The sequence below is a fragment of the Mytilus californianus genome, unplaced genomic scaffold, assembly GCF_021869535.1.
Source record: "Mytilus californianus isolate M0D057914Y unplaced genomic scaffold, xbMytCali1.0.p SCAF_22, whole genome shotgun sequence".
In the NCBI taxonomy this organism is placed as follows: Eukaryota; Metazoa; Mollusca; class Bivalvia; order Mytilida; family Mytilidae; genus Mytilus; species Mytilus californianus.
The window spans coordinates 7275352-7563709 of record NW_026262671.1 but is presented as its reverse complement, the minus strand read 5'-3'; the positions used below and the strand labels follow the sequence as shown (position 1 = coordinate 7563709).

General features: G+C 32.3%; 4 protein-coding genes and 3 long non-coding RNA genes across 14 annotated transcripts; 5 read left to right on the top strand and 2 right to left on the bottom strand.

Annotated features, from left to right (window-relative positions):
* Positions 1-14026: 14026 nt before the first annotated feature.
* Positions 14027-17573, top strand: LOC127732212 (gonadotropin-releasing hormone receptor-like). Its single transcript, XM_052241295.1, has 2 exons — positions 14027-14079; positions 15251-17573. Exon 2 carries the CDS (start codon positions 15251-15253, stop codon positions 16520-16522), a length of 1272 nt encoding a protein of 423 aa, XP_052097255.1. The 5' UTR covers positions 14027-14079; the 3' UTR covers positions 16523-17573.
* Positions 17574-50940: 33367 nt separating this feature from the next.
* LOC127732220 (uncharacterized) lies at positions 50941-54215 on the bottom strand. The gene is made up of 3 exons (XR_007996131.1): positions 54152-54215; positions 51343-51430; positions 50941-51167 (listed from the first exon to the last, which is right to left on the bottom strand). It is a non-coding gene; the product is annotated as an uncharacterized LOC127732220 (long non-coding RNA).
* A 37696-nt stretch (positions 54216-91911) lies between these two features.
* LOC127732219 (uncharacterized) lies at positions 91912-95082 on the bottom strand. The gene is made up of 4 exons (XR_007996130.1): positions 94976-95082; positions 93640-93734; positions 92317-92404; positions 91912-92142 (listed from the first exon to the last, which is right to left on the bottom strand). It is a non-coding gene; the product is annotated as an uncharacterized LOC127732219 (long non-coding RNA).
* Positions 95083-134122: 39040 nt separating this feature from the next.
* On the top strand, positions 134123-135584 carry LOC127732211 (somatostatin receptor type 2-like). The gene has a single exon (XM_052241294.1). It carries the CDS (start codon positions 134144-134146, stop codon positions 135524-135526), a length of 1383 nt encoding a protein of 460 aa, XP_052097254.1. The 5' UTR covers positions 134123-134143; the 3' UTR covers positions 135527-135584.
* A 20417-nt stretch (positions 135585-156001) lies between these two features.
* LOC127732213 (cholecystokinin receptor type A-like) lies at positions 156002-249782 on the top strand. 6 transcript variants are annotated; one of them, XM_052241299.1, is made up of 2 exons: positions 156002-156144; positions 248385-249782. In XM_052241299.1, the coding sequence occupies exon 2, from the start codon at positions 248455-248457 to the stop codon at positions 249628-249630; it is 1176 nt and encodes a 391-aa protein (XP_052097259.1). In that variant the 5' UTR covers positions 156002-156144; positions 248385-248454; the 3' UTR covers positions 249631-249782. The 6 variants fall into 6 exon arrangements, with proteins under 6 accessions (XP_052097259.1, XP_052097261.1, XP_052097260.1 ...); XM_052241301.1 differs by lacking the exon at positions 156002-156144 and adding an exon at positions 172903-172978; XM_052241300.1 differs by lacking the exon at positions 156002-156144 and adding an exon at positions 198687-198818.
* A 7560-nt stretch (positions 249783-257342) lies between these two features.
* Positions 257343-259329, top strand: LOC127732221 (uncharacterized). The gene is made up of 3 exons (XR_007996132.1): positions 257343-257714; positions 258021-258109; positions 259036-259329. It is a non-coding gene; the product is annotated as an uncharacterized LOC127732221 (long non-coding RNA).
* Positions 259330-271570: 12241 nt separating this feature from the next.
* LOC127732209 (alpha-2C adrenergic receptor-like) lies at positions 271571-286605 on the top strand. Of its 3 annotated transcripts, none has more exons than XM_052241290.1 (2): positions 271571-271707; positions 284710-286605. In XM_052241290.1, the coding sequence occupies exon 2, from the start codon at positions 284729-284731 to the stop codon at positions 286154-286156; it is 1428 nt and encodes a 475-aa protein (XP_052097250.1). In that variant the 5' UTR covers positions 271571-271707; positions 284710-284728; the 3' UTR covers positions 286157-286605. The 3 variants fall into 3 exon arrangements, with proteins under 3 accessions (XP_052097250.1, XP_052097249.1, XP_052097252.1); XM_052241289.1 differs by lacking the exon at positions 271571-271707 and adding an exon at positions 279648-279773; XM_052241292.1 differs by lacking the exon at positions 271571-271707 and adding an exon at positions 284145-284196.
* Positions 286606-288358: the final 1753 nt, after the last annotated feature.

The window sequence follows — 288358 nt, the reverse complement described above, 5'->3', positions numbered from 1 at the left end:
CAGTAATTTCATTCTTGAGTAATACGAATGTTTTAACAAATTCGCATTTAGTAAGATTTATCTTTCTCATTAAAGTTGTTCTTGTCTAGCTATAATACAAGCCTTGAACGAATTTCAATGTGAAAATAAATTCTGAAAAATTAATTTGTCTCTGTTTTCTGAAAATTATCATATTTGGGTATTATTTCTAAATAATTTGTAAGTAAACGAAAGCCGTTCAAACCACGACTTAGTCTTCGTGCACAGAGTTTGAAGTGCGAAAACCCCAGAAACTTGCTCTTAGCCAAACCAAAGGAAACGACCAAGGACAGCACGTACGCAGCCAAGATATTAGACTTAGCAAATCATATAAATAAATACTGATCTGTCTTATTAAGGTTAAATTCTAAATATTGTCATTGAAAATATAGGACCAGTTCCTAATTTCAATAAATTTGTTATCTATATCAAGGCTGTGAAAATCTTGAATAAATTTTGAACATTCATGAAAAAGGTTATATCGAATATCGTCATAAAGTGTGCATTCCATAAGAAAATGTTTTTCAGTCTCTACACTACAACTTTCACAAAACTTAATAACATCGTGTTATTCATTTTAAACGTAACACAGTACTAACAACACAATGCATAAACAACAATAAAGATAATTAATTCACGGCTCAGTAGTTGTGTAATCAGTGACACGTGCCCTCATTATTTCATAAGAATTAACATATCTATCTAAGTTCGATTTCAAATTCTACCATAATTTAACTCTTAAATAAGCAGCGTGTAACGAATATATTCATCCATCCTGTGTGCAAATACGATGACTATAAAGGGTCCTGAGTGCACATTGTATGTCCTGAGTGCACTCAGGAGGTCCTGAGCGGTGTTTAGACGTACCCTTTTTCATCACCCTAAAATGTCAGCCTCTCAAATTGACTATATTTTGCACAATGCCACAATTACCTTTCTTTCGGACTATAAGATCCATGACCAATGTCACTCCAATACTTCAAGTCATGTTTCTGTGAGAGCAAAAATGAATGTTTAATCAAAACAAATGAATAAAGCAATCAAATCCGGCTATGTCAGTCAATTCAAACTCCAGTGGAAAGATCTAGATAGTGAGACAGAGATCATAATCACATCAGTAATGAACTCTCTTGGCTCAATATTGAAAGTCATTCAATAGAAGAAAGCATTAACTTCTTGTGCAATTGTCTTACAAAAACTGCTACAGTTGCTGTTCCATCAAAGACTATCAAATTAAAAGGTCCAAATTTCAAGGCATCTCCAACCACTCTTACGCTGCTCAAAATAAGTAAGAAAAATATCAACTCTGAAAATCTCATGGCAAGAAAAATGATCATTTCAAGACGGTCAAAATACTGGCTCAACGAAATCATTGCAAACAACTCCGGAAGGAACAGTATTTGGATAGAGCTCAATTCTATAATGAATTAATGGACAACCCAAGCAATGATATGTTTCATAAGCTCATTCCACGAAACAGAGGCTCCAGAAATAAAGATTCAATCTGCATAATGGAAAATGGAGAGCACCACTACTCTGCAACTGACCAAACAAACACCTTCTCAAGATACTTCGAGGATCTGGCTGTTCCCAAAGACAATGGATATGATTCTGAATTCTTAGATCTCTACAATATCCGACATACCATCTTCGATGAACTTTGCAAACAAAACAGCAATAGACCACACTTTAGTTTTCAACATATCTGTGTTGCGATCCAACAGTTACATTCTGGCAAGGTGACAGATGAATTAGGTCTTCCTGCAGAACATTTTAAAAGTTCTCCTACAACGATAACTCAATTTCTTACAAACTGTTTTAATTACATATTCAACAATCAACATATACCTGATATATTTAAATCTGGTATAGTAACACCTGTACTCAAAAAAGGGAAAAATCCAATGCTAATGAACAACTACAGAGGAATTGCTGTAACACCTGTCATCTCAAAACTCTTCGAATGTACCATTCTTCCTCGTCTAACAGTGAATTTTAATCAGTCAACACTCCAATTCGGCTTTATAAAAGGCTTGTCGATGCTTATGGCCAGTCTCATTATCACTGAAGCTAGAGCAGAAGTAAAACTTGTCACAATGGAGCCTCTATTTATCATTACTGTGGACAGTCAGAAGGCATTCGACGTGGTAGATCACATCATATTACCGTATAGCGGTTTTTTTTCGCGGGGTGTAACATTTCGCTTATTTTCGCGGATAGAACAAAATCGCCAAAATAAATTTCGCCAATTTAAAAGTGCACGTGCAAAGTAATTGATGAAAGTTTGGAATGCGCCAAAATAATAAACGCCAAAATATTTCGTATACCTTATTCAATAAAAATCGCGATATTTTACACCCGCGATAATAAGCCGCTAAACGGTACTAGGTACTTTACATGACCGTACTCAGAATCATCCTCTTTGGTCTATAGTTAAAAATATCTTTTCTCGGGGCTAGTTTCAAGAGTCAAATGGAAGGGAAACATCAGTGACAGCTTCCATATTCATCAGGGAGCACGACAAGGAGGCATTCTTTCACCTTTTCTGTATAAAGTCTATGTGAACAATCTACTTGAGGATCAAAACCAAAGCTGTCATCCTCAACAAACCGAAAAACATAAACAGGCCCGACTTAAATTGGACACTAGGCAATACCCCTGTTTATCCATCAGAAGACACAACACATCTTGGCTTAATAAGAGCAGAGTTAAAAGAAAATAATCTAAATATTGATGCTCGCATCAGCATTGCGAGAAGAACTCTATACTCTCTGATGGATACTGGTCTACATGGTACAAATGGGCTAAATCCGCAGACATCCTACAAGATATACCAGAGCTATGTTATTCCTCGTCTGTTATATGGAATGGAGATAATCCCTCTGAACCAGAGCGAACTAGATATCGTGACCCGCTTCCACACGAAAACATTGCGTAATATTCAGTCTTTGCCTACACTAACAGCCACTGGATCGGTACTTATGCTGTTGGGTGCTCTAACAATTGAGGCAGAAATACATAAAGGCAACTGTAATTTCTATACAGTGTTCTTTCTTGCAACAATTCGACATTTCAAGGCTTAGTAGACAGACAAATCATCATGAATATTGATAACCATCTCAGCTTCTTCTGTAAGGTCACAGGTGTGCTGGCTTTATATGATCTGCCAAGTATAACTACACTTAGTCAAAATTTACCGTCAAAATTAAAATGGAAAGCAACAGTAAAATTAGCAATGCAGGACTATTGGAACAAAACCTTCATTAAAGAAATAGAAACAAAATCTTCATTAATACATTTGGACAAAGCATTATTAAGAATTGGATCTACACATCCTGTTTGGACCAGCAACTTCAACCGTCTCGGATACTATAAAGGGAGCGATAAAAGTTCGGCTACTTACTGGGACTTATTTACTCGAATCTCACAGATCAAAATTTAGTGGTGGCAGAGAGTCAGCCTTATGTAAATGCTGTGGAACGTCAGATGAAGATCTAGCCCATTTCCTGTTGTTGTGTCCGGCCTTACACCAGCAGAGAAAAGAAACATTCAGCAAACTGAAGTCTTACATAATCTCAGTTATTGGCTCGGGATATTGGTCTTAAGAGATTAAAGGACATTTGGATTTAATAAGACTTATCATTAACAGCTCTTTTCTGCTGCCATTGCTTAAAAAAGGACCGAACTGGACAAAATACACAGATTAGTTACGGACATGTGTTATAGACTCCATACCCAGCGTGTATGGAAATTACAAGGAAAATAATAATGTCATAACTGTATCGATAAATATATTATTCAACGTACAATCAGTGTAATAAGAAAAGATATTAGATGAACATTATGTACATATGTGTAAAGGTAGAGGCAGGGGTGTCCTGCTTTCCATTGTATAAAGCACCCTATATTTTTAGATTTAAATTTAATTGTGTACACAGTGAATCTTAAACTATATATTTGATAATGCCCAGATAGTTTTACCTTTAAATTGTGTAAGGTGAATCTACAAAGTTACTTTATAAGTCCTTAAGTATTTTTAGATGAAGAAGAAGAAGAAGAAGAAGAAGTAATTTAATCCTAGCAGATTTTTTTTTGTGTTAACAAAATAAAAGTCCATAAAATTTTATATTTTCATAAAGCTGTCCATCCCCTCTGTTATTATTTTGACATAAATAAAAGAAAATGTGGAATATACGTCAGTTATATGGCAAAATTTTGAGAACTTTGCTAATTCACATATCGGCCATATTGCCGTATCATGACGACAGTGGACAGCAACCCAACAGCACGAAACCAAAAGAGATCTAGAGGTTTACACATAGTCTTTAAGAATACAATATGCCATGCTCTAAATGACTCGAGTCTAGAAAAGCTGTGAACTGATCATACATGTATGTTAATACCGTTCGCTAAAAACAAAACAACACATTCTTTTGTGTGCCTTAATAATATATTGTTCGTCATTTTTCATTAGTTCAACACTTTTTGGAAAGCTGATCCGAATAGATGTTGATACTAACAGACCGAAAGACGTATGAAATATACCACGTTACAACCCGTGTGTAGAAAGTTTTGCAGAAAAAAAGGAAATATGGGCCTATGGGTTCAGGAACCCTTGGAGATATAGGTGGATCATAGGGTGGTCCGGGGTTTGAACCCCCTTTTCTAAATGACTGGATCTGCACCTGGGAAATATGGCAAAGATAGGGAGCTAAAATAGTACTTTTATTTCTTCATCGCAAGAATTGAATCCCATCTGCAGCCGATGAAGTCTTTAATTAGAATGCACTAGGTGCAAAAAATCATATTCATTATAACGTAATATATATGGATATATATATAATAAGTACGTCTGAACCAGTGACAACTCGACAGATTTTATCCATCGGATCACCAGTGATGGTGATACAAAGCTGAAAACACATTCTGCGCTAGACCACTCGAACACCTAGGCTCGACAAAAATCAAGCTTTCGGTCGCCGGGTGTTACCTTTCCTCGTCAGTTTTTATTTGGCGTCGTAACACAGTACATGATATATATAAGGCATGGAGATGGAATGTTACAGATCAGCTGAATTATCTATCGTAGAGGATCTTACAAATTAATGTAGGATGCAGTCACAGAAATCTTATATTATAAGTACGTCTGAATCAGTGACAACTCTACGACAGATTTTATCCATCGGAACACCAGTGATGGTGATACAAGGATGAAAACACATTCTGTATATATAATTCGTCTGAATAACAGCCCAACAATGTTAGATCTATAAATTTGCGGAAGCAAATTTTGTTCTTTCCTGGCCGGGATTCGAACTCATGCTATTGAGATATCGTGGCACCAAATCGCCTTGCACTATGCCCGTCGCGCTAGACCACTCGACCACCTAGGCTCGACAAAAATCAAGCTTTCGGTGGACGGGTGTTACCTTTCTTTTTCAGTTTTTATCTAGCAACGTAACACAGTATACATGAAAAAGTGTTACGACGCTAGATATCTCAGTAGCATGAGTTCGAATCCCGGCCAGGGAAGAACAAAAATTTGCTTCCGCAAATTTACAGATCTAAAATTGTTGGGCTGTTATTTAGACGAATTGGATATATATATATTCACCTCATGTTTGCGGTATACCATCTTTTCCGCAAGTTTATTGTTTTATGTTTGGTAATAAATTAATAATAAGATTCATTTTGTAACATCTGGTGATCCGTTTATTTTGCAATCGCCAATGGCAGTCAGCAAGGTTTAAGAACATCAGTTGTTCGACCTGCTAGTCAAATGCGTTTTGTTAAAATATACTTTTTCACTTTTTTGGTCTTTTGGAAAATGTTGTTTGTGCTGTATTTAGACCCCTCTACTAAGAAATTTGTTTTGCATGCACACGTATAAAAATTGCGGTTTTTATCCAACGCAATCATAGGTTTGAACGTTGTTTTCAATTTAGACTTTATTTATATTTTTTCGTTTGGGCTTGTATTATATTTGCCTTCGGGTTTATATGATCCGTTCATCCTATTTCGACTCTTTAAAATTCAAGAGTCTATCCTAAATTGATGTAAATTATATGGCCTTCCAAATACCATTTCGATTCCTAACATCACTGAAGAGACATTAATTGTCGAAATCCGGATTGTTGTACAAATTTTTACACCTCATGTTTGCGGTATACCATCTATTCCGCAAGTTTATTGTTTTATGTTTGGTAATAAATTAATAATAAGATCCATTTTGTAACATCTGGTGATCCGTTTATTTAGCAATCGCCAATGGCAGTCAGCAGGGTTTAAGAACATCAGTTGTTCGACCTGCTAGTCAAATGCGTTTTGTTAAAATATACTTTTTCACTTTTTTGGTCTTTTGGAAAATGTTATTTGTGCTGTATTTAGACCCCTCTACTAAGAAATTTGTTTTGCATGCACACGTATAAAAATTGCGGTTTTTATCCAACGCAATCATAGGTTTGAACGTTGTTTTCAATTTAGACTTTGTTTATATTTTTTCGTTTGGGCCTGTATTATATTTGCCTTCGGGTTTATATGATCCGTTCATCCTATTTCGACTCTTTAAAATTCAAGAGTCTATCCTAAATTGATGTAAATTATATGGCCTTCCAAATACCGTTTCGATTCCTAACATCACTGAAGAGACATTAATTGTCGAAATCCGGATATGGTGTACAAATTTTTACACCTCATGTTTGCGGTATACCATCTTTTACGCAAGTTTATTGTTTTATGTTTGGTAATAAATTAATAATAAGATCCATTTTGTAACATCTGGTGATCCGTTTATTTGGCAATCGCCAATGGCAGTCAGCAGGGTTTAAGAACATCAGTTGTTCGACCTGCTAGTCAAATGCGTTTTGTTAAAATATACTTTTTCACTTTTTTGGTCTTTTGGAAAATGTTGTTTGTGCTGTATTTAGACCCCTCTACTAAGAAATTTGTTTTGCATGCACACGTATAAAAATTGCGGTTTTTATCCAACGCAATCATAGGTTTGAACGTTGTTTTCAATTTAGACTTTATATATATATACATGTATGCTCAGTGCAGGACGCATGTATTGATTTTTAAGTAGAAGTTATTGTTAGATTGTCTAAAGTATTTATTATGAAACAGATTGTATGTTTGTGAGAAAGATAGATTTACTTTGAACCCACGACCTCCCGCAATCGAGGCGAACAAGTTATCACTAAACCATCAAGGCGGCTACAAAAGTATTACGTCTATTTCTTGCTCCATAATCGTTTTTTTTTTTTTATTTAACAAGATCCAATCAAAACTTACACATGTAAAAACATTACCTTGATGAAACGATACCACAGAATTTCAGGATTTCCCTGATAGAAGATTGTATTTTACAAGGACGTTATCGAACAAATGTTTCGTTACAGTTAAATTACAAGTGAAACTATCATATAAAAAAGGTCTCCACTCCTTTTTTTCTTTTTCTTTTTCTTTTTTCTTATTTTTCTTTCTTGAAACAATATCACAGAATTGTAAGGATTTCCCTGATAGAAGATTGCTACATACAAAGGACGTTTCCGAACAAATGTTTTCTTACAGTTAAGAGAAATTATCACCATCCCCCCTTTTTCTTTCTTTCTTGAAATAATACCACAGAACTGGGGTGATTTTCATATCAAATCGATGTTTTTTGGTAATAAAAGAGTCTCGTTGACTTGTAAACAATTACATCTTTGTAATTTCGTGTAATTTCCACAGAACATTGTGTAAATTGAATGAACTTGAAAAGTCTGGTAAATGGAAAGCCAACATATTATCTGTTTGTGATGTTTGTATTGCAACCCTTATTTCACTTCCGACTAGACTGAACGAAAGTTAAGAGAAATTATCACATAAAACATAGGATAACTTAATACCAAGATTCTACACCCGAAACAAGTTATCATGGTACACATGAAATCACCTATGCTCTTTTGGATTTGTTCTTGTTCATTATTAGTTTTGAATAAATTCGGCTTTATGGCTTTTGGTCGTATCCTTGTAATCTTTTTTTTTAACAGCCAAATACAAAATTTTGGGTACAACTAGATAACACCATAAGTTTAAATAAAGAAATGGAAAATTGTATTAACGCATACCTCCAATAAAAACAAAAGAAAAAGAAAAAGCGACGATTGAAGCATACACATTAACATGTTAAGGGTTATAATCCCACTCCCCCCTCCCCACACCCCCCCCCCCCCCCCCCCCCCCCCAAAAAAAAAAAAATCCTCTTTAATGGTAAAGTTAATGTATATGCCTTTTCAGCATTAGTTATTGAAAATAGTATGTATTGCATTTTGTGATGCATTTAATTGTTAACATGCACACATTGATTTTGTATTATGTGGACTTTTCTTTCATTTGTAGATCAAGTCCTCATAAAGTGTTATTTGATGTTGTAATATTTCTGAAAATGTCACAAAAATTATGAAATTGACTTGAGATGTTTGCAAATCTTGATTTCTAATCCAAAAATACATAAGAAGGACAAAAGCAGAAGTTTTATCTCTATTGCAGGACTATCGCATGTATTGTTAATTTGTTCTCGTTCTGAACATGCATGAAATATTTGCCACTGGGCGTTAAGCAAGAAACAATCACTCAATCAATCTCTTTTCCTGCCAAAGGTATACCGGCTGAAAAATGAAATGTAATTTAGTATTTACCTCTCAGAGGAAACAAATATTGCAACTGTAGGTTGTTTTCGACTGTAAATCAAGTTTCCTTCCGGTATCAATTGTTTCATGGTTTCACTTTCATGTAGAATCGGAAGGTTTGATTTAATAGTATTAAAAACGTTCGGTAAATACGGGTCATGTGTACTAACGAACTAATAGTTTGTTAGTACAAATGACCCGTAAGACAACCTAAAAACCTAAAGAAACACTTAACCAGAGCTCGATTCGAACCGAAGGTTAGTGACGTTGAAATAAAATCTTGCGGAGATGCAAGATGCAGTATTTGCGGTCAAGATTTCAAATATTTGGAAACAGGCAAAATGAAAACATTTAAAGATGGAAGAAAATTTCATGTGAACGCCAATATGACTTGTAAGACAACAAACCTTATTTATTGCGTCGCGTGTCCTGGTTGTCACGAACATTATATTGGACAGACCGGGAATAGCCTCTGTGAACGGATGCGCGTTCATAAAGAACAAATAAAACACCCACAATACAGAAACTCGCCAATTAGTGCCCATCTTGACACTTGTGGTAAAAAACAATTTCAAATAGTGCCTATTTTTAAATGTAGACGGGATGAAGCCTATCGAAAGGAGATGGAACGTTATTTCATAACAACGTTCCGACCAAGATTAAATCCCGAGAACTTTTAATTATAAACAATGCCGGGACGTCACAAGTCTCCTTAACGACGCTAAATCAGATATCTTGACGAGTCCCAATGGAAGGATGAATTCGATTGAACTGGAACTGTTAACTTGTTTACTTATTTTATTATTTATTTTATGAATATATATATTTGCACATGTGAAAATTATTTTTTTACGCCTATATCTATATATACAAGTCTAAATTGAAAACAACGTTCAAACCTATGATTGCGTTGGATAAAAACCGCAATTTTTATACGTGTGCATGCAAAACAAATTTCTTGTTAGAGGGGTCTAAATACAGCACATACAACATTTTCCAAAAGACCCAAAAAGTGAAAAGTATATTTTAACAAAACGCATTTGACTAACAGGTCGAACAACAAATGTTCTTAAACCCTGCTGACTGCCATTGGCGATTGCCAAATAAACGGATCACCGATGTAAAAAGTGGATCCAATTTCAAATTTAAAACTAAACAGAAAATAATAAACTTGCGGAAAAGATGGTATACCGCAAACAAAAGGTGCAAAGGTTTTTGTACACAATATCCGGATTTCGACAATTAATGTCTCTTCAGTGATGTTAGGAATCGAAACGGTATTTGGAAAGCCATACAATTTACCTCAATTTAGGATAGACTCTTGAATTTTGAGGAGTCAAAAAAGGATGAACGGATCATATAAACCCGAAGGAAAATATAATACAAGTCCAAACGAAAAAATATAAACAAGTCTTAATTGAAAACAACGTTCAAACCTATGATTGCGTTGGATAAAAACCGCAATTTTTATACGTGTGCATGCAAAACAAATTTCTTGTTAGAGGGATCTAAATACAGCACATACAACATTTTCCAAAAGACCAAAAAAGTGAAAAAGTATATTTTAACAAAACGCATTTGACTAGCAGGTCGAACAACAAATGTTCTTAAACCCTGCTGACTGCCATTGGCGACTGCCAAATAAACGGATAACCGATGTAAAAATGGATCTAATTTTAGATTTAATACTAAACAGAAAAATAATAAACTTGCGGAAAAGATGGTATATACCGCAAACAAAAGGTGCAAAGGTTTTTGTACACCATATCCGGATTTCGACAATTAATGTCTCTTCAGTGATATATATAATATGGAATTGGTTGTGATGATTTCCTGTTATTTCCACAGAACATTCTTTCAATTACAAGAACCGTGGAAATCAGACAAATATTGTACAAATCATAGGTACACAAATAATTTGTTGCTTTTTTTTACTTACGGGGACCCCTTGTTGTTAATTTCTGTGTCATTTGGTCACTTGTTGAGAGTTGTCTAATAACACTAGTCAAAAAAAGTAACGATACACAAGTTTGAACTCCAATTTATCATAAAATATAGTAAATAGGAAAAACTGTTAAATTATTCAATGAAAAACAATCATTTGCAAAGCAAATGAATATGACTAAAAGAATCTGACCAAATTGGAAAGTGAGAAAATACCGTGTTATTGAACACAGGGGTCAAATTTATTTTGCGGAAAATGATGACAAAAGTCGGCACTGAATTTCGGAGATGAGAATTAAGTATTCAAATATCTGCAAAGGCATTCAAAATTTTAAGCAGACCATGTTCAAGTTTAAAGTTTTAAGTTCTAATATCGATTTTTCAATTTTTGGGTGAAAATACGATTTTTGAAATAAACAAAAATTGCAAAAAAAAATCGCATATGTGCCTTAAATCTATGGTTTTTATAAGAAAATAACATTCTTAAAATTTTAGACTAATTGGCAATTATTTACCTTGGTACAGTGTATCCAATTTCATTATATACGGAAAATTCATTGCCTTGTATCGTTACTTTTGTTGACTAGTATATTTCAAATATGCAATATACGTTGTTTTAATGTTTTCTGTAATACATGTACTAATAGTTTTAACAAAATGTTTTATATGTGATTTAAACATATTCAACACAGAAAATAATAGAATGTACCTAAATTTACATGTGATTACCTGTAAAAAAAAATGCACGCAAATTTAATAAAAAAATGCGTGCAAACAAAATGATTTTTACGCGCAAATGTAATGGTAATGCTTGCAAATGTAATGCCCCATTTAAACGTATATTTGAGGAATAATTATATTTTAAAACCATTCTCCGATTAAGCAATTTTGTAGTTCGTTAAAACGTAATACATTACATCGACAATTACATTATAGTGATGGAAGTTCAATTTTAAACAAAATTTGAATAAAGAACGAAAGGTTCTTAACATTTTTACAAACAACCAGTAATATTCCTGGTTATTTGTGCACAGAAGTTTTATAAATAAATTTCATTTCTATTATTTACTGATGCCTTTCTTTTTAGGTAAACAGAGAAAAAGAGGATGGTATTTTGATGTCAAAGTTGAATAGAAAAATAAAAAAAAAAGATCTCTATATTAAATTAAAACATATGTTGATAATACATATAAAAATAAAGTGATGTGGTATGATTGTCAATGAGGTAACTAACCACCAAAGTTCAAATGAAGTGGATGTAAGCAATTAAAGGCAACCGTACGGCCTTCAACAATGAGGAAACCCCATAATACCGAATAAGAGAGGCGTAAGATACCAAAGGGACATTCAAACTCTTAACGCGAAAATAAACTAACAACGCCATGGCTAAAAAAGAAACAGACAAACAACACTACACAAAACACAACATAGAAAACTAAAGACTGAGCAACACAAACCCCACCAAAAACTGGGGTGATCTCAGGTGCTCCGGAAGTGTAAGCAGATCCTGTTCCACATGTGGCACCCGTCGTGTTGCTCATGTTAGTACAAACCCACTGATAAGTCTCATTCGGTATGTTACATTCGGGGAAAAGGGGACTGGATTGTTATTACGACAGTATGAACATATCCGCTATCATCTGTGAAACGGATATTCCATAACGGTCAAGCAACTCGTGATGGCGTCCGTAAAGTTCGTAAAATCAGATATAAAAGGCCCGACATGAAAAATATGAAACAATTTAAATGAGATAACTAAAGGCCTAATTTATAACAAAAACCTTTACGAAAAAAAATATGACAGACACGAACCAACAACAACCACTGAACTTAAGGCTGCTGACTTGGGACAGGCATCTAGAGAAAATGGCGGGGTTGAACATGTTTGAAGGCGCGATATTTTCTTTTCATTTTCTGAAATTTTTCTCAAATCAGCTGTACATAAAACTAGTCGACAAAAGTAACGAGTAACATTCATTTGCACAGCAAATGCATATGATTCAGAAAATCTGAACAAGTTGGAAATTTAAGTGAGAAAATACCGTGTTACTGAACTCCGCCGCAAAACTTGTGGAAAATGATAACAAAAATCGGCACTCAATCTCGATGCAGTACTGTTTTACTTTACACAAATTGATCACTAAGGGATGTGGTAATAAAAATGATGAAAATACATAATAACACGTTTTAAATTTGGTGTGTCCGAAAGCGCTTTTCTGGATTTACTTTCCTATGGATGTATAAATACTTGAACATGTTGAAGCACTATATGTATGACCAAAAGGGACAACAAAATTGCCAAAATCATCTGAGGCGAACTTTGCCCGAGGGAGTTGGAACTTTTGTTTCTTAATACCTACTTAATTTATAAACAGAAAATATAAACAATGTATATTTTAAACTATGTCAGGGGCGAAGCACTGAATACTGGACTAATAACAATCTCGAGAGCTAACAGTCCACCTGCAGACCGGGTATCGACCATATGTTCATAAATAAAACTAACACCTTATGAGCTATTAGGGGCGCCACAATAAACTACTAATTTAAAATGCAATAGTGTACACGATGTTCGCTGTTCTCAAAGTTCAAAATGTCAGCTATTTTAAAGTTTGGCTAGATAAGAAAACAGAGATTTAAAGTATCCACTTTAACATTCTTCCTGTAAATAAAGGCGACGTGATAAAAACTTCCTTAGTATGGGAAGATAATAATAGATGGACAAGGATAAACAAGTATGTTATTTCACCAATCTGGGAAATTAAATTTCTAATTCAAATCTAACTGTGTAGATTGCAGAGATGCCATTACTTACTGAGGTCCTGATATCCTGATATTATATGATGATACTATATGATGATATTATATGATGGTATTATATGATCAAACTTTGGAGAAACGTGAACGCCCCCACACCAATATAATTTGTATTTAAATAATTTGAACTCGATCAAAATTACCCTTTAATTAATATCTATATATATAGGATATCCTATAACCTTATTGAGGTATCTTATAAATTAAATAAGTTATCTTATAAACTAATAGAGATATCTTATGAACAAATAATATTTCTTATATATCAAATCTTATGAACTATACAAGATAAACTATAAAGAATTGATTAAAAAGGTATCTATAAGATACAAAATATCTTATAAACTATATTAGATATATATATATAATATATATATAATTCAGTTTAAAATATATCTTTTCGAGTATATAAGATATCTAATTAACTTCAAAATAATTAGATATCTCGTAAAGAATGTAAGATATCTTGTATTATACTTTATATTATTAATTTTATAAGGAACATATCATTGAATAAATGTAAAACGGCTTGCCATAGATCAACCCTGTATCGGAAGTATCTTAAGTGGCTATAGATAGTGGTTTCAGTTAATTGTGATGAGTTTTTTGGAGGACATTGTTCTGTGCTGAGGTAGGTTTTATTCCTAGAATACTTCTAATTTTAAAATTTAAATTCGATATTTTGATTTTGTCTTTTTACTTCAATGTTTATTAGTTAGTCGTTTTGTTTTTATAGTCATTTTGTTTTTTTATGGAAAAGAGAGAGTGGAAACATTTTTTTCATGATTTACTATTTTACGAAAAAATGATAACGAACTAATTTTTCAATTAAAAAAAGACAACCACAGAAAAAAATATTTTGAAAGGAATTTGTTACTTCGTAAATTTGCTACAGTTGATTTTTTTCTCGTATTTTTATTTTTATTTGTTGGTGTTTTCAACTTTAATCGATTTCTAAGTAAATGCATCAATTTAGAGTTGATCATAGCAAATACAACAATATCTTTTTCCTCAAACACTTCAACTTTTGCATATAACAACTCCATGAAACGTGACATAACAGTAATACACTTAACATAAGATTCGTCAAGTGTATGTTAAGGAGAAATCTTAATACAGACATGCGTAATGACCTATACCTCCGCAACTCTTTTGTTTCATAAAAAAATATAATATAAAATATGACTTTTTATTTTCATTTTGTTTTTCTTCATTTTAGGTAGATTTTTTACATTTTCTGTTTAATTGAAAAGCGAAGTCATATCGGAAATGGCTATTTTCCTGTAACATCTTTCGTCCTAATTTCATGTCGGAAAGAAAATGACCGGAAACGCTATAAAGGTCGTTTAAGTAATTATTATAATGCAATTTAATACAACAAACGGTAAAATGTCTTTTATTGCGCAAAATTCACTCATATTTTATATACATTTAGAAAACACTGATATTGTTCTAGACAAGCAACCATATTGAAATTCATACAATTTTATGTAAACCGAGATCCAACTTCTTATAAAATAAATACTTCATCCATACAAAATTGAGATTTACTGAGTGAGACATTCAATTGTATTGATTAAATGGTCAAAAGAATTCGTTTGGGTCATTGAATTCAATTTTGTTAAATTTTTAGATCTGCTAGGCAAATTCACAATATAAACAATAAATAAACAACAGCATAAAAACGGTAAAAAATATTAATAATAATTTATGATAACAATGATAGTGATAGTGATTTATATAACAAATATTACTCTTGATCAAATATATCGATTCGATGTTACAGAACTCGTTATTTTCAGATGAATTATACCAGTATGGCTAACAACAGTACCGTCGTATATCCTATGTGTAGTACTAAAATTACAACAGGAATTTATCTCGACAAGGCAAATGATCAAGTGTTTCAAAGTATATTTCTACCAAGTTTCATCTTTACGCTTTTTATGTTTTTAATTGGCGGACCTGGAAATGCGCTAGTATTTTATATTTATTTTTCAAAATGGCGTAAAACCACTGCCCGTATATTCATTCTTGCTTTAGCTGGATTTGACTTGATGAATTGTTTTTTTACAATGCCAATGGAATTAACTGTATTGCATAACATCATAACATTCGACCATAATCCAGTTTGCAAAATTTTCCGTTATATCACCTTTATGATGAACCATGGATCGTCCGTGGTTTTGGCGGCAATTGCTATCGATCGATATATTCGAATCTGTTATCCTTTGAGACCACAACTGCGCCCACACCATGCCAAGAAAGTTGTAATTCTTGCGCTTATATTATCGGTTACATTTGCCTGGCCGGCTCTGTTCATATATGGGTCACAGACTGTTCCCATTCCTATTCCAGGAAAAACACACATGTGCATCATAGGGAAAACTTGCCTTTACGAAGATAAATTCATACAAACGAGTTACCCACTGATTTTCTCATTATCTCTACTAGTAGGCAATGTGATAATCGATTTGGCAATGATCATTCTGTATTCGATGATCGGATACCAAGTTATTCAACGGGGAACATCAGTAAATCCAACGCCATTGAAATATAGGAAGGGTAGTACCTCTACATTGTCCACAGATGATAACTGTCTAGGAGACAAGAGGACAGAAGAGCAAGAGCGGCTTGCCCGGAACAGCCCAGAAAATGTACAGAACGAGAACAACGAGAAACAGGTTTATTCTGTGTCAGAAAAAAATACACATAAGTTGACAAAACAATCCAGTGCTTCGATTAGACGTGACATGTTTAGACAGAGGTCATTGTCGATATCTAGCATCGAAGCTCGAAAGTCACAAATGTACAAAACGACATTGATGTTGTTCATGGTTACAATTGTATTCATGGGATCGTTTGTTCCTTATTGCGTCATAGTTATTATTAGAGCTTTGGACAAATCATATTACAACGAATTGAGCACTGCTGGAAAGGCGGTTTACAACTTGTTCCTGAGAAACTACATGCTGAGCAGTTCGCTCAATCCAATAATTTATTGTTTCTTGAGCATTCAATTCAGACAACAATGCAAAGACCTATTCAAGAGAATCAAGAAGGCGCTGCACTAAACATACTTGGACAAATAAAGTTCTATTTGTCAGAATATCTAAAGAAAAACATGTGGTTGGCAACAAATAAACACTTTTAAAGACACATTTTTGTAATTGTGGTAAATTGTAAGTAATTCTTGTACAATGCATACTTTGAATTAATTTTTTCCGTAATTTCTATGTTTATGTGTGTGTACCTTTTGTTCGAAATATTTTAAAGGGAACTGTGACAGAAATTGTCGATGTAACCTTAATGAATATATATTACAGTAGAACAATATTCCATCAAGTTTATAGTACTATGAACCTTAAATATGATATATTTGTAAACTCTGAAAAATGTCAACTTTTAAAGTAAATGGAGCTTCACTGTCAAGACTGATGTAGACGAAACACGCGTCTGGTGTACCAAATCGACCACGATAAATTCTTAATCAACTGTGAGCAAAACTAAATGCTTATAGCAGATGTGCCAAACACGAACATACAAACAGACGTGTCAGCTGTTCCTGTTCCAGTATAGCATAGAATCACTGAGAGTGAACAAAACTAAATGGAAAACGAGAACAGACAGAACACGAAAAAACAAACAGACGTGTCAGCCGTTCCTGTTCCAGTATTGCATAGAATCACTGAGAGTGAACAAAACTAAATGGAAAACGAGAACAGACCGAACACGAAAAAACAAACAGACTCGTCAGCCGTTCCTGTTCCAGTATGGCAAAGAATCATTGAGAATTAACAAAACTAAATGGAAAACGAGAACAGACCGAATACGAAAAAACAACATACTCGTCAGCCGTTCTTGTTCTAATATGGCATAGTACCACTGAGATTGAGTAAACTAAATACAAATACCAAACGGACTGAACACGAATACACAAACAAACGTGTTAGCCGTTCCTGATCCATATGGCATAGAATCACTGTGATTCAGCAAAACTAAATACACAAAAGCGAACAGATTGAACACGAACACACAAACAGACGTGACAGCCGTTTATGTTCAACTTATATCATTTACTCACCGAAAGTAAACAATTTTCAACAAAATTCATTCGAAAGACTGTTTCTGAGTACATTTCTAACGGAGTTCATTTTGTGTAATCTTTTGCTTTTTGTTTTTTTGTTTTGTTTTTATTTTTTTTTGTTTTTATTTTTTTTTTTGGAAGGTATCGTCAATGTTTTTTATTCATCTTATGATTTTTTTAAATTTTCCTATATAAGGAGAATAGGAGAGGGGACAATATTGAAAATAAAAAATTAAAATTAAAGAGAACACCGTTTTTCTTCTTAACTATTAGACAATAAAATTTTTTTTATCTTATTTTCACTTTCTGGAATTTGACCTCCCCCCTCACCCACACACACTTTTCAGCCGCCTCTTATGCTTATATTTTTTTAAACATCAAAGGGATGTACCAATTATACCATCATAATAGTCACAAGTAGCTTTAAGTATCTCTCCTATCTCATTATCGTACAGGCTTCCTGTTTTCTATTTAATTTTAGATGATCTATACTGACACCCGCCATTTATTCGTTTTCTTGTTATTGCATTTGTCAGGTTTAAGAGGTGTAAATTCGTGGAATGTTAACTGTGTCAACAAGAGAGGTTCATATAAGTGTCAGGGTAGTTATATTTAATGGAGAATTGATTGGTTTTGATTGTTGATGTTTAACGCCACATTTAACTTTTTTGGACATATCTTTTGGGCCAGTTTTTATCGGTGGAGGAAACCGGTGGTGCTTGTAGAGAGAACCACCGACTTTTGACAGGAACACTGACAATCGAACGCACCTATTACGTGCGGGAGACCAATGATAATGTAGATGAACTACTAAGACCATTATGCCATTGAAGCTCCTTAGACTTGAGAAAGTTATAGACCGAAAAGAAAGTGACGTGTCTAATCTTTTATTTATGTAAAGAGTGAATATTAATAAGGAGAATTCATAAATGAAGTCGATGTAAACAATTAACACCGTATGGCCTTCAACAATGAGAAACACTGACTCGCGTATAGTCCGTAATAAAAGACCTCGACAGGAAAAATGTGAAACAATTTAAACGAGAAAATTAACGACCTAATTTAAAACAAAACAATTTACGGAAAAAAAATATGACAGACATAAATTAACAGCAACCACTGAAATACAGGCTTCTGACTTTGGATAGGCACATAAAGAATGTGGCTGTGTTATCAGTATTTGTGGGTGTTCAACCAAATATACCGAGAGCAAGTGTTGTAACAGCACAACACAAGAAGAAACTGTAACAATCATATAGATGTGGCTTGATTCATCAAATCGGCGCGAAGAACCGAAAAACGCTTACAAAAAGATAAAAATAAGTACAGATTTAAGAGTACTTGGCTACCGGAAGCTAGTTCAGCGCCATTTCCAATTAATTATGTTTTCCCATACTAAAATATTAATCACTACCCTGGCGGAGAAAACTTTTGCAAATTGATAGGACATTTCAGAGAAAACATCGGAGGTGTTTCCCCAAACTTTTAGCCATTTTAGTAAAATGGTAAATTATCATCTCATACAAGTGAGAGGTTCAGCTAGCTATAAAACCTTCTTTTATCCACCATTTTCTACATAAGGAAATGCCTGTACAATGTCAGGAATATGACAGTTGTTTTATATTCGTTTGATGTGTTTGAGCTTTTGATTTTGCCAATTTATAAAAGACTTTCCGTTTTGTATTTTCCTTGGAGTTCGGAATTTTGTTCTTTTACTTTTTGCCTGTACATCTCATATTTGAGTTCTGTTTGTGTTACAAGTACTTTCTATCCTGGAAAAAGATGAGGATACTTGGGAAAAGATTACTCGAATAATCAAACTATTCTATCCTGGAAAATATTTGTGTGCAGTTCATCATATTTACGTACTAGTATCATGCCAATGCTATTGCTTGACCTTTTCATTCTTTGTCGATTGCATAACGATATCTCACCCGTCTTAATTCGGACGATTCCGTCCTGCATCTATCTACAACTATCATAGGTCGTTCTCTATCAATTTTATCTATAAAAAAAAACATGTCGAACCTGGAATATGAGCTTTTACCATAACATGTAGGCAACACCAATATACAGTCCTTGTTCAAATACAGAGATTGTAGTGTTTTCAATTGATATTCTCTGTAGATGTAAACAAAACATTCTTCAATGAAAGTCATTTCGAAATCTTATCCTTTCACTGGCATCTAACCGATTCTCCTTCGGTCAAGACATGCAATGCTTAGACAAATATTATGCTGTACCATTTGGTTCAAAAGGTATTTTTATCGGTTAACCGCTATTTTTATCGGTTAACCACTATTTTTATCGGTTAATCGCTATTTATATATATCGGTTATCCGCTATTTTTATCGGTTAACCGCTATTTTTAATTTTTAATCACTTAATCATATATATCGTATTACAGCCGCGGGATAGAAGGAAAGTAACGGATTCACCTGTCGATTTCCGATTGCGCGATATCTGTCACATGATGCCCATTATCTCCCACATAATGCACTTGTTTTTGTTTCACAGTAAACAAGCATATTTACAGTTCACGGCTCGAGTACGGTAAGGTAAGATTTTCGCTAAAATGGTCTTTCGCTAAATGAAAACAACATTTTATAAATTTCGTGCGTCCGAAGTCCTTTTCTAGAATTATCTTCATCAGTAACGCATAATATGTTTTAAATATATGGAAAAATGCTTAGAGTGAAAGGAACGACAATAAATTGCATGAAATTAAACCAACTTTATGTAAACCTTTAAACAAATTTATAAACAGGAAAGATCAGTGTGTTATTTCTAGATGCCTTATTGGTCATGCTAGAATAACACACGCGTATCTTTAAAAAATTGAAATTCAACCAGCATGTATACCTTGCGATTGCAAGTATACAATTAAACATATTTTAATTGAATTATTGACTTTTTCGACATCCGGAAAAAAAACTACATTTTAATGTAAATAATATGTATGATTTATTTAATAATATTCCTGTTGAAATAATTGTTTTATTTTTAAAAGAAATTGGAATATATTCCAAATTATGAATTTATTGTAATACATTTGTAGTTTAAAATGATCTTAAGTTTTTATCATTTTATCTTATTGGTGAAATGTTATTGGTAAACGTAAATTTCGCTTTAACTAAAGGTTTAGTAAATTTAAAGACTGTTTGTCTGATTTAAAAAAAAAAAAAACGTCTCGTTATAATATTCAAAATAGCTCTTGCCGCGATATAGCCTTTTTGTGCTGATGCGGCGTAAAGCAATCAACAATCAATCAATCAATCATCAGTAACGCTCACCTTAACATTTAAAAGTCAAGGATTATGTAAAAATACGTAGAAACGTACGGTGGTATGTTACCAAAAAGGACATATAAAATTTTAAAAAGTGGGACAATCGGGAATAAACCGTTTATATGTCCTTTTTCACACTTTAAAAACAAATAAACCACTATCAAAACTATTCCCAGTTGTCCCAAATTTAAACTTCCCAATTATCCCACACACATCTTCCCGATTGTTCCACAAAATGTCATTACTTTTTTACCTGAAATTTCAAAAAGTGGGACAATCCGGAAGACTCCATATAAACAGTATATAGAAGAAATAACAATCTTTAAATAAATCAGCTACGGCTAGTAAAATAATCAACTTTGCACAGTCCAAATGATATAATAATTATTAATTTTGAATAAAATGTGCACCTAATGAAATAACAAAGGTTAAATATTATGAAATTTCATATGTAAAAGTAAAGAATGATTTTTTTGCGGGTTTCTTTTTAAAAGAAAAGCTTTGACGTGATTTAGTCAAATTTGAACGTTGAAACAATTAAATGATCGAATACTCATATAAAAAAAGATTTCATTCAATTAATATTTAAAAAGAAACATACGTTATTATTTTTTAAAGGGGATTGCTTAAAAACTTCCTGTTCTGAATGGTTTAATAATCACACTTTTCAGTGTAGATCAAAGAAAAGGAAACAAAGATCTGCGATCATCATACAATGGGTTCATGACGTTGCTAGTTTGATACTATCATCAATTCAGTAGTCATTGCTCTGGTAACTTACATGATGTACGACACCTTCTTAAATATTCAGTTGAAAGATTTATAAATTATTATAAAAAAGGGTTCTAAATAATTATGGTTAAACTGAACTTAGGCGGATTTGGTTATTATATAAGATCTTTATTGTCGTATAGCTCACAAGTATTTAATTAATTATACATCATTGGCTTGGCAGTTTTTGTTTTGGGAGTTACTGATGAAGGTTATCCAGAAAAGCGCTTCAAATGCATTAAATTTCAATCATATTTGAAAAAGAAGAATACAATTCCATAGACCACCATACCAGTATCGCTTTATTACATTTTCATGTTCAGTAAACCATAAAATCTGTGTAAAAAATCCTAAGTTGGTGTATATATCAGACAGGTCACCTCATAATGAACATGTGTACTAAGTTTCAAGTTCATGTGACCTCAAACTGACTTAAACAAAACATCAATCTGATAATACACAGGAAGGATGGACGTACTTGTAGAAGGATGGACGTACTTACGAACGGATGGACAGATCGAGAAGAGAGCATTCATGGGATAATGGGAGGATCAAAAGTAAATCTTGATAATCCTATTTTTACTGCATATTTGATACCGATTTTTTTCTCGTTTGAAGTGGTCCGGGAATTTTTCTGTTTACATGTTGGCAAATAGAAAATTGGCGTTGATCAGTCGGTATCGGTTTCAAACTGCTGTAGTCCAGAAGAAAGATTGACATTCTGTCCAAATAGTTCACAAGATAACATGAAAATAGTTAAATAACAGTATCAGTAGATATACCAATTCTGGACTTCAACAAAGCATTTGGTAGCCCTCCACACACATAAAGGGAAATATAAATTGTTGGATAGAGTCGCGCTGAACAAGAGGGATAACATTTCCTCGTCGATGCAAACTTGGTTGTCCCATTTGAAATGGTTCTAAGACCTATCATCTTCCTGTGGTAAATTAACAACATTGGGAAGAAATATTTGTACTTGTCGTCAACATTTTGTCGATTACGACAAATTTCCTTTCCATGTTTTGCAGTTATGGCAAAGATTACAAAGAGACCTAACATCTCTAACGAAATAGATAGAAAAAATAGCAAATGGTATTCTACAAAACCTCTTGAAATATTTCTAAAAAAAACCCAACATCATAGAATATCCCTACAATTTAAACGAGGCTATGCCTGGTGTGGTATTTGACAATCCCTCCTTTGAAAAAAAAATCCCAACACTATCATGGGAACAGCATATCATCAATAAAATGATAAGGGGAGGTAAGCCAGATAATGAAACTTTTGATATGAATTTATCTATTTTGTTTTAAAGCAAGAATTCGGTGACCATAATTCTTCTTTTTATTTTCTGAAAGCCCATTATAAGAGCTATCTTTTCATATTTTATCTTAATATTCTATCGGTTAGTTTTCTTTCTATCACACAACAGTGTGTCATCCATGAATAATTTATACAAATTTGACAATTTTACACAACCTGTAACTTGAAAAAAAAAGCCGGGTGACCCATACTTGTCATTATATATTCGAGAACGTCATGATTTAAGCAACATTTTGGCATTTTATTAAAGAATTCTATGGATTTTGATTTAGACCCCCCATCTACCTTAAGTTTTGTATTTTTTAATATTTAGACTTCTAGCATCGCCTAAGAGACATTTTATGTCAAAATACGCAACTAGGACAGTAAAATCGTTTACAATGATGTTATTAATGCTTTTAGACATACACTATCGCATTATGGTTTTAATAGGGAAAAAGAGATATATGTCTAACAATGTATGTGTTCTTCGTGGGTCGACCTTGGTGAATGGCGGGAACATTGATTTATTTCAAATGACGATCACTCTTATTTTTTGCTGCTGTTGAATTTTATCTTCGTTATTTTATAAGGTTATTACCTTACTTTTAATCTACATCCTGTGATTTCTACATAGAACGATTTAACATTATCCTTAGAAAGAATTTCAGGATAAAGCATTATACAAAACAAAAGTACCGGTATATGCAGATATTACTGTATCTTTGATGAGAAGACGAAAATCTATTAAACTAAAATTTAAAATTCAAATCATTTCAAAGTCATTCAACTTAAGTCATTATAGTGATGTTATCAAAACATAGCATGGACATAGACCCGTGTGTAAACATTTTCTAGGATGTATGTTATTGAAAAAAATCTAGTTCGATTGATATCAGTTACAGTTTCTATCGGGAAAACATCGTTCACTTATGACACTTACAGCTTTATATATAGGAAAAAACATCTCCACCAAAACCGTAAATTGATGTAGATTAAACATCCGTTCTCCTTGACAAACAACTGCGACGTTCTTGGAAAGCTTTAGTTGCGTGATTCGAAATTTGACCGATAAAATATGTTGTGAGATTATTGGATCCATTTACTACATGTTTTTTCACCAAAATGTCGATAATAATCAGATAATTGCTTTATTATCTATAATTTACGATTTGTTTTATTTGAAATTAACAGCGGATTCAAAAACATCTACTAAAAGTGCAATCTTATTTACTAAATCACAGCTGAAAAAAGATATATTAGTCTTTTGGTCATTACATGATGGCTTAGAATTGTTACACAATGCTATTTAAAATTCCAACGACGAAAACAAAAATAATAGTGTAATATTTTATTTACAAGACCAAATTAAATATTTTATCATTAACAGAGGGTGTTTAGTATTCCACCATGCCTAAACCAATGCTTATTATGCATGTAAATTGGAAGAAAGCTATCGGATATGGTGAATTTATTGCTCGCTCTCTCAATGATAACGAATACCGGTTTAAATAGTTCAGTATACTTAACATATCATATCACACTTGAAGTACAGTCTTCTAAATTCAATTATATTTCTTCTATCTGCTATGAGACATTTATGTCATAAATAATTTCCTTGTCTGTTTCCTTAAACAATTAAGATAGATTCAAATGGTTCATAAACGACTTTTCATCAACATAAACTTGACATTTTGAAGCACCAAAAGATATATTATATTTCATTTCATTATAAATTTTATTAAAACAATATAGAAATACTTAGTTATTGTATGTATTAAAAAAAGTGCAACTATGTGCGTATCATTTCAGTAAATGATTACAAATAAAAACAACGGCTTGATTAATGCACAAAAACAAACCCAACTAAAGCACAATAAATGCTTACAGTGTTACCAACGGCAACCATAGAATTACAGGCTCCTGACATGGGACTAGTGTATAAAAATACGGTGGGTTTAAACATGTTTGTAAGTGCTCAACCCTCCCCTATACTGCAACAGTCGTGCAATAACATCGCATGAAATTCAACTAATATTATCAGTTAGAAAAGGCTTGAAAATACAGTTTTAATAAACATTAATATTTAGAAATCAAATTATCTTCTAATAACGGCAGCCATTTAAGTTGCATAAATCACGGAATATAGGCAAATGACGGCCCTACCTTTCCTCATGATGTTCAATTATCCTTTTAGACTTAATGAACCAACTTTTTTTGGCGGATACTTTATTTCGCATTTAGCCCTTACTAGCCCATTTCGCAGCGATTTAATTTTGTGTTTTTCAAATTTGTTTGATGTAGTTGAATAAAGAAAGATCCAAGTTTTACATATTAGCGACAATTTATATTCGCGCTATTTTTCTACTCGCGAAAGTCGCGAAAATAAGTTGGTTTACAGTACATTAAAGGATGAAGGCGTACTTTTTACGTATTTATAGTTATTTGTATCTTCGTTATTTGTTCCTTGGTGGATTATTGTCTCACTTGCAATCATACCACATTTTTCAATTTTTATATTATATTTTAAAGACTTGTTTTTCAGCTATTATGTTTACATTTTAATGATAGTTGTGGATATAAACTCGTCGATATGTATACTATAGTTTTTATGTACTAAAACTAAAGTATCTGCTCGCATCACGACCACATGAATGCTGTTGTTGGAGTCCTTTTGTTAATCCGTAGTTTTTTTTTTACATTATTGGCAATTGATCTATGGTTGATAGTTGACCCATCCAGATCGTCATGTAACTATAAACTCATGCAATTAAAATAAGGATAAGCTAACAAAGGGGAATATTAAAAGTCATCAACCCTAGCAATTCTCAAAACATTTTAACAACAGAAACAGGATGAAAAGAGAAGCAACAGTACACAACACACCACATAATAAACTAAAGATGATAGTCTTGATCCTGACCAGAAAGGAGGGCTGACCACTAAAATTCTTCGACAATGTAATCAGTCCTGATAGCACACTTATATTGAGATGTTTTACATGGAATCAAAATATACTAGAAGCCCTGCGAACACAGCTGCTAACGCTCCAAAATAACGCAATTGTAAAGTCTATGAAGTAAGAAGTGTAAATTGGCATTATATGTATATGATTCTGAGAAAATTAAAATATTTTCTAATAAGATATTGCAGATACAAAATCTGTTACAACTGTCATGTTCAATAATATCTACTTGATGGAATTTTTAAACAACTTGATTGGTTTTTACCGAAATATATACTAACAGTTTATTGAATCAAAACATATTGACACTGGAACAAGCACCTATCACAATTCGTCTAGACTTGGGGGTTACGAGCGACTTACAACTTGGTATATTATATCGACAGTGGTTGTTTGTCGAAGATCCGTTATGTTATTGACCTCTAGATGTCTTTGTCATTTTTGTCGTTGGTTGCTGTCTCCATTGCGTTTGCCCCATATTTTCTTTTAACTTGATGTAAGCAGCGTAAGGTGTTCAGAACCGTAATTGATCTAGGGTCTTACATTAATAAAGTAAGTTGGGGATCTTGGCAGCAGTCGTGTTAGGTAAATGTTAAAATATACATTGTACTTCCGAACAGACTATCTGACTTGTAGAAAAGGGAAGTACGACAATGTATAACTGTTACCGTGCCATACTTAAGGATTTTATAAGATACGGGGTACCGTCCCACTGTTGTATCCGCTACTGATCTTGAACCACTTGAATATTTGTGAAATATTTCTAGAATCTTACTCTTAGGATGTTATCTTTGTCATAACATGAACGTTATTACACCCGCACACTTCAGTACACGTTTGTTTCCGCTTATTCTCATTGACCCCTAATTTTAAGTTAATGAAATTTTCTCAGAATTTTAATCAAAAAATGTTATTTTGCACTTCTTATTTCTTATACTTTACAATTGCGTAACGATGGAGTAAACATTTTATTTTAACAGCTTTGCTTGTATGAATTTTAAAATCATTTCATAATTTTCATCAAGAGTTCAAATGAAGACACATTTATTGTGTGTGAAACGGATACATGCTAGTTGTCCTCTTTTTATGAATAAAAACTTATCAATTTGTATACTATATTTTTGTGTGTTATAATATCTTCTCTCATCACGCCCATATCAGTGTTTGTTTTAAGAGACCTTTCGTTGATTTGTAGTTTTTTTTTACATCATTATCAATTGGTCAATGGTTAATAGTTGTCTCATAGAACCATCCAGGCCGTCATATAACAATAAATGCACAAAATCAAAAAATATCAGAAGATACCTAGGGATAGATTCAAAGTCAACAATCCAATACTGACACTATTTTAGAAAAAAAAGATGAAATGAGAAACAACAGTACACAACACACCAAATAAAAATACTATTGATGATAATCCTTAAAAAAGGGAGTTGACCTCCCATATCCATTGAAAAGGTTAACATTCCTGATTTCACGCTTATATTGAGATGTATTAAACCAGAAAAAAAATTTAACGAGAACTACTGCGATCAAAGCTGCTAAAATAAAATCACGCACCAACATATCGCAATTTTGAAGTCAATGAAATAAGACGTGTAAAATGTAATTTTATGATTAAATTGATTAGAAAGTTACAATACTTCTATTATATTAAGATGTTGCAGATACAAAATTGGTTACCACTGTCATGTCCATTTATATTAACTTGTTGGAGTTGTGTAAAAAAACTTGATTGTTTTTCTTAAACAATTATACTATTAGTTTCTTTAAGCAAAATATATTGGCACTACAACAACCTCTATCATAACTTTTCTAGACACGCGGGTACGGGCGACTTACAACATGATATATTGTTTAGTCTAGACAATGGGCGTTTGTTGAAGACCGTTTATTGACCTCTTACTGTCTTTGTCATTTTTGTCGGTGGTTGCTGTCTCAATTGCGTTTACCTGATATTTTCTTTTAATTTGTCTTTAGCATCGTAAGGTGTTCAGAACCGGAATTGATATGGGTCTTCAATAAAAAAAAAGTAATCAGGAGATCTTGGCAGCAGTCGTGTTGTGTAAATGTTTTGATATACATTGTACTTTCGAACAGACTATCTGATTGGTAGAAGATGGAGGTACGGTGATTTAATAGTGCTACCGTGCAATACATGAGAATGTTCTAAAATACCGGGTTCCGTCCCAATGTTGTATCCGCTACTACTCTTGAACCACTTGGATATATATGAAACATTCTTAGAATCTTGCTCTTATGATGTTTTCTTTGATACGACATGGACGTTATCACACCCGCACACTTTAGTACAAAATTGTTTCCGCTTCCTCCCCTTAACCCATAATCAGATGTTATTGACGTTTTCTCAGAATATTAATCACATAACATGCATAATGTCATTTTGCACGTCTTATTTCATAGACTTTACAGTTGCAATATATTGGGACAGACATTTTGTTAAAGCAGCTTTGCTTGATGAATATTAAAATCGTTTCATAATTTTCATCAATAATTCAGAGTAAGACACATTTATTGCCAAAATGGTCATCACAAGCCCAGGAGCCAGCGTTTTGGTACTGACATGCAAAACGGATACTATATCATGGAATTTGCTGTTATACAATTTTGTAAATCGTTTAAAATCAAGAAAGTTATATTCTTCGTGCATAGCTCTAATTTCTTATCCGGGTTCTGCTTCTCGTTAGATCAGTTTTAGTTTTATTTTAATCTGATCTACACTAATTACATTTAGTTTTGTATTTTCAATTATTTTGGCTTCCAACATCAATGAAGAAACATTTATTGTTGAAATGCGCATCTGGTACAGTAAAAAAGGTACCGTCAATGTTATCACTACCTCTGCTGGGGGACTGTTAATCCACGAGAGCATCACTAGTACACTAGCCAGTACGTTGGTACAGGCATGACAATGCGGACATTGTAGCACACTTTTGTAAATCATTCAAAATCAAAGAATGTATCTACCTTGTCTGGTTTCGGTTTTCAAGTTGTTTTGGGGTTTTATAAGCCTGTATATAGTTTTGTATTTTCAAATATTTAGGATTTGAGCATCACTGAAAAGACATTTATGTCAAAACTCGCATCTAGTGCAATAAAACAAAAACAATGCAAACAATTGTGAAAATCGTAATGCAAGCATAAAATTTGGTATAAAGTTAACCTAAATATTATTTTTTTAGAACAGCTGCTGGCCATAAGAAATTTCCATTTTTCAAGATGGCCACCGCTCATTTTGCAAATGGCGTCAGTTCCAATCGGCTACATTTTGTGAATCCTTTGAAAGCTGTGTTGTAGGTATAATCCAATGTAAATTTTGATAAAAAAGTAATTTACAATTCCAAAAGTACGATGAGACAATACATTAATGATAATAAAATGTAACTTCTGGTTCCAAAATGGCTGCCAAAACGGCGAAAATGTAAGTTTTTATCATTTCCATTAACTTAACAAGAGATATCCTTTACTTTGTTCAGTTTAAATGCCTAATTTGGTTAGAAAAACATGTTGCTTTATCTAATTTTTATCCAACTGACAGTTGCATGTACATAAACCCGTACAAAGAAGACCAGAACGGTTACATTTACAGTTACTCACACAGCAGGATTTCTTGTATCCACATTTCGAAAGTCCCTGACACGAGGGTGCGACGGCAAGTAATGAAGTCCACTTTGGTTCCCAACTGCCATTGTCTTTTTCTTTCATCCAACCCCAGTGGTCAGGATTTGGTACTTGTTGAATGCATATATCCATTTGAGCCCAAACATGTCCGTCTTGATATGTTGCTCTTTCAGTGTGTTCAAGAAGAGCACCTCTGGTAGGTGTAATGGCATCATAAGGTCTCTGTTTCCTGGCAAACAATTCAAATCGTGCCTCGCTAACAGCAAATGTTGTAGTTGTTCTGTCATACTGATGCAAATCAATACATCCTATGATGTCCATGTATGTGTCTTCAATAGAATTTGGTCTCATACTCAAGCGGGTTAAAACGTCCGTTACATCTGGAATTACTTCCCATGTCTGCGAAGCTGACTTCTTCCCTTTCCCCCGAAATGCCGACACAGTGTCACATCCACTGAATGCATGGAAGAAAGGAAGATCAAATACACGAGGACCTACCAAATATGATATGTCATGTACAGGAAGCCATCAAAAGTCTTTATTCCTTCCAAAATCTATCCACAATTTGTCCAACCCTAGTCTTTCGAATGCTGAAATTCCTAAAACTGCTACATCCGTGTCAGTACTACTTAAAATTACTTCTTTACAACCATTTACAGCAGCATGCTTAACATGGACAAGCATTCGTGTATCTGCTTCTTCGTGATTACAAGGGGACAGCTGGGAGGTATCCGTATTGAAATTGCAAAGAACATTTTCACCTTTAGTAACATAAACATTTTTATCAGTCTATAAAAAAGCAATTCTGTCGGCGAGAAACTTTAACAATTCCGTTTTGTTGTCATCTTTACGGAGAAAACTACTTCAAACCTTTGGCGTTCTACCAGAATCAACAATTTTCCGTCTAGCACCAGCACCTCGCTTTCTTCTCGTCTCAACCTTTTAACTATTCTTTAAGTAAACGTCAAATATAATGTCTACTCTTAAATACTTATTGGTGCAAGATTTTATGTAAGGTAGTATGACATCATTTGCATAGTCATTAAATGTTTTTACCACACGTCGTGGCCTGGAATTAAGCATTGCTGCCCCATCAATGATAAAGGCGTCAGAATGTGGATCACTTGATGGCTAAGCGCAGAATGATTCAAGTGTATCCATTAGCTGCAATTTAATACTACTGTTTAAAGTGTCGTCCTGAGACAAAGACGGTGGAGCAGTTTTGTTTTCGTGGCTAAAGAAATCTTCCAAGTCACACTGTCTACTTTGACATGAAATGAAAAATCTAGAAAATAGATTGCAATCGTCTTTCTGGTTCTTTAGCTTTGTTTTTGACGAAGACGTTTCCGGTTTCTTTTTTCGGCTAAGTAATGGGAAATTGTTCTTTTTTTATCGGGTCATGAAAAGCAGATTCTCCTTTGTTTTGCAATTGTTTCAAACAGTCTTAGTATTGTTTGGACCCAATATCTTGGAGTTTACATATATTACCTGCTTCCGAATCACCAATTTCCTTCTAGAGTCAAGTTTGTACAAAACAGATGACTCCTCTATAAATGGATTTCACTCATTCTTCACTTTATAAAGAGTCTGAACCTTTTTGAAGAAATCCTTTTGTGTTGTCGTAGAGTCTTCATGGTGTCGTTCATCTATTGTAGAATGACTCAAACCACTAGATCTTTCAAATTAATTTACCAGTCTACTGACTTCTGGTCCATCGTCTCAAAGCTGAGGGATTTTCGGTTAAACCTATGGCACCACCATCGCCCTTCACTATTGTATTATTCTGTTCATGTGCCTAATCATTGTCATATTAAAAACAACTTGCTGGTCTTACGTACAGTGAAATTACCATTATGTGTAAGTGATGTTCGTGAAGGGAAGCCATATCTCGAAGATTTATCGGTAACCATCGAGCATAATTTACACGATCAAGACCAAACAAATACGGTATCATGCTTGATATGGACTGTTTGTAAAGTACGAAATCTGACTCACGAATTGAGAGTTCTACCAACAGCAAAAGAAATTCTAAATTGCATGATAATTGTACATTAGGAGCTGAGTAATGGCTAGATCAGACCTGCATACACTGTTCATTAATTGGGATTGTATATCAGGGCAATGTTCAATCATACATACTAGTTAAAGCAGGGATAAGGGGATTCTTTATTGGATTTCATCGGCAGATTATCAACCAGAAAATTTTGTCTTGTATTCCTTAATCTGTCCCCAATAATTTCTGCGGTTTTTTCCGATATGTATGGTGTCGTCGTAATTACATGCCAATGTTATTGCTGGACCAAATTTTTTTCAAAAACCAACAACACCTCTCTACCTTTAGTGTATGCTTGAAAATCTGGTATCTTTGCAAGTAGCATTTCTTTGAGTCGTTTCCTGTGTATTGGAAATGAACCTTCACTTAACTGCTCAACTCTTCTTTCATACATATTTGCAAGATCTGCAAGCCTAAATGCAACGGCCCCATCACTATTTTTTTGCGTCTCGAATATATAAATGACTAATTCGACCAAGGCAACATCTCCTGTTTCATTTTCTGCATTGATGTCAATTTCTGTCTCTTCTGTCTTTTTTCAACGGCTCTTTCTTTATTATATAGAGCTACAAGACAAGCTGGATGGTATTTCAGGTCTTGCGCTATCACATCCTCAGTACTTAATTTGGCCAATAACTGTTTGTCCTGGAGAGTTTCAGCACAACAGTTCAATCTATCATTCAGCTTCATGGTCATTACTTCCCTGAATGACGAATGGGGAGCCTCGTTCTCACACAAAAACACTTGCCAATATATTGTTTTAATGTTGTATCTGCATGATCAACTGAACAGCGAAAAAACTTAGGTGAACCACCAGTTTCACTGTTTTGTTGATTTTGTTGCTTCGTATCGTTTTGCGACACGCTTCAGTTTGATGTTGTTAAATTTAACTTGGTAACTTGGATGGTATTTTGCCTCATTCAGTGTTAAAGTGTTTTTAATTCCGGAACTATTGTTTAGCCTTCTAACGTCTAGTGGTATAGGTAAGCTATTCATTTCGTGAAACTTGGGATGTTTGTAGTCATTATTTTATACCCATCGGCAGTTAAGTTTAACGTTTCAGTTGAGTCGTCCTGACATAAACAGCACTTTGACCAGTCAGTTTCCTAACTATCTTATGATTTAAGCTTCCCAATTGTGAACTTTCCATTTTTTTTGTAGCAACATTCCAGCAGCGCATTCATACGGAGTCTATATCTCCCAGTTGATACGATACTCCAGGGCTCATTTTCCCTTGATAGAGGGTTGCTGCTCACAAGGAAGCTATTAAACCAAGAGTTTCAAGTGGTGAAGTTGAAATCATCCCTTCCTAAATTTTACGGACGCCATCACGAATTGGTTGACCTTTACGGAATATCCGTTTTACTGATGAAGGCGGAACTACAATCCCGTCCCCTTTTATAATTACTGAATGTGACCCACCGAATTAGACTTATTACCGGGTTTGAACTAACATGAGCAACACGACGGGTGCCACATGTGGAGCAGGATCTGCTTACCCTTCCGGAACACCTGAGATCAACCCCAGTTCTTTGTGGGGGTTCGTGTTGCTCAGTCTTTAGTTTTCTATGTTGTGTTTTGTGTACTATTGTTTGTCTGTTGGTCTTTTTCAGCCATGCTGTTTTCAGTTTATTTTCGACTTTTGAATGCCCTTTGGTATCTTTCGTCCCTCTTTCTCGACTAATGGCAGACACATTCTTTCCGTCATGGTGAAAAATTAGAACAAATCCAATATAAATAAAAGCAACAATAGCATACCGCTGCTAAAAAGTCATCAATCGATTAAGAGAAAACAAACCCAGGTTACAAACTTAAACCAAAGGAAACACATCAACTATAAGAGGAAAACAACGGAATAACAGAAACACTGAACTGCAACACAAACAAACGTCACCATACACAGAAACGGACTATTTGATAACAACTGCCATATTCCTGACTTGGTACAGGACATTTTAAGAACAAATGGTGGGTTGAACTTGGTTTTATGGCTAGCCAAACCTTCCGCTTATATTGCAATGTTAAAAAATATCGCTAACATGACAAGACTGCGTGACAAGAATATAGTACAAACAAACGCAAGAACGCTCAGCACAGAGAAATGCATGAATAAGTAATATAATAGTACATTACAACATGTAAACCGCAGTATAACAACGGACATCTCCCATTAACGACAGCACAGAACACCACACACAGTGACGTATTTTTTTAACGTATATATAATCTTGATATTCATACAATTACCGTATAGCGGGTTATTTACGTATAAAATTTCGCGATTTTCATTGAAAAAGGTATACGAAATATTTTGGCGGTTATTATTTTGGCGGATTCAAAACTTTTATCAATACCTTTGCATGTACACTTTTAAACTGGCGGAAAATATTTGGAAAAATACTGTTAACAGGCCGAGGGATTATCCTTTAACCACCTGGAACTGCACTTTATTGTATAATATTCGACTGGGTTCGTTGATGTTGTACCTACACCCTGTCCAATCGTTCATCAATTGCCATTTAACTCCCTTGCTATATGTACACCATCTGAAGGATTAATGCCCATTCCTCCATGGCTAGGCTATCCATCGTTGGCATATCCTGTCGATTCTGGTACAACTTTGTGGATTTAACTAAACGACAAACCATAAAGTATTTGGGAGACTTTAAAACAAAAAGCTGAAAATGGACCCCATGCCGTGTTTACAATCAGCAACGATTTCCAACAATGTGCCCTTGTAGTACTTGCAAATCGCTCTCTATATATACAAATGTTTTGCGCATGCACGAAATTGTTAAAAGGCAGGTGTAGCATAATCTTGACAAATGTTATCAAATCAAATCATAATATCATTTAAAATTTAAAAAAAAATGAGTATATAGTCATTAGTTTATAGGTTTTTGTGTGCATTTTGTAACATTTTCGCGCATGTCCAATCATTGAACATGTAAAATATTCGTTTCTAGTATTTACGTCACATGTAAGGAAGGTAACCACCAAACCGTGTTTCGTGTTCTATTTTTATAAAATAAAAGCTGATATTTTTTTACTAAAAGAAAGCAAAGGAAAAACAGTTTCCAGAAAAAAATAAGTATTTTCGATCTTGAAACAACAGCCATTTTAGAAAAATGTGTAGCCAGCAGTTTTTTCTTTAAAAGTATATAATAAGGATGCTTCGTGCTAATTTTCATGATTGTAACATGATTTGCACAATTCTCTCGATTTTGCTTGCATATATCTTCCACTATTATACCGTTTATGCTATTATGCTTTTTGGCATAAATTCTTCATTATGGGTTTAATGGAAATTAATGATACATGTATAGCGTTCTTCGTGGTTCGACTTGGATTAATGGCGGGAAATGTAATTTCAGTGGGGAAAACTGCTATGTTTTTGCTGCACTTTAATACAGGTATTTTTTATAAATTATTTAGTAGACTATTTCTTTGCGTTTAATTCACATCCCGTGATTTCTCCATGCAACGATTTTATATCATCCTGTAAGTGGTTTTGGGGTCTTGGAATGAACTTCAGGATCGACACAGGCCCTATGTAAGAGACGAGTATATGAAAGAGGGGCAAAAGATAGCAAAGGGATATTCAGACTCATAAGTCGAAAGCAAACTCATAATATCATGGCAAAAAAAAACGATCAAAAGACAAATAACAGTATACAAAACACAACATAGAAAACTAATGATTGAGCAACACGAACCCCACCGGAAACCGGGGATGATCTTATGAAGAAACTGTAGAGTGCACATATTACTGTTTCTTTCATCAGAAGAAAACAACATGTTTTAACTAAGATTTAAATTAAAATTGTTCAGGCATTCAACTTAAGTCATTACAGTGATGCTTTCACAACATAGCGCGGATAAAAGCCGCTTATGAAACAATGATTTTCAAGGATGTATCCAATTGAAAAAATCTAGTTTGATTGAAATCAGTTTCAGTTTCTATACGAAAAAAAAACATTAGTTTATCAAACTTACAGCTAACTAACGAAAAGATCACAATAAAAACCGTAGATTGATGAAGAAGACTAAAACGTCTCCTTGTAAAACCACTGCGACGATCTTGCAAAGCTTCAGTTGCGTGATTCGAAAAAGGACCGACAAATATATTGTGTAATTGTTAGATCCAGTTACAGTACTAACGTGTTTCGTGTTCTTTGCATTAAACAAATTTTCCGAAATGTTAATTTTCAAATACTGGATTTATTGTGTAGAATTCATGATTTGTTTTATTTAAGAATTAATTTATCCTTTTTGTAATAGTATTTGGATGTAAAGGCGTTGACCGGAGCACATTTTGTATGAATCACGGAATCTAAAATTTGCATACGATCAACACGTGCATCTTCATAAAATTACAAAAGAAGCATTTAATTCTTATAATTACATGTAAATGCTACAAATTAGATATAACGAGTATTCCTATGCATTGTCGTGACGTTGTCATTAGAAGCACGCGCAGACATGTAATGTAAATATTTGAAATGTACAACGTAGTATAGGAAAAAATACCTACAATTTAATTTACTACTTTATAGCTGATATGTATATGTAAAGCTGGTGGAGGTTTTACTCCCCGAGAGTATCAGCAGCCCATTAGTCATCACTTCTGTGTTGACATTAGCTATCATTTATATGGTCATGATTTTAAAGTAACTGTTCACAAAACTTAGATTTTTCGAAATTCTAAGGATGTTCTACCCCAGGAATAGAATACCTGAGCTGTATTTATCCTGATATATATATGATGAGTTTAAGTAGTCCATTGGTCTGTTCAAGATGAATTAGGGCTGAGACACAATGCTACCTAAATTTCTAACTACAATATGGATAAAAATGAAATGGTAATACACTATTACATTTTTGTACCTAGACCGACAAAACGTTTCTATCATTGTTCGAGAGTGTCAAATATTTAAAACCACCCACGCACTCATGCCTATTTATCAACAAATACTATCAATAAAAAGTTGATCTTGCTCAAATAGGTCGAGGTTTTGGATATCATTTTGAGAGTCAGGAGGACGTGAATGGTCATTACTGTCGGTCGTCAGACCCCTTCTTATCACGATTGAAAGCATCAAATGAGCCTTCAAAATTTATTGTCTTACTACATATCGATTTTGTCAGTAACTGAAGCGTTAGATGGACTAAAGTATTATTTGGTATCATTTATTTTAGCTAATTTTATTGTTAATCGTTATTTATCAAAATTTCATACTGTTTTGATGTTACGGTGAAAAACAAATGAACAGATTGGCTTTAAACACCTTCTGTTTCTCGTGAAATTATCGTATTTCGAGCTTTCCCTTTCTCTATTTACGTTTTTTTTTTTCATAATCCAGAAAAATCTGTATTACGAAATGTTTAAAATATATGCAACACAGTGACGTCGTGAATGAATTCCATACTTCGTAGGAGCGGGGATACCCTTTAACTCATTAGTAAAATCATCCGAAAACATCTGGTACGATTATAACATTTTTATTTAAACTACTTTGAGTGAGGTTATTTTATTGCTCTCTCTCTCGATCGATCGATCGATCGATCGAATTTAGATAGAATCAACTGTTTCATACACTACTAACTTTAAAGATGAATTTCATTTTTAACGAACATTAGAGTATCATGTTACATATCCATTGATTGTATGGATACAATTTAAAAATACTTAGTTATTTTATGCATTACAAAGGTGCCAGTTTGCGTGAATCACTTCAGTAAAAACAACTTCTTACTTAGATAACCTTTTGAAGTGGAACACCTGGACACCGAAATACTTAAAACAGAAATAAGGAGATGCCGTAGAATTGCCAATGGACGACGATGTAAACAAATATAGGGCACTGTTCTGTCTTCAACAATAAGCAACATCATACCGTATAATAAGCAATAATACGATCCAGCATGATACCATGCGAAATTATTCAAAAGAGAAAACCAACGGCCAGATTTTCCACCAAAAACAACAGACAAAAAATAAAAAATGCAAACGGTAAACAAAGGCAACCACAGAATTGCAGGCTCTTGACTTGGAACAGGTTCATAAAGAATATGGGGGGATAAAACATGTGTCTGAGCGCTCAGCACCCCTCTATTTTATATACTAATATAGTGTATATCTTATACGGTATGTAATAATAACGACATTTTTTTTTGGTTGACCGTCATTGTCAAACTAACACCTCTTTTGTTGGCGTCTTTATAGATTTATTTGTATGTTTGTTTGAATTTGTTATTTAGTTGTGTTGTATGTCTGTGATTTGGCTGTTGGGTCCCAATTATTGTCACATTAACCTTTTATGTCTGTTTAGGTTGCTCACCCAATTTTGTCAATATGACGGAACTATAAACAATTGTCATACAAATGGGAGGTTTAGCTAGCTATAACACCAGGTTTACCCCCCCCCCCCCCCCCCCCATTTTTTCGGAAACAGACAGGAATATCACAGTTGTTTTTTTCACTTTTTCCATTGATTGATAGCGTTTGATTTTGTCAATTTTTATGGATTGACTCCCACTTTTTGAATATGCCTTGGAGTTCGGTATTTTTGTACCTTTTTTTTTAAACAGTGGTGCAATAGCACAACATAAAAATCCAAATATAATTATCAGATGGAAAAGGCTAGAAACGGCTTGTTTCTATCAACAAATAAATAGAGTATTTAGAATTTAAATTACCTTCCAATAAAGGCAGCCATTTAAGTTGCATTAGTCGCGGAAGCTAAACAAATTAGGGCCCTACCTTTCCTGACTACGTTTGATTATATTTTAAGATTTAATGCATATATTATAGGATGAATGCATACGTTGTAGGTATTTGTAGCATTCCCAATTGTTCTTTGGGGGAAAATGGTATGATTGGCAATCATACCACATCTCCAATTTGTTTATATTATGAAAGAGTTATCATGTTTAAATTATTATGGTAGTTTTCTTCCTTATATCGAAATATTATACTATATTTCATGTGTGTAAGTATCAGCTCGGTGGATTCAAAGATAGAAAAAACAAAACAAAAAACAATTTAAGTAATATTAAAAATTCAAATTATCTCAAATCAATTAAACTAAAGTCATTATATTGATACCATAGAAATATAAAAAAAAAATCATAGCCGCTTATGTTAACATTTTGTTTCTAATTGAAATAATCTAGTTTGATTGATATCAGTTTCAGTGTCTATTTAAAAAAAAATTATTAACTAATTAAACTTACAGCGAAATGAAAAAACATCCGTACCAAAACCGAAAATTGATTTAGACCGAACATCCTTCCTCCTTGTCAAACAACTGCGACGTTCTTGCAAAGCTACAGTTGCATGACCGATAACATAAGTCATGTAATTTTTAGATCAAGTTACAACCTTTTTTTTCTCCACTTAAATGTTTTTTCTAATTTGTATTTAACAAATTCACCTAAATGACGATAATTATCAGATATTTGCTTTATTATCTATTATTTATTATTTGTTTTATTTGAAATTAACAACGGAGTAAAAAATATCTACAAAAAGTGCAATCTTATTTTCTAGGTTACACCTGAAAAAACGATGTATAATTTAGTCTTTTGATAATTTCTGACCAGCGACTGTCATACAAAAAGAGGGGCGAAAGATACCAGAGGGACAGTCAAACTCACAGATCGAAATCAAACCGACAACGCCATGGCCAAAAAATAAAAAGACAAACAGACAAATAATAATACACAATACACAACATATAAAACTAAAGACTAAGCAACACGAACCCCACCAAAAACTGGGGGTGATCTCAGGTGCTCGGAAGGGTAAGCAGATCCTGCTCCACATGTGGCACCCGTCGTGTTGCTCATGTTATTTCAAATCCGATAAATAGTCTAATTCGGTAGGTCACATTCGTGGTGAAAAAGGAAGTGGATTGTAGTTATAAGGACATAAGGAACATATCCGCTATCATCTGTGAAACGGTTATTCCATAACGGTCAACCAATTCGTGATGGCGTCCGTAAAATTTACGAAGGGATGATTTCAACTTCACCATTTGGAACTCTTGGATTAATAGCTTCCTTGTGAGTAGCAACCCTCTATCAAGGAAATCATGATAGGAAATACAAGCCCGGAAATATCGTATCAGTTGGGAGATATATACTCCATATGCATGCGCTGCTGGAATTTTGCTACATAGAAACGGAAAGTTCACAATTGGGAAGCTGAAATCATCTCGTTTATCGTAAAGTTTTGTTTTCAGCCGACCCTCATTGTCAATTTGTAGATGTAAGTCAAGATATGAGGCAGACTTAACTGTATCTGTCGTATCCTTTATCTCTAGTTCGATGGGATAGATGCGTTCAACATAGTCACCAAATTTTGAATTATTTAGTGAGAGAACATCATCTATATAGCGGAAAGTAAAGTTAAAGGATATTGCTAACTTCTTATCTTTCTTCCTTATAATAATAAAGAAACAAGTCGGCAAGAAGATGGGCACAATTGGTTCCCATTGGAATGCCGACAGTCTGTTGAAAAACACGTCCTCCAAACGTAACAAATATGTTGTCAATCAAGAAATCAAGCAGCTTGATAATGTCAGTTTCAGTGAATTTTTTGTTTTAATCAGAGTGATTCTTTACAAAGTAGGATTTATCCCTCCCCAAGACAAGATACTTGTATCTACGTTCGCCATACTTTTTTATGAAACAAAGCAATACCAACTCTTTCAATTTGTCTTTTAGTTTGGAATGGGGAATACTTGTGTAAAGTGTAGAAAAGTCAAATGTTTTAATACTATTGCAAGATGAGAGAGTCTTTGATTGTATGTACTCTTAAAGATCTTTGGAATTTTTAAGTATCCACATCTGATTCACGCCATCTCTAGAATAGGCAGTTTCACAATAACTTTGAAGCCCGGCTTTGATTGCTGAAAAAATAGATGTTTATAATTTAGAAAGAGGTTTCGTGGAGCACTTGTGAGACCTAGCATTATACCGTTGTTTGTAAGGACACTTATGTAGTTTAGGTATCCAATACAGTGATGGAAGATCCAGTTCTTTATCTTTGGTTGAAATTCCAAAGGAACATAAAACAGACCTATGATTATCCAGGATTTCCTCTTTGGTAAGTGTCGTGAGGGTATATGTTGAGTTTCCAAGTGAATTGTAAATACCTAATTCATTTATCAAGCAGTTTATGTAATGAGATTTACACACAAAAACGATGTTGTTTGGGGCTTTATCTGTGGGGACAACAACATATTTGTCATTGAGGTAGGACAAGTGTTTTGCAACATTTGGGTCTTTAAAGATTGGCGTAGCATGGGTATTGCATGGGTAATACAGGTGAGAGGTTTAGCTAACAATAAAACAAGGTTTAGTCCACCATTTCTTACACAAGGAAATGCCTGTACCAAGTCAGGAATATGACAGTTGTTTTCCTTTCGCTTGATGTGTTTGAGCATTTGAAAAGGGACTTTCCATTTTGAATTTTCCTTTGAGTTCGGTATTTTTGTTATTTTTCCTTTTTTTCAAGATGGAGTAGATTTGTGACACAATGTTATTTAAAATTTATAGGACCAAGGCAAAAAACCTCTCTCAAATGATTACGAATACCGTTTAAAATAGTTGAGTATACTTAACATAGCATATCACCCTTGAAGAACAGTCTACTAAATTCAATGATAATTTTGCTATTAATGTAAATAAATTAATTCCTTGTCTGCTTCCGTAAACAATTAGGGTAGAATCAACTGTTTCATACACTACTTACTTTAAGGATAAAATTGAAGTGTTGACGCAGCAAAAGAATATTATATTTCATTTCAATTTTATCAAATCAATATAGAGGTACTTAGTTATCTTATGCATAATACAATTGCCACTTTAAGCGCATCACCTAAGTAGATAAAGCCATTTATAGCTTGCTGTTTTGTGTGAGCCAATGCTGCGTGTTGAAGGTCGTACATTGACCTATAATTGTTTATTTTTTAAACATTGTGACTTGGATGGAGAGTTGTCTCATTGGCACTCATACCACATTTTCTTATTTATATTAAATGATACATTATTGGATGTCATGTGCTCTTTACTGGATAATTGTCTTATTGGCAATCATACCACATCTTCTAGTTTTTTTTATATTATACAATATTTGTTTAAGAGTTATTATGTTTGAATGTTTATGATAATTGTCTTCCTATTGTTAATATAAACTCGTCAATATGAATACTTTATTTTTGTGTACTATGGAATTTGCTCGCATCACGCTCACATCAATGCTTGTTGTTGACGACCTTTCGTTGATCTGTAATTTCTTACATCATTGTCAATTGGTCTATGGTTGATAGTTGTCTCGTTGACCTATCCAGACCGTCATATAACAATACATTCATAAAATAAAAAATACCATAATATATCGAGAGGGTACATTAAAAGTCGCCAGTCTTATGCTGAGAACATTTAATAAAAAAGATGAAAAGAAAAACAACAGTACATAAAACACTAAATAAAAAAACTAATGATGAAATCCTCAACAAAAAAGAGGTTGTACCTTTATGTTGAGATATATCGAACAAGGGAATCAAGATAAGCTAGAGGTACTACGAGCAAAGCTGCTAGAATAAAACCACGCTCCAACGTATCGCAATTGTAAAGTCTATGAAATATAAGACGTGTAAAATAGCATGTTATGCTTAAGATTCTTAGAAAGCTCAACTAACTTATATTAAGATATTGCAGATACAAAATTGTTTACCACTGTCATATCTAGTTTTTTTGTCTGATGGAGTTTTGTGAACTTTATTTTTTCTCCAAAAATTATAATAAAAGTTCATCAAACCGAAACATATGGACAACAACCTTTTTTACAATTTTCCTATACTCATGTGTACGGACAACAAATATATTATTTAGTCAATGCTTATTTGTTTAAGACCGTTTATATTATTGACCTCTAGATGTCTTTAGCTAATTTTTCGTTGGTTGATGTCTCAATTGGTTTTATACCATATTTTCCTTTAATTTGACTTCACCAACGTAAAGTGTTCATGACCGTAATTGATCTAGGGTCTTATGTTCATAAAAGTAAGCAGGAAATCTTTGCATCTAGGTAAATGTTTAAATATACATTGTGCTTTCGAACAGACTATCTGGTTGGTAGAAGACGGAAGTACGGCAATTTATTACTGTTACCTTGCAGTACTTAAGAATGTTCTGAGATACGGGGTTCCGTCTTACTGTTGTTTCCCCTTCTGCTCTTGAACCACTTGACATTTGTGAAACTTTCTTTGAATTTTACTCTAATGATGTTTTCTTTGACATGATATGTACGTTATTACATCCACACACTTCAGTACAAATATTATACTTATCCCCTAATCAGAAGTGATTGATTTTTTTTCAGAATATTAATCACATAATGTCATTGTACGCGTCTTATTTTATAGACTTTAGAATTGCATTATATTGGGTCAGAAATACTATTATAGCAGTTTTGCTTGTATGAACTTTAATATCATTTCATAATTTTCATTAAGAGTTCAGAATGATTGGTTGATTGATTGCTGGCTGTTTAATATCCAGTGGCAAATATTTCATGCATATTCAGGATGAGAATAAATGCACAATGAATACAGTAGGTATGGCCTGTAATAGACATGATAGAGGCCTTTCGGGATGAAAGTCGGGGATATTTAGACTGGCACAGGGAAATGAGGGTTTATTGGATATGGCAGAAATTAAGCATTGCAAGAGGCCACCTACCAAACCCTCAAAGAATTGTTGCAAGGGTTCCGCACAGCCAAACAGATGCAACACTTTGACAATGGTTTTACTGCTGGTCGAAAGAATGACTATATTTATATTACCCAGTCACACTTGTAATTCAGAAATTCACATCTGGTGAAGCAAAAAGTAATATCGTTAATGTAACTACTACCACTGAGGCGATACCTTTGCTGGTGGAATGTAAATCCTTTAGATCATCACGTGACCAGGAGCCAGTGTTTCAGTACTGGCATGCAAAATGGATATTGTATGATGGAAAATTGCTGTTATGAAATTTTGTAAAAGAGGGGCGAAAGATACTAAAGGAATGTAAATCATTTATGATTGAGATAGTTATACTGTTCATGCATAGCTCTAATTTCTTATCCGGATTCGGCTTCTCTTTAGATCGGGTTTATTTTAATGAGCTCTACAACATTTGTATTAAGTTCTGTATTACCAAGTATATTGGCTTCGAACATCACGGACTACAAGTAATTTGTTCCTAATAGTTTTAGCAGGATATTACTTATCTTTTATTTACATTTCAAGATTTCTACATAAAACAACTTTACATTATCCTGTAAGTGTTTTTTGGGGGCTTGGAACGTTATCATCTACAAGACACGATATGAAAGAAAAGTATATAAAAGAGGGGGGAAATACCTTAGGGATATTCAAACTCACAAGTCGAAAACAAACTGATAAACAAAAAAAGACCAAAAGACAAATAACAGTATATTTTCAGGAATGTTGCCAACGGAATTAAATCTAGTTTGATTGATATCAATTTCAACATTTTTTTGTTCAACTTCTATCTGAAAAAATCATCAATTTATTAAACTTTCAGCTAATAAGGAAAAAACCACTAACAAAGCCGTTGATTGAGGGAGAAGACAATAAAATGCTTTCTGCTTGCACAACAAATGCGGCGTTCTTTCAAAGCTTCAGTTGCGTGATTCAAAATATGACCGATAAAATATGTTGTGTCATTTTGAGATCAAGTTTTTCACTAATATACGTGTTTCATGTTATTTGAAATAAACAAATTTTCCGAAAGGTCGATAAATATCAAATACTTGATTTATTATCATAATTCATTATTTGTTTATTTAAAAATTGAATTATTCTTTTTGTAATGTTATTGGGGTGTTATAGCGTTGACCGAAGAACATTTTGTATAAAACGCTTTATACTAAAATGTGCGCACGGTTCATGCTTTTACAACCCTATAAACTACAAAAGAAGCCTGCAATCCTTATAAATGCTTTTAAATGCTAAAACCATGAAATTACGAGTTATATTAAACTTTTCGTTTGTTTCCCTACGCATTTTCATGACATTGTCATGGAAAGCACGTACAGTAACGAATGTTGCATTTTATTGGGAAATGTGATTTAATTTTGGAATGCCTAGCGATTTTCAGACAATGAAAAAAAGGGATCTTTTGAAACATACATACAACGTAATAATTCAAATTTACAGAGTATAGTTTAGTTTAGGAAAACATTCCCCAAAAAAGTGCAATTTAAGTTCCTAAGTTACAACTGTAAATCCGATGTATAGTTATGTCTTTTGGTCATTTTAAGATGAAGTAAGAGTGTGACAGAATGCTATTGTAAATTCTAGCGACCGAAATTAGAAAAAAATGGAATGATCTTTTTTTTTATTTCCTAGACCAAAATACTTTGTTATTATTATATAACAAATATAGGGCCTTGTTTGGTCTTCAACAATAACCAACACCATACCGTTTAGTAAGCTATAAAAGGACCCAGAATGATATCATTAAAACACTTAAAAAGAGAATAACAACGGCGTGTTTAAAGAGGCATTAGCTGTCAACTTCATGTTCACTGATTCGACTCAAATTGTCATATTTGATTTATAACATACATAAACCTATATTCAAAATACAAAAAGTCTAAAATAAACAATTAACAATGCATTGAATCGATAATATGTATCAACATTTCGTGTGCATTCTTATCTAGACGTCATCTAATAAACTAGCAGATGACATCCGAAGACGGTTATATGACCCGATATAAACATAAATATAAATAGATAGCGACCTCGTACAATTGGATTTTTCTCTGTCTGTTTGATTTCATGTTGTAGGTTTATCATTGTTTTTACCTGTATAAGAATGATTTTTTTGTGGATCGAATCGGTCAACCAAATGGTTCATCCTTGTTTCACTTTCAGTGTTGACATTCTTTCCCTTTTTAATAGCTGAATACATGCGTAACACATGTCCAGATAAGGGGTTAAATTGAAGGTCACCTGAATACGGATTCAATGAGGTCGAATTATTCACTTGCATGTGAATAAGTCATATGCAATGTTTTATAGCTTATTTTGACAAAATTGAATCAAATTGGCTGCTAAAGGTGAATCATTATTTCACTATTTCACTTTTATTAACGATTGAACAATAAAAATCATACTTTAATTATTTTTTTTTATATTTCGTAGCTAATGCCCTTTTAACGCCGACAAAACAAACGACAAAGAAAAAATGCCTACAGCAACCAACCGCATGACCAAATTACAGGCGCCTGACTCGGGATATGTAAAAATGTACATACAGAATACCATGGGTTAAACATGTTTGTGAGCGCTCGGCGCTCGGCAATCCTGAAACAGTGGTGCAATAGCATAACATAAAATCTAATTAAAAGTATCAGTTAGAAAAGACTTGAAAGTACAGTTTCAATGAACAAACTAAAGCATTATTTACCTCCAATTTCGTGATTTGAACTAGGGTTTCAACTCCTTCAGGCAAAGTTGACCTTAGGCAAATTAGATGGATTTTGCTATTTTTTTAGGTCCTTTTTGGTGATATAGCTCTTCAACTGTTTAACAAATTTATCGTTAAGTCGACGATTATCAGATACATGATATATATATTATGCATACTTCATGATTTCCTTAATTTGAAACTACCATAGGAGTATAAGAAACAAATACTGACAAAAAGTGCAATCTTATTTACTAAGTCATAGCTGAACACCGATGATAGTTTACTGTGGATTCATTTATTTTCGTGATACTCCACAAAGAATGATTAATCCACTGTATTTCTTTTAAGATGGAACAGAATTGTGACACACTGCTATTTTCAAAGAGGGTGTCTAATATTCAATCCCACCCAAAATAATGATTATTATTTATGTTAATAGGAAGAAAGCTATTGGTGTGGTGAATTTATTACTATCGCTCTCTCTCTCTCTCTTTCTCTCTCAGTCTACTTATTTCTTTCAATATATCTGCTATAAAACAATGATGTCAATGAATAGTTTCCGCGTCTGCTTCCTTGAACAATTAAGATAGAATCAAATGTTTTATAAACTAATTTCCTTAAACATAAACTTGACATTTTGAAGCAGTAAAAGAATATTATAATACAATAATAAACACATACTAAGTTACTATGCTTGCTTCATTTCAGTTAAAACAGCCTCCTATTAAGATAACGGATTCCCCTTTGTAGTATTTAGCACAATTGTAGACACATTAAGATTTAAATTAAATTTAAGTAAATTAATATAAAAATAATAAGATTATCAATAAAAGACCACATGACGAGAATGGACACTGTACAGTCTTCAACAATAAGCTATACCATGCCGTATAGTAAGCATTGATAGGTACCAGCATAATAAAACGTGAACTGTCTCGACAGAGAAAACTGACGGCCTGATTTATATCGAAAATAACACAATAATCACGGAAGATAGACAAATGAGGGCCCTACCTTTCCTCATTATGTTCAATTATCTTTTAAGACTTAATGAATATATTATCGAATGAATGCATAACATGTACATATCTACAGATATTTTTATCAGTTTCATTTGTTCTGTGGTAGACCATTGGATCATTGGTAATCATAGAACATATCCTTATTTCCATATTATAAAAGATTTGTTTACGAGTTATTATGTTTGAATTATTATAATAGTTGTCTTTCTTGTGTCGATATAAACTCGTCAATATGTATATTGCATTGTTTTGGTACTAGCATTTACTCTTATCACGTCCACTTAAATGGTTGTTGTTCAAGGCCTTTCGTTATTCTGCATTTAATTTCATCATTGTCTCTTGCTCTTTTGTGGATGATTTTCTGATTGGCAATCATACCACATCTCCTAAATTCTTACAGTATAACAGATTTGTTTACGAGTTATGTTCTTCTCGTATATTTTATGATGGTATGATACTGAATCCCTAACGGGAGGGATTGTGCTTGATTTTCATATGGTGCAGACATAATCTTTCAATCATTTTAATTGAGGTCTAGAGCTGGCATGTCAGTAACTGCTAGTAGTCCTTTCTTAATTTATGTCATTTTGCTTAGTTTCTTCTGTTACCTACTCTAACATCGGACTCGGGCTTCTTTTAAACTGAGTTTTGCTGTGTGTTTGTTTATTCTACATTGGATATAGGTATATGGGAGGGTTGAGATTTCACAATAGCAGACTTGTTTTTGTACTGTTATGAATCACAGTTTATGACCAAACTCAGTAAAGACCCGTCTAAATTTCATTTAATTGATAAATTCAACAACACTTACCGTTATCTTGATGATATTTTTTCGTTAAATAATCAAGAATTTTCTCAATATACTGCCGAAATTTACCCAAAGGAACTTACTTTAAATAAATCAAATTTAAACGGTAACAACTGTCCTTTCCAAGATTTAGATATTTCGGTTTTACACGGGAAACTCCACACTAAAATTTACGACAAAAGGGACGATTTTTCGTTCCCTATTGTTAATTTTCCCTTTTTGGATGGTGATGTTCCTTTGGCACCATCTTACGGTGTTTATATTTCACAACTCGTTCGCTATGCCCTTGTCTATTGTGACGTTTTTTATTTTAACGAACGTTATCTATGTATTACTGGTAAATTATTAAGCCAGGGATTTCGTTACCACAAATTACTTAAAACCTTTACTAAATTCTTTCACAGATATAAAGATTTGGTTTTGAAGTTTGATTGTACTTGTAGAAAACTTATTTAAAACGGGATTACACGACTTCATTTTTACGGCAATATTGTTTACCGTGCCCGGATATTTAGAAACGATCCTGGTAAACTTATCGATCCTTCAAATAAACTTATTCTAAAAGGTTACCAATTCAACACTGTAATGAGATCACTACATTATGTTTTTTATTGGTACTAATATTGATTTTGTTATCAGTAAATTAAAAGCAAACTAAATATTATTGTTACATACATATACACATTCATGGATCAACAATTTGTCGATACCTGTATCTTGGCATTGCACAAGGTCATGTTTTTCTCTGACTGTTTATGACGTCTTTACACTAAATCCATTGGATGCTGGATGTGTACGGATTGATAATTTAGTCTTAGATGCATGATTTCTTTTATTAGTTGTTAGTGGCTTTGAACTAGCTGTCAGGAATGCGAGTACTCTCAGATCTGTACTTAGTGTCTTCTTGTTGTTTGGATGTACAAGTACCCGGCCACGTCCACTTGTATTTGTATCTTTATCCATCTGATGAGTTAAGCCTCTTTCAACTGATTTTTATAGTTCGTTCTTATGTTGAACTGTTACACCACTGTCCCAGGTTAGGGGGAGGGTTGGGATCCCGCTAACATGTTTAATCCCGCCACATTCTTTTTGTATGTGCCTGTCCTAAGTTAGGAGCCTGTAATTCAGTGGTTGTCGTTTGTTTATGTGTTACATATTTGTTATTCGTTCATATTTGTACATAAATTAGGCCGTTAGTTTTCTCGTTTGAATTGTTTTACATTGTCATTTCGGGGCCTATTATAGCTGACTGTGCGGTATGGGCTTTGCTCATTGTTGAAGGCCGTACGGTGACCTATAGTTGTTACTTTCTGTGTCATTTGGTCTTTTATGGAGAGTTGTCTCATTGGCAATCATACCACATCTTCTTTTTTATATTAACCCCGCCGCATTTTTGAACTTGTCCTAAGTCAGGAACCTCTGGCCATTGTTAGTCTTATATATTTTTTTAATTTCGGTTCATTTATATGTTTCGGAGTTTAGTGTGATGTCTATGTTCTATGAACTAGTACACATTTTTGTTTAGGGGCCAGCTGAAGCCCGCCTCCGGATGCGGGATTTTCTCGCTGTGTTGTTGACCCATTGGTGTTCTAAGGTTGTTTTCTGTTTTTTGGTCGAGTTGTTGTATCTTTGACACATTACCCGTTTCCATTCTCATTTTTATCATATTACCATGGTAGTTGTCTTGCTTTTGACGATATGACCACGTCAATATGTATACTGTTATATACATATATACTTTTTGTTCTCATTCGATGCTTATTATTGAAGGCCTTTCGTTGATCTGTAATTGTTTACATCATTTTCAATTGGTCTTTAGTTGCTAGTTGCCTCATTGAATAATCAAAAAAGGTAAAATAACAAAAATACCGAACTCCAAGGAAAATCAAAAGCTCAAACACATCAAACGAATGGAAAACAACTGTCATATTCCTGACTTGGTACAGGCATTTCCTTATGTAGAAAATGGTGGATTAAACCTGGTTTTATAGCTAGTCAAACCTCTCACAAGGCCGTTATACATGTATAAACATACATTCGTGAAATCAAAAAGACAAGAAGATACCATGAGGTTGATAAAAAGTCGTCAATCTTTGCAAGACTGACATTTTTTTCTAGAAATAAAGGATGAAGGAGAAACAACAGTACACAAAACTCTAAATAAAAAACTAAATATGACAACCTAAATCTTTCACAAAAAGAGTGATTGACCATTCATATTCTACGAAAAGGAAAACAGTCCTGATAGCACATTTATATTGAGATGTAAGGAATCAGGGATCAAGATAAAACAAAAAAGAGGGTACTACTAACAGTTTATTGAACCAAAACATATTGACACTGCAACAAACGTCTATCATAATTTTTCTAGACTAGAGGGTACGTGCGACTTACAACTTGGTTATGTGTATTAGGCTTGTTGTCTTGGCTGCAGTATCAATAGTGTTTACCCTATATTTCCTTTAATTTGAGTAATCAACGTTAAGTATCTTCTTATTGCATGCAAAATTTACAAGATTTTTATTTTTACCCAATAGGTCATTTCGAAGCGAAATTGCAATGCACGAATTACCACCCGGGGAATCATCATAATTTATCTAACAATTGACAAAATCGCGTAGGCCGAATTTTGAAAACAGTGGTTTTACGTACAAAAGTGTGTAAGTAGTATTTTGTGAATAATGGATCCTCCTATTCCGATTTATATCGTCTAAAAATAAGACAGGCTCGTCTGCACATTAACACACAAAAAATACAACTGGGATTAAACGTGAAGAAAGCACAATTTACTATGATAAATGAGAAAAATTGAACTAGTTTAAAAGAAACAGACTGCGTTAATCATCCCACATGTTCATAACAAATTGAAAAAAAAAATCATTGCAATACTTCAATGAAATTGAGTGATTTGTTTTTCATTATCCTGTAAAAGCCATCAACAGATTGACTCAGTAAGCAATCTGCGTTATTGATTATCGTGAAAACACATTTAAAATACTAAAATGACAGACAAGGGACTAAGTGATTAATTGTTCTACAAGATAAAAAAAAAAAACTGTATTTCGCTTTATTTTTCACAAACAAAATGCCTGTGCAAATGACACCCTGCATCGTCCATTTTTAAGTTCGTACGGTACACCTGAACACAATCCTGGCCACCATTATTGTTGGGTTCCCCTGGATACCAATTAAAGTAAGTTTAAACGTCAAGTGAATTAGTTTTCATCCACACTCCTTCGAAATAGATATCTGTCAATCCAATGTAGAAATTAGGAAAATCTGTAAAATAAAATTGATTTGTCTTAGGCTAGAGGAATTGTTTACACTATGCATATTAAAAGTTATATCTTCGCTAGTTATTGACAATGATAAAAATACTTTAAAAAAAACAAACTTCTGATGCATAAAAAAAGAATATATTTTTATCATCCTATGCTTTCTAAAATAAACTTACTTCGGGCTTTTGCGAGGTTTATCACTGTCAAGTATTCATCTTGTCCATCTATTTCAACTAGAGCTCCTCCAAGTCGTCTGCAATAGTACTGTAACATAAAGTTATCAACATTAAAATTGATTGTCAATCAAAAGAATATTTGATTTCTTATTTTTTATTTCTGACTAGGTGTGTTCTCCATCGATATTTTGAGATAAAGTTTCCGTTTTCTTTTGAAAATTGTTTGAATTCCATGCATTTAAAAAAAAGTTGCAAATGAAAACGGAAATCTATAGGAGCACGTGCATTACAAGTTCTTTATTTTTTAAAGCATATTTAAAAACCAATTTTATAATGACGGTGATTTGTTTGCATTCTTGATGGATAACAGCAATGGCTACAGGACAAAGGTGCATAAACAATATACTGCAACATAAAATGACAACAAAAAAGGAAAATAGATATCAAGAAAATAAAAAAACTAATTTTCAGGTGGGGAGGGGGTGTTGGGATTTTGAAAATGATTATCTTGGCCTGGTTAGAGCTGAAAAAATTACCTTGTATTAGACAGGATAAGAATTCATTTTTTGCAACTAGAATTGCAGGAAACTGTTATGTGCAAAGCTTTACATACATTGTCATAGCAAAGCCGCGGAAAAAAATAAATGCATGTAGCAACAAATGAAATTAAATACTCAATCCGCCAAAAATCCTCTTGCACCCTCCCACAAGGTAAATTTTGTTGCGAACATAAATACAGAAAAACAAACACTGAAGATATCATATTTTCCCTCGTGTTTATCTATTGCCTTCAATTCGCAGTTTCATAATCTGATGCATTTTGGGTTATATTTTCAAAAAAGCGTCCACCAAAGCTAGCGTTGTAACTGGCTGACAACTTCCTAAACAATGGAATTTTAACCACTGACGTGACATTATTTGCATTTTGGGGTACGGCCAATGGAATTACCCATAATCCTTTAAATTTTAAAGCAGCCAATTATAAAAGCAGAAAATCATTACACACTTATTTTCAACAATTATTTTCTACAAGACGATGTATTCGTTGTTAAAGGAACGATAACACATGTAACAAACATATTGCTTATAAGACGACACGCGTTGTCTTTCTTGTACAAAATACTGAACCAGATTAAAGACGGTTATGACGTAAGCATTTATAATGAAGATGCAAGGAAGGCGACGATTGTCGGATGAATATAATCAATAGATGATCATAAAAAAAGCATTCTTAGATTAATAAATTACGGAACTTATTAGCAGTACCCAAAAAATTGTTTTTCGGACATATTAAATTTCATTTTTTCATGCATAATTATGAAATTCAATAATTTTCAAAATTATGGGCTCGCATAATATTACTGGAAATATTATTTAATCTCATAATATTATGGTTTTTCATAATACATTCGAATTTAGCCAATTCCATAATATTATAGTTTTTCATAATACAGTCGAATTTAGCCAACAGTCGAATTTAGCCAATTCCATAATATTATATTTTTTCATAATACAGTCGAATTTAGCCACTTCCATATTATTATGGAGTTCGCTATGTGTCCCGACTGTTATTGTGCTTTTCATTTCGTTCTAATTTTGTTTGATTTCTCAATTTTTTTTTTCAATATGCGTTTCCCCAGTGCTATTACTATTAATTGGAGTTTATTTTTCTTAAAGTATGCAATTATACGTTGCTCGAGCTTTATAGGAGTTAAATAAATCTTACTTTACAATTATGGAACAAATGTACCCTTAGCAAAACAAATATCAGATTTCACCTTTCGAAATGTATCATATTTATAATTTGTGAGGAAAGAAATATGATAAAAATATAAATTATCCGTCTGAGGAGGTAAAACAAATCAATTTCCAGCGTTTTAGACTCTGGTCCTCCTATTCAGTATTTCAATCTGATCCCTAATGTATAAGAAACGGTGAACGTGAATTTGAAAGCTAATGCCCCTTTAATATATTGATACTTAAAAGGATATGAGTATGTATGATAATATCTTTATAGCGCGAAAATTATTTCTTCCTCTATTCTAATGCAAAGTATCATTTTAAAAGGGTATATATTGTCATTGTTCTCGTCCGGCATTGCTTCCATAAAGTTTGCTTGTGATGTCGACATATTTTGTTTAATGAGATGGGGTGGACTGAAGGTGCTGGGTTCGTTAGTTTTGTTTTGTTTTGTTTTATTTTTTTCTTACCTTCTCTCAATCTTTTTCACTTAGGATTTGTTTCTCCTTATTATATTTAATCTAGATTGTTGAAATGTATATACCAAATTAGATATATAAAAAAAAAATCTGTAAACGAACTCCTTCATTATTGTTTTAAAGGAAACGAAAGATATTGTGTTCTTCGTGGATCGAAAAATTGGATGGCAATGTCTTTATTGTGTTTTTGCTCCATTGAAGTAGTTTCATCTTTATTTTCGTTAGATATATTACTTTACTTTTAATCATGCATACCCTGAGTTTTTTAATTTTTTTTTCTACATGGAACGATTAAACACCATCCTGTTAGTCTTGACTAGAAATTTTAAACTTCAGGACGCAACAGACAAGTAATACTTTTTCTTAGACAAACAAAATATACTGCAGATATCTTATCAAAATCTTCAATTTAATTTACTTCTTAGTTGTTCAACTTAAGTCTTGAAAGGGATGCTATCAAAATATAAAACGGACATAGACGGTTATGTAACAAATACTTTCAAGGATGTATTTCAAACTGAAGAAATCTAATTTGATTGATTTCATTTTCAGTTTCAATCTAGAAAAAAACATTGATTTACTAAACTCACAGCTTGATTGACGAAGACCAAATATCCTTCCTCCTTGCAAAACATCTGTGACGTTCTGTCAAAATTTCAGTTGCGTGATTCGAAATAGGATCGATAAAATATTGTTAAACTTTTAGATAAAGTTACAAGTTGTTTTCACTTTCATGTTTCGTGTTATTAAAATAAAACGGCTTCTCAGAATAGTCGATAATTATATATTTTTTATTATTTGTTTTAAATTTGAAATGAGCGGCCGAGTATAGAAAAAACATACCTAAATAATTGCAATCGAAATTGCTTAGGTGACGCCCAAAAAATTTTTGAGGGGCAGGAGTATTTCGAAATGTATGTTCTGATAGCCTGATGAGAACCCTACAGAAATATAATCTTGCTCAATACATGAACAAATGAATAATTCTGCCCCTTAAAATGTAGGATATAATTGTGTGCAAAATAATAAGTATGCCTACCAAGCAACAAGTATTAGAACTCTCTCCTAAATAAAATTGTCGTTTCCTTATAATTAGTCACAGCTGACAAATCTATTCATTAAAGTTTAGTCTTTTTTGTGTTATTTTTTTTTTTTTTTTTTTTTTTTGTAATTTTAGGATGGCGTAGGACTGTGACACAATGCAACTAAAAATGCCAAGTACCAAGAATAGAAAAATGAAATGGTTATATTTTCTTTTCTAGACATATTTGGCAGTATATTAGGTTGTCTGTTATTCAATCCTTACCAAGCACTCATTCTTAATAATTATGTTATTAGGAAGAAATCTATGGGGTGTGGATAACTTTTTGCACTTTTTCTAAAAAATTTTAAATGACGAGACCTCAACATGACAATATTTAGGCAAGGTTATTTTCTTAATTTTACATTTAAATTTTGACGACCCCTATATGTAAGAAAACATTTTAAAGTGTGAATATATATATATATATATATATATATATATATATATATATGTATCTGACAGTTAACATCTAAATGATATAATTGGGAAAATGTATTGTACGTTTTGTGTTTCAAATTCAAAGGGCTCAAATTTAAAATGTAGCCTTATTGCACTTTCTATTGCACGACCATTTTAATCTGAGGGAAAAGGGGCGGTTATGTTGTTTTATTTCTGGAAAAAAAATAGGATTCCGGACTTTGAAGAAAAATATTTTTATGAGAGAAAAGGGAAAATAATAATTCCGATTTCATTAAAAACAGAATTTGCCATTAAATTCAATATTAAGTTCTTAAAACAAATTTTTCCTCGACCAAAAAATTAATAATTTGATGCTTATGAGCTACTTTTTTTGGCTCGGGCATCCCCCTATAAAATTCAAGAAATGGCCCGAAAGGTACAGAATGAAATAAAGAATAAAAAACATTTTAGCAACACTGAAAAAAAACATGTGGAAAAAGGCAACTATAGGCAACCGTACGGCATTCAACAATGAACACTGGACATTTTTAATTTGCAAAACACTCATTTGCAAATCTGCCGCCGCCTCTCCTTAGAGCTACAGTATCATGTATATAACCAAAATGTGCAGAATTACATGGGATTCAATTATTTATTATAAATTCATTGCTTTTTGCTGTTATTATAATATATATTTTGCAATTTGATTTAGAAAAACATGGGATTTTCAATATCCCATGGGACAGGGCATCATTGTGTGATCGTAATGTATAGTCCACTTTTTGTCTATTCAGTACAGAACATTGTCATGATTATGGTTTCAAAATCTATTTGTATTTAATAGAACTTCAGTTCATTGACTGATGAAAATTATAACTGATCTGACTTTTGTCTTTGAATTTATTCTGGTCTTGTTTCTGTGTTTTCTCCCTTTATTCTAAGTGATGCATTTCAATCCTTTTGAAAAAGAACCAATAAAATCCTAAGTTATTGATAATAAAAAAAGATGTGCATACATGTAACATTTTCAACAAAAATAGCTATGCGGTATGGATTTTGCTGATTGTTGAAGGTCGTCCAATGTCAACAGTTGCTAACCTCCTACATCCTTTGGTCTCTGATTGAGATTTGTCAAATTAACAATTATTCCACATCTTCTTATCTTAATATTATATAACAATTAATTTATGTATTCTCCTCTATAACATTTGGGTATTTTTCCCAGTTATATATATAGATCAATGTTAAAACTTTAGGCAATTACAATAACATTCCATTTTTCACAAGAATTTGCAATATATACAAAACGCCAACAACAGAAACAGCAATACTTTAAGCTTCTGTAAGAGTTCAACTTCTGCATGTTCTGTTTTATTTCAATGAGAAAATACCTTGAACTCTTTGAACGTTAGAACATTGACACAAAAAAATTATATTGTTTTTTTTCTTATTTTTGTGTTGTTCGGTTGCTGTCTCTTTTTTATATATGTTTATACATTCATCCTAAATCTTCTTTTTTTTAATATTAATTATTAACAGTAAAAATGGGATATTTTTTATTTTGATAATCTCAAAACATTATTACTCTATCAAATAACTTACTTCCAAGTTCACAAAACACCAATGTGTCAGATATTAATTTTAATACATGTATTAACATGATTAACAAGCAGTTGTCAGAATGTCATGCAAAAACCCCACTACTATTAAACATTGACCAAAAAACTCCATACTCAACGACAGTACAGGACACCATGCCCCGCGAACACTAGCATGAGTCAATGTTAAGTCAATTATGTAATCAGGCGCAAAATCTTAGTTTGGCATTGAATTTAAAAGTTCACCACATAATGAACATGTGCACGAAATTCAATTTCATTATAAGCTATGTCCCTTAACCTAAAAACTTTAACCTAAGAATGTACTATAATTTTTTCGTTTCTATGTTCAGTGATCCATGAAATCAAGGTAAAAACAGTTATATGGTGTATAATGTATAAAAAACACATCATATGAACATAAGTACTAAATTTTAATTATATAAATGTAAAACCACAAGTGACTAACTGAAGTTCATGGTGAACTGTAAACAAAAACTTTAAACGGATACAATTCAGAGAAAGGACTGGACAGATGGATGCACAAAAACTATCAAAAAAGGCCATTAAACTTACAGAACAAGATGAGTTTTCACTTATCCTTCAGATGCAGGAAAATTGAAGTGTTTCTTTTCCTTCTCTGCCCTCCATGATATAAACTTCAAATGCATTCATGCAAGATATGAAAATCAAGTAGGACCTTATACCTCAGCATATCTTCAGTTTGACTTTTGAACTGCATTGTTCTTTTCACCTTGCTGGCAACCTAAACATAAAAAAATGATAAACACATTATTCTAAATTAACCTTATTTATTTATTAAGGAATGGATCCTTTGTCTTTTGTTGGGGCAAGTTTTTTTTTGTTCGTACAAACAATTTTTTTCCAACATTAATCAAAGTAATACAGATGAACCCAGGATCTGATGGCTGGCGAAAACATGGCAAAAAATTGACGTCATACTAACATTTAGATCTTGTTAAATATAAAGCATGGATACCTCTTATTTTTGAAGACCACATGTCTATTGCATGAGTGTATGCGTTTGTACATGCAAATTAATATTAACGATTGATTCCGACGACTTTAAAATCAAAGAGGTAGTGCCATTATCCCATGATCTCATTATGTCAATCTTTAACATGTTTAATTAGCATGATTAATGTAACAGTTTCACAACTCCATGTGTACACTTTGAGAATCTTACAATACTGTATATTCAGAAATTATTGCGAGGTTTTTATTAATGCGAATAATGCAACTGAGAGCTGTATTGCATTCTTATATCTGATACATATATATGTATGCAGATTTTCCTGAATTCACAATAATCAATCTCGTATTTTTGTCCATTATTCAAAATAAGCAATAATAAATGCACACAAAAATTTACAATATTAAGGCTTTTTTTAAATTCTTAACAGTCGCCAAAACTATAAACGTCAGACTGTCAATTTCTTGTTTGATTTATTTTACATTTGTCATTGCAAGGCCTTTTATAGCTTGCTAGATGGTATGGCTATTGCTCATTGTTGACAGTCATACCGTTACCTATACCTAACTTGTGCATCATTTGGTCTCTGGTGGGGATAGGCCTGCTGAATATGGTCAAACTGGAAATTTGCTGGATTCTGAGTATTTATCCGAAAATGTACAAGAAAGATATTCATAACTTTAACCAAAATTATGTTGAAATTTAAGTCGTAAATTGTCTGTTACATGTTAATTGTTATTTCATTTTGATTAATTTAGTGAGGTACTGGTGACCTGACGAAATCTATAAACATGACCTTTTGACCTATAGGAGTTACGCTACTGGAGTTTGAATCCGGGTCCGTTGGCCCTGATTCACAATCGCCTTTAATTACTTCTTAGCCCTAATATCTGTTTGCCCTGGGTCCATTCGCTCTGATTTTAAATTTTATTTCGTTATCTTGATGAATAAAATTTACTTTTGAATAGAGTATGGTTAAGTTTGTAGAATGTTTGCTGAATATTTATGTTGTATTCAATGATACTACCAGATAATTTAAATTATTTTCCTTTGATTTGCACTGTCATGACTGTAGAATATAGGTATAAAGTATTTAATATAAAACAACTGAAGACCATTTTAACTGCATGTTTTATCTTTTTTGATAACAATTACTTGAGTTTTTCTCATTCAGGGGCAGATCAAGCCATTTTCAAAAGGGTGGGGGTGGGGGGGTGGGGGGTTCCAACCCAGGATAAAGGGGGGTTCTAACCAAATGTCCCCATTCAAATGCATTGATCGTCAAAAAAAGGGAGTCCCAATCCTGGAGAGCCGCCCCCTCTGGATCCTCCAAAGTCAGTTATATCACCCTGATATATATAAATTTTAATTTTGTCACTTAGGAATGGTTCAAATTCCTCAATAATTACCGTCTCCGCGGAGACGGTCTTAAGAGTTGAACGATGCAGAGTCTGCGGGCTGAATGCTTCATACTATCTGATTGGAAGATAATTACTGACTCTATAATAGTGAAGTTCGTTGATTGGTTAGGACAATCATAACCTAGTCAATGTCTGTTAATCCCGTAGAGTGTTTGATTTGAACTCTTTATTTTAGCAATTAGATTTTGCCTGTTTACCAATCATGCATTCAGGTGTCACAGGTAAAATTTATTCGTTCATTGTGTGTAAATTTACGTTTTTTGATTGAGTTTAGCTTCCCAATTGATATTTTGTAGTGTGTTTTTCTATGTTGTGATGTTATACTATTGTTTCAGAAAAGGGAGAATGTTTGGTACCATTAAAACGTTTAATCCCGCTGCAAATGTTTGTACCTGTCCTAAGTCAGGAATCTGATTACAGTAGTTGTCGTCTGTTTATGTAGTTCATAAGTGTTTCTCGTTTCTCGTTTTTATATAGATTAGACCGTTGGTTTTTCCGTTTGAATGGTTTTACAATAGTAATTTTTTGGGGCCCTTTATAGCTTGCTGTTCGGTGTGAGCCAATGCTCCGTGTTGAAGGCCGTACCTTGACCTATAATGGTTTACTTTTATAAATTGTAACTTGGATGGAGAGTTGTCTCATTGGCACTCATACTACATCTTCCTATATCTATATATCGGTAACACTTATCTATAAATAGCCGAAACTCCAAAAATGTTGTAAACACACACGTGATTATTTCACATTCAATCCAGTCGCACTGCCAAGTTATACGTAGTTTATATACGAAAACATAGGATATAACACCCGGCGCATGTTTTTTTCTTTGGTTATAGATATTTTTACTTAGTAAGATAATCAAAAGGCAGCAAAAACATCGAAAACGGAGATATCCAAATCATTTACCGGTATTTTCAATTAATGTTAGTTTACAATCTTTATCTCAGGGGCCGGCGGCACTTCGACCTTTTCATGGTAGGGATGACTAGCTGAGACAACCAATACCCCACCCTTTTCATATATTTTGAATCAAAAAAAGAACATACCATAGCTATCATACTTTTTTACAATAATTATACCTACATATAGCTATCATTGTTACGCTTTTCATGGGGAGATAAATAGAGTTGACAAATGTCTTAAACATTAACGACAGTAATTTTAATTGCATCTGTAAAAAAATATCGACATCTGATTAGTTTCAGATTCACAATCATCAACCTTCTTATATATATCACCTACATTTCTCTACAACGGCTCATTTCTTCCACTCATTATAATAAGTGTCCCCCTCCACATACCCCCAATATCTTTAGGGGATCCGTTGTCTAGCTCTCCCCAGCTCTTCCTATCAAGATAGCAGACGTTGAAGAACAGAAGACAGAATAAAACTCCAAAGGGGAATATAAGAAGAAGAAAAAAACTACTCTCAGACGAGTAAAGCAATAATACATGTATGCATTTTTGCGCCTGTCCCAAGTCAGGAGCCTCTGGCCTTTGTTAGTCTTGTATGTTTTTTTAAATTTAGTTCATTTATATGTTTTGGAGTTTAGTGTGACGTCCATTTTCACTGAACTAGTACACAATTTTATTTAGGGGCCAGCTGAGGACCACCTCCGGGTGCGGGATTTTCTCGCTGCGTTGAAGACCCATTGGTGGCCTTCGGCTGTTGTCTGCTCTTTGGTCGGGTTGTTGTCTCTTTGACATATTCCCCATTTCCATTCTCAATTTTATAGCATATTTTAAGCAATATTTAATATGTATGCATGATTCAAAAGGAGATTTGAAGTATACATAATGTATTTAGAAAGCAACCCAATTAAACAACAACAACAAAAAACAATATACTTCTAAAGTTCAACATACGGTCTTTTACAATGGACATGTCATTACATTATGTTAAGTTGTTTATTCTCCCAAGTCTAGCTTTAATATATAGCATAGTTGTGAATATATGTAAAAAATATCTTAATAGCAAAAAAAAAATCGTAAGGGGTTCCGCGGAAGGGGTCTGTGTCTCGCCTGCGATTGCTGCTATCAGTGCAAAAGTGTAATGTTGATTTAAAAAGTAAGTCCATTTATCAGTATAAAAAAAAACATAAAAAGAATACTTTATAAACATACATATACAATGATCATAATAAAAAAAAGACATTTACATATCAACATACGAACAGTCTCCCACAAAAGGTTATGTCAATCCAGTATGCCAAGCTTTGAAGGGCAAGTACAATAAGGGTCTTATTCGTCACCCAACATTAAATGGGTTCATTCCTCCTATTCCCACTTTTTATAAATCTGGTAAGAAAAGTTAAAATTTGGTGTCATCCTGGTTTGCCCACATTTAATTGCAGGTTTATTAAAACATAAAGTGTTTTGTTGTTTTAACAATTATAGCTTATTTCTGAATTATAGTCATATTTTTTACCTTTATTTTACCTGTAAATTTTATGAAAGATACTTAATTCTACCATTAAATGAAAGAAAATGTTCAAAAATATTTTATAAATTTACCCGGAAAATAATAATTTGACAAATATTTAAAACAAAATATCCAAAAATGTTTATTATTTTGACAAATTATCGACAAAATTTTTAAATTGTTGGTACATTCTGGGAAAAAACGTAAAATAATGAAACATTTCAAATTGATTTTTATTTTTTCATCTTATTTTAATATTTTTAATTTTGATAAATACTTTGTTCTGAAATTTAATATAAAAACGCAGTTTATTCTAAAAAAATAAAATATAGATGCAACTGTTCAGTAGCCAAGCTTTACAAATGACATAATTTGAACAGTAATCTGCTTCCAAACTAGCGCTTTCTTCTTTCAATTTATAATAAGTTCTAAGCTCAAAAAGACTCAGGCACTAACAGAATGTACTATTATCCAGTATGCAACAGGAGCAGCTTATTCACCCAAAAAGAGGACGATACGAAGCTAAAGACACCAGCCTCCATCTACTGAAAGACAGATACTAACACGGACTCATTAATGTGATAGACTACTTTGACGCAGCATCCCATCTTCTTCTTCATTTGAACTGAATGACTTTGTGAAATATTGTAATTTGTGACTTGGTGACTTTGTAAATAAAATGTTTTGTGACTTTGTTAATATATAAATGTTTTGTTACTTTTCTTACTTTTGAAATATATATATAGAATGTTGTATTTTTCATGATTATACATATTACTTATTTTTACCATAGTGCTATTATTTTATTTTCTTATGCAATGCATGTATAAATTTGATTGATAAGTTATATAAATTATGTTTGCAATTTAATAAAGAAACCTTTATCATTTATTGGTGTATTTATATCATAATCATTTAGATACTGACGAATTAGTAAGACACTTTTATAAATGAATGCCATTGTTTTATCATGTCATGTTAGTTGTCTGTTAAATGAATCCATTGAATTGATATTAAATTATTGTGAAAAAAATATTTGATTTATATATTATTTATCTATACAAATAAAAGTGGAACTATTAAATGAAAATACAAGATTATATATAGAAAACACAGATAAACTATATACCTATAAAGTTGGAACAGACTATACAATTGTATGCTCATTAAACCTTTTGTCTTTTTGGTTTTCTTTACTAATGGATAATTGGTATAATTAAATGTGGGCAAACCAGGAGTAAACCTAAAATTTCATGTGGGAATAGGAGGAAAACTTGTGCAAACAAAGGATTATACTGTATAAACATTGTTTAATCAACTTTTAATGGTTTACTCCTGGTTTGCCCACTTTTAATTATACCCATTAGCTATTAGTAAAGAAAACAAAAAAGACAAAAGGTTTAATGAGCATACAATTGTATAGTCTGTTCCAACTTAGGTATCTATATAGTTTATCAGTGTTTTCTATATATTCAGGTATTTTTCATTGTGTATTTCCATTTTCATTTGTATAGATAAATAATAAATAATCAAATAGTTTTTCTCTGAATAATTTAATATCAATTCAATCGATTCATTTAACATACATGTACATCTAATGACAAGATATTTTTTTATATTAAATTTCAGAACAGTGCATCATTAAAATTAAAAAAAACAAAAAATAAGGTGATCAAATTAAAAGAAATTTAAATGACACTTATTTTAATCTTAAGTTTCGTTATTTTACTTTTTACATATCTATTTTTCAGAATGTACCAACAATTAAATTAATTTTTTGATAAATTGTCAAAATAATAAACATTTTTGTATACATTTTTGTCTATATTTTTTTTTTTTATATTTAACAAATTCAATACATTTTCCTGCTAAAAAAATATAAAATATAAAATATTTTTGCACTTTTTCCATGATTTAATAGCAGAATTAAGTATCTTTATAAAATTTTACAGGTAAAATAAAGGTAAAAAATATGAGTATAATTCAGAAATAAACTATAATTGTTAAAACAACAAAACACCCTATGTTTTTATAAACCTGCAATTAAAAGTGGGCAAACCAGGATGACACCCTTTTAATTGACAAGTGTTTTTGGATAGGTAAAGGTTATTTTTGTATGTGTATGAATTTTGTGTTTAAATTCAAATTAATATGAGAGAAATGGAAACAAATATAAGTAAATTATTCTATTTCTTTTATAACACAAATTCAACAGTAGATTCAACCAAGCATTATAATATGAAACAAACAATACAAGTTAACAGCACCAAAACAAACCACACTTTATAGCACACACATTAGAAATTCACTGTATATAAGTCTATTAATGTTTAATAATCTATTCAACGTGAATAAGGTGGGAGGCTGCATCAGCAAACTGTACTGTTGTGACTTCCTGGTTGCGGGTATCTATCCATAAGCTCTTCTAATCTGTTGTTGAGATAGTGGTAGGCTAAAGTTGTAGTTGGTGTTGGTGACATACATCTTTGAGTAAAGTCAGGAACCTTGTGTATACTAGTTCGCTCTTGGCTGGAATTAAACTGTGTACCAGTGGATACATTGCGCCGTCAACCATTGTGTGAATGTTTAAAGTCTGTAAAATTTTATATTCGTGGAAAGTAACCGATAGGGGAGAATCTGATATTAATAAATTTTCGTCAATATTTATTGGTAGGTTTTTAACTTCTTTTTCAAGTTCACCCTTTTCATTTTGAAAGGAATCTATGGAGCTAAAATGCTGGGAAAGGGCATTATTTATCTCATTCGTAGCCGTTTATATTTTGATCATGTGGATCATTAAGCTTTATAGGTCCTGTATCGATTCGTTTTATTTTAAGGAAATTCCAAAATCCTTTCATTTTATTTTTTGCGTTTATAAATTTTTCATTAAACTGTCGGGTTTTAGCTAACCGTTCTTTTCTTTTGATTGCCTCTTGTACTTGTGCTTTCCGATTAGAAAATCTATCTCTTTCAGTCTTTTGCCAATTTCGTCATCATGCGCATGAAATTTAGGTTTACAAATTCAATGTTTTTTTAATCTTACTTCTGTTTATCTGATTTATTCTTTATTTTAATGTAATTCTTTGAAGAAGAAAAAACATATTACAAATAAACAGTGTATTAAGTTTTATTATTTTTTTTAAATAATATACTTAAACAGTGAAAGAAATATGTTTTCTTTAAAAAAAAATACAGGTAAATCTTAGGTGAATTTTTAATCAATCTTGATTGTTATAAAAACAAATTATTTATCAAAACATCTATTGTTATTTGCATGTAGGAATAGAAGGAATAGTGATTTTTAAACAGTGGGAATAGGAGGAAGACACCATTAAATGGTATAGTAAATAAATATGAAAACATGTACAAGTAAAACAATAACAAACGATACAGTATAAAACTGCATGCTTAATAAAGTATTTTGATAAAATTTGTTGATTCTATTATGTTGATGGCCTCATAGTGAATCTAAAATAGCATTGCAGAACTTATCACCTCCTTAATAGCAAATGACATTATAACAATATGATAATTTGAAAAAGAATGGCGAAACTACTATCTTTTGAATTTCAAGCGCTTACAATAGATCTTGTATAACACATTACCCTTTTGAGTATTTTTTTTTCAAAAGTCCAATAAAACCAAATAATCTCAAAAGAGAAACATTTAATTGTAAGAATACTCATTATTCAAATATAGAAAAACAGGCGTTTGGCATTCCACATTGCAGTCCAACTACAATGAATAGACAAGATATTAAAAGAAAAAGAAAAAAAGACCATACAGATGTAAAGCTTTACATTTTAAGGATCATTTTTTAAAGATGTGAGATACCGTTTGAAATAAATCATTTGTGTTCTTGTATGTTTAACTTTTACTACGATTCATTCCTTGCACTTTCCGATGCCTATTATGAATGAAAAACATTCAGGTGAAAGCGGACATACTTTTCTAAGACAAAGAAATAACCAAATAACCAAAGAAAAAGTAAAAGAACAACATATCTGTTTGAAAAATAAAATAATCGATAAAAAGGTACAAACGCAGATGAATAAGACAATTACCCCTCCGTTTCCTGTGTAAATACATTCCCCCAAAAAAGATATTGGTAAATCTAAAAAAACCTGTATAAGCCTTTTATAAGTTTTATAATCCACTACAATTTATATATGTTACAATGAATTTGTAAAATCAGGGATTTTGTAACTGCTGTAGACTTTTCTAAAAAGAATTCCTTAATCCAAAACAACTATTTGTTTTACAAATTTAATCAGGGAATCTGTTAAAAAAAATCTTAATTATTTCAGTGATTTTGTAAAATCCCTAGTCAAAATCAGGGATTTTACAAAATCACTAATCAGTTCAGTGATTATACAAAATCACTGAAATTTTAGGGATTTTACTAAATCCCTGATTTTACAAATTCACTGTTACATATACAAGTACATTGAAAAAGTCTTCCAGTCTGATACATGTATACCTATCATGTACCAAATTATGAACGAATGTAGGACAGAAAGTCACGGACAAAAAGTCACAATTCAGTTTTGAGATTATTTTTCTTTGAACAATAAAAAAACTAATTTAAAAAGAAATATTTAGGTTTTTTTCTTAAACTATTATTTTTTAAGCAACTTTGTAATTAAAATTTAGGCAAAAATATTAATAATGATCAAATAATTGCTATGAAAACAAAATGTCAAAGAGGCTTGATCCTTAAATGGCTTCATGGTGCCAAGAAATATATCCTTTGAATGAACGAATGAATGAATGAACTGAATGAATGAACTTTATTCTCACAAAACTACATGTCATAGTTACAGAGAAAATATATATCTACAATTACATATATGTATATATAAGCATGCACATGTGTGAACAAACGTAACTTAACTTGGAGGACTGACTTTCACCTGTATTATTTTTATAAACTTACATATTTTTCCTAAAATGATAGTATTGTCTGAATTAAATAAACCATTAAATTTGTATGTATTTGGATTTTTTACAGCAATATTCAGGTAAAAATTTCTTTCTCTCTACATCCAAAGATTTACAAGTCATGTTGTAATGATATTCGTCACCAATACCACTTGAATCGCAGAGATGACAAAGTCTGTCGTTTCGTGACAAGCCTCGCCATCTTCCCGTCTCAATTGGTTACCGGTGACTTCCACATCTAAATTTGCAGTATACAAATAATAAATTATTAGGCAATATGTTGAGATAATTCTCAAATTTCAAATTAGTCTTAAAAATTCTATAACATAGGCATTTAGGTAAGCTATCTATATGTGACAAACATAATTGTGTGAACTGATCTTTAAGTTTTTGTTCCACACTTTTTGATACCCATTTGTCAGCAAACTGCATATTCCAAATATTAGACATTCCACAATTATCTAAAACATTTTTTATATAAATCAACCATTTACTTTCAAAACCATAGTTATTTAAATTTATAAGTAATAATTTATAAAGAACATGAGAAATTTTACACTCTTTACCGTTTATAATTCTGCCCCAAAAATTTATCATACGAACTTTTGCATAAAGAAGTATAGGGAATCTGCCTAGTTCAGCATAAACTATACAGTCTGGGGTTGATTTCTTTAAATGTAAAATGAGTTTGCAAAATTTTAGGTGCACCCGCTCTAATAAGTCAAAGTTTTCAAAACCCCAAATCTCTGACCCATATAACAAAATAGGTACAACAGCCTTATCAAAGAGATCTAGTTGACATTCAATACATAAATTATTAATTCTACTCTTCTTCAAGATAGAATACATAGCCTTTATTCCTTGGTCTCTTAAATATTTTCTAGTTTGTAAAAATGAACCACTTTTTGAAAAAAAACATTCCTAAATATTTATAATTTTTAACAATCTCAGTTTCAGTATCATTCATAGAGAAATTCAAATTTTGTGGAATTCTACCATTAGCAAAAACAAGAACTTTTGTTTTATCAACATTTACCTTAAGTTGCCATTTGTTACAATATATGGCAAATTTGTTTAACATATTTTGTCATTCAGTGTTACTATCCGCTAATAAAACAGTGTCATCAGCATATAACAATAAGAAAATCTTCAGATACACATCTAGTTCATTTTCTAGGTCTGCACTTATTGACTGTAAACCTTTTGTATCTAACTCTTCTAAAAATGCTTGTAAATCATTCAGATATACAGAAAACAAAGCAGGAGATAAATTTTCACCTTGTCGTACACCAATTTCATAAGGGAAGAAGTCAGATTTCTCATTATTGAAGACAACACGGGATTTTATATCTTTATACATATTTTGTATAACTCGGAAAAACTTTCCGTTAATATTATTGTTCAAAAGTTTAAATAAAAGTAGATTTCTTTGAATAGAATCAAAAGCTCTCTGAAAATCAATAAACGCATAATAAAACTTTTTCTTCTTTAATTTCAAGAGTTCAAAAAAGGCATAAAGAGCAAAAATATGATCATTTGTGCTGTATCCTGGTCTAAAACCTGCTTGATTTTCTTGTAAAATTGAAAACTCATCTAAATAATCACAAAGTCTATTGCTTAAAATGGAAGTAAATATTTTACCTAAACTGGATAGTAACGTTATTGGCCGATAGTTTTTCGGTTCCCTTTTACTACCTTTGTTTTTAAACACTGGAATAACATTTCCTAAAAGCCATATTTCAGGTAAGAAACCTGTATCGAAAATTAAATTGAACATATATACATATATATCTAACATCAATTCAGAAGATGATAAAATATATTCATTTATTATTAAGTCGTCACCAGGTTGCACGATTACAATTTAATAAATTTTCATTTATCAAGGCTTATAAACAATTTCCTAAACTTAAAAATGAATATATGTAATAAAAACAAAATATTTCAAGATCTTTCTCTTATATATTCATACAATTGTCAACAAACTATTTGTGACTTTTTGTCCTATCAAATTTGTGACTTATGTCCTGTGACTTTTTGTCCGGGTGCGTCTAAACACTGCTAAGGAGTCCTTAGTGCACTAAGGACTTATGATATGCCATTAAGGACTAGATGGGGTGCTATTACCTTTAATGTCTTTTCATATTATGGTAGATATTGATATTTAATGCATAAATTTCAAATTTTATAGAAAAATAATCACAAATAAATGAGTTATTCAACATTGTTTAGACACGTGCCTGTTTTTCTTTGATATGCCGAAAATCAATGAACCGTTAGACACGTGTCAAATTACATAACTGATTACACGGGAATCCTGCTATCTGTTGTGTTTAATCGACAATATTGGAAAAGTTAGATACTAATAAATGAATTGTTTTTCAGATTATATTTCAGTGATCAATTTTGATTTGACTTCGCACTGAATAAGTTGTTAAAATTTTATTCATGTTTTTTTTCAGATTCTCAAGAGTATTTTGTATTTATTTTTTGTAAATAATAGATTTGTTTCCAGAAAAATTTATCTAAATTTATTTTCATATATGAAGACGTTAAGCAATGGACAAAACGAAATCAATAAGATAATAAATCTTTTCTACATGCAACCACACTAATTTCATATATGAACAGTTTGGGCAGAGATTATCTTATGCGTTTGCTATAGTTCATTTTCAAAATTTTTATCATATGAAGAAAACGTTTGAGCAATATATTTCTGGACAAAAACGAATTCAATATGATAAAAAAATATTTACTACGTAATACCAAACTTATTTAATGCAAGCTACATGTAAACAGACGTATTTAAAACATGAACAGTTTGGACAGAGTTTATATCTTTTGCGTTTGCTATGGTTCATTTTCAAAAATTTTATCATATGAAGAACACGTTTGAGCAATATATTTCTGGACAAAAACGAATTCAATATGATAATAAATTTTCACTACATGCAACCAATATAAGAAAGAAGATGTGGTATGATTGGCGCTGAGACAACTCTTCACAAGAGACAAAATGACACAGAAATTAATAACTATAAGTCACCGTACGGCCTTCAACAATGAATAAAGCACAAACAACATAGTCATTATTTCATACAATATCTTAAACAGACAATTTGGTAAAAAAAATACAAATCGGATTTCCTTCTGACATACTTGTTCTTCTTAAAAAAAATAGATTTAAAGGAATTATATTTGAAAATATTTCTGTTGGTTTTGTTTCAGGGATTTGTATAGTAATATACTAAACAAATCCTTGTTTTTTTCATTTTTACACGTAATAAATTTAGGTATAAAGTATTCAAATTATCTTGTATTACAAAAAATGATTATTTTCACATCATGAAAAAGCATATTTTCACATCATGACAAAGCATATTTTCACATCATGAAAAAGCATATTTCCAAGGCATTCGTACGAAGCATAACCTTTTTATGTCAAAATTATATCTATAGCTCTAAATTAACACATACGGGATAATTTTCGTAAATAATGTGCTAAAAACTGTGGAACATTTAAAAAAAACACGTGTCTCCTTTACATATTTGAAAATGAAAGTTCAAAGTTCGATAATGATATTTAAACTTCTTATACTTTGAGAAAAAAACAAATGTCGAACAATTATAAAAAAATAATATGGTACATATGAAGCCTTTGTAAACAGCTATCTAACTGTTTGAAACTAGTGGTTTGGAATAACCCCAAGGACGTCACATGATTTTTTTTTTTCAATTCAATCGTAATTCGTACTAAGTATGAAGCAGTGATAGAAAGTGGAGAAGCAAACACCAGGTTTTGATAGTTTTTTTCAGAATTTACTCATAAATTTTAATGAAACACGCATCTTTGTCGGAATTGAAATTAAAACAAAAAACTTATAAATATATCTATTCCTTTTGTCTTGGTATCTCTAAATATTACTTCCATGCTCTTACATAAACATGTAACAAGCTGACCACACTCTTAACTTATTAGTTGGCGCACATCAAAGTCCTGCACAAATGGCAAATAACTTTGTCGAGAAAGATATAAAAAATAAATAAAATTATTTGTCCTTTTAATCATTGCAAATAAGAACAAGATATTTAATTATAAATAATTAAGTCCTGTGACTTTCTGTTCGTTTACCATTATGAACAGTTTCAAATATATGCCTTTAAATTGAATATGTACAATTTGTATCACCAAGGCTTACTGTACAAATCCTTGGTATCACCTATTGCTGAAAATGTAATCCAAAAATAGAAAATGGATACTGATTAAATGAAAAATCCAGGGAGAAGAAAAATCTTCCTTTTCTATCGAATTAAGTATGTGAGTGTATAGAAATGAATTGTTCCTTTACCCTCTCCCCCCCCCCCCCCCCCCCCCCGCCCTCCTTTTAACACAAAAAAAAACATTACAAAAAGTAACCAGTAAAAAAGTCAAGATTCAGTTTTGGGATATTTTTTTTTCTATGGAAAGAAAAAGACTTATTTTTAAAAACTTTTCAGTATTTTTCTTCAACATTTTTGAAAGGAAACGGATTTGTAAAAACAAAATGTATTCTTGAATATTTATATTGAACAATGACTGTTAAGAATACAACCCGCCAAAGTGGTTTGGTAATTAACTGGCTTCATGGTGTCAAAAATGTCTCCTTTTTTATAAGTAATTGTTAAAAAAAAATTTGAAGGCGAATTAATAATTTCTTAAACTAAAATACATTTATTTAATTAAGATAAAAACTCAAGAACTTTCTCTCATGCAAATATTTAAACAATTGTAAAATAATTTATTTAAACTTTTGTATTGCGTCTTTCTGTCCGTTTACCAATACTAAAGTTATTCCTTGTTAAGTATTTTCATATCTTTTCCTCATTATATATTCGAATACATAATTACAGAGACATATAATATTGTATTATATGTCTCTGATAATTATAATGTGATAATTACTAGTCACATTATTTTCAGAACGCTTTATTCTAATTTTCATATAAAACAATCATGTTACCCGTAGAACGGAGTTAAGTACAACTTTAGGAATTTAGTACTTAAAATTTTCATGCATGGCGTATTCACGATGTTGAGGGATTGGCAATATACAATCAAAGTTAGCAATATACAGCAAGTACGATTTTGGATGTTGAATGCTAGTAGATCTGAATTTGTAAATTGAATTTAACCTGTTTAGAACGCGTATCGTTGAATTGTCTAATAAACTTACACACACAATCTGGGCTGATATGCATAAAACTATGGAAAGCCAACGAGGTCATAAATTCTTAATTCGTAAATTATCAATTTGTAACTTGTAACTGTGAAATTTTAAAATTCTTAATTCGTAAATTGTCAATTTGTAACTTGTATCTTTGTAATTTCAAAATTCTTAATTCGTAAATTGTTTATTTGAAACTTGTAACTGTGTAATTTCAAAATTCTTAATTCGTAAATTGTCAATTTGTAGCTTGTAACTGTGAAATTTCAAAATTCTTAATTCGTAAACAATTTGTCAATTTGTATCTTTGTAATTTCAAAATTCTTTTTTCGTAAATTGTCAATTTGTATATTGACGTTTTGTAACCTGAAACATGTCGATTCGTTAAATGTCGATTCGTTAAATGTCATCGTTGTATTATGCTAACGATCATTATGACGACAGATGGCGCTCGGTTTCTTCTTCGGTGTATTAGCCTCCTGTAAGAGGGAGCCGCTCCATATGGAGTATATATCCTAAGCAATTTAAATCAATTATGTACAGCACATACATTTTAAAGAAAACAAATAGATAAAAACATTGTTTGTTTTATATGGCTTATATACAGGGACTCGGTTTTATATAGAGATGACCTCGAATAAACATGTATGTCTACTGTACTGGTCACCACACCCTGGAAGGGAGTGTGTCACTTCCTTTATTAAGGTATAAACAGATGTGTCGCTAGAATGGACTCCCTTTTCAACTTGGCAAATATATGACTGTCACTTGGCAGGAAATTTCTTCTTAATATTTGACCGGGTCAAAATTATACTAAATACATGAAATATAAGAATGAGCCGGAAAATTCAGACTTATATTGTTCTGGGCCGCAAATTTTGGACTAAATGTATGACACCCATTATTCCTTGATATTATAATCTCAATGTTAAAATTTTGGAAAAGAATTTAATTATCAAATGATTTTTTAATACAAGAAGCAAATGAGTTAAAAATCTTTATTTATTTGGCTCTAGAGTAATGAACTCGGATAAAAATGTTTCATATCATGTTTGTACTTTGCAAAACAAATTGAATGAAGTATCATTTCAAATGAGTCACTTAGTTAATGTATACTATATATTAAAACTGTATTGAATATGCAATATTTTGTTATAAAGTCTAAAGGAATCTGACTAACCAGAAAACTTAACGAGGACCTAAAATGGACTACCCATATTTCCAACGTAGCCAAGAAGGCAAACTCAACACTAGGATTCCTGATAAGGAATTTGAGATATTGCCCACCAGAATGCAAGAAAACTGCATATATTTCACTAGTCAGGTCAATAATGGAGTGTGGAGCAATAGTATGGGACCCCTAGACATCTACGAACATCAACAAGCTTGAAAGAATACAGCAACAAGCTGCGAGATTTATAACAGGAGACTACAAATCCAGAGAAGATGGTTGCGTCTCAAACATGTTCGCAAAACTGGAACTACAAGACATACAGAGAAGAAGCTCAAGCCAAAAGCTAATATTTCTGTACCAGGTGGTTGAGGGGCTGGTTCCTGCTATAGAACCAGACAAATATTAAAAAAAACCTTGTCCAAAAAGAACAATTACTGCCAAGGGATTTGACAATTATCAGTCAATAAATATTGTGGAAAACAAGTCAAGAACTACACAAAGTGTTTTGTGATTCCAACGAGCAAAATACCACAATATTCTAACTAATTTTTCGTAAAAACAGTAATCGAGTGGAACCACCTTGAAGACATTGTAGTGCGCACACCGAGCGTTGATAGCTTCAGAAACTGCTCTCGCGCCCCGTCAATAAATTGACGGCGCTCTCTCTATCGCTGTATTAAAGCCAGTATTGGTATCCATGACGTTTTCCTACAGATACAGAATGATTACTGGAACGACGAGACATGACATATACTAGGAGTATAACGGTGTGATGTCCTGGTGGTGTTCCCTCTGGATATTTTGTCAATTACCATGATCGTAAAACTATGAAACTGTTTCTTTTTTTATTACTCACCTATACCCACTTTTAACCAAAGTGACACCCTGCCCCTTTGACTGGTCAGAGAGAAGATCTCGCCATTTGCATGACAGAAGCAATTCTCGCCAATCTGCTTACCCTTATTTCATTTTTCCATGAAAATCTTCATATATGACAGCTGATTTTAGAGAGCAAAATATCAGCAATCTGTTAGATGTTATGTCTTTAAATCTAGGTATAACTTTTCAGACAGGAGAGGCGCCCAAAAAGGTGCTACAAGAATTACTTGCCGGCGAGAATTATTTTTTGAAAAGTACTTCTACTGGCTGGTCAGAGAGAAGACCTCACAGAAACAATTCTCGCCAATCTGTTCGCAATAATTTTATTTCTCCATGAAAATCTTTGCACATGATTTGGGGATTTTTTTTTTTTGGGGGGGGGGGTCTGTCAGGGAGAGCAAAATGGTGGCAAACTGCGAGGAGGGGTGACAAGGGGGCGGGATACCGGGACGTGAAGCCGGAGTGGAGGGAGGGAATCGGAAATATTTGGAGAACACCCTATCGGTCTTTTTGTTTGCAACAGATTTTGTAAATTTAAAAAAAAAACGAAAAATCAGGTGGCGGCAATTCATTCTTGACCAGAAAAGTTTAGTAGGCATGTATATTAATGTATATATATATATATATATATATATATAAGTCTATAAAAAGAACCAAACAGCAAATTTAGTATGTAACGGATCGTCTAGAATAGACGATACTGCGCATTAAGGAAAAAATTATATAAGTCTACAGATTTGCACAACGGTATACTAATATAAGCTGGTAATATACGAAGACGATGTTATAAAATCGTGTTGACAAATATTTCGGCTTTACAAATAGCCTTCGTCAGTGTCAGTAATTTTAACAATACTTATTTTATTGTTAAAATTATTGACACTGACGAAGGCTATTTGTTTAGCCGAAATATTCGTCAACACGATTTTATAACATCATCTTCGTATATTACCATCTTATATTAGTAACGTTGTGCAAATCTTTAGACTTTTATATATATATATATATATATATATATATATATATATATATACAAGTCTAAATTGAAAACAACGTTCAAACCTATGATTGCGTTGGATAAAAACCGCAATTTTTATACGTGTGCATGCAAAACAAATTTCTTGGTAGAGGGGTCTAAATACAGCACAAACAACATTTTCCAAAAGATATATATATATATATTTATCTGTGTCAGCCCTTCCCCCTCAGTCAGAATAAAATGGTCCGATAATAGCATTTTAGGATTAATAGAAACCATTTATTACCCGGATTTTCCAGTAATGATGTAGCCTTTTATAGCCGATTATATGGTATTGGGATTTTCTCATTGTTGCAGGCCATACGGTGGCCTATAATTGCTTACATCGACTGTATTTGAACTTTGGTGGATAGCTGTCTCATTGGCAATCATACGGTTTATTACCACATCTCCTTATATCTATTTACCCGAATAATTTAGTCGTTATATTCCGCTGATCTACAACTATTTCATTAACCTCGCAAGTAAGAGAGATCAATTACGTGGAGGGACTGAATTATTCGGGTTGTATTTTTATATAATTTCCGTTCTCGAACGAAACGCCACCTGTCGTGTTCAGAAAACAAAATAAAACCGGGTTCCTGTATACATGCCATATACAAATAAAAAAATAAAAATTTTCTATTTGTTTTCTTTTATATGTATGTGCTGTACATAATTGATTTAAATTACTAAAGGTATATACTCCATAGGGAGGTGCTCCTACTTACAGGAGGTTTATACACAGAAAAAGAAACCGAGCGCCATATGTCGTCATAATGATCGTTAGCATAATACAACGATGCCATTTAACGAATCGACATGTTTCAAGTTACAAAACATCAATATACAAATTGACAATTTAAGAATAAAGAATTTTGAAATTACACAGTTACAAGCAATAAAATCGACAATTTACGAAAAAAGAATTTTGAAATTACAAAGATACAAGTTACAAATTGACAATTACGAATTAAGAATTTTAAAATTTCACTGTTACAAGTTACAAATTGACAATTTACGAATTAAGAATTTTAAAATTTCACAGTTACAAGTTACAAATTGACAATTTACGAATTAAGAATTTTAAAATTTCACAGTTACAAGTTACAAATTGACAATTTACGAATTAAGAATTTTAAAATTTCACAGTTACAAGTTACAAATTGACAATTCACGAATTAAGAATTTTGACCCCGTTGGCTTTCCATATAAAACCACTAAAGTTCGAATTCTTCTTCTTCTTTAGGTACAGACAAACCCTGAAACATTTTGAAGATTACTTTCATTACTTTCCGACGCATACCTCAGTGAGGTTGCTTTAAAGTTAGTTACATTTTTCTTTTGTTTATAAACTTTACAATTTTTTATTTAACTTTTAATTTCTACTTTTTTTATATATATATTTTTTTTCATATTAAAAAAGTAAAGAAATCCAATAGTTCTTACTAATTTATCGTAGGACATGTAGAAAAATCCGTCCGTTCGGAACAAATATAAACTTCAGTATAGTTTTATGCATATTAATTAGCTCTGATTTCGTAATCGTAAGGTAGGAGTATCGGTCGTTTGGTATTCATGAAACTGGGTTTGCATGAAAAAAGACTTATCACGTAATACCAGAAACCGATGTTTAATGTTAGATGATAAGAAAATATAGCTATAGGCCCAGTTGCAAATTAATTATTTTTCATTTTTTATTAGAATGTCTGGGTGCTTCATATGTGTTTTAAGTGTTAGCGTTTTGTATGCTATAGTTGTGTTTTATAGACTGTTGTACGTCATTTGGTAGTTTTAAAGTTTTTGCCACGTGGCGTTGTCAGTTTGTCTTCGACTTATAAGTTTGATATAATCTGCATCTCTTGTGCTGTAGTATAAGATTTATTTACACGAATGCTGCATCTTTACACATTCATCAATACACCAAATCTAAATAAAGCTTTATTATAAAACATAAGGAGATGTGGTATGATTGGTAAATAAAACAACTATCCGCCAGAATTCAAAAGCCTGATATAAGCAAATGTGACTTACTTACTTACTTACTTTTGTCAGAGACATCTTGAATCTGAATTCAATCGGATACGAGGTGGGAAGGGGTTATAGGCGGATTTAGGGGAGGGGCAGGGGACCCGCCCACTTATTGTGCCCGGGAAAAAAAATGGTTGATTATTTAGGGAATCACTGGAGCGGGCCCCCTTTTAATGGCAGTCAGTGCCCCTTTTATTAAAATTTCTGGATCCGCCACTGGTGAGTACTACATAAAAAATAAGTAGGTTTTTTTTGTGACAAATAATGTATTTACAGTCACGGAGACAAAAAAAAACAAAAACGATAAAATAAACTGCCGAAAGCTTAAAACCACATAAGAGGGCGTGGATCGGAGTTTACAGAATAGAAAATAACGGGCTAAAATAAAAAGAATAGAGAAAAATGGACCCCCCCCCCCAAAAAAAAAAAAAATATAAAGAAAAGAGAAATAGAGAATAATAAAATGATAAAATATAATGAATAGAGAATAATAAGCAAAAAGTGTAAGTATGTAGAAATATAGCCTAAAAATTTAAAGAATACAGAAAAAGAAGACCTTCTCCCCCCCAGATACTCACTTCAACCATGGATTTGTATAGTAAGAAGATCTTACTATACAAATCCTTGCTTCAACTGGTATTTAACGCTGTCCGGATATGAACAAAGATCAACAAAGTCTGAGACAAAGTGCATGTATTCTCTGCATATATTAGTAGTCAGCCATAAACCACTAAGCATTTGCATCCATACGTTTTTAATCTGGGATACTGACTGCATAGTAAAATATTGATTAATGTACTAGTAATTGCAAAGTGTACTTAATGTTCTCGAGGGATGTCGGTAACCTCCTCGACACTGCTCATTTTGGTCTTAAAAGTTAACATAAATGATAAGTTTCCTTCCCCTGCATTCCTCGATCGCACTTGTAAACACTTGAGTCGACGTCAGTACTCAATATTGGAAAAATATTAAATAAGAAGGCACAGAAAATTTATGCACACACACTGTTATCGACCACAGACATGATCTTTTTCTCATTTTGTCTAAATCGTTATTTCCGCTATACAACGAAGGTGATGAAAACCCATCAATTTGAAATAGTTTCCCAAAATGAGTAACTATCCCTCACTTTTCTAGTGTAAAGTTATTTATATAAATACCCATTTTATTTGAAATGACACATATTCAGAAAAAAATTAACAAATTATCCAAAAGATGAATAAATAGTCTAAGGAGTCAATTTCACAAAACGACTAAGATTGATCGTAAGTATACTGGAGTCTGTTTCACAAAAAACTTATGACTAAGATTTATCATATGTATACTGAATTGTTCATGACTTACGATCAATCTTAATTGTAAGTTTTTTGTGAAACCCACTCCTGAATTGTTCATGACTTACTATCCATCTAAGTCGTAAGTTTTTTTTTGAAACCGACTCCAGGGTATCGGGTCTGCTCGCCCAAAGAATCCTTTCGCCCTTCTTTTATCAAAAATGAAATATATTGATATTAATGGTATATAGGTTAAATAAATTTATTCATATATTTTTGATTGACTGACTAGAACAAGTAATAGCTTTTCTAAAAAGCTAGCCGTCTTTAGCTGATGAAAGTGGAATATGTTTTCGCTTTGTAGTTTAATTCATTCAGAATAGCCTTGTATATGTAACAGTGAATTTGTAAAATCAGGGATTTTGAAAAATCCCTAAAATTTCAGTGATTTTGTATAATCACTGAACTGATTAGTGATTTTGTAAAATCCCTGATTTTGACTAGGGATTTTACAAAATAACTGAAATAATTAAGATCTTTTTTTAAAGATTCCCTGATTAAATTTGTAAAACAAATAGTTGTTTTGGATTAAGGAATTCTTTTTAGAAAAGTCTACAGCAGTTACACTCAACAAGTTTGAGGTTAATTTAGCCTTTTATATTAATACTAAGTGAGTAATTTTCATCAAACAACTGACATACTGGAGAAAATGGCTCAGACACATATGTCTTTAAATCAAGAGCAAACTTGCACACAAATGTTACTTCAAAAAATTGAGGCGAAAATTTAAAATGTTAAATATGCAACCGGGAAAAAAATGAAGAAATTTCAAAACTTATTGCTAAAAAGCCACAGAAAGAGGACAAAACAAGCTCTTATAATTTCTATGCGAAAATAAGTTAAAGTTTATAATATAGTGCTTCTGTAATAACTCAAAAAAGAATAAACAAATTTTATCAAATTTTATAAACAAATATAATTGGAGTGATTGTAGTTATGAGAGGAGAAAAACACACATGGAAAGAGTAAGAAATTAATTGGTTAATGTTATGGGATCCAGTAGCAAATATTACATGCATATCAGGACGAGAGTATCTTATTGTGATATGAAAATTGATAAATAAAAAGCAAATAAGTGTTGTTTTATTAATTTGCAGCCTATAAAAAAAAACATGTATATCCATAAAATAATAATATAGTAAATAAAAAGACAACAGATATGTGTAGGTAAAAATACTTTGTTTTGTACTTGCATTTCTTACTTTTGTCATATCTCAGATACTGTCTTATACGTGTATTCTACCACAAAGTAATAAAACTTTGAAGTTTTGAAGTCTTGAAGACATGTACAACGTAGTCTTGTTACCAAACATGGCATTTTGTAAGAGTCCCACACTAGAAACCAGCTTTAGCCAACTGATTCCTTGCTTTTTAGTCTGTCAGCTGTATCTATTGACAATTTCATACCTTTTCGACAAACAGTTAAACTGTCTTCCATTTGTGATGGACAAGATTTTTTTAAATGTAGATATTCTGGAAAGAATAAATGTGAGCAAATTATGTGTACCTGTCAAAAAGCAAGGCAATTGTGTAGCAGGTGTCACCCAAACTTATGCAAAAATAAGTAAATTGTAGTCTTAATATCAGTTCATATGCCTATTATTCATAATCACTGTACAATAGTTTTAACTAGTATTATTTATTAAAAAAAATATAGTTCAAAATCAATGGTTTATTTGTAATAAGAAAAATACATTTCTAATATCAAGTTTAAATTTGTAATCAGTGATTTTACAAAATCCCTAGCAATATTTTCAGTGATTTTATAAAATGTCTGACAATTTCAGGGATTTTACAACATCACTGAAACTGTTAGTGATTTTACAAAATCACTTATTATTCGAGGGATTTTACAAAATCCCTGATTTTACAAATTCACTGTAACATATATATGGTTTTTTTTAAATTTTATTTAATAATCATTTTCTTCGAAAATATTTTTAGTGTTGCAATAGATAATGGACATAGATACTTAACTACATCAAGGATTTGTATAGTCTTACGCGCACTGTCGTAATGGAAAATTACTGCATGGTTTACCTGTAATCAGCCATGCAACAATCAGTTGACTGACCATGTCATTACAGTTTAAAAAGTTTTTCCTCAGATCAAAATGGAATATTCATTTTAGTTTTAAAGTTTAAAATTAACTTCAAAGAATCTACTTTGGCATAATTATGAAGTAAAAGAATTTAACAAGTTAAATTTGTATTATTCCAAAGATTAAGTTACAATTATATTTATATATATATAAATACGTTAGTCCCAGATCTATATAATTGTAAATCAAAAAGTCACAAATTTGATAAGACAAAAAGTCACAAATAATATGTATACACTTGTTTGAATATTTAAGAGAAAGATCTTTAAATATTTACTTTTTATTACATATATTTATTTTACAGCTGAGGAAATTGTTCATTAGACTTGATAAATGAAGATTTATTAAATTTTAATCATGCAAAAGATATATTTCTTGGCACCATGAAGCCGTTTAAGTACCAACCCACTTTGACATTTTGTTTTCATAACAATTATTTGATCATTATAAAAACTTTTTATATAAATTTTGTTTACAAAGATGCTTTATATACTAAAGTTCAAGAAAAGTACAAAAATGTTTTTTTTTTTAAATAAGTGTTTGCTTGTTAAAGAAAAATAATCTCAAAACTGAATTGTGACTTTTTGTCCTGTGACTTTTTGTCCGTGACTTTTTGTCTGTGACTTTTTGTCCTGTGACTTTCTTTCCTACATTCAGCTAAACAAATCCTTGGTCTCATGAAATTGATCTCACCCAGACATTCATTATATCAGAGACATATAATGTATTATATGTCTCTGATAAGATCTATACATTTACGGATTCTACTGTTTCAGAAAAGGGAGAAGGTTTGGTACCATTAAAACGTTTAATCCCGCTGCAAATGTTTGCACCTGTCCTAAGTCAGGAATTTGATTACAGTAGTTGTCGTCTGTTTATGTAGTTCATACGTGTTTCTCGTTTCTCGTTTTTATATAGATTAGACCGTTGGTTTTTCCGTTTGAATGGTTTTACACTAGTAATTTTTTAATCAAATTAAATTTTTACAGGTCAGGTTGCAAAGTGGCAGGCCGGATTTGACCATGTTGACAACGGTCCTGTAGCTTTAGTCTTATGTATAGATAGAGCTTGTTACATTGGCGAAGTGTGCTAAACCGAATAATACAGTCGTTATTTTATGCTCACTATCGATCACTACAGAATCGGAGACGGTAAGGATTTGCAGTATTCGAGTTACCGACAATCTGAACAAATTTGATTCTATCTTGACTCGCTAATATTTTTTCATTTGACTTAACATTAAACTTTATTGAGGAAGGTAAAGGGTTATTTTCGTATAACGTGCCTGCGATTTTTATTTTACATGTTTTTGTGCTTGAAGCTCATTATTCACCGTGTTTCGGGCAAGATGGTGAAAAATAACGTGATTTTCAAGCTGTTTTGAAATATTGTTTTCCGTTCATTGTGAAGTGGCCATGGTATTTCCCTTTCGTCCGTGCACACAAACCCCTTTTTACGACCCTCTTTTTTTATCAACTTACACACACCGTAGACCGGCCTATAATATATTTATAAGACTTCGTAGGTTCATATTGTTTGCATTCAACGTGTTTTATGGGATTTTTTTTACTATCAATGCTGAACGTTCAGCATTGATAGTAAAAAAAAATATCTGAAAAAAACGTTGAATTCAAACGATATGAACCTACGCAGTTTTATATTATACGACTGACACACACCGGTGTGCTAACTGTGCTGGGACTTGATATATATGTAATATTAAGTTCCAGTACTGTTAGGTTCACAGTCATATATTTGCCTGGCTTGTAACAGGGACTTTCTATACTAACTGTTAGTATACACTGTCCCTGGCTTGTAAGTATGGTACTCTGCCCAGCAACTGGTGCGTGATTAGCAAATCAAATATCTTGTAGCAGTAAAATATATACACAAATGTATACCTTAATTCAGGAGCACAGGTCTGCCTTAACCGTAAATAACTTCGAGATTAATATGCAAGTTTGATAATTGACCCAACTCTGCTACTGATTTGATGTACCTGTAATTCAGATTTATGAATTTATATTTACTCAAAGAAAGGGGTTCTCCGTTACTGGGAAAATCTTATCTGATCCAATCAATTTATTGGTTCCATTCCCCTACCACCAGTGATCCATTTGCAGTAAGCTGCCATTCTGAAAAAGGTAAACTGTTGACTATCAATTTGCATGACTCGTTCGCCCTAGTACCTGTTCGCCCTAATACCTGTTCGCCCTGGGTCCGTTCGCCCTAATTCCTGTTCGCACTGAGTCCGTTCGCCCTGATTTCTATTTTATTTTGTTGTCTTGTATAATATAAATTATTTGAATTAATTATGTTAAGCCAAGTTATCTGTATGAGTTTATCTTTTTTGAAACCTTGTAACAATTTCAAAACAATCCAAACAGGTATAACAAGATGCAACTCACTCAACACCTTGAGATCAAAGAAGCCGAATACTAAGGCTTTTCCACCTCAGAAATATATTACCTTAGCTGTATTTGGCAAAACTTTTAGGAATTTTGGGTCGTCAATGCTCTTCTTTATTTGGCCTAATTAACTTTTTTGATTTGAGCGTCACTGATGAGTCTTTTGTAGACGAAACGTGTGTCTGGCGTACAAAATTTCAATCTTGGTATCTATGATCAGTTTATTTACAATCAACAGTAATTAAAAGTAATTCTGAATAAAAACAAATGTAACAATGAAGCCAATTAGCCTGATTAATACTCCAAAACAAAAACCTTTTTTTTTTAATTTCAATGTTTATTCATGAATTTGGAGATATACATTTTTAATATTTACCATTTGAATATCTGATTTAGATTACAAAACTTTAAGTTAAACCATTGATATTATTTTTTTTATAAAAATTCGGGCGAACGGACCCAGGGCGAACGGACTCTATGGGCGAACGGACTCAGGGCGAACGGACCCAGGGCGAACATGTAATTAGGCGGAACGGACCCGATACCCCCATGACTACTGCAAAAGATAATAATTCAGTTCACTGATTTAGATTGAATAGGGGTTCGGTTAAACCTCTCTCCCCCAAACAAAAAAGAATTAAGGTACATCTTTTGGCAAATATGGTCGTACTAAGTCTAAGATGACGACCATTCCATTTGATATTTGGAGGCGGTAAAAAGGGATGGGATGGGGTGGGAGTGTCGAAGGATTTTTTTTTGGATTGGCTATTCATTTTCAACTTGCTACCAGAGACCAAGGATTTGTATATAGGAAGACAAATCCTTGCAGAGACGCATGCTTTTTTTTCCGAAAATTATTTTCACTATTGTACATCTGTCCATCCTATCTTGTGCAAGGTTATTTATGTTCAACTCTTACCAGGCCAGGTGATGCATTAACATAATCCTTCTCCCCCCTTTTATCCCACCAGAAAATCAAAATATTGTCTCCCCTTACACCTACATGACTAAAACATATTCATATACTAATGTGGTATCATTGCCAATGTGACAGCTCTTCAACAGAGACCAACGACTATGAAGTTAACAACTAGGCCTAAAGGTCACCATACAGACTTCAACAATGGGCTAAAAACCCATACTGCATAGTAAGCTATAAAAGGCCAAAATAGATAGACAATATCTGACAAGGGAAGAAATGTTTAGAATGTTGAAATCTATCTACTGTTCATTTGGGGTGCGTCTAAATACTGCTAAGGACTACTAAGTGCACTAAGGACTAGAAGGGGTGCTATTATATGTAAACAAATTTCATATAATGGTAGAGATTGATATTTAATGCATACATTCCAAATTTTTATAAAAAAGAATCACAAATAAATGAATAACTGAACATTGTTTAGGCACTGATAACACTATTATCTTTAAAAAAGGAAAAATTAATTACTTGCATAAGAAAACAACCAGACTTTAGATATGTTTAGCATAAAAACACTAAGGGATTTATTATTGTTTTTAATTTTTTTTTTTAATTAACATCTATAGTTTGAAATGTCAGTAAAGTATACTTCGGTTAATTGAATGATAAAACAAACATAGAAAATTGTTTAGTGTTTTTATAAGTAAAGAAAAATGTATGTCACGAGAAAAAAAAACACTCCCTTTTTATGATTGGTCATTATCTGAGTGGGGGCTAAAATTTGGAGACCTTGGCCTAACTGCCATAAACAACAGACGACAAACAGCAATCATTGGATGCAACATTTGATATGTATGAAAGACGATGATGGACACACAATGATTGCACTGGATAATTTCAACTACCACAAGATACCCTATGAATTTATTTACATACTTGAACTTGTTAAGGAATATATTTCTGGACAAAAACAAATTCAGTATGTTTAGTATTGTTTACTGTACAAACAGACAACAGACGCCATGTGATGGATAAAATTATATATTGTTTAGAGCAAAGATTGATTGATTGATTGTTGGTTGCTTAATGTCCAGTGGCAAACATTTCATGCATATTCATGAAGAGAAGTCGTTTCAGAAATAGATAATGAAGTATAAAGTATTACAAATGTTAAAATGTTCTCATCATTTGGTAAAATGATATTTCCTAAGCTATTCAAATTTGTACGAATCATATTTTTTTCTGACAAAATTATATGTTTTGCTCTAAATTAACACATACGATTCTGATAATATTAAGAACATTGCATGTCTGACTGGCAGGTTTCATCTTACCTAGACCTCATTTTTATGGTTCATTGGACAATGTTTAGTTTTTGTGTTTGGTCTTTTTCTCATACACTATAAGCAATAGGGTCACTGTATGTGATGTATAGAATGATTGTAAGGTGTACATGTCTGACTGGCAGGTTTCATCTTACCTTGACTTCATTTTCATAGTACATTGGACAATGTTCAGTTATTGTGGTTTTGTATATTTCTCAGATACTGTAAGCAATAAGGCCATTATATTTGATGAATGGAATTATTGTAAGGTGCACATGTCTGTCTGGCATGTTTTATATGACCTTGACCTGATGTTCAAGGTTCATTGGTCAATGATAAGTATTCATGGTTTTGTCAGTTTATCATATACTTTAAGCAATAGGTAAATAATATTTTGTGTATATAACGATTGTAAGGTGTGCATGTCTGTATGGCAGATTCATATAACCATGACTGCATTTCATGGTTCTTTGGTCAATGCTAAGTTTTCTTGGTTTTGTCATTTTATCATAGGTCTACTTTTTGGTGTATGGAATTACTGCAAGGAGTCATATAAAAATAAGAAGATGTCTGTCTGCCAATGTTAATATTAATGTGACCTCATTTTCATAGAACATCGATAGTATTAAACAGCAAAAATGATGATACACAAAGATATACAAATGAGCCAAAATTGTCAGTTGCCTACTCATAGTAGTTAATGTCATTAAATTTTTACCCTTAAATGTATAGGGAAAGAACAATAGAAGATAAAGGGAAATTATCAACAAAAGATTAACAGAAGTCAACAAAGCCTAAATGGTAAGTCCACTTCTATAAAAGTTATTGCCCTTGAATGATGATTATTATGAAAATAAGGAGATGTGGTGTGATAAATGAGAAAACTATCCACCAGAGTTCAATTAAGTGGATGTAAGCAATGCAATTACTTATTAGAGGCCAATGATGACCTTTAAATAATGAGAAAACCCATACCCTATACATGCTATAGTCATCTATAAAAGGCAGCACATACAAAATTTGAAACAATTCAAACTTCAAATATAGCGGGCTTATTTATAACAAAACAATTTATGAAAAACAAATATGACAAATATGACAGACATGAACCAACATCAACCACTGAACTATGTACAGGCTCCTGATTTTGGACAGGCAGAATATGGCAGGGTTGATATAAAAAATAAGATTTGGTATGATTGCCAATGAGACTTGTCTCCACTAGAGACCAAATGACATAGAAGTTAACAAATATAGTTCACTGTACAGCCTTCGACAAAGAGCAAAACCTATACCTTTACCGCATAGTAAGCCAAAAAAGGCCATGAAATAACAAATGGAAAACAATTCAAAGGCGAAAGATAAGTGCCTGATTTTTGCACAAAACAATAAACGAAAAAAAACATGATATATAGCAACAAATGACAATCACTGAATTACAGACCCCCAACTTGGGGACAGACACTTACAAAATGTGGCATGGTTTAACATGTTTGCTGTTGCCAAACCCTCCCCTAACCAAGGACAGTGGTGTAAGTGTCAGTTCAATATAAAAACTATAAAAATCAGTTGAAAAGGGCTGTTTTCTGCTCTTTTGTCAGGTTGTTTCTTTGATACATTCCCTTTTCCATTTTCAATTTTATTAACTCATCAGAAAGCAACAAAGCAGAAAAACAGCTACCAAAATCACAGACCGGATGTGGCTGGAAATTTATTCTTCCCCTATACCAAAAAAGACTCAACGTACAGATCTGTTAGTCCTCACAGTTACTGACAGCTAATTCAAAGCCAATAACAACTACTAAAGTAATAAAAAAAAACATGTTGTGAGCACTCAACCCACCCCTAACCTGGGACAGTTGTTTTAATAACAGTACAACATTTGAACAAACTGTAAAAATTTGTTGCAATTGGCTCAACTCAAAAGATTGCAACAAGGCACAAAAACAACTTATATAAAAACAATAGACACAAAGCGCTGAAATAAGAGTACTCACAATTAATATTCAAATGAAATTTTATCAAAATAATTGTAGTGGATGAAATAATTTATTTGATTGACTCTTATATAGTGGATTGAATAATTGTACACAGCAAGCTGAAACAAGAAAACTAAAACTTAGCATGAAAAGTGTTTATTTTATTAAATTTGCAAATATGAACATAATATTACATGTATTATGAACACCACAAATGGCATAAAATTCATATCGATTGCATATTCAAGTATTGCAATGAAACAATAACAAAGAAAACTATACGTCGTGAAAAGAGTAAACTATAAACTGTGCTTTGTCAATTTATTCAGTCAAAATATGAATTATTTTTTTCAGTCTTAGTTTTCATGATAAAATAAACAAGACAAAGATTTCAAAACAATACTTTTTTCTTTTATTAAGACATGTCATCATTTTATTTCAGTTAAAGGATTTTATTTGATTGACTTCAAATAGAATCCTTCAAACCTTTATATTATAGTTTAGTGACTAGCATTTCTAATACTACATTAACTATCATATTATAAACTTAGAACAGTTAACTACCAAACAGAATTCATTGTAACATACACATTACTGTATATTTATAATTTGAATCACATGGGATTTTATTTGTCTCATGGGATTTTTTCTGTCCCATGGGACAACAAATATCCCATGGGACACAAAAAAATCCCATTGGATAATGGTCAATCCCATGGGATTTTGCCCTGTCCCATGGGATTATGAAAATCCCTTGTTTTTCTTAATCAAATTGCAAAATATATTTAATAATAACAGCAAAAAAGCAATGAATTTATTGAATCCCATGTAATACTGCACATTTTGGTTATATACATGACACTATAGCTCTAAGGAGAGGAGGCGGCGGATTTGCAAATGAGTGTTTTGCAAATTAAAAGTTACCAGTGTTAGTACACAAAACACTAAATAAAAAACTAAATATGACAATCTTGATCTTTCACAAAAAGAGAGATTGGCCACTCATATTCTACGAAAAGGTAAACAGTCCTGATAGCACACTTATGTTGAGATGTAAGGAATCAGGGAATCAAGATAAAACGAAAAGAGGATACTACTAACAGTTTAGTGAACCAAAACATATTGACACTGCAACAAACGTCTATCATATTTTTCTAGACTCGAGGGTACGGGTGACTTTCAACTTGGTTATACCGTATGTATTAGTATTTTGTCGTGGTTGCTGTATCAATAGTGTTTACCCTATATTTTCCTTTAATTTGAGTAAGCAATGTTTTATTTGCACGCAAAATTTACAAGATTTTTATTTTTACCCAATAGGTCATTTCGTAGCGAATTTGCAATGCGCAAAATACTACCCGGGGAATCATCAATAATTTATTTAACCAATGAAAAGACCGCGTAGCCCGAATTTTGAAAACAGAGGTTTTACGTACCAAACATGCCAAAGTTTCTGAGTAATATATTTTGTGAAAAATTTACCATTCTATTCCGATTTATATCGTCATAAAAATAAGGTTGCATTTCTTGCAAGATAGGCTCGACTGCAAATTAACACACAAAAATACAACTTGGGTATAACGTCAAGAAAGCACATTTTACTATGATAAATGAGAAAAAAAGAAAAAATGAAATAGTTTAAAGGAGACATGACACGATTTTCAATTTGTGTTTCAAAATGTTTATTTATACTTAACTTTCCCTAAAAATACATCGATAGCAATATAAGTGTCAAATATTTGGTAAAATGTGTATTTTAATGAGATTTTAATGCAACGATTTATCGACCTGTCATGTATGCATATTTCCATCCCGGAAGTCACTCAGAACGAGGCTACTACGTCAGTGGTTCCTTTCATTCATATTGACATATGGGTACAGTTCAAATTTAGTTTCGATTATTATCCAACAAATCGCATGACAGTGATAAACAATGATTATGTGTGATGCCGATGGATTCAACAATATAATTAAAATGGATATTGACATGATATTTTCTGTTTTTCTAATAACACGCGGACTTAGAAGGTGTAAAGATGGGACTTTTTAACAAGCCCAAACTACACTTCTTTCCACCCACTTTCATCCAGAGTTTGGGTCTCGGGTGCCATGCCATGAGTTCACCATAGGTCACAGGTGTACGGTACAGGTGATTGAGTTTCGCAATTTCAGGTTACGTTTGAAGTTGCAAGTGTCACGCCACATGGGGGATTGATAAGATATCGTTATTACGCAATATTACTTCATAAACTCTTTGTGTACATCCTGGATGTTGGTTTTGCCGAGGGCACAGGTGAGATTGGAATATATTATTGTTACAGTAATACAGGTACAACTACCTGATGTTTAATGAATACCTGTAGTACAACCATACAATACCTTATGCACCAACAATTAAATACCCTGACCAGGCAGTGTTGATAACTAATTATAGACAACCTGTATATAGATTTTATTTCTATTGCTTTTAAGAATAGGCAGATATAAAAAGGTTTATAACATTTTACTTGACTTCTTGAGATGGAAAAGTAATAAACCTGTATGCTTGCAAGTCTATAACTTCATAAGAAATTATTAGGCAAAAGCATAAAAAGCAAACAAGTGTCGTTGGCCTCAATCCTTTTTGTTGTCTTGGGGGGACTATTAGATTGAAGTCATGCTTGTCGATATCTAAATTTTATTCTACTGCCATTTAACAAGCACATATAGACAGACGACACTAACTGTTCGCCGCCGACAAGCATAAAAAAGTATAGATACAGTCCCGTAAAAATAGAATAAACAGGCTAAATTGTGTCCTACATTTCCGGTAACCAGAAATACCAAATAGAGGTATATAACACAAGGAACTGATACGAGAATGTGAATCATAAGTATTTTACATTCTTATATTGAACATCTAATATAGTTATTGACAACTAACTAGTTGGTAAAGATTCAGATGAAGAAAAACATTTCTTTTTAAAATTGAAACTTAATAATAAATGAAGAAAGTGTCGTTTGAACCAATTATTTGGTATGACCGTACGGCATCCAACAATGAGAAAACTCTATACCGTATATTCGGCTATAAAAGACGATAAAGTTTTCAACATGAAAATGTGAAACAGTTCTAACGAGAAAACTAACTTATTTATAACAAAATAATTTCCGCAGAAAAAATTTGACAGACATTAACCAACGACAACCACTAATCTACATGCTCCTGATTTAAGACAGGCACATTCAAAATGTGTCGGGGGTATATGTTTGTAAGCGCCTACCTCTCCCCCCCCCCCCCCCCCCAAAAAAAAAAAAGAACAACAAACGTGTGAAAGTGGTTTTACAGCAGTACATAAGAACTATAAAAACCAGTCTAACTCAAAAGATCGGTACGAAGTACAAAAACCACTAACGTAAAAACAATAGAGACAAAGCACAAATACTGTAAGCTAGACCAATGCCAAATACAACTAATACATAACTCATGTTCTCGAAGACTGAAGTATGTTACATGTATACATTTTCATGCTCAGTCCGATTGAAAATTTAACATTTATTCAAATGACCCATTTTTGAAGAAATTTTTGAAAATGAACATTATGTGTTGTGAATATTTTCTTGGACTCAAGCATTTTGCTGGACAGGTAGCAATAAACAAATTGATTGCTAAATGATATTTGAAAGAGAGGGTGGAAATATGTGAATTTGAATTTACTTTGTGTAATTCCTTAAATTTGAAATTAGATTTATAAGGGTTTGGATGAAATTGCATACTTTAGAAGAGTAATATAACTATGTTGATTATTCAACATAAGACTATACTATGTTTTCTTAAAAATGTATGGTTTTAAAAGGTAAATAACATCAAACACGTGACTAAATCACAATGCAGGTGCCTTCTTACCTTTCACCTGGTCAAGTATGCTATAGGTGTCAAAATTTAATTACTAAAACAACAGCCTCCAATAAATGTTTAATTTTATACATAAGGTGAGACGTAAATAAAATATTGAATTGAATTGTTTACATAAAAGAGGGGAAAGTAATAAAATTGTCAATTAAATATCCTAATGCAGAAAAAGTGTGACAAAGGATTTGTCACTATACAAATCCTTGGCGTGATGTATAGTTTCCTACCAAAAATATTATAAGCATAACTTTTGGTGATACTTTATACCTATTTAAAGTCTCTGCGTAACCAAAACATAAAAACAAAAAAAAAACGTACCCATTGCGAACGCCTTATTTGACTTTTACTATCGTTTTTTCTCTTTTTTTCTTTCTGCTTCTGGCGCACACATAATTATAATATTACCGTAACAGAGAGAGAGAAAAAAGAACAATTTGATCATCAATTATTATAAAATTTATATTTTCAATCATGATTAAAAGTAGTTTTATTTAAATAAAAAAAAAACGAGGAAAGCGGTTTATTAAATTTATTCATCAGACAAACCCATATGTATGGTCACAATCAAATATATATCATTGACAATCCGATCGGTATTGTCTGAAAAATCGTCTTTGTTGGACTTTTCGCATGAAGAATTAATATCCTTTATTGGTTTTTTCCACACACAATGGCTCAAATTGATTAGCTCAATTGTCTTTGTTGTTTGTCAGTAATCGGGAAAAGTGCTGTCAATACCGTCCATAGTGTATCGACATCGTCCAGTTAAAGACATTTTCCCAGCTTGTAACCACTGACGTAAGCACGATCACGTGATCATTATCTAATTAAAAATCATTCATTATGACAAGCGCTGGATTCTTTGACCTAAAAAATGCCGATTGATCAGGTTTTGACCAGCAAAATTGTACAAAACATGTTTTAAGACTTATATTTATTAATTTAATAAAAAAAAAAAGAGAGTAAGAAAAAAAAATCTTGTCACGTCTCCTTTAAAAGAAACAGACTGCGTTAATTATCCCACATATTCATATCAAATTGAAAAAAAAGTCATTGAAATACTTCAATGAAATTGGGTTATTTGATTTTCATCATCCAGTTAAATCCATCAAAAGAATGACTTTGTAATCAATCTGCGTTATTAATTATTGTGAAAACACCTTTAAAATACTAAAATGACAGACAAGGGACTAAGTGATTCTTTGTTCTGCAAGATAAAGAAAAAAAGAAACTATATTTCGCTTTATTTTTCACAAACAAAATGCCTGTGCGAACGACAACTTGCATCGTCCATTTTTAAGTTCCCATGGTACACCTGTACACAATCCTGTCGGCCACCATAATTATTGGGTTCCCCTGGAGACCATCTAAAGAATATTTGAAAGTCAAGTGATTTAGTTTTCAACCACACTCCTTCGGAATAGATATCTGTCAATCCAATGTAGAAATCAGGAAAATCTGTAAAGTAAAATCGATTTGTTTTAGACTAGAGGAATAGTTTACACTATGAATATTAAAAGTTATATCTTCGCTAGTTATTGACAATGATAAAAATACTTTAAAAAAACAAACTTCTGATGCATAAAAAAAGAATATATTTTTATCATCCTATGCTTTCTAAAATAAACTTACTTCGGGCTTTTGCGAGGTTTATCACTGTCAAGTATTCATATTGTCCATCTATTTCAACTAGAGCTCCTCCAAGTCGTCTGCAATAGTACTGTAACATAAAGTTATCAACATTAAAATTGATTGTAAATCAAAAGAATATTTGATTTCTTATTTTTTATTTCTGACTAGGTGTGTTCTCCATCGATATTTTGAGATAAAGTTTCCGTTTTCTTTTGAAAATTGTTTGAATTCCATGCATTTAAAAAAAAGTTGCAAATGAAAACGGAAATCTATAGGAGCACGTGCATTACAAGTTCTTTATTTTTTAAAGCATATTTAAAAACCAATTTTATAATGACGGTGATTTGTTTGCATTCTTGATGGATAACAGCAATGGCTACAGGACAAAGGTGCATAAACAATATACTGCAACATAAAATGACAACAAAAAAGGAAAATAGATATCAAGAAAATAAAAAAACTAATTTTCAGGTGGGGAGGGGGTGTTAGGATTTTGAAAATGATTATCTTGGCCTGGTTAGAGCTGAAAAAATTACCTTGTATTAGACAGGATAAGAATTCATTTTTTGCAACTAGAATTGCAGAAAACTGTTATGTGCAAAGCTTTACATACATTGTCATGGCAAAGCCGCGGAAAAAAATAAATGCAAGTAGCAACAAATGAAATTAAATACTCAATCCGCCAAAAATCCTCTTGCACCCTCCCACAAGGTAAATTTTGTTGCGAACATAAATACAGAAAAACAAACACTGAAGATATCATATTTTCCCTCGTGTTTATCTATTGCTTTCAATTCGCAGTTTCATAATCTGATGCATTTTGGGTTATATTTTCAAAAAAGCGTCCACCAAAAGCGCTAGCGTTGTAACTGGCTGACAACTTCCTAAACAATGGAATTTTAACCACTGACGTGACATTATTTGCATTTTGGGGTACGGCCAATGGAATTACCCATAATCCTTTAAATTTTAAAGCAGCCAATTATAAAAGCAGAAAATCATTACACAAACGGGGTTTTATAATGAGAAACGTATACGTCATATCAAAATAAGTCAACAAAATATTAACTTCAAGGAAAAGAAAATTAAAAATTCGGAAAAAAAAGTCATCCGATATGTTTTTGCTCTTATTGGTCTATTTAAGATGAATTTAGTTGAGCTATTTGTATCGGTATTTCTGTGGTCTTTTTCATTCACACACGTGTAATTAGCTGTGCCTCGGCGTCTTGTGTTTTTTGTTTTTTTCGCGCTAACGTGTTCTAAAAAATATATGCTTCAGAGTCCATGGAAGTTAAGCGAACAATCAATCATCTCATGACTTACCATTGCTGCAAAGTAGTGAGTTGAGAATCGACTGAAGTAATAACATCTACCATTCCGTTCTACCAAACCATTGCCGCAGTATCTTGACGATACGGCTGTAAAAATATTTACGATTAAAAGTATGATATGAATATGCATTGTAATATTTTAATAGCCCGAAAATAATTTCTCTCGCTATTCTAATGTATAGATATTGTATCAGTGTTATCTTATGAAAGTTTAAATGTATTCAATTTGTCATTCCTTTGTCCGGCCAAGGGTCCATGTTTTTGGTTACGTCAGGATCTTTTATTTAGTGAGGAGTGTTGTTTGGTTTTTTTTCTGATTTTTCTTTCCTTCCTTCGTTTTAATTGTTTTTTTTTAAATTGTTGTATTGATTTGTTTAAATCTTGATTATATATCAACTAATATCTGTATCTAAGTGTTTTATAATTATATGTTCTGAGATCCAAAATTGTGCGAAAACATTCAAGTTTACATTTTCGTTAGGGAGGTTAAAGTTAAAATGCAAATTAGATATCGTTTTATGGAAACTATTTTGAGTGCTTCTTGACACTTACCCCTTATCAATGGTTTAAAAAGTCGACAGATATATTGTTCTTTGATATTGGAGAAATTGTTCGTTTTCATTTCCTTAAGATGTTAAAATTAGTAAAGTTTACACTTTAGATGTGCTTTGTTCGATGAATTTCTTGATTTTACATTTCCAGGATGTGTTGCTTATTTTACATGTGCATTATAAAACGGACTTATCATATTCATTACCCCCACTTCAAAATCCTCGTTGTTGAGCAGGGGACATAGACAAACGAAAGAGGTACTTATCACTGGAAAATAAATAAATAAATAGAATATACCTGTGTTTACCTAAATAGGTATAATTTACCTGTATTTGTCTGCAAAACGAATGCGCGCAAACGTAATGAAACGCTGTGCGCAAACTTAATGACTTTACTCACAAATGTAATGCACCAGTTTTTATGTATATGATTTATTTACATCCCGGGATTTCTACATGGAACGATTTTATATATCTAATACTGCAAATTGTCTTTTTGTTCGAAAATTTGATCTTCGAGAAGAAACTGACAAATCGTAAGAACATGTGAAATTGAAGAATGCACGTGTCACAATTTCTTAGACAAAAATAATATACAATTTGATTTAAATTGTAAATCTTAATTAATTCTAAGTCATGATAGTGAAGCTATCAAACTTTAGAACGGCTATAGCCACTTTTTTAACAATAATTTTCAAGGTTGTTACCAATTTAAAAAATCTGGTTTGATCGATTTCATTTTTAGTTTCTATATGAAAACAAAACTTCTAAACTTACAGTCAAGTAAGGATATAATCACTAATTAAACCGTAAACTGATGAAGACCAAACATCCTTTCTACAAGCAGAACAGCTTCAATTGCGTGATTCGAAAAACGACTGATAAATACGTTGTGTAATTTTTAGATCAAGTTTCAACCGTTTATTTTTCACTTACGTGTTTCATTTTTGTACAAATACTCAGAACAGTCGAAAATAATTAGGTTAATTATTCTCATCCATGATTTGATTTTTTTGAAATAACCATATAGTATAGGAAAAATACCGTCAAAAAATTCTAATTTATTCACTGATTTACAGCTTAAAATCCAATGTATAGTTTACAGTTATGGTCTAAGGAAAGACAACTGAAAAGGTTATATTATACTTCTTATATCGAATAAAATATTTTATGATTGTTCGATGATGCCTAGTATATAATCTGCACAAACCCTCATGTGATTAAGAAAGCTATGGGTATTGTGAATTTATTGTCCCCCCCCCTCTCTCTCTCTCTCTCTCTCTCTCTCTCTCTCTCTCTCTCTCAAAAAAAAAAAAAGAAGTAGGTAAACGAATTCTTTCATGCATTAATACTGCGAATGTAATATATAATCCAGTGCGAAATGATATTTATCGATAGTAATGAAATGCCCTTTTATCATCTCTCTCTCTCTCTCTCTCTCTCTCTCTCTCAAAAAAAAAAAAAAGAAAAAAAAAGAAAGTAGGACAAACGAATTCTTTAATTCATTAATACTGCGAGTGTAATATGATATCCTGCGCGAAATGATATTCATCGATAGTAATGAAATGCCCTTTTATCATTAAGTATCACATATTTCAGTAGCATTTATTATCGTTCAAATCTATGATTCATACAGTAAGTTTGCAATGTATTTTTCATGCTATCTTGTTTACCTCTTTACAGTAACAAAATGTGGTATGACTGCCAATGAGACAACTTCACGGCTGAGAACAAACGACTTACATGTAAACATATAGTTCACCGTACGGCATTCAACTATGAGCAAAACTCATAGTCTATAGTAAGTTACAAAAGGCCCCGAAATAAAAACAATGTAAACAATTCTAACGAAAAAACCAATGCACTGATTTTGTCTGTGTGCTAGCAAATATCGTTTAACGCGGAAACAGTTTAATGCATGCTTACAATGATAAATTATGAATACAATATTGTTTAGTATGCAGAATGTTTAACTCTTAGGGAAATTAATGCTCTACTTTTAAGGCATATTTATCAGGAAAAAAAACCAGTTAAACTATGGACAAATATTGCATCATATTTATATCTACTTGACATATTTGATACTATAGTACAATTCAGTATAATTAACCTGATCATGTCACATATCAAGAGAAGTCTACTTAATTCAATGATGTTACCAGTGTATGTAATGTGTGAATCCTAAAATGTCATTTTTACTGTATCCGTGATGAATTTCTGATGTAGAATGATAAATAAACAGACGACAAATTCAAGTTTTTTAATAAAATAAGAAATAATATATAATGTGTACTGTTTTTATAAATTCATGATATAGGTATGAGATGCGGACGGGTTTTCATCGCGCCTACAGCCATCCAAGTGCAAAATTGATACACAAATAGATAAATATTAAGAATAGTTCACGAACAGAGCGTGCAAGAGATTTAAAAGTAGCAGTTAAGTTTCATTTGCAGAAAAATGTACCTTTTAACATAATTATTAATGTTGTTTAACTTAAAACAGGTTTTGTTATTAAGATTGTTGATATTGAATCAAATTCCACTATGCTGTTTTTGTTATTCGATTCATGTTTACTGTCGAGTAATGATACTAGGCTTTCATTTTCAGGGAGATTCATTTCTATTGTATATGCGATGCATTTTCACAGAAGAAAATTAATTAATTTTCATTACATAAAGTCTTAATTCAGCCGACTCTCTAACAAAATTTATGAAGTCAGAAGGGTTGAATATATATGCATACTTGGTGAGTGAAAGTCTGAGGTAATATATCAATAAATTCCTTAAACATGGTATTTATTGCTAATATAGTCAATTCTATTTTCTCAAATAATTTGTCCTGATCTATATGTAGGATAAAATTTATTCTTTCCTATGACACGTCATCATTAAATACATATATTGGACAGTTAAGCCAATCCACGTCACCGGAAAAGCAAAGTTTCTGTTTCGGTCTTAATCTACATCGCATACTTATAAATTAAACGTCATTAGAGCTAATTTCCTAATGCTTGTAGTTAAAAGGTGTGGTTGGCCTTGATTGTGTAAATGTTGCCTAAGCATTGTAATTAAGATTGAGCAAACGTTTATACAAACAAAGCAAGCAAGCCAACCAAACCTTTAAACGACAAGCGTTAGGAAAATAGCTCTAATGGATGCATTTGAGATAACAAAGAGCATTCACAAAACGATCTTCATTTCACGATTGAATGAGTGGAAACGTTTTCATCTTGCACAAACAGTTGACGCTTGGATGACTGGATACTTGATATTTATCATGCCATTGTGTATAAATCTTAAACAGTAAATAAAGTTCGAGCAACAGTCGCGTCACCTTAAATATGCTTGAATTTCTTATATGGCGGTGTTACAAATAAGCCAATATGCAATTGTGAGAATACAAAGAAATGTTGAAAACAGTTTATTGTTACATGTTTAAATGGTTCTATACCACGGGGTATAACCGCCGTACAGTTGATTCCGGACGTTAATTGCTACATCTCGAAGCAATGTTGGTAGATAAACCGTTCTTATATTTACACCAAAGACTTATTGACTTATTGTTCAGTTAAGTATTCAATGTTTATGAAAACAAAGTTTACTGCTCCTGGCAGCATTGTATATAATTTATATTACATGAACACCATGTGACTATTTTAAATAGACATTTTTGTGAATTACTTGTAAACATCGCGAAACAAACACTATGTGTAACTCAAACTTGATTAAACTACAAATAGAGCATAGTTGGTTGGCTCTTTCACTAAATGCGACCGTGTATTTTGTGCTTTGTTGTTGTTAAAATACATAATACAAATAAGAAACCCGTTGTTTTAATTTTATTTGAAGACATTTACTTGAAAAACTGACATCAGAATGTTGACACTGTACGATATATTCTCTTTGTAGTTTGTTTTCTTTCTTTAGTACCGTTCGTTGTACATTCTTGCAATGTTCGTTGTGCAAAAGCCTATCAATACGGTAGAAATATGTATGACACGGCGTGATAAATGTTCAAAGCTTTTTTAAGCGAGTTATACAACTTTTCAAAGAAAATTCGTCGTAGAAAAACGTTATATTCATGGATGTTCTGCTCCAGTAAATTTTCGGATCCATGACAAGCTAAAAGCAAACTCACCAACAATATTTGAATATTCATGATATGAACGTGGTTATACCCGTGTATATTCAGGTAAGCATCTACGACTAGCTTGCATTTCAAATTGTAAATATCATCAATATTAAAGTCATTTAAAAACTATTTTCAGTTGTTGTATGTCGAATAATCATATAAAACGACAATGAAAATTCAGCGCACTTCAAAAAATTCCACATCAGAAATGATTACACTTACAGTGATAATTCATCGCATCTATAGTTAAAATGAATCGCATTCAGTAATCAATATTATTGATTCTGCTTCTTAAGTAACACTTTTTTTGGACTTTAATCCTGTTTTATACATTAAAAAATTGCATTCTAATGAAATTCTGTTAAAACATACATTCAAATCTTTTATTTTGTATTTTCAAAAAGTAAACAAACGCAGTTTTTCCCATCATCCTTTATTCTACAATAGACATACTCGCATACAACAGGGAAAATGAACTAACTGGATTCGCACTTTATATACACTGGTTTCTACTACGAAAACGTTATGTCAATAAATAAATTCTGCGCCTACTTCCTTGGACAATTAAGATAGAATCAAATGTTTGGTACACTATTTTCTTTAAACAGAAACTTGACATTTTCAATAAAAGATACTTAATAGTAATTTTATGCATTACAAAAGTTCCACTATGCGCACATCACTCTAGTTAGAACAGCTTTCTATAACGATAACATATATCCTTTTGTAGTATTTAGCTCTACAAACCTAAAGACACATAAATGTTAATAAAGTAATAAGGAAACGTGGTAGTATTGCCAAATGAGACACCGAATTATATATCAGATAGCAAAGGACAAGAATGTTAACAAATATGGGGCAGTTGTTGTATGTCGAATAATTATATAAAACGACAATGAAAATTCAGCGCTTTTCAAAAAATTCCACATCAGAAATGATTACACTTACAGTGATAATTCATCGCATCTATAGTTAAAATGAATCGCATTCAGTAATCAATATTATTGATTCTGCTTCTTAAGTAACACTTTTTTGGACTTTAATCCTGTTTTATACATTAAAAAATTGCATTCTAATGAAATTCTGTTAAAACATACATTCAAATCTTTTATTTTGTATTTTCAAAAAGTAAACAAACGCAGTTTTTCCCATCATCCTTTATTCTACAATAGACATACTCGCAAACAACAGGGAAAATGAACTAACTGGATTCGCACTTTATATACACTGCTTTCTACTACGAAAACGTTATGTCAATAAATAAATTCTGCGCCTACTTCCTTGGACAATTAAGATAGAATCAAATGTTTGGTACACTATTTTCTTTAAACAGAAACTTGACATTTTCAATAAAAGATACTTAATAGTTATTTTATGCATTACAAAAGTTCCACTATGCGCACATCACTCTAGTTAGAACAGCTTTCTATAACGATAACATATATCCTTTTGTAGTATTTAGCTCTACAAACCTTAAGACACATAAATGTTAATAAAGTAATAAGGAAACGTGGTAGTATTGCCAAATGAGACACCGAATTATATATCAGATAGCAAAGGACAAGAATGTTAACAAATATGGGGCACTGTAAAGTCTTCAACAATAAGCAATACCTACCATATAGTCAGCTATAAAAGGACTAAAGAGAGGCGAAAGATAATAAAGGAATGTTACACCATGAATAGTTTATATCCAAGCAAATTTGTGTCTATGATAACAAATACTTAAAAAAAAGCCTCTGATGCCTTTTATCAAACTATGCTTTCTAAAATTAATTTACATCGGGTTTGTTGGCGAGGTAAATCACTGTCCGTTATTCATATTGCCTATCTATTCCAACCAAAGCCCACCCCCCCCCCCCCCCCCCCTCCCGGGTCGTTAGCAATTAGTGATAGAATATAAATATATTATCATTACATTTGACGGGCATGAGGACCTTGCAAGGTACGCACATACTAAATATAGTTATCCTACTACTCATAATAAGGGAGAAATTAATATTACAAAAAATCACAACTTTTTTTTCAAGTAGTCACTGAACCATGAAAATGAGGTCAAGGACAATGGACATGTGACAGACGGAAACTTTGTAACATAAGGCATCTATAAACAAAGTATGAAGCATCCAGGTCTTCCACCTTCTAAAATATAAAGCTTTTAAGAAGTTAGCTAACGCCGCCGGATCACTATCCCTATGGCGATCTTTCTGCGACAAAAGTCGCAGGCTCGACAAAAACATCTAAAAACAATTAAAATCATATAAAACACAGCTTAATCTTAAGTTTTTTTTCAAGTAGTCACTGAACCATGAAAATGAGGTCAAGGACAATGGACATATGACAGACGGAAGCTTCGTAACATAAGGCATCTATATACAAAGTATGAAGCATCCATATATTCTACCTTTTAAAATATAAAGCTTTTAAGAGGTTAGTAAACGCCGCCGCCGCCGGATTACTATCCCTATGTAGTAACATTTAATATTAATCATGTATTTAGATGCCTTATGTTACGAAGTTTCCGTCTGTCATATGTTAATATTAATTAGTTAGAAATATAGTCTATGGAGGAATATTCGGAACCCTAATTATTGTTCATTCGGAACATTTATATTTCTTATCTGTATTAGCTTCCTGCAATTAAGAGCACCTCCATACGGATCATTTAAGATATCTAAAACTAAGCAATAAAGAACTTTACACAGATCGATTAACCTCACTAATATGCTATATGGTAATATAGATATATAAAGATATAGTTCATAATCTATATAGAAAAAAATAGAAATAGATTCCCATACGTATAATTCTTAAAGAATAATAATGATTCAAAACATAAACACATGTACCTCAGTCTTTCAAAAATTCATTAAATTAATCTAGAAATAATTAATGAGGCATTGGGTAATGGTCAACTAGTAGGAGACATTAATTAATGTTCCTTACAACTGATCATCAATAAGTGTAACTCTACCACATGACGCATTGAGAGATTAAATGATCTAATATATAACCATTTTTGTAGAGGCATAACTTTTAAGTTCAAGATACAAAAGTTTCATTAATAAAACCCACGAGGTAAAAAGGGAGTGCATTCTTATTGCCTATGATGAAACGTAAAAGTACACAAATATGATCATTGATAATTTAAAAGGAACAGTTATCAATGCAGAAGAATTAATTGACACAAAAGAACATCCTTTAAAGATTCTCAACAAAAAAGATTCAACTGCATTTGTTTAATTAATTCTAAGAAACAATAAATGTGAGTTTAATGGAAAGTTATACAAACAAGTTATAGGAGCGCCCCCTCCATAGGTGGTATATTTTCACCACCATGCACATATCTGCATCTGTCTGTCCTATTAATAAATATCTTAGATAAGTTCAAATGGAAAGAAAACATCAAATTACACTGTCAATATAAAGATGAAATTTTATGGTCTTCACATGCAAAATAGAGCAAGTAGAAGATTTCTTTAACACAGCGAACAAACTTTTCCCTATACTTAAGTTCACATATGAGGTAGTAGTTGGGAGACTTTTGAAAAGGGACCCATGCTTAGAAAGTTAACTTTAAGCAAAAAATCCCAAAACACTGTTAAATTTCTGAATTATAGGCAACAAACATAAGTTAGCAAAAAACAGTGTAAAGTTTTGAGATTTATTACGTATGTAATTGATTTAAGGAACCGCATTTCATAATAATCGAATTATCCTGCGACTGATATGATTATATAATATTTGGTAAACTATGCTTGCCAATGAGAGAACTTTTCAATAAACATGGCGTTGAATGCTGAGTCTTAGCAAAGCGAGCTAAATGACATCAAATTGACCAGTGTTGTACAAGATATAAATCAATGGCAATATTTTTATACAAAAAAACGAAAAACAGACACGATAATAAGCAAACAAAAAAACAGGCTCCGGATTTAGACAGGTATATTAAGTATACATGTATAAGCAGCAAATTGAATGTATTAGCTGGATCCAAACCCATTTCTAAGATGGAACGGGATTTTACGGCACAAAATAAAATGGTCAGCAAGTAGATTTTGTCTTATTTGGTAGGAATAAAACTTTCACATTTTATGAAACAAAATATCGTACTTGCTCTGAAATATGTATTTTAAAAAGAAAAATATATAAAATTACTGGGGGATTCTAGTTGAAACATTACTTCTACCAATAAACATCCTAGAAGTGTCATCCATTGGTAGTAGTTTGACCTTTCACACTAGTAAAAATGAAAGCTAACACCATCCAGAAATGAACTGTTGAAATTAAAACATTCCTTATCTCCCTACTTTATATTTAACACCACTCTCAACATGCCATAATTGTCCTGATTTACAATAAAAAGAAAATATTATCCTCCACACACTTGGTAATGAAAATACTGAGATATAATTTACAATTCAGTTGAAATAATAATTAGCATAAAAAAAGTTTTTTTTAAAAAGCAACTTGTTTATATTATTCTGTATTATATTTTGTCTTACAAACTTCATGTTTTTGATAGAATGCTGTGCAAAGGCAGTCTACGCATACATTTGGATGAATAAAAATGAAATAATATTTTGTTAAACGTAAACAGGTTATAAACCAAAACAATAAATGGCTTTTATATATGCTTTTAAATTGAATTAAGTCATCATACACATTTCAAACTTATATTGTCAGGTTGTACTCAGATATTAAGCTACGTTGTGCGTTAATTTCAACAAGAAATGAGTTCATCCTGTAATGTGTATAAATTTTCATATCAAACGTAAATTATGTCATATGTTTCTTATAAATTCTACATACGGCTTAACTAAATAATATTGTATCACATGACCTTGCTTTGCACAGAAATAGTTTAATCTCTACATATTTTTGATCTGTTGTATAATTTTATATAAATTAATTTTGTGGTTCTCGTAAATCAATAAAACGTAATTTTTTTTCCGACGAGTGATGTAGAGGAACAAAAATCTTAGTACTGTTATAAATACTCAGGTTTGTCTATCATCAAATATTTGCCGACGTCGTGACTTGACTTAATTCACTTCGTCCCAAGGGTGACATAGGGCGACTCTTCTGTAGTCGTTTCTGTAACGTAATTTTTTTTACAAGTTAGGGGTGTTGGCCCTAAGCTAAACCTTCTACTTGAAGGGTCGGGTTGTTCTGTAGGGGTTTTCCATCCCTTAGACGATTGCTGTTGCTAACGAGTTCCATCTACCCGGATTTTCTGTTTGGATTAAATTCCATAGCCTTTGGCTTTTTCCAAGTCACCCACAAGGCAGTGGGGCATTTAACCCATAGCTGGGGCAAGGTTGATGAGAGCCAGGGCGTATCCACTCGCCGGCGGGCCTGCACTCTGCATCTCTAGGGCCCTTGGTGCTCAAAGATCCCTTGCAAGTTAGCCTGGGATACTGGACCCCAGTATCCGTGTATTGCCGCGAGGAGGCATTGCAAGAGTCTTGATGATGTAGAGGCTTTGTACCAGCAGGAGAGGCTGACGCACTCGGCTCTCTTTTCATCCACAAAGTGGACTAGCTGATGGTGGGTGTTATGTCTACGACCTCACCACACTAGACGCATATCACCATCCTGTGTGCGAACATACTTATACACAACGACGTCGTAATAAATATTTATTGGTAATACATTGGTTTATACATCACAATTGATATCTGATTTCTACCTGCCTTAGTTTTAAGGATGTGATTTGTTTTTATTTCTGTCTTGATGTCTCGATTCTTAATCTAAAAAGGCAGCATAATTGTTTATATACATGTAAGACAACAGCAAAAAAAGAGATTTCATTTACAAAGAAAACTTTAAGTTCAAAGCATCTGGAATGGAACATAATGAATTTGATGGTGATAGGAAAAATACGTTGTATGTGTTTATCAAATTATATATCTTACCCGATATACACAAACACAAAAGTAGCATTCAAACGTTTACAATTAGATAATAGATCGCTTGTGTGCAACATAAACTGAATTGAAACAATGACAAGTCCATGTAATGAATTGGCTAATCGTTGTTGTGAATCTGACCATTAATTAAATTTCGTCAAATCAAGATATATAAGCACGCGAAAGAAATGTGTTTCTATACCTAATGTGTATATAGTCATTTACAATTTTAAAAGAACTCTGAAGGATATGTACTACTTTTGATAGCATCTCCACCTGATTAAACTAATGTATTGTGAACGAGGTCAGCTGACACACTTATTTTCAACATTTATTTTCTACAAGACGATTTATTCGTTGTTTAAGGAACGATAACACATTTAACAAACATATTGCTTATAAGACGACACACGTTGTCTTTCTTGTACAAAATACTGAACCAGATTAAAGACGGTTATGACATTAGCATTTATAATGAAGATGTAAGGAAGGCGACGATTGTCGGATGAATATAATAAATAGATGATCATAAAAGTAGCATTCTAAGATTAATAAATTACGGAACTTGTTATCAGTGCCCAAAAAAAATGTTTTTCGGACATATTAAATTTAATTTTTTCATGCATAATTATGAAATTCAATGATTTTCAAAATTATGGGCTCGCATAATATTACTGGAAATATTATTTAATCTCATAATATTATGGTTTTTCATAATACAGTCGAATTAAGCCAATTCTATAATATTATGGTTTTTCATAATACAGTCGAATTTAGCCAACAGTCGAATTTAGCCAATTCCATAATATTATGGTTTTTCATAATACAGTCGAATTTAGCCAATTCCATAATATTATGGAGTTCGCTAAGTGCCCCGACTATTATTGTGCTTTTCATTTCGTTCTAATTTTGTTTAATTTCTCAATCTTTTTTTTCAATATGCGTATCCCCAGTGCTATTACTATTAATTGGAGTTTATTTTTCTAAAAGTATGCAATTATATGTTGCTCGAGCTTCAAAGGAGTTAAATAAATCTTACTTTACAATTATGGAACAAATGTACCCTTAGCAAAACAAATATCAGATTTCACCTTTCGAAATGTATCATATTTATAATTTGTGAAGTAAGAAATATCATAGAAATATAAATTATCCGTCTGAGGAGGTAAAACAAATCAATTTCCAGCGTTTTAGACTCTGGTCCTCCTATTCAGTATTTCAATCTGATCCCTAATGTATAAGAATACATTATTGAAAAAAATTACATTTATATAATTACAATACGGGTACATTTTCATTTTTCCTAATAGAGTATGTAATAGAAACTAGAAATAGTACTAAAGTTCATTGCATATATATAGTATACTATTTTCAGTGGCACTTCACAATTCACTGGTAAATATGCTAGGATTGTGTGACCTTCCAGTTCGAAGAAGCATCTATAATGATCAGTTAGCACCAGAAAACCCAAAAGGCAGATGTTTGAATCGCAGGAAAAAGTAAATGCAAATAAATATATAGAATAAGGTAATGATTTTTTTTAATAGGGTAGGTATATATGTTGTTACTTAAATTATAATTTCACAGGCTGATCTCCGCCTTTTTATAATTACTACAATCATAAGAAAACTTAGCAAATTTCTTTTATTCTTGTCTTGTAAGTTACACCCCTTATTCATAATGTTGCTTGATTTTCATCTATAATCGTGAGTGATTACTATGTTGTACAACAAGCAAAGAAACCCACCAATTTGTGTTGAAAGAGGTTAGCATTGATGTATTCAAAGTTATTTATATTTTATCGAGTGCTTTACTTAATGCAAGGCGTCGTCAAAAATATCCCATCAACTTTATTTGCCTTCAAATATTAAAAAAAAAAACTTGTTTTCAAATATTAATTTTGAGAGGTAAATAATTTTGAGCATTAATATTTAGTAATGACAGTGGTAAATTGTTTGTCCAAACGAGGAATTCATCTTTCACGTGACACCTTTGTAGCTGTTTGTGTGGGATCCAGTAGTGACTTGCTATCCAACAGAAGGAAAAAGAACGTAGAAGAAATAGCAATAACAGGCATCCACTGGTTCCATCAGAAGGATTGCATGCATTCAAAAGAAGTTGAAAATCAAAACGAAAATCTATAAAAGCTTGTTATCTAAAATGTGGTTACGTTTATAGCATCATTTAAAACCAATATTGTACATGTCATGACGGTAATTCGATTAACGTTGTGATGAATGAGAGCAATGACTGCGCAACGATGTTGTATAAAATTATACTGCGATATGATATGGCACCAAAAAGAAACAATGACAACCCTGCAATTTAAAAACACAAGCGCATGGACCCCCATTTTTCTACTGATTATATTCTACATAAAAATGATATAAATTGCAAGGCAGGAGTCAAGTGTTGTTTTTTTTCTTCTGAAATACATGCATTTTTATTTCCAAACAATTTGGCCACATGCTTTCGATTGCAATTTAATAACAATATCATTCTGATTTTTAATCATTTAAAATTTCACTTTTGTATTTAACGTAAAGGCCAGGAAATTTATAACCGGGTTAGAAATCGAGTAAAAATATAATTTTGATAAATATCTGTTAGAGGTTATATCCTAAACGACGATGACAAGCCCATCCATCCCACATTAAAACAAATACAAACAAAACATAAACAAAACAAAACAACAACAAACAAAACAAACAACAACAAACAACAACAAAACACATACACCATCAAAGAAGGATCACAGTTACTGAATATACCGCGAAACATTTACTCTACTGAAATAAGTAACCCTCTCTTTAGTATCGACCACTGCATCTCCGCGCACAATTTGTGAAACGACACTAGTCAAGAAAGCACGACTTTGTGCTATTAAACAAAGTAAGTATTTGCTTAAAACATCGATACTAAAAAACAAATACTGGAGATATTATACGTTTCCTTGTGTGTATCAATTATCATGGCTTGTGGATATCGACATGTATACGTCATATGAAAATAAGTCAACAAAACATTAACATCAAGAAAAGGAAAATTAACAATAGAAATAAATACGTTCAATATGTTTTCGATACATTATGTTTAGCTACTAGCATATGACATTCCGCTGCCTTTGTCATTCGTGTTATAAGATTTCACACAAGCGCTATTAGCTCCGCCTACCCGCACATCTCAGCTTCCCTTGTCTGTTCTATATGTGATCTAAAAAATATTTGCTTCGGAGTGACAATTGATCATCTCCTGACTTAACATTGTTGCAAAGATGTGAATTGAGAATAAACTGAAGTAATAAGATGTACCATTTCGATGTTACCAAACATTACCACAGTCTCTTGATGCTACAACTGTCAAGAATTTTAGATATTTAAAGGGGCCATAGCTACGAGATATAAAAAAAATGAAATATGATTTTTATTTTTTGTTCAATCATTAATGAAAGTGAAATAGTGAAATAATAATTTGCCTTTAGCAGCCAGTTTGGTTCATTTTTGTCAAAATAAGCTAAGAAACATTGCTGATGAGTTAATCACTTGCAAGTGAATAATTCTACCTCATTGAATCCGTATTCATGTGACCTTCTATGTAACCCCTTAGCTAGAGATGGGTTACGCATGAACTAGACGTGTTCAGCTATTAAAAGGAAAAGAATGTCAACTTTGAAAGTGAAACAAGGGTAAATTGTTTGGTTGACTGATTAGAACCACACAAACTCATTCTTATACAGGTAAAAACGATGATAAAGATATTTATTTTTTTTATCGGATATTTGACCGTCTGCAGTCTTCGGAGGTCACCTCGATGGTTGATTAGATGGTGTCTAGACTAAAAAACACACGAAATGTGAATACCTTTTAACGATTCCATGCATTGTTAATTGTTCATTTTAGACTTTTCGCAAGTTTGATACACGTTTTAGTAGGTTATTAATCAAATATGAGAATATGAGTCAAATCGGTGAACGTGAATTTGACAGCTAATGCCCCTTTAATATATTGATACTTAAAAGGATATGAGTATGTATGATAATATCTTTATAGCGCGAAAATTATTTCTTCCTCTATTCTAATGCAAAGTATTATTTTGAAAGGGTATATATTGTCATTGTTCTCGTCCGGCATTGCTTCCATAAAGTTTGCTTGTGATGTCGACATATTTTGTTTAATGAGATGGGGTGGACTGAAGGTGTGGTGTTTGTTAGTTTTGTTTTGTTTTGTTTTGTATTGTTTTTTCTTTCCTTCTCTCAATCTTTTTCACTTATGATTTGTTTCTCCTTATTATATTTAATCTAGATTGTTGAAATGTATATACCAAATTAGATATTTATAAAAAAAACATTTTGTAAACGTATGTGCAGAGGTAAACAAAAATGCGGGGAAACATTCATTTTTTTATTTTTTCGTTTGGGAGGTATATTTCCTTTTATAATCCCTTGATGTGTATAGTTAATATCATTTCATTTTCATTTAGAGTTAATATGGTTTTATATGACATTTTTGAAATACTTTGAGTGATGAACTCCCTCATTATTGTTTTAAAGGAAACGAAAGATATTGTGTTCTTCGTGGATCGAAAAATTGAATGGCAATGTCTTTATTGTGTTTTTGCTCCACTGAAGTAGTTTCATCTTTATTTTCGTTAGATATATTACTTTACTTTTAATCCAAACCCCGATTTTTTTTTTTAATTTTTTTTTACATAGAACGATTAAACACCATCCTGTTAGTCTTGACTAGAAATTTTAAACTTCAGGACGCAACAGATAAGTATTACTTTTTCTTAGACAAACAAAATATACATCAGATATATCTTATCAAAATCTTCCATTTAATTTACTTCTTAGTCGTTCAACTTAAGTCTTGAAAGGGATGCTATCAAAATATAAAACGGACATAGACGGTTATGTAACAAATACTTTCAAGGATGTATTTCAAACTGAAGAAATCTAATTTGATTGATTTCATTTTCCGTTTGAATCGGGAAAAAGTATTGATTTACTAAACTCACAGCTTGATTGACGAAACCAAATATCCTTCCTCCTTCCAAAACATCTATGACGTTCTGTCAAAATTTCAGTTGCGTGATTCGAAATAGGATCGATAAAATATGTTGTTAAATTTTTAGATAAAGTTACAAGTTGTTTTTATTTCCATGTTTTGTGTTATTTAAATAAAACGGATTCTCAGAATAGTTGATAAATATCAAGATTTTGTTAATTATCTATGATTTATTATTTGTTTTAAATTTGAAATGAGCAGCCGAGTATAGAAAAACATACCTAAATAACTGCAATCGAAATTGCTTAGGTGACGCCAAAACTTTTTGAGGGGCAGAAGTATTTGGAAATGAATATTCTAGCCTGATGAGAACCCAACAGAAATATAATCTGGCTCAATACATGATACAAATGAATAATTTTGTCCCTTAAAATGCAGGATATAATTGTGTACAAAATAATAAGTATGCCGACCAAGCAACAAGTATTTAGAACTCTCACCTAAAAAAAATCTTCCTATTCTCCCCGAAATAAAATTGTCGTCTCCTTAGTCACAGCTGACAAATCGATTCATTATTGTTTTGTCTTTTTTGTTTTGTTTTTTTTTCTCTCGTAATTTTAGGATGGCGTAGGACTCTGACACAATGCAACTAAAAATGCCAAGTACCAAGAATAGCAAAATGAAATGGTTATATTTTCTTTTCTATACATATTTTGTCAGTATATAAGGTTGTCTTATATTCAATCCCTACCAACCAATCATGCTTAATAATTATGTTATTAGGAAGAAATCTTTAGGGTGTGGATAATTTGTTGCACTCTTTCTCTTTCTTTCCTGCCCTTTCTGTCTCCCACAAAATATCCGCGTAAGCAATTATAATAGAATCAAATGTTTCATAAACGTATTACTATAAACATAAACTTGACATTTTGAACCAAGCAACAAAAGAATATTGTATACATTTCTATATATAAATTGTTTTTAAAACAATAAACAACTCTTTAGTTATTTTATGCATTTCAAAAGTGCTTATATGATTGCATCACTTGAAAGAGGAATTTGTACGGTCTTCAACAATAAGCATCACTATACCGTATAATTAACTGTAATAAGCCCTAGCAAGATAACATGAAATGGTTTTCTATTTTGAATCATTTCTCTTATTATTCTGGGGCCTATCACACATTTGTGGATTTTTGTATAAATATACATTACATGACCAAAAGGTGAAACAATTCAAATGAGAAAACCAACGTTCTGTTTTTGCCACAATAACACACCATAATAACACACGAAAAACAAATAAGACCAACATCAATAAATGACAAACAAAAACGGAAAATAACAATTCCATGCATCCGAAGCGCTTTTACCTCCATGATGAACGCTCAATGCCGAATACACAGAGAAATAAAAATTCTGACTTGGAACAGTTACATACAGAATATGGCGGGATTAAAAATGTTAGTGCGTGCTCAACCCTCTCCTAACCGGAAACAGTGGTGTTACAGCACAACATAAGAACAAACTATAATAATCAGTTTGAAAGGCAAGAATCAGTTTCAATCAACCAAAAGTAGGAACATTTATTTTTTTTTATCTTCTTCCGTTAAAAGGAGCCACTTTAGTCTACATAGTTCACCGAAGATAGACAAATGAGGGTTCAATAATTTCTCACTGTGTACAATTATCTTTAAAGACTTAACGAATACATTATAGGATAAAGAAAAAGCAGCACAACCAAATTTAAAACTTTTAAAAATAACTAATTTTGCATGTAATGGCAACTCTTTAAAGGAAAGTCCAAATCGGAAAGTCCTTTATCAAATGGCAAAATCAAAAGCTCAAATACATCAAACGAATGGAAAACAACTATCATATCCCTGACTTGGTACAGGCATTTCCTTATGTAGAAAATGGTGGATTAAACCTGGTTTTGTAGCTAGCTAATCCTCTTACTTGTATGACAGTCGCATATAATTCCATTATACTGACAACAATGTGTGAACAAAACAAACAGACAAAATAGGTAAAAATGTCAAAAATAGGGGTACAGCAGTCAACATTGTGTTATAATCTTAATCACTATAAAACCAACAAGTAATAGATGAGACTCCACAACCTAAGGTTTGAATGCGCTATAAATCATAGAGGGGCGTAAGGAAACCCGAGATCCAAGGCAATGGCGTGTGTCTGGTGCGACTCCTTAAATTTGTCCCTTTGCATTGAGATAAGTATAGCCTACGTAGTAAATTTTACTAGGATCATTAACCCAAAGCTCTGCTGAACTAAATTCAGTAGTTTGAGAGGGAAAGATCTTTGAAAAAGTATACTTACGGAAGACAAGTGAATTTCTTTTTAAACTTTTTTTTTTTAACGATAACAAATATTTTTATTCAAGCATTTCCTGATATATAAATACCTAAGTAGACCAGCTCGCATACTTAGTAGGGACCCCTGTATTTTTAACAGCTCCACTTGACCAGGGAGAAAATCAAATGAGTTTAAACTCCCGCAGTTTTAGATACATATATCTAATAAAACCAGTACAATTGTTTTTACTTGATAGGCATTATTGTAATACATAATCATTATCGTATATCCGGTTCACTGACTACCATGTGTTGATTTAACATTGAAAACTATATATTTGATTGATAAAAGTGAGAGTTATAATTTGATTTGGAAATTATTGATGTTATTGACAAAAATTAGAAATTATACTGTAATACACGTATGGATTATAAAAGGATAAAGCACATGTGGTAAGTACTAATGTAGATAGAAGCATGATATATGTGGTAGTTTACTAATATACATAATATGCACAGACATAGATTCGAATATCGATTACAATACAAATATTAGTTTTCTTTCTGTCAAAGAGTTTACCCTAAGATACAATAAAAGTTTTACATATGGAATCGAACACACCTTTAGTTTAGAGCAGTAGAACTAAGTATATTTTCCTATATTTTTTCGATAAAGAGTTCAACTTTTGCTCTGCATATATACTTCATATCCAAGCGTAGCAAGAGTAGTTTCAATTCGTTTTTCATGTGCAATTTCAGCAAATATAAAAAAGAAGATGTTGTATGATTGCCAATAAGACAACTCTCCACAAGAGACCAAATGACACAGAAATTAACAACTATAGGTCATCGTACGGCCTTCAACAATGAGCAAAGCCCATACCGCACAGTCAGCTATGAAAGGCCCCGAAATGACAATGTTAAACAATTCAAACGAGAAAAATAACGGCCTAATTTATGTAAAAGCCTGTTTAGACTACATATTCAGTTTAATTCTATCGAATGTGCATTTATTGCTTATTTTCCTAATAGCCCATTGAAAGTAAAGTATCATTGCGTTAACAATTGTATTGTTAGAATTATCTGAACAGATTCCTAATAGAATACCCTTACAACGAGTGCCTCGTTATTTATCAAGTTACAAAGTTGTAAATTTCTGACAACTGTTTCTATCAAAGGTTTAACATTTTTACATTGATAAAACAAATGCTCAAGAGTTTCAATATTATTATTTTCATCACATACGTGACATTTTTCGTTTGAAATATGCATTATTTGCAGTCTGTTTTCAGTATATATTATCCTATGTATACATTTCCATTGAAATTCTTTAACTTTTCTATTAATATCCATTTTACTGAGATTTAGCCAAGTTTTTTCCCAATTTATATACTCGCTATACAATTTTGCCATTTTGTTTGACACTTAGGGCTCTCAGTTCTGAGTATGTTTAATTGAAGGTATTTTAATGTTAAATCTTTAATTTTAATGATTTTATTATTTGGGTTTAGAAATTGAAAGTTTTCAGAAATTTTGATTTTGTGACTTTTTAAAGTGCGTTGAACATCGTTGTCTTTTAAAATCTGCAAGAGTGTTTGTGGTATGGAACTTTTAATTCGTGATTATTCCGAAATACAATTTCGTTTATCTGTTAGTTGTTGATATATTTCATTGCATGATTTAAAATCTTTGGTATCATCGTACCATATATCACTAATAGTTTTTATTTGACTTTTGAAAAAGAGGAATAAAATAAAGATTTGGCCTGAAATAAAATATTTGAGTTTCCAAATAATCGCTGTTTCTTTACATCTATTTTGTTTAACATACCCTGTGTGATCCTTGTCAATTTTGACCACGATTGTAAAGCGCTTTTGTAATGATGTTGTAGGGTTTTGATGTCAAGACCTGAAGAGGTCAGAACATCTACACAGATAAAGTTTATCATATTTTTTAACCAAAATTTACCTATTGCGTTCCAACTAGATATTGGCTTGTGTGATATCGAATATAACGATTTGATGTATTTACTTTCTTTCCAACTATCCAAATGTACCATCCCCATGCCCCCTTTTTAACATCTAAACAACAAACCTTACGGTCTACTTGATTCATTTTACCATCCCAAATAAAATCCCTTATTATCTTATTCAAATCTTTTTTGTATTTTTCAGGTATGCCTCTTATTTCTAACTCATAACCACACACTGAAATAATTAAATTTTTAACTATAAGGACTTTTCCAGAGTATGTCAATTTTCTACTCTTCCAGAGATTTTTTAAAACATTCAACAAACGATTTAACTAAAGTCATACAAGAAGTTAACCGTAACCGGGGATGTTGGTTATCTTAACTCGTTGATAATAATATGCATTTGTTCTTCTTAAATAGGGGCCCCGGTGGCCAAGTGGTCTAAGTAGTTCTACTACTGTAATCACTAGCCAGTCAACACTGAGGTTGTGAGTTCGAACCCCGCTCGTGCGGGTGCACTCGACTCCAATCTTAATTGACTAGGATTGTCAGTTTTCCTATCGAAGGTCGGTGATTTTCTCCGGGCACTCCGGCTTCTTCCGCCAATAAAAACTGGCCGCCACGAAATAGCCCAAATGTGGCGCTTAAAAGTGGCGTTAAAACACCAACAATCAATCAATCAATCTTCTTAAATATATAGCACTCATAAAGTTGATATATATAACGTTATGTTTTATAAACATGTGACCAGAAGGTAAGAACAAAAAAACGATGATGGATCGGTGTTTAATGTCCAATGGCTAATTATACATGCAAATCAGGACGGAAACATGTTAATGTGGTATGGATATGAATCTTTTTGTGTTCAATCGAAATTTCCAGTGTAAATTTTAATGTGCAAATTCTTACGGTAATAGTAGACGGAAATATATTCCATCCTACTAGGACAAATTATTTTTATTCAAATCTGACCAATACTCAATATTTGTTCTTACTCTCAAATGTCACATGCTTAATGGAGATTGGAACAAATACCTATTATGAGTCTTTCTTTGAATTCGTTCGTTTGGGGATCAAATCAACTTCCGCTCAATTTAAATTAGAACGCTACCATGGAAATAGTCAGTATAAAAAAAAATACTTTATATAAGCACATCACAGTAAGGAAGTTACAACCACACACACTCAAAAATGGAGTGAACACAGGAACTCCGAAAGGCATGCAACCATTTTCAACATCAAGACCTATGAACCAACGAATGATGAGTTAAGGAAAATATACACATTAAACTTAAGGACAACGTTTGGATTTGTATATATTAGATTAATGTTTATAAACATACTGTCATAAAAGGAAAAGTAATTCAAATTTATACTGATATTTTGTTCAAATAATTTGGCTTCAACATGGTCAAATCTGACCTGACGTCTCATGCAAATCTGACATGTGACCTGGCGTCTTATTCAAATCTGACGTCTGGCCTGACATCTCATTCAAATCTACTTGTGACCTTTGAAAATGTTCGAAACCGTAAAACAATGAGACGTTGCGCACGATGTTGGTACTACTTAGCGTTTCACGACGTTCCTTAAAATAAGGCGATTTCAACGATTTCAAAGAAAGTTTCAGGCGTTCAAGCATATTATTGATGAGGTCAATTTACTGTAACAGTTGTGAATTTGGTACCTGATTTCGGTTTGTCTGAAAAAATGCATAATTTTACAAATAAAACTCAAAGCGGTCGTATAGATATTTTTTTTTTAAATGAATGTTCATTTACAGGAGTTGTCAGTCTTTTCAGGCCATAATTGATAATTTTCTTTTCGGCAGCAGTTCGCATTAATGAATCCGATACATTAATTTCCAAAATTGACACAGATTTATTTTTAATATAAATTAGATTTTGAATAAATATTCTCCTATTTTTTGCATATTTATACATTTGTACATACGCCTGTTGTTGCATTTCTTCCCGTTTCCGTTTCCGTTTCCGTTTCCGTTTCCTTTCTATATTTTATCATTTCCCGATGCTTTCTTTGTCGCAAAATATCTAGGAAGTTAAACATTCGAGATTCATTTCTTAATTCCGTTTTTTTTTGTGGCTTATGCATATCCTTTGTTTGTTATAACTGCCAGCAATGGTTTTTCTCTCTTTTATTTTATCAAAAAAAATTTATACATGTTACTTTTGACGATTTAACACTTGCAGACAGACAATGTTTCTTATATAAAACAAATATGCTATAAAAAAACTAAGATCCCGATATTTTTTTTATATGAATCTCATTTGGTCAATATTTGAATTTAAACTTAAACTACTCCTTTCTCATACATTGGTTGTATTGTAAACTATACATTTTTTTTGATTTTCATTCGAATTAAACTAGAAACAAATAATTGCGATATAAAATAAAAACTCGAGCATGACATCAATAACGTTTTGCGAACGTTGGGACAAAACGGCTATACTTTTTGAAACGATCTAAAAACCTTATTGCCCAAAGAAAAAATATTAAACACCATATTGTTTAAAAAGAAAAACAAAAAAACCTTTACCGCCAAGTTTTATTTTCTATTATCTAACTATGCTTATTTGATAGACAGCTGGTTAAAACCTCAATTTTAAAGAAAATACAGCGTTTTTTTCGTTGGGACAAGATGGCTATACTTTTTGAAGTCATTGCAATAGAAACTATACGCATGGTTTCCGTCAAAAAAATATCATGAACCAGGAGAAAAGTAAAAAAACTTTCAAAATATAACAAATATTTTTCCTGTCAGCTTTTTCAATTTCACAGTATAAATGCGCAAACCCGAAATATACTTACCTTGCATATGCTTGGACATTTTTCAGACCGTTTTAAAAAATAACATTTTCCGGATTACGGTTTCAGTAATATTGATTTTGCTTTAACACGCGAATATCTATAACAATAGCAATGTTCTTGTGAAGTTTTACGATGATCGGAGAAAAAATACCGTAGGAAAGAAACGGAACTCTGATCTTTTGCACACAAAATGAAACGTTGGACATTACGTTTTTGCGTAAAAATGGGATAATAAAGGGTTATAATTCCTGGTATTTTAAAATTCGGTTCCTTTTTTTCTTTAATTTCAAGTCTAATGTAATGAATTCAATCAGAAATCACTATATTTTTATCGAACTGACCAATCTACGTATTTATTTTTATGCTAATCTATAGCAAAATGGAATTGGTACCAACATCGTGCGCAACGTCTTGAGCGAACGCAGGTGCTCCAGAAAAAGCATACAGTCATTCCTCGTTTTGAAACCTTTGAACTAGGGAATCAGGAATCGAAATACTCAATAATGCAATATCAATACCAAATTCGACCTTAACAGAATTTAGTTTAAACTTTCGTAATTACACATTATTTTAATTGTTGGGCATTATTTTAATAAACGGATATTTATATTGTTGATGTTAAACCAAAGTCCATTAATAACAAAAAGACTTTCATGTCAGTTGTTAGATAAAAGAATATCAAACTCCCTGTCTAAAAACAGGAGACTGTAGTCCAGTGGTTATTGTTTGTTTCCATCTGTCAAAATTTTTTTTCATTCAAGGTTAAAATCTCAAATCAGGCTTATATTTTTGTCTTATGAATTCTTATACATTGTGTTATCCTAGGACCTTTTATAGCTTACTATACGTTACGAGTTTGCATATTGTTAAAGGAGGGACGAAAGATACCAGAGGGACAGTCAAACTCATAGATCGAAATAAAACTGACAACGCCATGGCCAAAAATAAAAAGACAAACAGACAAATAATAGTACAGATGACACAACATAGAAAACTAAAGACTATATAAGCAACACGAACCCCACCAAAAACTGGGGGTGATCTCAGGTGCTCCGGAAGGGTAAGCAGATCCTGCTCCACATGTGGCACCCGTCGTGTTGCTTATGTTATAACAAATCCGGTAAATAGTCTATTTCAGTAGGTCACATTCGTGAAAAGGGAAGGGTATTGTAGTTACGGCCAAAAGAACATATCCGATATCATCTGTGAAACGGTTATTCCATAACGGTCAACCAACTCGTGATGTCGTCCGTAAAATTTACGAAGGGATGATTTTAACTTCACCATTTGTTAAAGGCCGGACGATGACCTGTAGTTGTTAACATCCTTGTCCTTTAGTATTTGGTAAATAATTATTTCATTAACAATCATATTACATCTCATTATTTTTCCATTATAAAACGTTTGTTTAGTACGTGTTATTATATTGATATTATGATAATAGTTGTCTACTTAATGTCGATATAAACTGATTTTGTCAATTGATATATAGATACGAATATAATAGCAGGATTTCCTGAAAGATCTATACATTCCGAGCATTTAGAGCGCCTGGTTTCGGTGGGTGCAGGGTCTTCACTTCTGGGTTTTTTTATTTCCTAAAGTTATTTTCCTCAGTCTGTTCTTTTATGACTGGTCTATTATTCTGTTTTCTTATATCTAAATGTCAAATTATTCTCTATTGTTTACATTTTGACCCATTATTTTCTATATTGTATAATCCCAATCCAAACCCTCATTTATGACATATTGATAATAAATGGCATAAGTCAGATGAAAACATACAGAAATAACATTAACAATTTTGCACGAGCTGTGTATTTCACAAGATAGTATGGTTTTAAAAGGATATTTTCGTCAGAATAAATTAGTATAGAACTTATAGAAGTATGCAAAATGTCTTCTTCTTTTTTATCACTGTTCTGAATATGATAATTGTAATGCTAATTTGAGGTCAGGCATGTTGTCTGGCATTTGAAAAAAAGGAAACAAATAACAAACAAAGGTTTTGGCCCAAGGAAATAAAGTTTTAAAGAACTATTTATATATGCACATAATATTTGGAAATGCATAAAATCAAGAAATATAAATGCATTACAGAAAATTTTTTATGTTATGACATCACAATTACGTCATAATATGCACCGTTCTCATGAAAATGGAAAACAAACTGCAGAATTTATGCAGTTTTCATTTTTCTTTCTAATGTGGAAACATCTTGCGTAGCCAAGGAACAACAAAGCATTTATATAATAATAACTATTGACATAATCCTACCAAATATAAAGTTGTTTCTTGGGTGTGCACATATTTTTCCAATCTAATATATAAATGTACTTAAAAGTGGATTTAAAACAAGGAAAATACAAAATATTTACATAATATACAAGTTTTGTCATGGTTTATTGCCCTGGTAATTCATTAAATGTAAAATTTGTTTTATTTTCTGAACACCTTGTTCCCTTTTCACGAATGTGACCTACCGAATTAATGACTATTTACCCCTATTTGTGACATTTTTACCTATTGTTTTTATTTGTTTTGTTCACACATCGTTGTCAATATAATGGAATTTGATGCGACTGTCATACAAGTGAGAGGTTTAGCTAGCTTTAAAACCAGGTTCAATCCACCATTTTCTACACAAGAAAATGCCTGTACCATGTCAGGAATATGACAGTTGTTATCCATTCGTTTGATGTGTTTGAACTTTTGATTTTGCCATTTGATTGGGGACTTTCCTTTTTGAATTTTCCTCGGAATTCAGTATTTTTGTGATTTTACTTTTTTTTTCTTGTACCTTAGTGTAATTATGATAAATTTAAAAATATGTATGGAGACATTTTAATTTGCTCTAATATTGAGGTCAAACAAGGGCCTTATTGCCCCTACTCCTTTAGAACTGTTTTGTCAGTGTTAGGTGCTTGTATTGTTTATTGTTAATATGTATTTTTACTGAGTAACAATCATGTAGATTTTATACTGATATCTTATCCTATCTTTATATGTTTGTATTGACATTGTGTTGACACGACCAACATCTGGTATCTAGTCTGGATCAATACATTCATTATCTCTTCCCTTTTACTAATAACTATAAAATCATAAAATCAAAAAGACTAGACGATACCAAGGGGTAAATTAAAAGTCACCAATCATACCAATACTGACAACACTTTTGAAAAAAGTATTTGAAAGAAAAACAATGTGGAGCAGGATCTGTTTACCTTCCGGAGCACCTGAGATCACCCAAGTTTTTTGTGGGGTTCGTGTTGCTCAGTCTTTTGTTTTTTTGTTGTGTTTTGTGTATTGTTGTTTGTCTGTTTGTCTATTTCTTTTTTAGACATGGCGTTGTCAGTTTATTTTCGACTTATGAGTTTGAATGCTCCCTTGGTATCCATCGCCTCTCTTTTAAACGACAGTACGCAAATCACGAAACAAAAAGCTATAAACTGTTGTTTGTTTCCATCAGTCAAACTTGTGTTTCATTTAAGATTAAAAGCTCAAATCAGGCCAATAGTTTTCTATTTTGAATTCTTTTACATTGTGTCATCCTAGGACTGTTATACCTTACTATGCGTTGTTGGTTTTGGTTATTGTTTAGGTGAATAATTATCTCATTGGCAATCATACTACTCCTCATTATTTGTTCATTATAAAACGTTTGTTTCACGTTTTTATATTTACATGGTTGTCTTCCTTGTGTCGATATAAACTGATTTTGTCAACTGATATGGTTATCATAATTTATATAATTATGAACATAATAACAGGATGTCCTGACTATACATACCGAGTACTTAGAGCGCATGGTTTCGTTGGGGTGCGGGATCTTCACTCCTGGATTCTTTATTTTTTTAAGTTATTTTTCTCTGTTCTTTCATGCCTGGCCTATTATTCTGGTTTTTTTTTATATTTTTACGCCAAATTATTCTCTTTGTCTATTGTTTACATTTTGACCCATTATTCTCTATTTTATAAAGCCAATCCAAACCCTCATATGTGACATATAATTGAGAATTAATGACATAAATGAGAAACAACATTAACAATTTTGCACGAGCTGTGTATTTCACATGTATGGTTTATTAGGATATATTTGTTGATTATTTATAACCTAGTATATGAATGAGTATGTAATAAAGGTAAGAATTGTTTCTCCTTTTTATCACTGTTCTGAATTAGACAATTGTAATGCTAATTAGAGGAAAGGCATGTTGTCTGGCATTTGAAAAAAGTCAGTGTTACATACTTACATTGTTTATTGTTTGTTTGTGTTTTAGTAGCAATCCAAACAATTTTATACTTAAGACATATTATATCTTATCTTTATATGTTTATATTGTCATTGTGTTGCAATGGCTAACATCTGGTCTTTAGTTTGCATCAATAAATATTATTATTCCCTTCCCTTATACTAGTACACATAAAATCATAAAATCCAAAAGACAAGATGATACAAAAGGGGTAAATCAAAAGTCACGGCCGCTCACCAATCTTAACTTCAAAAAAAGGGAATTGAAAGAGATACAACAGTACGCAAAACACTAAACAAAAAGCTAAAGATAAAAGTATTAGCAAATAAGGTGGGTTAAACGATCATAGTGACCGAAAAGGTAAACGATCCTTGTCTTCAATGGTTACACACTAATATTGAGATGTATTGAATCAGGGAATCAAGATAAACTCTGTGGTCGGGTTGTTGTCTCTTTGACACATTCCCCATTTCCATTCTCAATTTTACTAAAGGCTCATGAACTGCGAGCAAAGCTGCTTGGATAAAAAACTAGCCCCAACATTACGCAATTGTAAAGTCTATGAAATCAGACGTGCAAAATGTTACTTTATGATAAACATTCTGAGAAAATGTCATCAACTTCTGATTAGGGGTTATGGAGGAGAAGCGGACACCGATCTAGACTGAAGTATGCGGAAATGACGAAGTCCATGTCATATAAACTCCAAAAAGGAAATAAAAGATGCAAAGGACATCATGTTGGTAAAATTCAAAGAAAAAAGTATAACAAAAATACCGAACTCCAAGGCAAATTCAAAAAGGGGAAGTCCATAAAAACTGACAAAAAGTATTCACAAATAGATATTCAAGTGGTTCAAGAGCAGTAGCCAAGAAAACTTCAAGGAGAAGACATTGCTTAGTGGTAAAACTTCCTGTTTTGCCGAAATATCTTTTATTTGTATAGTCTATATGCAAAATCAGAAAAGTAAATGAGAAATTGGCTTATTGTAGAAATATTTCAAATTAAAAAGAAATGTAAAATATTTGTCAGAAAATCATCAGAAAACTACTGCTAGACTAGCAATACTAATACTAATTTAACAATGTACCACTTTAGAAACATGTATTCAGAATGTTTTTTTATCGATAATGATAATTAAAAACTTATCATATATATTATCCTATATAATCACCATTTATTGTTTAATGAAGTACCCTTTGTGCGTAAAATACAAATATCCGCAAAAATTGGCTTCGATTTTACATGCGTTTGCGGTATCAATTGCATCAACAATATCCGACAGTACCAACGTGTATACAAGTGTAAACATTATGGTCTCTATGCTTGAGGGGGGCCACTTACTATTCAATAAGCGTTAGGGATGAGCCGCTTTAATAGGGTCGACAAAATGACATACTTTATCATTTTTTTTTGTCAAAAAGTATGTACTTATAGCTATCATGATTACGCTGTTTCATGGAGAGATAAATAGATATGACGAATATCTGATGTATTTTCGACTGTGGTTTTAACGATTAATGATTAATGATTCAATCAGCAACCTTGTCATATATCTCATCTCAGCTGCTCATCCATACCACTAAAGGATTTAAATGCCCCTCTCTTTCGAGTCTCTTTGCGCTATTTAACTTGAAATGAAATCAGGTACTCTCAAAATGTAAGAAAAGGAACACTCTGGCCTAAAATGGTGTTTCCAATGAAGTGCTACACAATATTGTAAACCACCCGTGGCTAGTGCGTAAATTATACAATTTTTTTTGAGAATTTTAATAGTTACTTTTAAATGTTTTCTATAAATGCAAGATTTCTACCATAAAAATATAAATAAATCACCAACCATTAAAGCACCGACATAAAACTGAAGAGAACATTACATAATTTATCTTTCATCGTTTGTTTATTATATTATTCTATATATAATACATGTATGCACAAGAAAACAAAATTTCTCTTTCATTGTGTTAATATTACTATAAGTTAATATCGATATTCAACGGGCATGATGTATGATCTCTGATGTTCTTGTGTGCCCATTATAAATAGTATAAAGCTAAACTTTAAACATGTAGGTGTAATTCTTTAAAATTCTTAAAATTGATGAGAACAGCTTCGACTTCTCAGTAATAAAACAATCTAATTTTCACAAATTAAGTGATCGTTCTAACTAATTATATATACAGAGATTGATTTATAACATCTTTCATTTGATTCTGAACCATATGGCTCGTGTCTTTGATCATACTGAAAGACTTCAATAACGCTACACATATATATTCTACTTTATAATGTATGGTTCATCCCTGTGTAGTTGGATGCGTGTTTCTCAAATCATACTTTTCTGTGTTTTGTGTGTTGTCTTCCTGTTAATTTTTTTTTTTTTTTTTTTTAATCTTATTTCTATAATTATGCTTTTATTATCCCCCCTTTTTTATTGGATTTTATTGTTGCATTATTTAAACCCGTTAGTATACAATTGTAAACATCTTAGTCGCCTTCCGCTTTCCTTTTAAGGTTCCCTCCTACTTGTATATTTCTTCATATATTTCCGGCAATTGACTTCATTTACATGGAGATAAAGTTGTACATATATGATATAAGTTTTTACTATTGAAAGGTATGTATCAATTTGTTATATCTTATATCTTTGCAGGAGTCAGTGCTTCGGTATTGAAATGATTTAAAGCATACCTTTTTAAAATTGTTCGTTTATTAATTTATAATTTTTTAAAAGAAGCTAAGCTTCAAACTCCTAACGGGCTTATAAATCATAGATCAAATTTATTCGTTCAGTGTATGTTTACTTGTTTTTGTTAATACGTCTTTTTGATCGAGTTAAGCCATTTCAATTGATATCTTATAGTGTGTCTTTCTATGTTGTAATGTTACACTACTGTTTCAGGTTAGGGTGAAGGTTGGCGCCTGTTAAAACGTTTTAACAACTGCATTTGTTTGCACCTGTCGTTAGTCAGGAGCCTGTTGTTCTGTAGTTGTCGTTTGTTGATGTGGTTCATAAGTGTTTCTCACTGTTTGAATTGTTTTACACTAGTCATTTTGGGGTCCTTATACGGTGTGAGCAAAGACTCCGTGTTGAAGGCCGTACTTTGACCAATAACGGTTTACTTTTTACACATTGTGACTTGGACGGAGAGTTGTCTCATTAGCACTCATACCACATCTTCGTATTTCTATTGAATAGTTCAACTGTTTTTGCTATTTTTGCTGGCTTCAACAATTGATTGATTGACTTGTGGTGTTTGACACCGCTTCCGGAACTATTGGTTATTTCATGTCGGTCTGTTTATATTGGTGGAGGAAACAGGAGTGCTTGGAGGAGAGAACCTCTGACCTTCTGTAATCTGGTCAATTTAGAAAGGAGTTAAACGCACCTGTCACGTGCAGGATTTTGAGCTCATAACTTTTAAAAGTGTTAACATGCTAGTAACAGTAGTTGAACTACTAAGACCCCGCTTGACTTTAAAACAGCACAGTCATCGTATATATTGTATATGAGCTGCTACTTTTCTTTTAGACATCAGCGTGTCTTTGAGATGCCATCTGATAGATGCAAATAAGTTACCCATGAAATTTCATTTCAGCATAAATTTACCAACAAATTAATATATATAATCTTTAACAAATAACGTAATGAAAATGTTTTATTAATTGGTTAATCAAACTTATATAGATACTATAGAAACAGTCGGCAACATGTGAAAGACGTATTGTATCTATCTTAAAAATATTTTCAACTATAATCTATGTATTATCAATGATTATATCCAATATACTGTTGCCCTAAGTTGTTTGATAATTATAGGTTTCCTAACGAGTGAGAATTGGATATCGCTTGATATCAACTCGATTTATTTAATTTCAATATGATAATAAACGAAATAAATTAAATAACGAGAGTTTATATCAAGCGATATCCAATTCTCAAGAGTTGTGAAACCTATTTCTCTTATGGTCAACACTCTCGTTGTGTTAAATTAAAAATTCCGCGAATCGTTGGAATAGTCTTTTTCACATACATGTATGAGGTCATATATCCTGTTCCGGAGTCAAACTTTAACATCAGACATTTTAAAACTTTTTGTACGCTTCAGAATTTAATAAAATTTAACTATAAGAAGATTTTCAGTTGAAAAGGGTGAGTGTTTTGTATATTATTAAAGACATCACATATGTCGGTTGCAATGGACGAAATGTACATCGTCTTAACCTTTGAAAGTCGTCAATGACCTAACGAATAGCCAAAGGAAATGTCGTAAATTTGTCTCATGATGCTGGATAAGCCAATCAAATTAACGCAGTTATCGTATCACTATTTCGTATCACACTCCGTGTCCTTCGTTTTTATAATACCATATATACTGTTGCCTTAATATGTGTTATAATATCCAATATACTGTTGTCCTAAGTTGTTTTAATAATATTCAATATACTGTTGTCCTAAGTTGTGTTTATGATATCCTATAAATATATACTGTTGCCCTAAGTTGTTTTTATAATATCCTATATAATATGCCCTTAATTTTTTTTTATAGTATCCGATATAATGTTTCCATAAGTTGTTTATAATATCCTATACACTATTGTCCTAATTTGTTTTATAATATCCAATATACTGTTGCCCTAAGTTGTTCTACTAGTATTATATCCTATATACTGTTGCCCTAAGATGTTTTATAATATCCTATATACTGTTGCCCTCAGATGTTTTATATACCAGTACACCTGCAATCCATTACATGATTGACTGAAAGGAGTTGTATGAGACATCAGTGATGTTTTACAAACGACATATTAGATAATATCAATGATCATTATTGTTATTATACTTGAGGGTCTGGATGGGGTTTACAGAATAGAGAATAATGGGCATAAAGTGCGGAATAAAGGGGAAAATAAATAAGGAATTATAGAGAAAAATAGGCAAAAAAATTAAATAATAGAGAATTTCCATTCTCAATTTTAATTATGGGTTACAAAATAGAAAGAATAGAGATTATATAGAAAATATATACAAATGTTCTACAAAATTAAATAATAAAGAAATTATAGACCCCCCCCCCCCCCCCTAATTCAGACCCAAATACTGCGAAAGACTACAATAGAGGATTCACTCTGTCGCGTTACGAATAATAACTTAGCTTATGTTCGGGTCTCTGATGTTATCACACCAAATTCTTAAACATATTTTTTTCTATATCTTCAGACCATCAAATTAGATATGATTTTTTTTACGCTTTGCCTATATAAAATACATACTTGATCATGCTTATGTTTGTTATGATGGGCACATCTCAACTGAAATTTCATTTAACTGTATGGATCTATACTGCGTAAAATTAGTTAAGCAATGAATATTTTTAATTAAGAAAATATATTAAGCAAACTGAATTTTAGATTATCGGAGTGTCGGGTGTATGTGGAACATGCTATAAGGCGGTTAAAAGCGTTCAAAGTCATAGAAAGCCAATGGAGTCATCCGAAAAAAAATGAAATGACTAAACTGAAGAGCTTTGTGCGGGATAAGTGCAGTGAAATATTGAACTTTTCCAAGAACTGTAAAAAAAAAATCAAACTTGCTGACTATGTAAATTTCATCAATATAGAAATGCATACTTACTTGCATTACCATCAATGCCCATTCCCCACCCCCGTTCATCCGTACAAACGTACACTTTTACCGCCCTATAATCAGAATCTTTGATATCAGAAAATGATTAACATGATTGATGTTACACTAAGACTTTCCAAATAAAAAAATGAACCAAGAAGTGTGTAGGATATCTGGTTAACATCACGCATGTGATTTAAATTTTACCAGTTTGAATCGAAAATCAATGTTTTGACACAGTCCCCGTATTGAAAGTATAATTTGTCAGTCTCAGCGTCGAGTATTTCCTTTTCGTAACATATTTATTAAATAAAAAAGTTACCGTCGCATCTTTGAGAATTTTAGTTTAAACAATATTAATTCAATAAATCGAATCATGATAATATATATAAGATAAACATTATAAACAATTGGATCCAGAAACAAGCAACATTGCTGATTTTCATCGGTCTCCGAAATTTGAGCATTTTGATTTTGAAGTTTTGTCATTACAATGTACGAAATACGTTGATCAAGATTGTTTATTCGGAATATATATGATATGAATAAAAATTTGAACTTTTTAATTTTTAAAGATTTCCTTGATCAACTTAAGAAATGGTATTAAATGTTTTTCAACTAGCAAATATACACAAATATCCTTTGTTGATTTATGTATCATTGTCATTTTGCTTAGTTTCTTCTGTTACCTATATTCGGACATCGGACTCGGATTTCTTTTAAACTGCGTTTTACTGTGCGTATTGCTGTGTGTTTGTCTATTCTAAATTGGCTAGAGGTATAGGGGAGGGTTGAGATCTCACAAAACATGTTTAACCCCGCAGCATTTTTGCGCCTGTCCCAAGTCAGGAGCCTCTGGCCTTTGTTAGTCTTGTATGTTTTTTTTTTATTTTAGTTCATGTATATGTTTCGGAGTTTAGTGTGACGTCCATTTTCACTGAACTAGTACACATTTTTATTTAGGAGCCAGCTGGAGCCCGCCTCCGGGTGCGGGATTTTCTCGCTGTGTTGAAGACCCATTGGTGTCCTTTGGCTGTTTTCTGCTCTTTGATCGGGTTGTTGTCTCTTTGACACATTCCCCATTTCCATTCTGAATTTTATTTACAATTCAGTAAGAAACATAACATATAAATCAAAACAAAATTGTTAATGTTTATCTTGGGTATATAATCCTTAGTAAAATCTTGATGTCACTGAAGACCAAGAAATACAATTTAATTATATATATGAATAGACAAAAGATGAGTTATGCCCCTTATTCCATTTATTAATTTTGGAACAACATTTGGATGTATCTGGTGCAACCTTTACAGACTGCATCTTGAAAATCATATTTAGATAAAGCTAGCAGTCATTTAAAATCAAAAACAAAAATTCTTCACGAAGATTTCCAGTTTAACAGTGGTGGATCCAGGGGGTGGGGGAGGGTCCGGGCGTTGGAACCCCCTTTTTTATATGAATTGCATGTATTGGAACCCCTCCCTTTTGAAAATGGATGGATCCATCCCTGTATACTGAAAAAAATACAAAATTTTAACTGGCACTACAAATTTGAATTCGTAGTTAGGATTTTTTTTAGTATTTTAAAATATATGATCATCATATGTTTTTGGACAAATTAAATACGAGTCAAGCTCTTAGTTAAAACGATATTTACAAGCGTTTACACGCGCACATTTGAATAAGACAGTCAAACTTTGTATTTGGGTAAGGCTTTAGTTGATATTACTGTATAAATGACTAGACCTCATCATGAAAATATTAATTTTACACTTAAATGTTGACGACCCCTATATGTAAGAAAACATTTTAAAGTGTGAATATATATATATGTGTGTATCTGACAGTTAACATCTGAAGGATATTATTGGAAAATTGTATTGAACGTTTTGTTTTTCAAATTCAAAGGGCTCAAATTTAAAATGTAGCCTTATTGCACTTTCTCCTTGAGAGACCATTTTAATCTGAGTAAAAAGGGGCGGTTATGTTTGGGTTTTTTTCTAGAAAAAAACAAATTCGGATTGCAGACTTTGGAGAAAAATATTTTGATGAGGGAAAAAGGAAAATAAAAATTCCGATTTTATTAAAAACAGAATTTGCCATTAAATTCAATATTTTTGGCTCGGGCATCACCCTTCAAAATTCAAAAAAATGGCCCGAAAGGTACAGAATAGAATAAAGAATAAAAATCATTTCAGCAACACTGAAAAAACAAAATGTGGGAACTATAGGTAACCGTACGTATAGAAGGCAATGCCATGACAACTGTCCATCAAAAGTAACATTATCATGACTATGTTTCATTATTATTAAACCACATTTTTGTAGGAATGAGTCAGTAAATCTCATGAACGAGTTTGACATGTGATTTTTTAAAATGATAAATAACTTGATTATGAGTATTTGTTTTAAGAAAAAACACTTTTCAGAAAAAATATGGCGATGTATTATATTAAAACGCAATTTGAATACTACTATTCTCATGGCTATATATAAAACATTATAAAAGCACTATGTTTATATATAAACTTAAAATTTTTCCTTAACATGTTTTTTTTTTTTTTAATTTCAAGTGACAACCACCGAGGTTGTCCGAATCACGTGGGAAGGGGGAATTTTACAAATCACTTAACTACGTGTAGTTTGTAAATTTGTTAATGCAATTTATGATTTCATTTCTCGAAAACAATATAAAGTTTCTGTGAAGATGAGACAACGTTCATCTAATCTCTTATGAACCAGAGAGATAATGAATTACTATTTAACTTTCTTTTCTTTTATATATAAAGTTTCGATGAAAATGTGACAACGTTCCTCTGATTCTAATAAAACAGAGAGGTATTGAATGACTATTTAACTTTCTTTTCGATTAAGTGCAATAGGATGTAGTCACAAGAATGGCACGTTATGAAAATTCCTAATAAATTATTTTATAATTAGTTTGCTCAAATTTACATACTTCAATTGAACAAAACAAAAGCAGTAGGAAAGGGTGAGTCAAGATAACTTAATTTACCCATCATATATTCTCTTTTATTTATATTTTTTTCCTTTGAAGCTCTATTCTAGATTAGGGAGTTATTATCATTTGATTCTGAAGTCCTGTTTTTTTAGGCTTTTGTAAAAAAAAGTGTTTGCACCAAGAACAATGAAGAAATGTTTAAAATGTGCGACGAAAAATATTTTTTTGTGGTTGGCAAAACAAAATTAAATAATAGTTGTCGATACCTTTGCTGGTGGAATATAAGACTACAAGATTATCGCCACCGTTAGTAGATCTGTAATTCAGTATTGGCATCAGAGGCGGAATTGGGTTTGGGGAGGGGGTAAGAAACCGTGCTCTTATTATGGAGCTACATATATGATTAAACCATACACTTTTTTACACAGAGTCTTTTCCTCGACTATAACTTACTAGATTTAGCGTTAGCATGCAACAGGTGTCGCTGGTGGAACAGGGGCGGATAAACCCGGTTTTGATGTAGTTGTGTTGATGTAGTTTAATTACTAAATCTTCCATTTATTTTTTTTTTATTCAACAACATATCGCATTTTAATTTTCTGTGTAATGTCTTTACTTTTTACTAATTATTGATGGACTACTTATTGGGTGCGTTAACGCAAAAAGGCTTTATCGCGACGACATTGTGTTTTTAGACTTCAGTTTTTTCGTATTTTATTCGTTGGACCATTTATTGTCAGTCTTTTTTTTTTAGTTTTTTACCCCGCTCCCCCTTTTGGGATATTCCTCCTCTTTACGTGTTGCCATATCTTGTTTTAAAAGCCTGTAGTGCCTTACTTTTATGTGAGCTGTTCCTTTATGCGTCAGGCTGAAACAGTCATTCTTCTTTGGAATTTTCAAAAAGGAATACTTTAACAATTTGTCATCACAATGTTGATAAGTTTTCAAAGATTTTCACTGTACAGTAATAATTCAGTTTGGCTTGCAATCAATACTGACTTCATTCGCGATCATCAATAGAGATACATAGCTGGGGTGCGTTCAATATCATAGCTGCTACGTAGGGCTACGTAGATTTCGACTACTGAACGTATAAGCTAGGCTAGCCGCCAAATAGATCTAAATAGCATAAAAAATTCATGTTATCTAGAAAATCCAAAATGGCGTCCGATAGGTTACTATTAATGACGTCATTTGGATAGCCTAGCTATTAGTATATTGTTCAACATAGATAGATATCTAAGACATAGCGGCTTTACAAGCTAATACGGTATTGAACGCAACCCTGGTATTTAACCCCAGAAACATTATCGGAACACATGTATGAGAGACTGGATGGGGTTTACAGAATAGATAAAAATGAGCAAATACTACAGAAAAAAAGGCCAAACAATATAGAACAGAGAATAAGGGCATGCAAATATATAAAGAATAAAGAATAATGGGCAAAATGTATAAATAATAAGAAAACATGGCGTAAGAATTAAAGAAAACAGAATTAAAGGACCCACATGCAGATCCTCGTGTATATATTCTAGCTGTAGCTCACATATTAGGACAGAAATATTTGCTGCTGGATCTCTTCATTGTTAAGGAGCAAAACATGATCTGCGTAAATGGCGGCATCATGTTTTTTTTTGTCTAGTTTAGCAAGCTTTATTACCCTTTAGATTAAATATATTCTAGCAAAATTTTAAAAAATAACAAATTCTAAAAAAAACTATGTTTGATGATTTTACGTTCAAAATTTTGAAAAACTTAAAATTTTCAATATATTAAATTTTCATTCTAGTATTATTATCTTACAATGGAATCATTTATATCACATTTGAAACACGAAAATGGAGAAGTGTTAAACAGCTCTTTTTACATCAATTAATTAATATACAAGACCATAACAAAAGAATATAACGGGGGCACTCAAAACCATGAATCAAATATGACTCTAAAGAACAAAATATGGTTAGACTGAAGGGGGTGAAACGGTAGTGCAGCTGCTCATTTCCCAAATCCTATTTTTCCCTACTTTTTCCCAGTACCCCCTTTTTTATCCCGTTTTACCAGATCCCCACTTTTTATCTCATATTCCAACTTCTTAACCCTTATATCCCACATCCAAATTAAAAGCATGTCATAATGTATGGTCAATCTTATTTTTAAACTAAGGGCAAAATAAAACGGATTTTTGACACGAGTTTCTTTACTTCTCCATCTATGTGTTATCCTCCTGTAAGTGAAGCACATCCATATGGAGTATTTACCGTTACTTTACTCTGTAAATTCTTGATAAACTTTACACATTTAAGGACATTTTATCGCTCGGCGATGAATCAACTTTTTCAGATTAAAGAAAAAAACACTTTTCTTGAACTTGTTCAGGAATTGCATAAAACAACAACACGACGTAGAGTACATGAGGGTCTGGATTGGGGTCCTTTATTTCTGTATTTTTTAATTTTCTATGTCATTTTTCTCTATTCTTTATATTTTTTGGCCCATTATTCTCCATTCTGTATATTTAAGCACCTCATTATTCTCCTTTCTGTATATGTAAGCACCCCATTATTCTCCTTTCTGTATATGTAAGCACCCCATTATTCTCCATTCTGTATATGTAAGCACCCCATTATTCTCCATTCTGTAAATTTAAGCACCCCATTATTCTCCATTCTGTATATGTAAGCACCCAATATTCTCAATTCTGTATATTTAAGCACCCCATTATTCTCCATTCTGTATATGTAAGCACCCCATTATTCTCCTTTCTGTATATGTAAGCACCACATTATTCTCCTTTCTGTATATGTAAGCACCCCATTATTCTCCTTTCTGTATATGTAAGCACCCCATTATTCTCCATTCTGTATATTTTAGCACCACATTATTCTCCATTCTGTATATTTTAGCATTTTTTCTATCCATTCTCATTTGGGTTATTTCTTCTGTAGATTTGGCCCATTATTCCCTATTCTGTAAACTCCATCCATACCCTCGTACATGTACAAATGTATGTATTTCCTGAATTGTTTCCTATCCTGATCCTATACATGTATGATGATAGAGATAATCCAACTAAAAGTACATGTGCATGTTACGCAGTAATACATTAAATTTGATTGATAGATGATATTTAACGCCACTTAAATCCAGCACGCTTGTGTATATCCTGGTGGTCAGTTTTTATTTGTATCGGAAGTTGATATCGTCATCTGTCAAAAATGAATTTGAAAGAGTGTCGTCAGGTCATTCAAGTTGTTTTTTCATCCTATTGTAAAAATTGGTGTAAACAAGAGTTATCTGACAAAAAGTCAATTTATTCTTGTTTTGAATGAATGTCTTAATGTTTGGCATATGACATTTCGTCTATAATTTAGAAATTGAAAAAATCAGGTACTCGAAAAGCGTTTTTTGTTTGTGCCAGTAGACAAAGCAGCCAACAATGTGGCGGTGGCATGACGTAAATACGAAATACGGACGTTCTTGAGAATGAAATTATAAATTCTACATTCAAAGCCTTGTGCTCCACAGAGAGGAAAATAGTAAATAATCATGTCAACGCTACATCTCAGCTTAAGCTATGCCTTCTCTGAACAGTTGAAGGTCCTTTGTATGTATTGGCTACTCAAACTACATAAACGAATCAAATTTCATTTCTCGGCTTCTAGTAAATGTTCTACGACATATCTTTCTGGGCTGTAAAGTAGTTTCCTTACATTTGATAAATAACTTGCGATTGTTAGATTTAATGATATTAATTAATCCAGTTTGTTAAAATTTTGTTCCAATTTTTGGTTTTCGGTATTAAGTTTATTATCGTTGTCTGTCTTTTTGTCGTATTTTTTTTTTTTTTTTTTTTTTTGCCTAGGCCTTATCTGTTTTTAAAGGACCTTTAATTTAAGTTGTCCTTTTGATATCCTCTCTCTCACAACATAACTTTTTCACCTTCCAGTAGTAATGTTTTTGACGTCACTCCTACCAATTGTGCTAAATGTTTCATCTCTTATTCCAATTTTTAATTATCAATATTGATATAGATATAAATTATTGCGAAGAATATACAGGCACTTATTTTTGGCTGAGGACTCTACATAAATATAAAAGATCAGCAGAATTCTTTGTTAATTACACACAGAGCTGACAATTATATTGATTAGGGTTGATGGGACCGGTGATGTAAACCTGAAATTGAATGTTATCTTACAGTTACAAATCTCTCTCTCTCTCTCTCTCTCTCTCTCTCTCTCTCTCTCTACAGGTCATAAAATTAATATACTGCAGAAAAAAATTAACTGATTACTGTCTTAGATGTATCAAGGACGATCATTGGATTTTTTGAGGGTGCAGGAGGATTGTTCGCAGACGGAATATACATTTTCACCTGTCGCTGGGAAGGCACATACGCGAGGAAATTTATTTTCGATTTAGTTCCCAATTTCATCTTGCTTCTATTTTGGGCAGCTTTTGATTTATCTATTTTTAGCTCTTACTAGGCCAGCATATTAGTTTCAAACATCCCCGGTCACTTCCTCAGAAAACCTACAAATTAAATTATCCAGTGTCATCGTCCTTTATCTAATTATATCATCTTAAGAGGAATAGGCGTAAATCTTTATGCATGTACTGTAATTTACATTTAAATTTTATAAATATAAAACTGCTTACGACAATTTATTTACATGTCATTGTACATATTTTTCAGAGTTATCAATTGACATACAAGCTTCTCGTAACAAGAATACTTAGTTATAAGTGATAAGCTCAGACAGACTGAAGAGGACAGCAGAATCTTTAGTGACAACAGGAGTATCAATTCTTATAGTTTTGCTATATTTTGGTCACGGATACTTTACAATTACAATTTGATAATGAAAATGGAATTATTATCCAGCTCCAACCTTTTGGGTTAGTTAAACAACAGTTGTACAACTGGTCGTACATGATGTCGTCTGCTCTTCCGATAAGCGAATCAGGTCTCAATAGTACAACTTATTCCTGGATGTCTACAACTTTTGACCAATGGAATATGAACGTTACAAGTTCTTTTAATAATATAAGTGGTTTTAACAACGATTTTCCGAACGCAACTACGTTTGTTGACTATAGTTTTCTGTTGCCTTCGTTTATATACGTGTGTTTGTTGTTATTGATTGGATTGCCTGGAAATGCACTTGTTATCTATGTTTATCTATTCAAATGGCCGAAATCAACATCTCGTGTTTTCATTCTCGCTCTCGCGACATACGATATGATAAATTGCACAACATCAATGCCTACTGAACTGGTCATTTTGATGAATTTCGCACATTTTGACTATCCTGTCTTGTGTAAAATTTCTAGATTTTTAACAGGATTGATTAACAATACAACAACATTTCTGTTAGTCGTGATAGCAGTGGATCGATTTAAACGAATTTGCCGACCGCACAACAAACATATCACTCCAAGATTAGGGAAAAAGTTAGTATTCATTGGGACCATTTTTGGATTATGCACTAATTGGCCAATGCTAATACTTTACGGCACGATGACAATTCCGGGTGGGAAGACTTGTTTGATAGAGGACGAAATGTTAAAGACCAATTATCCAATATATTTTGTTTTGTTCTTATTATTAGGACACTTTGTAACGGATTGCATTCTTATAACTCTGTATGCCTTTGTCGGTAAAGCAATATGGAACAGGAGACAGATCCTGAAGTCAACTAGTGTAAAAGTTCCGAATCAGGAAATATCTCAAAGTAGTTACACAGTAGATGACCTTGACTCAATTGAACAAGAACAGAAGCGAACTCGACTTGCCTCATTTGTATTTTGGAATCGAGTTTCAGATGAATTTCGAAAACGGAGTAACACAGCAGATAAACTTAAACCAAAGAATAATCGACACACTCCACAAAAGAAGTCTACGTCACTTTTTCGACGAGCTCTATCAAAGATATCTTTAAAAGAACAAGGCAACAAAGCTCGTGTAGGCAAGACGACTCTGATGTTATTTTTGGTAACTGTTGTTTTTATAGTTTCGTTCATTCCGTATACTGGAATGGTAATTCTGCGGTACGTAAATCCGGTATATGTGTTGACCCTTTCATTTACTGGGAAGTGTATTTATCAAATGACCTTAAGGTCTTATTTGTTAAACAGTGTGCTGAACCCTATTGTCTACTGTTTTGTGAGTAACCAGTTCAAAATTAAGTGCAAAAGGGCTTTTAAACAAATATTTTGCTGTGGAAATTCAAAAAATCCTAATTCAAGGTCTGTGTCAGGAGCACACAGTGGAAACGAACATACCGAAATGAAATCAAAAAAAGGTTCAAAGTAGTCAACCTTTTCTTACAGATGTGATTAGTAATACACAAAAGTAATAAAGAAATTGCTACAATTTTTTTTTTTTGCGTTAGGATTAATTCAATGCATTATTAGTTCATTTAAGGTGGTACCAAACAAATTGACTAAAATTCATTTGGCTCGTTTAATTTCATAAATTATGACAAAATATTTACTTTGATCCTTTTTCAAAAATATAAAAATTTCAAAAAACTTGAACCACACACTTTATCGGAAAAATTTCATTGGATATATAGCAGTTTGACAAACACTGATTTTGATCATTGAGAAGCTTACTATTTCCTTAACAATAGAACGTGATTAAAACGTTCAGCTGAGTTTTACAGAGTTATCTCCCTGTATTGTTATGATCCACCTTAATACCGATCCTTGCATCTTCCGACGCTTAACTATCTGCATTTTTTGTTAAATATTTAAACAGCTTGCAAAGAACACCAATCAACTATTTAAACGGCTTGCAAAGAACACCAACCAATTATTTAAACAGCTTACAAAGAACACCAGTCAACCATTCTTGCATCTTCCGACGCTTAACTATCTGCATTTTTTGTTAAATAAAAAACAGCATATACTAAATTCTGTAGGTCTGGAGCGAATTTCTGGATTGACCTTCATCAGGAACACTCAAATCTAAACATTTGAAAGTCATTGATGTATTAATACGTAGAAACGTTAAGAGCAAGATGACCGAACAGGACTTCAAAGGAATAGTCAAATTCTATGGCAAGCCGTTTTACTATTTATTCTAACTTCAAGATATCTCATATAATGTATAAGATATCTCATATAATGTATAAGATATCTCATATAATGTATAAGATATCTCATATGCTATATCAGATATCTTATATAATCTAGTTTTTATAAGATATCTTATAAACTTTATGATATATATTATATACTTTTCTTATATACTTTATAAGATATCTTATATATTTTATAAGATTTCTGCCTAAGTTTATAAAATTTCTGCCTAAGTTTATAAGATATCTTATAAAGTATATAAGATATCTTATAAAGTTTATCAGATATCTTAGAAAGAAAAAAAATAAAGTATATGAGATATCTTATTAACTATATAAGATATCTTATAAACTATATGAGATATCGTATAAAGTTTATTAGATATCTTGAAGTAAGAATAAATAGTAAAACGGCTTGCCATAGAATTCAATGTATTTATTCATACTATCATCCTATACCCCATACATCCTTTATATAGATTTATAAACATTTAGATCAATCCTAGGTCACGAATTATTTAGAAGTACTTAAGAGTCTTAACTTATCATTTCCTTTTATACTGTTCCACTTATAGAATAACATAAATATTTAGGACTTAGATATATCCACTTGCATAAGATTATAACCTCGCTATACAGTGTATTACAATGACCTTTGTGTTTACATTTTATAAATTAAAGTGTCCATAATAGAATAAAATGACGAACGAGAGAAAAAGAAAAAAAAATCTCAATATTGATCCCATGTTAAACGTTAAAATATGAGGAAATTGTGAACAGAAAAGAGGTTAACTGCATATGTATTCAAATCTATAGAAGAGAGACGAAAGATACCAGAGGGACATTCAAACTCATAAGTCGAAAATAAACTGACAACGCCATGGCTAAAATAGAAAAAGCCAAACAGACAATAATAGTACACAAAATACAACATAGAAAACTAAAGACTGAGAAACACGAACCCCACCAAACCTGGGGGTGATCGCAGGTGCTCCGGAAGGGTAAGTAGTTAGAATGGTTGACTGGTGTTCTTTTTAAGCTGTTTAAATAATTGATTGGTGTTCTTTGCAAGCCGTTTAAATAGTTGATTGGTGTTCTTTGCAAGCCGTTTAAATAATTGATTGGTGTTCTTTGCTAGCCGTTTAAATAGTTGATTGGTGTTCTTTGAGAGCCGTTTAAATATTTGATTGGTGGTCAATGCAAGCCGTTTAAATAGTTAATTGGTGTTCATTAATAGCCGTTTGAATGGTTAATTGGTGTTCATTGATAGCCGTTTAAATAGTTGATAAGTGTTCTTTGCAAGCTGTTTAAATAATTGATTGGTGTTCTTTGCAAGCCGTTTAAATAATTGATTGGTGTTCATTGCTAGCCGTTTAAATAGTTGATTAGTGTTCTTTGCAAGCTGTTTAAATAGTTAATTGGTGTTCATTACTAGCCGTTTAAATGGTTGATTGGTGTTCATTGCTATCCGTTTAAATGGTTAATTGTTGTTCATTGCTAGCCGTTTAAATAGTTGATTAGTGTTCTTTGCAAGCTGTTGAAATAGTTAATTGGTGTTCATTGCTAGCCGTTTAAATGGTTGATTGGTGTTCATTGCTAGCCGTTTAAATGGTTAATTGTTGTTCATTTCTAGCCTTTTAAATGGTTAATTGTTGTTCATTGCTAGCCGTTTAAATAGTTGATTAGTGTTTTTTGCAAGCTGTTGAAATAGTTAATTGGTGTTCATTGCTAGCCGTTTAAATGGTTGATTGGTGTTTATTGCTAGCCGTTTAAATGGTCGATTGGTGTTCTTTACAAGTCGTTCAAATGATTGATTGATGTTCTATGCTAGCCGCAAATGGTTTGATTGGTGTTCTTTGCTAGCCATTTAAGTGATTGATTGGTGTTCTTTACAAGCCGTTAAAACAGTTTGTTGGTGTTCATTTTTACTTACAAGAATCAACCGCTTAATCGATTCGATGAGATCACTAATCATTCATTTATTGTGGTTCACTTACATCATTCGACAATTTATCTTGTCACGTTTTTTACATTAGTACTAAATAATGCGTCCTAGTCATGAGTATGGTTAACCACCAAGTTACATTTTGGGTTCGATTTCGAATCTAATATAATATATGTTGTACAAATAGTTTAAATACACAATTGAATGTGCATTGTCCGGTAAAAGCTCACAGGAAACAACATTATGAAGCAAAGGACATGTGGGTACATGTATACTTGAATAAAACAACCCAACAACAAACATAACCATACGTTATCTAGAGTGCAGCATAATCTTATACAATATACAGGTACAAATGGAAGCTCTGAATCATCCAGAGTCTAAAAAAACCTGTAAATGAATTTAACAGAAACAATAAAATATCTGCCATAATAAAAAAAATTCTCCAAAATAACGAAAAACATAATGAAATGGCATGTCACAACTTATGAAGCGGTTCCTGATTTGGGACAAGCACATGAAACGTTGTCTGGTTAAACTAGTTTCATAATTAATTCTCCCCCCTTTAGTAACTCGATCAGTATTGTATTTATATTTTTTGTATATGTCAACGATAAGATTAAACTATGATGTTGAACGTTGTCAATAAGGAGAAACTGTACCTGTTCTTGCTGCAAACCAATTTTTTATCAAGGGGGAGGTCCCATAGGGTTGACCGGGATAAAGTAATATGGTCATCCCATTGTCTTCTTCTCATCGGTAGTAAAAGTCTTAACGAATTAGGTTGTCCGAGTGGCTGTGCGGAATGTATAAAAATGGCAGCCACGTCCGGTCGGAATGGGGACGTAAAATTTGAGGCCTCGTATAATGAAAATACCGGGTTGTCTGTAAGTTAATGAATCATTGCAACAAATCTTTAAGGGGTTTGTAGGTGGCAAGCTAAATTGCTGTCCATATCCAATATACCTTTATCTGTGTGTCAGTGGTATTCCAAATTTCTAATCCTTCATTCCGGTCCACCCTATTACAGAACCTACCTATTGCATCAATTGTTAATTTATTTTCCTCCTGAACATATATTAAATATTTCCAACTGGACTTGAAACAAACAACGATCAATTGATACAAGGTTTGAAAGGGCGTCTGTCCATTGAGTGAAACGAACAAAAGAAATTTGTTATAAAAAGGTCTTTGATTGTTAGTATTTTTCACTCTGTAATTTTTAATCGACGGTATATGTATACTGCTTGTAATGATAATGTATTTGAGCAGAACTGCAGCTAAATCTTCATCACTAAATAGACATGAGAATCAACATGACTTAAATACGTATGTGACAAACGATTTCAACACATTATACATTAATTTTGTATTACATTGCAATGGGCAACTTTACATTTAAGAAATGAGTTGTCTACCTTTTACCAAAAACAAAACATTTTTTAACTTTATGATGCTTACGTGATTCAAAATATGTTCTTATCATACATTTTGTAAAGGCAAGGATACATTGTGTACTTTCTTGGAGTTGTTTCCCTTTGGAAAAAAAAACTAAAATTGGCAGCAAAGGCGGTAATTGGAAAATTGAATATAAATCAAGCTTAGAATTCACTACTAAATAAATACGTTTTACAGTAACACTTTATGTAAAAAAAACTTGAGACTAACCAAAGCGATCTAAGGTAAACTTTTACTGTAGGAGTTTAAACCTAATTTTCCTTGATTATTTCTATATTAATTAACAGAAAGTATAAGCAATACATATTCTATAACGCATTTCTGTAGCGAAGATTAAAATTAATTACATTTTGTAGATGCAGTTTTTATATTATTAATATCAAAATCTTTTAAATATCATACCGCTGTGAAAGAATATCTAATAAATGCTGACAGAGCAGATTACATCAAACTTCCTAGCAAGTATCAAAATAGTATATTGATGAAATATACCGTGGAGAAGTTTAGAGACAAGTTTGCTTCGAAATTCAAGGTTTTCAATGTACAGCATGAGAAAATGGCTTTTGATTTTTTTTTTAAGAAAACATGTGTTAGGATCTAAAATGTAATTAATAGGATTAATGTATCCCAAACTAAAGCATGTTTATGATTTCTTCAAACACAAGTCAGTGGCCCTTTTTTTGTTGCTTAACATAGGAAACTTCAATTATCCAGGGGCCTCGGTGGCCGAGTGGTCTTAGTAGTTACTACTGTAATCACTAGCTAGTCAACACTGAGGTTGTGAGTTCGAACCCCGCTCGTGCGGGTGCACTCGACTCCAATTTTAATTGACTAGGATTGTCAGTTTTCCTATCGAAGGTCGGTGGTTTTCTCCGGGCACTCCGGCTTCCTCCACCAATAATAATTGGCCGCCACAAAATAGCCCATAACCGGTGCTTAAAAGTGGCGTTAAAACACAAAAAATCAAAAAATCAAATCAATTTTCCAGCTAGGTTGTTGATTTTCCTACTTTATTCTAAAAATATAATAACCTTTGATCTATACTTAACTATACCTGAGGTTAATACACTTCAGTAGTGCATTTACGTGCATTCTTTCTGACGTCAATTATTGTCATATTGCAAAGTGCATCATTACAGAACAAATGGCAGACTAACAAACTTTTTTTATATTCCTATTAATCCTGAGTGTGCTTTCTTGTAAGTGAATGAAGAAGAACAAAATAACGTACTTGATAGTGCAAGTTACCCTTTTAGAGAATGGGTTGTAAATATACTAAATTACATACATATACACATTGGGAAATGGACATCCTTCTTTATTTTTTAGTAAATTTACTTTTAAATATTTTAACATATTCTCACTTATTTAATGTGTTTTTGTTCTCAACCATACAAGGAAACAACTGTTATTGCAATATTGTATAATGTATATGAATAAGAATGCATTAAATAAAAAGAAATAATTTCAACTATTAAAGAATATTTACCTAAAAAAGAAATAAAAAAAGAAAAAGAGTGGTCATTTCGCCAATCGCCTGTGCATCTACATGCAACTTTGTGGAATGTTTTGTTATTGTTGTTTGTTTTTCCGTCGTTTTAATTTTTGTCCAAGGTGTTGTCTTTTCTTATCGGACTGAGAAGTTTCTAAGGCACCGGGCCACTGCTCTCTCTCTCTCTCTCTCTCTCTCTCTCTCTCTCTCTCTCTCTCTCTCTCTCTCTCTCTCCGTTACTGTTTCACTCCTACAAGGGTCAGTCAGAGGTTAAGCGCACTTTTAGCTATTAACCATCCCACTTATGTAATTTGTTGATTAATATTATGAATTATCGTTATATTAATGGTATACAAATACAATAAAAAGGCGATTAACCAATTTGAAATATAATATGATACTAATGTAAATTGTCGTTATAGATGCGATTAAAGCCCATACAATGCAGTATCGTGTCATGTTACTACAATGCTGTATGAACCATGGAAACAAAGCAAAGCAACTAAATGTGTACATTTACGGAAATTGTTAGTATTAAGAAGATTTTTCAACTGATAATCAATAATTGAGATTTGATTGCATTGTTTTTGTATGATATACTGCTAAATTCTTTTTTATTTCGAAATTGTTTGTCGTTGTTTCCAATTTCTTCATTAAGCCGAATGATTCCAACTTCCAAGTTAGGAGACCCAAAGCTCATTATCTCGCAATTCAATGCAGAACTTCGGGAGAGCTTGAAGAGACAAACATCTTGCTTACATGTAGGAAGTTGCAAATGATTCCTACAACCGGAACATAGAAAAATACGAAAAACAAGTGATAGGTTTGGTGCATTTTAAATCAAACCTGGTGTCACAAGAAATTAAGGTGGTACATAACACTACAGGGAGATAACTCTTTAACATCTGCTGAACGTTTTAATCACGTTCTATTTTTAAGGAAATATCAAACTTCTCAATGTTTAAAATTAGTGTTTGTCAAACTGCTTTATATCCAGTGAAAGAGGTGGGCAAATTTCCCCTGAAATTTTTTCGCAGAAGGGCCAATTTTAAAAAGTGCTGAAAGTATAAAATTTACGATAAAAACATGAAATAAAAATGTTTTTTGGTCAATATCTCGATTTTTATGTACTATGTTATGTCTGGAAAATAGTTAATTTAACCCCCAAAAAATGATGAAAGTCAAATATGCGGAATTTACCGTGTTTTTAGGTTGGAAAAACAGGGAATCCAACTAGAAGGAACAACGTTTCCCCTCAAAAATGAAATTGGTTTAGTGTGTCCTTAATACCTAAAAAAACAACTTTTTTAATAAAAAGTGGAACATCACTTAATTTTACCTATATAGATGCTTAATATCGTCTTTGTTTTCATGTTTCGCCGTGGCTCCATCAGTAGCGCTTTAAACTGTAAATAATGGATTGTTTTTAAGATGGGGTTCAAATCTCACGCTAATTTTTCTCATTTTTTATGTTGAAATATTAAAATGTTATGTTTCTATCACATTTTTTCGGATGTTGGTTTAATTCAAAGAGACACACTGAAGTAGGTGCTTGTACATAACCAATAACACGAGAAATAGCAATGAAGCCCAAATGTTGTGTGTGTTATACACATAACGAAAAAAGGCCATAGCAGAAAAATTTCAAAACAACAAAAATATTTTTTCTAAATTTTGAACAAGAACGTTTTAGAAAATGGTATGATATGTAACAAATGCAGACAGTAATTTTATCGCCAATCCACCAACAGTGTAGATACTAGTACTGGCATTGTTACATTGTACCACCGTTCCTACACCGGAACCTAAGTCATCAGAAAATGAAACAACACCACAGAAAAAATCAATTACACTACCAATCGTGACTGTAGGTAAAACATCAAGAAAGTGTTGTATCTGTATCACAATATAGTGTCGATCCATTTGGTACAATGCCATGCAGAAAAGACCAGATTACATGTGTTTGTTACGCAAGCCATTCTAGTACCAACTGGTGTAAGCTGTTGTCTGGTTCATATAGACCGTAAACCTTAAAAGCCGGAACAGTGTATAGATATAGATACATCCTGATTGAGGAAAACAACATCCCAGTTAAATGCGTCCGATATTTTTTGGCTTCTTTGCATTAAAACAGAGACCGATCTTGAATTAGATGAGCTGATTTATATCAGATAATTAGATTATTAAATGTTTCTTGTATTTATATTTAACCCCCTTTTTTAGGCGCCACTTAGCGGCATTCAGTTTTTCGGTCTGTGCGTCCGTTTGTTCGTCTGTCCGTCCGTCCCTTCGTTTGTCCGTCTGTTCGTTCGTCCGTCTGTCCCGTTTCAGGTTAAAGTTTTTGGTCAAGGTAGTTTTTGATGAAGTGGAAGTCCAACCAACTAGAAACTTAATACACATGATCCCTATGATATGATCTTTCTTATTTTAATGCTAAATTACAGTTTTTATCCCAATTTCATAGTTTACTGAACATAGAAAATGATAGTACGAGTGGGACATCCGTGTACTATGGACACATTCTTGTTTAATATTTTGTTAGTTTTAAGTTAAACAAAAGTGTGAAATACGTGTACGCTACAAATCACCTACCAACATTAACACGCTAACTGAAGCACCATGTTTTTTTCAATACAAAACTAATTTTGAATATCTATCAGTTGATAATTCATATTTTAATGCTCCTCAGGGGCATTTACAAACAAAATCAATATTGGTTTTGATAAACAAAAAAATCAATAGTCTTGGCCTTAACTATTGTAGGAATACCTGTTCAAGGTATGAAAATAGATGATGTGACGGGTTTTCATATACTATAATTAGTATCTATCGGGCTATTTAAAAACATGATTTACCTAGCTAATTAAATGAAAAAAACTCACGGGAAAATGGCCCTACCTCTTGTTCCGATAAAGTGTGTGGTTCAAGTTTTTTTAAATTTTTATATTTTTGCCTAAGGGTCAAAGTTAATATTTTGTCAAAATTTTATGAAAATTAAACGAGCCAAATTAATTTTAGTCGAGGTGTTTGGTACCACCTTAAATCTGAATCACTTTCAGTGGGAGAAAAAATGTCTGGACTGATTCCGTTATTTAATTTGATTAGATATGTTTTTTACAAATATTGAGATGTGTTATGATTGCCAATGAGATTATAACACATCAGACCAAATAACATAGATGTAAGCAACAATAGGCCCATATGGCCTTTAACAATAAGCAACATCTATGTCGTAGTGTATGCTATAGAAGGCCCTGGAATGACAAAATGTGAAACAATTCAAACCCCAAAACCAGATTTATGCTGAAACAAGAAAAGAAAAACAAATATGGCAAACAGTAACCAACGACAACAACTAAACTACAGGCTCCTCATTTGGGACAGGCAAATGATGTTGCGGTGTTTAAAATGTTTACAAGCACCCAATCCCCATACACTTTACATCTCCCCCTACTTTTGACAGTGGTGTAACAAAAATTCAGTATCGTGTATATTTCAAAGTTTCATTCCGAAATATATCTCTGATATACACCTGGTAATGTATATGGGAAAAGGGGCGAAAATAACCTTTTTAATTCTTTGAAAATAATACAACTGGACTAATTTACAAAGTGACTTCATTGAAAATTTTAATTTTTTTTAATTTATATATACATGTATCTTTATTATCTATTACCCATAATTTTGACAAGGTATAGAGACATACATATGCACTATGTATACAATGTTTAATGGTTAGAGAGAGTATAATACTAAATATAAGATGTAAAGAAATAATGCATGACGTTTCTTCCCGTCATCGGATCTTATCTTGAATTTCAAATCTAAAACTGTACAAAGGATTTAAAACATCGTGCACACAGTTTAATAACCAATTCTCCATCACAAAATGGCACGAAAACATGATTTCGTATGATTGGGGCGAAAATTAAGTGTCACAAACGATTAGAGATGACCTTGGAATATGCCTCATTATCGTTATCATCGATATATCCTTTCAGTAGTGAGCATAGTAACGTTCTTATAGATTCAATATCATCAATGTTAAAACTCGAAAAATGGCGTGATATAAACTAGCGATATCATATAAGCTTAAGAAGAGCAAACTTTACCAAATGACACCATAGATATATATTATACATGCATGGGACAAGAAGTACATGGGACAAGAAGTACATGGGACAAGAAGTACATGGGACAAGAAGTACACGGGACAATAAGCACATGTACTTAATGATTACTAATGTGTATGTTTTAAGCGTTGTAACTATCATTTGCCTTTTTCTTTTGCATGGTCATGATGTAATATGTCAGTATTCAATGGATAGAAAGCTGTTTGTAATTGCTCCTTGACATATTCAAATTTTTATTGTAGTTTTTGAATAGATCAATGTACAAGAATCCACACAATATTTCCAAGCTCTAAATCGTCAGACACACCGATGAGGGCATTTTCCCGATTGGGTGCATCTAATAATAATACTTTATTCCAAAATCAGTTACAACTTATAGGATATAATATACAATATTTGACGTGACAAATTAGGTATACATGCACCGTATCACATACACTGAGATATATAATGAAATTGTATATATATAGATTCTACCACTGCATCGAGTGTGATACGATATTTATCCACTCGAGACAGTTAAATTTTCAAATTTAAAACGCGAGGCTCGCCGAGCGTTTTAAATATTTTAAATTTAACTGTCGAGAGTGGATAAATATCGTATTACACGAGATTTGGTGGTGAAATCTGTTTCTCTAATGATTTTCAAACAAAACGCAGGCAAATTTTTTCCTTCTTTTCGAATGATCTGCAAAAAGATGTGTTCTTTCTATGTGACGTCATCAGGCATGGTCGCCTTTTTTCATGCCGTCACAATAGGAAATTCAGAGGAAAGCAAGAAAATTCGACGTCATAATCGGATTTTAACCAATGAAGAACTGAGATCAAACGAACCACACGTTGATTAAATTTTGTTTATACAATGGGTGCAGAAAGGGATAAATTGACGAAGAATTAGAGAAACATTGTTTTAAAGATTAAATCACTCTTATACATTATAGAAAAACAAAGGATATGGGGTATCCATCCATGACACAAAATCAGTACATGCACAACAGCAAAAACACACAATAAGCAAAGGAACAGCGCTTTTATTGCCGTTCTTCATCTCAAAGTCACAGTGAGGCCTTCAACACGGAGCAAAAAAACTCTCACCTCACTGCAAATTTAAGACGGCCCCTAGCACCGGCTTGAGCTGAATTCTTTGCACACTAATAAGTATAACGCAGAGTATCACATACATAAAATTGTTCAAAAGGAAGCAGCGATATTTAAATCACGTAGTTTCTCAGTTGATTTTTAGTAATTTACCAAGATTGTTTAATTCTTTAACATTTTGTACAAATAGCAGTTGTATCAATTTATAAGTAAGTCTCCAATAATATCGTTTGGTATATTTTTTCTCTAATGTAAACATATGTATTACATCTATGCTACTAAAATAACGAGGTCCAATTTGTTAGCCGGCTTGACGTTTTTAAAACCGACGAATTAAAGAATTCAACTTTATATATAACGTGGATTAAAAATAACAACATTCAAGGCCTTTTTATTTTCCACATAATTAATATTACCAATAATCAACAAGTTGCGGGTCGAACCCGAATACGATAGCAATAGTATATATCACATGTAGTTTCCCGGTTGTAGGTACATTGTACCTGTTATCTTTTGTAAATCCCTACTCTGTCCGGTGAACCTGGAATTCTTCCGGTAGTTGTTTTATATCTATGTTACACTATAGTACACTATTTAACAAGTCTGTTTTCTTCCGCCTAAATACCACTTCAAATTTTAGTTAATTAGTTAAAAAATAAAATTTTTAGTTTATGGTAAGTTTATTGTAGTAAGAAAACCAGGACGACGGGTTCAAGCAGAAGGATTTTGAAAGCAGGGAAAACTGCACCTTACAATCAGCATGACTTTATCAGATGACAATACGAATACTTAAAATCCAGGCTAAAAATAAGACATAGGTACTTTGATTCAGTCACGGACCCGCGACATGTCGCGGATGTGTTCTAGTTCTAATAAAAAAATGAAACTCGTCTTCAATGATCTTGTAATTTATATAATTATAACTTGATATTATGGTAAATGCAAAATTCTAGATTTTGAAATTTTAGGCGGGTCATATTTCATCAAGTTCATCTTATTTTATTGAAAAGCAGGATAAATGCATAATACCCGATTACAGTTACATAGCATTGTGGTTTAAATAGAAATATAAATTAAACAGAGCTTAAAAGGGCGTTAGCTGTCAAATTCATGTTCACCGATTTGACTCAAATTCTCATATTTGATTTAAAACATACTAAAACGTATATCCAAATTACAAAAAGTCTAAAATAAACAATTGACACATTCCCCATTTCCATTCTCAATTTTATTTATAATTAACAATGCATGGACTCGATAACATGTATCAGCCTTTCGTGTGTATTTTTGTCTAGACGTCATCTTATTAATCACCGAGATGACCTCCGACGACTGCCGACGGTCATATAACCCGATATAAACATAAATATAAATAGATAGCGACCACGTGCAATTGGATTTTCTAGGTCTGTGTGATTTCATGTTGCAGGTTACAAAGTATGTTTAACATCGTTTTTACCTGTATAAAAAAGATTTATTTTGTGGGTCGAATCTGTCACCCAAATGGTTCATACTTGTTTCACTTTCAATGTTGACATAATTTTCCTTTCAATAGCTGAATACATGCGCAACCAATCTCCAGCTAAGCTTTCAAGCGAATAATTCATCAGCGATGTTTCTTAGCTTATAATTTGACAATCTGGCTGCTTAACCCGAATTATTATTTCACTATTTCACTGTCATAACTGATTATATCTCGTAGTTAATGCCCCTTTAACTATCAAATATATGTTTTACTACTGAATCAATAACATAGATTTAAAATAAACGTAAAAACAAACAGAACACAGCCAATGGCATGAATGATGAGGTTACTGACTTTAAATAGGCACTTTATAGAATTTCAAGCTTCCAGTGGAATAACAAAAAGAATGTAAATCAATGCACAACTGAAATTAGTTGGCCTTGGTATTCGAGTGGTATAAAAGGTTCCATCTGCAGTTGTCACTAGCATAGCGGTCACCACTGAGGTTGTGACATCATACCCCGCTCCTAGAAAGGTGCGATTGACAGCTCCGATCTTAATTGACTACGATTACCAGTTTTCCAGCCGAAAGTCGTTGGTTCTCTGCGGGTACTCTGTTGTGCTTCGTCCATCAATGAAAACTGGTCACCATGATATAGCCAAGAGTGCTGAAAGTGTCAATAAACGACAATCAATCAAAAAATAGTATATGAAAAGAAATCAACTCTATTATTACAAAAGAATAATAAAACCACAAGTACAATCAGAACTGTCTGCTTTGATTTTGTTATTAAAATATATATTCCGTCAAAAATTTACGCAATGGTTATATATATTATTTTATAAAGAGCACGAAGATTTCCGTTGCTGTTGCATGGGGCAGATGGTAGACTGGTTCAAGTACATTGGAAATAAACATAGAAAGTATGTGAAATCATGTTCGAGGAGGTGCCATCATGTACAGATGGTAATTATCTATTATATAACAAACGTAAAATACAATTACAAAATCACTACAATTGTGTTTTAACAAAATGTTACACATCACATATATTTTTTAACATGTTTTAGAGGTCAACTAGTGAGATACACGATATAGCAATTCTCTGTGAGTGCATCAACGGTTACGTTTTGATGAAATTGGGGGCAACATATATTTACATGAATGTGTTATGATCATTTATCAGCAAAAAGTTCATATTTTTGCAATTAAACCAGAAAAAGATAGTACAGCGATTCATGTTGCCGTTCAAAAGCATATCAATTTAATGCCAGAAAATTAGACGCAATTAAGATTTCATTCCAAATCCATAACTATAAAACATCTTCTGAAAGTGTTACTGTATCTGGTAAATTTGAGATGATGACACTTTTCCTGTTTTGTCAAAACTAATTGCTCATTTTAGATCAAGAGAAAATATGGAAAAAGGATATTTATTACTTCTTTGTAAATCAAATACAATCGTCTCATATCTTCGGGCTCACGTCCCTCAAATATGAGCAGATTACGTCTAATACATACAAACATCAACTATGTCAATTAAAATCATATGAAACAGACAATAACAATACCAGATATATATATATACGATAAGAAGATATAAGAGGCTTCGTAGCATTAAGACTTACTTTCATGTTAAGTTTGGTACAATGTGAACTTTGTGTATGATTTTGACGAACTCGGCCATTCAGTGTAAAGCAATCTATATAGTTCCAAAAGTATCAGTGACATCAAAGTGGGTGTTTTTGGTGCATGGAACCCTATACACCTCACAAAAATCTAGTACTAAATGCACTTAATGTATCATCGGCTTTCTTTTTTGTCGAACTCTATTTCAAATGAGTATTTACGTTTGAAAATCATAATGCATGTGGTTAGAAAGTCCGATGTATTCAACATTGTCATAAATACTTCCTTACGAAAACATATGCATAGATTTTGACAGCTTTCACCTCAGTTTCTTCCTTTGACGTTCGTTTCAGTATTTTATTATCATGTTATTTCATTCAATAAATTTTAAAAATCTCATTTTGTATAGCACATAATATTTAATTATCTATAGCAAGGCGGTAATCATCATGAAACATGAAAGAAAAGATGGAGATATCAAAAAGATATTCAAACACATAAGTCGAAAAGAAACTGACAACATATTTGCAGAAGAACGAAAAACAACAAAAAAGACAAAAAGACAAACAACACTCTACAAAATACAAATTAGAAAACTAAAGACTTAGCAACACGAACCCCATCAAAAACTGGGGAGGGATCTCAGTTGCTCTGGAAAGGTAAGCAGTCCTGATCACAAGTGGCACCCGTCGTGTATATTTTCGCATTGCACAAGCTCATTGGTTTTCTCTGGCTGTTTATGACGTCTTTACACTAAGTCCATTGTATGTTGGATGTGTTCTGATTGATAATTTAGTCTTAGATACACGATTTTTTTAAAGTTGTAATTGGCTTTGAACTAGCTGTCACTAACTACGAGTACTCTCAGATCTGTACTTTGTTTCTTTTTTGTTGTTGTTAGGGATGTATAAATACCCTGCCACGTCCGGTCTGTGTTTTTGTTAGATGCTTTTTTTCTGCTTTGTATCAATCTTATGAGTTAAGCCCAATGTTGACATGTAGTTTAAAACGGGTATTGACTACATGTAGTCGATAGTCAATTGAAGACTTGTATGGATTGGGTATACTTAAAACTAAATATTAAGGGCATACGATACAGTTACATGGGAGGTAAAGACGTTGCTAATAAAAAATTTTGTTTTCGCGACGTCAAACTGTGACATATCGGGAAAAGATGCATTTCCGACTGATTTTTATCATTTAACTTGGACCCCTTTTTCTAAAATGACGTTATGTTTGATTACGTATTACGTATTACTTGTACCAATTTTTATGAAAAAGTCACCGATGAATTTTTTTTAAATTAGATAAAGAAACAGCAAAAAATGCCGTTTTTTTCTAAAATCATGAAACTTTGATAAAAATTAATTATTTCCAAGAATTGTTATAAAAAATTTAGAGCAAACTTATGTACAGAAGATTTTCCAAATGTTTTTACAAAAATCCGCTTGTGTTTATCTTTTGAAACAAAAAAGTTAGGTATGTCTATCCAAAGGATAGAAATGTCCAAAAGAACGAAATTTTTGGTAAATGTCTAAAATTTCGACCCCATTTATCTCTTAAAGTAGCGCATGAAGGTATTTTTTTTTTTAAATATTTGAATTGACTAGACGAAAAATAGCTTGTATTAAAATTTTCGTTAAATAATCAGAATGGGATCAAAACTGTATCGTATTCCCTTAAGAGCGTGGATTTTATTATGAATATTTGAGGAAGATACATTATTGAATAAAAATGATTTTAATAATATCATGAATTAAGTTATTCACCTAATATTTATTATTATGACAAAAACTGAAAAATATCTCAATTAAAAAAATGATTAAATTTAATTATCCTTAGTGGATGGAGCATTTGATTTTCAGTGGGAGGGGGGATTTTCTGTTGATGGAATACTAGTATTCATTTTATAACTGTTGATAGTATACAATTATTGTCTTTTGATGAGGTAAATATGTGGTTTAATTGACTTTTGAAAAACTGATATTCACAAAGGCCAACGGCCGAAGTGCATATCAGTTTTTTTCAAAAGTCAATAAAACCACATATTTACCGGAACAAAATATAGTAATTGTTTTATTCCGTATTCAGAGAGAGAACGTGTATGTAATGACAATTATTTATCAATTCTAATTGTAAATCAAATAATTTTAACATAATTATACACGTCAAAGCACGCGACGTTTTGCGCGGTGAATATTCTTTTTCCGCGTGTGAATATGCTGTTTTATTTAAAATCCAATTCATATAAAAAAATCTACTAAAATTCAATCAATATGGAATAATACGGCTTATTTATTTAGCGCGAAAATTATTTTCACTTTGTGTACACAGCTATTTCTTGCAAAGTCCTGTATGTTGTAGGACAAAATATTCACTTTTATCCTGTCTTGGACAAGTCAATTTTTTATGGTTAGTGCTAGTCCAGAATATTCTTTCCTAAATCACTTCAAGGGTGACTTTGGAATAGAAATATGGATATTTCGATTGGCAGTAAAATTCTTGCCGGTAGACCTTTACAATTATTGAAATCTTTTAGTGTTAATCTGTGCTTATTTCAGAGAGAGAGAGAGAGAGAGAGAGAGAGAGAGAGAGAGAGAGAGAGAGAGAGACATTTGTAAGTGTAACATAACATTCAATTTCAGGTTTACATCACCGGTCCCATCAACTCTAATCAATACAATTGTCAGCTCTGTATGTAATAAGCAAGGAATTCTGCTGATCTTTTACATTTATGTAGAGTCCTAAGCCAAACAAAAGTGCCTGTATATTTTTCGCAATAATTTATATCTATATCAGTATTGATAAAAGTTGGAATGAGAGATTAAACATTTCGCACAATTGGTAGGAGTGATAAGAAATTATGACGTCAAAATAACATTACTACTAGAAGGTGAATAAGACTTCCTGAATTCGGCACAACTCGGTAGAGCTTACAATATAGTGTAGCGGAATCTGCCGAGGTTTGCCGATTGAAACTGCTTTGTATGGTTTTCTTATATTGAAGGTTCCGCAGTAAAGTAATATTTGTTAGGCTTAAAAGAACCACAATGGAGTGTGGATAAAAGTTGCATAAAAGTTAAATATGTAAGTCACTGACCTTTCATCTTTTATATTAAGGAACATTTCTTTTAAATGACTTGTCTGGTATTTAATTTTTTGAAATCATTAATTTTGAAAGAGTTGTTTCCATTAGATATTATGGAAAAAATTTAGTACGACATTTAGGTTCAATGTTCATGTATGTTATTGAAAACAATTAGTATAAATGAAGAAGAAAAATAAGGTTGTCCCGAGGAAAATACAGATTGAAATGTTCTAAATCGAATTGGCGGGAAATTACACACGATAATTTAATAAAAAAATAATGTGGTCAGAACCGGTATAAATGTACAGATAATTAAATAATATTAATATCAATTGCTGCTAAGCGTATTTAATCTTATATACATAGAGTCAGTAGTAGATCATGATAAATGCAGACGATCAATTAACCATTATAAACACATCTTCTGCTAGTCTGATAACGTGCAGTAACAAGAATGCCACACAAATAACTTGATATACTAAACATTAATCTTACCTTAAGTGCCCTCCCTGAACTGATATTATTGTATGTTGTATGTACCTTTCTTAATTCTGCTGACTGACATCAAAAAGGGGGAGTGAGAGATCCAAGAGATCTTAATAAAACGTTACGAAATACATTAAATTTTGAAAGAAAAAAAAAACACTCTTTTAAATAAGAATTTTTTATTTTTTTTTTATCATTAAAGTTTCACAAATCATGTTCTTCCTTGCAGTATTGACTGTCGTGATATGAAATATATTATTCCATAATCTCAATAAAGAAAATATAGTTTGTAATAGGAGCGTAGTATAAAAGTCCAGCTCTAAATGAGTAGTGGGAACATAAAATGGAATAATCTAATGTATTTAAGAATAATAGAATATTAGGGAAGCAGATATGAAAAGAATGATTGAATGTGAGGTAAGCAAATATTAGTTCTTGTAATCAAATTATATCTTTTGAGACAGTTTTATATTAACTAGTTTTTTAATCCTATATTTTGTGTGATTGTTCACGATTTACACATGCTTTATATTCCTAGGCTTTTATGCTTTGTTAGGTGTTTTACAGCATTTATGTCTACCACGGCTTTTCGTAGGATTGTGTTTCTCGGTCGTCTATGTAATATTTTGTCGAATGTCGTTCATCATTTTTTTCTGTCATGGTGTTGTTGGATTTTCTACGAATATTGATTTTTAGTTTACCTGGCCCTAAAGGCCAAGTGAGCTTTTCCCATCACTTCGTGTCCGTAGTCCGTCGTCGTTAACTTTTACAAAAATCTTCTCCTCTGAAACAACTTGGCCAAATTTAACCAAACTTGGCCACAATCATCATTGGGGTATCTAGTTTTAAAAATGTGTCCGATGACACCGCCTGCCAACCAAGATGGCCGAAATGGCTAAAAATAGAACATAGGGAAAAAATGTAAGTTTTGTCTATTATTTTGAAAACCGTTATAAATAGAGAAAATCTGACAGGGGCAAAAATGTTCAGAATGTTCAGCTCTACCAATTGTTCACATACGTCAAAACTGTCAGACGACTTCTTATAGGAGTTATTGCCCTTAAATGACAAATTTTACCATTTCTTTTATTTTTGCCTATTATCTTGAAAACTATAGCAGATAGGGAGAAACTTAAAAATTCAAAAATAATCAGCAAAAGAAGTTCTACAAATAAGTCGACATGGTCGGTTTCGTCAGTCGACTCCTTTACCAGAGTTATTGCCCTTTGATGACAATTTTTACCATTGTTTTGCGTTTTTGTCTTAGATCTTTAAAATAATAATAGATAGATAGAAACTTAAACAAGCAAAAATGATCAGCAAGACAAGATCTACAATTTAGACAATACAGAGGAAATCGTCCGACGACTCCTCATTGGAGTTATTGCCCTTTAATGACGATTTTTACCATTTGTTTGCGTTTTGCCTTATATGATGAAATTTATAATAGATAAATAGACACTTTAAATCACAAAAATGACCAGCAAGGCAACATCTACTAAAAAGTCAAATTTTGCCGATAAAGTTAGTAAGACTGTCACTCTTTTTTGGAATGATTGCCCTTAAATGAGGATTTTTTTACCCTCTTTTGTGTTTTGAGCAAAAACTAAGGAAGATAGAGAGAAACTTAACAGACTAAATGATCAGCAATACAAGATCAACAAACCGACGTTTTTTGTCATGAATTCTATTCTCGTCAACAATGTTGGAGAGTGTCTCTTGTTATATATGCACATAGACCAGAATGAGCGACACAGGCTCTTTAGAGCTTCTAGTTTTATTGTAGCTTTGGTGTCTTCTGCCTTTTTTTTTTATCTAACCAAACAATGTCTGGTCGAAGTCGCCAAAGAATGGAAATTATGATAATTGCATCAATTTTCTCGAAAGTAATGCGAGTTGCATTAAGTTTCCAATCCTTCTTCAAAGGGCAAAATAATAACTATTAACACGTTATTAATATATTATTCGTTAATAATTATTTCATCATTACATAACGTCTGTCAATTTGTTCATCAATTTATTATATTATATAACAAGCATAGAAACTACATTCTTGTAAATGTTCCGTACAATGTGAGAGGGTCCACTTTTCTCTATTCTTTATATTTTTTGACTATTATTCTCTATTCTGTAAACCTTCATCCACACCCTCATGTGAAGAGGTTAACTCGAGTGAGATACCTAAACCATGCCAAAATATTTTGATTGGTTAATTATGTTATTTATTTTCACTTACTGCGTCGTTATCATTGCATAACTTTGAGCAGACGTTTAATTATTTGGAGTGTTCTAAATTGTTATTCTCTGTTGAATAGGAGACTCGATGGCCAAGTGGTCTAAGATATTCATCTACAGTGATTCCAAGCGTGGCAACTCTACCCCGCTCGTTGCAAGGTGCGTTCGAATCCGATCTTAATTGACGATTGCCAGTTCTCCAGCAAAAGGTCAGTGGTTCTCTCTGATTACTCCGACTTCCTCTTTCTATGACAACTTGTAATCCTGACAAGCAAAGAGTATGTAAAGTGGCGTTAAACACCAAACATCAATCAATCATTCTATGTGGAACATGTGGACAACTTTTCCACGTTCCGTACTCAATTGTTTGTATCTTCATCTCATATAACATCAAATTAGTCTAATTTGCAAAACAAAAAGCAACAACGAAAAACTAGTATAATATTTTCTCAATATCCTAATATTAAATTATATTAGGATATTGAGATATACTAACTTTTCGTACTTAACAAATCGTTTTATAATTTATGATAGAAAAAAAACGTTATTATCAATAATTTAACGACTAAAAGCAACATAATTATCAATCATAATATACTGCATTTTTCAAAACTTGATATATTACAATGAATAGGTAGTGAAATATCATTTGTGTCATTAAATGCTTTTCTGTATGAATGTTATCAGATTGTTGGATGTGAGGCAAACGCCTACCATATTTCTGGTACAATTTCTATATCTAATTCCACTAATGATATTGTTGATATAATATGAGACATACATAATTTGTGAACTACATGTAGCAGATTTTGCAGGATTGTAAGTATTTAATTATATAATAATTTATCAATAATTCAAATAACTATACATAATTATTTATTTACAAAAATGTATTTATTAAGATTTTATATTTGCGATATTATATATTAGCCCTAGTAACTGGTGTGTTAAATAAGTGACGATCTTTTTGGATTTTTTTAAAATACAATGTATCTCAAGATGAAGCGTTAAGACGCATCTACTCATGTTTTTATACTTGGATTTTATGTCGATAAATTTTGACACTAAGCAAACAATGCAGTCTTGCTTGTATGCGCTGCTATGTATCAAAAGTTGGGTATTAAACTATATAATAAATTTGAAAGATTTTTCTTTCGCATGCCTCATGTCAATCAAAAAGATCAAAATACTATATATAGTTGATCGTCATTCCATGTTTATTTTGAGTGTTCTCAGTATGCACCAGTTTGAGTATGCGGGATGCACAATACACTATCCTGCCCATTTGGACCGTGAAAACTATTTTAATGGAGCTATGTCCCTTCGTGATATAAATAATTTAGAAAATTGCATTGTAAGCACTCTCACACCTTCATTTTCTTTTCGTATGAAAACTGTTATGAAAGTTCGTGGATGAATTCGACAATCAGCGGCAATTAACTATTTTTATTGGAGTTATGTTCCATTGAAAAAAAAATAGATGAAAATTAGCAATCTCATGCTTGCGTTTATTGTAGGATATCTATAAAAAAAAAAGTTCAAAAGAACCAAACATTTTTGGGGAGCTATTGCCCTGAGACATATGAAATACACGCATCGACGGGAACTTTGGAAAACTTTTATTTTTTTTTTAATTTATTTTTATTTTGTAATGTTCCAGTTTATCTATCTTAATTTTTATTTATGCATTTGTTTAGAAGGGATAGTTTGATTGTGTTTTAGTCTATATTTTAGCCCCACTTCGCTTATGATTTTCATTTCCACAAAATATCTTACCAATGTCGCCCTGAATATCCATGGACTATTTGCCACTGGACGTTTAGCGAACAACAATCAATCAATTCCATCATTTTCAATAATCGATTTCATTAAACTTGCCAACAGAAGGATTATGGACCACAAAACAATGTACCTTGTTAACCATTATAATTTATTTATAAGTTTTTTTCAGTGTATGTGTAACTTCCATATTTACAGTTGAGGGATATATCATACCCTGAAATATCTTAGAAATGATTATAGCTTTCACTAAAACAATTGCTCATATGGATCAACATTGTGTACTTAACTGATTCCTCATGTCACAAATGAAAACTCGCTGCTATGACGTAGTTACAAGAAATATCATTTCTGCTTCAAGATAACTCTGTTGTCTTTATAAAGTAAACTTGTGTACATTTTCAATGTTTTGGTCTCTTTGGAGATTTTTCTTTAAACAAAAAATCACTCAACGTGTGAAATTTTTCCTATCTCAATCGTTTATCTGTGATCACTTAATCATAGTGGAAAAAAAATATTTATTATCTATACTTTAGACTGAATTACACTATTTATTTTTATATTTATCTCAGTTGTATTTAACTTAATTGGTATTTTGACCTGGGAGATCTGAGGGTACTTTTGTATCTTAAAAAAAGAATTTTGTTTTAAAGACAGAAACAGATATACGCATGATACAAATCAATCTAATACTATGTCATTCATTATACTAGGGATCTTCAATTATTTTATGATGACCGCACGTTATAACGGGTTATACCAATTTGTATTGGCTGATAATTTATTTGATCAATATACAGTTGAATTATATGTGGATATTTTTTTGTTTATAATTTAAAAGCGGCGAAAGCTACCAAAGGGACATTCAATTAAAGTCGAAAATAAACTGACAAAACCATGGCTAAAAAAGAAAAAGACAAACAGACAAACAACAGTACACTAAACACAACATAGAAAATGAAAGACTGAGTAAAAGTATTCAATTGGTACCAGTAAGCCTATTAACACAGTTTTATTAATCTATGAAACCGGTGGAGATATTTCAGAGAATTTGGATAGGACATTTTTGCGGCAAAAATTAATCCATATTTTCTTTCATGAAATAGTAGAATAATAAATTTTAATAATAAGACAGCACACTATAAAAATGTCATATCCATTTAAAATGCCATACTGCATAAAACCAATCATCTCATATTTTAGTTCCGTTTGTGAACTCAATGCAATTGTTACTAATCAGTTCTAGCCTGGAATAAGGAAAACAATACACAATGGGGAAGATTTAATACTTAAATAATCGAATTATTTAATCCATCTTAATATTTGTGTACAGTTCATAATATTTATAGAACACCTGCTGTTCAGGGTGTTAATTTGGTGAGGTATTAATGAGCTTTTTGCTGAAATGGGCTATGGAAAATACAAGCAAACGGATTCAGCTGTCGGTAAAAAGGCGTATGAAGTCGGCTCTAAAATTTCAGTATTCAACCAAAAGCTGGGGGTAACATAAAGTGTAGCAAGGTTCCTGCATATGTAGTAGCGAACATATTTTTGCCGTGCTTAAAACTTATGGTTGTCGTCACTCTATTTATATTTCTTTCTCCGAATAATTAGGCACATTGTTGGTAGCTTGACTGTTCAGGTTTTATATTGTGTGTTTTGCTTTTATATAATATGGTCTAGGTAACCTTTGCAGGTGTGTGCGCACTCAATACTATTTTGTCTCTAAGACAAATCATGTCTCTACCAAGTCAGATTATTCTACCATATGTTGTTCTTTATAAGAAGCCTTTGTTGTATGTCTGCTACCATAGAGGATATGGGTATTGTTGGTTTGTTTAATCTATAGTACTGTACAATATCCTTGAAAATTATCCCTTTTAATAAGCAACGGCTCGGGTAAATGTGTTTGCAATTTATCTCCTGTAAAACGAACTTCGCATACGAAATTGGAGAAACAAAACCATCTGATAGGTAAAAAAATATATTGACGGTAATGTTTCTATAATTGTCTTTTTTCTTGACATGCCGGATTCATACATGTGTTTAGAAAACGGGATAAGAGGTGGAAAGGGCGGTCTTTCATTCGAAGCCGATTATATTTTTTCGAAGAAATATTACATTTGATGTTTAGATGTGATCGATTTTGTCTAGGGTTCCGTAATCGGTGGCATTTGATATTTGTGCATCTGACAAATGTCTTCATTTTGTTTTAGGAAAAAATCGACATTTTGCTTATTTATTTATTTTCTTTGTTTGTGTCATTTTCAAGCACGCGTGTATTATAATTGAAAAAAAGAGAGTAGATACATTCTAGTGTTGATTATTTATATTAAAGTACATTCAAGTATTTGTCACCTTTTTTTGGGGGTATTCATATCAAATACCGACAAAGTATTTATCACGGAATAACGTAGACTCTGTCAATATAATACTTCTATGGTATAACAAATACAGTAGCTCACACAAAGTCGAGTACTGGTGTTCTATACAGTAAGCATTTTAAGGATGTTCGCTTCTATGTTTCAAAATAATAAGCTTTTGTAAAAAGACTGCTATGAATTGATAGTATATAAAAGAGAAGCGAAAGATACCAAAGCGACATTCAAACTCATAAGTCGAAAATAAACTAACAACGAAATGGCTAAAAATGTGGCTCCCATCGTGTTGATCATGTTAGTACAAACCCGGTCATAAGTCTAATTCGGTAGGTCACATTTGGGGAAAAGGGGACGGGATTGTAGTTATGATAATTGTATCATATCCGTTGTCATTTTTAAAATATAAATAACGGAACTAAAAAAGCATACACAAATGATAGGTTCGTGTTCTCGTTTTTGAGATATAAGCCATTGAAAAATTGGCGGGAAATGATTCTAGATCTTTCATTCATTTAACATTGGTCCTTTTTTCTTTCAAAAACTATGAAAAAATGTCAAGGATTTTATAAGATTGAAAAATGGCTTTTTAAATTTTATGTAATAAAATTATGAAAAGCAAATAAGGGGTTAGCGAGCAATTTTTTTAATGGCAATATAGCGATAAAACCATATATATAGGAGTTATACTATCTAACAAAAATACAAAAGCAAGTGCAGCAAACATCCTTAAGACACAAATCTATGTTCGTCCTCGATGTTTTGTATGTTGGATTTGTAATAGCCATCAATTATATGAAAACAAGCAATTTGGTTAAGAAATTTAGTTTGAAGCACAGCGAAACCATCTGATTATAACTCTCTATTATAACTTATGTACAAAATTACAGACTTTTCAACTTAAGGATATTCGCTTCTCTTGTTCTTGATATTTTTGTCAGATGCTCTCTAGTTTAATTCATGTAGTGCCAATAAACATTTTACCCGCTAACCCCTACTTTTCTTTTCATATTTTAAAATTCATAGTTGAAAAAGCTCTTTTGAAAATCTTTTAAAATCTTTGTTATTTTTTAACCATTTTCGAATGAAAAAGGGTGACTATGTTAAATGTATGGAAAATATAGAGAGAATCATTTCCCGCCAAATTTTCAATTGATTATATCTCGCAAACAAGGACACAGACCTTTCTGTGTTTCTGCGTTTTAAGTTCCGTTATTTATATACATATACTATCAATTTATAACAGTCTTTAAAATAGCTTGTTATTTTGAAACAAAACAGCGAACATCCTTAAATATAATTGTACAGTATATATGCCTAAATAAATACGTTACTTAAAACATAGAAAAACACTTGACAGAATGATTACTGTCTCTTTGACAAAAATCTTTTTTTAATTATGTCAAATTATTACTTCTGTTTTTTTTCAAGCTGTTTAAGTTGAATTACATGTCCAAATTAGAAAATTGGTGTATTATAATTTCTAACTGCCGGACTGTATTTAACACTAAAGTCTTATCACAGTGAAGCAGCTACTGTTTAATCATAGGTTTTTTTTTAACCCAACAAAGTATTATTGACTTTGAGCAATAAGTTGCATGAAATGCCAATACTTACAAAAATACGTTTATTAAGGAAAACCTGGGACCAATATATATTAGTCTCAGGGAAAATCGATAATTATTTTGCCCTGTTAATAAGACAGACATTTATTGTTTAAGAGGGAAAGGATACAAATTTAAGGGTGGATACAGGAAAATAAAATATGATCCTCTAGAATCATAGTATACAGGTTTTTTTTTGCGTTCTAATTTACAAAACTAGATCGTAAATGTGTTCAATTATCTAATGTTTTTTCAACAAACTACATTAAAATCGATAGAACTATATAACCACGTATCATTAAACTAAATCGTTATCCTGTTATATTAACATTATATCTGTTTTTCTGCTAGAGTGAGTATTTTATTTGTTATTTTGCTTTCTAGATGTAATATTTGTTTAACAACCAACAGAATTACACAAATTATCTTAACTGCCTTTTGCCGTAAATAATTGTCGTTTTTATTACGTATTGTCTCGATTCAATATGTTTCTTGATTGAAAGAAAACCAATTATATCTTTGGTGCAACTTAAATAGATTAACCTTTTTCTTTTCTTATTGTATATACATATACCCTCTGTTCAACGATCCAGAACGAATCTAAAATATAAATAAGTATATGGTTATCCAACTAGTTTTTCTAAAGTGTCAAAACATAATTAGCGATACTGTTGCTCTATTTTCTTTTACTATTTTAACCTTGCATAACTTTCAGAGACCTCCAAGCAACGGCAAAATGTCTAAAACAATACATAGTACTGTTCCGTTGATAATTTAGTAATTTACTATAATTTTAATGAATCGGTTTTATTTTTTACTTTATCCATCCTTAAAAGCTGTTTCCTTTCCCTCATAAACAATACATGTTTGTTAAACATTGTAACATAATTATCTGTTTTCCCGGACTAATATATATTGTTCCAATGAAGAAAACGTCTTTTTTTAGTACTGCTATTTCATGCAAAAAGTAAAATAACAAAAATACCGAACTACAAGGAAAACTCAAAAGGGAAAGTCCCTTATCAAATTGCAAAATCAGAAGCTCAAACACATCAAACGAGTGGAAAACAACTGTCATATTCCTGACTTTGTAAAGGCATTTCCTTTTGTAGAAAATGGTGGATTAAAACTGAGCTAGCTAGCTAGCTAAACCTATTGCTCAAAGTCTATAATACTTTATCAAGTTCAACCTCATGGTTTTTCTTACATTAAGGCATCATTTTCATATATTTGGTAGAGTATATTGAGTAATAAGGATTAGTGATAAACACGGAAGCGTTTGAAACGCATGTGCACCCGATCAATGCTTTTACAACCCTGTAAATAAAAAAAAAGAAGCATTCATTTCTTATTATTACATATATTTGCTAAAACCCTGAAATAACGAGTTATGCCAAGCTTGTCTTTTATTTTTATATGCATTTTTGTGACGTTGTAGTGGTAAGCACGTGCAGTCATGAATGTTGCATTTTATTAAGAAATAAAATATAATTTTGGCATGTCTAGCGATGATTGTCAATCAAAAATACAGATTTTTATGAAACATGCATGTAATGTTATTATTTCTGCTGGTCGTGCGTCAAATTAAACATTTTGAAAGATATTTGAATGCTAATTTAACGGTTATGTGAAAATTGACAGTATTACACGAAAAAGTCAATAATCCGTTGCTTTAAAGTAGATACAAACCACCGCTGTTAGCAAGCATAATTGTAATGCTCTCTATCTAAATACATAAGGTTGTTTTTGGAGATGGCTTGAGGTTTAAATTCACATTGAAAGTCTTCAATATCTTGAGTAAGGTTGTAATCCTGTATTATATAATCACCTATGGTCATTTACTGTGCAACATCTAAAAGGTAAACAAATTTAGAGACGTGTTAGTATTATTCAGGTTAATTCGTGCATCAGAAGCGCTTAACTTCATCAGGATCACTCCAACCCAATTATTTGAAAATCAGAGATGTATAAGACCTAAAGAAATAAAGAGCTATGTGACCAAAAGGGACCTTAACAACAGCCAACTTCTAAGGTCAACCTTGCCTTAAGTTAGATTCTTAATAATTTCTGAATGTATCAAAAAAAAATTGTCGAAAAGTTTGTTGTTACAAATCATATCAGTACTAAAGCACCGAGTTGTTTAGAATCTTTGTTCTCTCGTATATTATGAGACAAGAGAGAATTGTTTACGTTTTACAAATTATTCGAATTATCATTGTAAATTATGACTTATATACATATCTACTGATAACATTATTTCCATTTACTAAGTGGGCACTTATTCAAATATCTCTTTTTATCCCTAATTTTTCTGTTTATGCTATCATAATCTCATGCAAATCATATGTACGTCAAAGATGGACGGATGATCCCTCAATTCATGCCAAAATCAATAATTATATCAATTATTACAATTCTAAATATGAATTTTTGATATTTTGTTTCGACCCTCATCTGTAACAACATCAAATGATAAAATTTTGAACATGTCCATTGAGTTCGGAGATAATTGAATACGCAGGAATAAACAAGGCATTAACATTGACAATGATTTTGATATATGTATATATATACTGAATACGTTTAACTCAGTATATTTACCTATTTTTTTTTTTTTAAATCTCGTCTTGGAATGTAAGAAGTTATATTCCTTTTGTCACACACACATATGTTTCCAAAGTCTATGACTAAGCACGGGTTTACACAGCAAATTTTATTTTGACATGCATGTTTTAACTTGCTGTGTGAATGGTATTTATTGCACGGCACTGAATTAAAAATCAATTATTGCATCTGGTCGTACTGTGTTATCTTGCTATGTTGCCTTTCGTATTTATTCTATTTGTGACTTTCACTAGATCAGACTTAACCACTTGATGCAAGACGCAATAACTATCTTTAGAGAAGATAATCGACTCTTTTAGATGAGAGCGTACATATGTTTAAAACAATAAATTTCATGAAGTTTTGATCATATCTAATTGTCGTACATTTGACGGCTTAAATCTTGCAATTGTAAAAAATTTAGATAAGATAAGATATGCAATATGTGAAAGAGAGGCAAAGAATACCAAAGGGACATTCAAACTCATAAGTCGTAAAAAAACTGACAACGCCATGGCTAAAAAAGAAAAAGAATAACAAACAACAGTACACAAAACAACATAGAAAACCACAGACTGAGCAACACTAACCCCACCAAACACTGGGGTTGATCTCAGGTGCTCCCGAAGGGTAAGCAGATCCTGCTCCACATGCGGCACCCGTCGCGTTGCTTATGTTAGTATAAACCCGGTAATAAATCTAATTCGTTAGGTCACATGTAATAACATTTGGGATACATATTTTGACATTCTTTATTTCAAGTATCATATACTGTACCCGTAAATATGCATTTATCGGTTCTCAATTATGTCTGTAAAGTGTAAGACTCCAATTGTACGTACACACATCTGTGTTTATGTATAAACTTACATGTATCATGAAATATTTTAAGGGAAGATACATTTATAGCACTCGAGCGTTTATAGCCCAATTGAGCGATATACGCCCGAGCTGTCAATTTACTGCAACTGATATAAACATGAAATTTAGCTGTCAAGAGCGACGTCAATGAACTAAACGTTTACACTCGTAGCATGAATGATTGCCAGTCCTCCTTGGGAGGTCGGCAGTTCTCTCCGGCTACTCCGACTTTCTTCATCTACAAAAAAATGGTCGTCATTATGTAGTTATGTATCCGTGAGTGCTGAAAGTGGCGTAAATCTTCAACAAGTAATTAATCAATCGTAGTCTGAAAGACTTTTCGCAAACTTAGCTATTGCTACTGTTTTTTTCCTTTATTTGCATCCTTTGAAAACTGTTTCATAAATTGATAACCCAGACATCTAGAGTCATCGGTTACGCTGTGATAATAGGGAAATATTGAATTTTGATTCCCTTGATCACATTTACTTACTTTATCAACAATAAAACGGATTGTTAGATATATAGATTTTGACAATTCGCTTTCAACGAACAATTGTGTCTAACTTTTTGTTTCATAAGTAAATAATTGGGACGAGATGTCGAAATGATTTATCAAGGGACAGTCTATACAAATGGCATATTGAATGGTAATTTACTAAACCAGTCACTATTGTGTAATACAAAAAACCAAGGGATTTCTTTTAATCATAAAGAGCAAATATAGACGGATTAAAATAAATAAATGATGAAATTAATTATATTGACAAACCCTTAGTATATAAATCATATATTCAACGTCACAAACAATGCATCAAGTTTTATTAATAAATAGAAAACCCAATTCATCAGGTTACAAAGAAGTTTTATATAAATGCATTAACTGTCTAATATATGCCGATAATATTATGACAACATTTCCAAAGTACATTTCTTTTAACAGGGGAGGTATGATAAGAACTATTCTCTTTCTCAAATATATCAAAATAATTTAACTTTCAATACTATGTTTACAGGTTTATAACATCTGGACACTTTGGCGCAAAGAGATCACTTGTGATATCATTATGACGTCATATACGTTTTGAGATTGACATATTTCTAAACCAAAAATCGCAATTTCAGATATTTTTTTTAACAAAATAGATATGAGCAAATACTTTACAAAAAAATAAATAACACACATTGACATTGTCATAAGATACATTTTGTAGCAGAATATCATTTTATGTAATGCATTTGCTAATATCTATAAATTAATGACAAGATTTCAAAATGAAGCTTTTTCGACCTTTTTTACAGTTTTGCATTACATTCAAGAAAGGTGAAGCCTAAATGCAAAAATGATAGACAAAATTCAAAACTATGAATACTGATACCTATTAAAAAAATGTTTTCTAAAAACCTGAATGATGCTATTTGGTGGATTTATAATACTTATTTTATTTTCAAATTAAAGGGGTCGAAAAAGTGACCTGATCGCCTCATATGTTATTGTTCGTGATTTCTGTATTGTTGTTACCATAGTTCCTTTTCCCTAAGAAAAATTGTTAGCATGTCGTAGTTACTTTCCTCTTTTAATCCCTGTAGATTTCGGCATCAGCGTTGTATTTTGATACATACTAGCATACCAGATAAAATACAGTTGTCGTTTCTACATAAACATATTTTATATCTTCGATTTAACATTGTCAAAATAGTTTGATCTTTTTTTAATTACATATTGCAATTTATTTCGTTTATATCTGAACGATGCAGGTGAAATTAAAAAAATGAATCATTTTTTCCAATATCAACGTGCAATGAAAATAGATATTTATTTGCTGATAGCTGATATTTTTCGATATACAAAAAGTAAATGTTTTGGATAATTAATCAATATGCATTCAACAATTGATTAATTATTAGTTATCATTTTATAAAGGCGTGCTGTATAAGATAACTTAGATTTGGTTTGTTGTAATAACATTATACGGTATCAATGTTGACAAATAATGTCTCTTCAGTGAGCTCTAAGTTAAACTACTTAGAAATCGAAACTATGAAATAAACGTTTAAGAGCTGATAAAACAAAAAATACGATCCAAAAGAAAAATAAAAACAGGACAAGGAATAACAGGTGTGCATGAGAGCGATATATTCGTGAATTTCAAACGATTGATAAAGTTTTCCCCCTACACATTTCATAAAATCAATGCAGGCATGTTCACGTCAGTACTGAGCTACTGAGCATGTGATACCCTCGGTAATTCAACCATTTGATGCATATGGGAATGTTATCGGCTGACCGTTGGTTGTCAACATTGAATTTATTAAGTCACAGGTGTGTAGGTGAAATGAATTTAATAATTTTTCAGCATACAAACTTCTTTTGGATAATTTATCAATATGAGTTAGGAATTATCAACAATTAATCAATTATTCGTTATGCATTCAAAAATCTACAATAAATCAATTACTAGTTAACATTTTATAGAGTCGTACTGTATTAGTTAACTTAAGTTTGGTTTGCTGTAATAACATTAAACGGTATCAATTTGTTCTGCAACTGATGAACTATATAAAAATCCAAAATATGATACAAAGGTTGGTTGTCAAAACCTCTCTCTCTCTCTCTCTCTCTCTCTCTCTCTCTCTCTCTCTCTCTCTCTTTCTGCTGTTCATTCGTACATTATTATGCATACAAATCAATTATAATGTGCACATGTTGCATGAATGAAATACTAGCCTACAAAATTCAATCCGTCTTCAAACTTCTATGATAATTTATTGATGATAATAGATCGACTGGTTATCAAGCAGTATTCATAAACTACAAAATCTCTCATCAAGACAAGGATAAACAAGAATTGTCAGATTCAGCAATAAACAACTTTCAAAGACAGAAAATATCCGTAAAACAATTGATTAAGGTTCAACTTTATTCAAAATTGATACCTGATCATTTACTTCATGAATAATTATGAATCTTTAATCAGGTTGTGAATCATCTACTTCAAACAAAGTTATGATTTCTTATTCGCGTGTCAATCTTCTTTAAATCCTTTTCATCTGCCAGAGCGCTTTAGCCTTTAGCGTTTGACTTAGGTGTTAGTCCTGAGCATCTTGAAGAGATTATATTTCTTGACATGTGGATATGGGGCGTTAAAATAATTACTGTTTGATGTGATTGACAGAGGAGATAAAGATCATAATTGTGAAGATGTAATAATTTTTGACAAAGCGATGATCAGAAAATGACATATTATCTGTTTAGCATGTATAATATTAACGAATTTAGCGCCAATTCATATTTGACAACAATAACAACACTTTAATAATAATTTAGGCGCAATTCATCCTGAACTTTCTACATTACATGTTAAATTCATACAAATGCTGATCTTTTATAAGATGAAATTATTTGATTCCGTTATATGCTTTCATTAAGTATGAAACCTTATTATGAAATACTTTTCGCATTATTAGTGTACTTTGTGCAAACGATAATGCTTTTGAAAAAATTGGAAATGTTATTGATTAGAAAAAAGTAGTTGACAATAATTGATATAAATCATCCCATAAAATGATTGAAACTTGACAAATACTTAACGAGCTATCTACTTAGAAATTAACATGCACCTTCCTATGCTAATTTCAGCTATATGGCGTGTTTTAATTGACCTCACGTGTAATGATACTGCGTTCATCTCACTAGACAATATGTGTCGAAGTTTTGTGTTTAAGATTTAACTTGCACATACAAAATGTGAATAACATGCATTATTTTGTTCGGAAACCTGTAAATACAGTATGAGAATTGAATGTTGTGCTATAGAAAATGTATACGAAATGAAAGCAAGTGACCATCATAGTTTTAGCAAGAAGCTCTTCATACAAAACGTACAGGTTACTTTCTTTCATTTCTTATAAATTTTTCAAAAAAAAACAGCATCCAGTTCTATATTATATCAATTTACTCTTGTAGAAACTTGATTTGTTGGGCTTTTTGTTACAACCATTTGGTGTCATTAACAGCAATATCCCCTGTACGTAAGCTCATGTTTATTATGTTTAACATTTCATCATATGATTGAGGATTTTAGCAGTTGATTAAAGGAGACGGTCCGGTAAGGGCTAATTTCGGCCTAAAATTCAAAGTACATCTGATGAAAGATTTTTGAAATTTTTTAAACACTTAATTGTCTACTTCAGTCGATTCAATTAATTTATGTTAAAGATATGAACTAGTTTTGTCATTAAAGACTCTAAAATTCAAGTTTAGATATGAAAAATCTATCAAATATGCCCTAAAACATTTGTAAAACGTAACTTTTCAGATGGTTTTTGTCGGAAGTGGCCGTATTCGTGTTCAGTCTCAACATTTAATTATGTTATGTATTATCATTAAATACAACATATATTTAAATATCAAGACTGAAAACAAGTGCGGCCGCTTCCATTTTAGACAAAAAACTTTGTAAAAACGCTATATTTTGGGGCCAGAAAGGGGTCTTACCGGGCCTACTCCTTTGTCAAATCGGTGAAAATCGTATTGTTGTTATCAATACAATTCTATTCTGTTCATTTAAAACTTGCATTTTGCTAGTATTTTGAATATAATTTTCTGACATATGAAATTACTTACCATGCTTACCCTTTGAAATGCGGAAACATGTTATTGATTTTATCGCTGATGTTTGAATTTCATCTTGATTTTCATTGTTTAAAATATTATCTCAAATATGTTAAAAGTAAATTATGATGAATGATTTAGATTGAAATAATGACATGAAGCCTTAGTATAGCATGCAAATTAGTAGTTTTTCATGATTTTGTTGCCTCTAGTAAAAATTTTTAACGATTGTGACTAACATAGATGTTATCCATTTTGACATTCTAAATGGCTATGCAACTCATCAAAGATACCAGGTATTAAATTGTGTATGTCTACAGAAGATTAATCAGTGGCGCTTATATCAGTATATCAAAATAGTCGGAAGTTAAAACCAAGCACACAGTTGAAGAGCATTGAGTTCCAAAAATTTCGATAAGGCTGTGCCAAATCTGGCGAAGAACATTTATTTATGGGGATAGAAAACCTTTTTTGTATTGAATGTTTAGATGCTGTTTTTTCAACAGACAAAATACTCTTCAACGAAACATCCACAGCACTATCATCGACCCATCAGTCGTAAAATCTCATCAAAGATACAAGTCATATAAATTTGTACGCCAGACGTGTGATTCGGTTTTCATGAAACTCGTCAGTTGCACTCTAATCAAAACACTTTGACGACCAACTGAATAACAAAATTGAAGAGCATTGAAAACTTTATTCAAAAACGTTGCGTCAAATCGAGATGAGCGGTAAACTTCGATTCAATAAGGAGCCAGTTTTCCTGCCGAAGGACGGTGGTTCTCTACGAACTCCGGCTTCCTCGGCCAATAAAAACTAACCGCCACGTAATAGCCAATAGCGCTGAAAGTGGCGTTGAACACCAATCATTTAATCAATCAATCAATTCAATAATGAGGCATATGTTTAAAATATGTATAATATGACTTAGCGCGTAACTCAAATATATAATGGCTTTGTTTTGGTATAATTTTGCAAGGTGAAAGCAAAGTCTGTTTTAAATTTAAATGTTTATATATAAGTTACCTATCATAATTGCGTCTACAATTACTTTATTGCATTCTGATGACTTTTTATTTTGAAACCATTATTTTTACTATCATTTTATTAGTTTTCTAAATATATTCGGTATTTTGAGGCGTACTCGTAATAAAGTACTAAGATTGGAATATGCATTTAACAAATGCTTTGCATGCACAAATAATGTAGACATTGTAAGTTAACTTGTCATAATCCTTATTTTGGCAAGCATTGTTTTATGAAATTTACATCATATCATATGTACTAAGTTTCAAGTTCAAGTGATAGAAACTTCATGCTAAACTACCTTATTTAAAACTTTACAATGACAGAGACGAACCCACAGGCCTAAAACATAATGACCCCGACTTTCGGAGGCGCTGCATAAAAATACTTCAGTATTATCTGATAGCATCCAATATAAAAATATAGCATGTTTTTGCTCCAATCAAAATAGCAAGTAATTAAAAGTCCAGTTCTAGTCATATATAGCTGTAAGTTTTACTGGACCTAAATGGAAATATGGGATCCTAGACGGAGTAGCATGTCTTTATTTGTAAAACAAAAGTCATTAAAGATACCAGGCTTATAATTTGATTCTCAAGACGCGCGTTTCGTTTACATAAGACACTTCAGTGGCTCTGGAACCAAAACATCTTTATATTGAGCTGAAGAGCTTTGAAAATTAAAAAAATCCGGAAAGCTGTGCCAAATACCGATAAAGTTCTTTATGCAGTAAAATTTCAAAATCTTGAAATTTCGAAATAAGGAGGCAATGTTAGATCACCGAGTTTAAATCTTATACTAGAACACACCCGCGAAATCGCGGGCATTTAGAGTGTGGTTGAAAGTATGTTAACTGTTGTAGGATGAATTTTTGTAAAAGATTTTATGACTGGAGAATTTCAGGAAAGGTATCAAAAGTATCTTAAACATGAACTGATGTCAATATAAAATTTTGAATTTTTCACCAGTTCAAAATATTGGATGTAAATCTATAGAATGTCAACTCAAAGGTCAACTATTTGTAGTAACATGAACGCACAATTTTTAGGAGGCGAGTTGCTTTGTCACCATGCTTTTTGTTTCGTTGTGCAGAAGACAGAATAATCGATATGTTAATCTTTTCAATTTCAGTCACTCGAAACGGATTCCACTAATGAAATCAGATTATTATGCGATATTTGCAAATAAGATTGTAATTATGAATAGAGCCATAATAAAATACTCCAAAACAATGCGATTTGTGCACATAACCGTCATATCTAAATGAAATCTGGAAATGGCGTCATACTTAAAAAGGTGTTGACTTTTGAGAAAGCAAATTAATTATAATATGGGGTGCTTAGTACGTCATATGAATAGAACCATGATAAAATACTCAATAAACCACAACCACTATATATCGACGACGTCACAATGCGATTTATGCACACAAACGCCATATTTTACTGAAATGGCGTCAGAGTTTTCAGTGGGAAACTTTATCATATTAGAATCAAAATTATTCCTGCATTCCATAGATTTGTTTTCATTTTCACATGGCCTGGGTCGTTATATTAGTTAATTTTATCCCTTGCTTACGCTCGGAATAAAATTCCAATATAACGACCCAGGCCATGTTTCAACAAATTTATGGCTTGCATGAATTATTTCTTAAATAAAGCATAATTATATACCGGTTCCAGGGGTCCCAACAAATTGTATTTTTATTGCTTTCAGGGACCGAAGGAATGTTAGATACCGGTTCCTGTAGCTCAGGTACCCAAAACATGTATGTAATCAAATTACGCTCGTAGAGCCATAATAAAATACTCAATAAACCACAACCACTATGAATCGACGACGTCACAATGCGATTTGTGCACAAAAACGTCATATTTTACTGAAATAGCGTCAGACTTTTCAGTGGGAAACTTTACTATATCCATAGATTTGTTTTCATGTTCACATGACCTGGGTCGTTATGTTCGTTAATTTTATCCCTTCCTTACACTCGGGATAACATTCCAATATAACGACCCAGGCCATGTGAAAATTTTCAACATATCTATGGCTTGCATGAATTATTTCTTAAATAAAACATGATTATATACCGTTCCAGGGGTCCCAAGAAATCGGATTTTTATCGCTTCCAGGGACCGAAGGCATGTTTGATACCGGTTCCTGTAGCTCAGGTACCCACAAAATGTATGTAATCAAGTTAGGAATTAAGGGTTACATTGAATATACAAACCAAATGAAACAACTGATGGTAAGGTCAATATTATCAAGATTTTTTTTTGTCTGTCAGATTGATATTTGGTATCAATTAGATTTATAAATAATGTATGATATCGGTGACATTTAAAATTTTATAGACTAAAGTGATTAGAATTGTGCATAGAACATCACAGAATTGACATTGTTGCTTAAATGCAAATGTCTTAATCAAGTAAAATGTTAATGTGAGAATTGATATATTGTCGATCATTTAAAAACGTGATGCAAATTAGATGTAATTAGTGTTATTTAGATAAAAAAAAAATTCCGGATCCAAAATGAAGTATAAAGTGAATTGCAATATTTGTGATTAATGTTAATTGTATAACTAATAAAACACTTGCGTTTATATGTAGTCAAACGACAACTGATGATGACGATCGAATATATCAAATGCCTCTTATTACGTCCTCCTTCATTGTAATTATTGTTTGTCGACATTGTCTTTGTTAGCATTGGCACATACTTTGTTTAACATGGTGGATAAGGTTATTGAACATCAGAGATGTGTTTTATTAACTAGGACGGTAAGTGTTCTTTTTAGATTTCTTTCTAGTATTCTTGGGCTAACAGTACTTAATATCATGAGTAAAATTGGGTATCGGGCAAATATGCATTCGACATTTTTATCCAAAATATAGTACGAGGAAACAGTGTATATTCCTTTTGATATTAAGATCAATGTGTGATGGGGTATCATAATGTATCTACGTTATAATATTAATAATTTGCCTCACAAATTGGGGGGAAAACCTAATCTTATGCGTCTAAAGCGCTTTTCTGACACTGAGGTTTTTATCGACCCAGGCAAAGACTGCCTTATTCATATTTGGCACAACAATTTAAAACTTTTAATGAATAAAACATTTCAATTATAGAACGCGTGATATTTAAAGTTAGACAAAATTATATGTAGAAGTCATAGTTTTGTCCACATAATCTGATCTTTTTTTTAATTACAAAAAGCAATTCACTACTTTTGTTTGATTTCGGAACAATGCAGGTGAAGTGAATGAATCAAATTAATAAATACATTTTATTCAAGTGCAGCGAACAAACTTCTATTGGATACTTTATCAATATAAATTAGGAATTATCAACAATTAATTAATTATTCATTACATAAAGTTGTACTGTATTAGATAAATTACAATGAATTATGTTTGATTTGTTGTAGTAACAATAAAAGGTATAAATTTGTTTTGCAAAAGATGAACATATCGGCAAATAATGTCTATTTAGAGAACTCTAGACTAAACTATATAAAAATCCAAAATATTGATACAAAGGTTTACTAAATAAACTTTTGCTGAAGTTCCTCACTTCAAAACTCATGAAATTAATGTCGGTTTTTCCAAGTGAGTTCTGAGCATTTCTCTCTTTCTCTCTCAATAAAAAAAAATCAATAAATAAATGAAGAAAAAAACTAATTCGTATATTGTATATATACAAATTAATCACAATAAAGGCAACAGTAGTATACCGCTGTTCGAAATTTATAAATCGATGGAGAAAAAAACAAATCCGGATTACAAACTAAAACCGAGGGAAACACATGAAATATAAGAGGAGAACTACGACACAACAGAAACACAACATTAAAATGTAACACACACAGAAACGAACTATAACATAACAATGGCCATTTTCCTGACTTGGTACAGGACATTTTAAGAAAAAAATGGTGGGTTAAACCTGGTTTTGTGGCTAGCCAAACCTCCCGCTTTTATGGCAATGTTAAATATAACATTAAAATGACAACATTACATGACAGGACTACAATACAAATAAATGGGAGAACATATAGGACAGAGAAACATACGAATAATAGCTAACAAAATTTACCAGGTTTAAAATTTAATACGCAAGACGCGCGTTTCGTCCACACAAGACTAACAATGTGCGCATGTTTTAAGAATGAAATACTTGACTATAAAATTCAATCCTTCTTCAAAATTCTTAAACAAAAATTATTTATAAAAGTAGGTCGATTGGTTATCAAGCGGTATTCATAAATTACAAAAACAAGATAGTCAGAGTAAGCAATAAACAACATTAAAAAGACAGAAAATATCAATAAAACAGCTGATTAAGGTTCAACTTTATACAACATAGCTGACCATTTACTTCATGAATAATTATGATTCTTAAATCAGGTTGTGAATCTTCCAATTCATACAACGTTATGATTCCTTATTCACGTGTCAATCTACTTTAAATCCTTTTTAGCTGTCAATGCGCCTTATCATTTGACTTAGGTTTCAGCCTTGAGCATCTTGAAGAGATTATATTTCTTTAAATGTGAATATGGGATGTTAAAATAATTACCGTTTGATGTGATTGAAAAAGGAAACAAAGATCATCATGCATAATATTAACTATTCTAGCACCAATTCCTATTTGACAACAATAACAGCACGGGAATAATAATCTAGACTCAATTCATTGTGCACAACTTAGTATTTACATAGATATAAGAAGATGTTATATGAGTGCCAATGAGACAACTCTCCATCCAAGTCACAATTTGTAAAAGTAAACCATTATAGGTCAAAGTAAGGCCTTCAATACGGAGCCTTGGCTCACACCGAACAGTAAGCTAAAAAGGGCCCAAAAAATGACTAGTGCAAAACCATTCAAACAGGAAAACCAACGGTCAAATCTATATAAAAAACGAGAAACGAGAAACACTTATGAACCACATCAACAAACGACAACCACTGAACATCAGGTTCCTGACTGTACATGTTCCATACAATTGCTGATCTTTTATTGGCTGTAAGACGAATTATTGATTCCGTCATATGCTTTCACTTCGTATGAAGTTATATTGGATAAAAGCAACCCAAGACTATAGAATTATAATATACCTTATTATGAAACACTAATCTTTCGCATTATTCGTGTACTTTGTTCAAACAAAACGCTTTCAAAAAATTGCAAATTTTATTGATTTGAAAATAGTAATTGACAATAGTTCTTGTAAATATTGATAATTGATATAAATAGATATAACAATAATTGTCATACTATAAAATTATTGAAACTTAATAAATACTTTTAAACGGGCTATCTACTTACATTTTAAACACCTTCCTACGCTAGTTTCAGCTGTATGGCGTGTTATAATTGACTTCACGTGTAATGATACTGCGTTTATCTCACTAGACAATAGGTGTCGAAGTTTTGTGTTTAAAATTTAACTTACAGATTCAAAATGTGAATAACATATATATTTTGTTCGAAAATCTGTACATATGTGAATTGAATGCTGTGCTATAGGAAATGTATACAAAATGAAAGCAAATGACCATCATATTTTTAGCAAGAACCGCTTCTGTCCGTCAGAAAAAATGTAGAAGTCACTTGCTTGCACTTCATATAAATTTGCGAAAAAAGGCATACAATTCTATATATCAATTTACTTTTGTAGAGACTTGATTTTCTTGCCTTTTTTCACAACCTTAAAATCATTTGGTGTCCTTAGTAGTATAAATATCCTGTACGGAGACTCATGTTTATTATCATTAATATTATATCATATAATTGCGGATTTCAGTTGTTAATTTAATCTGTCAAATCAGTTAAAATCGATAATTGTCATCAACAGATTGTTTTCGAACTTCGTTTCAAACCTAATGTTCCGGATTGAGCGTAAACATACAACACAAGCCGAAGAATATTCAATTTTTTTTTGAGAGACAGCTGCTTGTAATGTTTTAAATTTGGCTCATAATTATTGTTTGAGAACATTATATCTTCCTTGTTTTACCATATGTGAGTTTGAATGTTGGGATACCTGGTAATGCCGAATGACCACCCATAATTTAATTGAACTGATTTACTTTATACCAATGTTATAAATTTAAAGAGGAGAAAGCCGTCGAGGTTGTTTTATTTTATTCTGGTGTCAAATTATAGTACTACAATCGATCGACCTCAATCAAACGGTCAATTTTATTAACTTACTGCATTCTTTTAAATTTGAACTGACTCACAATTTAAAATCTAATTATTTTTCAATTGCATTTTGATTGTATTTTGAATTAAAATGTGAAAAATGTTATGGCTTTTATCGCTGACGTTGGAGTGTATCTTGATTTTCATTGTTTTGAATATTATCTCAAATATGTTAAAAGTAAAATATAATGAATAAGTTTGATTGAAATAATGACATGAAGCCTTTGTAAAGCATGCAAACTTTTTTGTCAATGTTATTTTGTTACTTTTAGTACAATTTTAACGAATGTGCTCAACATCAGTGTTATCATTAATGACATTCTAAATGGTATAAAACTCATCAAAGATATAAGACATTACATTTAGTACGCTAAACCTTCTTGTTGTATACAGAATATTAATCAGTGGCACTCATATCTACACAGACGAAAGTATAAACCAATCACAAATTTGAAGAGCATTGAGTACCAAAAATTCAAAAAAGCTTAACATTTATTTATGGGATAGAAAAACATTTAATGTTTACATGTTTTTTTTAACAGACATATACTCTGGAACGACACGTCCAATAGCACTATCATCGATCCATCAGTCGTAAAAAGTCATTAAAGATACCCGTCATATAAATCGTGATGAGCGGTAAACGTCCGATTCAATAAGGGACCTCACTCTGCTGTATCACCAGCCAGTCAACACTGAGGTTGTGAGTTTGAACCCTGCACGTGGCAAGTGTGCTCGGCTCCAACCTTGATTGACTAGGATTGTCATTTATCCTGTCTATTGTCGGTGATCTTTTCCGGGCACTCCGGCTTCCACCGCCAATAAAAATTTACCGTCACGAAATAGCCAATAATGCAGAAAATAGCGTTTAACACCAATCAATCATTCGATTCAATAATGAGACTGGTGTTTAATTTTTAGAATATAACAAAGTCTGGAATTCAAATATGAAAATGTTTTAGATTTTGTATTATTTCGCAATGTATATTTAATAGTATGTATATATGTATATCATGTTTTATGTAAAATGTAAAATAACAAAAATACTGAACTCGAAAGAAAATTCAATTCGGAAAGTCCCTTATCAAATGGCAAAATCAAAAGCTCAAATACATCAAACGAATGGAAAACAACTGTCACATTCCTGACTTGTTACAGGCATTTCCTTATGTAGAAAATTATTTAAGGGTAACCTATCATAATTGTGTCTACTATTAGTTTGTTAATTTTTGTTATAAATTTGTTATTTTGAAACCATTATCTTTACTTTTATTTTACATGTTTTATTACTTTCCTAAATGTATTATGTATTCAAGGCATACTAAAAACAAAGTACGAAGCATGGAATGTGCATTTAATAAATGTTTTGCATGCGCACATAATATAGACCTGACCTTGTAAAGTTTAATTTGTTATAACTCTTATTTTGAAAAAAAAATGTTTTATAAAGTTCATAACATAGTGAACATATGTACTAAGTTTCAAGTTTATGTGATCAAAACTACATGATACTGTAAACCTGGAAATTTTTTCGCGATTTACAAACTGAATCCTAATTGGCGACGTTTTGAATTCGCCGTTTTGTAGGAGTCCTTTGCAAATTTTAGTAAAAAAACTAAAACGGTACAGTTGTACATGTATCGTAGAGCAAATATTAAAAATCGACCAAAACCCTTTTTTTAAATAAAGTGATCAGTTTTCGTCGGTTCATGTATGTGCATGTAGATTTCAAGTTATTTGACTTACATTTAGTATAAATAAACCAATACATTTATGTTTGCTGGAAAAACACATACACGATTAACATAAAATAATAGCTTAACTATATGGAAATAAAAAACTACGAGGATAACGACTTATTTATCAATCTTTTGACTATATTAATCAGTGTAGCAGATGCAATGTCACAGTGTTAATAATATTGAAAGTGATTGAAGTTGTCAATTATCTAACTGCCGCGAGTGTTGTTTATATAACAATATCAATAATTCCCGCTTGCTTAAAATAAGTTTCATTTTAATTTGACTGTCTTAAGTCAAACGTGTTTATTTCTAACACTGCCTTTAATTTAAAAATACAGTTTTAATTTTTTGATAAAGAACTGTCTTCTAAAAAACAGGTGATGAATTGACCCTGTATATAACCCCATTGGTATACGTTCGTGGATGGTTTTCATTCTTTAAATTAGTTTTCGATGAGATATTCGCGGAAGTTTTATTTCCGTGTTTCCAATCTTACCGCAAATATAGCGAATATAAAATTGCCGCTGAAAGGTGTAGGGGCATTAAGGCCCGGCATAAGGGCCAAGAAATATAAATGAAAAACATAAAGATTTTTATCTGATGACGTTATTATTACGTCATAGTATGACCGTTTTTACTAAACGATGAAAAATACAGAATTTTATGCAGTTTTTCATCGTTATTTCGAAATTCCATTGTGGAAACATCATGCGCAGCCAAGAAACAACAAAATAATTTAAAATAAGCTTTATTATTACTATTGAAATAATCTCACCAAATATAAAGTTGTTTCTTAGGTGCGCACATACTTTTCCAATCTAAATTATACTTAAAAGTTAATGAAAAACAAGGAAAATCAAGAAATTTTACAAAATATGCAAATACTGTTATGGTTTGTTGCCATGGTAACTCGTTCAATGTAAAAATTAGTTTTTATTTTCTGAATACCTTGTACCGTAGTCTAGTTTGGAAAAATTTGAGAATAGGTTCGATACCTTTTAAATTTGCAGTGATATTTGGGCCATATAAGGGCCTTGTTGCCCCTACTCTTTTCCCTGTTTACAGTAAACTACCTTAAGCATAACTTTATCTGATAGCATCCAATATCAAAGTAGTGTTTGTCTCTTCCTTAATTAAAACAACACAAGTTCAGTTTTAGTCATATTCATCTGTAAGTGTTACTACCACTAACATAATAAAGTCTGCATTATCGACAATTTGTATATTTTCCCTTTGATCTTACTGCCTCATTGTTTCTTTGTCATGGACAGGATCTGATATTCGAAAATATTAGGCGATGACGTCACGTGACACTGTCAAACATCGCGCGTGCATGAAATACTGCGTCAATTTATCAATGAAATGCATGCGACTTCATTCATACAACTGAACAACTATCACAAAGTTTTCTACGCGTAAGCACAGTTTACTGTAAATTTTATTTTAATTCATATTATCAAACAGAGAACATATTGTTAAGACAGAATTGCTGATAAAAAGAATAATGCCATTTTTTGGGTTTTTTTTTCAATTTTTTATACTGACTTCATCATCTCGCCCTTGCGGGTTTTCTTGATATCAATGCTGATAAAGTTAGTATCAAAAACAAAAAAGCAATATTGTATATGTAATTGTTACTACCAAAGCATTATAAAACCTGTAGTATTAGGTGAACAATAATGGGAAGATGGGATCCTAGACAGAGTCCATAAAAAACTCTTCAGTGGCACTAGAATTAAATGCCATCTAAGTTGAAGAGCATTGAATTTTTTTTTTTTAATCCAAAAAATTATGCCAAATTGGGATAAAGCTATTAATGCTAAGAGTTTCAAAAAGCGTACAATTTCGAAAGTTGGAGGCAATAGTAGTTTAGAGAGTAAAATTTCATAAACCCACATTGAATATATAAACCAAGTGAAACAACTGATGGTTAAGTCAGACTAAATGTGATTCCGATCTGGTACATAAACTGTCGTCTCTTTGAATTTGAAATCTAAGGAAAGAGTGAAGAACGCTATCTTTTCATATTCACTTTCAGCGTTTGGAGTTTTGATTGGTGGTCTTCGTGTTGCTCAATCTTTAGGTTTCTATGTCGCGTTTTATTAATTATTAGTATTATTAATATTACTTTTACTGTTTGGTCTGTTTTCTGTGATATACATTTGACGTGGCTCGGTACTTATACATCCCATCAATGTGTTGGTATTATCTTTCATTTTTGCTGGTGTGTTTTGTACGTGTGACTTTATGTGTTTCTATGGAACATATGACGTTGCTCTGTACTTTAAAAGATCCCACCATTTTGTTAATGTTCTATTATAATATCATTATGTTATTGTTCTATTATAATACCATTATGTTATTGTTCTATTATAATTTTGAAAATACTTTGAACGACAAAATTATTTTACTCGCGTAGTAGCATTAACCATATGTGAATTCTTAAAAATTCTAAAGAACTTCTGGATAATTTTAAATCTCGGTCTTTTTCTGATATTAGTTCTAACAAAAACTTTTGATTTTTCAACCCTGTATACCACCATTCCCCATGTGAAATTATAATTTTTAAAATACTTTGAACGACAAAATTATTTTATATTTCTTCCTGTGTGACGTTTACATTTTCTGGCGTAAAACACGCGACTCTACATTAAGAGTAGATGTGAATGCAGTCACATGACTTTAAATATTTAAATCCTTTATGGGTAGATTTATAATACATATATAAGTAAGCAATGAATGTGGTTGTTAAATTTGATAGATGCTTTTTGTGCTTCTCTGTTAAATGTTTGTTTGTTTTGAGATTGTGACACAGTGATGACTGTTGTACCCATATTTTGACAATGTTACCTATTATGTCTGTTTTGTTCACGCATCGTTGTAAATATAATGGAATTTGATGCGACTGTCATACAAGTGAGAGGTTTAGCGCTATCAAACCAAGTTCAATCCACCATTTTCTACATTTGAAAATGCCTGTACCAAGTCAGAAATATGACAGTTGTTGTCCATTCGTTTGATGCGTTTTATAATTTGATTTTGCCATTTGATTAGGGACTTTCCGTTTTGAATTATCCTCGGAGTTCAGTATGTTTGTGATTTTACTTTTTATGTACTGTTGTTTGTCTTTGCGTCGTTTTCGTTTCTTTCCATGGCATTGTCAGTTTCAGAGTTTGAATATCCCTTTGGTATATTTTGTCTCTCTTTAACTAACATTGTTTGACAAGGGGCTATTTAGAACACGACATATTGTAAATATAGGTTTCAAGTGTTGAGGAATGCATATTGCCCTTTTTGTGCATTTGATTTTTAACCGGATTTTCGAAGGAAAAATCGGTTATTGATTTGGGGATGTACGGCAGGCGGGCGGGTGGCTGCCAAACAGTGTCGGTTCATTAACATGAAACCGCTTTGACGAAATCTTTTCAAATTTAGATATGTTGTTTCCTGTGACTAAATGAAGGTCAAGTTCAATTTTCAAGATTTTAGCTTTTCTCGTTGTTGAGTTGTAGTCCTTTCAGTAGCGAAAAGTGATATTTATTATATGATTTATTTTTATTTTGAGTTATTTCCCTTTGAAAAGAAATGGTGTAATTAATAAGTATATGGATATCAATGATTGTATCTGTTGATTTTAGTCAGGAGTTGTCAAAAATTTCTTTTTATAACTATTTTTTTTAAAGTCATGTGTGTTTTGAAGGTAGATGTTACAGTTGTTGTGTGGTATTTTATTTTTGTTGGGTGTGTTAATGTTTAATTTTTACTTGATCTTGTTTGGGGGTCCAGATTTCAGATATTATTTTCATTCGATAATAATCTATTTGTATTAAAAGATATATTTCATTACATTAAATTGTGTAGATAAAGTTGCAGATATTAGTTTGTGACATATGAAAGAAAAAATGTTGGGAACTATTAATTATATATATAAAGTTTGATTACACTAAGTGTTTTTAAGATAACAAAGCATGTGGTGTTTATCAATCAACAATTATATTTGGAGTGACAGATTTATTTGAAAATTTTATGTTTCCTAAGTGTTGTTGATGATAAGCTCTGTAGGACCGTATAAATATAGTTTGAAATTTACTGTTCATTATTAGACATTTTTAAGATAATTACAGATAAGTTTTATAGATTTTTAAAAGACATTGTATTAATGATAAATGATATTTTGGAATTTTTTTTTTTCTTTTCTTTGGTAAATTGTTTGAACAATTTTATGGTAGGTTTGTTTGTTATTCTGTATAAACTAATTTTCTGAATGTTATATATATTTTTTTACTTGATCCTGTTTGGGGGTCCAGATTTGCGAATATCATTTTCATGCATGCAAATCCGGTTTGCTGTCACTCTGACAGCTTCTTGTTGTCTTTGGGTTTTGTTCAATTGACGTACATCCCAATTTCTTTTATGTGGCATTACACAGATTCGTGAACATGATTAAATCAGAGAGAGAGAGAGAGAGAGAGAGAGAGAGAGAGAGAGAGAGAGAAAATTGAAGCATTTTTCACTACAACAAAACATTTATTTTTTAATCTTGTAAAAGAGAGGCGAAGGATACAAAAGGGACATTCAAACTCATAAGTCGAAAATAAACTGACAATACCATGGCTAAAATAGAAAGGAAACAAAGAGACAAACAACAGTTCGCAGAACACAACATAGAAAACCAAACCCCACCAAAAAACGGGGGGTGATCTCAGGTGCTCCAGAAGGGTAAGTAGAACCAAAAGAGGATGGGATTGTAGTTACGACAACTAGAACATATCCGTTGTCATCTGTGAAACGGATATTCCATAACGGTCAACCAACTCTTGATGGCTTCCGTAAAATTTACGATGGGATCTCTTGGTTTAATAGCTCCCTTGTGAGCAGCAACCCTCTATCAAGGAAACCATCAAAGGAAATACAAGTCCTAGAATATTGTTTCCAACTGGGAGATATATACTCCTTATGCAGGAGCTGCTGGAATGTTGCTACATAGAAAGGGAAATCAAGACATCTGCGATATTTTGAAATGTTATTATTTAAAGTAATTATAGTTGTGTATTGAGCATTACAAAATCGAAAATTATTGCTGATATACACAACACTAGATTAAATAAATCTCCGTAAAATGTGAAAATTGATATTTTGTCGATCATTTAAAAAAGTGATGCAAATAAGATGTAATTACTAGAAGTGTCATTTAGATAATAGAAAAAAATTTCCGTATCCACTTCGAAGTATAAAGTATAATGCATTGTATTAATATGTCAATTGCATTAATAATACAACACCACTTGCATTTGTATGTAATAAAACAACGATTGATGATGACGATCGAATATATCAAATACTTCTTATTACGCCATCCTTCATTCTAATTATTCTTTGTCGACATTGTTTTTTGTTTGCATTGGAACATACTTTTTGAAACATGTTGGATAAGGTTATTCAACAACAGAGATGTGTGTTATACATTTGTACGGTAAGTGTTCTTTTTAGATTTCTTTTTCTAGTATTCTTGGGCTAACAGTTCTTAATATCGTCAGGGAAAAGTAAATTTCGGGCAAATATGCATTCGACATTTTTCCCCAAGACATAATGCGGGGTAACAATGAATATTCCTTTTGATGTTAAGATTATATTTGTGATGGGGTATCATAATGTATCTACTTTGATATATTGATAATTTGTCACTAAATGGGGAAAGCGCTTTACTGACACTGAGGTTTTCTTCACCCAGACAAAGACTGCCTTCTTCATATTTGGCACAACTTATTAAAATTTCGAGTTTTTAATGCTCTTTAACTTAGTATTTATTTGGCCCTCAACTGTTTTGAATCAAGCGCCATGTGCACATGTTGTATGAATGATATTTTAGCATTTGAAATTTAATCAGGCTTCAAACTTCTTACACAAAAATAATAATGAAAATAGATCGAACGGTTATCAAGTGGTATTTCATAAATTATAAATTACAAAATCTTTTAGCAAGACCAGGATAAACAAGAATGAACAAGAAAAGTCAGATTAAGCAATAAAAAACATCGAAATGACAGCGATTATCAATAAAACAATTAATTAAGGTTCAACTTTATACAAAATTAATAACTGATCATTTACTTCATGAATAATTATGATTCTTAAATCAGGTTGTGAATCATCTACTTCAAACAAAGTTATGATTTCTTATTCGCGTGTCCGGCTACTTTAATTCCTTTTCAACTGTCAGAGCTCTTTAGTATTTGACTTATGTTTCAGCTTTGATAATCTTTAAGAGATTATATTTCTTTAAATGTGAATATTGGGCGTTAAAATAATTACCATTTCATGTGATTGACCGAGAAAATAAAGATCACGTTTGTGAAGAGGTAATCATTTTTGACAAATCGATGATGAGAAGATGACATATTATCAGTTCAGTATGCATAATTTCACGATTCTAGCACCGATTTATATTTGACAACAATTACAACAACAAAATCATGATAATAATAATCTATACGCCACTGCTTAGTATTTACAGTATATGTTCCAATCATACAAATGCTGATTTTTTATTAGTTGAAAGACGAATTATTTGATTCCGTCATATGTTTTTACTTCGTATGAAGGCAAACCATATAGGTTCCGCCTACCTTATTATGAAACACTAATTTTTCTCATTATTTGTGTACTTTGTGCAAATGATCATGCTTTTGAAAAAATCGCATATTTTATTGATTTGAAAAAAGGTAGTTGACAATATATCTTGTAAATATGGATAATTGATATAAATATATCAATATAACAATAGTTATCATCCTATGATATAGATGTTCGATGATGATTGAAATTTGACCAATATTTTACCCTACTTGAATAAAAAACCTTCATATGTCAATTCCAGCTTATAGAAATGTTATAATTGAGTTCATATATCAAGATACTGCTTTCATATCATTAGAACATTTGTGCCGAATTTTTGTGTTTAAATTTTTAATTTCAGATAACATACATACATTTTTTTTCGAAAATCTTTAAATTAGAATAGAAATCTGTGCTATGGAAAGTTTCTACGAAATGAAAGCCAGTAACCATTCCATTTTACCTAGAAGCGTTCAGCGTTTTGTTTTTTGCAAAATGTGGTGGTCATTTGCCTGCATATTGTATAAATTTTCGAAAAACAGCATTCATTTTATGTTATATCAAGCTTCTCTTGCAGAAACTTGATGTTTTTTATTTTTGTTTAATAGAGCATTATTTAATTGTTTTAACCATTGAGTGCAATTAGCAGCAATATCCCATGCATGGAACCTCACGTTAATATGTTTAGAACTTCATCATAAATTTGCGGAATTCAGCAGTTGATTTGATCTGTCAAATCAGTGAAATTCGTATTGTTGTCATCAACAGATTGATTTCAAATTTGGTTTTAACTTAATATTCCGGGTTTGTTGTAAACTTTGAACACACGTCGAATATTACATTATTATATTAGAATATTAGATTACCCTTCCGGAGCACCTGAGATCACCCCCAGTTTTTGGTGGGGTTCGTGTTGCTTAGTCTTTAGTTTTCTATGTTGTGTCATTGGTACTATTATTTGTCTGTTTGTCTTTTTATTTTTGGCCATGGCGTTGTCTGTTTCTTTTCGATCTATGAGTTTGACTGTCCCTCTGGTATCTTTCGTCCCTCTTTAACAGTATCGCGAATGAGATATATATAGCTGCTTGTAATGTTTTAAATTATTCTCATTATATTGAGAACGACTTTGATCTATCGTATGTGGGTTTGAATATTGGGACTCTTGGTAATGCTAAACAACGACCCAAAAATTATACGGATTTTCATTATAATTTAAAAAACGAGAAGTCCATCGATTTTATCTTACTCTATTATAGGGTCAAATTATCGACCTTTATTCTCTCGTCCTCCTTTAAACAATCCATTTTGATAAACAAATCATTCTTTTAAATTTGAAAGTCTATTCATTTAAGAATTGCATTTTGATTGTATTTCAAATTTACTTTGCTAACATTTGAACTAATTAATACAGTAACTTTAAAATATGAATAATGTTATGGATTTAATCGCTGACGTTGGATTCATTATGATTTTCATTGTTTAAAATGTTATAGCAAATATGTTAACAGAAAAATGTAATGTTTAAATCAGACACGAAGCCTTAGTTTAGCATGAAATGAGTAGTTTTTGTTGCCTCTAGTAAACTTTGAAAGAATGTGTCCAAAGTCAATGTTATCTATCATTAATGACATTCTAAATGGCTATAAAACTCATCAAACATACCAGACCTTACATTTAGACGCAAAACCTTCTTCTACAGAATATAAGTCAGTGGCACTCATATCAAAACAGTCGAAAGTTGAAACCAATCACAAAGTTAAAGAGCATTTAGTACCAAACAATTCAAAAAGCTGTGCCAAATTTGGCTAAGAAAATTTATTTATGGGGACAGAAACGCCTTTAATGTTTCAATTGGCAGACGTGTGTTTCGTTTTCATAAGAGTCATCAGTTGCACTCTAATTAAAACACTTTGACGACCAAATGAATAACAAAATTGAAGAGAAGTGAAAACTTAATTCCAAATCCTTGTGCCAAATCGGGATGAGCGGTAAACTCCGATTCAATAAGGGGCCTCGGTGGTCGAGTGGTCTAGGAAGTCCAACTACTGTATCACTAGCCTGTCAACACTGAGGAGTACGAAACCCGCACTTTGCAAATGTTCAAACTTAATTAACTAAGATTGTCAATTTTCCTGTCGAAGGTTGATGGTTACTTCCGGGCACTCCGTCCTCCTCCGCTAATAAAAATGTACCGCCACTAAAAAGCCAATAGCGCTTAAAGTGGCGTTAAACACCAATCAATTGTTCGATTCATTAATGAGGCAGTTGTATAAAACATTTAAAACATAACAAAGCGCGAAACTCATATACAGTATTGTTTTGTTCAAGTATAATTTAGCAATGTGAAAGCAAAGTCTATTTTAAATGAATTTATATTTATATATATATATATATATATATATCATGTTTTATATAAAGATAACCTATCTGATTGCGTTTTCAATTAGTTTGTTATGTTCGCTATTTTAAAATCATTAGCTTTACTATTATTTTATTACTTTCCTAAATGTATTAGTTTTTTAAGGAATACTCGAAATAAAGTCTGGAATGTGCATTTAACAAATGCTTTACATGCGCAAATAATATAGACTTAACATTGTAAACTTAACTTGTCATAATCCTTATTTTGGCAAAGATTTTTATGAAGTTCATGTCAAAGTGAACATATGTATTTAGTTTCAAGTTCATATGACCGAAACAAACTTCATGATAAACTACCTTAAATAAAATTTTAGCATCGCACAGACCAACCCACAAGCATAAATCATAATGCTGGCGACTTTTGGAGGCGCGGAATAAAATGCGTCAATATTATCAAATAGCATCCACTATAAAAATAGTGCATGCCTCTGCTTCAATCAAAAGTAATAATACGTACGGTCAGTTCTAGTCATAGTCATCTGTAAGTGTTACAGCCAATAACATATTGAAACCTGTAGTGTCAGATGGACCTAAAGAGAAAAATGGATTGCTGTAATACAATTTTTCAAATTATTTTGAATTAAGGAATATATCTCCCTCATGCAAAGCTCTGATTCCTTGTCAAAATTGGACTACGCTTTAGGTCACTTTTGGTTTGATCCCGTCTTCAACATTTGTATTAGATTTTGGATATTCAACTATTTTAGCCTCGAGCATCACTGAAGAGACATTAATTGTCGAAATGCGCATCTGGTGCATTAAAAAATCTGGTACTGTTTATGTTATTAGACGGAGAAGCATTTCTTTATTAGTAAAAAATCATCAAATATAACAGGCTAATATTTTGATACTCAAATCCTGTGTTTCGTCTACATAAAACTCTACAGTGGCACTGGTATCAAATCATCTTAATACGAAGCTGAAGAGAGCATTAAAAAATTCTAAAAAATCCGAAAAGTTGTGTCGAATACGGATAAAGCTATTTATGCACGAAGTTTCCAAAACCTTAGAATTTCAAAAGTAGGACTGAGGAGGCAGTAATAGTACTTCGGGTTAAAATCTAATAAATCTACACTGTATATACAAACCAAGTAAAATAACTTATGGTAAAGTCAGACTAAATATGATTGCGATCTGGTATATAGAATATGGTCTGTTTGAAATTAAAATCTAATAAAATCTAATGACGAAAGCCGTCTTAACACATGTACATGCAGCGTTTGAAGTTCTATTAATATTGTTTGACTTGGGGACGATTTAGAACTAATGTCCATCTAAGATTCCATTTATCACTACATATGGTATCAATTAGATATGAAAAAACTGTAATACATCTACGACATTTTGAAATGTTATAGATTAAAGAGATTATAATTGTGCATTGAACATCATATTATTGACATTATTACTCACATGCAAGTCACTAAATCAAATAGAACTCCGTAAATGGGGGAATTAATATAGTGTAGATCATTTAAAAACGTGATGCAAATAAAATGTAATTATTGTCATTTAGATAACAATTTTTTTCCGGATCCACAATGAAGTATAAAGTACATCGCAGATTTTGTGAAAATGTCAATAGCATAATTAATACAACACTTGCGTTTGTGTGTAATAAAACAACAACTGATGATGACGATCGAATGTATCAAATGCCTCTTATTACGCCATCCTTGATTCGAATTGTTGTTTGTCGACAGAAAACAGAAAAATGTAATGTTTAAATCAGACACGAAGCCTTAGTTTAGCATGAAATGAGTAATTTTTGTTGCCTCTAGTAAACTTTGAAAGAATGTGTTCAAAGTCAATGTTATCTATCATTAATGACATTCTAAATGGCTATAAAACTCATCAAACATACCAGACCTTACATTTAGACGCAAAACCTTCTTCTACAGAATATAAGTCAGTGGCACTCATATCAAAACAGTCGAAAGTTGAAACCAATCACAAAGTTAAAGAGCATTTAGTACCAAACAATTCAAAAAGCTGTGCCAAATTTGGCTAAGAAAATTTATTTATGGGGACAGAAACGCCTTTAATGTTTCAATTGGCAGACGTGTGTTTCGTTTTCATAAGAGTCATCAGTTGCACTCTAATTAAAACACTTTGACGACCAAATGAATAACAAAATTGAAGAGAAGTGAAAACTTAATTCCAAATCCTTGTGCCAAATCGGGATGAGCGGTAAACTCCGATTCAATAAGGGGCCTCGGTGGTCGAGTGGTCTAGGAAGTCCAACTACTGTATCACTAGCCTGTCAACACTGAGGAGTACGAAACCCGCACTTTGCAAATGTTCAAACTTAATTAACTAAGATTGTCAATTTTCCTGTCGAAGGTTGATGGTTACTTCCGGGCACTCCGTCCTCCTCCGCTAATAAAAATGTACCGCCACTAAAAAGCCAATAGCGCTTAAAGTGGCGTTAAACACCAATCAATTGTTCGATTCATTAATGAGGCAGTTGTATAAAACATTTGAAACATAACAAAGCGCGAAACTCATATACAGTATTGTTTTGTTCAAGTATAATTTAGCAATGTGAAAGCAAAGTCTATTTTAAATGAATTTATATTTATATATATATATATAGATTGCCTAACAATGTAATTTTAACACACTATTTAGTATGTAAATATAAGAATGTTTAAAATATTTACAAAATGATGAAAATAAACGCAATATTTCGCTAGACTAACTAGCTTTATCAAGCGTGCACCTATCCAGGTGAAATCGGATGTAGATGATAAGAAACTTTTGCAGCTCAATGTATATGTTGCACTTGAATTTAGCTGCCTTGAAAATAATACATAATTTGGATGAAGTTCAAGATTTTTACAAAATTGGTAGTTGAAGTTAGCAACGTCCATTGGCCAATATTACAGGATAAAAAGGACGATGCTGTGTACTAAATTATTCTTTATCTTTCCTGTATCTTTTCTCATCTTTTTCGTTAAGACCATCAGGTTCTAAAGTGTGGAGTTGGTGGATTCAAAAATTTTCTCTTCTCCTTCTCGCCGTGGTGTCCCACTCGGTGTTGACTTCTATGATTTGGAAGGTAACATTATCAAAAGAATGTTTCGTTGAACGAAGATGTCTTGTGAGAGGACAGTTTTTGTTGGTTTTGTACCATGAACGATGGTTATTGAGCCGAATATTAAATTTGTCCATTGTTTCTCCCACATACTGAATGCCACATGTGTCACATGTTAATATATAAATTGAGTTCTCCGTTTTACAGTTGGAATTTGAGTAGATGGTATAATTTTGTTTAGTAACGGAGCTGATGAAAGAACTGCTTGTATTGGCAGCTTTACAACACAAGCAGTTCCTTCGACCACATTGTTTGTAGCAACCGGGAGATGGAGTAGGCTGCTTTGCTAATACAGATGTCACTAATTTGTCACGGATGTTTTTAGGTCTTCTGAAGGCCATGACTGGTGGTGAGGAAAATACTTTTTTAAGATTGGAATCATTTTCTACAATTTTCCAATGCTTCTGAACAATGGAAGACACATTTTTAAAATCAGGATGGTAAGTGAGTACAAGGGGTGTTCTGTTAGCTGCTTTATTCTTATCTTTGTACTCTAGAAGTTCTTGGCGACTAGTTTTGTTTGCTTTTTCGAAAGCGCTATCAATGATGTTGTTATTGTATCCTCGAACAACTAGATGTTTACGTAGTTGTCCAAGTCTAGCATTTTGCGTATTTTCAGTAGAGCATATTCTCTTGATTCGCAATGCCTGGCTGAATGGGATGCCACGGGAGCAGTGTTTAGGATGGCAACTTTTAGGAGAAAGGAATTGATGTTTGTCCGTTTGTTTGGTATGAAGGTCCGTTATAATGGTTCCGTTCTTGATGTAACTCGTAGTGTCGAGGAAGTTTATTTTCTCCATAGATGATTCATATGTAAATTTTATTGAATGGTGGAAAGAGTTACAGTGTCCTAGAAATTCATTAAGATGTTCTTGTGAATCTGTCCATTTGAAATCAATATCGTCAATGAATCGGAACCATGATAAGGGCTGGTATGGAGCACTAGCCAAGAGGCGTTTTTCAAGTTGGCCCATAAATATGTTGGCATATGACGGGGCCATTTTTGTGCCCATACTAGTACCGTCTATCTGGAGATAATGTTTTTCATTGAAAGAGAAGTTGTTGTTCTCTAGCACTAGTTTCAGAAGTGTAACAAGGCACTCAGTTGGAGGATTTTTTTCACTACGAGTGTTCCATACCTCTTCACACGCTGCTATTCCTTCGTCTTGTGGAATGTTGGTATATAAAGAAGACACGTCCATGGATGCAAGTATAGTATTGCTTGGTAGAGGATTGAGGCTTTCCATTTTCTTTAGATAATCAGTCGTATCTTGGATGTAAGAGGGTAGTTCTTTCACATGAGGTCTTAGATGATGGTCTATAAATTCTGATATCTTTTCAGTTGGATGACTACTTGCTGAAACAATTGGTCGACCTGGATTGCCCGTTTTATGTATTTTAGGCAACATATAGAATCTTCCGGCCTTTGCTTCGTTCTCAAGAGGTCGGAGATAATCAAAGGTGTCATTGTCTATATGCATTTTGTCGAACATCTCTTGAAGGATGGTGTTGATCCTTCGAATAGTATTTAGTGTTGGATCTGTGGTTAATTGTTTATAAAAAATGGAGTTTGAAAGTTGGCGATTTCCCTCTGCTATGTAATCTGTTTTATTCATGACAACCACAGCGCCCCCTTTGTCGGCAGGTTTTATTACGATATCCTCTTGATCTTTTAACGCTTTCAAAGCAATGCTTTCTGACTTGGATAAATTATAATTTCTTGTATTTGTTATACAGGACTTTATATCAGACCTCACGTAGTTAATAAAAGACTCCAAGTTATCATTTTTACTCTTAGGTGGTTTCCATGAACTTTTTTTCTTAAATTTTGGGATGGGCGTGACTTCTTCATTGGTGTCAGTATCTGAATCTGTTAATCCAGCTTCTTCAAGGTTTTTCTTGCCCCTATTGTAGAAAAAATCTTTCAAGCGTAAACGTCTAGCGAATTGGTCTAAGTCCTCGTCTAGCTGAAAGTTATTTACATTTGATGGGATAGGACAGAAGTTTAAACCTTTACTTAAAAGAGATTCTTCAGCACGTGTAAGTTCCTTAGATGACAAATTTACAACAATGCTTTCAGTTTTTTGTTTCCGTCTTTTGAATTTTCTTTTTCTAGGGACCTTATGGTTTGTTGTATTGCTATCATTTATATCCTGATTTAAATAGACAGTGTGAATTTTATCTCTTTGAAATTTATTCCTTTGTTTTTCTTTATGTTTGGATAATTCAATTTTTTCAATATCTACGAGGCGACGTTTAATAATTGGTAAATCGTCACGTGAAATGTTACTATTGTTGATGATATCTGATATTTCATTTACAATTTGTTTGTAATTTGTGGTTGTAAAAGAAAGTAACAGTTGAAGTAGCTGGATTGAACAGTTAAACAGAATTTCATTCCAACGGCTCATGAATCTTTTGGATTTATGTCCCGGTGCCTGGGGACTCACTTTGATGTTTAAACCTTTTGGTACAGTTCTACTTTGAATATATTTTTTTAAGTTTGATAAATGATGTTTAGTTTGTAGTTTCTTTTTAGTTAAAGATCTTAATTTCTTGAAATGCAGTGCGCTATCCATGTTGTAAAGATAGCGATAGATTTGAATGGATTACACAAACATTTGTGAAATGCGTGCTACTGAAGATAATAATATAAGTGCCTATAAATAGCAGCACATGACATACAAATCTATGGGAGTGTGGATTAATCAGTACAGAGATTAATTCAATTACACAAATAAAATTATAGATTGCCTAACAATGTAATTTTAACACACTATTTAGTATGTAAATATAAGAATGTTTAAAATATTTACAAAATGATGAAAATAAACGCAATATTTCGCTAGACTAACTAGCTTTATCAAGCGTGCACCTATCCAGGTGAAATCGGATGTAGATGATAAGAAACTTTTGCAGCTCAATGTATATGTTGCACTTGAATTTAGCTGCCTTGAAAATAATACATAATTTGGATGAAGTTCAAGATTTTTACAAAATTGGTAGTTGAAGTTAGCAACGTCCATTGGCCAATATTACAGGATAAAAAGGACGATGCTGTGTACTAAATTATTCTTTATCTTTCCTGTATCTTTTCTCATCTTTTTCGTTAAGACCATCAGGTTCTAAAGTGTGGAGTTGGTGGATCCAAAAATTTTCTCTTCTCCTTCTCGCCGTGGTGTCCCACTCGGTGTTGACTTCTATGATTTGGAAGGTAACATTATCAAAAGAATGTTTCGTTGAACGAAGATGTCTTGTGAGAGGACAGTTTTTGTTGGTTTTGTACCATGAACGATGGTTATTGAGCCGAATATTAAATTTGTCCATTGTTTCTCCCACATACTGAATGCCACATGTGTCACATGTTAATATATAAATTGAGTTCTCCGTTTTACAGTTGGAATTTGAGTAGATGGTATAATTTTGTTTAGTAACGGAGCTGATGAAAGAACTGCTTGTATTGGCAGCTTTACAACACAAGCAGTTCCTTCGACCACATTGTTTGTAGCAACCGGGAGATGGAGTAGGCTGCTTTGCTAATACAGATGTCACTAATTTGTCACGGATGTTTTTAGGTCTTCTGAAGGCCATGACTGGTGGTGAGGAAAATACTTTTTTAAGATTGGAATCATTTTCTACAATTTTCCAATGCTTCTGAACAATGGAAGACACATTTTTAAAATCAGGATGGTAAGTGAGTACAACGGGTGTTCTGTTAGCTGCTTTATTCTTATCTTTGTACTCTAGAAGTTCTTGGCGACTAGTTTTGTTTGCTTTTTCGAAAGCGCTATCAATGATGTTGTTATTGTATCCTCGAACAACTAGATGTTTACGTAGTTGTCCAAGTCTAGCATTTTGCGTATTTTCAGTAGAGCATATTCTCTTGATTCGCAATGCCTGGCTGAATGGGATGCCACGGGAGCAGTGTTTAGGATGGCAACTTTTAGGAGAAAGGAATTGATGTTTGTCCGTTTGTTTGGTATGAAGGTCCGTTATAATGGTTCCGTTCTTGATGTAACTCGTAGTGTCGAGGAAGTTTATTTTCTCCATAGATGATTCATATGTAAATTTTATTGAATGGTGGAAAGAGTTACAGTGTCCTAGAAATTCATTAAGATGTTCTTGTGAATCTGTCCATTTGAAATCAATATCGTCAATGAATCGGAACCATGATAAGGGCTGGTATGGAGCACTAGCCAAGAGGCGTTTTTCAAGTTGGCCCATAAATATGTTGGCATATGACGGGGCCATTTTTGTGCCCATACTAGTACCGTCTATCTGGAGATAATGTTTTTCATTGAAAGAGAAGTTGTTGTTCTCTAGCACTAGTTTCAGAAGTGTAACAAGGCACTCAGTTGGAGGATTTTTTTCACTACGAGTGTTCCATACCTCTTCACACGCTGCTATTCCTTCGTCTTGTGGAATGTTGGTATATAAAGAAGACACGTCCATGGATGCAAGTATAGTATTGCTTGGTAGAGGATTGAGGCTTTCCATTTTCTTTAGATAATCAGTCGTATCTTGGATGTAAGAGGGTAGTTCTTTCACATGAGGTCTTAGATGATGGTCTATAAATTCTGATATCTTTTCAGTTGGATGACTACTTGCTGAAACAATTGGTCGACCTGAATTGCCCGTTTTATGTATTTTAGGCAACATATAGAATCTTCCGGCCTTTGCTTCGTTCTCAAGAGGTCGGAGATAATCAAAGGTGTCATTGTCTATATGCATTTTGTCGAACATCTCTTGAAGGATGGTGTTGATCCTTCGAATAGTATTTAGTGTTGGATCTGTGGTTAATTGTTTATAAAAAATGGAGTTTGAAAGTTGGCGATTTCCCTCTTACATCCAAGATACGACTGATTATCTAAAGAAAATGGAAAGCCTCTATCCTCTACCAAGCAATACTATACTTGCATCCATGGAAGTGTCTTCTTTATATACCAACATTCCACAAGACGAAGGAATAGCAGCGTGTGAAGAGGTATGGAACACTCGTAGTGAAAAAAATCCTCCAACTGAGTGCCTTGTTACACTTCTGAAACTAGTGCTAGAGAACAACAACTTCTCTTTCAATGAAAAACATTATCTCCAGATAGACGGTACTAGTATGGGCACAAAAATGGCCCCGTCATATGCCAACATATTTATGGGCCAACTTGAAAAACGCCTCTTGGCTAGTGCTCCATACCAGCCCTTATCATGGTTCCGATTCATTGACGATATTGATTTCAAATGGACAGATTCACAAGAACATCTTAATGAATTTCTAGGACACTGTAACTCTTTCCACCATTCAATAAAATTTACATATGAATCATCTATGGAGAAAATAAACTTCCTCGACACTACGAGTTACATCAAGAACGGAACCATTATAACGGACCTTCATACCAAACAAACGGACAAACATCAATTCCTTTCTCCTAAAAGTTGCCATCCTAAACACTGCTCCCGTGGCATCCCATTCAGCCAGGCATTGCGAATCAAGAGAATATGCTCTACTGAAAATACGCAAAATGCTAGACTTGGACAACTACGTAAACATCTAGTTGTTCGAGGATACAATAACAACATCATTGATAGCGCTTTCGAAAAAGCAAACAAAACTAGTCGCCAAGAACTTCTAGAGTACAAAGATAAGAATAAAGCAGCTAACAGAACACCCCTTGTACTCACTTACCATCCTGATTTTAAAAATGTGTCTTCCATTGTTCAGAAGCATTGGAAAATTGTAGAAAATGATTCCAATCTTAAAAAAGTATTTTCCTCACCACCAGTCATGGCCTTCAGAAGACCTAAAAACATCCGTGACAAATTAGTGACATCTGTATTAGCAAAGCAGCCTACTCCATCTCCCGGTTGCTACAAACAATGTGGTCGAAGGAACTGCTTGTGTTGTAAAGCTGCCAATACAAGCAGTTCTTTCATCAGCTCCGTTACTAAACAAAATTATACCATCTACTCAAATTCCAACTGTAAAACGGAGAACTCAATTTATATATTAACATGTGACACATGTGGCATTCAGTATGTGGGAGAAACAATGGACAAATTTAATATTCGGCTCAATAACCATCGTTCATGGTACAAAACCAACAAAAACTGTCCTCTCACAAGACATCTTCGTTCAACGAAACATTCTTTTGATAATGTTACCTTCCAAATCATAGAAGTCAACACCGAGTGGGACACCACGGCGAGAAGGAGAAGAGAAAATTTTTGGATCCACCAACTCCACACTTTAGAACCTGATGGTCTTAACGAAAAAGATGAGAAAAGATACAGGAAAGATAAAGAATAATTTAGTACACAGCATCGTCCTTTTTATCCTGTAATATTGGCCAATGGACGTTGCTAACTTCAACTACCAATTTTGTAAAAATCTTGAACTTCATCCAAATTATGTATTATTTTCAAGGCAGCTAAATTCAAGTGCAACATATACATTGAGCTGCAAAAGTTTCTTATCATCTACATCCGATTTCACCTGGATAGGTGCACGCTTGATAAAGCTAGTTAGTCTAGCGAAATATTGCGTTTATTTTCATCATTTTGTAAATATTTTAAACATTCTTATATTTACATACTAAATAGTGTGTTAAAATTACATTGTTAGGCAATCTATAATTTTATTTGTGTAATTGAATTAATCTCTGTACTGATTAATCCACACTCCCATAGATTTGTATGTCATGTGCTGCTATTTATAGGCACTTATATATATATATATATATATATATATCATGTTTTATATAAAGATAACCTATCTGATTGCGTTTTCAATTAGTTTGTTATGTTCGCTATTTTAAAATCATTAGCTTTACTATTATTTTATTACTTTCCTAAATGTATTAGTTTTTTAAGGAATACTCGAAATAAAGTCTGGAATGTGCATTTAACAAATGCTTTACATGCGCAAATAATATAGACTTAACATTGTAAACTTAACTTGTCATAATCCTTATTTTGGCAAAGATTTTTATGAAGTTCATGTCAAAGTGAACATATGTATTTAGTTTCAAGTTCATATGACCGAAACAAACTTCATGATAAACTACCTTAAATAAAATTTTAGCATCGCACAGACCAACCCACAAGCATAAATCATAATGCTGGCGACTTTTGGAGGCGCGGAATAAAATGCGTCAATATTATCAAATAGCATCCACTATAAAAATAGTGCATGCCTCTGCTTCAATCAAAAGTAATAATACGTACGGTCAGTTCTAGTCATAGTCATCTGTAAGTGTTACAGCCAATAACATATTGAAACCTGTAGTGTCAGATGGACCTAAAGAGAAAAATGGATTGCTGTAATACAATTTTTCAAATTATTTTGAATTAAGGAATATATCTCCCTCATGCAAAGCTCTGATTCCTTGTCAAAATTGGACTACGCTTTAGGTCACTTTTGGTTTGATCCCGTCTTCAACATTTGTATTAGATTTTGGATATTCAACTATTTTAGCCTCGAGCATCACTGAAGAGACATTAATTGTCGAAATGCGCATCTGGTGCATTAAAAAATCTGGTACTGTTTATGTTATTAGACGGAGAAGCATTTCTTTATTAGTAAAAAATCATCAAATATAACAGGCTAATATTTTGATACTCAAATCCTGTGTTTCGTCTACATAAAACTCTACAGTGGCACTGGTATCAAATCATCTTAATACGAAGCTGAAGAGAGCATTAAAAAATTCTAAAAAATCCGAAAAGTTGTGTCGAATACGGATAAAGCTATTTATGCACGAAGTTTCCAAAACCTTAGAATTTCAAAAGTAGGACTGAGGAGGCAGTAATAGTACTTCGGGTTAAAATCTAATAAATCTACACTGTATATACAAACCAAGTAAAATAACTTATGGTAAAGTCAGACTAAATATGATTGCGATCTGGTATATAGAATATGGTCTGTTTGAAATTAAAATCTAATAAAATCTAATGACGAAAGCCGTCTTAACACATGTACATGCAGCGTTTGAAGTTCTATTAATATTGTTTGACTTGGGGACGATTTAGAACTAATTTCCATCTAAGATTCCATTTATCACTACATATGGTATCAATTAGATATGAAAAAACTGTAATACATCTACGACATTTTGAAATGTTATAGATTAAAGAGATTATAATTGTGCATTGAACATCATATTATTGACATTATTACTCACATGCAAGTCACTAAATCAAATAGAACTCCGTAAATGGGGGAATTAATATAGTGTAGATCATTTAAAAACGTGATGCAAATAAAATGTTATTATTGTCATTTAGATAACAATTTTTTCCGGATCCACAATGAAGTATAAAGTACATCGCAGATTTTGTGAAAATGTCAATAGCATAATTAATACAACACTTGCGTTTGTGTGTAATAAAACAACAACTGATGATGACGATCGAATGTATCAAATGCCTCTTATTACGCCATCCTTGATTCGAATTGTTGTTTGTCGACATTGTATTTTGTTTACATTGGCACACACTTTGTTGAACATGTTGGATAAGGTTACAACAACTAGTACGGTAAGTGTTATACCTACTGTAATTGCGTTAATAGTACTTAATCATGTTCATACTGGATGGGAAAAGCGGAATTCGGGAAAATATGCATGTGTTGGGGTATTACGGTGTATCTACGTTATGATATTAATAATTTGTCCCAAAATGGAAATTTACCTTCATCAGGAAAGCTCAAAGCCAAGGAGGTATACGTACTTTTAAATCAGTTAAGGAGATAATGAAGATATCGATGTTTTAAGTAATGCGAGTTTTTATTTCATGTATAATTAAAAATTCTTAAATAAGGTTGGAGATCTTCCATTTCATCAAAGTTATGATTTCTAAATCGCACGTCATTCTACAATGTTCTACTTTAAATCTAAATTTTTCAGCTGTCAGAGCGAATGAACGTTTAAATTTGGTTTCAGTCTTTGTTCGTGTACTTTGTGAAAACGTTAATGCTTTTGAATAAATCGCAAATTTTATTGATTTGAAAAAAAAAGATTTGACAATATATCTTGTAAATATGGATAATTGATTTACATATATAACAATAATTATCAAACTATTATATACATGTACAATAATGATTGAAATTTGAACAAAATTTTTACGAACTCCCTACTTATAAATAAACACCTTCATATGCCAATTCCAGCTATTAGACATGTTATAATTGAATTCATATGGAATGATACTGCTTTCATATCTCTAGGAAATTTGTGCCGAAATTTTGTGTTTAAAATTTGACTTTCAGAATCAAATTGTGAATAACATACTCATATATTTTTTTCGAAAATCTGTAAATATGAGGATAGCAATCTTCGTTTAGAACGTTTGTACGAAATGAAAGTAAGTAATCATCTTATTTTTTACCAAGAAGCGTTTTCCGCTTTATACAAAATGTGGTAGTCGCTTACTTGTATTTTGTATAAATTTTCGAAAAACATCATTCACTTCTATATTTTATCTATTTACTATTGTAGAAACTTGATTTTTTGGGGATTTTTGTTACAAACATTTAGTGTCATTATCAGCAATATACCTTGTATGGAACCTCACTTTTATTTTGTTCAAAATTTCATCATATAATTGAGGATTTCAACAGTTGATTAAATTTGTCAAATCGGTGAAAACCGTATTCTTGTTATCAATTCAGTTTTATTCTGGTAAATGGTATTTTGAATTTCATTTTCAAACATATGAATTATAAACCCTTTAAATTGGAAACATGTTTATCGCTGACGTTGGAATTCATTTTGATTTTCATAGTTTAAAATATTATCTCAAATATCTTAAAAGTAAAATATAATGAATAATTTAGATTATTATGATGACATGTAGCATTAGTAAAGCATGCAAATTCGTAGTTTTTCATGTTTTGTTGCCTCTAGTAAATTTTTAACAAATGTGCTTAACATTGATGGTATTCATGTTGACATTCTAAATAGATATAAAACTCATTAAGAAACCAGGTATTTAATTTTGTATGTCTACAGAAGATTAATCAGTGGCACTTATATTAAAATAGTTGGAATCAGTTGAAGATCATTGAGTTCAAAAATTTAAACATAAGCTGTTATGTGAAAAATCTGGCTAAGCACAATTATTTATATGGATAGAAAAAAACTTTTAATGTTTCGAATGATTTAAACATTGTTGTTTTCAAGAGAAAAACACTCTTGGACGAAACGTTTACCCGAATTATCATCGACACCAAAGATACCAGGCATCTGACTATGTACGAATGTCACGTGTTTCTTCTTCCGTCTTCGTGAGACTCAATAAGTGCGTTCAAATAAACAAATTTAAAGGCTAAGTCAATAACAAAATTCAGGAGCATTGAAATCCAAAAGGAGTATGGCCACAAAGGTTAAAAAGGACATGATCAAATTTCTGTCGAAAGATCACTTACTAGTTCAGTTCATAAAATGATAAGTATAAAACTTGTATCTATGATTATATAATGTTCCAGACCGTCAGAAAAAAACCATCCTAAAGGTTTCATTTTAGCCATTTGCGTAACTTCACAATTATCAATATCGGCACTTCGTGGCCCTACCCCTTTCAAAACGTTGTGCCAAATCGTGATAAGAGGTAAACTCCGACTCAATATAGAGTCCGATTTTGAAAATTATTAGAATATAAATAAGCCCTGAATTCAAATATATATAATGGTTTTGTTTTGGTATAATTTCGCAATGTGAAAGGACAGTCTGTTTAATGAATGTGTACATATATATATATATATATATATATATATATATATATACATATATATCATGTTTTATATATAAGTAACCCGTCATAATTGCGTCTACAATATTAGTTTGCTATATTCTGACGACTTGCTTTCTTGAAACCGTTATCCTTGATGTCAATAAATGTCATACAAGTGAAAGGTTTAGCTAGCTGTATAACCAGGTATAATCCACCATTTCTATATGAGGAAATGCCTGTACCAAGTTAGAAATATGACACTTGTTTTCCATTCGTGTTTGAGCTTTTGATTTTGCCAATTGAGGGACTTTTCGTTTTGAATTTTCCTTGGAGTTTGTTGTTTTTGTTATTTTACTTTTTACAATCACTTTATTACTTTCCTAAATGTTCTAAGTATTTTAGGCATACTATAAATAAAGTACTAAGAATGGAATGTGCATTTTACAAATGCTTTGCATGCGCAAATAAAAAAGACTTAACAATGTAACTTAACTTAACTTGTTATGATCCTTATTTTGGAAAACATTGTTTTATGAAGTTCACATCATGGTTAACATATGTACTAAGTTTATAAAGTTAATGCGACCGAAACATCTTTCTAAACTACCTTAAACAAAACTTTCACCCGACAGAGACGAATTGCAGTTTTTAAATTATAATGCTCCTACTTTCGGAGACAGGGTAAAAACAATGCGTCAGTACTATCAGATAGCATTCAATATGTAGTGTGTGCCTCTGTCTTATTTAAAAAATTACACAAGTCCAGTTCTAGTCATATTCAGCTATAAGTTTTACTTCGGTAATATAACAAATCATGTAGTACTAGTATCAGATGATTATAAATCGGATATTGGGATCGTAGACGGAGTAACTTGTCTTTGTAAATCGTCACCAAAGATACCAGGCTAATGATATAATAGACAATAAGCTCCTTTCATCCTCATAAGTCTATTCCGTGGCGCTAGAATCAAAACAGGTGAAATTCTAAATCCATATTCGAAGTTGAATTGCATAGAAAATAACAAATTTCGAAAGGTTGTGCCAAATACGAATACATCTATTTATGCCAGGAGTTTAAAAATCTTTAGAATTTCCGGAGCACCTGAGATCACCCCAAGTTTTTGGTGGGACTCATGTTGCTCAGTCTTTGATTTTTTGTTGTGTTTGTGTACTGTTTTTTTGTCTGTTTGTCTTTTTCTTTTTTCGTCATGGCATTGTCAGTTTCTTTACGACTTATGAGTTTGAATGTGTCTTTGGTATCCTTTGCCTCTCTTGTAGAGGCAAATATATTTTTCAGAGTTTAAATCTGATAATTCTATATTGAATATACAAACCAAGTGAAACAACTGATGGTAAAGTAAGCCTTTTCCGATCTTGTACATAGAATGAAGAAAACTTTGTAACCATATTTACGTGCAGTGTTTGGAGTTATATTTAAATTGTTCGACTCGGGGATGATTTAGAACATGACATTTTGTAAAGATAAGTTTCAATTGTTCAGAAATGTATGTTGCCCTTTTTGGACTTTCTGTCGTTTTGTTGTCGTCGGATAGAAGTACACCGCACAATTTCTTTATTTAACGTTACACAGATACGAAAATATGATTGAGAGAGAGAGAGAGAGAGAGAGACAGACAGACAGACAGACAGACAGACAGACAGACAGACAGAGAGAAAGAAAGACAGACAGAGAGAGAGGGAGAACGACAGACAGAGAGAGAGAGAGAGAGAGAGACGATCACATTAAATATTGAAAAATCTGTCTAATAGCAGCATTTATCAATATATATAGCATGAATTACATATCAGATAAACGGCAATACATCTGTGACATTTTAAAACGTTATAAATTAAACTGATTATAATGGTGTATTGAACATCGCTGAATTGACATCATTGTTGAAATGCACATCTCATATATCAAATTGAGTGTCGTAATATGTTAATATGAAAACTGATATATTGACGATTGTTTGAAAAGGGATGTCAATTGGGTGCAAGTGTTTTAAAACAGGCAGTGCAGTTATTAGTTTGAATTATATAACAATTTATTTTGACCTACAACGAAGAATAATGTATTGAATTTGTGAAATATGTCAATTGCATAACAAATAGAACATCTGCGTTTTCATGTAATTATTTTACAACGGATAATGAAGATAGAAGGTATCGTTTGCCTTGTAATTACGTAATCTTTGATTTCAATTATTGTTTGCTGACATTACATTTATTTACATTATCACATACTTTGCACTTCTTGTTGGATAAGGTGGTTTAATAAATGAGATGTGTTTAGTTTCCGGTATGGTAAGTTTAATTTTGTTTAAATTTTCTTATTCTTGAGCTAACAGTGCTCAATAACTGTAGGGACAAGCGATAATCGGGTTAATTTTCATGCGACATCATTTCCAAATCTTATTGAGGTATAAAGACCTTATAATCCTTTTCATGTTCAGCTTTAGATTTGTTATAAGATATTATCTACATTATCAAATTAATTATTTTTTTAACAAATGATTAAAAGCGTTATATGCTTCAATAGCATCCCCTATTGTGTATGCTACTTGTCATATTGTTGTTATAAAAATAAGAAGAAGTGGTATGTATGCCAATGAAACAACTCTCCACCACATACTAAATGACGTAGAAGGTTAGGAACTATAGGTCACCGGACGGCGTTCAACAATGAGCAAAACCAATACCGCATAGTCAGCCATAAGAATTCCCGAAATGACATGACAAATGAAAAACCATTCAAACGAGAAAACTAACTGCCTATTAAGGATGTTTGCTCCTCTTGTTTTTGAATTTTTGCCAGATTTTCGGAATCCTCTGGTTTTATCCATGTATTGCCATTACAAAATTTTGCCCGCTAACCCCTAGTTTTCTTTTCATAATTTTATTACATATAGTTTAAAAGGCCATATTTGAAAATCTTATAAAATCCTTGTTATTTTTTCATAGTTTTTGAAACAAAAAAGCGGCCAATGTTAAAAGTATGAAAAATCTAGAGAGAATCATTTCCAGCCAAATTTTCAATGACTTATATCTCGGAAACAAGCACACGGACCCTTTTTTGTCTGCTTTTTTAGTTCCTTTATTTATATACTATCATTTTAAAACAGTCTTTTGAAAAGCTTGTTATTTTGAAACAGAGTAGCGAACATCCTTAAAGTACAAAACAATGAACGAAAAACAAATATGATATTGAGCAACAAACGACAACCATTCAATTACAGGCTCCTGACTTGGGACAGGCACATACAGCATATGACGGAGTTAATATAAAAATAAGGAGATGAGGTATGATTGCCAATGAGACAACTGTCCACCAATGTTCAAATGAAGTGGATGTAAGCAATTATATGCAACCGTACGACCTTCAACAATGAGAAAACATACAGTATAGTCGGATATAAAAGGCCCCGTAACGAAAAATATGAAACAATTCTATTGAGAAAACTAATATAAAAATAAGAAGATGTGGTCTGATTGCCAATGAGACAACTCTACCCAAGAGACCAAATGACACAAAAATAACCACTATATGTCACCGTACCGCCTTCAACAATGCGCAAAGCCCATGCCGCATTGTCAGCTGTAAAAAGCCCCAAAATAACAATTGTAAAACAATTCAAACGAGAAAACTAACGGCCTTATTTATGTACAAAATAATGAACGAAAAACATATATTACACAGCAACAAACAACAACCACTGAATTACAGGCTCCTGACTTGGGACAGGCACATACAGAATGTGGCGGGGTTAAACTCGTTTGAAGGCGCCAAACCTCCTCCTAACCTTGAAACATGTTTGCGGGCGCCCAACACTCCCCTAACCTAGGACAGTGGTGTAGCACAACATATGAACAAACTATAAATATTTTTTGAAAAAGGCTTAAAACATTAGACCGATTGAAAGCAGAAAAACAAGTAACAAAAATACAGACCGGACGTGGCAGGGTATTTATACATCCCCACAACAAAAAAGGCAATAAGTACAGATCTGAAAGTACTCGCTGTTACTGACAGCTAGTTCAAAGCCAATAACAACTAATAAAAAGATAATATATATTATTCATGTTATTAAAAAAATGCAGCTTTAAGGGAAAGCAAGTTTTCAGTTGTACCTGCACTCGTTCAGGAGGCAAGACATATTAGATTGAAAAATAATAAGCAATGACATTTTTGTTGTGTTTTTTTGTATATAACACTTTTTGTGTTTTTGGTTTAGATGGATGAGAAATTGATTTTTAACATGTTAAAGTAGGTACATTGTACATGTGTAAAAATAAAACACTTGGCACAATTTATTCAATTTGCAAATGTTTTGTTTTATAATTATTATAAATAGTAGTAGTAGTAATTGGATTTTTTTTTGTATTTGTTATATAGGAATATTGTCTGAACTTATTGAAAATATGGAATTATTATAAACTTTGTGTCTTTCCTGTTTTTGTGTTCTGGCGTTACTTATTTATCAAGATCATAACAAACTGATATTTATTTATACCACAGACAAAGATAGGAACATGAGCAACACCAGAACATAAAGGAAGTAACAATTTAGAAAAATGAGAAACTTTAATTTAATGCACAAAGAAAGCAATTACATTACCTACTTGAAAACGTACATTGTACGATACATTAAACGGCTATCAATCTGACATCTGATCAATCGAATCTATTACCACAGGATTCATTACCTAAATTTCTCTCCCCAATTAACCAAAGCGGTTTGCTTACCTTTATTTGTGTAAGAGAGAAATCATGATAATGCTCTCGATGGAACTTTGAATGAATCTACTAATGTAATAACAACTTACGGTTATGAGATATGGATAGCCTAAAGATTACAATGACAATAAATTATGTTCTTATCAGGAACAGATGAAATAAGATTTTTATCAATATACTCGTCTATGTCATATATGCTTAGCTTGTTACTACTAAGGAGATTGAACTTATCTTTCTTTGATATTAACACAGCTAAAAGTCTATAGCTTTTATCAATGACCTCCTTTTATTTTGATTCCACTGTATACTGAATTCCAACCAAAAATATTTTATATTTTAGAAAATCCCGCAACATTACCACGTTTTGAAAGCAAATTTAAGTTGAAAATAAAATATAGACGATAAGCTTTTAAGGAGTTATTCATTTTATCCAGTCAACTGGTTATTTTTTCCGTAACCGTCCGTTAATTGAAACATGAAGTTCATAATGGAATGCATTACCCTTAAATAACTATCATTGTCAAATCAGTGGACAACAAAATGCGTTCCCTTTCGTTGAACATGATAAGGTTCATCCATGATTTTCGGTAAAGATGGGGATGTTTTCTATTTTGTTTTCTTTGTGGAGTTTTGGGAACTCTTTTTTTCTTGTCTTTTAATCTTTTTTTTTTTCTTTTCTTTTTTTTTGTTGGCTATAGTATTGGCTGTTTTTCTTCGAATCATAGTTTTATACTTTTCCCTTTGTATTTCTCCATTCGTTTGTTTTAACGATACATATATATAAATAATATCATTATTCAGATCACCTATATTCCAGCATTTGTAAATCTTTTTTTGATAAAAAAAAAAAAAAGAGAGTGAAATTACGTCATACTAAACTGTTTTGTCAATTATTTAACTTATCGTTTGAATATCCCTTTGATATCTTTCGCTTTCGCCTTTCTTTTATAAAATAAGGAGATGTTTTATTATTGCTTATGAGACAACTTTCATCAAAAGACCAAATGACGTAGGTGAACGCAACTATAGGTCACCGTACGGCTTTAAACAACTTGAACAATGAGCAAAACCAAAACCGTATAATCAGCTAAAAATAGCCCCGACTGACCAATGGCGAAACAATTCAAACGAGGAAACCAACGACCTGCTTTATGACAAAACAATGAATAAAAAGAAGATGACCAACAGCATCCACCGACAACCACTGGATAACAGGCTCCTGACTTGGGACAGGCACATAAAGAATGTGACGGGGTTCAGCATGTGTGTAAGCGCCCAAACCTTTATGTTTGTTGAGACTGAGAAATTCGATGTTCTTTTAAAATTATTAGCTCACCTTTCCAAAGGAAATGTGAGCTTTTGCCATCACTTGGCGTCCGTCGTCGTCCGTCGTCGTCGTCCGTCCGGTGTAAACTATTTCAAACATCTTCTCAACAAATTCCAACCAAACTTATGCTGAATGATCATTAGGGTATTTGGAATAAAGTTTGTATTTTATTTTCTGTTTCGTCAAAAAAACATGGCCGGCATAGCTAAAAATAGAACATAGGGGTAAAATGCAGTTTTTAGCTAATATATCTAAAGCATTTAGAGCAAATCTGACGTGGGGTAAAATGTTCGTTAGGTCAAGTTCTATCAGCCCTTAAATTTTCAGATTAATCTAACAACCCATTGTTGGGTTGATGCTGCCACTAAATTGGTAATTTTTTAGGAAATTTTTCAGTTTCTGGTTATTATATTGAATATTATTATAGATAAAGATAAACTGTAAACAGCAAAAATGTTCAGCAAAATAAAAGCTACAAATAAGTGTAATGACCAAAATTGTCAATTGACCCCTTAAGGAGTTGTTGCCCTTTAAAAACAATTTTACACAATTTGTTTTCTAACTTTAAAAAATCTTCTCCTCTGAAACTACTGAACCAAATTTTACCAACTTAAGCTGCATGATTCTTAGGTTATCTAGAATAAAGTTTGTGTTTTATTTTCTGTTTCCTCACAAAACATGGCCGCCATGGCTAAAAATAGAACATAGGGTAAAATGTAGTTTTTGATTTATATCTCAAAAACTAAAGCATTTAGAGCAAATCAGACAACAAGTTAAAGTACTCATTAGGTCAAGGTCTACCTGCCCTGAAATTATCAGCCAAATCGGGTATCTGATTTTTAGGTTATTGCCCCTGAATTGATGATTTTAAGGATTTTTTTCAGTTTTCGGTTATTATCTTGAATATTATTATAGAGAAAGATAAACTGTAAACAGCAAAAATGTTCAGCAAAGTCAGATCTACAAATATGTTTTTATATGATCAAAATTGTCAATTAACCCCTTAAGGAGTAATTGCCCTTTAAAGACAATTTTTCACAATTTGTTTATCTAGTTTGCTTACCTTAAAAATGTTCTCCTTTGAAACTGCTGAATCAATTTCAGCCAAACTTGGGCTGAATGAGTTTCAGAGTATCTATATAGTATAAATTTTGTATTTTATTTCCTTGTACGTCAAGAAACATAGCCACTATGGCTAAAATGGAACATAGGGGTAAAATGCATTTTTTTGCTTTTGAAGAAAATATGACTGATACAAAGAACATTTAAATGGCATTTTTAAGCCACTCATTAATATATATTGAAAAGCAAAAATAATCATTGATGAAAGATTTAAGCAAAAATTTACAGGTAAGCGATTCTGGCTCTTGAGCGCCTCTTGTTTACTATTGTTAGGGTGTTATTCTCAAAAATAGAAGGTATGATATTCACTTGTGGTTTGAAATTTGTTTACATAATGATATAAGGTAATGTCAACGTTTTGCATTACTCCTGATGTAATTAATATTGAAACTGACAGACTCTACAAGAAACGGAATACTTCGCGATATTTCGGTCAGTAGGTGAACTTGTCTCAGAATTTAATCCACACCTGGATTAAGAAGTGACTTCCTATACACACATCTTATCTACATGGGATTTAGGATTGAAATGTGTGATTGTTCCAACAAAGAATCACTCATACAATATCAGTCTCCAGAATATAATATAAATAATTTTCAAGAACTTTGACACTTTGTAAAATAAGGAAAAATCAGTTTGTCTAAAAAACAAATCATCAAAGATACCAGGCTTTCAATTTTGTACGCCAGACGCGCGTTTCATCTACAAATTATCACCAGTAACACTCGAAAAAAAAAGTTAAAAAGTCAAATCAAGTATGAAGTTGAAGAGCATCGTGTCAAACTGTAATTATATAAGCTATATCCGATGATAAGAAATTTTGCGTTCTACAAAAAAAATCTCCTATATAATCAATAAAATGTCCTGAATATATCTAGAATTTTAAAGGTTTTTAAATATAAATAAGAAGATATTGTTTGAGTGCCAATGAGACAACTATCCATCCAAGTTACAATGTGTAAAAAGTAAACAATTATAGGTCAAAGTATGGCCTTCAACACGGAGCCTTGGCTCATACCGAACAGCAAGCTAAAAAGGGCCCCAAAAAGACTAGTGTAAAACAATTTAAACAGGAAAACCAACGGTCTAATCTATATAAAAACGAGAAACGAGAAACCCTTATGAACCACACCAACAAACGATAACCACTGAACAAGAGGCTCCTGACCTAGGACAGGTGCTTAAAAATGCAGCGGGTTTAAACGTTTTAACAGGCGCCAACCTTCACCCTAACCTGAAACAGTGGTATAACATTACAACATAAAAAGACACACAATAAAATAGCAATTGAAATGGTTTAACTTGATCATAAAGACAATACACAAAAACAAGTAAATATACAATGAACGAATAAGTTTGACCTATGACACAATATAAATAAAAAAGATATTTCAATGTCAAAAAGTCAATTTAAGTCAATTCATTGAACGTTTTATATAAGCCTTTTGTATTTAAGACATACTTGAACTTGTATTGACATATAAAAAGTTTTATATCTCAATTATCAAAGTGGCTTAAATGGAACATTTTTCCTGTTAATAAGTGTATAGAACTTATATGTTGACATTTCAAAAGTTATACATTTTCCCGTTTAATAAGTTATTTGTATTAGAAAAATACTAGTACTCCTACATTGCTTTTTAGCAATTAGGAGTAATAAGTCACCGTGTTGTTATAAGGAACTATTGATTAGTATGTGAAAAAGTGCTTGTTTTGTACCACAACAGACATATTTATTGGCAATGAGTTTTTGGCAATTACCTCTCAATTATTGATGTTGATAATTTGTTGACTGTTAAGGAATATCTGTGTCACAGATGTCAAACGACCACAAATAATGACCTTTATTTCCATTCTCCGCGAATAGAGTTCTATTTAATTTGAGTGGTTTCTTTTCGTTTCTTATTTTTTTTTTCATCCCTTTCTCATTTATATTTAAGTATTTATGGATGGAAATGGAAGAAGAGAGTTGAAGTAATTTTTATGATTTTTTAACTCATATATTGTTGGTTAGATGCAAAAAGGTTTTTTGTGTTTTTTCGGAACATCTCTTTGACATGTCCAGTCAAAATATGTGAGTTGTCAAGTTTCTGTTTTGTTTTTTTTTTAATGTTGGCTATATCATTGGATTTGTACTGTACATCAAAAATTAAAATGGTGGTTTTTTTGTTATATTACAAAACTTTGTATAGAACTTAGAGGGACATCAAGTGTGGTATAAGGCCAGATGACCACGAGTATGTTCTACTTGTCGTTACCACAATCCTGTTATCTGTTCCTCGATAGGGACATTACTAAATGCGACTATCTGCTGGTTTTTACTTGTGAGAGTAACACGAAGGGTGACTCTAGTTTAAGAACAGCTTTGACTTCCGGAGTACTTTATTCTCCTAATTCGACCTGGGGTTTCAAGTTTTCTGCGAAAATTTTTGCTCTTGTGTTTTGTGTATTGTAGTTTTTCTTTTTGGGCATATTGTTGTCTGGTTTTATTTGAGATTTTGTTGCCCGCTTTGTTTCATTTTCTCCTTATTCAATATGTAATATATTAAAGTGATAATAATGATGCCTGTGACATTAAATTATCGACATTCTGGTTGATGTGCGAATGTCGTTCATCAAATGTGATGCCATAAAATATTATTTTCAGAAACCTGATATATTGTCGATAATATAAAACAAGTGATGTCACTGGAAGTAAATGTAAAAATGTATTACAGAAATATATTATATACTAATTTGTTTTAATTAAATGATAATTTCTCTATATCCGTAATTAAGCATACATACATTGCAACCTTTGTACAAAATATCAAATGCATAACAAATAGAATACTTGCATTTTTCTGTAATTATACTATGACAGATAATAAAGATCAATGGTATTACTCTACTTGTAATAACGCAATCCTTTGGTTGCAATTGTTTGCTCATATTGTATTTGTTTATAAAAGCAAATGCTAGGTACAACTTTTCTGATCAGGTGTTTTAATAACATAGATATGTCTACATTACCAGTGTGGTGAGTGTCCTTTTATTTTCTTCAAATATTCTTGAGATCAAGCACTAAATTTCTTGACAAAAAGTTGAGAATCTTTAAGATGTGCAAGCGACGTAAGTCCAAACTATCATATTTATCTATTTATTGCAGTGTTACAACGTAGTTTTAGTTTTGATGGTAAGATATAGATTTCTGAACAGGATATCATCAACACAATACATTTGTTTTTACAAATGATTTAAAAGCTGACTTTGGTTTTGTAGACTGCATTAATGCGTACGAATCGTGTCATATTGTTTTTTGACTCTCGTTAAAGAAACTTTTTTAGTTCAAATGTCTGGTCGTGAGTGTGATCGGAAAATGCATCTATCAGTCTCTCATGTCGTACACTCAATTCTGTTTTAAGCAGCATATACTGGCGTTGAAGCCGGAGACATGAAGGCAAAGGGGTAGGGAGGCAACTATGTTATGCCCTCTCACCTATTTTGCCGATAAATACCCCAACTTTGTTAGTCTACTCCTACTTCACTGGGGTCTATCTGATCGCTTTGAAGCAAACTTACTCATTGTTTAATGAATACGTTGTCAGTATTTTTATGTTCATATTCTAATTCAAACGACTCCGGTAAAAACGACTCCGGTAATAATTAATGATTATAAACTTTATGCTGACCAGAAAATGACCTTTATGTTTTTACGATGTTACGTAATTGTCTCGTTGACGTTTTTTTTCAACCATTTCTGTTGAATGTTTTAATGAACCTCCTGTTGCAGTATTCGAGTTCACAATCATTAAATATTGATGATTTAAAAAACTGTAATTACAGGGTATGATTTTAATGTATATTCAGCGACCCCCGAATACAAAGGCAATAAACATTTAGAGTAATTTATTTGTTTTTATAAACTAGACCAAAGGCATTCCATTACCTCTTAATGACCAGTACATCAAAGGTTCTAAATTGGTGATAGAACAGACGACAGTAATTCCACAGAGTTCATCACGTGGATTTACCAAAGGCTTTATCATATTACCCAAAGCGTTTCACTTATCTTTTTAAGATAGAATTTATGATAATGTTCTTATTCAAATGCATCTAATAATGTAATAACAACTTACTAGTATGAGATATGGATAGCCTGAAGATTACAATAAGAGAAAAATATTCTCTAATCAGGAACAGTTGAAACAAGAATATTATCAGTTAACTCTTCTGCAGGCTTTTCGGTATGTGCCTAGCTAGTTATTACCAGGAAGATTGAAGATATTATCTAACCTTAGAAATGATAGACGTTAAGGATTGCTATCAATGTCGGCCTTTATATTTTACATCAATACCACCGGCCGGACTTCCCTTATATTTCAGAAAACTCCCTAAAGCTTTACAACGCGTTTCAATGGGTTAAATGATAGATTATTCCATTTTTCTGTTCTTCTTTCACAACAGTAAACAGGGTATATTCATGGAAATGTAACATGTTGAGGATTTATGGAAGTTTCGATTAGAAGCAATGATTTAATGCACGTGAGACCCTCTGGTTTTTTGTTGTTTTCTTGTTGATCAGTTGTTGTTGTGTTTGTATACTACTGTTTGTCTTTTGATCGTTTTTCGTTTTTTGCCATTGCATTTTTTTCTCGGCTAATGAGTTTCAATGTCCCTATGAAGTATCTTTATCCTCCCTTTTAAACTTCCAGTTGTAACTTTATTTTTTACACGAATGTATGGAAATTTAAACATGCAGTTCATCAACAATGTTCTTAACACGAAATCAATGTAATTGTTAACATGGGGTAGTAGAAACTGTGTACTCTTTCGGAATATATGAGGTCATCCTAGTCTTTGGTTGAGTTTGCATTACTCAATATGCGACTTTATTAACACAATGTATTGCAGTCAAACCATGTATATTAGTTTTGATGTTCAGATATAGATGTGTAACAGGATATCATCTACATCATAGCAATTTTTATTTTTTCACAAATGAATTAAAAGCTGCATGTGAATTTCAAGACTACACTGTTGTGTATTTGTATGAATTGTGTGATAAAACATACAGTTCATCAAATAATGTTCCCTACACGGAATTCATATAATTGTCAAATTAGGGAAGTATGAAGTGCGTACCTCTCTGAAAAACATGAGTGCATCCCAGTCTTTGTTAGAGTTCGCAATACTCAATATTCAGTTTTCTGTGTAGTGTACCAGTTAATGTTCTTTTTATGCATTTGATCAACTTAAAACTATTGTCTGATCGGTTATCAGGAGGAATTTTCGAAAGTTCAAAAATATTTAAAAAAATTCTAATTAAATATTTCGTGGAAGGGCAGACTAAAAACTTTCAGTGGTTGAAGACTAATTACCCTAGATAAACTGTTGTTATGGCTCATTAGAAAGGTATCTCACTTGACCCATATATTTCATTTTTTAGTACTGTAAATGTTTAATGTTATTATATCAACATAGAGCCAAATTATATAAAAATAATAGAATCTGAAGCGAGATGATGTATCAAATATTTTTCTTTTATACGTTTTCAAGACAGAATAGTCAACTCAAACACGCCCAAACATGAAAAGGTGTACTGGACTTTCTCTTTTCGATGAAATTATTGACAATTTTGGGGATTTTTTCCCAACAAAATGTTGCCGGGGGCAGAGATGCATATCAATGCTTTAAAAGGATCAATCTATTATCTTTCTTTGGAATTTTTTTGCGGCGGAATTTATGCTTATGCATAAAAAAGATCCACTTGTATTTGCACCTACCACAATCGACTGTTTTATGGAAATTTGTCTATAATTCAAAAGTTTACAAATTTCTCGAATCTCCATATTATAATTTAAGTAAAAACACGTATATAAGATGCATAAAATCCTAAATTATGCACCTTTATTAAACTTTTAAAGCCCATAGAAACAGATGTAAACAATTCAAATATACCAATTTGGCTTTTTTACCTTCTCTAACAAAGAGTTCCATTTCTTTTGTTTAATTTCAACTGGGTATCCGCCTGTAACCTTATTCAGTTTAAGTTAGACATTGTGACAATGCTGTCTAGAGAATTTTGAATGAATTTACTAATGCAATAACACCTTACGGTTTTGAGATATGGATAGCCTGAAGATAACAATAAAATATGATCTTATCAGGATCAGATGAAACAAGATTTTTATCAATAAACTCGTCTATATGATGTGTGCTTACCTTGTTTTTATTAAGGAGATTGCAAATATCTTACTTTGATATTTAACACAGATAAAAGGATATATCTTTTGTCAATGACATCCTTTTATTTTGATTCCACTGTTAAAGAATCTCCAACTAAAAATCATTTATATCTTAGAAATGTCATGAAACATTTACATTTTTTAAAGGAAATAATATTTGTGTATGATGTAGACGATAAGGTTTTAGGAATGATCATGTTGACCAGTCGACTGGTTTTGTTTCCGCAACCGTCCGTAGACTGAAACATGCAGTTTATAATGGAATCCCTCTACTATCATTGTCAAATCCATAAAATGCAAACCCTCCCGCAGAACCCGAGTTCGTTCGTGAATTAAGATAGAAATTGGGATGTTTAAGTTTTTGTTTTTTATGTGTATCTTTAAGTCGGTTGTTTTGTTGTTGACCATGGTATTAGTATCTTTTCTCTTATTTTACTGGTTCATGACAAAAATGAACTAAAAGATAATAACATACAACATCCACCAATAACAACTGAATTACAGGCTCTTGACATAGGACAGAAAAATACGGTCTGAAAAATGTTTTGAACGCGCTATCCTATAGGCTTATTGTGACTGAGAAATTAAACATTCATTACTGTTACTGTAAGAATTATCACACATAAAAGGTATAGTATCCACACGTGGTAAAAAATAGATTACATTATAATATTAGCTAATGTCAACGCTTTGCGTTATTGTTTCTGTAATTAATATTTAAACTAGCAGACACTAAAAAGAAACAGAATACTTCGCGATGTTTAACATAGCAGGTGAATCATTCTCGGAATTTATCCCATAACTGGACTTAGCACAAACATACAACTTCTCGTCCAATCAAATTGCTTGAATTTGCCTTCTAATTTTCATAGTACATACTTTTTCCGTGTACTAAGTAACTACGCATGAATGACCACAAGGGTAAGATTTCATTGTATCGTAATCAAGATATTAAAACAAAATTGGCTATTTTGAAATAAAATGGTGTGTTCCAAATTAAATTAAATAGTTTGTAATTAGTTTTCACATTGATTTGTAAATATCCTGCTATTAAAATCATTGGATCTAAAAAATGTTTTGACGATTGCAAGTTTCTTTCATTAAAATAAAAAGTAACAAATATGGTTCTTTATACATTGATTAGAGAACAACGCCATCTTACAATTGTAATAATTTATCATCCATGCAATAACTTCGTACACAAAAAAGTGGAAACCTTGTGAAGGCAAATTAAGGCAACTTGACCTTGAATTGATTGATTGATTGATAATTGGTTGCTTAATGTCCAGTGGCAAATATTTCATGCATGTTCAGGACGATGTGATGAATTGAAAAACCGTGAGAATGTGCCACCTATATATATATATATAGTGCAAGGCGATTTGGTGCCACGATATCTCAGTAGCATGAGTTCGAATCCCGGCCAGGGAAGAACAAAACATTTGCTTCCGCAAATTAACAGATCTAACATTGTTGGGCTGTTGTTTAGACGAATTATATATATACAGAATGTGTTTTTCAGCCTTGCATCACCATCACTGCTGGTGATCCGATGGATAAAATCTGTTGTAGAGTCGTCACTGGTTCAGACGTACTTATAATATAATTATTTCTGTGACTGCATCTTACATTAATTTGTAGGATCCTTTACAATAGATAATTCAGCTGATCTGTAACAATTCCATCTTCATGCCTTCTATATCATGTACTCTGTTACGACGCTAGATGAAAACTGACGAGGAAAGGTAACACCCGGCCACCGAACGTTTTATTATTATAGAGCCTAGGCTGAGTGGTCTAGCGCGTCGGGCATAGTGCAAGGCGATTTGGTGCCACGATATTTCAGTAGCATGAGTTCGAATACCGGCCAGGGAAGAACAAAAAATTTGTGGAAACAGATCTAACATTGTTGGGCTGTTGTTTAGACGAATTATATATATATATATATATATATATATATAATATTTGAACGTTGTTTTCAATTTAGACTTGTTAATATTATATATATACATGTTCTGATAAATCTTTTAGTTTTTACTTTAAAATAAAAAAAAACATAAACCCTAGTATCTTTGATCTATTGGTAGTTGCTTTTTAATGGAGTCAAGGGCCTTTTGAAATCACATATTTTACAATGATACTAGTGAGTAGATTTACAAAACTTCATGAGCTACGTTTTACAAACACCTGTGACCAATTAAAACATAACTCGAGTTGTAAATATGTCCTAACTTGGATAGACTATGAAAAGGTATATACTATGAAATTAAGAGCTCGGGGCATGCCCCTCGCTCTAACTTTCATAGGATATACCTTTTCATAGACTAACCAAGACTTAGTTGATAGTGATGTCGTTTACAAACATCTTATTTACACAGGCTGTAGGCTTAAAATATGTGATTTAGTTTGTTCGAACAAATAATCACTCATACAATATCATTCACTAGAATAGAATTTGAGTAATATTCAAGACCTATAACGCTTTTAAAATAAAAAAAAAACAGTATGTCAACTATAATTATATAAACTATATCCGATGATTAGGATTTTCGTGTTCTACATAACAACTTACTATATAATCAATATAATGTCCTGGTCATTTCCACATTAATTTTGTACTTTTTGATAATGCAATCTCAATAAATGAACAGTATCATCCGTTTTCTAAAAGGTTTTTAAAGTCATTTAATGGAACGTTTATTCTCGTTTAATATTTTTTGTGTATTAAAAAATACTAGAATTTTTATATTGACATTAAAAAGTTATATCTCTCAATTATTGAAGTGGATCAAATGGAACATTTACCCGTTTAATAAGTTATTTATAAAAGAATATGATCAGAACTTTTATATTGACATTTCAAAAGTTATACCTCTCAATTACTAAACTGGATAATTTGAAGACATTTCAAATGGAACAGTTTCCCATCTAATACTAGTAAGTTAAATGTATTAGAAACAAACCAGTACTTTTAAATTAATTTTGGAATAATAAGTCACCGTGTAGTTATAAGGAATTATTGATTAGAATGTGAAATTTCCTTGTTATCTACAACAACAGACAGATTTATTGACAATTAGTTTTTGGCAATTACCACTCAATTATTGATGTTGATAATGTGTTGACTATTCAGGAATATCTGTGTCACAGATGGCCAATGAAAACAATTAGCGACCTTTATTTTCGTATTCCACGAATAGAGTTCCATTTGTTTATAGTGTTTTTTTCTTGACTTTTTTTCTTTCCCTTTCTCGTTCATTTCTATGTTTTTATGGGTGGAAATAAAAGAAAAGAGTAGAAAGAAATTTTTGGATGTTTTATTTTAACTGATATATTTTTGGATGGAGTGTTTACGCTAGGTGCAAAACGGTACGTTTTTTTTCGGAACATATCTATGACTTCTCCATACGGTATGAATGTGTACGGACTAAATTTGTGAGCTGTAAATGTTCAATTTTTCAAAATGTTGGATACATTTTTGGACCTATACTGTACATTTCAGAAACAAAAGATTAACCAAAATAACATCGTCTGATTTTTATATTATTACAAAATGTTATAAAGAACTTATAAGGAAATCAAGAGTAGTCTATGGCCAGATGACCACGAATACCTTCTACTTGTTGTTCCCACAATCCCATCCCGTCATCTTCTCCTCGGTAGGGACATTACTGAATGCGACTATCTCCTGATATTTGCTTGAAAGAGACACTACTTTAAGAACTTCTTTGACTTTTGGAGCACTTTATTCTCCCAATTCGACTTGGGTTTCGATTTTTTTTCTAATAATGTTTTGCTTTTATTGTTTGTCTTTGGTAGTTTTTCTTTTTGGCCATAGTAGTGTTTGTTTTTATTTGACTTACGATTTGACTGCTTGTGTTTTTCACATATTATAAATTAAAGGGATAATAATGGTTCCTAGGAATCAACATTTTCGTTGATATGCGAATGTTGTTCATCAAATTGGATGCCATAACATGTTATGTACAGAAACCCGATATATTGTCCATAATTAAATACAAGTGATGTCATTGGATGTAAATGTAAAACTAAATAAAATACATTATATACTAATTTGTTTCTATTAACTAACAGTTTCTCTAGATTCGTAATGAAGCATAAATACATTGCAATCTGTGTACAAAGCATCAAATGCATAACAAATAGAATACTTGCATTTTCCATTAATTATACTATGACAAATTATAAAGAGCGATGATATTATTTCACTTGTAATTACGCAACCCTTGGTTGCAATTGTTTGCTCATATTGCATTTGTGTATATAAGCACATACTACGTACAACTTTTCAGATCTTGTTCTTTGATAACATACATGTGTCTTCATTACCAGTGTGGTGATTGTCCTTTTATTTTCTTCTAATATTCTTGAGATGAAGTACTAAATATCTGGAGGAAAAGCTGAAATCTGTAAGATATGAATGAGACGTTATTCCAAATCATTAAATTGATTTATATATTGCAGTGCTACAACGCTGTTTAGTTGTAATGCTAAGATGTTTATTTGTGAACAGAATATCACACATTGAAACGTCAAAAACGCCCGAACATAAAGACAATAAACAATAAAGTAACTACTTCTGGTTTTCATAACAAACAAGACCAAAAGGAATTCTATTACCACCTTTACTTGTACTCCAAAGGTTCTAAATTGGTGATCGGAACAGACGACACTAATGTCACAGAGTTCATCACTGTTAATGTTTTTGTTGGTGAAGGTTTACTCTCCGAGGGTATCCACATCACAGTAGTCGGCACTTCTGTGTTGACATGAATTATCATTCATATGGTCATAATTGTAAATCATCTGTTTACGAAACCTTTCGGAATTTTTATTCGTCAATGCTCTACAACTTCGTACTTTAGTTGGCATTTCAACTTTTTTTATTCAAATGTCAGTGATGAGTCTTTTGTAGACAAAACACGCGTCTGGCTTTCAAAATCAGAACGATGGTATATTTAAAACTTTTAACCAAAGGTTTTATCATATTACCCAAAACGTTCCACTTATCTTTTTACGATAGCATTTCTGATAAAGTTGTAATTTGAATGTATTCACCAATGTCATGAATGTACCGGTTGAGATATGGATAGCCTACTAGTATTATTTTATCAGTTGACTCTTCTACGTGTGTGCTTAGCTTGTTATGAACAAGGAGATTGACGAGATTTGTTACCTTAAAGTCTACGGTTTGCTATAAATGTCGGCTTATTTTACATTGATACTGTTGTATAAGAGTTTTCAGCCGGACAACCTTAATTTTTCCAAAAACTTCCTCCAGCTTCAAAGCGGGTTTCAAAGGGTTAAACAATAGAATATAAGACTTTTCTGTTCTTTTTTCACGACAGTAAGCAGGGGGTATTCATATAAATGTAACATTTGGAGGATTTATTGCAGTTACGGTTAAAAGCAATGATTTATTGCACGTTTTAAATGTCCAGTGTTTATTTCTTTTTATACGACCCTGTGTAAATTGAAACATACAGTTCATCAATAATGTCTTTACCATGAAAAAAATATAGCCGTAAAATAGGGGAATTGAAACTGTGTACTCTGTCTGAAAACATGAGTTAATCCCAGTCTTTGGTGGAATCCGCATGACTCAGTATACGACGTTATTGCAATAGATATTGCAGAGTTAGTTTTGATGTTAAGATATAGATTTGTAACAGGATTTCATTTATAACATAGAATTTTCATTTTTTTCACAAATGATTGAAAAGCTGAGTATGATTTTGTGGATTCCACTGTTACCTATGAATCGTGTCATATTGTTCTCGGACTTTATGAAACAGACTGTCCATCAATAATGTTCTTAACGCGAAATAAATATAATTCTCAAACTAAGGGAGTAGAAAATGGGTACCTTTCTGAAAAAATTAGTTCATCCCCGTCTTTGTTGGAGTTTGCATAGCACAATATTCAGTTTCTGTGTAGTGTATTGTGGACTATTCTGTTTTTTTTTATCATTATTTTTTTTTTTTTTTTTGACTTACTGGGTTTTTTTTCGACATATTTTTTTTTATTTCCCACTTGGTATCTCTCCCCCCCCCCCTTTTTTTTTACTCTCAACGATAAGTATGGAATATTATCATTTTGATTTTAGATCACCTCAAAAGCAGCGACTTCTTTTTTTTCTAATTTTTTTAACCTTTCCTTGAAAGATGAAACTGAGATAAATTGTTGTCGGTCCTTTCGATGTTTATTCAATACTGCTGTGATTACAACTTTTATGTAAAGATTGCAACTGTCTAAAACAACAAGAAACTAAATATTCCATGCAAGTTTGGATAGATGATGGCCATGCCTCGTATCCCACCCTTATCTGGACTACATTAGAAAGAACTTAGAATAAACATATTCCATATACAAAGTTTTACATATATCAATTAGAATTATAAGAAACAAATTCATATAAAAAGGCCAATCTTCAGAATATGATAAAGAATAATTTGTAACTACTTCAACGGTTTCTCAAATTGTCATTGTACTGGTTAGATTAAGTTTTTGAAAATTGCCAACTACTAATCAGTAAATGTCCTGATTATTTCTATATTTTCTTTCGTTTTAATCATGCAATTTTTGTATCGCTTACTCAACAACGATATCCTTTAACTAAAAAGCTTTTAAAAGCCATTTTATGAATCCTAATTTTGTGTGTAATAAGTTCTGGGTATTATGCATCCTTGACTTTCATTTGTTTTTAGCTTGAGCGTTCCTGATACTGATAAATCCAGAAAAGCGCGTTTGAGGCATAACATTTATGATTTGTTATTTTCATTGTCTCTGTATTAAAAGATAATTAGATTTCTTTAGGCAGTAGAAGTGTTTACTTTCCGATTAATTGTATCAGATGCTTTGCAAAAGGTTCAAACAAACCATCATGATCAGTTTAAAAGTCAGACTATAGAACACTGGTATCAATTGCATGGAATTATGTAACACAAAAGATAAAAAGATAAACAATAAATGCATTAATGCAAAGGTAGACGAACAAGTGAAAAAAACGGTGTAATGGTGTTCATCTTGACATGAATAACAGGAAATTTGAGATAAAAGCCAGTAAAACAACAATGAAAAAATATTCATCAATTATGGACTTTTGACGAGGTCAATACGTTATATATGGACCTGTTCAGATTATATTGACCAAGGACGAAGTCCGAGGTTCAATATAATCTAACAGGTCCATTTATAACGTTTTGACTGAGAGAAAGTTCTTAATTTATATATTACATATGTAAATAGTGTAAGTTTGAAATTGATATTGTCTCGATGTTACTATTTTTGGAACGCTATTGACTCGATGTTACTATTTTTGGAAATGATATTGTCTCTATGTTACTATTTTTTAAGATGTAGTCAATATCATTTTTGAAAATAGTAACGTCGAGCCAATATGTCAAAATAGTGAAAAAAATACAAAATATATATTGGGAAACACGTAACCAAATAAACCAATGAGAAACAAGAAACATCAAACCATATGTAATATAATAAAATATGTAAGATCAATATACGTATTTCAAAAATTGAAATATATACAAGTCCTTCTATCGCTATGAACTGACTACAGCATCCTATCAAAGAACTTATCTAAATAAAAGAACGAAACACTAATAAATGCAACCATTGATAAAAACGAAAACAACACGTTATAAATCTCATGTGTCCGAAACGCTTTTCTGGATTTACCTTCTTCATGAACGCTCAAAGTCGTATACTTGAAGGCCAATGATGTATAAGAACCGAAACAGTTGAAGAGCTTTATGACCAAAAAGGACATACGGAAATAGCCAATTCTATATAAGGTCAATTTTGCCTGAGGAAGCTGAAACCTTAGTTGTTAAGATAAGGTTTCCACAGTAGAACATGCTGGTGTTATACAAATTTATTAGATATGCAGAGAGGCAAAAAGTTATCTCTATCTTTAATGTCTCATTGCTACTTTGAGATGAGAAACAACAACACGGGCGCTGTTCCTTGATTTTTTTTCCATGTGCATATAGTAATTTTGTTTCAGATTCGAACACCATTGTCTTTATTTGTGTATTAACTTACCAGTGTTGGTTTCTTGTGCAATGTCGAAGCCATAAATGTTTTTCGTTTTGAGGTGTATGCTCATATAATTTTAGAGTTATGGCAGTTTTGGTCTTGAAATAAATTCTTTAATGAATGCCACTTCATTTTCCGCTCTCTGCCTGTATCTATTTTGAAACTATTATGAAGTCGAACTAGTTGCTCTATGCATACGTCATTTATTGTCAAATATCTTAATGTTTGTAATAATAGTTTATGTATTTTTATGTAAAATGTCTGGTAATTGATGCAAGTATTTTCAATATTCTTAGTCATAGATAATTTACTATTTCTAATATCACCTGCAGCTTTGTTAGGAAGCACTCCACAGGTAGAAATAGAATTAAAATTGAACCATAAAAATGTTAATCATCTTCTATTCCTAGCTTTTTAATGCATTAAGCCAACTGTTTGTATCATACATATTCATATGTATGTAATCAGTATCTTCCATAGATTTGATTCTCAAAAGTTAAAATTGTGAAATATAATTCCTTTTTGTGTATCCATAGCAGCATTCTGCATTAATTTACCATAAAATATTGCAAAAAGGGGCATGAAAATGTCACATATTCCCCAAGAAACTAAAATTTCATTCCCTTTGACTGAATCCTTTTCTGAAACTATTGGCATGAATATTCCAAATTATCAAATGAAAATTGGGTGTCTTTCGCCTCATTTTTTCGTAATTTTCGTAAGATTTCATCACTACTTTCTTTCGACAAAAAGTTGGAAAAATAACATTTCAATAATTTCCGAACCAATTTCTGGTATGGATATGAAAATACGAACTTTCATACAGAAAACAGCCCATAATACATACATTACAAAATCTTGAGTTTTCTTATAAACCCACTGTGAAGGCTATCTCAATCTTCAGCTATCCGATAAAAGAATTTTATTGCTCACTAGCTTTCATATTTGAAAACTCCACAGGTGCCAAAATGCGAAACTACACACCTAGCTGTAGCGTGCTACCTTGACCAATGCAAAAAGATAGATCATCGACATCGAGCAAGAAATTCCGCTTAAACTATTGCTCGGGGTCATCATGGTCATTTTGAACTTGCAATTAGGAGAAATTTTGAGATTAATGACAGCAATTTAAGCGTGTGTTTTTAATGGGTTTTGTGTTTCTCTACCGTAATTTTTGTGTTTTGTGTTTTGTGTAACTTTGTCTTTTCTTCGTTTGTTTGTATTTTGCCATGGTGTAGTCGGTTTGTTCTCGACTTATGAGTTTGGATATCCCTTTTGTATCTTTCGCTTCTCTTTTAAGCGCTATTCCTTTGCATTTGTGATGTAATTTTAAGCAATTTTGTGTCATTAATTGCTACTTATCCTTTATTTTCTGCTATAAGTATTTGATTTTAATCTGCACATATAATATGTAGTTAGCCCCACATTTCGTCGTAGGCATTATTGAATATACATTACGTTATTTGAACAGAAAAGAATGCAATCATGTATAAGAGCTGATACAGCATTCTGTTTCACGCACGGCATTATATGGAGTGTGCGCAAAGTATTTATTCAAAAAACCTATAATATTCCACAGAACAGTGGTCAGCACTTCTGTGTTGACATGAATTATCATTTATGTTGGCATATTTAAAAATAACCTGCTAACAAAATAGTGAATTGTATGGAATACTATGGGATTTTCTATCCCAGGAATAAATAACCATAGCTGTAATTGTCAAAAAACTTTCGGATAGTTTGATCCTCAATTCTCTTCAACTTGGTTTTTTATTTAGTTGCATTAGTTGGCGTTTTGATTCTTTCAGTTATATTTGCGACTTGATACTTATAATTGAATCGAAACTATACAGGAGCATACAAAAGGATTTTGTTTAGTTGAAACAGTATTTAGTATAGCACATTATACTAATATGGTAGTACAATTTTACATAGTAGTTAAAAATGGGATCCTTGATTTTGATTCTTCAAATCGAAATAATTGAGATAGAAATTGCAATAATTTTACAGATAGAATAAGTAATTTGTCATAAGAGCTTTAAGCAATAATCTTTCAAAATGTCACTTTTAGGTGGAGTTCTACAATCGGATTAACCAGTAGTGATATGGCATTAAGTTTATATTTATGATTATAATGATTCCTATGTCTGTTATCGTTAGTTAGCTTTATTTCTTGTTGATTATCTTAGAGTGGTTTTGAAACCATGATTTGCGAATATTTAAGTCATTGGAATACATAAATCAAACTACAAATTAAGTTGGGTTAAGACGGCTAAATGCGTGTTATAATAACAAACAAGTATCAAAATATTCGTCATCTTGTTGCATATTGTTTCGTTTTCTTTACGGTTACACTTTAAAATAGTGTTCCTGTCGTAAAATAAATTTGTTTTGGTTTCAAATCTTTGATAGCCACTGTTCGATTTATTCAAAATTCGTCTAGGAGGGTGGTAAAGGGTTATTTTCGTGCAACGTGATCGCCGTTTTTTATTTCACGTTCAACGTGTTTTTACTTATTTATTTAACGTTCAGTCGTGCAAGACAGGTGCCTCGTTCAACGTGTTCTGCTTATTTAATTTTACGTGCATCGTGATTTTCAAATGCTTATTTTGCGTGCTCGGTATTTTTCAAATAAAATTCAAATACTTGGCAGGGATCGTCAAGAAATACTTTTTTAAAACCCGTAAACCATTTACATCATAAATGTGTATGCTAAATCGGGAATAACAAGTAAAACAGAGAGTTTATATATACAAGAAGACAGTGACTCAGCCTCACAAAAGGTTCACAACAGTCTTTATTTTTCGTGCAACGTTCATGACAGAAATTATTTCACGTTCAACGTGAAATTATATCTTATTTCACGTTTTTTCCGTGCAAGCACCCCCCCCCCCCCCCCCCCCCCCCCTTTACCACCCTCGTCTAGTCTTGTTTGGATAAAATTATTGACATATTGAATACATAAATGCATTCAATTGAAAACGCGTTAGGATGATCTGTTTATATGTTTTCTCTATCATGTTGCTAGGTTTCTGTCTTTTTGTCGCCTGTCCCCTTTCATCCATATGGATTATGTATTGTAATTTTATCGTTGCATAAGGTTTTCCATTTAATTCGATTCAGAAGCAATTTCCGGTGTACAAGGAAGAACAATTGAGCTTATGTCACATTTTAATGTCATTATGTTGAAAAAATGTCAAATTTCAATTCGAATTTTAGTCATTGAAAATTGCGTTTTGATTTTATTTGAAACTAATATCATAACATGAGACTATAATAGGAGCAAATGAAATATAAAGTTACTCTGCTGTTTCCTGATGTAAGATATGTTCATACCGTATCATTTAAACGTATCGATTCACAAAATGTGATTTACAAAGATCTGTATTTCCGACTTGATCCCTGGTGTGTTAGTTTAAATCATATCATATAATGCTGTTTAATTACTACCAGTATTGTTAAAAAGTAATTCTATTACAAATATATCCGAACAAAATAGGAAGTCATTATATCATATTACATTTTCGGGTAATAGGGTAACACTTTACTGAAATCCATTGAACAATAGATCCATTTATTAAGTAATGGTCGATTTACTCAAATTCTGAAAAAAAAATAATTATTTCGAATTGCATTTAATTGTATTTGAAATGGATAGTTTGATAAATGCATTCTGTAATTTGAAATTTGAATAATTCTTTATGATTTGTTTAAATTATATAAATTATTGGTATTGAAATCCATCATGTATTCAATGTCTTGCAATTCTTGGTATTGGATTAAGTTGTCTTATGTAATGTATCCGTTTTTATTCTGTAGTTAGTTCCCACTTTGGTTTTATCATGTATGTCTATTATATAGTCATTTTATAATATTTACTGTTTGCAAAATTATAAATTATTCTAAATAATAAGGATGTTCTTGTCCCAGGCAGAAAATCCTGGCCGTGTTAGGGGCAACTTTTTGGAAGTTTTTGTCCTCGGTGCTCTTCAGCTTTGTACTTGTTTTGGCTTTCAAACTTTTTTTATCTGAGCGTCACTGGTTAGTCTTGTGTGGACGAGACGCACGTCTGGCGTATTGAATTTTAAGCCCAGTACCTTCTGCTAGCTATTATTCGTGTGGTTCTTTGTCCTATATGTTCTCCCATTTATTTGTATTGTGGTCCTGTCATGTGATGTTGTCGTTTTGGTGTTGTGTTTGACGTTGCCATAAAAGCGGGAGGTTTGGCATGCCACAAAACCAGGTTCAACCCACCATTTTTTTCTTAAAATGTCCTGTACCAAGTCAGGAAAATGGCCATTGTTATATTATAGTTTGTTTCTGTGTGTGTTACATTTTAATGTTGAGTTTTTGATTTGTCGTTGTTCTCCTCTTATATTTGATGCGTTTCCCTTAGTTTTAGTTTGTAACCCGGATTTGTTTTTATCTTTATCGATTTATGAGTTTCGAACAGCGGTATACTACTGTTGCCTTTATTTGCATATTCATAAAAATAATACGTGACTAAAACCTATTATTAAATAATTCAGGTCTTGAGATATTCAATTCGATGAATGCAAAACTATGTATTAAACCTCTCTTTGGCAATATCTCAACAGTTATTTACATAAACAATTATTCTGGTCGCAGGACAATTCCTCCTCATGTATGTCATAGACCCATATGTTTTAAAGGCAAATTATATAACGTTTAACCACATTAAAACCAATAGGGTGAAAACAGAACGACCGCACCTTCTAATGTCAACTTTGCTTTACAAAAGTATGATTTAAACCATTTTCCTCTTAAATTTGTCAATTACAAGACATTGGCATCAATGCTGATTGTATCCTCGATGGCTGATATTGATGGTATTTATATACATCTCTAACAGCCTGTATGTTTATTGAAAAGATTTATTGATCATGAAATAATCATAACAAACATAAATGTGTGTCCTATTCTCGATTGTGGTGCATGGCGGGTATGCACGCATAACAGGAGACGTTTACCCTATCGACGCACCGTTCCTGCTCCTTTTGGGTTTTATGCTGTCTCCTCAGATTGATTTGTTATTTTGGTTTGTTTTATGATTGATTTACGAGCTTTAAATATCGGTAAACTTATTTCGCCTTAATCTACAATCGCTTATCGAACCAAAATATCGTCACTAGTATACACATTCTGACAAACCAATGACAGCGAGGTTATAAGGATCAAAATCACTGGAAAGACTTTTGTGCAAAGTTCTAGGCTATTCTTCAGTCTTCTTTTGAAACATGGAGGAGACAAAAACATATAGTTGCATATTCAGAAAGCATTTTTAAGTCAATTGAATGACCTAAATGTGTTCCAATGTATTCAGTCTCTTAATTTTTAAACAATTTATTCTCCTATCTAAATTTCATTTTAATCAAATCCTATTCACAATTAAAATTTTACAGTCAGCATTCCTTCAAAGACAAGAAATTACAAAATTAAGATTGTATTAAAAGCGCGGATTAAATTTATCTGTGTAGTTCCAGTATTGAGTTTATCTAAATGAATGTGAAGTGTTGCATAACTTTCCTGTAATTAGAAGCATTGATTTCTTTTCAGTTTCCATGAATCAAATCAAATAAATCTGCATTTTTTTAAATTATATTCCAGGTGTCTTATAATGACTGACATGCATTTAAGTTGAATTTAATCATTGGCTTTCTTAGTTTTCAATTTGTTACTTTTACATGACTATGTGTCCCAACTTCAATTCCGAGATTTTTGGTAACAAATTAAACCAAGACGAAAATTATTATTATCGTATATTACTGCAATGTAACATTTTGTTCATTAAGCAAATGTTTACGATTTCCGTTATGTTCGTATATATCTTTCGTGTCTCTATCAAACATCTCACATACAGTTGAGGTCAAGAGTAGTGTATCGAGTTGTGTAATTAGTGTTAATTACAGGGAAATAATTAATTAGACCAAGATGTTGTGTTATCTAAACCGGTTAACATTGATATACATCTGTTAAGTGCCATAAACAAGTAATATCATTGTAATTTTAATATAAATATATATCAGAGCTGTTAAACTAAATTATTTCAAAAGTTTGGTAGTTTGGTCAATAAAGATTGTAATGAAACTGGAATGTCAAGTTTAACCTCGGCTGTTGTCTTTCGCTGAATGTTGATAAGGACAATTGTATTGTATAAATACACTTATCAAATAAAAACAATTGACAAAAAGACGAAAGATACCAATAGGGGTGTCAAAACTCACAATTCGAAGAGAGATTGGTAAACTTGCAATCAATTTAACAAAACTAATGACATTCATACGTAATAATATAACAGTTTTTGCTATATTACCCGATTTTTTCACAGTTCATTTATGCATTTTTACAAAGATATGGAATATAATTGGAACTATATTTCACTGTAAGAAGAATAAATGTCGAAGGTGGTACATCTTAATTTCTGAGATAACGCCACAGCCAGAGGACAAAATTGGAACAAGTCAAAGTCTAATCTTTCCTAAATACGCGCGGAACAAATATGATATCAAAACATTTTAGAAAAAGAATCAATAAAATGATAAAGCTACCGTTAGGACACTCGTGTGAGGTAATTTATCATCTGCGATATAATTAACTGTGCCATTTCACCAAGACTTGTATCTATTCAGTTTTATTGATAACGTTTGTCTGGAGGTAAACTCTGCTTATCTTCACAACCATTTTCATTATCATCGATTCCTGGTACATGTGTATCATCTTCCATTTATTTCTTATTTATCAGTTCCGTTACATAATGGGTAAAGCATTACGGTAGATATGCAAAAGTTAATTGATATTCCATGTTAATACAAGGTTCATGTTCAGCTTGCTTTTGTATTTTATTAACTTGCTATTTGATAGTAATGATGATTGGTGGTGCTTCTATACATTTATATAATACGAAGGTTGATTATGTCGCGTAACAAATATATACAAGTATCTTGGAATGCTATTAATGGAATCGCAATCAATCGTGTTTCTTTGCATTGCAATGTACTCTAGTTATTGTATTGTGCATCAAAATAAGATTTACACGGAATAGACCATAACTATCATAAGTTATTTCATTCATCTGTTGTATTCTGATGGTAAAACTTCTGCATATAATGTAAAATTGTATGCCTGAGGTAAGCAGTCTATATATTATATTTCATATATTACTTGTATATGCGGTCGTTTTCCTGATTATTATTATTAATGTTAGAAGTTTTATTATCATAATTATTTTTATAATTATTATTATTATTATCATTATTATTATAATTATTATTGTAACAATTTTGACTTTTAAAAAGACTGTCAGAAACAGTAACCTTCCTTAATAGGACATTTTTGAAAATTGTAATATGTATTAATTCCCTAAAAGTGAAAACGGCATGGGTTAATTCTATCTTCTTTTTAATTAAATGAAGCCAGCTATTTTTGTATATATTTTTGGTTGTTTCAAACTGTTCTTCTCCCTTAGATTTTTTTGTATTTCCTGTTATCCTTATTAAATATTTATTATACCAACGAAAGAACAGGAAATCAAAACACGATGCACAGTTTTAGAAGATTTCCTGAAATACTAAAATATAAGGCCATCAACTACGGTTTTCAAACCAATTATCCTTTTTTTACGAATAACCACTGCATTTGTTCCTGAAAGAACGCATAATTTCTTTCTTAACTGATGAAACAAATTTTATTAAATCCTGACATTTGTCATGTTTGTTGCCGGACGACTCAAGACATTTTACTTCTAAGAATAACCTAGGGTTAAAAAGGATATATTCTAAATACCAAACGAAAAAGGATTAGATAGCTAGAAAACAAACAAAACTGTATTATTTCAGCTTTGATGTTTAGTAAAAGAATATTCAGCATCGAGTAACAGTATTTGCCTAGTTAACAAAGCAGTGAATGTTCAATGTATACTACTGTTATGATTTTTCTTCAAGTTATTTGAAAGTTTCTCACAAATGATTTTAACAAAACTTTTAAAAATATGTGACTTTGACATACAAAACGTTTACTGGAAATTTAATTTGCTTTTTGACTGTTTCGTGCGCGACCGATCAGTTTTATATTGTTGAAAATCGCGTCTTGCGTATCATACACGAAATTAAAGTGTTATTTTCATTTAATGGCACTGCGTCGATACCACTGTTGGTGAAATGTTAGTCCTCCAGGAAAATAACCAACCAGAAGTCAGCTGCAGTTTATCAGTACTTGATTTTTTACAAACACTGTTAATGAATAAAGTCATTATATAACAAGGTTCCAACTCCCTCGGGCAAAAATCACTTCAGAAGAATGTGGCTCGTTTAAGGAACAGGTTAATACAAAGAGCAAAGGGTTCTGACCTAATAAACTATTAAAATTCACTTTCATTTATATAATAAGTCTAGTATCGGTGTTGACCCTTTTCATCCACTTGGTCGATGTAATTGCTGATGGACATTTCGTCCGTAGAGAGTATATCACCAGCCAAGTATTTTGCATGGTCATTTTTGTTAAATTAAATATTCAAAAAATGCTTGAATAATTTGAAACAGTATTTCAATTCCCAGACATAGATTGCCAAGATATTTTGGGGGTATTTTGTGGTTTTTTCTATGATCCCCAACTTCTTCATTAATTTAGCAGTCCACCTGTTTAGAATCGAGCCCCTCTAATATGTATTATGTAGTTGAAACGCGCGTCTGACGTACTAAAAAGTAAAATAACAATAATACCGAACTCCAAGGAAAATTCAAAACGGAAAGTCCCTCTCGGTAGGAAAACTCAAAAGCTCAAACACATCAAACGAAGGCAAAACAACTGTCATATTCCTGACTTGGTGAGGCATTTTCTTATGAAGAAAATGGTGGATTAAACCTGGTTTTACAGCTAGCCACGTCTATGACAGTCGAACAAAATTCCATTATATTGACCATGTGTGAACAAAACAGGTATAAACCTGGTCTTTGATGAGTTCTACAACCCAAAGTGGCATTGGAAGCCATTGATAAAAGCAAATTCAATTTAGATTTAGAATCATCTATTTAGCATATTTCGTTTATCAACTACATAATGGCTAATACATTGTTGTTGATTTGTCATACATTGTGAATACAATGGTCATGGTTCATTGAGCAAAATCAAATTCTAATTTTTAGATGCTTCGTAGTTATTGAACAGAATACGAAGATGATATTTTTGGTCATATTATACCTTGACACAGATTAATAATACATTGATTCATTTTGTAGCATTAAAATGTATAGGATCAGGAATAAAATATATATCCTTAGATATGTAAATCAACGGTATGACATTGTATTATTCCATTAGTATACTCCATATTACAATACGTTATACACAGAATAGACGTTTTTCACGGAAATGTGTCTAATATTATTTTAATCATTTGCTTCACTGAAAATAAGATATGTTTTGTTTAGAAACGATTTTAAATATATGAATAATCATTGATACGATCATTTTTTATGAATTTTCTGTTGATGAATTGTAGAATTATTCGAAACACTAAGACTAGACACAGATGCCCTCATAGCCAGATTTGGCACAATTTATTTATTTTTTTATTTTTTTGTTTTGTTTTAAATGGCTTTCAATGCTGTTCAAGTTAGAAATTAAATTGGATTTCCAATTGCTTTGATTCTCGTGAAAATAATAATTAGTGTGTAGAAGTAACGCTCGTCTAGCGTTTTCAATATAAGCCTGGTATGTTTGGGGATATTTTATACATAATGTAAGCAGTATTTTCAGTGAGTTTTAATTTTCTAATAGTTTTACATTTAATGACTAGTTTTGCATTCTCCGTGTAAACAGATTATAGTTTATTACAAATACGTTTATAGAAATTTATTATGTAAGAATGATTCAATCTTCCGGAATATTTTTTTTTTCCCTAAACAAATGTGTACGGTAACAAAATATATAAAGCTATCTTCACAGTACCCAAAATGCACCGAGTACCCAAATTACAACTTTTGCCAAAAAGCAGTAAAATCTTACAGGTTTTCTTGGAGACCAAAAAATCGTATCTTTGTAATTTTCCATTATATGCACGTCTTTCAATATAGATAAAATATCTAAATGTACAGAAAATGGTCATATTAGTATATATATTTGTTTAGGGGCCAGCTGAAGGACGCCTCCGGGTGCGGGAATTTCTCGCTGCATTGAAGACCTGTTGGTGGCCTTCTGCTGTTGTCTGTTCTGTGGTCGGGTTGTTGTCTCTTTGACACATTCCCCATTTCCATTCTCAATTTTATATTATATATCAGCAGATGATGTATCCAGTGTAAAGAAATGTCAAATCTATGGAAACGTCGAATGCGACGTCCACAAAAAAATCAATAAATGAGCAATTAGAATATGTAACAGGCGTGCAGTTCTTACAAAATGCATAGTAAGCATGGACATGGTAATATCGTTCTAAAATGGATAGAAATAATACAAAATACCAGTTACTCGATTTTCACGGATGTGAAGATAAGTAACTATGTATACAATTTGGGTACTCCTCATTGCAGAGTGTTGTGTCGTTTAAAGGTCGGTTTATACCGATTTTTCTATGATTCAGTATGGATTCAAAATTGAATTTGTGGAACTACATGTATTTAGTAAACAAGGATACATTTACAAAATAAACGCAGAATAGAAACTTTTATCTGTTTCTTAAATAAACGTATGTGAAAAAACTGTCAAAATAGGTGCAATGTTGGTACCCGCAAGTTAACACGGTAGGGAATTGTCTGAAATATTATCAAACAGATAAAATCGAATAACTGAGGCGTCTGGAGAAGAAACATAAGTTAATATGACTTCATTATCGGACATAAATGTAATTTAATACATTAAATTTTGAAATAAAAGATGACCTATATTTCACAATGAATTACATTTTAACGCAGATGTTTCTGATAATCGTGAGAAATCTTAAACAGTTCATTTACTTTTCTAAACATTTTTTCACTTTCGTTTTTCATTACGTTATTCACAACCCCGTCCTCTTTTTCTAGAATGTGACCTACTGCATTAAAAATTTCACCGGTTTTGTACTGACACGCAACACAACAGGTGGTACATGTGGAGTAGGATCTGCTTATCCTTCCGAAGTACCTGAAATCACCCACGGTTTTTGGTAGGGTTCGCGTTGCTCAGTCTTTCGTTTTCTATCTTGTGTTTTGTGTACTGTTGTTTGTCTTTACGTCAATTTATGTTTTCGTTTTTTGCCATAACATTATCTTTTCAGTTTGTTATTGACTTATGAGTTTGAATATACCTTTGGTATTGTTCGCCTCTCTATCTGATGTTGGTACGTTTATCACTGAAGTATGGTCACGCCTTCGGGTCAGAACAGTGTAGTAATACATGAATGGGTGTAGTACTAACACAATGCGCCTGTCGGTTTCTTTCTACACATGTAAATTATGGAGCCTGGTATTTAAGGGGATAGCGCTAAGTTGCGTAATGCATAAGTGTGAAGCAAGGATGAAATCTTTACCTTGTCTTTTCATCAAAATTAGTGTACAGTTTGTTTAGGCATAACTCAAGAGTGTGTCTTCCTACACTATTTTTGCCGTTGATGTATGAAATCTATGAAATACAGAAACAATTCTAGATATTCAACGGCATAATGTTATGTCAACTTCCATCCGTCCTTTTTTAAGTTTTTGTTTTGCTGTCTCACTGACGTAAACACACATCTTTGGAGCTGTTAATTCATAATTCAAAGACAAGTGTTCAGGCGAAATTGTATTATAAAAGTACAAAAATGCGTAGAAAAACAATCGTCCAGAGCCAAACATTATAATCATAGCTAATTATTGTATCCCGCAAGCAACATAGCTAATTATTGTATCCCGCAAGCAAAAGATGCGTAGAAAAACAAATGTATAATACCGTGTGAGTATAAACTTTAAAAAAAACTGAGTAATGAATTAATCGAAAATCGAATATAATTTAACATGTTTGGTGCAATTTGCACATGAAAATAGCATTAAATCTTTTACAAATTAAATAATATATCTATTGACATGGAAACATGATATACATCCTACACGATGAAGTGTCAGTTTGTCAAACGGAAATGCACTTGAAACGTCATTGGTTGAAATTGATACTTTGGGACAGCATTTTATCTGCTGAATGCATCAGATAGTTGCTATGTATTTCGTCTTTAGGGAGAATGTGTTGTAACCATAGGTGACATTTTAAGTATAAAGTGCGCCAAATTATAGCAAATAATCTAAAAATTCAGGGTTAATAATTATTTGTTAAGCAAAAGGTGCTTTAAGTTAGACAATTTCACCTGTGACGCTTCTCCTCTTTATAATTTTGATGGGCGTATCTCATTACCTTCAGATGTCGACTGAGAACGACGAACTTTGAGTGACATGTATATTCATTTACATCATTGAGCGTATCGTTCGTTCAATGGAAATATGCCCCGAATCGCATAGTGAGATATTTGAGTTAAATTACCAAATCCATAATGCTGACACTTTTGGCAGTAGTTTATTTTCTCCCTGGTTTTTACAAGTTATGGTCGTAAGATTTTTAGTATATTCGAAATCAATTATCTCCCTTTGTTATGTCAAATATAAAGGGTCGCTTCCTGATTTACTGTACATTTAGCTAATATAATTTTCAAAACAATTTTCAAAAACAAATGTATAATACCGTGTGAGTATAAACTAAAAAAAAACTGAGTAATGAATTAATCGAAAATCGAATTTGATTTAACATGTTTGATGCAATTTGCACATGAAAATAGCATTAAATCTTTTACAAATTAAATAATATATCTATTGACATGGAAACATGATCTACATTCTACACGATGAAGTGTCAGTTTGTCAAACGGAAATGCACTTGAAACGTCATTGGTAGAAAGTGATACTTTGGGACAGCATTTTATCTGCTGAATGCATCAGATAGTTGCTATGTATTTCGTCTTTAGGGAGAATGTGTTGTAACCATAGGTGACATTTTAAGTGTATAAGTACGCCAAATTATAGCAAATAATCTAAAAATTCAGGGTTAATAATTATTTGTTAAGCAAAAGGTGCTTTAAGTTAGACAATTTCACCTGTGACCCTTCTCCTCTTTATAATTTTGATGGGCGTATCTCATGACCTTCAGATGTCGACTGAGAACGACGAAATTTGAGTGACATGTATATTCATTTACACCATTGAGCGTATCGTTCGTTCAATGGAAATATGCCCCGAATCGCATAGTGAGATATTTGAGTTAAATAACCAAATCACTAATACTGACATTTTTGGTAGTAGTTTATTTTCTCCCTGGTTTTTACAAGTTATGGTCGTAAGATTTTTAGTATGTTCGAAATCAATTATCTCCCTTTGTTATGTCAAATATAAAGGGTCGCTCCCTGATTTCCCGCATATTTAGCTAATATAACTTTCTTTTCGTTACATTTCATAGGTATAGCGATTATAAAAACACAAAAATCTGATGTCAATGTCAACCATTGTTCTTGACCCTGAGAATAATTTAAGGGTCAGATACTTTTCAAATGAATAGATATTTACATGCAATGGTTAGCTGCAATCAATTACACTGTCATATTCTTTGGCGGATAACAATAATTATCACTGAAGACGTCATCAGGTGTCAAATGTATACGATTTTTTAAGTTCAAATGCTTAAAATAAAAAGTATCAATTTCTGGGAGAGTTTTCTCCAATGAAAGACAAGTCTTAGTTTTAAGAGTTATTCAGTAAAATCATAATAAAGATACATGATTTCACGAATAATTTCCAACCCTTGCTTTATAATTATTATTTTTTTTTTATATTTTGCCAATTTGTATCTCTTGATTATTTGACATAAAATGTTCCAACTTTAGTCGGTATTCATTTCAAGGATAATAAAGAAAAAACAATCTTCCGTTAAGACAAATTTCTGTTATGTATTATATTTGACATTAATGTTATCGACAAAGTTCCAACTATAGGTAGGCACATTTGAGTTCGAAAGAAAAGTTCGTTTACCTAGAGGATCTAAAGAACACGTGTCGATCTTCAGTATCTTCAACAATGGCTGCATTTGAGATAACATCATAATTACAAGGGTGGGGGCGGGGAGGGGGGAGAACACAAAATGGTAAAATTCGTCGATTTAGGTATATAATTCCTATTAAAGAAGGTCGTCTGACAATTTTGATGTCAAAGACACTAGGTATATATCACCATTTTAATCCCTATCAGATTTTGTCTTTCTATAGCGGTTTTCAAGATAATAGACAAAATTTGCATTGTATCCCTATGTTCGATTTTTAGCCATGTTGGCTATGTTTGTCGGCAGGCGGGGTCATCGGACACATTTTGTAATCTTGATATTTCATTGATTATTGTAGCCAAGATTGATTAAATATGACCCAGTAGTTTCAGAGGAGATTATCTTTGTAAAAGTTAACGAACGACGACGACAGACGACGGACGCCAAGTGATGGCAAAAGCTTACACTGGGCCTTCGTTCCAGGTGAGCTAAGGAGAACTCTTGCTCGGAACAAAACAATCCAAAGAGTATAATTCTAATTTGCTGTTTCAATAATTTCGTAATCGCATATTTCCTAATTTTCCGTGTTTATCAAATGAATAAATACATTCGCAGTTATTAGCTGCAAATAATTACACATATTCGTCGTCATATAACCCAAAAAAAACCAGTGCATTTAAACCTCTGAATCCGTCATTGGAACTTAATTACATAACATATTAATGTATTTGTTTACCGCCTGTAGTTATACTAATACAGATAACTAGAAATGGAGGTTGGTTTTTTTTCTATCATTGACAATAGTATTACGCAATCTACGATTCCTATGGTTTTCTCGTTAGTTTATTTTGGTGAAGTCTTGATAATACTTCTAGTATAAGAGTAGTCTGTTATTCGAAGACTTCTGCTTATTCTGTCGTATGATAAGTGTATACTTCAAAATTGATACTGAAATAGATTTTTATGTGTTTTTATTCGAAAGGGTATGTTGAACTGTGCCTTAATCCTTTCGAATCCTCGCACACCAGAAATTCTAAATAACAGTTCGCCAAGTACAACTTATTAAAACAAAATTCGATTTACACAAGTGTTTTTATTGTACACCACAGCTGTATGTTGAACGTTTAATTGGAGTGTTGTAATGTAATAAGTGTTTTCGTTAACCATGATCTATTAGTTAGATGTCTGTTGACAGCGATAACTATTACGGCCAGGGAGGGGAGGGGGGGGGGGGGGGTACAAAAGATGAAAAACCCAATGACACAACGAACGAAATTAATATATGGTGGTCAACAATTTTTAAGTAAATCGCGCGATAATATATTTAAATCACCCCTGAGGAAATTGAAAATAAATCTTATAACAATATGCGTCTTCAATATGAAATTTCCTAAATGACAAACAATAAGAAATGTTAGCAATAACAATCGTACACTTCGTTATTTAGAAATAATTTTTAATTTTTAAAATTTTTATCAAAAAAAGTTTGCATCCTAACATAAACAAATGTTATACTATTTTTGTACAATGCTCTTTCTGATTTTGTGTAATTGAAGCCACCAAATCACTAACGTATTCCACTATTGGACAGAGGAAGATGTTGTGTTTAAACGTTCAGTGACAAATATTACAGACATGTATAAACGAGAACATGTTAATGTGATATATAAAATACATTGTTCGTTGATATAAGACTCATGGTATGTACATATAATAAAATTCGATTATCTCTCGTTTAATAATAAAATATCAAATGTAAAAATTTATTTCATCGTCCAAAACATGTTACAATTACGTGTATATGTCATTTGCGGCTAGCCAGATCCTTCCGGTTATACATGGTTTTTGGTTGGGTTCATTTTGTTTTCAGTCTTACGTTTTTGTTGTTGTTTGTCATTTCGTCGATTGTATTTTTGGGATCTCGGTGGCCGAGTAGTCTAAGTAGTCAAATTACTTTATCACTAGACTGACAACACTGAGGATGTGAGTTCGAATCCCGCACGTGGCAGGTGCGCTCGATTCCAATCTTAACTGACTAGTATTGTCAGTTTTCCTAACAAATGTCGGTGGTTCTCTCCTGGCAACTCCGGCTTTCTCCACCAATAAACACTGACCGCCACTAAATCGCACAGTAGTGCTGAAAGGGGCGAACAGCGCCAATCAAACAATCAATCAATCAATCATTACGTCGCTTATCTTTTTGACATGGTGTTGTCTGTCATTATTAGACTCGTTGCTTTGTATTACCCCCATGGTATCTTTTCTCTTTTCTAAGTAAATATAGCAGACTAACCGTACCTGTATAAAAATAAGGAGATGTGGTATGATTGCCAACGAGACAATTATCCATCAAAGTTCAAATGAAGTGGATGTAAGAAATAATAGGCAACCGTACAACCTTCAACAAAGAGAAAAACCCATACCGTATAGTCGACTTTAAAAGGCCCCGACAACGTTCTTTTTTAAACACCTCTGTTATTCCACTCTATCTGGAAATAAGAAGATGTGGTATGAGTGTCAATAAGACAACTCTCCACCCAAGTCACAATGTGTAAAAAGTAAACAATTATAGGTCAAAGTACGGCCTTCAACACGGAGCCTTGGCTCACACCGAACAACAAGCTCTAAAGGGCCCCAAAATGACTAGTGTAAAACTGGAAAACCAACGGTCTAATCTATATTAAAAAACGAGAAACGAGAAACACTTAAGAACCACACCAACAAACGACAACCACTGAACAACAGGTTCCTGACTTAGGACAGGTGCATAAAAATGCAGCGGGTTTAAACGTTTAAACAGGCGCCAACCTTCTACTTGTATTCGCCAGCTTTGCCGATAAAGCGACATTATGCAACTCTTCAATCTTTTTTGTTGATTTTGATTTTATATGAATTGGGAATTCATACAGCACATTGTTTGAATCTGTAATCAGCAATATTTATTGTTATTAAATATTAAAGGTATTTGTAATGTTATTTTCCTTTTAGAAGTACAAATTTATTTGGATTTATAAGCTTTTTAAAAACCGAATTTATATTCCACTAAAACATGTAGTTTTTGCATTTTCTTTATCAGGCAACTGGGAATTACATAGCATCAAAACGATGCACACGATATTAAAATAGTGGGAAAGCGTCTTAATTGTTCTTTTGTTGCGTGTGGAAGAGCTTTTAACATTTACAAATTTTCTGATCCTTGAATTTATTTTATATTTAGGATAATGTGATAATGTATTAGAAAAAAGTTCAAAATGAAAATTCCAGTCAGAGGAAATTGTTTAATGCATTCCTTTTAAACTGTTGTATTTATTACATGTTAAATTTATATCGATATAAGAGATATGGGCTTTACGCCAGTTAGATAGCAACCCATCGACCAAAAAAACACCCCAAAACGCCTAGTAAATAATATGTAAAGCTATAAATTATTTCAATTGATTGATTGTTATATTAGTGTTTAACTCCACTATCAGCACTCTTGTGTACATCGTGGCAGACAGTTTTTATTGGTGGTGAAAGCCGAAAGAGAACCACCAACCTTCGGAAATCTCGCAATCTTAGTCAATTAAGAACGGAACTGAACGCACCTGCTACGTTTCGGATTCAAACTCACAACATCAGTGCTGACAGGCTAGCTTACATCCACTTATTTGAACTCTGGTGGGTAGTTGTCTCATTGGCAATAACCAGATCTCTTATTTTAATAGTGACACTGTAGATGAACTTCTTAGATTACGTGGCCTTCAAGGCCCCCGAAATCATTCTGAATCCCTAAAAGTGATTAATAAATTAAACAGAAGCAACCAAACATCTGCCATCAACACTAAATGTTCCAAATATCCAAATAGCTAAGATAATAAAATAAGACACAGGACAAATACTGAAAAGGTTCCAAACGTGGGACAGGCACAAAATATGAGACAAGTTTAAACTACTAGTAGTTTTCAGAGATTTCAAACCTCCGCATCAGTTTCAATATTTTTTTGGCTCTTTATTCTCAATTTTGTCCGTTATTCTATATTCTGAAAACCCATCCAGATCATCATGTAAAAGATTCAAAAAGTTAAAACTTATAGGGATTTTCTCATTAAAACTAAGTGAATACAAATTCACTACTCAGATGATGAGAAGAATGTGATAGTGTTAAAAGTCCAGTGACAAATATTACACGCATATTCAGGGCGAAAAAAGGCTTCGTTAATGAGATATTTTACTTAAGCGACACGTTGAGCTAATATTTAACATGCTAGTTTACAATGTAACAGAAAAGCAGCAAATGTCAATTTTCAAACTTTGGTTTGACCCAGTCACGACCTCCCGCATTCGAGGTGAACCCACTTACTACGAGAAAATTCAGCGGTCGTTTTTCACTACTCAAAAGTTTACCGTTGATCCTCCTCAAACATTTGTTTTGGGAGTTAGACTTGAAACGTTTAGTAGAACGACGCGAATTGCTAAGCTATGTTAACCACTCTCTTTAATTCAATTGCTACAGCTGGTTATAAAAATGACCTTCAAGAATGAGAAAAACCCATGCCGTATAGTCAGTTACCTTGAGAGTCAAAAATGCACTACAAAAAGACGTTAAAGCATAAATCAATTCTTCGATTCTTGTAGGAAGCCTTCAATGCTTCACCAATCTCTGAATGTTACAGGACAGAATGTATTTATGCAAAAGATAAAGCAATATGTAAAACATTGTTATGTTCTATTTTGAATAAAAGAGCTTAAGATTATCACTTAAGCAAACGTAATTTACTTGTAATAACAAGTGTCTGATGTATTGTTTAATAAGATATGTTTGTTTTGGCATCCATCAGTATAAACAAACACAATACAAGGAATCTGATAATTAGTATGTAATTTGTGTCCCTATCAACACGTTTTACCCACTTTACCAACTGTATGTGCGATTTGTACTTTTAACTTTTGATAATATGAATAAAAGAACGATAGACTTTTGTCGCAGAATCTTTCTTTATTACACAAAAATAATATAGTTATGTCTAGTATTCAATTATATATATATGCGTATTAAAACGTTTAATTATCATAAGTATTGTTATTTTACTTATTTAAAATTTAAGTGTAATCTTAAACGAAATATAATATGTAACAGTTGATTGAAAAGAAAAACATTTATCCGTCCGTATGAAAATTTTGATTCTGATAAATTTATAACATTTGAACTATGTTTCTTGCTTAACATTTATCGGTATTAACAGACACTTACAAATCATCAGCGATGTATGAGACACATATCTGTACGAATGCAAGACTGTACTTTCATTATAAAACAACGTCGCATTGGTGTATCCCCTTCGACGAAGGAAGACATTATGATTTAGTGGTAATTCTTCTCCAGTGATTCTTTTCATACAACCTTGTCAGGCCAAAACCTTTTTATCTTTTTACACTGGCTGACAATATTTGACATAAAGACGCGTTACCATTAGATGGTGGGTGGCATATCATAACGACCTTCATGTGACCTTTAACTTTGATCTCAAGATCAAAATAATTGCTTTTTATGAAATTTTCGTGTCCGGAACATACTTTTTTATTCTTTGTCGTAGACTTAGGATTTTAAACATGAATGAATCACCTCAAGACAATGTGTTTCTTATCATAAAGGGGATTTCTTACATTTGACCTTCAAGGTCAAATGATTTATGTGTATGTGTCCACCTAAAAACCATATATATTCTTGATTTGTCATGCTCAGGCCTTTTCAATGCAACAATGAGTTTGCCCCTTCGGGTCATGTCATGTCCTCTGCAATGCTACTAGAAGTTCGCACCTTTGGGTCATGCCCCGCCCCTCATCTAATAAATCTTTTAAGAACTCTAAAATGGTTCGAATCCCCGACCCTTACCCATTCTAGCTTTGGATATTTCAGTTTCACCCGGATAACTCAATACAACACTTTATTACAGAAAAGGCGGTTTTTTTTATTCACTTTTATTATTTTTCCTCTTTTCCTGCTCCTTTGTTCGACGCAAAAATGAAAAACAATAGTTCAAGTATTGCAAACTCTAGGGTTAAGTGTTGCAGATTCCGAAATAGCTAGCTTTAGGACAATTACTTTTATGGGAAAACAAAGTAAACAATGTACAATATCTGGGACTATTATACTAAGTTAAACGTTAGTAGTATAATAGTCCCAGACAATATCTACTTTACTTTTTAACATTATGTTTTACTATATTTAACAGGAAATACTAATTAAAAATTGATACATGTATGATGACTATCTCTATGCTGTGTTTGTGTTTATCAGTTTGCCTGTTTCCTTCCTTGTGTAAAATTGTTTACTGAGGTTTCATTGTTAAACGCTGCTTTTTTATATAAAAGGTTAGGAAAAGAATCGATGTATCAAGGTAGGTAATCATCTAATCCACAAACATATTATTCAATGTGATTCTGTAGACTGCGCAGAGCATATGCGTAATTTTAAGGCGAAACAGGGGTGCATATAGTTTGTAAGACAAACAACGTGCTCATTTTATAGAAGGAACTCACAGGCCTATAAATGTGCAAGAACTTCGAGATATTCCTGTATTTTTATTTATATATATACCCTTTAGGTGGTATTTGATTTGTGCATGAAGTTGGCACCAACTTTACTTCATATGTAATTTATAAAAGGGGTTCCTTTCCAGGAACATTAGAGCCATAAGAAACAGAATGTGTAATTATTCTATTTTTTTTTTACCATGCTATAGTTTTATATTGATGATTTATTTGATATGTGTGTTAATTTATCTGTTTGTCAATTTTTTCGTCCGAACTTTGCTCTGTGTCATCTCCATCTACTAAATTTGTCCTTTTGTATTTTCCGTATCAACAAACAGAGTAGTTATCTTTTAAAATAAATGCATCAGTTGTCTTTGTTTTATTCGGATTTTTGTCGGGATATCTCACAGAATACTTTTATATTACCTGCAAAAAACAAAGCTAGGCATATGAGCTAGTGAATTCATTTCTGGTCAGTTTTGTGTTATGTTGACTTTTCCATTGTCTCTATACTATTTTAAATTGCATTCATAATGTCATGGCTTTGGAAGTCAAATATTCATTCATTCATTCATGCATTCGTTCGTTCGTTCGTTCGTTCGTTCGTTCGTTCGTTCGTTCGTTCGTTCGTTCGTTCGTTCGTTCGTTCGTTCGTTCGTTCGTTCGTTCGTTCGTTCGTTCGTTCGTTCGTTCGTTCGTTCGTTCGTTCGTTCGTTCGTTCGTTCGTTCGTTCGTTCGTTCGTTCGTTCGTTCGTTCGTTCGTTCGTTCGTTCGTTCGTTCGTTCGTTCGTTCGTTCGTTCGTTCGTTCGTTCGCTTTTCCATTGTCTCTATACTATTTTAAATTGCATTCATAATGTCATGGCTTTGGAAGTCAAATATTCATTCATTCATTCATGCATTCGTTCGTTCGTTCGTTCGTTCGTTCGTTCGTTCGTTCGTTCGTTCGTTCCGTTCGTTCGTTTGTTCGTTCGTTCATTCATTCATACATTCCTTCCTTCCTTCCTTCCCCCCTTCCTTCCTTCGATCGTTCGTTCGTGTTCGTTCATTCATTCATTCATTCGTTTGTTCGTTCATTCATTCATTCATTCATTCATTCATTCATTCATTCATTCATTCATTCATTCATTCATTCATTCATTCATTCGTTCGTTTGTTCGTTCGTTCATTCATTCATTCATTCATTCATTCATTCATTCATTCATTCATTCATTCAATCAATTCATTCATTCATTCGTTCATTCGTTCATTCCTTCCTTCATTCATTCCTTCATTCATTCATTCATTTATTTATGCATTCATGCATTTATTCATGCATTCATTCATTTATTCATGCATGCATGCATTCATTCATGCATTCGTGCATGCATTCATTCATTCATTCATTCATTTATTCATTCATTCATTCATTCATGCATGCATGGAATGAAGAAAGACTTTTTTAATGTTTTTCCTTTTTCATTACTCAGAGATCACCTCTGGTTTTTGGGGCGGTTCGTGTTGCTCAGTCTTTTTTGTTGTGTTTTGTGAACTGATATTTGTCTTTTCGTCGTTTTTCGTTTTTTTTTTGCCAAAGCATTGTCAGTTTATTTTTGCCAAGGCATTGTCAGTTTGTTTTTGCCAATTGCCAAGGCATTGTCAGTTTGTTTTTGCCAAGGCATTGTCAGTTTTTTTTCTGATCGTGAGTTTTAATATCGCTTTGGTATCTTTCGCCCATCTTTTTCAATATGTTATTCATTTTGACAGTTATTTGATGAAAGTAGATTGTGATACCAGCTTGACATTTACTCGCAAAAGAAGTGTGTAGGTTGTACCCCGAATTCGCAAATTTCTAAACCAAGTGCGGATTTTAATTAGGTCCTGCAGTGTTTTAAGTGATTAATCGCATTACGAAACCTTTTGACACGACAATTTTTTTTCAACACGAGCTGTATTTTCTTTTTTGGCTCCAAACGTAAATAGTCTATAGTTGTACAATATTATTTTTTTGATTTGTTGTTTTTTTTAATAACTTTTCGTATTATTTTCTTTTTGTTATTTGAGATGGTAGAAAGGGAAATTAATGCCACGTTTTATTCTCAATATAGTTATGATATTTAGACTACTTTAAAAACAATTTTGTCTAAAAATTTCAACTTTAGAAATGAAAATAATACTTTATAAATGATATGCATCCGAAGCACTTTTCTTGTTTTACCTTCTATATGAACGCTTAAAGCCAAAAATTTGATATATAAGTACTGAAACACGTGACGACCAAAAAGGACCAATAAAATAAAAAGCCAAATCCATCTAAGATCAACTTTGCCTGAGAGAGTAGGAATCAGAGTTTCTTAAATCTTGCAATGAAAGCGTCAGATTTAAAACTTTTTTTCTAAAAAGATTCGTGTTTGTTTATGTACTTGACATTATTTCAAATGAATTGTTTTTTCCTGGTTTTAATTTATTGTTGGTCAAAAACACGTATATAGCAATTAAGTAATTATAATACATTGATCTTAAATCCACTTCCTCCTTTTAAAATAGTCTGTACCAAGTCAGAAATGTGACTTTCGTTTTCTAATAGTTCCGCTGCGCTGACACAGGATCTATATTTCAATCAAATTGTCTCTTTTTTCTCTTGGGGGTGGGGGTGTAGCTAGCTATATAACCATGATGTCTAACCCACCATTTTTCTCAGGAAAATTCCTGTACCAAGTCAGGAATATGACAGTTGTTTTTCACTTGTTCCGTTGATTGATAGCGTTTGATTTTGTCAGTATTTATGGACTTTCCCTTTTTGAATTTACCTTGGAGCTCAATATTTTTGTTATACTTTTTTATAGAATCTATTTAGTATTTCATGTATTCTTAAGTTTAAAAAAAAGAACAGCAAAAACGCATTATCAAAAACTCCATTGTTAAAGATTGGATATTATCCAAAACTATAATATTTTTAGTTCTTGGCATCCGGGTCGTTAGTGGGTGTTTTAGTGGTTGTCCTTGTTTAAGTTTAACTGTTTATCATGTTAATACATTCGGCGGATTAAGGGGATGTTCCGTGGGTTGGAACCCCTCCCCCTCTTTTTCATTTTTTTTTTTTTTTTTTATTTTTCTTAATTGTGTGAATGTTTCATGGTGTTCCGGAGGTGGAACCCCCTTTTCAAAATGACTATATCCAAGCTTGTTTATAGCCTTTGTGTTCAATGAATTGATAAAGTTCTTGATGCTTATATGCTAGTGCCCTATAGACGCGTAAATGGCGCGATTGACAATGGGAAGTTTAAAATGTTTTCCTTTGGACTGAAATAATGCAAATATTTGTTTTAAGAATTGCTTATATCAAAATAAGTATGAATATCATGTCAAGTTTTTTCTATTATTTAAAGCGAAAAAATTGATTCACGATATCTTGACTGAATTTGCACTTTATGAAATACGTAATTTTACTTAATTTCATTTTACAAATCCATCATGCCTCAAGTTCGCCTGATTTAGTTGGTGTTGCACTGTTTAATCAGGCCCATAATGCATATGGCTATCACTATTCAAATAATTTTTCGTATTATTTTCTTTTTGTTATTTGAAATGGCAGAAAGAGAAATTAATGCCACGTTTTATTCTCAATATAGTTATGGTATTTAGACTAATTTAAAAACAATTCTGTCTAAAAATTTCAACTTTAAAAATGAAAATAATACTTTATAAATGATATGCATCCGAAGCACTTTTGTTGGTTTACCATCTATAGGAACGCTCAATGCCAAATATTTGATATATAAGTACCGAAACACGTGACGATCAAAAAGGGCCAATAAAGTAAAAAGCCAAATCCATCTAAGATCAACTTTGCCTGAGATAATAAGAATCAGAGTTTCTTAAACCTTGCAATGAAAGCGTCAGATTTAACACTTTTTTTCTAAAAACACTCGTGTTTGTTTATGTACTTGACATTATTTTCAAATGAATTGTCTTTTTATGGTTTTAATTTATTGTTTGTCAAAAAAACGTATATAACAATTAAGTAATACATTGATCGTTTAATCCACTTCCTCCTTTAAAGATAGTCTGTACCAAGTCAAAAATATGATTTTCGTTTTCTAACAGGTCCGCTGACACAGGATATTTATTTCAATCAGATTGTCTCTTAAAGTCCCTTTAGGGGGGTGTAGCTAGCTGTAAACCATGTTGTCTAACCCACCATTTTTCTTCGGAAAATGCCTGTACCAAGTCAGGAATATGGCAGTTGTTTTCCACTTGTTCCGTTGATTGATAGCGTTTGATTTTGTCAGTATTCATGGACTTCCCCATTTTGAATTTGTCTTGGAGTTCAGTATTTTTGTTATAAAATCTATTTAGTAGTTCATGTATTCTTAAGTATAAAAAGAACAACAAAAAGGCATTATAAAAAACACCATTAATTGTTAAAGATTGGATATTATCCAAAACTATATTTTTTTAGTTCTTGGCATCCGGGTCGTTAGTGTGGGTGTTTTGGCGGCTGTCCTTGTTTTAGTTTAAATGTATATCATATTAATACATTCGGCGGATTCAGGGGGTGTTCCGTGGGTTTTTTATTTTTTTTATTGTTTTATTATTTTTTTTTTTAATTATGAGAACGTTTCATAGTGTTCCGGGGGTTTGAACCCCCCTTTCAAAATGACTGGATCCAAGCTTGTTAATAGTCTTTGTGTTCAATACACTGATAAAGTACTTGATGCTTATATGCTAGTGCCCTAGACGCGTAAAGATGGGGCTATTGACAATGGGAAGTGTAAAATGTTTTCCATTTGTCTGTTATAATGCAACTATTTTTTTAAAGAATTGCTTATATCAGAATAAGTAGGAATATTATGTCAAGTTTTTCTATTATTTAAAGGGAAAAATGGATTCACGATATATTTTGACTGAATTTGCACTTTATGAATTACGTCATTTTACTGATCTTTACTTGATTTCATTTTACAAATCCATCAGGCCTCAAGTTCGCCTGAAATAGTTGGTGTTGCATTGTGTAATGTAGGCCCATAATGCATATGACTATCACTATTCTTTTATATTATTCGGCTTCCAGAATTTTTAATCTAAAGCGTCATGAAACAGATTTCCTAGAAACACGAATCGTGCTCTCTGACTTCGGTACCATATATTATAAATCAATCAAACGACACACAAAAGATAATTTGTCCTGAGCATGCGTGCTACATTTGCAAGTGGCAATTTGACTATGCATATTTAACACATTTTTTGGTCTAAACTATTCTTTATGAAAGTTGACACCAAATCTCAATTTTCGTCAAGTAAAGAGGAAGGATATATTATTGTATGTTTCTGTTTTCTTTTTCAGATGATCTTCAAGTGTGAAAGGAGGTTTCAATGACAATTGCATTGTGTACAAAACCACGAATAATTCAGTCATGGCTACTACAAAATCTCCGGAAAACACGTCCAGTATCTATAACCATGACGACTTTCTATTTATAAATCACCATGTACTTATGAACTCACTGACGCCATCACTTATTTATATGATTGTGTTGCTAATCTTTGGAATTCCTGGAAATATATCAGTACTTTATATTTACATAGTGAAATGTCGTGCGTCAACTACGCGCATTTTTATAATGGCGTTAGCGTTTCTCGATATTGTACACTGTACATTCATCATGCCAATAGAAATAGCGCTACTGGTGCATTTCGATAGCTTTGATTATCCTGTTCTTTGTAAAATTTCTCGATTCATTTCGTCAGTTATAAATAATTCGTCTGCTTTTATATTGATTGCAATTGCCATTGACAGATTCAAAAGGATATGTCGACCCCATGGACCTCTAATAGACCCAAACACTGCCAAGAAGCTTGTGATTAGTGCTCTGATATTTGCTATTATTACTTCATGGCAAATGTGTTTGCTTTACGGCACACGTACTCTTAAACATGGCAAAACCTGTTTAATTTCCGATCATATGCATGGCAAAGTTTTTCCTACTTTATATGTGTATGTACTAGTAGTTGGACAGACTATTACAGATATGTTACTCATTATATTTTACTCACTTGTTGGTCGAGAAGTTTGTATTCGTAAAGCACAGAGACGTCATAGACGAAGTCTGCGCATGAGCACGGAAATTTCACAAATCAGAAATAGTTTAGATTTTTCAGACGAAACACCGTCTCCAAATTCGACAGAACCTTCCGGTAGGTTTTCTTTCATTTTCAGAAGGGAAACATCAAACGAGTCATCATCTTCTAAAAATACTGAAATTGCTCGCTCCATATCTAGACAATCGAGAGGAAGTAGTATCAGGCGACAGGTTCTGAGTAAAACAACTATCATGATGTTTCTAGTGACCGTGACATTCATCTTATCGTTTGTACCCCATACGGTGGCAGTTATCATTCGGTATCAAGCCAAGACAATAGTTCAATCTTTAACAGTTTCAGGAATGGTGACATATCAACTTTGTCTTAGGTCGTATTTTATGAATAGTGTGCTCAACCCTTTCATCTATTGTTTTGTCAGCAAGCAATTCAGAAACCAATTTAAAGAAAGCCTCCAATGGTGCAAAAAACAAGGAAATCTTAAGCTGTAGATCGCATTACAATATATCTTTATCTAAGTGACGAACACCGTAACATTATTAATGCTAAACATTGTTTTGTGTGCATTTTGTTTCTGCTTAGGACTAGTTAAACCTCAGACGACGAAAATAAGTCAAAAATAAATACATTTATTGAATGTAAATGCTACCTTAAGAATTTTTATTGTATTTTTGTGTATGTGTCTCGTGTAATGTTCACAGATATATAAGGTATATATTAAAATCAGCAGATCTGGTATGTTTGCCAATGAGACCGTTGCAACTACTGTAAACCGACTAATTTTCGCGACTTTCGCGAGGAGAAAAAAAAACACGAATATAAATCGTCGCGAATATGTAAAACTTGGATCTTTCCTTATTAAACTACATCAAACAAATCTGAAAATCGCGAAATTAAATCGCCACGAAATGGGCTAGTAGGGGCTAAACGTGAAATAAAGTGTTCGCGAAAATAAGTTGGTTTACAGTATCCACTAGAGACCAAAAGAGGTGGGTATCAACTATGTCCTTTCTTCTAAAATAAACATTACAATTTAAAAGAAAACATACAAAAAATATAAAACCGAAAAAGAGTTTCCCAAGCACTTTAGAGAAAATTGAAAACTGAGCACATTTCTCAAACTGGATATGCTTATCCTTCCAGAGCATCTACTATCTCTGTCGTGTAAAAGTAATTTTTAAGGAGTTCGTATTTCCCATTCATATTGCTGTTTAATATATTTGCTGTTTTTAATGTATAAACCAAGATAATAAAAAATGAGAGAATCGCAAGAGCTCCAATCGGAGCACGACCAGGTGAATCGACAGACTAAGCCTCTCTTGCTATGCATGCAGCACCCACCATACAAATCAAGACTCTCCTGTTATGCATCCAGCACCCATACATTCAATTCTATGTCAGCTTGATATCCAGTGTTAAAATCTTTAATACCACACTGCTGAATAAATACCAGATAATGAAATATAATGTCAGCCCGCACACAACATCATGTTATTGCAAAAGCAATATTTGTATTATTAACATATAAGAATTAAGCTTGGGCTAAAAAACTAGAGGCTCTAAAGAGCCTAGGTTGCTCACCTGCATCTTCAGCAACGGCCACTTTTTAGTAAAAATCGTTAATAAAGGGGAACAACTCTATTAAGAGTTAACTGACAATTTCAGTCATGTTGACATATTTGTGGATCTTATCCTATATTTTTTCATGTCTTAAGTTTCAATCTATCTACTATAGTTTTAAAGATAATAGGCAAAAAATGCAAAAAAAATGTAAAAAATTATCATTAAAGAGCAACATCTTCAATAACGAATCGACTGAAGATTTTGACCATAATGGCTTATTTGAAGACCTTGTCTTGCTGATCATGTGCGCTATTAAAAGTTTCTATCTATCTATTAGAGTTTTCAAGATAAAAGGCAAAAATGGGAAAAAATGTGAAAATTGCCATTAAAGGGCTATAAGTTCAATAAGGAGTCGACTTACAATTTTTTAAATGTTTGACTTGTATGTAAATCTTGTCTTCTTGATAAAAGTTTCTATTTATCTATTATAATTTTTAAGATATGGGGCAAAATTGCAAAAATGTGGTAAAAATCGTCATTAAAGGGCAATAACTCTAGTAAGGAGTCGTATGACGATTTTGGTCATGTTTGATATTTTTTTTTTAAAATCTAATAAGTAGTCGTCTGACAGTTTTGACATAAATGGACTATAGTTAGAGCTCAGCATTTTGAACATTTTTGCTCTTGTCAGAATTTCTCTATTTATCGTGATTTTCAAAATAATACGCAAAACTTACATTTTACCCGTATGTTCTATTTTTAGTCATGTCGGCCATCTTGGATGGCATGCGGAGTCATTGGACACATTTTTAAAACTAGATACCCTAACAATGATTGTACTTACATAAGCAAGATGAAGAGTGCAACATGTGGAGCAGAATCTGCTTACCATTCCGGAGCACCTGAAATAGCCCCCAGTTTTAGAGGGTTTCCTGTTGCTTAGTCTTGAGTTTGCTATGTTGTGTTTTGTATACTGTTGTTTGTCTTTTGGTCTTTTTTTTCGGTGTTTAGCTATGACGTTGTCAATATAAAGAAGAAGATGTGGTATGAGTGCCAATGAGACAACTCTCCATCCAAGTCACAATGTATAAAAAGTAAACAATTATAGGTCAAAGTACGTCCTTCAACACGGAGCATTGGCTCACACCGAACTGCAAGCTATAAAGGGCCCCAAAATGACTGGTGTAAAACAATTCAAACAGGAAAACCAACGGTCTAATCTATATAAAAAACGAGAAACGAGAAACACTTATGAACCACACCAACAAACGACAACCACTGAACAACAGGCTCCTGACTTAGGACAGGTGCATACAAATTTAGCGGGTTTAAACATTCACCCTAACCTGAAACAGTATTGTAACATTACAACACAAAAAGACACACTATAAAATATCAATTGCTTAACTCGATCAAAAAGATATATAAACAAAAACAAGTAAACATGCACTGAACGAATAAGTTTGATCTATGACACAATATAGATACAATATTAATAAAAATGATGTAGGAACAATGTCATAAAGACAACTCTAACCTGGGACAAAATGGCTTGTTTTCAACTTATGAGTTTGGATATCCCTTCGATGTCCTCCGCCTCTTTCTTTACAACAATTTCTTTGTGCACGACATGTTTTCGATCGATTGATTAATTGTTGGTTGCTTAACGTCCAGTGGCAAATGTTTCATGCACATTCAGGATGAGAACATATTAACAAAAAATACAATAGGTAGGTCCTGCAGTAGAGGCCGGCCGGGAAGAAGGTCGAGGAAATTTAGACACCCACTGGAAAATTAGGGTATATTGGACCCCTGGATAGGGACAGAAATTTTGCCTTGCAATAGGCCACCTACGAACCCCTCAAATAGTTGTTGCAAGGGTTCTTAACGTGCAGACAGCGTGGCCCTCTTTCTACACGAGGCATCGGATTTAACTTCCCTATTCTGACCGGTGACTGCATACTTGTACATCACGCACACCCGGACGCCCCACTTTGGCAAGGGTTTTACTGCCGGTGGGAGGAAGACCTGTAGTGACCATATTTCTATTCCCCCGTCACCTTTGGGGTATAGGTATTTGGAATGATCCCCATCAGTAAGTCTTTTAAAAGATTTTGTTTTTATTGTGTTTTAACGCCACTTTTAAGCACCGCTTTTGGGCTATTTCGTGGCGGCCAGTTTTTATTGGTGGAGGAAGCCGGAGTGCCCGGAGAAAACCACCGACCTTCGATAGGAAAACTGACAATCCTAGTCAATTAAGATTGGAGTCGAGTGCACTCTTTTAAAAGAGATTATCACATGGTTTATTGAGGTGGTTTTGGCTTATTATTTTGAGATACAGGCGGAAATATTGATTGGGTCGACTTTTCATTGTATTAACTTGCATCATGTGACCGGAAGTGATATCAATACGCTTGGAAAGGCAAACTAAATATTAACCGTTTGAGAGGGAGGAAAAAAATCAAAACAAAATCAAAATCGTCGTAGATTAACTTTCCTTGTTGAAATTGCAACCTTAATTTGATTTAGAACACCTATGGTATCTAAGTTATCAAATGAAATTAAGCACGATAGCTTATGTGTACGCTCGGGAACTGCTAGTCCGTTCATATCTACCTTCTAATATTTTATTTTTTTTTATCGAGTGCTGTGTTTATACAGTTGAATGTATCTCTACGCTTGAGGTACTTTCACCTATTTATTTTCAGTTCGAGTGTCCATTGAAGAGATATCCTTCCGTCTTCCTTTGTTTGTTGCGTTGAGTATCTGTCTTATTTCCTTTTGTTCAAATATGAATGTTAACACCTTGCATTTTCGTGAATAGATTTTTGTCTTATTTCTGCATCGCAGTCTTCAGTATATTATATATGAGTGTCCGGACGGGGGTCCTTCATTTCTGTATTCTTTGATTTTTAGGCCATTTTTCTCTATTCTTTATAGATTTTGCCTGCTATTCTCTATTCTGTACATTTAGCACCCCATTATTCTCTATTCTATATTTTCGGCCTATTTTTCTCTATTCTTTATTTTTTTAGCCCTTTATTCTGCAAATTTTGCCCATTATTCTCTATTGAGTAAATCCCATCCAGACCCTTATATATAGTTGAGTGATGACATACAAGTTACTTCCGTCTTAAAACTGCATGGCAAATTTACAGTTAAAAATTTTGGAAGCAGAAAATCTACAAATGCAATTTATAAAAATTTCAAAAGAGGTAGGACCAAAATCCCTGTATTTATTTGACTCAGTGTTTAAATCGAAAAGTTTTCAAATACTACTGGAATTTTCGTTTTAAAGAACCTATATCATATATTTGAAAAAAAGTCTTTATAGTCTAATAGTATTTCGACAAAATCAAAATGTATTCAGCACTGCATGTTGCCGTTGACGCAATTTGATACAAAATATACTTATTTTTGTTAAATTTTGTATCGAAGGACGTTACTAACCAAACTGAAAACACGTGTATCAGAAAAACAATACATAGTTTTAATTCAAAGCATAATATTGGTATTGGTTCATAATGTCGCTTATTTAACTGTTTTATTAATATTCAAAACTAGCTAAAATCTGTCAGAACTGCAGTTTTGAGCTAATTTCATACTTAGGCTTTTTTTTAATAGGTTTCTGTTTGGAAATAAGCCATAACAGTTTTAGAACACCAAGTACGTATATGGAGCTGAGGAACTGGGAATTAACATAAAGATTAAAATACTTTGTTTTAAAATGGACCTGGTGTGAAATGAAATCTCGAGAAATTTGCCCTATCTCCTTTTCTAATTAAAATCATTCCTGAAAATGACAAATCACTGGAACATTCATATATATATAATATAGTACCTTTTAATGTGTTAGAATCACACATAAGATCGATTTTCATCATGAACACTAAGAACCAAAAGTTTTGGGTGCCAATAGATATACAGTATAAATACATTATAAACTCTCTTATTAAAAGGAGTCTGAATATATCTGACTGAAATCTGTACCGGTTATCTTTATTTTGAAGTTGCAAGCAACTTTATCTTTTATAAGAACTACGTACATTTAATGTTAGCTGGAAACTTGTTGGAAATATTGGCTGTCAAAAGGTCCTGTAATTTTTCTGTCGCTTTCCTCTCAGAAAATTCTAAAAATTTAGTAAATACTTCTTTATATTTAAACTTATTTTTACCTATCCAATGCGTTCTGACTTGATCTTGTCGATACGATGTAACAATAACAGTAGTTCATATCAGAGACATAAAATATAATGTATTATATATATGTATTAAAATGAGGCATGCAAATAACTATTATCGTAATATTGTATGGATAATAAATTTTGCACAAAACTTGAAGAACAGCTATAACATAAAGAAAATTTCGTTACATGAATGAATGTCGTAGGAATTTAGGGAGCTACCATTTGATTTTTTTTTTTTTGGGGGGGGGGGGGGGGGGGGTGGGGGGGGGGGGTGATGCTAGGATGAACTAAGAAAAAAAAGGCAGGACAGAATAGAGTGAAAAATAAAAAGGCAGGCCAAAATTTTCCATCCTAGCCCCCCCTCCCCCCAAAAAAAAAAATCAAATGGTAGCTCCCTTAGAACGTACCAATTCATCATGTTCATACTTGTTTTTTCGCGGGGTTTTAGTTTAGTTCAAATATATTTTATTTTTAAAAGTAGCAAAAGAGATTGGACACAAGTTTTAACAACATTAGTGACGTCCTCTCCCGTGGGGTTTTAGAGAAGGTAAACATTCAGACGAAAAAAATCGTTTCTTAACTCTGGAAGAGTTCAAAAGATGAAAAGGTGACACAATTTGCGGATAATTAAGCGTTCAACCATTTAATTTTTTGGTTATAAATAATGCCATGTTTATTTTCGTTTGAAAAGTTTCTCAGGTCCTTTGATAGCTTACTATACGGTATGGATTTTTCTCCTTTCTGGCCGTACAAATGTACGTGGTCTATTGTTACTTAAATATACGTCATTAGGACTCTTCTGCCTCTTGTGGATAGTTGTCTTGTTGGCAACCATACCACATCTCCTTATTTTATGTATATGTTTCTTTATTCTACATTGGCTAGAGGTATAGGGGAGGGTTGAGATCTCACAAAACATGTTTAATCCCGCCGCATTTTTGCGCCTGTCCCAAGTCAGGAGCGTCTGGCCTTTGTTAGTCAGTATTTTTTTTTTTAATTTTAGTTCATTTATATGTTTTGGAGTTTAGTATGACGTCCATTTTCACTGAACTAGCACACAATTTTATTTAGGGGCCAGCTGAGGACCACCTCCAGGTGCGGGATTTTCTCGCTGCATTGAAGACCCATTGGTGGCCTTCAGCTGTTGTCTGCTCTTTGGTCGGGTTGTTGTCTCTTTGACATATTCCCCATTTCCATTCTCAATCTTATATATATTTCTTATATCATGAGTATTAAATTTGCAGTAACGCTTACTATGGACGTATGTCGCACTGCATTATCATATTCCTTGCCTAAAATGAGACCTGGGGACAAAATACGTGCAAGTCGGTTATTTTAATATCTTAATATTTTCATACACGGATGTATGCATTTCACTTGATACGGTCCTCTGAGTTAAACAGTTAAACTATGATTAAACAGTTTAAATCAGTCAATCAATACAGTTCACTTCCTTTATCAAATGAGTGCAGCTTTTCAAACTTCTTTTTCATCTCAGTTTATTTTGGCACCTCCTGCAGGAATGATAAATTTCACTACCATTGAGTAATACCATTGTCCGACTTTTCTCTTGAAGAAAAATAGTAAAATTGTAGGCTTTAGTATATACCGGTATATCATGTAAATGTATATTGCACGGACCGAAAAGCACAGCATTTATTATTAAATGTTGTGAAAGATCAAACTCTGGAAGAAAAATAGTGCAAGTCCAGCATAAGTATAAACATATATACTGGCTTCAGCCATAGTTATTTTAACCATTGGTTACGATGTTTTTATTTGTAAAAGGTTGAACTGAATTAACAAAATGTAAATGTTCAAACATGAGATAAATTTACTGCTTATAGACCATTATTAACACATGACATAGGCAAATTCTCTTTTTTCTTATAGTGCTATAATCTGGATAATGTAATGCACAGTAAAGGTGTACATTAACTACCTCAGATATACTGCACTGTTCAAATGAACTCTTATCTTCAGGGGCGGATCCAGTTTTTTTTCAAAGGCATAGGGGTGTTATTCCATAAAAATAAGTTTGTCAATTTTAGGATTAAACTTAATTTATTTTCCAATCAAAAAATAAAGGGGGGGGAGAGGGGGGGGGGGGGGGGTAAGTAAACTTTTTTTAAAACATTAAATTTCACAATCTTTGTTAATGGAAAAATAAATGTTCTTAGGAAGGTATCTCTATCTTCAGAGTTTTATATGAAAATTATTTTATTTTGTCCGTCTGGCAGGTTTTAATTGACTTCGACCTCATTTTCATAGTTTATTTGACAGTTTTTAGTTGTGTGGTTGGATCAATTTCTCGAGCATTATAAGCAATAGGTCAATTATATGTAGTTTATGGAACAATTGTGAGGTGCCTGTCTGTTGGTCGGTGTTTACATGACCTTGACCTCATTTTAAAGGTTCATTGATCAATGTTAAGATTTTGTGGTTAGATCTGTTTCTCATGTTCTATAAGCAATATGACAACTATAGTTGGTTCATTGATAATGTTAAGTTTATGTGATAATTGTAGTAAATCCTCCATATTACAGACTTTCAACATGAATTCAATGATAAGTAAATCAAAGGCGAGACATGTGCACTCTTACTTTGGTTATAAAATGTTTAAAGTGTTGATTAAAGTACATGTACCTAAATTTCAATATATTTTTGTTTCAGAGTGCTTAAGGAGCATCCTTAACATTTTGAGAGAAAAATGAAGACTTTGTTGAAGGGGGAAATGTGTTTGGTACATTACTCACATGTTTGCCTGAAGAAGCTGCTGTTCCTTTGGAAACATGTCTTACTTGTTTTCTGATATGATAAATGGGGTAAGTAAACGTATTTTTAACACCAGTCATGTGTTTAAGACTTTATTAAACCTGTTTTTGTTATTTGTGTCTTCAGTTCGCTGTCACCATGACATATACCATTCATCTATTTTAAGACTCGATGATTGATTGATTGATTGGTTATGACTGGCTTAATGTCCAATGGCAAATATTTCATGCATATTCAGGAAGTTGGGAATGATACATGCCAATACTGATAATAATAAAGGAATATGCTTGTTCTTTATTCTTAAAAACAATAACAGATTAATTGATCCTGCATTAAACTTCAAATATTTCTTGTAGAGTGAGAAAATTGTTTTGAAACACCAGCAAAAAAGACTAGATTGTCATTCAGTCCTGACCCCATACAGTGTCTCTGCAGATGAAGATAGGTATGTAAGAATGAGGTTTTAATTTGATATATTTTTTACTTTTAAATTGTAAAAGTGTGATTAGTAAAAAAAATATTTCAGATTTATTGTGTATTAAAACAACATTGCAAATTGTTTGTTTTGCCTTTTTGTCTCTGTCTGTTAAACTTTAGTTTAAATTTTTTTTGGATCAACTTTTGCAACATTCAAACATATTATACATAACATAATTGAAAACTTTAAGATTTTAAGACACATTTATGAACGTTTTTCGACGATTTTAATGTGCTACCTATACATATGTTCAATTATTTTGAAAGAATTCAATCAGTTATATTTCTGAAAATAAAAGAGATAAAGGTATTATCATACCCATTTACTGTTCCCTGACCTTAACATTACTTTTAATTAATGTACATAAGGATTTGACTGCAAGGGGTTTATTACATATAACAATCAATATATTAAGCTCATATGGGGTTGCTGGATGAACAAACGGATGCAAAGACTAAAAACAATAATGCCCCACTACCAGGGTTGGACATTAGAGGGTATCTGATTGCTCAGGACAAATGAAATCAAAAAAGGGGGGATAACGCATATATATATATATATACAGCTTCAATTAGTTCTCTCTCTAGCAATTATAAAATCATCTTATCAGCCAATACTAAGAATATTATCTTGCTGTATCCAGAGGCAAGACTATAAACTACAATAAAGAGAGTGAATAATAAAATAAACAAAATAGACATCATAATTAAGATAAAAAAAGGACAGAAAGTTTTTTGACAGTTTCCTCATCATAGATTATAAATTTTGGTATGATAACTAAAAATATTAACAAAATAGCTATTTCGATATATTTATTTATATAGTATACTCAAAAGGAAAACATTTTTTTTTCATATTTGAAATTGTTGAAAATTTGTCGTTATTTCTTTCAGATCAGGCCAATCCAGAAACAAGAAAAGGGACAATTTTTAGCACGTTCATCTATGGAGACATGTATCTAAAAAAGCAGATTTTTTTTCAGTTTTAGTAGAACTTGTTGAACTTTTACTATTTTTAAACTGTTTATTTTACATTTATATGTTGATATTTTGTTTTTTAAAATTGCTGTATTTCTTTCATCTTGCTATTCAGTCCCACATAACAAAATCTGCTGAAATTATTATTTCCATATTTTATAGAAGTGTCCTTTTGCATTGTTGATAGCAGTAAATATATTTTGTCTCAAGTTAGGTTTTAAAAACATTCACATCCCAACTCCAAATAAAATACATTTTTATGAATGTTACATGTAAATAGACATGAAAGATAGAATTGTATATGGAAAAAAATGTATCACGTGAACATATTGAATATTATCAAAAGCACTGCTGACATAAAATAAATTTATTGTATGTAGTAGACAGTCCTACAGATCAGTGTATTTTTACCTGAAGACATTTTATATATTTTTATAACCAGAAATAGTGTGAGTGTAGAATAAATTTATTCTTTGTCTCAACCTTAACGTAATTACTGTACTTTCATAATAAATTTATTTTATATATTTTTATATTCATAAATTTTAAATCACTTAGAGTGTAGAATAAATTTATTCTGTGTCTCAGCCTCACCATGCAGATTTCTGTACTTTCATAATAAATTTATTTTATATATTTTTATATAAAACAAAAATCACATTGAATGTAGAATAAATTTATTCTGTGTATTAACCTCACCATACAGATAACTTTACTTTCGAAATAAATTTATTTTATATATCATTATAATCATAAATTTTAAATCACTTAGAGTGTAGAATAAATTTATTCTGTGTCTCAGCCTCACCATATAGAATACTGGACTTTCAAAATAAATTTATTTTATATATTATTATAATCATAAATCACATTGAATGTAGAATAAATTTATTCTGTATCTCAGCCTCACCATACAGATAACTTTCCTTTCAAAATACATGTAAATTTATTTTATATATTATTATAGTCATGCGTCACATTGAATGTAGAATAAACTTATTCTGTTTTAAAAATTTCTAGAACTAATAATAGGTATTAAGGCTCTATAAAATAAATTTATTTTATAAATTATCATAAATACAGAAAAGCACCATGCATTTAGAATAAATTTATTCTATGTTGCATCCTTTACAGAGAGTTGACTGAAAATGTACAGCTAAGTGTAGAATTCAGTATAAATTTATTTTGAAATGTAACAAATAAATACTTATATAAAAGAATTGTCTTCGTTTTTCATCTTTTTTACTCAAATACATGGGTTATAGAATAAATTTATTACATTCTGGTCCAAATTTAGCCCCTAATTGCACTTGTCAGAAAATAGAGGGAAAAAAGAGGAAAATTGGTTTTTTCCTTTTTTATTCTGCTCCCAGTTATGATTACCTTCAAAAAGGTTTAATTATCATGGTCCTCAAAACGAATGATTATGTTATATTCATAAAGCGTATACAAGGAAAAGAAAGATAACTCAACTGAAATTCATTGCGTTAAATTGTTACCTAACATGGCAAAAGGTACGTTGATCAAGAAAACCATTTTACGTTCATCTGCCGTATCGTTCAACCCATAACGTTTTGCCATTGATTTCAACAAGAGAGTTAAATGGAAACTATCTCACGTATATTCACAAAAAATGTTTAATATGATAGGTTCTGAAGGTGAGTCGACTGGGATAATGTCATGATATTTGGACTGCCCTGGAAAAAGAGGGTATATTTGAGGGGGAGAATTTTTTCCTTGACTCAGATCACCTAATGACGGCTCAAAAGTGTTGTTGCATATGCTCATGAACGCACGGAGAGGATGGTTCTCTGTTAATACTCGCGCGGGCGAGGCACCGCATTCAACAACTCATTCCTAACGGACGTATCTGTGTATTTATATATCCCTTACATACATACGAATGAAAACGCCAAAGCTGAAGGTTTTTCCGTTCCGCACGGAGAAGATGGTTCTCTGTTAATACTCGCGCGGGCGAGGCACCGCATTCAACAACTCATTCCTAACGGACGTGTCTGTGTATTTATATATCCCTTACATACATACGAATTAAAACGCCAAAGCTGAAGGTTTTTCCGTTCCGCACGGAGAGGATGGTTCTCTGTCAATACTCGCGCGGGCGCGGCACCGCATTCAACAACTCATTCCTAACGGACGTGTCTGTGTATTTATACATCCCATACATATACTCATAGATACCCTTTCAACAAACGTGTTACAGCCGAAAACAAATACAGACATTCCTTACAGACATACATGGTGTTGATGGCGCATCTATAGCTAGTAGCATCTGATAAATGTATTCAAAATATGTCTAGTTACGGGGCGAGTTCGAAATGTATATTCTATTTTGTTTATATTGAATACCGAGTGTTGACCTTTATATGTTTTTGTATTCTTTATTGATGAGTTGCTGGCTTGTTGATGTTTACCCCACATCTCTTTTTATTTATATGCTATATGAAAAAGTTAATACTGCTTTACTAAAATCCCAAAGGTTTTGCACATTTTCACCAAACTTCTGAATATGATTATGGTGTGTCTTTTATGACTAACAAGCTGAAGATTAATGATAAAAAAGAACCTTTTCACTTTATTTACTGCAAAATTTGATCGGTCTTAATATGGACTTAAAACAACAAAGTTACTACTAGAAACTCGTTGACGATGATAATTTCAGTTCTATTTTCCTCATTATGACGACTAGCTTCTGTCTAAACTGTATATATGACGTAATGCACCGGGTTCGCTATCAATTCATCATTTCCTGTATCGAAGATGGGAGAAAGCAAGTTTTCAGTAAACAATTTTTTTTTATTATTTTGGATATTTTTAAATATGTGTTGTTAGAATTCACTTAGTGTTCACTTTTTACAACGGTTGATATTGAATTTCATTGGTAAAATTGAGAAAAAATACTACTAGTAATACATTGCAGTTAATTTTATGAAAATCATTTTAGAAATAATTTTGTTGGTACAAGTGAGAACGAATACTACTAGTATTACCTTTTAGTTAATTATATGAAATCATGTCTGTAAAAAAATAAACATCCGTCTGTTTTCCTCTCGAAAAGAAACTGTTTTGGTCTTGGAAAAAAACATGGTTTATTTATAATATATATTGGTTGAAGCTTGGCTTTGAACTAGCTTTCAGTAAATGCCAGCACTCTAAGATTATGTTGGTACTTTGTGTATTTTGTTGTTTTGTGAGAGAACTGAAAAAGTGGGGAAGAGGTCCATGGCCCAAGCGCCTATGCACTACGATGGCCACATACAAAGAAGGAGGGGTCGATTAAGGAGATGGTCTGATTTATTCGATATATTTTATATCTTCAACATAGACCATCACTTAAAAAATTATCTTAACTTTTTTCCACCTACATTGAGACTACATACATCAGAAAGTAAAAAAGGTCATTACTGATTAATCTTACACATTCTAGTTATTATCAATCTTGTTCATCTACAAATTCAGATCCTGTGCCCACGATTCGGTTACAATAATTTTAAGAAAAGCGTGCACGGACACTTGATCTGCATTTTAATCAGATTGAGTAATTATCATATAATCTCACAATACTGTATCCAAAAACAAAGTTAATGACGCACACTTTAATTCAAGACCACTTTATGCAAATGTCTGCAACTGAAACAAAAACTTTCAGCCTTTCTCTTTTCAATATTTTCTAATTTATTTTTTTTTGGGGGGGGGGGGGCTCCTTGGCCGAGTGGCCGAGTGGTCTAAGTAGTCGAACTACTGTATCACTAGCCAGTCAACACGTAGGTTCTGAGTTCGAATCCCGCACGGGGAAGGTGCACTCGACTCCAATCCTAATTGACTAGGATTGTCAGTGTTCCTACCGAAGGTCGGTGGTTCTCTCGGAGCACTCCAGCTTACTACACCAATAAAAACTGAGCGCCACGAAATAGCACAATTGTGTTGAAAGTGGCGTTAAACACCAATCAATCTATCTTTTTTTAACACAAAATGTAAATGTTTCATACGAATAATGAGCAACATAAATTGTGCTATTCAATTAAAACAACAACATTTGTTTCTCGACATTTAGGTTTTCTGCTGTAACGTCTTCAGTTTGGGACTTTTTTTATTTCTACTTATAAAATAATTGGTAAAATTACAAGCTATTTCTTTATATGTTTTGCTCATTTTTCTCTATTCTTTAGTTTTAGACATGTTATTCTCTATTCTATACACCCAATCATTACTGTCCCTCTACTTAGAGCGCTGTTGCAAGGTGCTTTGTTTTCCTTACATCGTATTTCAAACGAACGCTTTCTGCTTTTTCATGAATGCATTTTTACCATTGCAAGAAAGGCATCTGGAAAATTGACAACTTAATCAGAAAGATAAAAAATTAATTTGATTTTCGTTTTTTTCACCCCTTTTGACTATCAGTACCACTATGGTCGTTAAGGAATTATATTTAAACCCAGAGGTAATAACTTCGTACTTTATTTGCCCTTCTTAACTTTTTGTTTATTCGAGCGTAACTGGTGAGTCTTTTGTAGACGAAACGCGCGTCTGGCTTTCAAAATTTTAATCCTGGTAACTAGATTCAGATTCAGATTCAATATTTCATTATATTAGTCTCACCACATAAAAACATACAATAAGATTCACAGAATAACACATAAAACAGTTAAAACATTTGCAATATATGCACCTTTCTTAAATAGAATTATGAGAGACTTTAAGACACAATATATACATATACATTTTTTTATGCATTTACATATGAAATTATCAATGTCCATCTATACTTCATAAATGTATGACATTTTGTTTCTTTTAAAACTAGTGAAATAAAATACTGTTTCTTCTCAAGAAAATGTTGTTGCAGGTTTTGGCAACTACAGTAGCAACATTCTCATTATCAAATAAAAATATAAATATAAACTGTTCACTATCTGGTAATAGGTTAAAACGTTCATGATTTGTCTTAAAAATCTACATATAATGGGCATTTTAACTATTTATCATGAGTTTATTACCAATCTAAACAAGGGTTCTCTCCCAACTTAGCAACTAAAAAATTACAAAATATAGCAACAACCAACCAGATGGTTTTGATGTGGTATTATTTTTTGAAAACTTTCACCATATACATTTACATTTTAAATGCTCACACAATATCGTGAAAACTGAAAGTTTTGAAACATCCTTTAAAATGTAATAAATTAAAGATGTGGGTGGCATTATTCAGATTTTTCAGTATTTGTGGCAGAATATCTAGGAAATTCATTGATGGCTGTTTGTTTTCAATTGGAATTTTATTATTCCAACATGTATAGTCAGTATAAACATACAGCATTATACTCGACACTGCATGGATATAAACAGTGCAATAATCGTGCGCGTGATATCATGTCAGTTAAAAGCTCATTAGAGCTTATGTTATATCCTTATTTAGATATAAGAAGATGTGGTATGAGTATACTACGCTGACTCTAAATAAAACTTATTTATTATTATTATGATGAATGAAAATAAAGAAATGTTAAGGTCAATTATGTCAGATAACAACCAATCAAAGCCCTTTTAACAATAAAAAGGCATCTTGAGATCACCAGTAATAGTGATTTAGCAATACATCTATCAGTTTCCCCGTTGCCTATTTTCGTATTCATGTAAAATGAGTAGACATACTTCATTAATTGAGGTTGAAAAAACCTTACTGTCTACGTTACGTTAAAGCCAATAATTTTACTGGATTATTTGCGTATTTCCTGTACGGTTTTTAAAGGAAATTTACTTCCATACATCTATTCAGTGACTTATTGATATACTTGTATATATAAATTATAAATAAATTTATGTATGTGTGTGTGTCACGTTTTTTAAAGATAATATACCATTGTTCGTGTTCAACAGAATAAGTAAAATATACTGCGCAAAATATTTATAGATCATTTCCATTTGAAGTTGTTTTGGCTTGTATGTATATGTTTATTTATTTTAATTTTCTTTTGTCACACGCTTGCATATGTATGATTATGTGACAAACAGATTAATTATGATTAAGAATAATAATTTCATCTCCAACAAACATCTAAACATCTTACAACTTTAACATCATTTCAGAATTTTCCCTCTAAAAAGGATTAGCACTTAATAGTAATTATAAGAATTGAATGCTTCTTTATAATTTTATGGAGTTGTAAAAGTACGGAAGCCGATAAGGGTCGTTCGGGAAAAAAAATAATGACCCTTATCGGCGTCCGTATAAAAGCGTTGATCGTGTGCACATTTTTAAATACGAAACACTGATAATTTATTTTATTATAATACTTACTGTCACTGATGATGTCCTGTAATTTGAATTATAGCAATACAATGTATGTTATGAATTTTAGTGAGAATATGGGGTTCAATTAAAAAAAAAATATCATATATATTGTTAGCCTTGTTGTTAGTCAAACAAAGAATAAGAAGCGGAAATAAGTACAAAAAGTATATAAAAAAATATAAACACGATATTGCCTAAATTTTCTTTCCACCTATATATATTTGGAACAGATTATATTATTTTATGGTCAGTGAGCCTATTGTCTTTTTTGTTTATTTAACTGTTTAATAATTAGGGTAATTAAAAGTGGGAGAAACAGGACTAAACCGAATACAGTAATTGCTTTAGGACACCATATACTAGTTCTACTCTTTTCTGTTAACCCCAATCACATCGTCGTCTATCCTCACCCATTTAAAAGATTGAAATATTTCTTGTCGTACTTTTAAGAGCTTGATTTTTAAAAGAAAATAATTCGTGTTGGAAACCTGAAAGCAATAACAATGGAATGCATGCCATGAGTATTCTTTTTTTTTAGACAATTTTTCTCTATTCTTTATCTTCTTTACCCATTATTCTCTACTTTTTGTATAATTTAAAACCCCCTTTATTCTCTATTCTTTATTATATATGTTTCGCTATTCTTTTTCTTTTTTTGTTTTCCCTTTATTCTTCACCTTTTGCCCATTTTTCTCTATTCTGTAAACCCCATCCAGACCCTCTGCCATGGTGATCTAAACATTTTAGTTTAGGGATCTTTTAAACACAACAATCAGTAGGTTAATGATTTTTTTTTTGTTGCACTTTATGTTGCACATTTTACCCATTATTCTCTGTATTCTGTAGACCCCATCCAGACCATCATAAAACGTTATAGTTTTGGGGTTTGTCTATTCAGCTCAAATATGGTATTATAATTGACCCCCTCCCCCCTCCCAATTTTTATTTGATTTTTTTATATATATATTTCCAGGTTTTTTTCTTCATTGATACATATTTTTCTATTCCAATCTGCTTCGATTAGGCGTTTCAATCTATTTTCTGCTTTCGAGATATAGTAGGAAATGGGTCTTCAAGCTAAGTATATTTTTGATAAAATGTTGCTTTGTAATTTTTTTCTCGCATCCTGATGTTACAAAGTTTAATACATGTATTGTATGATTATTACTAATGAATAGTTTAAGGAAAAGTTTCTGTTACAGATATTGAGGGGAAAACCAAAATCAAAATTTAAAGATCAACATGTAGAATTACGGTGTGTAACAATAGAAAAGTGTTTATACAATATACCAACCCACCGCCTCGGTAGCTTGTGATAATTTTGAAATTTGTCGGTGTTGTACTAATTAAATAGGGCGTAAAACCCCACAACAATCTGTATGTGCCTGTCCCAAGTCAGGAGCCTGTTATTCAGTAACTGTCGTTTGTTGCTGTATATCATATTTGATTTTCGTTCATTATTTTGTACATAAATCAGGCCGTTACATGTAGTAATACTTCCTTTGATTTGTATATATTTGTCGATTCCAGGCCTTTTACAGCTTACTTTAGGGTATGGATTTTGCTCATCGTTCGGTGATCTATAGCTGTTAAATTCTTTGTCATTTGATCACTGGTAGAGAGCTGTCTCATTGGCAATCATACCACATCTGCTTATTTTTAGATATTCATTCATGGTATCGTCTGAAATTTGTATGAAATGTGTGTCGCTAGACATTAAACATTCATTTATCAATTGCAACCAATCATACATGTATGTCAATTTGAGTTTGATTTATTTGTGGCATAGCATTGAAAGAAATTATGTATATGCTCTTGTAAATGTTAAGGTGGTACCAAACACCTTGACTAAAATTAATTTGGCTCGTTTAATTTTCAGGAAAGTTTTGACAAATTATTTACTTTGACCCTTTGACAAAAATATAAACATTTTAAAAAACTTGAACCACACACTTTATCGAAAAAATTTCATTGGATATATAGCAGTTTGACAAACACTAATTTTGATCATTGAGAAGCTTAAAAAATTGAAAACAACACGTTTAATAATTTCATGCGTCCGAAGCTCTTTTCTGGATTTACCTTCATCAGGAACGCTCAAAGCCAAACATTTGAAATCCGAGGATGTATAACTACCGAAACCGTTGAAGAGCTATATGACAAAAATACCTAAAATAAATAGCCAAAATCATCTAAAGTCAACTTTGCCTGAGGGAGTTGAAACCTTAGTTTCCTAATAATTTCTAAATTTCTAAACGGACAATTTTAGAAAGGTTTGTTAAATCATGTCAGTACCGAAGTACTGACTACTGAGCTGATGATACCCTCGGGGACTGATAGTCCACCAGCAGAGGTATCTACCCAGTGATGTAAAAAATTGAAAACAACACGTTTAATAATTTCATGCGTCCGAAGCGCTTTTCTGGATTTACCTTCATCAGGAACGCTCAAAGCCAAACATTTAATATTTCCTTAACAATAGAACGTGATTAAAACGTTCAGCTGATTTTTACAGAGTTATCTTCCTGTAGTGTTATGTACCACCTTAATTCATTAGAAACCAGCAAAACATTTTTCATTAAAGGGTCTTATCTTATTGATTTGATTAACAATAAGGCTCCCAAACCGTCAAATTAAACAAATTTAACACCAAAAGTTGACTAGGGTTCAGAAGTATGGTCATTTCTGGCTTATCCAATCCAACTGTAAAACCAATGGTAAAAAGGGGCGTTTGTTAGTGTGTGCTGGATGAATAAATACGCAGCAACGTCCAATCGAAATAGGGGCGATAAATCCGATGCCTCGTGCTTGGGAGAGTGACCAGCTTTCTGCACGTTAAAGAACTATTCAAGTGCGACAACTCTGTTAAAGGTCATCAGATAATCTAGATATGTTGCAAGATATGGCAGCCCCTAAGCAACATATTCCCAATTTTCAGCAGCAATTTAAATGTTCTACCTTCATACCTGTCGACTTATTTTGTATAACTACAACGTATTAGATTTATTTTTAATTTGTTCTCATCCTGAATATCCATCAAATATTTGCAGCTTTAAAAATGTGGTGTGTCCGTTGTGTCTATCTGGATTTATCGGCATCACGCTAATACCCCCCCCCCCTTCCCCCCCCCCCCCCTTTTTCCAATTTTCCCCAATAAATATTGTAATCTAAGGATTTTTACATACGACAGCAGGATCAAAATAATGCTGTACAAGCATTGAGGAAATAATTCTAATTACATGCATAAATCAAAAATAATTTACAACTTGTGTATAATGCATATGTGCACTGATCTATATCACATGAGTTAGGGATCAGTATTTGTGTATTTCCTGGTTCGCAAAGTTAGGGAAACAAGTCTACTTCAATCAAATTATATATTTCGTAATGTTTTACTTCCTCACCAAATGTTGCAGAGGAAATAAGAGTTCGACTCATCCAAGTCAACTTTTCTATTGGTGTATTTTCACGTACATTAATTTCTGATGTCACAGTTCTTAATTTATTGCATCACAGTAAGAGTCGATTGTTCAATGACGTAAATTTAGGCGATTTACCTCGAGTCAATCGGTGTAATTCCTACATAAAAAGATACTCGAAATATGTCTATATGTGTACACACAAGACATTTGGACTAAATTATAAGCATGACCCGTGATGGTATAATTTGGGCTAAAAGAATTGGAGTACTTGTAATTTACCGATACATCTTATCTATATCGTACAATTTTAACAGGTAATTTTCAGGAACAAAAGCCAGGAGAGCGAAAACATTTACTAGTATATAATTTGAAATCATAAAAACCCCAAATAAGGACCAAATGAGAATAGACTAAAGTGTCAAAGGTCAAAGGACAAGTTACACTAAGGGCCGTATTCGGCCCCTTATTTTGTCACAAAATAATTTTCATGAAATAAATGAACTCAGCATCGGAAGGAGTTGCAAAATACGGTTCAGTTCAATTATATTGTTTATGGAACTTTAAATTTATTTTTATGCGTTACTTAAAAAAAAGGGAATTTTCGAGATTAGCATTTAGACATTCAAATGGGTCTGGATGGGATTTCCGAATTGAGAAAAAAAGGGAATAAAGGGAAAAATAAAGAAACTGAGAAATGAGAAAAAAAGTAAAAACAAATAAAGAATAAATAATAGAAAAAATGATAGAAAAAATAATTTAATCTTTATTGCTCAAATTACACCGATAAAAATGGCAAAAGGCAAATTAACATACAAATTACAATTAACAACAATATAATGCCATTTACATAGAAATAAAATAATGAAAACAGAAATGAAGCAAACTAATTGAATTGTAGATTTCTGATTTCGTTATGCTCATACGAGGAGTAAGCGAGCTACAATAAATCCGAATTTTTATCAGTTTCACCGGGAAATGAAAACAACAATAATGACCGTCATTCAAGTAGCTTCGTCTTCTCTCAGTTTGTATCACTAGTCTAAAGACCTAAGCTTTTGATTTAGCCTCGGTTTGGTATGTATACGTCTTTCCTTACTTTTCTTGTACATTTGAATTTTTAGTTTGTGATTTGTTTCATTTTCACGTAGTTGTTCTGTATTTACCTGATTAACGGTCTTATTCTAACTTACATCAATATGTCGTTAAATGAAATTGGGTACCCTGCATTTATCATGCTTTTCAATAACATATGGTCAACTCGCTGAAAGACCCCCTCCTAAATTATTGAAATCTATCATTCTTCATTGACAATAATATCTTGGTGTAAATAAGATAATCCCATTCGGGCTAACGCCCTCAAGGTGTATTTAATACATAAACTTCGACTGTCAAATACAGTTCGTCAATTGTAATAATGACGACAGACGTCGTACAATTCGCCGTTGCATTTGTTAACGTAATAGTTTCAAAAGCGTACACCAAAACGTTCAGATTGGCTTACAACGTCCAAAACAATGAGGTTAGATTGGTAAGTAGAGTTCAACTCAGGACTACACTTCCATTAACTAACCAGAACCGGTCGAATTACTCGGGTGTAAAATCAAATAAAATATATTTATTTTAAAAACTAACTCTTTTCTATTACTTTTTATTTTCTTAACTCATATAAAAGTGTCACATGAAACTTCGCTCAAACGTCCTTTATGAAAATCCAGGTAAGGTAAATATTCCGGCGCTAAAATGTCCTATGATGTCGCGCTCAAATGACCTTATGTGCATTTTCAATTTTCGCTCAATGTCCTATGCCCGTTTTATCAAGGAGGTAGGATACAGTATTTATCAGCCTTTAGAGTGACAAAAATGCAGAAAACTACAACATGCAAAAGATATGAGGGTCTGGATGGGGTTTAAAGAATAGAGAATAATGAGCAACAAGTGCAGAATAAAGGGCAGAAAATATAAAGAATGGAGAATAATAGACAAAATTTATAAAGAATAGAGAAAAATGGCTTAAAAAATAAAGAATACAGAACTGAAGGAACCCAATCCAGACCCTCAAATATAGACTATTGTGTTTCAAGCGGGAAAACATCACCATTATTATGACTTTAATAAATAAGTATGCCCCACCTACGACAGTAGCGGGGCATTATGTTTTTCGCTCTGTGCGTCCGTTCGTTCGTCCGTCCGACGGACCCGCTTCAGGTTAAAGTTTTTGGTCAAGGTAGTTTTTGATGAAGTTGAAGTGCAATCAACTTGAAACTTAGTACACATGTTCTCTATGATATGATCTCTCTAAATTGAATGCCAAATTAGAGTTTCGACCCCAATTTCACGGTCCACTGAACATAGAAAATGATAGTGCGAGTGGGGCATCCGTGTACTATGGACACATTCTTGTTAACTTATGAATTTGGATTGACCTTTTGGTATCGTCGGGTAATATAATTGATTATTATCATTATTATAACAATTACAAGAATAATGATAATGTATAGTATTGTTGTTATATCTATATAAAATAATTGAAAACAGAAAAAAAAACTATTTTTTTTCATACGAATGTCCTTCTTTGTAACAGTATAAGTAGTGAATGTAGTACACCTACATGTACATGCAGTAGTAGCTGTGTCATTCACCATGTGACAATACTAACGCTTTCCTGGTTAAAACAAACATTACGCAATTCACAAATTTCTAAGTATTGATTTTCATAAATGAGCTATTTAAAGCGGGTCATTTCCTAGTTTGTCATGATTCATTCCCGCTATAAATTGTTTATTAAGTAGTGTAATTATTCATTTTTGAAATAATTGTTCGAGCGGAGGAGCTATTCACTTGTACGTGTTCAAAAAGGTAAGTTATTATGAAAATAATTTCAACACGTAAAACTTTTATATTGTATACATTGGAATTTTTGTCTATCCAGAACCTATTCGAGGAAGTGGATAGGGGTTCACAGAATAGAGAATAATGGGCAAAAAATATAAAGAATAGAGAAAAATGGACCCCAAAAAAATAGACAACATTGAGGTGCTAAAATATAAAGAACAGAGAATAATGGGCAAAAACTATAAAGAATAGAGAAAAATTACCTAAAAAATTAAAGAATGCATGCAAAAATGAAGGACACCCCATCCAGACCCTCCTAATCGGCTCTGATTATTTTGTTCGGAATAAAAATGGTGCTGGTATTCACAGGTAAATTACAAAAGGCTATAGGATACCAGGGAGGGGGGTCCGGGGGGTTAGAGCCCCCTTTTTTTGACGATCAATGCTTTTGAATGGGGACATATGGTTGGAACCCCCTTTTAAAAATGGCTTGATCTGCCCCTTCGCAGAAATCAGTTTAGATAGACTGAAATTCATTGGCAACATAAACAATTTATATACTCTACCTGTATAATTGTAAACTTAGTCTCGTATATTACGTCGGTAATTATGAGACTGCAACACAACAAACAAATAAGAATGAAAAGCCTTGAGACATAATTGTCGCTATGAGCATCTCGTGCAGTAAATTTGGTACCGTGAATCTTATCGACAAACAAACAAATAAACAAACAAACAAACAAACAAACAAACAAACAAACAGAAATCAAATCATAAAACATTTCTACCCGGAACTAAGTCTGTACCAGCCTAGTATCAACTTGGGTTGTAGAAACTCAAAAATACAAATATGATTTGCGTTTAAAGGGCTTTACAAATCAGAAGTAGTCAAGGTCGCTAATGCACAAACTATGCATCGTGGGTTTTTTTTTTTGAGAGGGTTTATTTTTAGTGGGTACTTGTTCATTCTTGAAAAAATTATTTCAAATGGGAAGTGAAAACAATTATTTTTACCTTTTTGGGACAATTACGTCCTCCCTTTCCACGGACCATTTGTTTTTACCATTTTGGACGATTACGTCCTCCCTTCCCACGGACCCTTTGTTTTTACCATTTTGGACAATTACGTCTTCCCTTTCCACGGACCCTTTACTTTAATCATTTTGGACAATAACGTCCTCCCTTCTTACGAACCCTTTGTTTTAATCATTTTGGACAATTACGTTCTCCCTTCTTACGGACCCTTTGTTTTAATCATTTTGGGCAATTACGTCCTCTCTTCTTATGGACCATTTGTTTTAATCATTTTGGGCAATTACGTCCTCCCTTCTTACGGACCCTTTGTTTTAATCATTTTGGGCAATTACGTCCTCCCTTCTTACGGACCCTTTGTTTTAATCATTTTGGGCAATTACGTCCTCCCTTCTTACGGACCCTTTGTTTTAATCATTTTGGGCAATTACGTCCTCCCTTCTAACGGAGCCTTTGTTTTAATCATTTTGGGCAATTACGTCCTCCCTTCTTACGGACCCTTTGTTTAAATCATTTTGGGCAATTACGTCCTCCCTTCTTACGGACCCTTTGTTTTTACCATTTTGGACGATTACGTTCTCCCTTTCCACGGACCCTTTGTTTTTACCATTTTGGACAATTACGTCTTCCCTTCCCACGGACCCTTTGTTTTCCCCATATTAGACAATTACGTCCTCCCTTTCCACGGACCCTTTGTTTTTACCATTTTGGACAATTGCGTCCTCCCTTCTTACGGACCCTTTGTTTTAATCATTTTGGACAATTACTTCCTCCCTTCTTACGGACCCTTTGTTTTAATCATTTTGGGCTATTACGTCCTCCCTTCTTACGGACCCTTGGTTTCTCCTTTTCAGAATGGAATCAAATACATAGTTAATAGCTAAACAAAGTAATCAATTAGCAAGCAAAAAATCTAATTAAGCAAACAAAAAAGAAAATCAAGAAACAAACCACAATGTTTAATTTAGTCAGAACGAATCAGCTTTGATGCAGCACTGGTTGGATTTGGAATGGATTACACTATCATATTTGTCACTCACACCAGCTTTTTATATAATGTTGTAACTGATGAAATGAAGTCATGACTCGGGTTTCTTTTGAAAATGAGTTTCACACTCGTACTGCCACACACCTGAAACATTTAATATCGTACATTATATAAATAACACAAAGCTGAGAGGGTGATAGAGCAGATTGTTACCCGGAGAAAACATTGTCAACTGAGGTGAAGCCAAGGTTGACAATGTCTTTTCGGGGGGTAACAATCTTCCCTATCACCCTCTCAGCTAAGTGTTATTTAATTTATTCTACTGAATGTTCTGTTATAACTGTCTTTAATTTCAAATTCAAAGTAATAAACTACGACGTCTTGTGCATAACAATCATCCGTATTTATTAAAGCGTCTCCGTGAAGGGTAATAGAGTATTTGCACTGGGATAGTATATAAATAACACATAGCTGAGAGGGTGATAGAGCAGATTGTTACCCCGAGAACACATTGTTAACCGCGGCGAAGCCAAGGTTGACAATACATTTTCGAGGGGTAACAATCTGCTCTATCACCCTTTCAGCTATGTATTATTTACTTTATTATACTGAATGTTCTGTTATTACTGTCTATTAGATTTCAACTTCAAAGTAATAAACTATAACGTTTTGTACATAACAGTCATCCCTATTTAAAAAAAGCGCACGAATGATCAAGCGTCTCCGTGTAGGGTAATTGAGTATTTGCCATGGGAAAGAGTTAATTGTCTCCCTCTTATTAACCAATCAGAATCCCATATTTTGACATGAAGTATAATAAAGTAAATTGTCTCCCTCCTATCAACCAATCAAAATCTGGCATTTTGACATGAAGTATAATAATATAGTCTGTTAAGGGACTAAGTCTCTGGGGACAATGTCATTTCCCCTAGGGAGGAAAGGAACAAGACAATCAGGAGAGTGAGGTTGATCATTCGGAATATCACCAAGTTCGACTTTGTAACGGCCAAGCATCGAAAGACTGGTGATTTTCCCTCGGATGTCAGAGATGTGTAAATCTGATGAAAGTCAGATCCTTTGTACACGCTTTGCTTGAAAGCGAATCATGGGCACACGATCGAGGGTCTGGTAGGATTGTCCTTCATTTCCGTAATCTTAATTTTTTATGCCACTTTTCTCTATTCATTTATATTTTGGCACCTCATTTTTCTCTATTCTATATTTTTTTACTTCATTTTCTGTATTCTTTTTATTTTTTGCCCATTGTTCTTCATTCTGCAGACCTCCATCCACACACTCATGAACTGCAGTTCAATCAGATTAGCGATGTCACAATTTGTTTTTTCCGATGATAAATTTGTAAACCTTTTAACACTTTTTCGTTTGTACATTTCAGCCTACACAATGAACTTTTAAGTAGCATCTCCTACTATTAAATTAATTCATTGTCATTTAGTGTATTACGGTATATATCCAATAGTTTTTGAGTTATCTTTATTTAAGATCCTTTTTTTTGTTTTAGAAAAATACTTTTTTGTTAGTAAATTTTTTATATGGTTTGGATTAATTTCAAATTTTACGACGATTCATTTTTATAAAATTTGTAGTTATACTTGTTTTTATGAATAAGTATTGAGGTTTACTAATAATAGGACATGATGATTAACATATTTAAAATAAAGTATTACGTGAGGATTTAAGATGAAATAACTGCGTTTTAAAGCGTCTGTATTATATATGAGATTGATGAGCTTTGTCTACTTGATCGAGGTTTAGGGGGAGGGTCCAATACTAAAAACTAGTTATAAAAGCATCACGCATAAATATTTATCATGCACGCATAAATATTTATCAAGCATATCATATGTCAGGAACCTAGCCATGGTTTGTCTTTAGTTGTAATTTTCGTCTTTAATAGAATTTTGCGTAGTGGCAAATATTATATTATAGTCTTTTTTAAAATTTATATCCAAAACTTGTCTTGGCTCATCTTCGCTAGTCAGATATTACGATCTTGCAGAGAGGGAATATGATCGTAACTCTCGACTAACAAAGGGGGTCTTGACTGGGACTCGTCTAAAATAGACATATATGCATTATATTGTCATTTGAAGACCATATACTGACCTTGATGTTTGTGCGTGGTGTTGTTGGTATGCATGAAATATTTGCTACTGTACATTATTGAAACAACGATCAAATAATGCATTAAGGTGGTACATAACACTACAGGGAGATAACTCTGTAAAAATCAGCTCAACGTTTCAATCACGTTCTATCGTTAAGGAAATATTATACATTTATTTCCCGTGCCGGAGGGAGATATGAAGATTTGTTCACCCAAGAATATTCATATTTCACGAGGGCTCTGCCCGAGGGAAATATGATTTTCGAGGGTGAGCAAATCTTCATATCTCCCGAGGCAAAGGGAAATGAATGTTTTATTCCACTGCCTATGCTTTGTTTACTATCAATACATTAAATATTATTTTGCATACATTTTTTTTCTTACCCGCTTGTTTTTGTAAGTCAAACTAAACACGACATACCCGTTGATAAACAGTAAGGATCAAAATTTAATTATAAGTCTTTTTGTTTTATCGTCTGAAATAAATTTGAACATGATAATGATTTTTGCTATCGCTATTTTAAAAAGAATAAGAAGTTCAAAACGTTATGTACATTAACCGCGCGTAACGTCGCACGAAGTAATCCCGACATTTCAGAGGGGAATATGATCCTCAGAATGGAATATGAAGATTTGTTCAATGACACGTGGGATAGTCTCAACCAATCAAATATTGATTAAACTATCAATATGTTTAAACAGTGGAATAATATAAGTTATCTACGTTCATATCCGTAGATATGGATATTTTAACACCCTGAAGTATCCAAGTACACCCTGAGGCGAAGCCGAAGGGTGTACAGGGTACAGAAGGGTGTTAAAATATCCATATCTACGGATATGAACGTAGATAACGAATTTATCCCTGGTCTTAGTCCAAATCTTGCGATTTTTAGAAAAATTCAACCACAAAATGAAACATGAAAGCAACATTTTTTTTCATTTTTTGAAAATCTTTTATTGAAATTTGGGAATTTAACATATTTTTAACGGGGTGTAGGGTACTACCTTTGGTAGAACCCTACAGGTAGTCAAATATAAGACGTTTTTAATTCAGAGACAGAGAAACGGGAAGGGGTCGAATTTGGCGCTCAATGGTGTGAGAGTTACATCATAGACGATGTGACGTCAACGTGGGTCATTTGCATAGCTAGATCAGTAGTCCCATTCATTGACAATGTGGCAGCCAAGTAATGCATTTACTAAATTGAGTGCAAATGATCGACATAATAAGATAAAATCGTTAGTTGATTAAATATTTAATTACAGACATCAATCTACAGAATTCGATATTTCACAAGGAACAACCATGGAACTAAGGAAAGCGCGCATGATGTTCCCCGTTATAATGGGTAGCAACGTCCGGGTATATGGGTTAGCAACACCCAGGCGCTATGGGTTTTGTAACGACGTGCGTTAACCAATCAAAATCCTAGAAATATACTAAGCCGGGGATAAAAAAGCTTCTCAATGATCAAAATTAGTGGTTGTCAAACTGCTATATATCCAATGAATTTTTTTCGATAAAGTGTGTGGTTCAAGTTTTTTGAATTTTTTATATTTTTGTCAAAGGGTCAAAGTAAATATTTTGTCAAAATTTTATGAAAATTAAACAGCCAAATTAATTTTAGTCAAGGTGTTTGTTACCACCTTAAGCGATAAAGATAGAATAAATTGTTTCTCCTATGTCAGTTGAAGCACAAGGCGGAAAGAACTTTTTAGCATAGCAGTATTTCATGCATTTTGGGCTTTGATGTACATTTGTTTTTGACATCCTGAAAAAATATCACATATTCCCCTAATGCTTAGTAGGGAGATTGTCTCATAATAAAGTCATTATATTTCTAGTGATTTTCCTAAATATGACAGAACAGACCATTATTAACGTGTTGAATTGACCTTAACAGTCTCTAAAAGACTATATTTGAAAGTTTATAAAGACAACTGTATGTCATTGGTTCCATTTCTAGCTAGATGTTGACCAATCACAAAGTTCGATTTACGCTTTTGAAAATATACACAGAAAGCTTCAGACTAACTACAAGACTGCAAAAGTTTCATTATAACATAAAAACTAGTCAAAGTGATGCCCCCGCACTCCCCTCTGAAGTAACTGTAATATAACAAAGTCAATGTAGAACTTTCTTTGAGATATTATTGTGTCTGGGAGACACAGATGATACCCCCGCAGATGCATAGTGTTATTCTAAAATACACACAGTTGAGCATGGGAGCACATAGGTCTATGGTTCACTGTAGGAGGATTTATCCGGAAACGCTGTGCACCTCTTATACAAGTATATACTTCAAAAAATGACAAAGTTCAACTATCTCCAATAAGAGAAAATATTAATAAAATTCAAAACCCTGACCACATGCACACCATATGTACAAACAGCCAGCAAAGTGAAAACTTCCTAGCATTCAAACTGTAGGAGCAGTTATCCGGAAACGCTATGCAACTCTTATGCAAGTAAATACTCCAAAAAATTACAAAGTTCAACTATCTTTCAAAAGAGCAAATATTATTAAAAATCAAAACCCTGATCAAATGCACACCTTAAATATATGTACAAACAGCCAGAAAAGTGAAAACTTCCTAGCATTCAAACTGTATGAGGAGTTATCTGGAATAACTATATACCTATAATGGGACGGAAGGACGGAGGGACAAGGGTAAACAATATGCCCCCAACTTTCAGTTGCGGGGGCATAAAAATATTATTTTAAAGAAACATTTTAAGTACAAGATAACCTTGTCAATATATCTTTCTTTAGATAAACTAAATAATCCTAGCTTACTTTTTGAAAATCAATAATTATGTAATTTAAATTTCTCTTGAGCTTTTGAAGATGCACGGTTGTCGCTTTAATAAAATGTGAACTTCAAATTTTGCAAATCTATAAATCCTCTGGTAAGATATAAAATAAGATGATTTATCATTTATGTATACTTCCTTGGAACATGTGGTAAAAAAATATAAACACGCAGATTTATGTTATTACGAACTTGTTGAAGGCCGTACGGTGACCTAGTTGTTAACTTCTACGTCATTTGGTCTCTTGTGGAGAGTTGTCTGATTGAAAATCATACCACATCTTCTTATTTTTATCTTGGATTAGCCCGATAACACAGTTATTTTGTGTTAAATTTCTTTGAACAACTTGATAAATGCAAATTAAAATATCACCTGCGTTAACTCAATAAGATTTTTACAGTGTATCGTACTATATTTGGGGCAAATTTTATCGAACTAATATGAACAATTTTATGTTAAGGAGGTCTTTACTTCAGTTTGGCAGTTTCAGGCATACTAATTATTGATTTTTTTTCAACTGGACCAAATCACTACTTTACGTTAATGTAATCATATCCCCCTAATTACTATTTTATCATAATATAGGAAGAAATAAGTTTGGATAGTGTAAAATAAAATTCGGAATACAAACCGGTATGAAAGAATTTCCGGATCAAGAGACATCAAATGCTAAACAAGATACAAAACAGTAGTATTGCTACAATGTTAAAACCCCTAAGAAGATTTTAAAAGACAAATTGATTCCTTAAATAGATTTGTTAAAATGAAAAGTGTTTTCCCGCCAATTAAGTACAATGCATCATTGTGTGAAGCGTAGTGATATGTACCATTAACAAAAGTTAACCGCACTATCCTTGAAAAAGGGAAGTAATAACGTGGAGAGATCCGCTTAGCGACAACAAGATATGCCCACACTCTTCAAATTTCCAAATTTAATTTTTCACCATCAAATGACACTGAATGTGAATTGTTTCCGAATGGTATGATAAAAGGTGGTATCTGACATCAGAGATGTATGCACAGACTACTTTAAATTCCCAAATTTATTTCTTCACCATCACATGACAATGAATGTGAATTGTTTCCGAATGGTATCATACAAGATCGTATCTTACATCAAAGGGTAAGAAATTTAATAAGTATCTACTGATATGCGATATTGTATGATCAATAACAATTGTATACTTTAATCAATATGTACTAAAAGGACAAGGATATAACAAAGAGTGTTTTGTACTATTCCAATAAATTACGACGTCTTGAAAGGCTTTTTTTGCTGTGATAGCAAAACATTAAAATCCTTAAAATACGTCGTTATTATTTGGACAAGCTTTGCACAACAGTGAAAATATCATTTTGGGATGATAAAAGGGACTAAACGGTAAAGTCTGGATGGAGCACGGACCCAGAGGCCGCGTGTTATCCCCAAATGATTTGAGAATCTGAGTTTGACTCTTAATCAACTAGTTATTGCGCTTAGTGATTTAATAGACTCCTAACATTTTCAGGAATAAATCTGGATGAATATGTTATCTTTTGAATGTTGTTCATAAATAAAATAAGTTTTCAAAAATAATTATCATAATTGAAAACTAGAAGATGAACCTATGGAACGCCGTAGCTGCCTGATGTGAACATATGCTTATATATGCACATACTTTTCCATATATGCACATACTCTTTCTATATATGCACATAGTTTATTTTATATGCACATACTTTTCCTATGTATGCACATACTTTTCCTATGTATGCACATAGTTTACTTTATATGCACATACTTTTCTTATTTATGCACATAGACTAGTTTACTTTATATGCACATACGTTTTCTATATATGCACAAAAGTTTGTACCTTGTGGTACAATTTGATAGAGATTCATACACTTATACTGAAAATATTGTCTGAAATCAAAATGTCTCCGGACAACGACTACGACAACGACCCATTATACGGCCGCAATTTTTTTGCGGTCGTATAAAGAATTGGATACCTCCATTCATAAATTTTCAAAACCCCCTTGATTTCCTCCTATCCCCCCTTTTCAGGTTACAAATGACCGGTCTATTACTGGAGTTAATACTCTTCCAATGTCCGATTTTTGAGCATTTTTTTGTGTCTTTTTTTACTAATATCACGAGAAAAGTAATATCTAATAAATAGAAACTTGAACAACTAAAATCATCAGCAAGGCTAAATTTACAAAAAAATAACATACTTGAAATTTGTTTATCTTATAGGAAAAACTGCCTCTAATTACGAAAGGCATTTTCAGTGGAAAGAAACTATTTTGTTTGCTTCCCTTCTGAACAAATAATGTCTTTTTCAAGAAATATGGAATCAAACTTTAAACAAAAAACATGCCCCCTCCACACCTCCAAAAAAGTGAATGGTCGGTACCATAACCCTGTTTACAAATCGATGAATTTAGTCTGGAGGTGTATATATATATATAAGCGGCTTTCGGGTTACTGTCTATTTGAAGCTGTAGAAAAAATTCGCGAAAACATAACAAAAAGCTGCACGCGCCAATGAAATGCACCGAGTTAAAGTTCATCCCATTTCCCCTTTCCCTCATACCAGAGTGCCTCGGTGGCCGCGTAGTCTAAGTAATCGAACTACTGTATCACTAGCCTATCAACACTAAGGTTGTGAGTTCGAATCTCGCACGTGACAGGTAGGCTCGAGTCCAATCTTGAATTGTCGGTTTTCCTACCGAAGGTCGGTTGTTCTCTCAAGGCACTCCGGCTTCCTCCGGCTTCCTCCACCAATAAAACTGATCGCCACGAAATAGCTTACAGTGCTGAAAGTGGCATTAAACATCAATCAATTATTCAATCAATCATTCATACCGGCATAATAATGCAGGAGTAGAAAATTTTATGGCTATTGCTATGAAATACTTTTTTTGTAAATGACTGTGAATTTAATTGGTATGGGAAATGAATTAAGATAAAGCGGCAATTCAAAAAGAGGGAACAAATATTCCGGTATATATCATATTTTCGACACAACAGGAAAATCTGTCAACTAGCACCTGTATTAATGGATCTAAATCTTCCTCCGAAATATTTGAAACTTTGATTTTTGTTAAATTGCAATTTCTCGTTTTTTCTATAATTTGCACTTTCAGTAGAGTATCATATGAATGGTTATTCTCATATTGAAAAACTATGTTTATACATGTATAGAGAAAAGTATGCAGATGGAGAACTATGTGCATATAAAGTAAACTTTGTGCATACATAGAAAAACTATGTGCATAAAAAGTAAACTATGTGCATATATAGAAAAAGTATGTGCATATAAAGTAAACTAATTGTATATATAGGAAAAGTATGTGAATATAAAGTAAACTATGTGCATATATAGAAAAAGTATGTGCATATAGGGAAAAGTATGTGCAAATATAAACATATGTTCATATCAGGCAGCTACGGCATTCCATATGAACCCCAAGTATGATCAATTTGATAGAAGGGCAATCTGACGCAACCGCTAAATATGCCAACGTTTTGACATAACCAAATCTGTTTAAAGAATCCTTTACGCATATTGATAAATAATCCAAATACAGAAAATATAGACTTTCTAAGTTAAACAAAATTGTCTTTTTGAGGGATTTTGAAGATAAAAATTGCCACTTAGCCTTAAATGATAACCCATGCCTAGAAGCAGCAAAAACCTCTTTCACAATTATTTCCTATCTAATTTTTTTTAACAATTTAGAAATTTCATGCCAAATACTTCCTTTGTAATGAAATATACACGACGCGTCACATTAGCGGATGCGTTAAACATGCATTAAAAGGATAAACATATGCCAACCATTTTAAAGTATTATTTTGAATAATGAATACACGCACATTATCCACATGACAATATTTCAAACGTTTTGCACTTTCAAAGTTTAAATTCTAGAACAAGAAAAATATTTATACGGAAATACAGTTAAACTGTTTCAAGTGCTTTGTCCATTTTATCATTTGTCTGACGTCTGCAAAGTTTTTTTTTTGTTTAAACTTACTTCAACAACACAAAAACAACAACAAAAAACAAATGATGATAATTATTGTTTTTGTTTTTTTTGTTTTAAAGTTCATTTAACCAGGATACGTATTAAAAATGTCTGGACGTATACTGAGGGCAAAGAGAAACGTAAGACCTGAGTGTATTTTTCATTTAATAAAAAAATCAAACCAATATTTCTTCTTTTATTAATATATAGTTAACCAATCGTTGAAAATTTTGAAGATTTCTTTGTCTATGCATGCATAGAACATATCTGGCAGTATGATAAATTCCGAATTAAGAGATCCTATTATTTATACGTTTTAAATTTCAAATTTTGAAATAAAATATTAAAATTTGCATTTTGGATAGAAAATTGCAAACTACAATGAATCTCTCCAATAACACGAATAAAGCTTATCACAATAATTAAATTATTATTCCTGACCATTTGGAGTAGAGTGATCACATTTGGGTAAAAATGTGTTTTAAGTTTTGTGTGGATTCAGACGGAGGCGCACATATCGCCCCCTTCCCCTCAAAGGATTGTGTCACAAATAATTTCCTCTATTTCCAAATTCTCAGGAGCGGGTATCAAATCCTGGATCCGCGTCTTGACAACCACTGGATAAAAGAAACCAAATATGTTTTCGAAGGACAGTTTACTGAGATCTTGGAAGTTAAGTACAAATAATGTTGAATAAAAATAGAAGCAAACAAGGCGGCTACGACCAGTGTCTACCGAAGTTCAAAAAATATTACACATATCTGCACACGACTAGTAAAATGTGTGGAACAAATATTCAAGAAGGACTAATATCCCCTGAAAATTGTCATACAGCTTCGTGTTTGTAATTTGAGGTTCTACCAACATTATGGCGTAATTCTATAAACATGTACATGATGTAACCAAATATCCTGAAGATGGCTCAAAACTGCGAAATTGCCACAAATTTTAAGTCATCATTGCAAAACAATAATGAATAAAAAGAACGATTTGTCTTTTTATTTGCTGTTGTCTTTAGTTAATCTTTGTTTGTTTGTTTGTTTGTTTTTGCTTTTTGTCTATCTTATGAGTCGAGCCCTTTCCAAATGATTTTTAGTTTGCTCTTATGCTGGTTCACGGATGTCCCAGGTTAGTGCAGAGTTGAGTGCTCGAAAACATATTTTACCACGCAACATTCTATATGATTCTGTCCCAAGGCAATAGTTTGTAAATAAGTAGTCGTCTTTGGTTGCAATCTGTCGTATTTGTTTTCTTTATTGCTTTATCATCAATCATGCAGACTGCAAATCCATTTTTTGGGCGACTTTTTCTTCATTTAAAAGAATATTATAAAAAGCATCGTATAAATAATTTATCGATTAACACTATTTTAAACCATGTCAAGTACAACAACTACATTTTACCAAGGTCATAAATTTTCTTGCAAGTCTAGTGCCAAATCCTTGACCTAATATCGATCGTCTTATGACAGCAAGGTAAATTGATACTACTTCCGTGTTCATGGTATGACTTTGGCTGTGTTGTAGGTAGGCAAGTAATATAATGTTAATGATCGTTTGTTAAATTTATTTTGATTTTGTGTATTATCCTCCTTAAATGAGGGGGATTAAAAAAGAGTTTTTGCGATACAAATTAATGTAATCAATTATCAATTTGAATCGATTTTATATTTTGATTCAATTTCGAGTTCCTTCCTGGATTTTACTACGACTGACCTCAATTCTGCGCCGTTTGACATAATGACGTCGTCTGCAAAACAATCAATTTGGTCTTTGAAGTCAAATATTTGGTTTTGAGAAAGCGTTTTATTTCCTCTTAAATTTGCAATGGCGGACACTCCAAACTAGTGTAATATGCGTATTGTATACATGAGAGTAGCGGAAACACAATAAATTTGAAGGACTTAATACAAGAGTTATAAACACTAAGACATTTATAATTTACACTCAAGAACTTTAACATTGAAGAATGCGTGATTAATTGCAACATTTTTATTCTTTATCAACGATGAATTAACAGACTTTTTTGCTTTATTTTAGATTTATACAAATTGATACAATGAATTCCAGCAGTGGCAATGAAACAACCAACACAACTGGTTTTAACTGGATTAAGAGGGATGAAGAAGTGGTCAGTCTCCTGTCTCCTATTGTTGCGTATATTTCCGTTCTCATGACTTCCGGTGTGATTGGCAATTCTCTCGTCTGTTACGTCTGTTACCGGAAATGGAAAGAAAGGAAAATCCAATACTTCATCGGTTTTCTTGCAACTTTTGATTTGCTCACGTGCTGCATTTGTATGCCGATGGAAATAGTTATGCTACGACAACCTCTTTTGATTGATAATGGCATTCTTTGCAAACTACAACGAGGGACACGTGCGGTGACGTCTTTAGCTGCCGGAGGAATACTTGTCATTATTGCTGTCGACAGGTATATTAGTATCTGCAAACACACACGCACGCGCATACAACCGTCACAGGCACTTCGATTATGCTTAGTTTCCGTATTATTAGCATTGATATTTTCATGGCCAGCATTTATTTTATTTGGCATGAGAAGCTTAAGTCCCGATGAACAAGTGATTGCAGAAACACAATGCTCAACGTTAAATGATTATGCGCCATATCCGCTCATTTACTATGGGATTATATTTGTTCTGTTTTTCGGCATATCGACATCGCTTGTGTTGTTTTACACTTTGATTTGGTTAAGAATTTTACGACTTCCAAATCTGACGTCATCAGCCATGTCAGCTGCAAAGAGACAGTCCGCATCTGAAAGTGCTGATTTAACCGCTTCTAATTTTAAAAATACTTTAAACTTTGACCCAGCACATAAGTCAACGGAAGGATCGAAAGATGGAACGTGCATGCTTTCTCTAAAGCAAACAGAAGATAATGGGAAGCCAAGGAGGAATACGTTGGACAGAAGGCGTCACAAGTCAAATGTAGATGAAAGCGATTCTTGCGATTTTTCGACCGATATTTCGAGAAGTAATTCCATAGATTGCAAAAGTAGAAAACAAAATTATACTGTTACTGTCAACAATAACGAAAAGGGAGATACAGAGGTCATGCGACCAAGAACAAATACACAGGAAGGTCGAAGCAAACGCTTTATTAGGAAATCATCGTTCTTAGGTTCAATAAGTATGTCAAGTAATGGTTCCACACGATCTAACAGAAACATGGTGCGCCGACGACGATTAACAATAGCTATGTTTGTGATAACAATTGTTCAAATTCTCAGTTTTCTACCGTATATTGTGTTGCTTATTTGCAAAAACTTCATTCCGGATTTTCCGTCTTCGCATAACTCAACAGCTCAAGTTGCATATAATATCGGTATTTTATCACATTTTATCAGTAGTGGAGTAAATCCGTTTGTGTACGGGTTTTGTAGTAAAATATTTCGGCGTGAATTTAAGAAAGTGTTCTGTAAAAAGTTACAACATTACTCCATTTGCCGAATGATTCATTCATGAATTTAACATTTTCCTAAATATGCATGAAATGTTTTCTTCTCGAATGAATCAAACAACAATGGATGAATACATCCAAATTGTATTTGCATATAATATATGAAGCGTTATCAATATTAACTTTAGCGCTTTCAATATCCGCGCAGCGCGGACAAACATTTAAAAAAATCAGTGCCTAATAGCAATAGTTGATCCGTATTATAACATGTTACACTATTCAAATATAGATTGGATTTAGAGCAATGCAGAGGATATACATCTGGCATCAAGCACACATACTCTCTAAACAAAAGTTTGTCAAATCTCACAATTCTTTGTTTCCCCAATTTCCAAAGAATGAAACACTTTTTTATGTGAGGTCTACACGGATGTAAGCTTTTGTACAAACCAGCGTGTTTCGAATTATACATAACTTACATGTATGCTAGTTTTGTAATAAATATGCAGATATATTTTGTGTTTAATGATTGGAAAGGTAAACAATTTCATTCCCCATATGATTATTTCATTCATTCGAATATTCAGGGAAAAACCGCATATAACGAGGCATGGATATATATGCAAAACCAAAAAGTACCCTTTGTAATTTGAAAAAAAAATTTCTCAACCGAAGCTAAAACTGTTTTTGTTATAAAGTTCCCATGTTCATCCTCGGTTTTCCTAACTTTGAACAGGAGTCTAATTCGGAAACGAACTTGGTGTACGAAGTAAACGGATTACGTATTCACAAGCGGATGGAGAATGGACCGGACCCCCTTTTTGTATATAGATTTCTTTTTTGTGTTTTTTCCCTAGTAAATATTAATTAAAATTTTAACTAATTTTCACTTAATTAATGTGTTCTTGCTCTTATACATACGGTATTACAATACCAGATATTTATATATGATGTCCCTCTATTGGAATATAAGAATAGAGGGGCATCAGCCATTGTTATATGGTACGGATAAGAAGAAAACATATTAATTAGTGGAAATGAGTTAGAATATTAAAGTATATTTTAAATAAAGAACAAACGCAATATATAGAAGAAGGGGCTCCATTTCCCCAGCACATGTGTACGTATTCTGATATCAATACGATGAATAATTAAAAGTGAAAAATGTATGAATTTGTTAATATACTTTGAAAACTTAAAAAAGGAGATGTGGAATGATTTTTAATCAGACAGCTACCTAACAATGTACAAGAATGGGAACAACTACAGTCACTGAACGGCCTTCAACAATGAACAAAGCTTATGGCGTATAGTCAGTTTAAAAATGTCCGAGATGAAAATGAGAAACAATCCAAAAGATATTTATACTTAAACAATAAACGGAAAACAATTACATGAAAGACAACAACCAATGACAAACACTGGACTAAATGCTCCTCACTTGGGGCAGGCACATTCAGAATGGGGCAGGGTTTGTGAACGCTCACCCCCTTGTTTTACCGGGGACAGTAGTGTAACAGCACAAAATAAAGACCAACTTAAAAAAAACTGGGTACCGATGGTTATTCACTAAAATAACCATAAAAAGACAAAAGATTTGAGAGTACTCGCAGATACTGAGCAGATACTGAAATAAAAATCAAAGTACAATTTGTATTAATAATTAAACTATGTTATCCCAGACTTTAATATCAACCAGTTCCAAAATGCATCGGTATGTCAAAATGTAAAACAATTCAAAAGATAAAACAAACGGACTGTTTTATGATCAAAAACAAATGTGACAGACAGCAACCAACGACAACCACTGAATTACAGGCGCCTGACCAGAAGACAGGTATATAAAAAATGTTGCGTGCTTTAAACATATTTTGTGAGCAATCAACCCTCCTCCTAATAAGGGACAATGGTAACACAGGATAACACAAGATCAAAGTGTTAAAATGAATTGCATTTTTATTTGCCTAGAGCAACACAGAGGGCAGCACACATGGAGCAGTATAGATCTACGTACCCACATGACGCACGTGAGATAACCCCGATTGTGGGGTTCTTGTTGATTATTATTAAATTTTTAATGAAGTTTGTCTTTTCGTCTTTTTTCCATTTCTGCCAAAGTATTGTCGGTTTTTCGACGTACAATGTGGATTGCCCCTATGATGTCTTCTGTCTCTTCTTTGGAAAAGGCTTACCCCAATCATCAGAACGGAGCTCACTAAAAACCGACAAAAACACAAGAACCTGAAATACCAATCTAATAGTATTCG

Bases quoted from the DNA above. Each gene is read 5' to 3' on its own strand.
- LOC127732211 (XM_052241294.1), top strand. From the start codon at position 134,144: ATGATGTCGTCTGCTCTTCCGATAAGCGAATCAGGTCTCAATAGTACA.
- LOC127732212 (XM_052241295.1), top strand. From the start codon at position 15,251: ATGAATTATACCAGTATGGCTAACAACAGTACCGTCGTATATCCTATG.
- LOC127732213 (XM_052241299.1), top strand. From the start codon at position 248,455: ATGGCTACTACAAAATCTCCGGAAAACACGTCCAGTATCTATAACCAT.
- LOC127732209 (XM_052241289.1), top strand. From the start codon at position 279,712: ATGACAATGAATGTGAATTGTTTCCGAATGGTATCATACAAGATCGTA. The intron at 279,774-284,709 runs GTAAGAAATTTA...GCTTTATTTTAG, and splicing joins ATCGTATCTTACATCAAAGG to ATTTATACAAATTGATACAA.